The sequence below is a fragment of the Erythranthe guttata genome, chromosome 7 (genome assembly GCF_056151865.1).
Source record: "Erythranthe guttata isolate IM_541 chromosome 7, IM_541, whole genome shotgun sequence".
In the NCBI taxonomy this organism is placed as follows: domain Eukaryota; kingdom Viridiplantae; phylum Streptophyta; class Magnoliopsida; order Lamiales; family Phrymaceae; genus Erythranthe; species Erythranthe guttata.
The window spans coordinates 1,200,680-1,473,936 of NC_142539.1; the positions used below are offsets into that span (position 1 = coordinate 1,200,680).

Genomic DNA, 273,257 nt, shown 5'->3' on the forward strand with positions numbered 1-273,257 from the left:
AATCAGGGGGGATTTTGGTTTATCAAGGGCATGCGGGGATGTTTTTCATTATTTGGCTAAGTTAAGGGGATTTTCGTAATTTACCCTATAATTAATTAAATATCATGGGCTGACAAGATCCCATGTCAATGACAGCTAGCTTCATTCACATGACCTGTAATCTCGACCGTCAAAATTAAACCTGTATTTTACTATTATAATACCTAATCATTTGCAAAACGTAATGTGGTGCATTAAATTAATTAATTAATTTCTAAAATATCTAATTTGCATGTGTGAGTGTGTGTGTGTGTATATATAGAGTCTCTCAAAACCCTCTAATGCATTCCACTGCATGCAGCATTAGTCTAAGTAATTTCCAATTTAAAAAAAAAAAAATATTATTTATTTTTGTTTCAGTTTTCTTTGATTAATTAATAGAGATATGGTTATTGATCAAGAAAAAGATATTGAAAAATATGGAGTTGATGATCTGGAAAAGCCATTTATTCAGCACGTTAAATGTGTCGATTCCGAAGAAGAAGCCGTCGATGAAAACGGATCGATTTCGATGGTTTTGTTGAGTACATGTGTTGCTGTTTGTGGATCATTTGAGTTTGGATCATGTGTAAGTATTAATCACTATGTGTTTTAACTGTGTGTTCATATTATTATTTTTATTATTATTTTTTAATTTTTTTAATTTTTGGGTTAAGTTAATTAATTTATTTAATTTTGCAGGTGGGATACTCTTCACCTACTCAATCAGCTATAAGAGAAGACTTGAACTTATCTCTGTCACAGGTACTAATTCAATTTTTATTCCTGATTTTCTTGAAAATAAAATAAAATAAAATAAAATAAATGTGCTTATAGTATAAAGCCATTTTAATTCATTACTGTAGTTCTCAATGTTTGGATCCATAATCACCATCGGCGCAATGATCGGTGCAATCACTAGTGGCAGAATCGCAGATTTTCTCGGTCGAAAAGGGGTACAAATAACTAAAATAAAATTATATATGACGAATTACATACAAATAAATTAATTAATTAATTTTTCCCTTATGCAACAGGCAATGAGAATATCAGCTATTTTCTGCATTATAGGATGGCTCGCCGTCTATTTTTCCACTGTACGATTTCGACACATATACGACGAATTATTTCCTATAAATTAATTAATTGCCATTTTATGTGATAATTATATATTAAATTATTAATGCAGGAAGCCTGGTTACTAGACATTGGAAGATTCTGCACAGGATATGGCATAGGAATATTCTCTTATGTGGTATAAATAATATAAATATGAATTCTTTTAATCTTCTAAATTAAATACAAATTGTGGGTTTTTTTAAAAATTAAATTTATAATTGCTACGACAGGTTCCGGTATTTATAGCTGAAATCGCACCTAAAAATCTCCGCGGAGGGCTTGCAACACTAAATCAGGTGATAAGAAAATAAATAAAATCATGCATATTTAATTTAATTTGTGTAATTTATTTTATACTAAATAATAATATTTTTTTTTTCTTGAACTTCTTTTGTCCAAAGCTCATGATTGTTTGTGGCGCATCTACGGCGTATTTACTAGGAACAGTCGTGACATGGAGAACGTTAGCTCTTACCGGTAACGTAAAATACTATGAAGAAATAATAGAAAATAAATAATGTATATATATTTTAATTAATATATCAAGAAATTAATGGACTAAAATTCTTGATTATTATAATTAATTGATGATTTTTTTTTTTGTTGTGATGTATATAAATATAATGTAGGGTTGCTGCCATGCATTCTAATTCTTGTGGGCCTATTTTTCATCCCAGAGTCACCTAGATGGCTGGTGAGATTCAATTTTATTAATTACATAATTAGTTATTGAAAATAGTAATTAATCGAAAAGTTTTGTTGCAGGCGAAAGTCGGACTTTGCAAAGAATTTGAATTGGCATTACGAAAACTCCGTGGCGCGGATGCTGATGTTTCTCAAGAAGCTTCAGAAATTCAAGTATGTATATTTTTATCATTTCTTCTGCATACTGTTAAAAAAAAATTACTAAGTAATTTTTTTTTTACTAATTTATTTATTTATTTAATTTTTTTTTTGTGACAGGCTAGTATTTATAGTATGCAAGATCTTCCTAAAGTTGGAGTTTTGGACTTGTTTGAGGCCAGATATATGCGTCCCCTCATTGTAAGAATAATGTGAGAGAGAGAGAGAGAGAGAGAGAGAGAGAGAGAGAGAGAGAGAGAGAGAGAGAGAGAGAGAGAGAGAGAGAGAGAGAGAGAGAGAGAGAGAGAGAGAGAGAGAGAGAGAGAGAGAGAGAGAGAGATTTTGTATTTGAATATTATATATACAATAAAATGACAGAGTTTTTTTGTGGTGTTTTTTTAGGTTGGTGTGGGATTAATGGTTTTCCAACAGTTTGGAGGAATAAATGGAATTGGTTTCTATTCTAGTGAAACCTTTGTTGCAGCTGGTAATTAATTTCACATTTTATCAATTATTTATTTAATTAAATTAATTATTATTATTACTTTTTTTCTGATTTAATTTGGAGGACTCAAAACCTGCTGCAGGATTTTCTTCAGGAAAAATTGGGACAATTGCATATGCCATAATTCAGGTCTGCCTGATTTTTCTTTTTCCCGACCATCCAATAAATAAATTTCCGAAAATCCCGAAATATTTTATATTTATAATATTATTATTTAGGTTCCGATAACTATGGTTGGAGCAGTATTAATGGATAAATCGGGACGACGACCGCTACTAATGGTGAGTACTTGCCGAACCATCTAGTTATATATTATCTATTTATTTATTTTCCTTTCTAATTAAAAAAAAAATACTTAAAAAATTATAAAAACAAATTATAATTTGCAATTTTCAGGTATCAGCATCAGGAACATTTATTGGATGCATCCTCACTGGAGCTTCTTTTTACCTTAAGGTAATTAATATATATAAATAAATAAATAAATAAATAATGATTAATAATCATTTTTAATAATCCAATTTATTTGAATATCAGGGCCAAGCTCTATTGCTTGAATGGGTGCCAATTCTTGCTGTTTCTGGAGTGCTGGTAATATTAAATAATTTTTTCATATACTTTATATATTAAATAAAATCAAATATATGACATCATTAATCTGAATCAGAAAAAATTAATTACTATTTTTCTTGAATAAATGTGTTCAGGTATTTGTAGCAGCATTCTCAATAGGAATGGGTGCAGTTCCTTGGGTTATAATGTCAGAGGTAATAAAATAAAATAAAATAAAAAAACACTAGATTGATTTTTTTAATGATTATTTTTTTTATTATTAAAAAATGTGTAATTAATAAATTCTCTAATAATAATAATTATATATATATATATTTATATTTAATTGTTCAGATATTCCCAATTCATGTAAAAGGAGTAGCTGGGAGTTTAGTGGTTTTGGTAAACTGGTTAGGTGCATGGGCAGTTTCCTACACTTTCAATTTTCTCATGAGCTGGAGTTCAACTGGTCAGTATTATTTCCAATATTATTTAATAAAATATATATTTTTTTATTAAATATATTAATTAAAATCGAAATTTTTTGTATTCGTATATTTCAGGTACTTTTTCGATCTATGCCGGAGTCTGCGCAATGACTGTAGTGTTCGTTGCAAAAGTTGTTCCCGAGACGAAGGGGAAAACACTAGAGGAAATCCAGGCCTCTTTCAACTCGTAAAATTTAATTTAATTTCATTAATCAATTTTGGAGGAATTTGTTGTCTATTATGTTGTATTATCTTTCATTTTTCTACAACTCAAACGATTTTCTTCTATTCGTTGATAGATGTTGCGATCGAGCATTCCGAATAATGTGATTATTTAGTATATCAAGAGCCCGTTTGACTAAGCTCATTATAAGCTCTTACGTTTGATAAGCTGTTTTAAGAGCTGATAAGCTGTTACGTCTTATTTTTAGAATTAAATTTTAAAGTGTTTGGATAGTGAACTTATAAGCTATTCTTACTCGTTCTAAAATCTTAAATTAAAATGCAAGGTAGATGTACTATCTAAAAATTATCTTAAAAGCTCTTTTGCAGCTTATTTAAAAAAAAAAATATCAAATACTTCGAAAGACCTTATAAGCTTTTAAACACCTTATAAGTTAAGTTCTTTTTAATATCTTACAAGCTCTTTTAACATACATAATTCAAAAAATAAAAAGTAAAATATTTTGAATATTTTATGATGAAATATATAATAATATTAGATTCTAATATTTTATTTCCCTCTAATTCATTAAAAAAAAAAAGGAATATTTTATTTCCCTATCGGATTAAATTTTACAATTTTGTAAAAAAATAAAGTCCAAGATCCAAATTAAGATCCGGTTCTAATTCAGCCACGAGCCCATAAACCGACCCACTTAAAACTGGGCATTCATTTCAACCCAAGGCCCATTTACACCGTCAACAGTACCCGCGGCACGCGCACTCATGCGCGTGTGCTACACACAACCACCAAGCAACGGTGAAAAGCCAACCGTCGTCATTATATACTGGCCACACCTACACACACTGACACAGTCTAATAAAAAAATAAAAAATAAATAAAAATCGAAAACAAAACCCCATTTATCGCCCACGAAAATCCGAAATTAATCCAGAAAATTCACCATTTTATACCACCGGTTTCGAGGTAAGAATTAATCACAGCTCTGTAATTGTACAAATTCTAATTGATTTATAGCTTCTTATATTTGATTATCGTCTCCAAATTCCGAGCTTTGTGTGTAAGTGCTGACGTCACTGATTACGCTTGCTGATTACGCTTGCGTCACTGATTACGTTTGCTTATATTTGTATAACACAGTTATTTTGCTGATTAATTTCGTAATTTTATATGGTTTTTTTCTGCATATGTGGTGAAATTTATGTGTTATTGTAACCCAATTCTCACAAGAGGGATAATGATTGAATATTGATATGTATGCTTTGCAGGAATACTGGTGAAATTTTTCGAAGTGTTTTTCTATTTTGCATCTTTTTATTCAGTGTAGGAGTTTATTTATTTGTAAATAAAAAATCGGAAAAAATGAGTAGGTGGTTAAGAAATTATTTCGAGGATAGAGATAGTATAAACAAACACGTAGAAGGATCGTGTACAAATGCACAGCTTGGCTGCTCAGACGAAGAGTTTACGAAGCTCACGAAAATGCAGTCGGCCCCACACGAACGCTTGACTAGGGTTTTGCCCGGGAGGAAGGGTAAATTACCCGTTTCGCCCCTGAAAATGTTGGTGGGGAGAGAATGCAACTACAATGGAAGAGGGAGGTTTTCCTTATCGGACTCTTGTCATATATTGAGCAGATATTTGCCCGTTCATAGTCCTTCGGTTATCGATAAAATGAAAAGCTGTGTGTATGTATCTCAATTTTCGGCCGATGGGTCACTTTTTATTGCTGGATTTCAGGTATTTGCGAATTGTTTTGTAGTTTATTAATTCGGTTTCTTGATTTCAAACGTCACTCAATTTTTTTTTTTGATAAATAAATAGGAGACTGGTATTAGAATATATAACGTCGATTTGGGGTGGAAAATTCATAAAGACATTCGTGCGAGAAGCTTGAGGTGGACTATTACCGATACTTCTCTTTCGCCAGATCGCCGTTTTCTTGTAAGCATTGTTTGAGGTTTTGCATATGTGGTTTTTTGGTTTTATTTGTCTTTGTTCTTACATATTACCGGTACCAGGTTTATTCGAGTATCTCACCTGTTGTACATATCGTTGATGTCGGATCGTCTACAAAGGAGTCCTATGCAAATGTCACGGTTTGTCTTTCAACCTCTTTGATGCTAATTAGTTTATCGGTTTTGATTTGATGTAATATAACTTTTTGCTCCGATTCGATAGAACGTGGTTGATGTTTGGTTTATCCCTATAAAAGAAAAGTGATTTAACGATTTAATGTAATAATCTCTTTAAAAAAAAATTCTCCATTCAGGAAATTCACGAAGAATTGCAATTTTCATCTAGTGGCGAAGATTACGAGGATTATAATTTTGGTATATTCTCTGTTAAATTTTCAACCGATGGGCGAGAAATTGTAGCTGCTAGCAGTGACGATTCAATTTATGTTTATGATCTCGAAGGCAGGCGACTCAGCCTTAGAATTCCAGCTCATCAGGTAAACCACACGCTATTTAACCATGGTTAAAAAAAAGGGAATTGTTAATTTTTCTTTTATAATTTGCATGTTTATTGCAGTCTGATGTCAATGCTGTATGCTTTGCCGATGAAAGTGGCCACATCATATATTCTGGCAGCGACGATAGCCTCTGCAAAGTAATGTTTTTTTTTCATAATTTTTTTCTTATAAGTGGCATTTATATTTCTTGGTAGATTTATTCGATCAAATATATTTTGAAATTTCCGAAATATTTCAGGTTTGGGATAGGCGTTGCTTTGTGGCCAAGGGGCAAGCAGCTGGAGTATTGGTGGGGCATTTAGAAGGCGTGACATTTATCGATACTCGCGGAGACGGTCGATATTTAATTTCAAATGGAAAAGATCAAGCAATTAAACTTTGGGATATTAGGAAAATGTCGTCCAATGTCAATTAGTATGTCTACAGCTCGTCATTTTTATCGTGGTTTAATTATTTTTATTGCATTAATACGAGGATTTAAATATATATATATATTTTTAAATTCAGCACACCAAAACGACGATACGGTGAGTGGGACTACCGTTGGATGGAATACCCAGAACAGGCGAGAAATTTACGACACCCCGATGACCTGTCATTGGCTACATATAAAGGCCACTCTGTATTGCGCACTCTTATACGGTGTTATTTTTCACCAGCATATAGGTAATATTCTTTTTTTTTCTAAATAGTTCAAAATTCGTAAAACTCCAATCGAAATTGATTTTATTTCTTTCTGCAGCACCGGGCAAAAGTATATATACACTGGATCGACTGATTCATCCGTTTACATTTATGACGTGGTATGTATTTCATCATGTCCTTTTCTTAGTGGCCCTTTACGATTTTTTTCGTAATTCTCGGATGAAATCCTTCTATGAAACTACTTTAGTCCTCGTTTGGTTCCTAAAATAAGATTAGGCAAGATAAGATTACATAATCTAATGAAAAACCAATTGTATTATTTAAATAATATTTCGACCCGCAAACATGAAACGAAAATCCAATTATTTAACTTTACGTTCAGCTCCAATATTTTGCTCCACAATAAAATTGAAATTATTTTACGTGGCTTAATCAAATTTTGTCAAAAACTCGGGCTCAGTTTTTTGAAATAAATTTTCTCCATGGCAGTTGAGTGGGGCTCAAGTTGCAAAGCTCGATTTTCACGACGACCCTGTTAGAGACTGTAATTGGCACCCTTTCTACCCTATGATTGTTAGCTCTGCGTGGGATGGTATGCTTGCTCGTTGGGAATTTCCGGGTGACGGTAGTGAAAATGCTGATCCTATCAGACGAACCAGAAGAAGACGCAGATTTTTCTACTAAATTTTGGATGTAGAATTTGTCTATTATATATTATACACACATATATTTATAAGGTCTATATTTTGATCATTTTATATATATGTTGTATAATTATAACATGTATTTTTACCAGTTTGCAGACTTTATTATGAAAGATAGGGGTGAAATTTGTGAACTTTCCATCTTAATAAATCATACATGAATGATGAATCCCCTTTTGTTTTACTTGATGTATATTGATTAGTCTTAACCATTTGAATGATTCTTTGTTTGGTTGTCACTCTTTGATAATTAGGAGTTTTTTTTTTTAATCTTGTGAGATTGGTTTGGTGGGAAAATTACAGTTTTCGTCCCTCAAGTTTGCATCGGTTTCATATTCGATCCCCATGTTCACATAAATTATATTCGGTCACTTATGTTTCAACAATTTAGCATTAGTCCGTCAGTTGAGAGAGTGATGGGCGTATGCTTGATTCCGTATTTTGTTAGTACTAAACCAAAAATTGAGGGAAACGACCAAAAGTATTACGTTATTGAAACCTGAGGGACTAAATATATTATTTTGTAAACATGAAGGACAAACGTGGAATCAAGGTAAACTTCCGGAATGAAAAGTGTATTTTTCTCTTGGTTTGGTTGTATGAATCATAATGTATTTGCATTTGTCAATTATATTTATTTAGACTACTGTTAAGTAAATTTGATTTGATTTTTTTTCTTCCCGATGTTATATTTATATTGAGAAATTTACAGTTTTCATCTTTCAAGTTTGCAACGATTTCACATTTGGTCTTCATGGTCACAAAAAACATATTCGGTCCCTCATGTTTAAATAAATTGACACTCTTGATCATTTCCGTCAATTTTCCGGGATGGGAACACGTTTGATTCCGTTAGTATTAACGAGAAAATTGACGAAAATGACTAAAAATGTTGAATTTTTGAAACATGAGGGATCAAATATGTTTTTTGTGAACATGGAGGACCAAATGTGAAATTAGAGAAAACTTGAGGACGAAAACTGTATTTTCCCTATATACAAATTTTCTACAACGCTTTTAATATAATACGACAACACCGCTATATAGCCAATTAACGTTTTCTCCAATTTAGACGATAGAAAGTCAACTCTTTCTAAAACTAAAGACGTGCTTCCCACTTAGCCGACAAAATATAAAAAACGCTATTTTAAATCTCTCCCTAGATTTCATCTCTCCGCCCTGCTCCGATCGCAAAACACACACAATTCACACACAGTGAAGGTGAAGAGTGAAGCAACAATGGCGTCTCCTACAGCAAGGCTCACATTCCGCATGCTCCTGGCGGCGGCGGCGATTCTCTTACTCTTCTATGTCGGCCGCCCTCTCTACTGGAAAATCTCCGCCACCGTTCACGACATCCGCCACAACAAACAGACTGTATCTGGAGGTTTTTTATATATATATATATATATATATATATATATATATATATATATATATATATATATATATATTAATTCGCAATTTTTTCTGTAATTTTCTGAATTTGAGATGTGTGTCTGATCGATGTCAAAATTAATTCGAAAAAAGATGCCCTAAAAAAATTAACTATGATTTTGTGCAAATGCTTATATACTTGCACAATTAGGGCTTTTTTTCTCCCTCTGAATGCTGCATTTTTCATGTTATTTGAAATAATTTTAAGTAATGCTGTCTTAATTTATGATTTTATTTTTTTAATTTTGAATTTATATATAGGGATATCCCAAATTGTGCAAGAAGCTCAGAGATCAGTGGGGTGGTACCATGACGAGTCAGACTCAGGACTGAGTGAGAACAAGAGATTTTCTTCAGCTAGGAGGTTTCTTCTCGATCAGGTTCTGTGAAATTCGAAACGTCCTTGTTCATGATTTTTTTTTCCCTTTCAATTTTCGTTTTTATCCACGAAAAGAGATACCACGTCATCGTTTCTGTCGATAGAGTAAATGTATTGATATATAGTTGTTATGTAAACGGCATCGTTTAAATAAAAGTTATGTAACTCATATGAATATGTGACCTTTTACTGTTATAGTATCATCTGTTTGTTGCTGTTAAAATGCGGGTGAGAATTGTGATGCTAGCCTAGATTTATAGTTGGTGATTTTTTGTGATAAGAATTATGTATTATGTGATCGTTCTTAGAGCAAATGTATACCGATTGAGTGAATTCAACCAATCATTTTGTCTAGGAATTATTCGTTTTTCACATTTTTCAAGATGTAGAATTGTTAGGAAGAGTCCTCGACTAGGAAAAGCATATCCGGAATGGGAGCAGTGGTGAATTTATCTTTCTCGGGAGCCAATATTTACTAAACGAAGTTTTCTAGGTGACCGATAATACTAAATTATTCCGGGGTGATTATATGTAGTTGTTTAGTACTGTCTGAGTGTATGTATTTCCAACCGGGATTCGGAGATTCATTGTTGCTGCAAGTTGTCTGGGAGGTGTAGGTGAACTTCTGGTTGTAGAGTACTTAGGTTTGTGCGTTAATATAGTTTACTATAATAAGATTAAGACTGCATTTTGGTTACACGACTTGAAGTTAGGAATTCTCTTATTCGCAGTAACGAAAAATTCGGGTGAGCTTGTTTGAATGGATTCATTACAGAATGAATTTTCAAATAATTGTTTCTCATTTTTAACAAGTTTTTCAAGTTTGGATTCGGAATTTACGATATGTAGTCATTTGAGATATTTTCTGGAAATCCGTCAGTCAAATGCTGCACAGAGTCGAACACTCATTAGAAACAATTAAGGCCACGTTTGGTTGTCACTATTAAGTTCTATCGATTAAGTAGGAGTTAGTCAAATACAATCCATTCTAATTCAATACGACTTTACTAGACGTCGGCTAATGAAAAATTAGGTAAAGCCCTTAATTTGATTTTTGAAGTGCTTAAATTGCTATCCAGTCGGTAGCCATATTGAATGGGCCAGAATTTGAGACTCTATTCCTCCTTTGTTTAGGCTTTAGTTTGCTACTGGTTTATACTGTGCTACACCGGGTGAAATACATTGTGTAGATCAGCGGTGGAAATTCACCTGGTGTAACCACCTTTTCCAGGTGTAGCATAGAAATAACCGTTTGCTACCTTTATATGAACTCTTCCTCCTATTTTATCTTTATTTCTTTCCTTTATTTTTCAATTTATAATGATAGATTCTCTTGTTAGCTCCTCAATTCTTGCACCAAAAGACGAAATTTCTCGACCCCAGGTCCGCATTCTCTGGCCCGACAAATATTTAATGGAGAATTTAAATCATGGTAACTCAACGGGTCGTTAGAGCATGATTGCGATTAGTCAACAATGGCGATCTTATAAAATCAAGATTCTGTAATTTAAAAAAAAAATCTCAAATATAATTTACATAGGGTAGGCCTAGGAATTATTGTAATTAAGGGAACTAGATATTTTCATCTTAAATATCATTACACTTGCAAAAGAAGCATAATTAGTGAAATCAAACGGTTGGAATTAGTGGACCTCTTCAGTGTGCTTTTAGTTAGCTAATGATAATAAGCCCTAATTAAAGTACTTTGAAATCATCACTTTTGATTACTAAATGGAATCCACTAATTGCAGCGTGCATAGATGCTTCTCTTATTGCTATTGATGGATGGCAGATTAATTGACTTCATATGATGAAAGATTTTACTTAATGGGGGAATTTTTTTGACTATCATTTAAATATAAATTTGACTTAGATTAATTTATTTGATAAAGGAACAATTGGTTTAGTGGTTCATAAGTATTGCATCATGCACTTCAAAAAGATTACTATTTTTTCTAGTCGTCTAAACTTATTTTAGACAGCTGATAAACTCGTGTTTTAAAAAAACTAGAATTGCTAGAATGAAAATACGATAGTTTATAAATGGATGCCATATATGTGCAATGAGTGAACCGACACTCTCGTATACAAACCATACGAGAGACGTAAACTGTATTAGGTTAATCATGTGTGACAAGCTGCACCCACCGACCGTTGGCAAATGTAGTCTAACCTGAGTCAATTGACACAAACTCACTTGCTTCAATCGCTAGATCATCCCTTTCGAAACAATAACTGCATTTCCTTTTTGCATTATCTGTTGTAATTAAAAAATAATCAAGCTTCAAACAAAAGAAGAACACATGGAAAGTACAAATAGGAAAAAGGTACCACAAATCCGAGTAAGAAAAGGGGGTTATCGAGGTCATATGGTTTACAAATATAAGGACAAGAATCATATGAATGCATGGAATTTATTTATTTATTTTAATTAGCCACAATTTAAATTACCTCATTTTAAATTTCTTCGTTTCCACTATTAAATTTTACTGACTAAATAATTATTTACTGGAGTTAGCAATTAATCTAATTCAAATTATTCGATCCATATTACGGAGCGAGGCCTAACTATCTTTCCGTAACGTGTGTGATTGATCATCTAAGAGTAGATGCTACACAATAGTATTGCAACACGAATAGCCATCTACAAATTAAAACCTACTAATTTAAGATCTATTGCAAGCAAGAAAGTCGAACTCGCAATTTTTTTTTCTCCTTTATTTGGAATTATTTTGGAATTATTCGCATTTGGATAAACTTTTGGTTGGTTGTGTTGTAATGGACGTTTTTGGTCATATTACAATAAATAGCTGCCAATTCGATCCATACATATACTTTTAATTCCATCATCATAAATTATAAATACTTTTATTTATTTGCAAAAGATCACAATAAAATAATAAATCTCACTTTTTGCTCCCTCTTCAAAAGCCACGACCATCATTCAATTCTTGGCTAGAGCTCTCTTCCATTTTCTTCTCCGGACCTCATTTATTTCTTCTATTTTCAACTCTCTCTCTCTCTCTCTCTCTCTCTCTCTCTCTCTCTCTCTCTCTCTCACACACACACACACACTAACACACACACACACACACACACACTTGCACAATTATACACAAACGAAGAAACAAACAGTCGAAACATAAACACAACAAACTCTCATTACAAATTGCTAATAAGTGCACAAGAGACGAAGAAGAATAAGACGATGATGATAATCCAAAGATGTGTATGCATATGTGCATATATATTGATGATCGGACTACTCGACTCCACGGAGGGGCGGCCGCCCCCCCCTCGCCGGATTCTGTTGGATACCGATGTCGACACCGATGATTTATTTGCACTCCTATACATTTTGAAGCTCAATAGATCGGAATTTGATTTGCAGGTAAGCACCCTCGATTTCGTTTGTTATTTTTTTGGCTATAGGTTCTTCTTCTTAGCTTAGTGCTTCGATGCTTTTACATGGCGCGCACTTTCAAGCAAAAATCACACCGTTTATTGTTAATTTGTTTAAGTTGTTAGGTGAATCATTTGATATTTATCTTCAATACGCACGTAGATAAAAGCCTTGAGATAAACATATACTATATATATAAGCAGTTAGGTGAATCATTTGATATTTATATCTTCAAGTACGCGTAGATAAAAGCCTTGAGATAAACATAATATATATATATATATATATATATATATATATATATATATATATATATATATATATATATATATTATTCATCACTTTTTCTATAGAGTATATGCTTATGTGACTGTATACAGAAATCTTTTAGATTCTTTAGTGTTCATTTTTTATGTTAAGTGGTGTGTTTGATCTTGTTATTGAATCTTTCCTTGTAATCTACAAGGCTAACATTTTGAGTCAAATTCACTATAATAAATTTCAACTTTGGTCGGCATATTTCAAAGTTTTAATGCAATTATACCCCTCCAGTAATGCCGATCTGCTAAAAAAGCCCCAATAAAATAAAATTTAGCAAAAAACCCCTAATAAATATTTTAGACAACTCACTCGATCCTTTTGCCATTTACGAATTGACCGATCGTAAAAAGACAAAAGTACCCCAGGAGGGTTTCTTGCAACAACAAAAGCCCCAGCCTTTAAACAAATAATTTTCAAAATTAAGAAAAACCTCAGCCCTTAAAAAAATATTTTCAAAATTAAGGGGCTAAGTTGCAATTTTACAAAACTTAATAAAACTCCTAAAATCCTACCCCTGCTTCCAGCCGCGAAACCACCAACCACCACAACCGCCGCCCTTCTTTTCTCTTTCGGCTACAAAATCACGGACTACATTCGCCGCCCGCCGGAATCGTACCTAGTCTTCTTCTTCTAAACAATCCGCCGCCACCATCTCCGTCATTATTTTGTGTTCTGCCGCTGAATGAGCAGCCGCCTCCGAAAGAGCTTCTTCTTCTTCCAAAGAGAGAGAGAAAAAGTGTCTCTTGAGTGGAAATGATGGTGTAGGCTTGAGGGGCAATTCTGTCATTTCACAAGCAAAAATGAAGTAAAAAATATTTTTTTTTTGTGCTAGTATTTTATTTCATATTTGGTCATGCGAAGATAAAATCCTAGCTCCGCCACTATAACTATATCGATGCAGGCGGTTACGATAAACACGAACGCGTGGACCAATGCGGGCCATGCAGTGAATCAAATTTACGACCTACTTTACATGATGGGGCGAGACGATATAGCCGTTGGAGTCGGGGGCGAAGGCGGAATACTCGAAGATGGCACTATATTGCCCAATGTTGGTGGTTATCACCCCATTATCCAACAGGTTTCGCTTTTTTTATTTTTTTTCTTGTCCGATTTTTAAATTATTTAAATAATTTTGATCTTATAATTCTGTTTTCGGGCTCGTATACATCGATCAGGGCATTGGTACATCCGGATATTGCAGATATAGACAAGCTATTCCTGTAGGTCAAGGAGGAATTTTAGACATTGATTCAAATTTTGGTTTCAGAAAAAGCTTTCTTCCACAGGTACACACATATATATATAAATGGGAAACATTCAATTTTCACCCCTCAAGTTTGTATTAATTTCACATTTGGTCTCTTATGTTCATAAAAAAACACATTTAGTCCCTCGTGTTTCAAAAATTCAACATTTTTAACCCTTTCTGTTGATTTTCCGTTAGTACAAACGGAATTAAGCTTGTGCCCTTCGCTGCCTTAGCTGACGGACTAACGGTAAATATGGGGGACCAAATGTGAAATCGATGCAAACTTAAGGGATGAAAACTGTATTTTTCCCACATATATATATAAAAGAAAAGTGACAAAATGCACTTTGCCCCCTATAAAATTCCAAGATTCGCACTTCCCCCCTCATAATTTTAAAATGTTATTTTTGTTGCATGTTGCCTTGATAGCCAAATTCCGACGGGTTACTCATCGAATCGAGTGTTTTTCTTACAAGCTGCCGCTTTAAAATGTTATTTTGTTGCAAATTACCAACTGAAAATTCACTTTTCGGGCAAAGTGCAACGAAAAAAGGGGTTATCTAATTTTTTCAATTTTTAGGGGGAGAGTGCATTAAATCCAGAAAAACTATATTCTATATAGATATCTGTTATTTTTCGAATGATGCAAACGATCCTTGAAAAAAACAGGGGAAGAGGAGATATTCGCCGATGCGTCAGCCGACAGCTCAGCAAGTGATGATAGAAAAAATATCCCGTGGTGCAATAACCGTGTTTCTAATTGGAGCTCATACAAATTTAGGTGTATTTATAATGAGTAATCCACATTTGAAGAAGAATATTGACCATATATACATTATGGGCGGTGGAGTGAAGTCGAAAAACCCGACCGGTTGTTGCCCAAAGAACTCGAGCTCGTCGTGTAGGCCCCGTCAGTGCGGCGATAGGGGGAATATATATACCGACTACACTTCTAATCCTTATGCCGAGTTCAACATCTTTGGAGATCCTTTTGCTGCATATAAGGTATGATAAATTTAGGAATTGGTGATCAAGTTGGATGGATCGGCTCAAAATTAGCGTTTTTTAATTTTTTTGGGGGGAAAAATCGAAAATTTTAAAATTTTGAATTGGAAGAATTATTAATCCGGAATTGGAATTTTCAGATTGGTGTCGGCGGAATTCGGAAGTTTTTTATTCGGACTTCCACCTCTAATATAAAGCACGTAATAAAATATAGGGTTTGTTGCGTTCGACACCCCTATATTTTCTCTAATTATTAAAAAAACCCCATGTTATTTCATTAGCAAAACTCCCCTATGATTCTTTTGCTTAGAAAACTACCTCTAAAAATTCAGTTTTTAGGGGGCTGTTTGCTAGAAATTGCATTCCAAGGGGGGTTTTTGCTAAAATTTGTGAGAATTTTTTTTAGCAATTAGATATAACACGGGTTACTAAATGCAATAAACTCTAATAAAAAAAAAAAAATATACTACCATAGTAATTGTAATTTTCGACATAAACAAAATTGGTTTTTTTTTTTTTTGGAATTAATTTCCGAAAAGTAAAATCAGATCAAAAATCGAAATTTCATATACATAGTTGGGATTCCGATCCCAAAAATCCTAAAATTGCGGAAATATCGGAAATCGAAAATTTAAACTTTTAGATATCTTAATTGCAACAGGTGATTCATTCTGGAATCCCGGTTACACTAGTTCCACTCGATGCCACAAACACCATTCCGATATCGAGCAATTTTTTCCAACAACTCGAAAAAAATCAGCACACGTACGAGGCACAATACTGCTTCAAGTCCTTGAAAATGGCTCGCGATACTTGGTTCGACGAAAACTTTTTCACGGTAAATATAACAATAATAAATAATAAAAAAAAAGATAGTAAATTATATATGTGATAGTGTATGCATCACTCGATTCGCAGAGTTACTTTATGTGGGATTCGTTTTTATCCGGAGTGGCTACTTCGATAATGCTGAAGCCAAACAACGAAAACGGAGATAACGAATTTGCGGAGATGAAGTATATGAATATAACGGTGATCACTTCGAACGAGCCTTATGGATTATCTGACGGATCGAATCCATTATTTTACGGATTAAAAAAGCCGAAATTCGGATTAGATAGAAACGGTGTTCATAGCGGACATGTTCAGACAGGTCTTCGAGATCCGTTTTGCGTTGTCGAGAATGGCAAGGGCAGGTGCAAGGTTATTTCTTAAGCTGCTGTTTTTGTTGTTTTTAAAAAAAAAAAAAAAGAAACATTAATCAGAGAATATTTCCTATATATAATTAACTTAAAAATGAAATAAAATCAGGATGGATATACGGAACAAGTTTCCGGTCGAGGTGGAGTTCGAGTTCTCGTTGCTGTACGAGCAAAGACTAACCGCGATAAAAACAGTTCGTTGAACAGAGAATATTTCAGAAGCTTCCTAAATGTGATATGATCCATCTCTCTCTCTCTCTCTCTCTCTCTCTCTCTCTCTCTCTCTCTCTCTCTCTATATGTGGAAACTAACTGTGATTAGCAGGTTTTGAACAGCAAACACCAAACAGGAAAGTTCAATTTCACTACACAGTTTCCTCATTACAGAGAAATCTTGTACAAACCGGATTTTAACGGAATAAAGCTCGGTAACAACGTCATTTTCGACATGGATATGAGCGCCGGAGATTTCTTAGCCCTCTTTTACCTCCTCAAATTACCCGTCGAACAAATTAATCTCAAGGTGAATTTTTCAAAAACATTTTTTTTAGCAAACTTACGATGAAAATCAGTGGCTGAGTCAGCATAAGGCTATCGGGGGGCCATGGCCCCCACGACTTTTTTTGTTAAGCAAAAAGACTTATGTTATTTTTTTAAGAAAATAGGCAATATTAGTAACTCCAAATGGATGGGCAAATGCGGCAACGATTGATGTCGTCTATGATCTACTTCATATGATGGGGCGAGATGATATACCCGTTGGATTAGGTGACGTTTTTGCCCTCAACCAATCGGATCCCGTTTTTCCAGCTGTCGGTGACTGCATGTACAAGAAAGCTATCCCGCATGGCAGTGGCGGATTTCTTGACTCGGATACACTTTACGGGCTGGCCCGCGATTTGCCTCGAAGTCCTCGAAGGTAATTTAGCACCCCTGCATCTTTCCTAATTGTTAGAAAACTCCCCAAATATTATTTTATTGGCAAAAACCCCCCTATAATTTCATTTTTTTATGCAAACTACCCCCTAAAAACTCACTATTTATTCTAGTTTCTCTGTCAAATATAATGCTCTTTTTTTTTTTATAAATAATCTGGTATAGGTATACAGCAGAAAATTCAGTTAAATTCGGAGCTCCAAGAAACACTTCTAATCCTGAGCTTAGACAGCCACTAGCTCTTGAAATTTGGCAATCGGTAACAAAATCACTCGAATCGGGATCCAAAGTTACGATTTTGACAAACGGGCCTTTGACGAATATTGCACAAATTATTCTTTCCGATAAAAATATAAGTTCTCTAATTCAGGTAAGCTAAAAACAATATCTATATATATGGCATTAACATGTTTCTTGATGGGATTTTTTTTTTCGTATTTTTTTTTGAAGGATATTTTCGTGGTCGGGGGACATATCACGAGCAACAACGAAACGAGTAAAGGAAATGTGATGAACATCGATTCGAACCAATATGCGGAGCTGAATATATTTCTTGATCCTTTGGCAGCAAAGATAGTTTTCAATTCAAGATTCAACATCACTATAATCCCACTCAACGTTCAACGTAGAGTGAGCCGATTCCGGAAAGTTCTAGAAACTCTCCGCCTCGCAAAGAAGACTCCGGAAGCTCTATTCGCCACTCGTTTGCTTTCAAGATTGCATCGCTTAAAGAACACTCATCCAAGATATCGACACATGGTACACATATAAATAGTTGACAACAAAAATAAGGTAACGTTCGTATTTTCGAATTTAGTTTGATTTCGATATTTTATTTTATTTAAATGCAGGATATATTTTTGGGGGAGATTTTAGGGGCGGTGATCCTAGGTGGCAATGCTTCGTTCTTGAAGACGAGCTATGAAGTAAGAAACGTTGAAGTGGTGGCGAATGGCGCGGAATCGGAAAATGGAGAGACGAATATCAACGAAAATAAAGGGAGGTTAGTGAAAGTATTGCAAGATTTGGATTGTTTGGCTTATTATCATAGTTTTGCTAATCAACTTGGTTACGAGAAACAATCGGCTGTAATTCGAAGCTTCGATGAACAAAGAAGATTATGGAGTAGTGCCCCATAGTTTTTTTTTTTTTTTTTTTTAAATTAATTTTTTGTATAATTCTTACTATTTTTTTTAATTTTAATTGTTTGTGATCTGTAAAAAAAAGGGAAATTAGGAAAGTTTTTATTTATTTTTATTTGCTAAATTGTAATTGCGTTTGAGAATTCGGAGAATTCAAGAAGCTGGTGAGGGCCTGAAATCGGGTCGATTAGGGCCGATTTATAGTATGAATGTTGATCAAATATTTCATGCTGTAACAATTAATATGTATGCCATTTTGAATATTTCAAGTTCTCGACGAAATACGGAAATTTTCATTAAACGACACAACGGTACAGCTACGAAAGATGGAAAACAACTACGGTAATAGATAATCGGATAATCGGAAAATGCATTTTCCATGATCAGAAGATCGATACGATTTACGAGAACTCATTCAACATGGGAATCACCCCACCAGCTGCCACGATCTGCTGCTCCAACTGAAAACATAACGCAGAAAACACGATTTTAAATTACCGTAATTTCGATTTCTTTTGTGTAAATTACAATCACCCCCTGAGGTATGGTAAAATTACGAAAAAACCCCTCATGTTTGGATAATTATATCTACCCCTTTAACTATGAATCTTCTTACACCTCCACCTTTATGGTGTCAAATTCCACATAATCATCTAGATTCCGTGGAATATGCTCTAGTTTGTACTCATTTTGTGCAAAAATACAGTTTCTGATGCAGTACAATTTGATATATACAAGCCAAAAAACACATCTTATGATCATCTTACTTCAAAATGTGGAGCTCGAATGGGATAAAACGGGTACAAACTTGAGAATATTCCATATAATCTAGAAGATTCCACTAAATTTGAAACTGCAAGGATGGACATGTAAGAAGATTTATAGTTGAGGAGTGGTTGTAATTACCCAAACAAAAGGGGGGTTTCGTAATTTGACCATACCTCAAGGGTAGTTGTAATTTATCATTTTTCTTAAAAAAATGTTAAAGTAAGTTACACAATTACCCTTATGAGTGCCTCAAGCTTCTCCTTGACTAGCAAGTACTCTTGCTTAACTTGCTGCAAGCATCTCCGGCACCTACATCCCGGAAGGAAAAAAAAAAAAAAACACGAAAAAATGTCGACATTTAAAAACAAGAACAACGCAGTATCCGGAGAAAATACGAAAAAAAAAATCTTACGCATCGGCGTTTTGCTCTTCGCAGAAGTTGCGGAAAGCAATGCAAGCATTTCTGACCCTTTGAGCCCCAATGCTGTTACACCATATATAAAAAAAATTAAAATCAAGAAAACAATTATATATATTAATCATTTAGTTAAAAGATATATTTTCAGTGTTGATTTGCTTTTTTTTTTTTCTTTTTTTTTATTAATAAGAAAACTTAAAAGAAGTGTTTTTTTTTTTTTTTACCTGGAGCTGCTACCTTTCAGTTGGTGAACATTAGCATCTATCTTCTTGAAGTCCACATTCTGCTGATTCCTGCAAGTATTAATATAATTGAGAGAGAGAGAGAGAGAGAGAGAGAGAGAGAGAGAGAGAGAGAGAGAGAGAGAGAGAGAGAGAGAGAGAGAGAGAGAGAGAGAGAGAGAGAGAGAGAGAGAGAGAGAGAGAGAGAGAGAGATGCTGACAAAGTAATGGAGAGATCATTGAGAATTCTGTGAGAATCCTCAAAGAAGAGAGAGACAACTTCAACAACAAAATCAGGGTTGCTCTCATCTTGCAGCATCTGAAGCTGTCCAAACTGACCATCCAAGAATCCCTTCCATTCATTCAAATAAAATTAAATCCAATCAAACAAACGAAAGCAACACAAATTTAATATATATATAAAAAAAATGTTACCTCACGAAATAAAGAAGTAGTATATTCAAGAAAACTACGCTGCAACTGATCCACCTCCATTCCTTAATTACTGTCAGAAATTAAATATTAATGAAAGATGAATATAACTGTTTTAATTAGTTGATGAGCCAAAGGATTGGATATAAATGCTTGATGATAGCAGACAAGACTACTGCTGAACAAGAGAGAGAAACTAGAGAGAGAGAGAGAGAGAGAGAGAGAGAGAGAGAGAGAGAGAAGCTAATAATAGTAATAATAATAATAAGGATCCAAAAAATTTGGCTGGTTTAGGGAGATATGTAGTACAAATCTGGACACTAGTCTTTCCCTTTTTAACTCCTTGTCTGGATTTCCGCTCTATTTATTTTACAGCCCCCACTACTTAACTAATCTTTGCAAATCAGTTTTGGAACTCTCAAAATCTCCATATACAACCCCCCTAGCTCCATCTTTTTTGCCACCCCACTTATTTTTATTTGGATAAATTACGAGCCACATCCTGAGGTAATATCAAATTACGGAAAACCCTATCATGTTTGGGTAATTACAACCACATCCCTCAACTATGAATCTTCTTGCTTGCGGTGTCGAATTTGGTGGAATCTTCTAGATTATGTGGAATATTCCCCAGTTTGTACCCGTTTTGCCACATTCGAGCTCCACATTTTGAAACAATAAGATCATATAAGATGTGTGTGTCTTTTTGCTTATATATATATATCAGATTGTATCCATCAGAAACTGCATTTTTTGCTCAAAACGTGTATAAAATATAAGATTCTCACTAGTAGAAAAATTGCTTATTACTAAGAATTTGTTTGCTACGGTGAAAAACCGTAATAAAACATACTTTTTACTACGAAACAATTTTGAAATCGTAGTAAATACTAGGATTTACAGTAGCAAAAAAGTATTTGATACGGCTATTTACCGTATCAAAACTTTTGTCACGCCCGTATATGCTACGGGGTAAATTCGTAGCAAATGCGTAGCAAAAGCCTTTTTACTACGAATTTGATACATTTTGCTACAGTTAATGATCGTAGTAAAAAGTCATTTTTCTACTAGTGTCTGTTGATTTTGACACCACAAAAGCGAACATATAAGAAGATCAATATTTAAAGGGGGATGATTGTAATTATTGAAATAAGAGGGATGTTTTTCAAAATTTGATTTGACCTCATAAAGAAGCCGTAATTTACTCTATTATTATTCCACTTTTTACTTTTACATATTCTGTACATAATGTCACTTCCAATTATATATCTTTTGTCTCCCTTTTATTCTTTTCTTTTTTTCATATTTTAACGTTACATAATATGTACGTGTCACCTCATGTATTGTCCTAAAACACACATACATATTTATAGAAAGCCCCCACAAAGAACCACTTATCTAATTGTTTTTTTTTGGGGTAAATTTTCATTCTTGTGCAATAGTGTGATAATATAATAAAACTAATTCTTGATATATATATATGATCACTTTTAATATCGTACACAATAAATCTAACATATAGTCAACCATACATTGAACATGTACAAGTTGATTAGGGTGCTAATTAATCTCCTTAATTATATATTCTCTTCTCTCTTTTCAAGACCACATTTTTTAATTAATTGTTTTTAAATGCTTTAATTGAATTTTATTCTTTCTTTTTATTCCACCATTAAGGCATTGACTATAAAAGTGTGAGCTCAATTATTGAAGTATATTAACAAAAAAAGGCATATTTATATGCATGTACTAGATGCCTATTCTTGTGCATTGCAGCATCTCTTTGTCTCCCTTTTTAAATTAAATTGACAATTTAAAAGTGAGGAAGGAATATAAATAAAGAATAAAGAAAACACAATCCCTTAATTTAGTTTATCTTGTTTTATGCATCCAATGAGTTGTAAGATCAATGGCCTTGATCACTAATTATTAAAAATCTTGAAATCCGAAACTTAAACGTGCGCTATATATCTCGTGCATATATTACAACTGTTGATTTATATGTATGTAGAAATCAGATTTTATTTAGTTATAACAGTTTACTTGTTATGACACTGAGACCTAAATAATCTTAATAATAATAAAATAGAATTGACCTTGGGAACAAAGAGAAGGCCGAAGCGAAAGAAAACTCGTCTCAGAAAGAGCCCAACTGCATTACCAAACATGCAAAAAAGGAGTGTTGGAAAGGGTTTTCGCGGCGCGTCAGCACTACAATAATATAATTAGTTCATATTCATATCATTTATCTAATAAACTATATAATATACCATAACTTTGCAAGTTCTTGACACGTTAACCTAGCCAAGACCACAAAATCAGATGCAAGGGTGGTTGTTTGTCCTTGCTTATGTCTGTGGTCGGTGAATAATCCATTTTTTTCAGACAGTCCAATAATAATAATAATAATAATAATAATAATAATAATAATAATAATAATAATAATAATAATAATAATAATAATAATTGAAAAAAAATTAAAATATATATGATCTGGCAGACAGTAATAGAAAAAATATTGAAGAAAAGAAGAAGAACATGAATAATGGTTTTAATGATGCCATGTGATTGTAATGCTGGCTAATCCTTTGTTTAAGCACTACTTAAGTACTGAATAATCGCATTGATTAATGATTATAATAATGATAGTAAATTAGTAATAATATAGTATGTGGGAAATTTACGGTTTGCATCCCTCAAGTTTGCTCTGATTTCACATTTGGTACCACATGTTCTCAAAAAAATACATTTGATCCCTCGTGTTTTAATAATTTAACAGTTTTTTGTCATTTCCGTCAATTGACCGATAGTCCGTCAATTAATACAATATTGGGCAAACGCTTGATTCCGTTAGTTTTAATGAAATTTTGACGGAATGGGATAAAACTGTCGGATTTTCGAAATATGGAGGACCAAATGTGTTTTTGATGAATATGAAGGACCAAATGTGAAATCAGTACAAACTTGAGGGATGAAAACTATATTTCTCCCTATAGTAAGTAGGGGTGGTTTTTTTTTACCAAATTGCCCTACCAACCCATTGCCCTACCGAACCCTACCGATTCTCTACCGAAAGATTTCTACCGAATTATTACCGTACCCTACCGTACCCTACCGAAATGTTTTGGTAGGGCAACGGCACTCAATATTATTAAAATGGTATATTGCCCTACCGTACCGAAATATTATTAATAAATAAAATTTTATTTTAATAATTCATTTATCATATTTAAAAAGTTAATATAGTATCCTAATTAACTACTATTAGTTAAAATTAATTATACTCTTTAGATATGTCAAAACTATTTTAAGTTGCTTTCATTAATAATGATATAATTGATGTTAAAAAAATTTATGTTATAATTTTATTTAAGAAATATTTTATATTGGGTAAATTAAGAACATATATTTAGAATACTTATATTTTAAAAAACTAGTTTTGTACATTTTAAACATGTATACCTTGAATTGCTTTGAAAAAATGATATTCAATTTAGACTTAAATAGTAGATAACATAAATTGGTAATTATCATTACCATACCCTACCGTACCGAACTTTTGGTATACCGAATTTCGGTATACCGAACTTTTAGGCAGGGCAATGGTAATGGATTTTATAATACCGAAAGTTCGGTAGTGGTAGTGATTCGACGAGTTTGGTACGGTTGCCCTACCAAACCCACCCCTAATAGTAAGTCGTTGGGTTTTAAATTTACTTGTAGAGTTACTAATTGAAAAGTTACAGTTTTTACCCTTAAGTTTATAATAATTTCACATTTGGCCCTCATGTTTCAATAATTTGAGATTTTTGGTCATTTCCGTCAATTTAAGGTTAGTCCGTCAGTTATTGTAGTGATGGGCCCACGTTTGATTCCATTAGTTTTAATGAGAAAATGACAGAAAGGGCTAAAAGTGTTGAATTTTTGAAACATGGGGATCAAATGTTTTTTTTGTGAACATAAGATACCAAATGTGAAATCGATGCAAACTTGAGGGATAAAAACTATATTTTTTTCAGTAACTAATTCTTCAAAGAAACAGTTTATTAAAATTAAAACCATATGTGATACAAATTCCTATCAATCTACAATTTTCTGTCAAATGAACTAATGAGTCCAATTTCATTTTGATGTAACGTATTAACAGAGGACCACCTCTATCCCATATGTACATTATTTACAATATGACCCCAATGGAAGAATCTCTTTCTTATACTCCAATAGCATTTAAACACACACACACACACACACACACACACACACAGTTCTATCAAATCATAGTGACCAATTATTGACAAGAAGAAAATATGTCCCTACACCTCCTTTCTAAATCACCACCATAACTAGCTCTGTCTTATTGGTATCTGCGTGTTTGAACACGTGTTTTTTGTGTGTGTGTGTGTGTGTGTGTGAGAGAGAGAGAGAGAGAGAGAGAGAGAGAGAGAGAGAGAGGTTTTGTCAAAGAAAAAGGATACATTAGACACCAATAATTTACCAGGATTACAAAATTTTGTAAGTAAGAACAATAATACAACAACAAAATCACAATGTGGAAAAATAAAAAAATAAAAATTATCCAAGAGAAACTAATGATTCAACAAAAGTGTTTAACATACCTTGCAACTCTTTCTGCAGTAACCTGGAAGATCCGAAGAACCAATCATATACTCCGGATTCTTCGTGCATTCTCCGAGAGAAGCCCATCTTTCGCAATTGTGTTCTTCGATATCCGAGCAACTTTCACCACCGCCTCCTCCAATAACTTTATCGAAAGAATCAACGTGGATCCACTTTGTAGCGGACCATTTTTCACCTTCATCCACGGGGCAACCCGCGTGCAAGCTCAATGTATCCGGGACTGCGTCTGGATGAAGACTGTAGAATAGAAGTGCGTCTCCTTTTCGTGGCTTCACTGAGATATGTACGAAAAAAGAACAAAAGCTTAGGCTCTGTTTGGATTAATGAAAATGTGACCACAAAAATAGATTTTTCGTTTGGTTAGTAGGTAAAACGATATGGGGGAAAAGGTGAAAATATTTTGTGACGACACGTAAAACGCCAACAGGTTTTCATGCTCCGCCCTAAAAAACACCTAATTATCGGAGTAGTTCACCTCCATGGCTGAACCTCAACAAACACGTCTGCTCGGGTAAAGAAAATGATCTTCCACAAAACGAATTTCATCACCATTCCCCCTAAAGAACCAACATACTAGAGATTTTCAAAATATTTATTTTCATTTGATTATGGATTTAAATTTTCTTTATTTCAAAATCCATGAACCAAACATAGCCTTAGTATTTTACACGGAGATTTGTTATTTTGCAATTATTTAGCATTATCGACCCCCGAAAAAAAAATTAAAATTATTACGATTTTGAGTTATCGTGTCTCACCTGCAGGACCTTGTTTTCCACACTCCGACAAATCTTTCTCTGCTGAAACAGACTTACGACGAGACGACTCCTGCATGAAAGAGCTTAATTCAAAAGTATTCATCATGCTGACAGGCCTTTCAACATTAAAAAAAAAAAAATCGAAAATCGACAATCAAAGAATATGCATGACATAACTGAGTTTAAAATGTTTTACTCGTGACTATTCGGAAATACAACAGGAACAAGCTTTATGGTACGGGTTTTTTTATACCACAAGATATATACCGTTACATAACTGAGTAACTAACCTCTGCCTTAGGGAACACAGTTTCACCTCCTTTTTCGACATCTGTAAGATACATTAGGACAGTGGCTATCCGATGTCCACCACGAACTACATTAACCTTATCCGTGAAATAATCGTAATGAGGGTCATATTTCTGTCCAGGTTCATACCGCAATACTTGTATGTCTTCTCCGTTTTCTATATAGACAAACATAAATCAAATCTTGCAAAAAAAGGTAATAAATAGACATTTATCGATGCCAACGTATCACACATAAATGCCAAAATATCCCCATAAATATTTGAAGTCTCATAATATGGTGAACTGGTGATAATTAAAAAAACAACGGGTTTCAGAAATGAAACGGACATTGTTAGTTCCAGAATATGACTACAGTTGCGAGATTTAGCGAATATTGTTTCTTCTTTCATATTTTTCCGCTAGTGGCAAATCTGTAATAACAAGGTATCTAAGAGGTTAAATGACTAAACACCATGTATAAGAAATTAAGAATCACATCAAATAGATCCACACTTCATAGTACTACAAATATCAACGAACTTGGATATTATCATCAACTGCCGATGACTCGTCTCATATCAATATACGGAAAAAAAGAAAGTTCAAAATTCGCAATTACTGAAAAATGTGACCTTTCGGCAAAAACGTCCACGTGGCAATCTTGTCTTCTATGCCAGCAACAATAGGATCCTATCAGCAACAGATGGGAAGAAAGCAATTTGCTTAGTTCCAGCCAATTCACTCCCCTATCGCAAATCAATACCGAAGTAAAATACGTAACTAATAAACCATCGTAAATTATTAGATTCCGTTCCGTAACACAATCGCCACACTTGAATATATCAAACATTTCAAATCGGAGAATCGTAGTTTAGAGAAAATCAGCCAACATTTATATAAATAGCGGAGAAAATTAAATCGAACCTTCGCTTTCGAAATAAACATCCCCGAGCTAGTTCGAACCTCACTCAGCGTGCTCTTTCCAGACTCATTGTCCGCCACAGCTGACCTCTTCAGCTCTGATTTCGCCTATATTTTAATCATCATAATACTCAATAATTTACTTTTTTTTTTTTAATTTTATTTTCTGAAAATGAATTTTAAAACATAAAAACAAGAATCCCTAAAAATCAATCTAAACTCACCAGAGAAATTAAATGATTGCATTCTTCATCCGTAAGAAAACCTTCGTACACAAATGCTCTAAATTGCAAGACAAAAGTGTTACGCGATCATTTAAACAGTCGATTAACAGCAAAAATAACATTAATTCATGAATAATACGAACATTTTCATCATAAATTCAAAAAAAAAAAAAAAAAAAAACTCCGTAAAAATACCTGGGTTTCCACGAGATGGTTTTGACTTTGAATGGATTGATTATCGAATTGCTCGTGGATTTCTTCGCAATCGATGCGATCAACACCAGGAGAAACAGTGGAATTTGAGATAATTTAATCATCAGGATTAAATTTTTTTTTACTGTTTGAATCTGATACAGTTTCTGCAATTTGAGAGCTGGATTTTGGTAGATCATTCAGTGGGAGTTGACGAAAAATATTTATACGGTTAGGCCACTAATTAAACGGCGCCGTATTTACCGATTCATGAGCTTTGGTGATTTACAAATTACAGCCTAATAATTAAAAAAATTGCTTTTAACACCCTTATGAAACATTTATAGATCATTTAGCCCTTCAAATTATGTGTAAGTTTAAGGTTTCGTAGCACGTATTAAGAAATTTAATAAGTACACATACAATATGAAGCAAAAATAATTCTTCAAAACGAAAAATTAATTTGAAAATGAGAGGGCTTATTTTCGTCGTAATGTCGGTATTTTTTGTTAGTTTAATTGGTTCGTTGCCGAAAATAATTGTTAAAAAGTTTCTATACTAAGGCACTTCGCTTACTTTCACTTTAAAAATTTAGGAATTTTCTACAATTCTTTTACGATAAACATCCGAGTTTCGCATGATAAGTCATGAGAATGGACTAATTAAACATCGAATGAGGTATACTTATTTATGGGAAATTTACAGTTTTCATCCCTAAAGTTTGTAATAATTTCGCATTTGGTCCCCATGTTCACAAAAAACACATTTGGTCCTTCATGTTTCAATAATTTGACACTTTTGCTCACTTTCGTCAATTTACTATTAGTACGTTAGTTGCGGTAGTGATGAGCACATGTTTGATTCTGTTAGTTTTAACGACGGAAATGACTAAAAATATTGATTTTTTTAAACACAAGGGACCAAATGTGTTTTTTTGTGAACATAGAAGATCAAATGTGGAATCAGTGCAAACTTGGGGGATGAAACTGTATTTTTCCCAATTTTTTATTGTCCCGCAAGAGATGGCCTAACGGTTGAACCAACTGACTCAGGTTCGAATCTCATTTTCAACGGTCGCTAGGTAGAGCTTGTCACACACAGTCCGGGTCAGCATAGTGCAGTTTTTACATTTCTCGTATGATTTGCAAAATATCATACGAGACAAACTGAGAAATCACACTGCATATTATACGAGACAAACTGAGAAATCACACTGCATATATACTATTAAATTATGTAAGTATTGACAATGATTTTTTTCCTATACAAGAGTTGTTCATACAAACTCATTTGTACAGTTTTCACAACACAAACTGTTCCACTCCCCACTACATACAGCTCTTCATGTGAACTGCTTTACAGCCCAAAAAAAATAAAAATAATGAAAACCTATATACCTTAGAAAATATTCGACGAGAAATAATCTTGCAAGAAGTTGCGATTATTCGAGCAACTTGGAGAGTAAAATAAAACACTGTACATTCTCCAACGCTCGCCTTTTTTTTTTTGTTTGTTTGTTTTTTACATATATAGCGCTCTACAAGCTCGCGTCACCGTCTTCACTAAGGTCATCTTCTTCGAATCCAATCTCGTTTTTTTGGTTTCTCAAAGTCGAAGGTTTGTTCGAGTTGCTTTCTTCTTCTGCAATTACTTCCAAAGGGTACGTCCTTTTTAGCGCAGGCCTTTTTTGGAACTTCTTCTTGCTCTGCATTGCGCCTTCGTCTCCTTTTAACATCCTTGCAACCTTTTTCCGCAAAACGAAACAATCAGCTTAATTTTAGTCCTCTAACTTGCCATGTTTCAGTTTTACATGCAATAACTTTGCTAATATAATATTTTTTGTCCTATTTTGCAATTTTTTTTTTAATTTTAGAACGCGACAAATAAATCTGGCGGATTTTACTTATGTTGACGCTGAAAACGTTATAAATTCGACATCTAAATTAGCCTTGAAGAACTTTGATTATGTCAGAGGATGACTTTATAAGCCAAGTTAGAGGAGCATCTGTAATTTTCGTGCGTCCAAATAAATTTGTAAAATTCAAAGTTCGAGTAAAATAGGACTAGGAACACAAATTTTGCATAGTTGTTGCATGTCAAATTAAAATAGGACAACTTAAAGGACTAAATGCCTAAACATACAACATACAAGACCATAATTGCAATTTTCCAAGAATTTTGATCCCAAAAAAATTATTTGGCATTTAAAAAAAATAAAATAAAAGATGTACCTGGTTCATTTGAGGCCTGTCTGTTGAACATTGATGAATACATAAAGAAGCAACCATGACCATCCGATTCAGCTGATCCCAGTCGTAATCATCGTCGAGTGATGGATCGACTATCTCCGTGTTACTTTTATTATTTATCAGAGGTTTGGCCTGCAAAAATTTTTTTAGCAATAAAAAAAAAATAAAAAATGATTTGAACGCATACATGTAGAACTTAATGTATATGGAAGCTAAATAACTTACCCACATCACGACACTATTATGTGCGTCGTCTATAGCCGGGCGGCCACTAATAAGCTCTAGCAATAGCACTCCAAATGCGTATACATCGGTTTTTTCATCGACTATGCCGTGCATGAAAAACTCCGGAGGGAGATATCTGTATCCCGTGCAAACGAAAAATTAGGACTACATTTGATTAAAAGTCGAGGATTTTTTTTTTTTTAACAATTTCAATTCAATATAAATATATAGACGCACCCAAATGTGCCTTCAAATTGTGAAACGGTTAGATGAGTCCATTGATCTGGAAGCCATTTCGCGAGCCCGAAGTCTGAAATCTGCACAATCCATTGTTACCTTTTAAGCGAAAAGTGAAGCTAAACCCGGCATACGAATTAAATAAACTCCATGCGAAATTATAGTATCAAAATATTGCGTGTATCGATCTCTACCTGAGGTTCAAAATCTTCGGTGAGCAAAATATTGGCAGACTTAATATCTCGGTGGATAATTCTTCTTTGGCACCCCTCGTGAAGATAAGAAAGACCGGACGCAATTCCCATGGCAATATTGTATCTAAGGCTCCATGTAAGTTCCTCCTTTTTCTCTGCATTTCGTATAGACCCAAAAAAAAAAAACCTAAACACCGAGAAAACATAGGATTACTTTTGTAAGAAAACGAAAAACATATGAAAGAAACGAACCGTTTAGCACGGATGACAAGCTCCCATTAGGAGACAAAGGAAGAACAAGGTGCATCCCTCCTTCAACACCATAGCCAATAACACCCGCAATGTTTGGATGGTTCACGTGGACCAAAATACCGAGCTCGGATAAGTAATCGGCCGTCATTTCTTCCTGGGTTCCCCTAATTAACCTTTTCACCGCCACTAATTGCCCGTCTTCCAAATGTCCCTTGTACACTTCGGAATATCCTCCCTCTCCAATCAAGTTTTCTTGAATCAAACAATGTAGACAAAAGAATTAAAATCATGTCGTAATCTTAACGGGTTTATTGCATTCAACGTCCTTGTGTTTTCTACTAATTGCAACCCCCCCCCCCCCCCCCTAAAAAATGCCTTTTAAGGGGGGTTTTGCAAATGTTAATAACACGATGACTTTTTTTTAGCAATTCCATATACTGAAATGCTAAATTTCGTTTCAATTTTATCGGTACTGTAAATCCAAGATTATGCATAACTTTCTCATCCAACCACCAATTTGGATGATTCGAGTTGGGTTAGAAAGCCAATTTAAAGGGCTACAATCTTTTTCCAAAATTCAAATTTAAAATTGTCAAAAATCATGTTTGAAGTACGTAGACTTATTGTGGGTTAGGGCAATGTTCATTCATTCAGACATAACTCTCTCACTCGAAATCCAATCTAAACTGATTCAAATTAGATTGTAAAGTCAACTCAAAGGACTATAATTATGGTGCTTCGAGTTTTGTCAAATTCAGACTGAAAAGCGGTCAAAATCACATTTGACCAGTAAAATTGAAACGACATTTAACACTCTCTATATTACTAATGCATTCTTAATATATCAGAAGCTATTACAAATTTAAAAGAAAAAAAAAAGGAAAAATCATGTACCGTGGCTGAACTTGTTGGTTGCTTCTTCGAGGTCCGACAGAGTGAAGTTTTTCCAAGAAGTTTCGAAGCAATAATACAAGTCGGCTTCAATGTGTGGAGGGAGTGACGGCAGGCTCTGTGTACTCCTGCTGGTTCTTTTTCTCGAAAGTTTCTTTATCGAGAGAAGGTGAGGTATGGTGGGATGGAACGGCTGAAAATGCATGTTCGGCCCCTTTTTGAGTTTTCGAAGGAACCCTTTCCACTGAGAATCGTTCTTGCCGTTATCTTGCTGTGGGGCATCCGAAGTACTAGTTGTGGGGCTCGTTATTTTGAGCTTTTCGTCGTCTTGATTCTCTTCTCTTGGTGAGCCTCCTTCTATATTGGCCACCTCCACATCGAAAGACGTCAACTCTAGGACATGATTCGACAATGTTAGAGATAATATCTGTCTTTTCTATTATGAGAGAGAGAGAGAGAGAGAGAGAGAGAGAGAGAGAGAGAGAGAGAGAGAGAGAGAGAGAGAGAGAGAGAGAGAGAGAGAGAGAGAGAGAGAGAGAGAGAGAGAGAGAGAGAGAGAGAGAGAGAGAGATGTAAATATGTATCTACCTTCAGCCGAAAGAGAAATCGAGGAAGCGGAGAAAAGCAATTTCTTCCCAATAACGAAAAATTGTCCTTCAGGACTTTCTACAGTAAGGTCGTGTGCATTCTCAGTTTCCCTGTAATTCAACAAATTTTAGCATAATTTCTTCACCGTAAACAAATAATTCAGGCATTAATGGAACAATGTGCCAGAAATCAAACATTAAATAAATGTTCGCAACGCAAATTGATGCAAAAATCTCATAATAAAATTTCAAAAAAAAAATAATGTTATTTCCCCCAAAAAAAAAATCACCAACAGATAATCAACATTAATCATTTGCAAAACACAGCACATAAACACGACAACAATTAAAAAATGAAGAGATATATATACCGTGGGGGAGACAAAGATTGAGGAGCATTTTCCATGGTTCCTTAAAGGCAACAAGTAAGAAAAAAGGTGCCTCAGGAACCAAAAAAGAAAAAATTGATCGTCTGCAAATTAATATGAATTCGAAATGAGATGAGAGAGAAAAAAAGGTAGAGAGAGAGAGAGAGAGAGAGAATAAGAGAGAGAAAGAGGGAGAAATGGAGGAATTGGGAATAGTGGTTTGCATGAATTGTTGTGGTTCCACAATATATGCAAAATCCCCACCATGCTAAAAACTCGGCTTCTCTACTAATCCATCCAAATTAAAACATGTTTTAGTTTACTACAAACAAACAAACAAGTTATAATCAACACGATGGTAACACGGGTTATTACACCACCTCACATATTATTTTATTGGGAAAATTACATTTTTCACCCCTCAACTTTACACTGATTACATATTTGGTCCCCCATGTTTATAAAACAACTCATTTGGTCCCTCATGTTTGAATAATTTAACAGTTTTGGTTTTTTTTTTTGTCAATTTACCGTTACTACGTCAGTTAATGCAGTGACGGGCACACGCTTGATTCCGTTAGTACTAACGGAAAATTGACGAAATAGACTAAAAGTGTTGATTTTTTTAAACATGATGGACTAAATGTGTTTTTTATGAACATGTGGACAAAATATGAAATGCAAACTTGAGGGACCAATACTGTATTTTTCCCTTATTTTATTACATATATATTAGTTATGGGGAAATTGCCGTTTTCAGCCCTCACGTTTCCGAATTTCACATTTGGTCCATCGTGTTCACTAAAAACACATTTAGTCCCTCATGTTTCAACTATTTAACACTTTTGGTCATTTTCGTGATTTTACGTTAGTTCGTTAGTTAATCCATAGTACTAACGAAAAATTGACGAAATAGACTAAAAGTGTTGAATATTTTAAACATGAGGGACTAAATGTGTTTTTTGAGAACATAGGGGATCAAATGTAAAATCGGTCAAACTTGAGGGATAAAAAATATAATTTTCCTTATTAGTTATTCAAACAATGTTTACACGGATACATAGTGATGTAATAAACTGAAAAAAAAAAAAAAAAAAAAAAAAAAAAAAAAAAAAAAAATAATATTTAAAAACAATAATATTATCAAAAAAAAGATTAAGAAAAATATCTAGTTTATTGCAATTAGTACCCGTGTTATATTGAATTACTAAAAATTACATACACTTTATTAGCAAAAATCTGGGATAATTATACTTTTGGTCCCTCATGTTTGGCCCGATTTCACTTTTGGTCCCCCTTGTTCCAAAGTGAACAAAGTTCACCTCAAAGTTTCAATTTTAAACACCTTTGGTCCCCGCCATTACATGTCCGTTAGCAAGTAACGGAAAACACTATTTTGGGGCGAAAATTAAAATTTTAAATTGTTTTGGGGCTGGAAAATAGTTAGAAATTTATAATAGACTACTTATAATTAAATCTTTAATAATATTAAGTATAATGAAATTTATTTAGTTAATTTATTTTTTTATTATTAAAAAATAATCATAAGTAGTATAATTAAAACTAATACTAAGTATAATTCATATTAATATATTTAATTCATTTTTTTATTATTAAAAAAACTAATTATAAGTAAGTATAATTATAATAATATTTATTATTAAGTATAATAATAAATAATTTGTTTAGCTAATTTATTTTTTTATTATTAATTTTTTTATTATAAGTAGTATAATTAAAAATAATATTAAGTATAATTAAAAATAACTTGTTTAGTTAATTTACTTTTTTATTATTAAAAAGTTAATATACGTAGTATAATTATAATAATATTAAGTATAATTAAAAATAATTTGTTTGGTTAATTTATTTTTTTGGTATTAATTTTTTTTATCATAAGTAGTATAATTAAAATAATATTAAGTATGATTAAAAATAATTTTTTTAGTTAATTTTTTTTACTATTAAAAATTTAATTATAAGTAGTATAATTATAATAATATTAGGTATCATAACAAATAATTTGTTTCGTTAATTTCTTTTTTTTTATTATTAAAAATTATAAGTAGTCTATTGTAAATTTATAATTATTTTTCAGCCCCAAAAAATTTAAAATATCAATTTTCACCCCAAAATAGTGTTTTCCGTTACTTGCTAACGGACATGTAACGGCGGGGACCAAAAGTGTTTAAAATTGAAACTTGGAGGTGAACTTTGTTCACTTTGAAACAAGGGGGACCAAAAGTGAAATCGGGCCAAACATGAGGGACCAAAAGTGTAATTATCCCGCAAAAATCTCCATGTTTAATTTTTTTTAGCAATTAATACATATGTGTAGGGGCTTGTGTGCTAAAAAATGAATTATAGGGAGGTTTTGCTAATAAAATAATATGAAGTAGTTTTTTAATAATTCAATTGCACAGTGACTCCATGAAATTATACCATGGATGTGGGGTGAAGTGGTTTATTCTATGTTATTTTTTTGATCGGTTTATTATATGTTACACGGAAAAAATACAGTTTTCATCCTTCAAGTTTGCACTGATTTCACATTTGGTCCCTATGTTCATAAAAAATATATTTGGTCCCTCATATTCAAATAATTAAATACTTTTAATCATTTCCGTTAGTTTTTCATAATACTAATGGAATCAAGTGTGTAGTACCATCACTACCTTAACTATCCGACTAACGGTAACTTGAAGGAAAGGACAAAAGTGTTAATTATTGAAAGATGATTACATGAGGGACCAAATGTGTATTTTTATAAACATGAGGGACCAAATGTGAAATTAGTGCAAATTTGATGGATGAAAAAGGTAAAATTCCCTGTGTTACCCCTACCGGTACCATACATGTAAGTCACAAAAACGGAACCGTAGTTCAAAGTTTTGAAGAATAATGCAATAAAATATATAATATAATATTGCAATTTGATACAGAGATCAATTACAAACTCCCATTTACATGTTACAATTTGTTGTGATTGCAGCTTACTTTTACATCAATAATAACTTTACACATGAAAATCTATCACGTAGAAAGAACGAATGCTAACGATTTCGAAAGTCGCATGCTGTATAAATGCTCTTTTCACTGGACATTACGAGTTATCAGCCCTTCGAAAATTACATAAAGGTCCTTGTTATCTGGGCCGAAGATTTCATCCACCTTCCGTAAAGTTTCCTAAAATGTACGTAAATACATCAAACTTCGATTGCACTAGTATATATTCACTACGGCATCAAGTTTATAATTCAAGAACACTCGAATATTTACGTACCGTAAAATGATAAAATTCATTAGCATATAACGGCAAAGATGTCATTTTCCAAATTCATAAATGATGAAAATTTATAGGAGTAAATTTTAGTTATTTAATTTAGGGTAAATTACGCCTACACCAATGAGGTATGCTAAAATAACTTTAAGGTCCCTGTAGTATCCGTAATCACAATAACCCCCTAAAATATTGTTAGAGACCCTAACGGAATGAGACAGTGGTGGAGACAACATAGAGTTAGAAGGTGATGTGGCTCTCCTAACATTTCTTAAATCCTTATTATTTTATATAAGATTTATAAATTTTCGTCTACGGTAGCATTAACGGCCCTACGGGAAACAAATATAGTGCATATCGGTCCCCAGGAAATGAAATCTTGGCTTGGTAATTGTTTTAGGGGTGAGTCTGTAGTTATCAATACCACAGGAGCCTTAAAGTTATTTTAGAATACCTCAGGGGTGTAGGTGTAATTTACCCTTTAATTTATGGGGTAGCAATAGCATTTCTTGAAAATACAAGTGTATATAAATTAAAGAGCATACCTCTCTGGTTTGCTTGTGGGAATTAAGTTCCTTCACATTTGCTAGAAACGACCCGAACTGCTCATACGATAACCGAGATCTGATGAAGAAGAAGAAGAAGAAGAAGAAAAAATTCACGACACCAAAATTAATAAATGAAATGGAAAAAAATTAAAAATAATAAATCCGGGAAAACATGCACGAGAACGAAATTTGTTAACATGCATGAGAACAATCAGTACCGACCTGACTTGACGGAAGAATTCTTTTCCATCAACACGTGTTTTACCTAAAACGAGAAACCCAATTTCGTTGCCGTAGAAATCCATCAGCAAATTAAAAAAAAAAAAAAGAAAAAAAAAAGAATCGGATTATTGAGTTGTGATAAACTAACCTGGCTGTGATCCAGACTCCAAGCTCGACATGGAACCGTAATGGCTCGGAGGCAGAGAAGAATAAACGGAAGGCGGCGGCCGATCATCAAAAAGGCCTCTTGCAGTTGAAAATGAAATTGAGTGTCTCCTTGGAGACAGCGGTTTTGGTGTCCTAGACGGAGACGCAGATGCAGACAGGCTCGGTGGTGAGCCAGGTGGCGTGAGCCGGGGTGTGTTACTCTGCGATGCGAGCAGTAAACCATGCGGTACACCCCGTGGCCTCATAGCTGCTGTATATACATATCATCACAACAAACAAACGGTTAGAAAAACATAATATATATACACATATATATACGTAAATATATATAGATACAGATATTAGATATACCTTCTGGCTCGGTTTCCACAGCATTTGAATTACCAGCATCTGAGAATTGGCTTGGCATGGAAGCTGTTCGATTAGGTGGCAAGAAAGCGTCTTCGCCTGAAATAATTCGATGAAATGATTAATTATTTTTTAAATAATAGAAAATTCGAGCTAAATTGAAAAATGCAAACCGTTGTTGTTCGGCAGATTCGAGACGACAGCAGCAGCAGCAGCAGCTGCTTTAGGGGCATTTCCCTATCACACAAAATACATAATAACGTGAGCAACGTAACCTAAACTAATGTTTAGCTATCTATATATTAAGCCAGATTTTTATTTTCTACAAAATTAATATTTTTAATATATTAATAATTCAGAAAATCGTGCTGATCGAACATTATTCGACCACTTACGGGGTTGTCTTCGTCTTCTTGAAGTGATCGCATGAGCGTCTTTCTGAATACTTCCAACTGCACAAGACTCAAACCGTAAGCAATGTCGGAACCAGAATTTTATCTCGTACATGTAATATAATATATTGGAAAAAATAACAAATCCCCTATATAGAAACGGCGGGGGCGCCATGGCCCCCGTCCCCCATTGCACAAATTTGACATTAGCATTAAAAACTCTCATTCAAGAATGATTTCATCATCTAGTCATGACTATTAGAGAACACAATTAAATTTGAATATTACGAAAAAACCCCTCACGTTTGGGTAATTACAACCACCCCTGAGGTATGGTTATATTACGAAAAAACCCTTCATGCTTAATTAGGTAATTACAACCCCACCCCTCAACTATAAATCTTCTTACACGTCCACCCTTGCGGTATCAAATTTAGTGGAATCTTCTCTACAGTATATGGAATATTCTCAATTTTGTACCCGTTTTTTGAGCGCCACATTTTGAAACAAGATGATCATAAAATGTGTTTTTTGACTTGTAAATATCAGATTGTAGTGCATAAGAAACTGCATTTTTGCACAAAACGAGTACAAACTAGAGAACATCCCACGGAATTTTGAAGATTATGTTGAATTTGACACCATTAAAGGTGGACGTGTAAAAAGATTCATAGCTGAGGGAGGTAGTTGTAATTATCCAAACATGAGGAATTTTTTCGTAATTTGACCATATTTGAGTGGTAGTTGTAATTTACCCTTATTATTATATTATAATAGCTTTCATTTCATTAGGAAAGCACCAAGAATTAATTGTTTTTTTAAGTTTAAAAAAATAAAGTAAATCATATATATTATAAGACAAAGAAACTATAAGAAACAAGAGTTGACCAACGAACAAAAAGTCAAACCATTTTACCTTGGTCACATCCCTATTCAGCTTCTTCACAGTATTGCTCAGCTGTGCATTCTCCTTCATCAAATTTTCCTGTCATTTAACAAAATCCAATATTATTAAAAATTATAATAATAAATAATAAATATATATTATATACAAATTCAATTGAGATTAATTTTTTTTAATATTTTAAACCCCCGAAATTCAGTGTCAATTGTCGTATTTTTTTTTCTAATTCAAATTGGTAAACGGGTTCGGGTTACGAAAATGGGTATTCGGACCTTGTCAAGCTGAGCCGAAGCGAGCTTGTCGGAGGCTTCGTTGAGTGAGGAGTCGAGCGACTGAAGCTGCGACTCGAGGCCGGAAATGATATTGTCCCTGTCGGTGAGCTCCTCACGGAGGACAGACACCTCCGATTCGAGGGCGTCGACACGTGTCGAGAGGGCAATGGAGGTGATCTTACGGGCTACATCCAGCTGTTCGAATGGATCCGACGGCAGTACCTCCAGCAATTCCTCCGGGAGATCGAACCTCGACGATTCTTTCGACAGCATTTTTTTAATTTGTGTCTTGTCTTTTTTTTTTTTCTTTTTTAATATTTAATTCTAGTTTTTTATATAATTTTATTTTATTTGGGGGTTTTATAGTTTGTGTAGGAATATATTGTAGCCACTAACATATTTTAGAGGTCAATTATCCGGATAAGGAATTGGCTATTTGGCTTATTAATTTGTGGCTTTTTTTTTATTTTTTTTTTTATCTAGTAATAAACTAATAATAATGATAATAATTAATAAGGTCAATTACGGTCTCCCCTCAAGTAAGGTCAAATTAGGAAAATACCCCTTATGTTTGGGTAATTATAACTATTCATCAAACGTGAATTTTCTTACAGTTACACATTTGCAATGTCAAATTTAGTGGAATCTTCTAGATTATGAGGAATGCATGTTCTCCGAGTTGCACTTGTTTATGCCATCCGAGCTCCATATATTTGAAACAAGATGATCATAAGATGTGTTTCTTGGCTTGTAGATATCAGATTGAGGTGCATTAGAAACTGAATTTTCGCACAAAACGAATACAAATTAGAGAACATGCCACGGAATCTAGAATTTTTTGTTGAATTTGACATCATAAGGGTGGACGTATAAGAAGATTCATAGTGGAGGAGACTGATTGTAATTACCCTAATATAAAGAATTTTTTCGTAATTTAACGTTACGTCATGGCTAACTCTAAAAGAGTATTGAAATTTATAATTAATGTCTCATTAATCATTATTGCTCGTGAATGTCCACAATTAGAGATTATTAAGTATCCTTTTTCCTAAATTAATATGAGTGGCTGCTTTCATTAGGCGTTGCACCAATCACGTGTGTATAATCAATAATGTTTGTTAGGCAAATTAGCTATTAGTCTCTAATTATGGACATTAAAAACATACTTTTAAAAAAAAAATCAATTTTTTTTTTTAAATATTAAAGTCGAGAATAATAATAATAATAAATAAATAATAAAATCATCATCTAACTAACACCAAGTCTACAAAATGAATATCTAAATTATTTTTTCCGACATTTTATTAAGTAAATTAAATTAAATCAAATATAAATCTAATTGATGGGCCATAGCCCAAAATTTATAAGCCATAGTCTAGGCTAAAAAAATAAAGATAGGCCCAAATTCCATTTGCATCGGCCTACATTTGGCTCAATAAATTAGTTCGGTTCAATAACGAACCCAAGCCCATTTGTCACCTAATTATATATTATTAAGAACATTAAAATTACATAATTAATTAAAGCCAAAAATAAAAAAAAATAATAATAAAATCAAGAATCATTGCAAATCCCAATTGATATTGTTTTTCATCTTTCCTAGGCAATATTTTAATATTTCAACTTCTTTCTTTTGAGGAATATGTCTCCACTAAGCATTGTTAATATATTTAAATATGGATTACAGACAATAAACATTAAACAATACTTGTCCTCGATATTCACTCCTTTTAAAAAAGGGGCTTATACTTTTAGTCTTTTCTCTTTTTGGTCCCCCACTTTATATCTCTGAAATTTTCCTACAAGTGTTGCTTTCATTTTTTTTTTCTTAGACTTCTTTTTAAAATTAAAGTCATAGCAAAAATATTGAATTACTCAATCCTAAAAATTAAGGTCCACTCGGATATATCAACTTGCAACTATGTACAAGATATAGATTGGACCGCGCCATATACTCTATGTTAGGGAAATTAACAAATTAGAAGAACAATGTTCACTTAAAATCAAGATTCATCTCGAAATTTAATAGATTCAAATTTACCTACTGAATAATGGGTTTTTTTTTTCTAAGAAAATAAATAGTAGAAGAGTAGTTGTTAATTTATTATTAACCGAACATAAATGACTTTTTTTTTTATTTTTATAATTTGACTTTACTTCAGGGTGATGACCATAATTTCCTATAAATAATATTACCTCTCGATAACATGGTACTTGATGCTGCTCCAAAATGTTGGGTCAGCCCAATGGTCTTGAAGCCCACAGGTCTCCTAAGTTCGGGAATCTTTAAGTCCAATATCGGGAATGCCCGAGAGTCCTTGCCACGCCTTGCCACGCGTCCGAGGTAGTCGAAGAGATCGTTCCACTCGTTAACCTACAAAACAGTTGAAAACACTAGGTGACACGCCGGGGGTGGCCCACTCGTTAACCTACAAAACAGTTGACCGGGGGTGGCCCACTCGTTAACCTACAAAACAGTTGAAAACACTAGGTGACACGCCGGGGTGGCCCGGCGAGTGGCCCGGCGATTGTCCTCCGACGCTCAAGTTAGAAAACTATCACAATATAAACAAATAATATTAATTAATTGCATAAATAGTGCTTACCCTGTTAATGTGATTGATAACACATATTTATAGGTGGAGTTTGGTATGGTTTTCTTGTAGAAAACCAATGTGGGACAAAAAAACATTAGATTTCTTCCCATAAGCTTCTTAATTAATGGCCTTTGTGTTGTGTTTTTCCTTTGAATGAGCCTCTTGGGCTTTTTGGGTTATAGCCCAATTAGGCACATCAGTACTAAAAAAAATCGTTAATTCATGTTGGATTTGCAATTTTGAAACCAGCAATAAAGTAATGATATTAATGAGCCTTTAAGGTCATTTTCTCAAAAAATATTTAAATAAATTTTGAAGAGATATATGGCCCTAAAAGTCGAACTTTTTTTTAAGGCTTATAAGCTAAAAGTCGATATATATGTACTAAATAATAATCAAATTGTTCTAGTTAGCAACTTCATCTATATATATTTTTAATGGTAGGATTAGGTGAGAGGGGGAGATTAAAATATAATTAAAGAAATTAAGATGATGTTTCCTTGCTTCATTCAACCAGAACAAATACACCTGTAATAATCCTTGACTAAATCATAATCTAATAAAATATAAATATTATATGATATAATTAATGGGATTAGTTTACTCCTGCTGTCCTTTTCAAATCAATAATTATTATTAATTTCATTGTCGTTTCATATACTTAGGTTTTTAATGAATAAAATAATTGCAATTGGGAAATAAAGTTAGGAAATTTGAATTTATTGCTTTTGGAAAAGGAAGAAGAAAAGCTAATACATTAGGATTTAAAATAATCTTGAAATCAATTTTTATTATTTCAATAAAATAAAGGGTAAATTCCACTTTACCCCCTTGTACTCTGCCCAAGAACCACTTTACCCCCTCGTACTCTTAATTGCGTCGATTTACCCCCTTGTACTTGTACAATTTCCCAATACAACCCTCTTCGTCAACTTTTTTCGATTTTGACTCTGACGCCATTTGGTCAAGAGTCAAAATATTGGATTTTTTCGATTTTGACTATCAAGATTAGAAAAGAGAAAGTTTCACACATTCATATAGTTTTTTCTTTGCACTAGGTGGAATCGATCAATTTTTAGGTCTTGATTTTTACTAAGTTAGGTGTTCAATTTGGGGATATATTGGAAGGGGAAGTGGTGGGAGAAGAAGAAATGACAGTATTGACGGAGGAGAAACGACGCGTTATAGGCAGTGGCAATTTTGTAATTTACAGAGTTGACCAAACAGCGTCAGAGTCAAAATTGACAAAAGTTGAAGGAAAGGGTTGTATTGGGAAATTGTACAAGTACAAGGGGGTAAATCGGTGAAATTGAGAGAACAAGGGGGTAAAGTGATTCTCAGGCAGAGTACGAGGGGGTAAAGTGGAATTTACCCTAAAATAAAAGGAAAATATGATAAAGAAAAGATCACCTGGATTTACACACACTTAATTAACTATTAATCCACTAATTAAAATGAATCTGCCCCAACACTGACGTGTACGTGGAGCAAGTTGAAATGAACAGTCATCTCTATAAAATGCCCACGCTCAATATCCTTACGTGTTGTAAACGCGCTTTAGAAAATGACCGACATGTAACTGGAGCGTAGCCCACGGACAAATTACAGATAAAGATGTGCATGCATATTGTGCGGTCCCACCCGAATTATTAATTGCCCGAAAATGGGATATGACAGTTCGCCGTTTATCTGCAATTGACGCCGTTACCAAAATAAAAAAATGAGGGTCGAATAATCTTCCTCCCTGCGGTGAGGTTTCCTCCAGTTCTGTGCTATTACCACTATTTAGGTTTAGGAAAAAAGGCAATTCTGATGATTGTGTAAATTATATTTTATAATTTGAAACTTAATCCAAAATTGATTTTAAACATATTTTATTTAATTCAACTAAGAAATTGAACAAAACATATTTGATTTGGTAACATAATTTAAATAATTGTAATATATTTTCCAATGTATTTTGTTAGAATATGTCACTTTGATTGCAATTTAATTATCGATTCATTATGTCCAATATTATAAACAAACGTTAGGTTTTTAAAATAAAATTCATGTAATTTGTCAACTTACCAAATAGGTCGAATCGTATTTTGCAAAAAATACAAATATAAATTAACAAAATTAGTACGTAAATTATTTCATAATCAGCAAAAGAACTACAAAATCAAGTAACATTAATGATATAACACCAAAAAATAATAAAAATATTTTAATTAGATACTCAAATTATTGTGAAACTTAAAATATATAAACATTATTATATTATGAATTAAATTATTAATTAATAAAAAAAACAGAAATAATTGTGCCAGAATTATTCGATAAAACAAAATAAAAGCATGACACCGAACTGTAGGGCTGGAAAAAAAATACCGATTACCATATACCATGGTATACCAACCAAGGATTACCGAAAAATTACCGAAAGAACGGTTACCATTGTCTACGGTACGGTATTAGTACCGTACCATTACAATATGGTACGGTATTGGTATTGTATTTCTAATACCACGGTAATACCGTACCGTACCGCAATTTACATTTTAATCCGATTAATATGTTTTTTTCGATATTATTTTTTGTAATTCTATTTTGTTTACTTAGAATCTTATAAATGGCAACAATTATTTTTCCCTTAAGTTAGCGGTAGTGTATTGTTTTTTTTTTCTTTTTTTTTCTACTAAGTTGAATTTTGCAATTGAACATATATGTTCTACTAAATTGTCTTTTATGTTCCCTATAGCCAACTAATTTTATTATATATGATGTATGAATATTTTATTTTTTTACCTACATGTATGTATAGCATTGGTAAAGTATTTATTGTATGTAATAATTATTAAGTACAATCAAGTTCCTAACAAATACCTAGTTGTTCCATTAAACAACATTTACATTATTATGGTATATGTTCTTGTTTCAATGAAGCAAATTATGTTAATTATTCCGATTATACACCAGACCTTCTTAGAAAATAAAATACAACTCATACAAGAGTAACTAGAACTATTTTCAATTGGGATATATATGTATATTTTTAACTCATTTGTTCTTTAATCTTTGATGCATCACCAAGTACGGCAGAGTACCACGTACCGATTGTACCGTACCGAAAATAACGGTATGCCGAACATTGGTATACCGAACTTTTTGGTATGGTAACGGTATGAAATTTTTCAATACCGCAATGTACGGTAGGTACACGGTATTGAGCCAAATGTTTGGCAACCGTACCGAACCCACCCCTACCGAACTGTACCCCACCCCCCAAAGAAACCCACCCCCGCTCCACCCCCTGGTACACAAAACGACAAACTAACGGAAACACCAAACGTCGCCGTCAACTCATTAAGCAACGTGGGGCCCACAAACGACCCGGTCTACTTTCTCATGCCCTAAAATTGAAATTGAATCAAACCCGGCGGCCCGTTTCTTAAAATATTAATTTTTTCTCTCTCTTCTTTGATTAGTTCACGCGTCCCATGGAAGGTCGGTTCAGAACCAACTTTCTCTCTCTAAAAAAGCATTTTCTCTCTCTAGTTTTCTATATATACAATTCTTATCTTCCCTAAAATTTCCATTGTCAATAACGATAGTAAATATATACAGAAAAAGAAAAAGGAAGGGAAATTTCACTTGCCCCTCTAAAGGAAGAGGAGTTTTTGGTGAGAAACAATAACCAAAAAAGAGAGAGATAGATCTCTCTCTCTTCTTCCTGCAACCAAAAGATTTTAATTATTTTGGGGGTAATTTATTTTAATTTTTGTTTTTCTCGATTCTCCGGAAAATTTCTAGGGTTTGTGGAGCGATTTTTTTTAAATTTGGGGATAAAAAATTATGGGGACGGAGGTTTTGAGGCCGCAGGATTTGTTGGTTGAGAGATTCCATGTGCCTCCGGCGTCGTTTCATCGCCGGAGAAATTTCCCGGCGAACGGCGCTATTTCGAATCTGAACATCAATCGGAAGCCGAACCACACGGCGAACAGCTATAGGAAGACTTCTCCGAAGCCGGAGAAGAAAAAAACCGCCGCCGCCGAGAACGTCGCGACGAAGAAGGCCGTCCACGGCGAGGCGCGGCGGAAGCACGACGGCGGCCCCGCCATGGGGCAGATCACTCTCCTGAGAAGAGGCGAGTCGATGGATTCGCTCACACCACCGAAAACCAAGGGCGGAAACCACGAATCGAAGTTGTCCTCCCCGAAAACCAAACCGGTCGACGATCTGGCGATTTTAGGCATCGGGAGAATCGGACCGGAGTCGCCGGAGATGCTGCCGAAGCAGATCCGCCGATCTCCGCCGCCGCCGCCGCCGAACATGTACGCCGGATCTGTCTGCGACACGTCGCCATCTCCTCAATCACTACCTCTCCCTTCCTTCTTCAGTAAGAAACTCCAAATCGACTGCAGCAACGATCCGGCGACGAGAGATCTGAGGCGCATGCTCCGCCTCGACTGATCTAGATCCGCCGCCGTACACCTTTTCTCTCTCGCAGCTCGCTTTTCAGTCACCCCCAAAATTCTCCGGCCATCTCCGATTCCAACCGTAGATATTTTTTCACAATACGGAACAAGGAATTCACTAGATCGCCGGAATCCGAACACCGGAAAATGAGAAGCTATTTAATTTATATATATATAAATATATAAAGCCGGTCTAATCTTTATTTACGCACTGTAATCATCATCTTCATCTTCATCTATGTGTTTGTTTTTTGTAAAATTGGTGGAAGTTTGTTGCATTTCTTTCACTAATTAATTAGTTCATATAGATTAATTAAGATTATGTAGTTTAATTAGTGTCCTCTTTTTTTTTTTTTCTTTCAGTCCAGCAGCTAAATATCGTTATTGCACAGTTGTATTATCTTTAATTTCGTGTTTAATTAGCAGTAATAAGATCGTCAATAAGTATAATTTAGATAGTGTAAAATTGTATAATCTCGTTCTGTTATGTTATTATCCTGTTCCATTAGTATTAATAAAATCGTATTTAAGTATTTTAAGTTCTCTTTCTCTCTTCAATTCACAGTTAATTATTTGTTTGCAGTTGGCGGACGCCGCTGTGTAGCGCCGCCGTGGTGGCGGCGGCTGGAGGATGATAAGGAGATGTGAAAAAATAAAGGAATGGTAGGTGGGATAAATGGTGGAAGAAAACGTCAATTTTCAAATTAGGCCACCACCAATAAAGTATTAATAAAAGTTGGCATAATAATAGGGGCAAATTACGTCACCCTAGTTATGGTCAAATTACAAAAATTTCTCACATGTTTGAGTAATTACAGTTCCACTCCTCAATTATGTATTATCTACGAAAAGATCCCTAGAGATAAATTTAGGAATGTTAATTCGGTAAAACCCAACCAAAGTTTCAGACTTCAGTACGTCAATATTTTATACCCGTTTAACGAATTGAATTACGATTTGGTTCAATAAATAATTGAATTATATAAATTTTATGTAAAAATATTTTAAAAAAAAGGTGGTTGTAATTACTCAAATAACAGGGGTTTTTTTGTAATTTAGCGATACCTCGGGTTGTCGTAATTTGCCTAATAATAATAATAATAATAAATTGGCTTTTTGGGTTGAAAGAGTGTTTTAGACCGACCCACCACCGGCACTAATGCTTTGCGTGTGAAATAAAGAAATATTGTTGTGAAATAATTCCCATTAGCTCGTTTATTAATATTTTATTAGAAACACTAATGGTGTGAGTATAATTAATTAATCAATATTATCTAGTTTTTAATGTGTAACTAATATATATATGTATATACGGTTATGTATATGTATGTATATATGTACACACTATATTAATATAATAATATACTACATAATATAATATAATATAATATATGTGTGAGTGGGAAAGATAGAGAGAGTGTGTAAGGAGAGAGAGAGAAAGTGCAGCCAAAAATTATGTTTTATTAATTCACTTGTACATCTATTTATAGATACAAAGTGACGAGTCATCACTAACACTTGTCAACATTTCATCTAACATTGTTGGAAATGACTACACATGTCCTAACACTTGTCAAAAGACTAATAACCCATTTGCTAAAGTCCACAATATTATAACACTCCCCCTTGGACGTAGCACATTTGTATCGACTTAATTGATGCCTCATTAAAAACCTTAAGCCGGAAAACCCAGTGGGAAAAACCGATCAGAAGGGAAAAAGAGTGCATGACTCAAATCCAAGTCGTGTGCATAAGCTGCCTCGTTAAAAACCTTAGCTGGAAAACCCAATGGGATGAAAACCAGTCGTAAGGGAAAAAAGAGTGCAGCGCACTATTGCTCCCCCTGAAATGAGCAATATAAGCCCCCCAATACGGGGCTGTCAATCAATTTGTAGGTTGTCTCATTAAAAACCTTGAGCTGGAAAAACCTATGGGAAAAACCAGTCAAAAGGGAAAAAGAGTACAACACATCATAGCATTATGTGCTCCCCCTGAAACCAATAATATCTGCCTCCAAAATAGGCTATTTAATAATCATAAGTTGCCTCGTTAAAAACCTTATGTCGGAAAAACCACATGGGAAAAAGACCGAACAAAAGGGAAAAAGAGTGCAACATATTATCACTTCGTCGCATTTTAAATCCACAGAAGTTTAAATATCAAAATTCAGTGAACCATAAAGATGACATTAGAATGTCTGTTAGACATATGTCCATTCCCTCACTGACAACCCTAAGAAACGAAAAAATGATGTACCGGTAAATACATTTAAATATAATCATTCCCATATACTCGGTAGAATCAATATTTTACAAGGCACACATTATAATGAACAATTTTGTTGTTATTATTCCTCTAACGAACAAACAAAACCCCATTTATATCTAGGGAATTTATATTGTTCGGAGTTGGTACCATTAATCCGTATTTATTTCGTTTCTCTGGGAAAGCCAATTCCGATTTAATCGCTTTCTCGCATTTAGGCCAAACTTGACTCTACCGACATTCTATTGTTTTGAACGTGATTCACTGGATTAATCATCCCGAAATTTTATAATTGTAATTGCCCTTAGTCGAGAGATTAATCTCTACATATTTATCCGGAGCATGTTTATCATGACTCGTTCATTCAGTGGATTTAATTAATCCATATGAGTGTGAGCGTGTGCTACAAGGTACTGATATTTATCCCAAGTACTCTGCACAAATCTCATCAAAATCATTTTGATCGAGTTTTTCCGGCACTATCCATTCTCATATGCACGGGGTATAGTAACTTGTGCAGAAAAACGTACAAAATCGTATTGCATGAATACAATAAACACACGCGAGACCATCTATAAGATGCGTCTGACAAAATTATAAATATTTAAGATATTGGTCCACTTGAAAGGTTGTATTGGTCCATAAGTATTATCAACCATTTCGCACTAAAGGTTATATAACGAGATTTCTATAAATTACAGAAATTCTCTTTGGACATAAGGATCCTTATATCGTACGAATATCCGTAGTATATTATTTAATTCTAGTCACCGTAATATTTTATGGGCGTCCCCATATTAACATGCCAAAACCTGAATATTTCAGGATTAACCAGTTTATATGACATGGTGGTGTACGAATTGAAAATTCGAATTTGGACACAATACAATACAAAAGCTAATGCTTTAATATAATAAGCAGAACAATTGTTCCCGGAGCCATAATCTCTACGGAAAGTAATAAAATTTTAGTTCGTGCTTTGCAATATATCACACTCAATAAATTTTAGAATATATTAAATTGTCAATTAGACTAATATATCATCCGGGGAGATATTTAAACTCAACCTCGGGAATATATATATTTCAGGGGAGATATGCAAACTCTACTTCAGGAATATTTCATTTGAAGGAGAACTTCTAAAATTCGACCTCGTGAATATGTCACTCAAGGGTGATATGTAGCTTATCTTAATCTCGGGAATCAGTCCGAGATATATAACTCAATTTCAAAGTTCGAAATTATATAGACAATAGTCTATTATGTTTGTGTTTCACATGTACATCCATATTAAATAACATGTCAATAAAATGCTAACTCAATCTTGGGAATTTAACATCCAAGAGAGATATATAATTTCAACCTCGAGAATTTCTCGTTCGAGGGAGTTTTGTAAACTTGATCCCGAGAATTTAACATCCGAGAGAGATATGTACATATTACGCAATTAGTAGACATATTGAATTAACTTTGAAATATTATCAATATCATCAGGGGTGTATAAGCTCGACCTTGGGAATATTTCTTCCAAGAGAGTTTTACTAACTTAAACTCGGGAATAAATCGTCCGAGCTAGACAGTCGTAAATTTTTATTTGGGGAATATATAATTAAACTCGACCTCAGGAATGTATTGTCCGAGGGATATATTATAAACTCGATCTCAGGCATATTTCTTCCGAGAGAGATATATAAATTTTATCTTAGAAATAGCTCAATCTCGGGAATAAAATCATCCGAGAGAAGTATTTCAATTTGACGTCATTTATATTTATCTCGAGAAAATATTATAGGCTCAACCTCGGGTATATATCGTCCGAGGGAGGTATGTTCATAAATAAATAAATTCAATCTCGAAAACCGTTACATCGAGAGTTATATCGTAATCATTAAGAATATTATCATGCATGATCTCAAATATATAACCTTTACTCATAGGTCAAAATATATTTTGTAGGCATTATACTCATGAGTTTTAATTAATTTTAACCAAATGATTATCTAGGCGGAAATATTTGCATCCACCTTTGTCAATTTAAGAACATCTTGACGAGGACTATCTTTCACTTCGTCGTTGTAGGCCTAACCCCATATTTAATTTTATTATGGCGGCCTTTCATTGGACCCTTAACAAAAATGTCCATCGTTTATATAGTACACCCAATTAATTTTAATAACCTCATTGGCCTTTGAGGGGAATCACAACTTTTAGTGACTCTACGGGCATCACACCCGAAGTTATATGACGTCCACCATCTCTACGAACATTATGTTCGGAGTAATTATCATAGACTTTAAATCGATCCTTAATTTGAATTCATATGCGACGGAGTCATTTTCATTTCTCATTATCTAAATCAGCCCATTTTCTTTTGCTAATTTAAACAAGATTATTAAATAAATAAATTGAAACTTCCACATGCCAATTACAAGTTTCTAAATTTACAAAATCAAAATCATGTAATGCAAGTTGAAAATTCATAGTCGAGGCGAGAGATAATAACCCTTTTTTTTTCATGAATCAACATGCACATAATTATAGATATATATCCTTCATTTTCCCTGAAAATCGGTGGTGTATAAATACCGTAGTATTTGCTTCACCATTTGATATCGAGGATCTGGATTTTATCAAATAAAATAAAATAACATAAACAAACTTACATAACCTACCTTCTTCCGAGCAGAACCTCGTGCTGATAACGTGTTGTGAAATAATTCCCATTAGCTCGTTTATTAATATTTTATTAGAAACACTAATGGTGTGAGTATAATTAATTAATCAATATTATCTAGTTTTTAATGTGTAACTAATATATATATGTATATACGGTTATGTATATGTATGTATATATGTACACACTATATTAATATAATAATATACTACATAATATAATATAATATAATATATGTGTGAGTGGGAAAGATAGAGAGAGTGTGTAAGGAGAGAGAGAGAAAGTGCAGCCAAAAATTATGTTTTATTAATTCACTTGTACATCTATTTATAGATACAAAGTGACGAGTCATCACTAACACTTGTCAACATTTCATCTAACATTGTTGGAAATGACTACACATGTCCTAACACTTGTCAAAAGACTAATAACCCATTTGCTAAAGTCCACAATATTATAACAAATATCAATTTGAATTGAAAGGGCACCACTTGTTTCATTGTTTGGACCAAAAGACTTTATTGACAGCAAATTTCATTTTTCTTTTGTTGTTTGTGGTTGTGTAATAAGTCTATGTAAAGCATCCTATGTGAATTGTTATTAGAATAAGAATATGACCCTTGTGCACGTTGAGGACAAAATTTCATGGCTTTCTTCTCCATATTCTAAGTCATTGATTTCAATGTCCAAGGTTTAATCTTGATGGATTACCTAATGGTATATTAGTTGGATGTCCCTGAAAAATATGTACAGGATATCGGATATTTATTATTTTGCTTAAGGTTGTCAAATTGGATTATGATATCATTTAAATTATATGGCGTCGTTGCTAATTGGGGTCGAGCTGACAATTTTATCCTCCGTGCACTCTTGGTAGCTCAGTCTGACCAACAACAGATTCTGGGAGTTTGGAACTTAACTACATATGGATATATGTACTCAATGCATAGATAAATTATTTAGAGAGTTTAGACAGACGACACCAGAGAGCTGAGCATTATCGGTACATGAATAGAAGCACTCTATAGAGAAGTATTAACACATGAAAGTTGAAATTGGGAAGTGTCTCGGATATTGGGCGACGAGAAAAAGACATGATTGGGGACTTCTAGCAAATTGACAAAATTTTATCATCCTAATTTTCAAAGGATATTAATGTTGAAGGATGTTTAATTACCGAATTGCCCCTTACCTAATCAGGTCTTGATTTTCTTTGTTGGCTCAAATTAAATAAAAAAATAATTGCTTATACTAAAAAAAATCCTCAATTATGGCCCAACTATTTACCCCTCGTTGTGTTTGCGTACAAGCCCAATAAACCAAACACTAATAAACATGATTAGTTAGGTAAATGTGTTTAAACTAAGCTAAAGGCCCAATTAAATTTCATATGATTTATTATACTTATTTATTCCTTATTATATCTATTAGACTTGCACGTATGTCTCGTCTCGATACATTCTTTTGTTTTTTTGTTCATTTTTTTGCATTATTTTCCTAATTAAAGAATGTTAATTTCTTTAAGTAAGCAGACAATCTAATATAAGCAAAACGTGATGTAAGTTGTTGTGTTCAATTAGGCATGAACTTGTTGATTAGTACTAATCAATCATGTATCCAATTTCGAAACGTTACAACTTTACGATTCATCTCTTATTCTTCGAATCCCCGTAGATTTTTTGTTATAGAAATTTCATAAACGAACACATACACGAAGGAGCATACGCAAGCATTGGCTTAGGGGGCAGCCGCCCCTGCAGAAAAAAAAAAAACTTTTTACCTATTTCTTATTGTTTTTCATTCTAAAAAGAATTACCCTCTGATAATACATGATTTCTAATTTTAGGAAGTTTAAATAATGATATAATGATCATATTATAATTTTTTCAAACATTTCGTTATTGCTACTTAATCAAAATACCAAAAGAAAAAAAAAATCAGGGTTCAATTCCCGAACCCCTGAATCGATAGTTTATTTTTTCCCGAACTCTCGACCCCAAAACAAATAACCCTGGATCCGCCCTTGCACATATATATATATATATATATATATATATATATATATATATATATATATATATATATATATATATATATATATATATATCAAAGAATGAAATTAAATAAACCAACACATTGAGTACAAAAAAATCTCAACGTGACTTTAAAACATCACACATATTTCAAATTCATACTAAGAGTAAAAGCATGCAATATTTTACGTACAAGCAATCTTTCTAAACACACACACACACACTACTATAAAACAATCTCACCCCCATGCACAAACTCATTGCCACAAGCGAAACTAAACTACACACACACGAGAGAGAGAGAGAGAGAGAGAGAGAGAGAGAGAGAGAGAGAGAGAGAGAGAGAGAGAGAGAGAGAGAGAGAGAGAGAGAGAGAGAGAGAGAGAGAGAGAGAGAGAGAGAGAGAGAGAGAGAGAGAGAGAGAGAGAGAGAGAGAGAGAGAGAGAGAGAGAGAGAGAGAGAGAGAGAGAGAGAGAGAGAGAGAGAGAATGTCGTCGAAATCGAGCATGAGACAAGCAACCCTAACCGGATTCGGAAACCTAGTGAAGCTCCTCCCGACGGGCACCGTTTTCGCCTTCCAATTCCTCAACCCCGTCCTAACGAACAACGGCCAATGCCACGTCGTCAACAAGTACCTGTCGGCCGTCCTGATCGCGACGTGCGGCGTCTCGTGCTGCTTCGCCTCGTTCACCGACAGCTACTCCGACGACCAAGGGAACACAAATTACGGAATCGCCACCACCAAGGGCCTGTGGCCCAATTCTTCCAAACAAGACCTTTCGGCGTACAAACTTCGATTCGGCGATTTCGTGCACGCGTTCTTCTCGCTGGTTGTTTTCGCGGTTGTGGCACTTTTGGACCCTAATTCGGTGGAGTGCTTTTACCCTTCGTTCGAGTCTGCGCAGAAGGTTTTGCTTATGGCGATGCCACCTGTCATAGGGGCCGTTTCGGGATCGGTATTTGTCTTGTTCCCTAATAAACGACACGGCATAGGGTACCCTAGTAGCCAAGGATCAACTACCCCTCCTTCTACTTCTGCTTAAGGCCTTATAAGTTATAAGTGCATGTTTTAATTGTGTGCAAGTGTGTGAAAGTGTGTGTGTGTGTGTGATATATATGGGTTGATTATTTTGGCTTGGAGAGTAAATAAGGGGTTGAGGGATTTGTTTTGTGATTCTTTCCATTGAATTAAGAAGAATGTGTGATATATATAATTATAAATAACTCTGCAAATTACGGCCACCCCTGATGTATGGCCAAATTACGAAAAAATCTCTCTTGTTTGCCTAATTAGAGTCACTCCTCCTTTTAAATATTTTTACATAAAATTTATGTAATTCGGTTATTTATCGAACTAAATCGTATATTCAGTTCGATAAACAGTATGAAATGTTTGGCGTACCGAAAATTCAGTTCGGTTTTACCGATTTAACATCCCTAAATTTACATTTGGATGGGTTTACGATTTTTCGTAAGATAATATATACTTGAGAGGGTGGCTGCAATTACTCAAATATGATTGAGGTTTTCATAATTTGACCATAACTCAGGGGTGACGTAATTTGCCCGAAATAATTCCACTTATTTAGTACTCCAACATTCAAGATGTGTGTGTGTGTGTAAATTTGTAAGAATAAGCAACTATTACACCAAAATAATACCAAACACAAATTTCAAGAACTACACTTCACAAACACTTCTCAAAGAACAAGAATTCATCATACTTAAAACACTCTGTCTCAATTTCCTCTGTTTTTTACTATTCTCACTACCAAAATCTGCTATTCTCACAACATCAACTTTTACTATATGATGATCCGAAGTCCCTTTAGACGAAGTAACCGAGTACGACCCGGGCACAAACGCATACGGCGAATCCGACGACCCCAAAATATAATCGACCCGCGTCCCGTATTTGCATGTCCCCTGTACATCTTCTCCCAAAAATGCACCAAATAATATTTAAAAAATAATTCTTGAAAAATGAAATTATATATATAATATTTAAAAAAGTAATTTACAAAAAAATTCTTGTTACTTTGGCCTTTGGCTATCATGACTACAGGCTCACATTCCCCTGGAAAATCTTTAGCATCAATATATCCTCTTCCCTTTAATAAATTTGTCACTTCAACTTTTGGAGTGGGCTTTCCTAATTCCTCATAGTACTACAAAAAATAATAAAAATTAAATAATTCGTCGAAAATATATATATAAAAAATTAATAATAAAAAAAATAAAAAAATCGAACCTTCACAATATGGTTCCATCTCTCCAACGAATAATCCGACGAATCAAGAGCGTTGAGCCCACCGGCCAAGATATGATGCTCGCTGTCCGATTCGATCATAGCGTTAATTTGCTTAATCCTCCAATTTTCGTCCAAGTGATCGAGTTGCGTGCTGTAAAAATTCAACTCCCCGTTTAACGGCACATCTATAGTAGCCTTAATCACATTCCTGTCGAAGAATAAAACACACACGATATTATATTATGCGAGGCCACATTATTTTTTAATACAAGATAACAAAAAAAAACCTGAAATCTTTTTCGTCGTAAATTTTCTGAATTTTCGATTTCTTGATAGGCCATTTGGAGAGAACTGCATTGCCATACTCCGGAGCCCAGCTCTCGGCAAACACGTAATGCATACCTAAAGCTCGAGCTAAATCCGATAAGGGTTTCATCTCGTTTTCTTCGTCCGCCTTAACATCTTGCAAAGCCAATATATCGGCGTCGACTTCTTTTAGAACGTCGAAAATCGTTCTAACGCCACATAGATTAGCGCAGTTGAGCCAATTAGCCATGCTTGAAGGGAAGCATATTGGAGACCTCATCGGATTATTCGGAGCCGAACGATTGAAACTCGGAGATTTATTAATATTGCAAGAATCTTGCACCACTCTCAAAACCCTATTGCGGGATAACGAGATCTCGTTCTCCGGGAGGTTTATCGAGACTTTCGGCTTCGATTTATTAGTCTCGTTTTCCGTAGGGTAGTTAATATGGAGTGGGGATTGCTTTAGTATCCCTTTTCGGAGATTAATATTTTCTTGTACTAAAACAACTGATTTATCGGCTTTCGGGACAGCCGACGCGAGAGAAAACAGCGCGGCGTTGAACGTGGCGAGGCGAATAGGTTGTCGTTGCTGTTGTTGTCTAGTTTCGCCGTTTTGACGAGTTTTTTTCGGTTTTCTTCTGAGGTGGAAATTGGAGTAGCGTTTCAGCTTTTCCACGACGAGTTTAGGCTTATAACGTCGACGAAAAACGAGGTGCCGGATTCTCGAACATAGGCGGTGGAATCTTCTTGTTAGGACACACATTATGTAATAATAATTAAGGTGAATTGTTGGTGCATGAAAGCAAATTTTCTTGATTGCATGGGGTTATTTATAATAAACTGAGAATCTCTCAACTGCTCCTGAAAAAATTAAATGTTGACAAATTAGGCCAATCTTTCTTTTTCATGACTAAATTACCCACCAACTCCCACCTGTAAACAAAGAGCAAAATAAAGGTGGCAAGATTTTCATGATTAGCCAAATATTATATAATTATTTATTTAATTATTATTTAAAATGATATCTTAGTGGTTTGTCATTACCTTAATTTTTCCAAACAAGTCAAGACAATGCCCTAATTAATTAATTGGGAAATAATTAAATAAATGGATGTCTGGACAATTAATTAACAATGGTGCTGAATTGAGAGAGAACAGGATAATGAAACATTGGATTCGTTTCCCTTTTTACTTTTTGTTATCTTTTTTTTAATGAATTAAAAATACAAATAATTTATTTTTATTTTTTTAATTTCTTTTTCAAAGGAAAAAGGTTGGTTGATTCCTTGGGTCCCAACAAATGTTAAGAAGTCAAGAAATTTGCAATTGTTTGTGTGGATTAACCCTTTTGGAAGTACTAATTAAGTCTAATTAGTGAGACTATAAGGTAATTATAAGATAAAAGCAAGCAAAGTTGTTAAATAGACGGTGATTGGCTAAGCTTATAAGCTGTTAAAAAGCTTTAAAGCTCTTTAAAAGTGTTTGGTATTTAAAAAAAAAAGATTTATAAATTTTTAAAAATAAGTTGCTGAAAAGTTATTAAGATTATTTAAAAAAAAAATATTTATACAACTTTTTTATTTAAGATCTTATAATAAATAAAAGTAGTGTATAAGTTTATTATCCAAATTTTTTAAAAATTAATTTTAAAAATAAATTCTTAAAACAACTTATTACTTGTTTAAAATAAATTTAGGCAAACAAGCCTAAAAATCTTGTTTTTGCCATATTATTACTTGAAAAATCTTTGTTTATTCAATGGTGGGGCTATGTTGCGGACAGGTGGTGGCAGTTGTTTGGAATAAATAGAGATAAAATCTAGATATCAATTTAGTGGATCACATTTTGCAATTCATTTATTAGGAAATCTTTCCATATTATTTTCAAAAACTATTTTATTAAATAGTAATTAATGTTAGTGACCAATTTTCACAATTGTATATCCTCATCCCACATCCATCGTAATTTCAAAAAATTAAAATTTAAAAAAAAAAAAAAATTGAGCTGGGGAAATAATTGAAAGTCAAGAAACTTTAGGGACCAAATACTGAAAATAAAAATAAGTACAGGGGTCAAATTGCAAATTCCGCCTTTTAATTTGTCGCTGTGTTCGAGATATTTTATTGAAGCAAAAAAGCACCGGTTCTTTTGTGCTGAGTCATTTTGCCAGTGATATAAAAACCCCACAAATAAGTGTAGAGAAAATCAGTTGGGTCCGTTCATTCTGCTTCATTCAAATTGAATCCCCAAATTAAATTTAAAAAAAAAATATCTGATCAGATAAGATTCATCATCTCAGCTTCAGGTTCGTGCGTTTTCCTTTTTTTTTTTTTTTTTTAATTTTTAATTTTCTAGTTTTCAGTTTTTAATGCATTGCATGCCTCCTGTTCTTCGTGTATTTTATACAGAATTTTTGATTTTTTTGAATTTTTCGGCTGTAATTTCTTATGTTTATGATGTTTGATGTGGTTCGAGTTTCGATTCGAGAGAATGTCAGGAAGTAAGGGTTTGCTTAGATGGTGAATTACGCACAATCGCACACACAAACATGTGAATTACGCCTGATAGTTTTTTTCAGCTTCGAATTACACACGATTACACACATACGTGTGGATGTGTGTAAAATATGTATGAATGTATGGTGGGATAGGATATAACCCGGTGAATTTCGTCGGGTGTTGCATCGGACAAATCCGACACTGGTTGTTTGTATAAATGTATCAAAATTCTGGGATTTTTTTTTTTTGAAGTGTTTGGGAGCTAATTGCTTTTGCTCATATGCATTGCTGTCATAATTTTTGACTTTTGTAATCTATAATAATTTATGAAACGCCTTTTTCCGGCAGATATGGCGTCGTTGCAGACTAGTTTGGCATCAGCTGTGTGCAACAACAACAGAAATTCGACCACTTCACTGAAATCTCTGAGCAGCTCCTTTCTCAACGGAATCGATGTTGGACAGGTTTCTAGCATAAGGAGAAGGGACATTTCCGTCTTTTCGAGCCCAAAAGCTACACTAACCTTCGATCCCCCGACAACCAACCAAGACAAGGTTGTTAAGCCGAGGAAGCACACAGCAGATCCGAACGCCCCCGATTTTCTCCCCCTTCCTTCCTTCGAGGAATGCTTCCCCAAAAGCTCCAAAGAATGCACGTAAGCAAAAAAAAAATAAAAAAATCGAGTTTTGTGGTTTAAAAAGTTTCCAACTCTTTGTTATTACTTTTTTTTATTTTTAATATTTCAATAATTCGGTGAAATTGCTTACAGGGAAGTTGTTCATGAAGAATCTGGACATTTGCTGCGAGTTCCGTTTAGGCGCATCCACTTGGCGGGTGACGAACCACATTTCGACGCCTACGACACCAGTGGCCCGCAAAACATCAGCCCACAAATTGGTAATTCTATTCTTCTCCTAAGAGTGATTTCTTTTCGAATATGTGCTTGTGAATATTAGAGTAATTCATCAATATTCCTGTCTCAAACAATTAATTAACATTGATACTCACTGGTAATAGAGTGTAAATTCTCCACATTCTTTTTGACATTTTAGTTCCATTTAAGTTATAGTCAGTGGCGAAGCCGGAAATTTTAATTCGATATGTAGGTAGTTGAAATTTGCAACTTAAACTTGATGCTTATTTCTCCATGAATCATTTTTGCTCCATTTGAGTGTAATTGTTTTTTTTAACTTTGAGCATCAAAATGGTGGCTGAGTGATTTCATACCCGATATTTTTCGAATAGGACTTCCCAAGTTGAGAAAAGAATGGATCGACAGGAGAGATAAACTAGGCGGGCCAAGATGCACTCAAATGTATTACGCTAAACAAGGCATCATAACCGAGGAGATGACATACTGCGCGGCCCGCGAAAAACTCGACCCAGAATTTGTCCGATCCGAAGTCGCACGCGGCCGAGCGATCATCCCCTCAAACAAGAAACATCTAGAATTAGAGCCAATGATAGTTGGACGCAAATTCTTGGTCAAAGTCAACGCCAACATCGGAAACTCCGCAGTTGTAAGCTCAATTGAAGAAGAAGTCCACAAACTCCAATGGGCCACCATGTGGGGTGCTGACACTATCATGGACCTCTCCACGGGCCGCCACATCCACGAGACCCGAGAGTGGATCCTCCGCAACTCGCCCGTGCCAGTTGGCACGGTCCCCATCTACCAAGCGTTGGAAAAAGTCAACGGGATTGCGGAGAATCTCAACTGGGAGGTTTTTAGGGAGACTTTGATCGAGCAAGCAGAGCAAGGGGTTGACTATTTCACTATTCATGCAGGTGTTCTTCTAAGGTATATTCCGTTGACAGCTAAGCGGATGACGGGGATTGTTTCTCGTGGTGGGTCCATACATGCAAAGTGGTGCTTGGCTTATCATAAGGAGAATTTTGCGTACGAGCACTGGGATGATATTTTGGATATTTGTAACCAGTACGATATTTCGTTGTCGATCGGTGATGGATTGAGGCCTGGATCGATTTACGATGCGAATGATACTGCTCAGTTTGCGGAGCTGTTGACTCAGGGGGAGTTGACTCGCCGAGCTTGGGAAAAAGATGTGCAGGTATCACTAAATACACTACACAACCTATGGAAGGAAGGATCACTAAATACACTACACAACATGTACCTTACAACATTTACCTTACAACATTATTATTTTGTTCATTGACATAAGCTTTATATAACATCCATCCACAGGTCATGAACGAAGGTCCTGGACATGTTCCACTCCACAAAATCCCCGAGAACATGCAAAAACAGCTCGAATGGTGCAACGAGGCACCATTCTACACTCTCGGACCACTAACTACCGATATTGCTCCGGGCTACGACCACATCACCTCAGCAATCGGAGCAGCCAACATAGGTGCTCTGGGCACCGCCCTCCTCTGCTACGTCACCCCCAAGGAGCACCTCGGCCTGCCCAATAGGGACGATGTAAAAGCCGGAGTCATCGCTTACAAGATAGCCGCACACGCCGCTGACCTGGCAAAGTGTCACCCTCACGCTCAGGCGTGGGACGATGCTTTGAGCAAGGCTAGATTTGAGTTCAGATGGATGGACCAGTTTGCGCTGTCACTTGATCCTGTCACAGCCATGTCGTTCCATGACGAGACGCTGCCCTCGGATGGAGCTAAGGTGGCCCACTTCTGCTCGATGTGTGGACCCAAGTTCTGCTCGATGAAGATAACGGAGGATGTGAGGAAGTACGCGGAGGAGCATGGTTATGGGGATGATGCTGAGGTGGCGGTGAAGAAGGGGATGGATGCTATGAGTGCTGCTTTTTTGGCTGCCAGGAAGACTGTTAGTGGGGAGCAGTTTGGTGAGGTGGGTGGTGAGATTTACTTGCCGGAGGAGTATGTCAAATCGAGGAGTGGTTAAAAGGTGAGTAAAAATTTATGTTCTAGGGGGGTTTTATTATATGAATAGAAAAACATCGATGAAACGAAGTAACAATTATAATTAACCATTTGGAGGGGGAATTAGAAATATCTAGTTTTTTACATATAAATTGTAGAAACCATTTTGGAATTTATTGCATTTAGTACCCTTGTGTTGTATCAAACTGCTAAAAATCTCTCCTTGCTATTAATGTTAGCATAATCTACCCTGTGATGCGTTTTTTTATAGCCTAAATGGTGAGTTTTTAGGGGGTAGCTTGCTAAAATAAAAATCATAGGGGGCGTATTTCCTAATATGCAATAAATCCAACCATTTTCACTAGATTTGTGTAACCATTTTACCCTCCAATGTCTACTTACACCTTTCTTGGTGAATTTATATCTACTATGCAGGCATTTTCGTCCAGGCGAAAAATAATAAACGCACCGGTGGAATCTCGGAGCTGATGCATGGCTGGCCAAGTCGAGAGAAGTAAGAGGTCTTAGAAAACCTTATCTTCTTCTTCATGAACTAGGTAAGTAAATAAAAATAGCTTCAAATTCGTCGAACAGCTTATTAAGAGGAACATCTTCATTTGAATCATTATTATGTTTAAATGTCCTCATCGGTAGAAATTAAGCAATAAAAATGCTTTCTACTTTAATTTTTTTCTCTCGTTTTGATGGTTTCTATCTATATATCGAAAAACGTTGATTGACGTGAAAAAACGCACCAGGGGTGTCTGTATCTGCTCCAGCGGGACTGGAGCAGGTTTAGGCTGAGAAAGTCCCTTCGAACCTGAACAGGATAATCCCTGCGTAGGGAGAGTGCCTTTTTTTTTTTTTTTTTTTTTGTATGGTTATTGCACAGGGGAGACTCGACATTCATTTGCTGTCGGGATATCTGGAGACGAGTGTTTTGGTATTTTAATGATTATTAACTGCTTTAAACTGAGACCAAACGACAACAAAAATGAGGATGTTTGGTCTCAGCTTGGCTAAGGTAATACATTCGGCAATGTTATTTTCGACCGATCTGGTCCTGAGGTAATGGAATAAGAGTGAGATCTACGGTAAGGAAGAAAAAAACTTTTAACACCTATATTCGATCCCTACTAATTTACGCAAAAACCAAGTTCGTTTTTGCTGATGCTAAGTCGAAGATTATAACGTTACGGCCAACAAAGCATGAAAAGTCTATGGTTGAAAATTTCCCTTCTGGAACACCAACTTTTCAAGATTCAATTGAATGCAAACAGCAGAATCAGTAGAAACAACAAAATATCATTGTACTTGGCCATTAACAACTAAAGCTTTCGAGTTTGAAGCCCAATATATATTGAACCTTAAATTGATATCTTGGTTTTTTTCCAGAAAGGAAATTATTTTTATTTTTTAATTTTTTTTTTAAGTTTCTGCAATTTTGTTTTAATGCTTTGTAAACGACGACGTTTTAACTTTTAAAAATGCGTCCATATTAAGTATTTAAATCGCGCTTTTGGCTATGCTGAGGAGAGGAGAGTGGTGTCGTTCTAATGACTGCATGAGTCGAAGAACATGTGCTGCGTGCCTCCTTATCTAGTTTTTCTTACCGTTAAATTTCTGCTATATAACGACAACTAGGGGCAGGAGACAAGCAAGTTATATATCAGTAGTTTGTAGTGTAGCTATGGTAGTTAATGTAGCTACTTTTCTTTGATTTGAACCCAAATTTTATTCTGAGTTGTAAGAACCCTAATACTCCATTCTGAATTTGAGATTTCAATTGAGTTTCCTTTCAGTTTCTGAGTATTTTATGTTACAAATTTCAGTGTTCATAACAAGAAATGTTGGAGAAAACTTTGGGCTATGTATGAGTATTGACATTGGAAAAGAATAAAGAAAATGATTTGAGGGGAGAGAGAGAGAGAGAGAGATGCGTGAAAGATTTGCACTAGGATTACTTGATAAAGAAATAAAGAGCATTGGATTTGATTTAGTTTCTGACAGGCTTTGATGTATATATATAATTGTGTGTGTGTGTGTGTGAGAGAGAGAGAGAGATTATGGCAATGCGTTCTAAAATTGTGATGGAAGTAATTTGGGAGGTATATTTTGCTCTAGTTACATCATATAATAAAAGAAAAAACTACAGTTTTCATTCTTCAAGTGAGCATTAATTTCATATTTGATCCATCATGTTCACAGAAAATACATTTGACCTCTCATGTTTCGAAAATTCAACATTTTAAATCATTCCCATCAATTTTTCGTTAGTACTAACGGAATCAAACTTATACCGAAGACTTCCTTAACTGATAAACTAGCGGTAAATTGACAAAAATGACCAAAAGTGGTAAATTATTGAAACACAGATGGATCAGATATGTTCTTTTGTGAACATGAAGACCAAATATGTTCTTTTGGGAACATGGAGACCAAATGTGATGAAATCAATGCAAACTTGAGGGATAAACTGTAATTTTCACTATTTTAAGATTGTGAGAAATATAATTTGGGAAGGTGTATTTGCCCTAATTCCATCATATTCAAGCTGACGTGATAAAATTATGTAATTAACATACTATTGAAATGGTTTGAAAATTTGCATTTACATTTACATTCAACTCTTACCCTCTTCTAATACAGAGGATAATCTTATCTGTGTAGAATCTCTTTTATTTATACATACATATATGTGCATATATATAGATTTACAACATCTCATTAATTCAGAAAAGTGTGTTTCAATATTTTTTTCACCTCAGACAACAACTTGAGCTGCAGCCAGCCTTGCAATAGGCACCCTGCAAAAATATATAATCAGACAAAAATAAACCCACAAAAAGTTTTCATTATCCGACAAGAAAACAAGATTCGACTCTTCGTAATAATTTTTCATTTTCGAGATACCTAAAAGGAGAGCAAGAGACGTAATCGAGTCCAGCTTCCGCAAAGAAGGCCACAGAAGAAGGCTCACCACCATGCTCTCCACATATTCCCACCTGCACATTTACTTTCTTATTATTCAAGAAATTCAAGAAACACACACACACGCACACATGGATGTGTGTTTTTTAATCTGTCGACGAAAGATGTTTAAAACATTTGGAAAAAAAAAGAAAAAAATGGGTACAAATTATGTAACCTTGAGGTTAGGTCTAGCTGCACGGCCTCTTTCCGTTGCCATTTTGATGAGCTGTCCAACGCCCTTTTGGTCAAGAACCTAATTTCAATAGATCATTAAATATACGAAAAATAAAAACCAAAAATCAAATAAAATCTTTATAGTAGCATGAGAAATGACTAACAAATTACCTCGAATGGATCGTTTTGGAGAATGCCCTTAGCCAAGTAAATAGGAAGAAATTTGCCTACATCGTCTCTGCTATATCCAAATGTCATCTGTGTGAGATCGTTTGTCCCGAACGAGAAAAATTCTGCCTCCACTGCTATCTAAACCGTGTAAAATTATTCGAAAAAGAATATTAAGTCTCAAAAATCAAGAAATATTCGGAAATACCAAGTGATTGTTAACATTTAATATACCTCATCTGCAACTAAAGCAGCTCTAGGAATTTCAATCATGGTGCCAACTTTGTAGTTCAACGAGGTTCCCATCTCCGAGAACACTTTCTTCGCCACCCCACGAATCAAACTCACCTGGTGACTCAATTCCTGCCGAATATTTTCAGTTGAATTATTATCAAGTAGACGAGAAATAAACTATAAAAATACAAATACATATTTAACTATTTATTTATATATATGATGTTGACATGCCTGAGGTGTTCCGATAAGAGGGACCATAATCTCCGGCAGGACTGTATAACCCTGGTTGCTCAACAAGATTGCCGCCTGAAATATTGCACGCACCTGCATTTCCGTCAGCTCTGGGTACGATATTCCAAGCCTGCAAAATTCCCATTGCAAAAAAATAAAAAAATAAAAAATATATATATATATTTATATACAAGAGGGTTAAATAGATCAAAATCTTGCAAATATGCAATTACTGCCTGAACTAGAGCCATAGCCCTCACCGTTTCTCAAGAACTCTATTATTCTATATAAACATTTGTTAGTTTTCGAGGAGTGTACTATTATCTGCCCCTTAGGATACTTTTTTATATATATATTTAGTCCCCCACGAGTATAAATTCCTAATTAAGTAAAATACCTGCATCCACGGAATCCAAGCATCGGATTAACTTCAGATAATTTCTCGATTCTCGTATAAACTTCATCTTCAGTCATGCCAGTATCAACTGTTAGTTCTCCGACAATTTGCTCTATGTCACCTTCCGGAAGAAATTCATGGAGTGGAGGGTCGAGTAGTCGGATCGTCACCGGAAGACCTAATAAATTTACAATTCATTTTACATATATATCATCTTGTGTATTTGTCTACGCTTGTTAATAAATATAAATATAAGATACCATCCATTGCACGAAAGATGCCCTCGAAATCGGCTCGTTGATAAGGCAACAACAAGTCTAAAGCCGCCTTCCTCTGTTCGACTGTTACTGCCATTATCATCTTTCTTACAGCTTTAATCCTCTCATCAGAAGCAAAAAACTGACAAAAAAATGGAATTAATCAAATTATGTTACATACAAAAAGCTGATTATAAAAAGTTCGAAAACTACATAAAAGAAAAATTACCATGTGCTCTGTCCTACACAAACCGATGCCTTCAGCTCCGTTATTCCGAGCTGTAAGTGCATCTTCAGGTGTATCAGCATTTGCCATGACCTACATATACATGTATATTATATATTATATGCTTCGAACATAAATTAGTGACCGCGGTTTAGTTTTTTTCCGATATTTTATCACACAAAAAATGATATAAAAATTTAAAAGTACCTTGAGCCGCCTAATTTGATCAGCCCAAGCCATGAAAACCTCCAAATCACCGGTCATAGCCGGAGGTGCAAGCGGCTGTTTTCCGAATATCACTTCACCCGTAGATCCATTAAGCGACATCCAATCTCCTTCTTTAACTACTTTATCTCCCACCAAAACCACCTACATTATCAATCATTAAAATTAAAAAATATATATTTAAAGTAATTTTCAATTTTTTCTGTCCTCATTCCAAAATCATAGCCTAAATATTGTGTATATTTATTTATTAACACGAACCTTCTCGGATTCATTTACACGTATATCGGGGCAGCCGGAGACACAACATTTTCCCCAACCGCGAGCCACCACCGCCGCATGAGATGTCATGCCACCTCTAGCGGTCAAAATTCCGACAGCTGCATGCATCCCACCTACATCTTCGGGGCTCGTTTCGGTTCTTACCTTTACAGGTATTAAAAAAATAAAAAAATCGATATACATCAAATAAAGAATGATGGATAGTACATTGAAACACAATAACCAAGAATTATAATATAGTCCCTCTGTTTAAAATTAACTGTCTGCTTTCGAGAACTTTTCTTCTGCCATAATGTCTGTCACTTTAGAATTTCAATGATGCATTGGTTATCATTTTCTCAATTTTGCCCTTGTCACTCTTAATTAGTTAGTCGAAATAGAATTAATGGGAAGGGTATTTTAGTCACATTCTATGGGTTTTTTCTTCCTAAAATCCATGCATATTAATTAGTTTTCTTAATATATGTGTACCAACCCAAAACGACAGTTTGAATCTGAGGCAGTAAACATATTTAAAAAATCCAAAATCAGTGAAAAATAAGAAACGAGAACATTGGATAATCATACCAAGATAACAGTCTTTCCTTGTGCATGCCATGTTTCTGCATCTTCAGCACAGAACACAACCTGTCCAACTGCCGCTCCGGGAGAAGCAGGCAATCCCTTGGCTAGTACGTGGTCTTTGTAAGAAGATGGATCCTCAAACTATCAAGAAAAAAATAATAATTCCATATATTAAATTATTATACAGCCTATTTATTTCCATACTTACAGATATAATTTTGGGTTTATTGCGTTTATCACCCCTGTTTTTTAATCTACTTGTTAAAAAAAACCCGTGTTATTAATATTAGCACCAAAAAAAAAACGGCATGCATTTGTTTGCAAACCACCCCTAAAACCTCATCATCTAGGGCCTCCGTGCTGCAATAAACTCGTCTATTTTTTATGGAAAATTATAATAATCAAATGGGAATTAAATAGTTCTTGTACCTGCGGATGAAGAAGCTGGTCAAGATGCTGAGGCTCCACCATCTTCACCACACTTCGAGTATCAACGAGACCTTCGTTCACCATGTCCACAGCTATTCTTACAGCTCCTTTACCCGTTCGTTTCCCTGATCTACACTGTAGCATCCATAGCCTATTTTCTTGTACAGTGAATTCAATGTCCTGTACATTTTCAAAATTCGATTGTTATACAGTGTTAATCATTTCAATGCGTATGGAACTAAAAATATTATTACCATCATATCTTTGTAGTGTCTCTCTAATATCTCACAATTATCCACGAGCTCCTTGTAAGCCTCGGGCATACAGTTCTTCATCGTATTCAAATCCTCCGGTGTTCTAATTCCCGCCACAACGTCTTCTCCCTGATCATTAATTGTTATATATAGAATAAAGTTTTTTATATGAATATAATTTAAGTTACAACATGTATCGTAAAGGGCCTCAATTTAAAACTCGTTTCAGGCAACAAAATAGCTTAAGACGGCCTTCAATATCAACATAAATAGAAAAGATAAAAGAGTAATCAAGAACCTGAGCATTAATTAAGAATTCCCCATAGAGCTTGTTTTCGCCGGTACTAGGATTCCTAGTAAAGAGAACACCTGTTCCTGAGGTATTTCCCATGTTTCCAAATACCATGCACTGAATATTTACAGCTGTTCCTTTCAGACCAGTTATTTGATTAATGCTCCGATATTTGTTCGCCCTCGGACTATCCCATGAATCGAAAACTGCTTTGATAGACAATTCCAGCTGTTTTTTCGGATCTAAACGTGGAAAAAAAATCCTTACGACACAATTTAAACATGATCAAATATATGTACTAAATAATAAAGATATCATTATGTACCTGACGGGAAGTTTTCGCCCTTAGCTTCATAGTAGACAACCTTGTACTCTTCAACAAGCTCTTTTAGATCAGCGGCTGTTAGATCAGTATCGAGGTTTATTCCTTTCGCGTTTTTCATCGTTTCCAATTTTTCGTCAAACAGTGAATGCGGGATGCCCATAACCTTCAAATAAACCCCACCATTATATATATACAATCTGGTTTGTAATAAAGCAACAAGTTGAATTCATACAAGAAAACTTACTACATTCCCAAACATGTCCAAGAATCGCCTATACGAGTCGTACGCGAAACGCTCTCCACTTTTGGCAGCCAAACCAGCAACTACCTCATCATTGAGGCCAAGATTCAGAACCGTGTCCATCATTCCAGGCATCGAAATCTGTATATATAATAGTCACAGAGACATTTCATCGAACACATTACATACATAACACATATTCAGTGAGGCATTTTAACAAACACGTGATGGGCAAATCGAGAAGAAAGGAGAAGTAACTCACAGCAGCACCAGATCTAACTGAGAGGAGAAGAGGCTTCGATGGGTCACCGAGAAAAGCTCCCATATCCTTCTCCACAATATTCAAACCTTCGATTATTTCATCCCATAATCCTTCTGGAAGCTTCTTACCTACTTGCTGATACTCTTGACATGCCTCTGTGGAGATGGTGAGTCCAGGTGGCACCGATAACCCGATGCTCGCCATCTCAGCAAGATTCGCGCCCTTTCCTCCCAACTGATATGTTTGAATTTTTAATTACATTTTGAATATGAAAGATTAATAGGCGTGTTTATTAGTGGGGGAAAATTGTAGTTTTGATCCCTGTGTTGGCCTATTTGGGAATTTAGTCCTCTAACTTATCATGTTTCAGTTTTACATGCAATAACTTTGTAAATATGGTATTTTTAATCATATTTTGCATGATTTTTAATTTTATGGCGCGACAAATAAACTTGACGCATTTTACTTATATGGATGCTTGGAATTTTATAAATTCGACATCTAACTTACCATTGTAGAACTTTAATTATGTGTGAGACGACTCACCTATAAATCAAATTAGAGGAGCATTTATAATTTTTAATTAAGTGTCCGTATAAATAAATTTCTACGAGTTTGTTAGGTACATCATTAAACGGCTAAAATTCAAAGTTCGAGTAAAATAAGACCAAAAATACTAATTTTGCACAATTATTGCATGTAAAATTGAAATATGAGAACTTATATGACTAAATCCCTAAAAAGACCAACATATAAGACCAAAATTACAATTTTCCCTTTATTAGTATCTATATACCATTTTCCCGTGTCCTAATTGTTTGGGTTTATTGTATTTAGCACCCTGTATTTTGTCTAATGGCTAAAAACTCCCCGTATTATAAATATTAGTAAAACGAACCCTTTTATGCAACTTTTTTTTGGCAAACAACCCCTAGATAATCACTATTTAGGAGTTGTTTGCATAATCAAAATGCATGATAGGAGCATTTGCTAATATTTATTAGCATGGGGAAACTTTTAGCAATTCGATATAATATAGGGTACTAAATGCAATAAAAAAAAATTAGTTTGCAATTTCTGTTTATGTATCTTTGTTTGTTACATGGGATACTGTTTATACTATATGCTATATCGAATGAAATACATCGAGTAGAATTTTACCGTTCATATATATATAAGCACACAAAACACACACCCCGCATTGATGTGTGTAGTTCTAACGGTAAAAATCCACCCGATGTAACTATTCGTAAGAATACGATATTCGGGTTTTTTTTCAACTTACCAAAGATTTCATGCCTTTGTTTCCCTCACTCCTTCCCTTGCCGAAAGTGAATACCCTCTACACACACAAATATTCGATCAAATAAAATTTAATCAATGAATATGCTATATATATATATATATATATATATATATATACCTTCATGTTGATGGTGTCTAAAAGGAACAAGAAATCAGTTGTTATATATATTATCTTCTTGCAATGCAGATTTGGGACAGTATTTACTAATTGAGTATTTTCTTAAGGATACATATTTTTCTCTGTCTGGCTTTTTATATAGGAGCGAGAAGAACGATGCAGATGTGACACGTGTATTACTACTGCCACGTGGACATGAATATATATAGCTGATGCATGCATGTATATCTATTTATTGAATTCTTGAATAAATCGTAGCGGAATAGAATTAGATTCTATGAATGTTCAACTATCATTGTCCTGCTTAATCTTATCTGCTGATGATAAGTGATAGGTTAAGATTGAAACTCAAGTTTGACTTTGAAACTCAGGTTTGACTTTATTACTCAATTTTACCAAATATACAAATATTTTATATAAAAATTAAAAACCCCCAATATTCCATATTATGTCAAAAATTATTTTAAATAAAGTCTCAAAGAATAATCATAAAATTCAAAAATATATTATTTTGGGTAAATTACATCTACACCCCTGAAGTATGTTACGTTAAAATAACTTTAAGGTTCCTATAGTATTGATAATTACAATTACTCCTGAAACATTGTTAGAAGCCCAAACGAAATAAAACATTGGATAAGTTATTCAATTAGGGTTCTAACAAACTATTAGTCTAATTCTAACAAACTATTAGTTTCAGACAGTGTTGGAGACAACATCGAGCTAGGAAGTGACATGGTTCTCGTAACGTTTCTTAAATTCTTATTGTTTTATATAAGATTAACAAATTTTCATCTATAGTAGCATTAACGGCCCCGCAGGAAAAAAATATAGTGCATGCATATCAGTCCCCAAAACATGAAAATTTGGCTTCGGTAAATGTTTTAGGGGTGTGACTATAATTACCAAGACCACAAGGGGCTTAAAGCTATTTTAGCATACTTCGGGGTTGTAGGTGTAATTTACCCTATTTTTTTTTCTTTCTAAAGAATAAAATTATTTAAATATTATATTATATCCTTATTTAGGTAATTAATTACACCCACAAAAAAACACACACAAGTTCAATATGTAATTAATTTACTAACCTTTTTAGTGGTAGGGGTTGGGTCTGAAACAGGAGTAGTAAGTATGGCTCGTGGAATCGGCTTGGTTCTAGAGCCATGGCTCAAAGTGGCTCGAGCCGTGGTGGACCAGCGGCGGCTCACTCTAGCGGAACAAGGCTGAGCCGCCCTAATATAATTAATCTGATGATGATGATCTACTATTCTTCTTCTTGCTGCTGCTGGCCTTATCAAAATATCTTTCACCATTGAAGACATCTTCAAATAATACACGTCATTAATTACACAATATAATGCAACGAAATAAATAATTAATTAATCAAGATCCACAATATATATATATATATATACACACACACACACACACAAAAAAAAAAAAACACTTCATTTGATCACACAGTGATCGATCAGAAAAAAAAAATTGATTAGCATTAGATTATTAGCATTAAGTATGTACGAGAGAATATGATTAATCATGATCTGTACGTACCTTAATTATTATATATTGATCGGAGAAACTGAAACAAAAACACACAATCAAATGCGTGTGTTAGTGTGTGTATTTTTTATTTTTTTTTATTTTTATTTTTGGTGAAGATCAGAGCTAATAATGAAAAAATGGCGGAAAGTGAAAAAAGAAGGGTTAGATTTATATGGTGATGCACAATGTGTGGACCTTAACTTGTAATATCTGTTTATGGCGCTAACTTAACTTAACTTAACTTCTTTGTATTTTTAGTTTGACTTTAATTTTATTAATTAATTTATCATATATGATGAAAAATCTTGATTAATTTTTACCAACGTATCAAAGAATTTGATTTTTTTTTTTTTTTTGGTAATGAAGTAACTCGCGTCGAACCATTTTATTTTTTTGATAATTACCATTTTTTTTGATAATTGATAATTATGAAGTAACTCGCGGTCAATTCATATAGGTGCATTGGGTAGACTTACACTCTCGTATAATAATAAACTAATTATATGAGAGACTAACCATATGTGACAAACTCAATCTAATGATAGTTGGCAAAGAAATTCGAATTTTGAGATAAGAATTGAATTATTGGCTATATGGAGTATGGCCATTAGTTGTCTCTTAGTGGCACGCAAAACAATACTTGGTTTAAAATTATATTTTGTTTCTATATTTACTATTATGTTTATTTTAGGTTTTTAAAATTTTTATGATGAAAAAGAATGTTAATATCACCTATTTTTCTTAGAACAAATATCACCTATTATTACAGTAGAAACTCGATAAATTAATAACTTTGTTTGAATAATAATTCTATTATTCCCGACTCAATGAGAACGTGTCAAATCATTAACTCGATAATTTAGTATTTCACTAAATTAATAAAATAATTTATAGTTGCAAATATATTAATTTATAAAGGTTTAATCGTACTTAATGAGTTGTGATAATTTTCCAATAAAATGATTTTAAGAACAAGTTTGAGAAAAACAATAAATAAAAAATAAAGAAAAAGGAGTTTGGGTTGGGCCCCATTGAATATACTGTTTGTCCAACTAATAGATGCCACGTGGCCCAGTTTAGAACACAAGAGAGTTGTGTAAGCCCAGCTTCCTCCTATCTTATCATATTTGCCTTTGGTCACAAATAAGTTGATTTTTTCCTTTGAACAATTATTAAAGTGGAGTTTATTTTCATACACAATTTATTTATTTATTTAATTTATTTGCTTCCAATTTTTGCTATCCCAACAATATGTATCCTCTATATATGTATTATTGAATAAACAAATAAATTAAAAATACTAAGGCTTCCATATTGAAGAAAATTTTGTAATGTTCTTTTATAATTTTTTTTGATGTTTGACGAATTTAATATTTTTTGACCTATTAAACTTGTTTTAAATCAATTTAATATTTTTCTTTTGACTCTTTGACCAATTTCACATGTCTTTGTCATTTAATTCATTTTTTTTCCAATTATTTGACCGATTTTATTTATTTTTAACGTTTTTTTAAATCAATTTTGTAATCTTTAAAAGACTTTAGCCTTTTTATTAATTTAATCTATTTCTTGACCGGTGTAATATATATTGATAAAATAAAATGAACATGATAATATTAGCATTAGGGTAAATTACAAACACCCCCCTGTAGTAAGGTCAAATTACGAAAAAAAACCCCTTGGTGTTTAGGACAACCACCCACCTCAATTATGAATTTTCTTACACGTCCACCCTTGCGGTGTCAAATTTAATGAAATCTTCTACGTTATATGGAATATTCTCCATTTTGTACCCGTTTTACCCCATTCGAGCTCCACATTTTGAAACAAGATAATCATAAGACGTGTAAATATCAGATTGTGGTGCATCAAAAACTGCATTCTTGTACAAAACGAGTACAAACTAAAGAACATTCCACGAAATCTAGAAAATTCTGTCGAAATTGATGCCATAAGGGTAGACGTGTAAATATGCATATATATTATATAACAATGAAAATCACACAATTTTATTTATTCAATAAAAATGGGAAAACCACCATATACAAACCCATACTCCACACAACCCTTTCCTTTTTTCCACATTGCACTTACAAAAAATGCAACCTTATATATATAAAAACAGTCCCAAATTTTGACAGAGAGCATCAAAACCCCCACTATTTATTGTAAAAAAGAAAGAAAAATCAGTCCAACACACGAAAACATTATTATATAAATAAATAAAAAACATCTCCGAAAAAAAAAAAAGAAAAAAACTTACGAGTGAGCGTAACGCACACAAACACGTCTCTGTATCGCCCCCCTGCAAGAAGGGCAGTCCTTCATCCCTTGCTTCTCGTGCAGCTCGTTGCACACAGTGCACACCACCTGGTGCGCGCACGGGAGAAATACCACGGACATCTCCTCGGACAAGCACATCACGCACTCCCTCTCCCGCTTCACGTCCGCTGACGTGGCGGTGGTGGACCCCGCCACAATCTTGGAGATGTAAGCAGATATATTGTTGCTGTTGTTGCTGTTGTTGTTATTGTTATCTCTGAAGTCGGCAAGTTTGCTTGCGTATGTCATGTCCACTGCGCCCCTTCTGAGAGCGGCTATTTTCGAGGAGTCGGTTTTCAGCCTCAGCTGAGAGATGTCCTTCTCGAGCCTCTCTATATCTTCTTTCGACTTTTGTAGATTCGCTTCGGCTCGAGATTTCATTGCGCTCTCTTTGGATTTTGTGGAGGCTTCGATTTGCTCTCGTTCTTTTTTATACGAATTCGCTTGTCTGAGGATCTCTTCCTTCGCCTTCACTTCTTGATTCAGTTTCGCCTGTCAAGTTATTATTATCAGGAAAGAAAATAAAAAAATCTTGCCCGCAAACGAGTCTTTTTTAACTCAAAAGAGCCCTGCAGAAAGAATCGGTTTTGCATTGTCTAATCTTTATCTTTCTAGCAAAGGATATTTGCAGCTACGTAAGGTTCGATAAATAGTTGATAAACCTATTTACGAAAGGTTGACAAAACATAAAAGCATGTAATTACTATAGCATTGAGTTCTTACCACAATATCTTTGCACATCAAATTCCATGCAATAATCAAGTTCTATTATAGATTAAGAGCTAAATAATGGGGTAATTGCATTTAGCACCCTGTGTTTACTCTAATGTCAAAAAACTCCCCATGTTATAAATATCAGCAAAATCCCCCCTATGGTTCAATTTTTTTAGCAAACTAAACTAACTTAACCCCTACAAAAGCACCATTTACGGGGTTGTATGCTGAAAAATTGCATCGTAAGGGGGTTATTTGTGCAAATATTTAAAACAAGCTGATTTTTTTAGCACAAATAACAATAAACTCGCTAAATCATTATACCTCAGCTTGATCCCGTATATCTTTACACTGCTTTAGCTTCTGCTGCATCTGGATCAACTTCAATTTCTCAGCCGCAAGATCCTCTTGCAAAACGGTCTTATTCTTCTCCCAAGACTGAAACTTTATCAAAGTCTTCTTCTCCCTCTTCGAAACCTCCATATAGCTAGCGGCAGATTCTGCCGCTCGCAACCTCGCGGCTTCCATTTCCCTTCTCAAAGACACATTCTCCACCTCGAGCCTTCGAACCGCCGAATTAGCTCGATCCACCTGTCCACTAGCCTTGGACAGCGCATTCTCCATCTCCGAAAGTTTCTTCATCGTGTTCTCCTCCAACGTTTGCTTCTCCTTCTTCAGCCTCTCCACTTCCTCCTTCTCTTGCCTGAGCGTCTTCAGCTCGGCTTTGTCCTTACCTAATCTTCTTGCAGCTTGCATGACCTTCTGGTTCGCCCACTCGGTCCATTCTTGGAGCTGGTTTTGCAGCTCCCTTGCTCGTGGGACCAGCTTCATTATCATCTCCTCCTTCCGGTCGTGTGGGGCCCACTGTGAAACAGGCTTGTCGTTCGAAGAACCGAGGTATGTAAAATTGGCCGCTTCGCTGCTGTAGCTGATTGGCATTGGATTAGCGATGATGCTTTTGGAAGGGAAAGACAGAGAGAGCTCCGTATCTGCTGCAGATAACGAAGCGGGAGAGTTGACCGGCGAGGGTAAAGTCAACGAAGAGCTGTTTTCGAGGCCGAATGTGGGTCCCACTGCAGACTTGTTGATCCTGAACGGTGAATTCCTGGCGTTCAAACCTGTAGATTCCGCCACGCCTTTGAGTTTTTTATCCAAGACTAGGCCGCCGAAGCCACTCAGTTTACCGGTTCTTGATGTGCTTTTGGAACCGTGCGTGCGGTAGTGCTTTTCGAAGTGCAACGATTTCTGACGTAAAATGTACTCCCTTTTCGTGATTCCGGAAACTTTTCTACTCCCCACAAACTTCTCCTCAGCAGATGTGGTAAAGGGTTTCTCGTTAATACTCGATCCGTGATTTTGACAGTCTAAATCAAGAGCCGGTGCATTTTGAACAAAGGAAGCTTTCGCTTTCAACTTAGGACCGCTAGCTATTTTAGGTGCACAAGAAACCGATGAATTCGGTTTGGATTCGGAACTTTTCAAATGGGGTTTAGCAGAGATCGAGGGATTCGCGTTCGAATTCGCATCTCGGACGAAACTACCTCCCAAAGGGTCACCATCCATCGCACAAGCATGCGATACATTCATATCACATATCAAGAGACACCACATTGCATCACCCGTGCTGAAAAAGGGCCTCACCTCTCTTAAAAGGCAAACGAGCTCAGCCAATATGTACTTCTCCATCTGCTGCAAATCCTCGAAATAATGCTGCTCCCTCGAGGAATCGATTTCGAGGCCACTTCTAAGAAACGCTAATGTATTGTCCACTATATTCGACACAGTGTCTTTACACCCGTACCAAAGGCCGGACCTCAGAATTGCTTTCGTAGCAACTTCTTCGCTATAACCACTAGCAACAATTTTCTTGATCGCGCTCTTGAAAATCGTGTCCAAATTGCTCAAAACAAGCTCCTCCAGCTCGGATTCCGTGAGGTCACTCCAATCAGCATCGTGGAACTCGTCTTCGACCTCCTCTCTGGATTGGTTCGAGCCGATTTCCGATGTTATTACGGGGCACGACAATCCGAGGTCGAGTTTTAGAGAATCGGAATGGTCTTGGTTTATGCAGCACATATCGCACATATTTGTATGACTCTCGAACTTCTCGGCCGAGAATTCAAAACTCGTGCATTCGTTCGAAGGTAAAGGGATGGCTTTAGTAGGGTCCGCTAACGGAGGATCGGCTCTGAATTTTCTCTTGTTCCGACTTCCCTTTTCTTGGACGGTCATAGTCGGCATTTGAGTTGATGTACTGCTACAAGCTTTGGCAACCATAGATGCCATATCTAATCTGCAAATCAATTCGATTTCGCTAAATTCAATACATTCCATAATCAATGTATACAAACACAAGTTCGATGCTAAAAATTCGATTCCCAAATCGATCTTTCGACATCAGAGAAACATAAACCAATCCAGATTAACACAGTTATCAATACATTTGCAAACCAGCTCAATCGATACAGATTCACTAACATTCAATCCAAACCGATTCTAATCAAACACTCACAGAAACAAAACACCACTGTTTCAGTCACTAAAATTTACCGACAAAATTAAAAAAATCTGCAATCAGAAAAAAAATTAAAATTAAAATTAAAACAGACGAACAAATAAACAGAGCATGATTTCAATTCAGAAACAACACAATTCAATAGTCAATGCAAATTTCAACAGCTACCAACAATTCGACCCAATCGACAGATCACCGCAATCAAAGCTGGGGAAAAAGCCCACACAACAAAAAGATTCAATTTTCACACACGAAGATCCCAGAACGAACAAAAATGAAAATTACTGGAGATTTTTTTTCTTTTTCAATTAATTCTTCACATCATCGATTCGTACCGGATTCGGGTTTATGATTTATTGGGCGATCAAACGTTGAACAAATCTAAAGAGCATGGGATGTAAGTAGGAAGATTATGGATAGTTGTATTTGTTTGTTTTTTCTTTTTTTCTTTTTTTTTTTCTTTTTTTCTTTTATTTATAATAATTCTATCAGCTTTAAAGCATTGAATTATTCTCTCTCTCCTCTCTCCCCTCTTTATATTCTCTGATTTTTGGGAGAAAATAAATTAATTTTATTTTTTATTCTTTATTTTTAATTATTTTTATTTATTTTTCTAATTTATGTCTTGGTTGGATCTTGTGTTAGAGGTAACTATGGTTAGTGAATGGCCCATGAAATTATATTTAATTGGGTTAAGGGAGGAATTATAAGAAATTTAATTATTATTTTCTACATGTAGATTTTGTTTTTTAAATTGGAGTATTATATTATTAATATAATATTAATTGGCTAGGACCAAATTTGTAAATTGGAAATGTTTTAGAAAATAAATTGTATCACTATTGTTTATGACTCTATTGAAATGAATAATTAATGAGTTTACCTAAAAAAATAGTTAGGTACAATTTAATTGTTTTATTAATAATTATGTATTTCTTACTAATAAGGCCATTTAAAGATTAAAAAAAAAATCAATTTGTTATCTCCATAAATTTAGATGAACCTTGGAGATTATTGATAAAAAGAACGATTTTGTAGATGCTCTATCCGTTGAAACACACCAGGTCACCTTGCACCACAGATCGACGGTGTAAGATTACTCGATGTATTTCTTCAGGTGTAGCATCTCATAGGCCCGAAAAATCGAATGAAGTCCGGTTTTCAATTTAACGAAGAGCCTCAATTTGTTTAATTACAACACATGGACAAAATTTCGAATTTAGATTTTTTTTTTCCCAAAAATAATTTCTAAAACTTGAATCATAACTTAGAATATATATAGTAAAAATGTTGAAGATGAGAGTGAAATTATATTGAATTATTTGAATACGACACTCGAAATTGTTCGAAAATCGAAACTAGTAAATAAATAGGTGGTTCGACAAAATATCGAAAAAATCGAAAATTTTCAATTTTGAAGAAAAAATGAATATATATATATATATATATATATATATATATATATATATATATATATATATATATATATATATATATATATATATATATATATATATATATATATGGGGCAACTATTTTGAATACTAATTTTTGCTTAGTTGAATACTACCTAGTTGAAAACCACAATTGAGTACATATTTTTAAGTTTTTTCTTACTTTAATACCAAAATAAAAATAAAAGTACAAAAATACCCTTTCATACAAAATACTAATTACATTAATTTTTCTTTGAAATTACCTATTTGAAAACCAAATAAAAAAAAAAGAAAAAAAAAAATCAAACACAAAAAACTCCCTCCGTCAACCTCCCTCCGTCCACGCTGCCCGACGCCGCCGCCGCCGCTCCAACCATCGCCGCCGCCGGACGCCGACGCCAAACACCGCCTAACGCCGCCCACGCCGCCCAACGTCGCCCAAAGCCGCCGCCGTCGTCGTCTTCGAATAGTAAGTTATAGTTATTTCAAATTTTTTTTTCTTTAATATTTATTTAAGATTTGAATGTTTGATATGGGTAATTAGGATTTGGTTGTTTTAGGTTAGAATGATCGTTAATTAGTAATGGGTGCATCTGATTTCAGTCGATTTGAGCATTGATTTGAGATTCGTGGGTCGGTTCTTCGTTCTCCATTTTCGACCTGTACATGTCGAATTTCGATGAATTTTCGACAGGTTGTTGTCGAAAATTCATCCAAAATCGACATATAGATGTCGAAAATGGTGAAAGTGTTGAGTTTGGATTTTGTAATTTTCGACAGTTAACTGTCGAAAATGGGTTGCATTTTCGACAGCAACCTGTCGAAAATGCAATCCATTTTCGACAGTTAACTTCGAAAATTACCCCAGATTTCGACAGGTTTCTGTCGAATTTGAACTGTGAATTTTTTTTTTTTTTTTTTTTTTTTTTTTTTTTTTTTTTTTCCTATTTTTATTTGCTTGTGTTTATATTATGTATATTAATTTTTATTTGTGTGTTATTTTGCAGTGGAAGAACCACGTCAACCTCGTATACCTCCGACTGTCTCGAACCGTAAAAAGAGGAAGGAATTGTCCGATAAAGGCAAGGGCATATCAGTCACGACCAAGAAAAAGACCACGACCAAGAAGAAGTCTGGAGAGGGTTCTTCGTCAACAATTTCTTACAATTGGCCACTATATTCTTGTTCACATGCCACCGACACAGCAAGTGATGACTCGATGGATACACATTGGCCACTGCTTTCATTAAACCCAAATCTCGATCTGTTACAATGCAATTAGGCCGAGGACAACTGGTCATGGCCTCCTTCAAACAACGCAACGCCCATTCAAAACTTTCCGTCTTTTCGTGGTCCAAGTAAGCAAAGGCAATTGAGAACGTCTTGTTGGTACAAGTAAAACCCACAATCTCAAGAAATGGGAGTCCGTAACGATTGGTCTTGTACGTGCAATCGATGACGAATACGTACGGATACGACTGTGCCAACTTAATGCATTTCGGGTGGATCCAAAACAAGTCGGTAATCGCATTCAACTCGTTCGATCTATGGTACGAGAGGTATTCATCTTCTTTCAACTTGACAAACAATGATTGCAATTGAGATCTCCCATCCAATTCACTGAAATTTAACTTAGAGATAGTATTGTAAACTGTCTTCATACCAGTTACATTAGACGGGTCCTTTTGCTTCAATGCTCTTAGAATTGCCCTTGGTTTCACCATTGCTTTCTTCATAGTGTGAACAAAGGAAACATCCTCCTTTGATAATCTTCCGGCATAAGAGTGTCCGTGCAAGTTTTCGAATAAGTTGTGGTTGTGAATACCACAACTAACATCCAATTTCCACTCAGCCTTTTCATCATCCTTGTGTTCCCTTGTCCCCTTCAATTTAAACGGACAATTGCATTTCTTTGAACCGGTGCTCCTTTTTCCCGGTCTTTGATCATCTTCACCTGGTACCTTCTTGCCAACATAATGGCCCCCACGCTCACAACGAACAATCACATACGGTGTCCTACGTCCTCTATCCCCGTCACTCGAACCCCCAATCATTAACACCATTCCAATTCTTTTACATACTTCACGAACCCATGCCATTAAAGCTTCTTTTGTTGGGAATTTTTCTGACGTGGTAAATGAATGGGTGCAATCGATCTACACAAAAGTGTCGAAAATATAAGACAAGTAAATTTGCAACAGGAACCAAATCGACACTTAAGTGTCGAATTATGATGCAATTTTCGACACTTAAGTGTCGAAATTTTGGGTAATTTTCGACACCTAAGTGTCGAATTATGATGCAATTTTCGACACTTAAGTGTCGAAATTTTGGGTAATTTTCGACACTTAAGTGTCGAAAATTGCATCATAATTCGACACTTGGGCGTCGAAATCTAAGGGTATTTTCGACACATACATGTCGAAAAATAGGTGTATTTTCGACCTGTATGTGTCGAAAATACATGGCGAGCTTTAAAAAAAAAAAAAATTCAAAATCGATGTTTTAGCTCAAAAAATACATGAATACATACCTGAATGGGTTCTCCTTGCTCGTAAACTACCATTCTATTGTCATTTGAGGCCATTTTGCAAGTTGTGTAAGGTTTTGATTTCTTTTGTTTTGGGGTTTTTTAGGAGGGTTTTTGGGGAGGGAGAAGAAGGAGGTGGAGGAGGTGAGGGGTTTGGGAGTGAGGAGGGAAATGTTTTTTTTAGGTTTTTGATTATTTGGTTTTTAAGAAAGAAAAATAGTATTTGTAATATTATTTGGTTTTAATTTTCATTAAGGGTATTAAAGTAATTTACAATTAATTATTTAATTTCTATTTTTTTGGTATTCAACTAAGCAAAAATTAGTATTCAAAATAGTTGTCCCCATATATATATATATATATATATATATATATATATATATATATATATATATGAAGCCCAAATGACTTTCATATAAAGAAAAAGATATAAAATTAAAAGCCCAATTGACTCACAAAATATAACCACTCTCAAAACTGTTGGGTACACACTTTTTTCTACATGGACAAACCGCCCAAATCCAGCCCAAGCCCAACCCACCTTCCGCCGCCGTCGCCGCCGCCGCCGGAATTGCACCAGAGCGATGCAGACGAGGACGACGAGAACGTGAAGCAGCTTCGAGAGTGTTCTTCCGCCTACTTATCATTGCAGGTACACACACACACACACACACACATATATATATATATATATATATATATATATATATATATATATATATATATATATATATATATATATATATATATCCACAATCACAAATTATTCATATTTTTCTTATGAAATTGGTAAACCCTAACCCGATTTCACGCCACCGGATTGCAGGATTGTCTGGTCAACACCAATCGGAATTGGAAATCTTGTCAAAAAGGTATTTTATTTTTTATTTTTTATTTTTTGGTAATTGTTGCTGGTGTTCTTTTATTTATTATTATTTATTTTAATTTGTTCATGATCTGGAGCAGAAGTTCAAGCTTTAAAGCAGTGCAGTCAAGGAATGAAGAAATAATCATATACACTAGGGTTTATGATTGGAGATGGGAGGTGATTACTGACTATTTTGTATCCCTGTAATTTTTCGAATTTTTCTTTCAATTTGATCCCATAAACAATTATTTTAGGCAAATAAACCCCCAAAATAAACTTTCATTTCATTAGAATGATTTATTCTCCAATCCCCACTACTTTTGCTTTTATTACATCCCGAACTAGATTACGGGGCAGGCATGAACTTAATCGAGACGCTGTTAACGCAGTGGCGCTCATCGGTCGGCACCGGGTGGCCCTCGCCTTTGAATACATGCCCCAAATGCCCGCCACATGCCGCGCACGTTATCTCGGTCCTCCTTCCATCAGGATCCGGCTGAAAATACATACATTATGCATATAACACATTGCAAATACCGTTTGTTATGCGCTCGTGTGTGTGTGTGTGTGTGTATATATATATACATACAGATTACGATATACTTACGGAGCGGTTGATAGTGCCGGGTAGACCTTCGAAGAAGGCAGGCCAACCGCAACCGGAGTCGAATTTGGTTGTGGATTTATAAAGAGGTGTACCGCAACCCGCGCATTTGTAAACGCCTTCGTCGTAGAATTTGTCGTAATGCCCTGTTCCCTTAGGCCTAACAGTAAACAAATTTCATCAAATCAAAAACCCTAACGGAAATGCATTCAATCGAAATCGACCATTCAAAAAGTAAAAAAAGTGGAATTGGAGGAAAAAAAAGGGGTTGATCGGAGAACGAACTCGGTGCCCTTTTGACGGAGAATGTGAAACTGCTCGGGGCTGAGAATCGCACGCCATTCCTCCTCCGATTTCTCAACTGGAATTGGATTTGATGCCATTGGATTTTTTCTTGCAATTTTTTGTTTTAATCAATTTGGTTCAGAGAAGCAAGAAGGTTAAGTGGTATAAATAGTATGTTATCATCACTTCCATTGTAGATGAATGAATGTGGACGGATTTCCGGCTCAAATGGAAGTTTTGTTGCAGAGACCAGGATTGGATTTAGAAATACAATAAATAGAAATGCATAGCAACATTTTTCTTATATTAGGATTGAATTTTGTTACAAATTGAGCAAGTAGGTGAGGGATGTAATTCGAAATTCGAATTTTGTACGTATTATTATGAATTATATATTCATGAATTATTTTACGTGTAAATGCGATGAAATAACTACTTACAACGGATCGAAATATATTTGATATTTCTTGGAACTAATTATAGCTCATGTATGATTATTATGGGTGGCGATTCACTTAACTTGGACCCGATTCGTTATGGATCCATGTGGATTAGATAAAAAAAAGAATTGAATCCCAAATTAAACACATGTATTAGCGAAAATATATACGCTAATAACATGAATGAATTCAAAGTAGATCGAATTTGGATCAATCCGCATCAAGCGTGTTGAGAGAGAGATCTAGAGAGAGAGAGAGAGGCCTGTCGTGTTGACGCTGTTGAATGAGCGCTGCAGGCGGCGACGGTGGCGAGGTGTGGGGGAACATTGGGGGTGGATGCTGAATATGAGAAGTGACGATAAGTTGTGATTAAACGATTTGAGAAATTGGATTTAATTTTTAATTTTGATTTTTGATAGATTTGTCTTGTGATTTAATTGGGCTTGATTAAGCCCCTTCATTTTATGTTGGACTTTTAATAGATTCAAAATGTGTAGTCGTAAAAAGTTGTCAACTTGGTCCGATCCGATTTATGTCTAATTGAACTTAATGCAAACCGAATCCATGTGCATCGAACCAAATCTAATAGGGTCCATAAAATTGGATCCAAGTTACCAGCCCTAAATTAATTATTGCACAAATAGTATTCCAATTTCAAAAAAGTCTTCATAAAAGAAAAAGAACAGCGTTTTCGTAATACGACGCCGTTTGGCAATGTGCATATTCAGTCGTCGTCTTCAATCTGAAAAACCCTTCCCCCCAATTTTTTTCTTCTGACAAGACAAAATTACTGAGCTCCAAGGGACCTGAAGAAGACGACGTACAACCCTTCCCTAGGTGTATATTATACGCCTCTTCGATAGTTTCTCTCTCACACAGTTCACGTACTCGTATGTGGACAATAAAGATCTGAAAAATTCAGAAAGAAGAATGTCATTTGGTGGATTTGGGAAGAACTCTGGTCCAAGTACGCCGCCTGCAGCTCAGAACCCGTTTGCCCAATTTCCTCGCCTCCCTTCTCCGTCTCCTCCTCGTCCGATTTCACCTAGGTATGAGTTCTCTGTGTGTGTGTGTGTGTGTGTGTGTGTGTATTTTGGGTTATAATTTGAATTTATGTTTTATAATCTTAAATTTGGTGAAGTCTGTAGCAAATAGAAGTAGATAACTGTTCTGCTCATTTGATTTTAAAGGGAAAAACGAAGGGAATCTGTATATTGAATTACGAAATGCTCCTCCGTATGCCCCCGTTTATTGATTGTGATTATGTCGAGGTGTGGAACTCTTAGGATTCACTGTTTATGCTGCCTTTTTTACTTCTAACTATGTTGGTTGGGTTTAGAAGTCTTATTTATTTGGTTAAGAATACTGTAAATTAGTATTATGGTGTAAACTGGTTCTTATCCTTTCTTAAGGCAGAAAATTGAATTTATATCTATTTTTTGAAATGGGACTGCTCAATGGAACGGTGACTTGGGGGATTCAATTCTGCTAATCAATTTCGTTAACTTTATTCAAGTAGATAAGTTAGGGAATTCTGCAGCTTATAACTAGTGATAATTGAAAATTGGCAACCAGTTGGACATATTAGCGATGCTAAATCTGTTAAGTCACGAAGTCCATTTTATATGTCAGATGTTTTAGTTTTACAACTAGCACGATTCTTATAATCCTGCGATGTAGCTGTTTATACAAGTGTTCTCCCATTTATATTCATTGACCGGAATTTTTTGGTTAGGTCCTCAATCAATTATAGTGGCCTTGATGCTTCTGGGTCCACACCTTCACCGCCTTTGGCTTCCTCTCGCCCTTTTCCAGGAAGACACGAGTAATTATCCGTGAAATCTTACTGTTATTTAATAGCACATATTCGTTATATTTACCTTATTTATTTATGCCCAGGTGTTATGCATTTCTTTTGTTGTTTTTATGACTTATTGTCAGTTATATTACCTTTGATTTTTCAAAAAATAAAATTGGAATTTTTAGTGTAAGATTTCTTTTGTTTCTTATGGAGGCACAAACATCTTATGATCAAAGTTCTTATCATACGAAGTCCTGAAATACTCCGATATGTCGTTGAATTGTCACTGAGTTTTAGTTGAAGTTTAAAATTCCCACTGTATTGAATTCCAATCAACATTTTACTAACATTTTTCATTCTTCATTGCATCTGGCAGTCCTATAGATAAGAGCTACTCAGTTCCTTACCGAGCACCACCGCCTTCCCTGGTTGTTCAGAAAAATCTACACGCTAGTGGCCAGTATCGTCAAAATGAGCAGTACGTGCCTCAATTGTATGTTTTACCTTGTTTTGCAGCCTAATTCAGCCCTTCTATGTTATCTGTTGTGTTCTGTTTTTGCTACACTCATAATTTTCTAGATTTGAGCTCTGGTACTTACAACAGATTTTAGCTTTTTTGGAGTTATTATGCTTTCTCACTCTCTCTGTCACACGGACACAGATACAAATAAACTCCATCTTGTTTCATGTATGAGCTAATTGAGTTTCTGACACGCTTTATTTTTAATTATTGGATCTCTATAAACAATGAATTGATTATATTTATTGTTCATGGCATGGATTTTCTTTCAGAAGCAACGGGCCTCCTTTGAGATGGGATGATGTGAAAGCATCGCCATTTAAAGATCATGATGCCCGAACCTATCAAAGGCCTCCAGCCCTTCTGTCACAGAATGCTTCAAGTAATTCAAGAACTGGCCCCCCTGCTAAAACCTCAGAACTTCGATATATTGAAAGAGCCAATTTACCTTATTCTCAATCACTAGATGAAATTTCAAAAAACACCAGGTTTGTCATAGATAGTTTCTTTCTCTTTTAACTTTGTTTTTTCTTCTCATTTTCATCATTTCGGTTTTTGTGCGCATACTGGTCGTAAATAGCAAAATTTATATATTGTTTACACATTGTCGCCTGTAGTCAAAGCATATTACTAATATAATGATTGTGGGTGAATATCATTCCAAATGGACTTATAGATATGTGAATTCATTTGTAAGAGTATATTGACTGTGATAGTTCTGTGTGTACTTCTAGATTACGTTTTACCTCTAGAAGACTCTTCGAGAAGTGAATATTTATGTTTCTACTGGATGGTTATTTTAGTGCATTTGTTCCAAATTTGTGGAAATATCTGTAAAACCTTTTTACAAGTCCCATTTTGGAGATGGATATATTTCTTCGGAAGTGAACCAAATGCTATCAATGCCACCAAGGTGTCGATTATTAGTCTACTGCAATAACGTAACCATTTAACACAAATAACTTGTTCCATAATTGATTTTGGAGTTTGTATTTCATCATACCAAAAGTTTGGAACATAGCTTTGACATTAATTTTTCCTTTATGAATGTTCGCCAGAGATTTAGTGGCATTCTAATCATATGGTTTCAGTTGTGTATCCTTTGCACCAACTAACATTTTTCCTTCTTCATTGCATCTGGTAGTCCTTTAGATAAGAGCTACTCGGTTCCTTACCGAGCACCATCGCCGTCCCTGGTTGTTCAGAAAAATCTATATGCTGGTGGCCAGAATCGTCACAATGAGCAGTGAGTTCCTCAGAACATTGTACCTTGTTTTGCTGCCTAATTCAGCCTTTAAAGCACATTATGCTGTTATTTGTTATGCTCTGTTGTTGCCATATCTTATAATTTTCAAGATTCTAGCTTTGGTACTGAAAACACATTTTAGCTTTTTTGGAGTTATTATGCTTTCTCACTGTCTGTCACACGGACATAGTTTCAAACAAACTCCATCTTATTTCATGTATGCGCTAATTGAGTTTCTGACACTATACTTTAAATATTCGATCTCTATAAAATATACCATTTTATATTTGAAAAGAAGGATGCGAATACTTTATCCTAGATTTGCTATTCAGCATCTGATATGGGTTATTCCATGTCAATAGGAAGACTGGTGTAATTTAATTTTTAGTCTTCTTTGGAGCTCTGTGCCTTGTTCTCAATGAATTGGTTTGTAGGCACCATTTTGCGTCCTCCATGGGGGGTAATCATTCAAAGTCATCCAGCCATAATACCACACCACCAGCCCAACTGGGAACTCCCTCAGTCTCGACAACAGGAGGATCTTATCAATCTGGACCAGTGTTTCAGACCAAACACACAGATGGTCCATTTCCAAAAAGAACAAGATCACCGACACTTCTTACCACCGGTGGGGTTTCCCGAGAAGATAATGTTTCCGGTTCAGGTGGTCACCAAAGGTATCATGTTTAAGGGTGTTTAATAAATATTTTTGGAAGTATATTCAATATTGAGTTTGTAGTTCGACATGTCATTTTCACATTAATATAAGACCGATTGCGTTCTGAACTGTCAGATCGGCTAAACGTTAAGAGTTTGTTTATTCTGTATTTTGACCACTTTTCAGTAAACAAGCCTATACTAATTAAAAGGAAATCCTTTACTTGGGTATTTTTACCCTTTTTAAAATGCCATTGCTGCTTGTTGCTTCATTGTATTTAGGCATGCAATGGAAAATTTATTGTGAGAGGAGAAATGGAATATGTGGAAACAAATCAATTAGCTAAGTTCTTGAAAGCTTGAGCTATTTGTCTGAGTTTAGCAGCTTGTTTACTGGGTGCTGAAAGATTAAACACGTGAAGTTTTTATTAGTTCTAAATCTTTTGATAGTCAAATTTGCAAGTAACTATGTCACATATTAGTTTGGAGACACTAAAAGGGAAATAGAATGAACTGTTGTCAGTTAGTAAATACAAGTGTTAACTTGAGCTTAGTCCGAGCACGATCACAGTCATACAGAGTTGCTTCTGTATTTTATCATGGTCTGGGATTTTTTGAGTTTTTAACACGGGAATATAAGACATTATAGCATAATGTATGGAACTGTAAACAGTGATGCTGGAAGCACACACTCTTAAAGATTCTGACTCAACATTTTTTGGGTTTTATATCACATTCCTAGCAAGTTCAGTTTTAAAAACTGGTACTGGCAAATACATCATTCACATTTTGCACTTTATAATTAAAGGTGAGAGATAATACTCCATAAATTATATACCAATACTCTTTGAAATGGTTATTATAACCCTATGATATAGCTACACCTCTTACACATGTGCAAGCAATCAGCAATATATGTTTTGAGTTTTTATATTTCTGTCTAATAATTGGAATTTCTTGTAGATCTTTGGTCAACTATAGGGACCTTGATGCTCCTGAGGCGATGCCTTCACCGCCTTTGGCTTTTGACAGCAGCTTCCCTAGTAGGGATCCCCCTCGCCCTTTTGCTGGAGCTCAAAAGTAATTATCTGTTCTATCTGGGCTGTCATTCTATTTGGAAACCTTTATTTACTTCACTGGCTGTTAACTGTAACGTACCTCTAATTTACATGTGCATCTCACACTTTGTGCCACAAACTGTTTTTTTGCTAGAAATTCTTCCAATCACTTCAAATTTCATGCTCGATTTGTTTTCTTCTTCCTTCCAAAGTATATCTATCAGAATTCCCTGATTAAAGCATTGGGAGCAGTGAACAATGAACGTCTTGTGAGTAACAATTGTTGGAATAATGTGCTCCATTTTTAACTTATAGTTTGCAGGGTCAAAGACAATTGCATGTGAATGTAATAACACATACCTTGTTTCCTATATTTAGTGCAACTGGTTCAAGTTTGAAAATTTTACTGCTCAATTTACCTTAATAAACAACACATTGTTCCCGTTGTCTGCCTCTTTGCATATTTGCTACAAACTAGCCAATTCTAGACTGCATCTTCATAATTTCAACCATTATTTTAGTTTCTGGAGTTTTTTTTCTTTCCTCATATCTTTCTTCCTCGGTGGTTATAAGTTAAGATTCTCATTCATCATGTGATCAGCTATATTAATATTGGGCATTGTTTTTTTTATTTTTTATTTTTTTATTTTTAATGTTTGGGGTTGTAGAAGATAAGAACTCATATTTACAGTGAAGGTTCTGCATGCCTTTACCTAGAAGTTGAAAATGAGTTTCTGGGATATTAGTGATTAATATCAGCCAGATAACTCATATTAAAAGCAGCTGTCGGTCTTATTTAGATCTATTACTCCAAGTCTCTCTGAAATTCTTCTTTTGCTCAATTTTGTACTTGTATAATTGTTAATGTTTGCATTTTCTCAATATAACACCATGAGATTAATAAATTTAGAGTGAGGTCCAAATCGGTTGGTTGTGATCAACCGTAATCATGTGAATTATACCAAATCTCAATGTATAATGCTGTGTGTTTGTAATGCAGTCATTATCACTCCCGCACGTGGGCGAATCAATCAACATCCTCTATCAATAATACCACTCAACTGGTTCAAGAAGATATGCCTTCAGTCTCGACAAGTGGTGCCTATCAATCTGGAAGGACATTTCAGACCACACATGTAGATGGTTCACTTCCAAAACGAACGAGATCTCCAACAATTCCATCTCCCAGTGGTGGTTTCACACAGAATCCTGCTATTGCATCTGATGGTTACAAACGGTATGAGACTATGAGAGAGTTTCACTTAGGGCATATTTTTTCTTTTTGTGAAGTTCCCACTTTCACAATTAAAATAATAGAGAAGTGGAATTCTACTATGATGCAGTAATAAGTGGGTTCTGGTCAGACTGATGTTATTATGCCTTGGTGTGGCTGATTGCATTATGATTAGATTTTGCTACTTAATCAAGTTGCTGAAGTGCTACTTTGGTTGTCTGTTTCTGGTTGCATTGTTGTCTGGTTATCCGTTTGTAATCAATCAACCATCACGAATGAGCTACATTGTGCTATATCACTGTATTTTTTGTCCGACTATTATTTTCATTTAAGAACTGTAGTACTGCCCCTACTTTTTGGGGGCTAATGTCTTTGCATTATTTATAAGTTGAGGACAAATTTTCCTTCCAGAGCTCATGGTTTTCCAAATCAAAGTCAGTCTCCAACATCTGTACCAACCATCAGCGTTGAAACCTCTATCAACAAGCCCATGCACTTTCCAGCTGTCAAACGGACCAAGATACCACTTCTATCTTCACCTGATAAAAAAATTCAAGAGAATTTGGATCCTGCAGAAGATATTGAGCGGTAAATATCATCTTATTGCGTTCTTTGTATATTAATACTGTGCTACATATGGAACCTTCATCGTATTGTGCATATGTTGTATAGGGAATTACATGCCAAGGCAAAGCGTTTGGCCCGGTTTAAAGATGAACTAAGCCAACCCGTGGAAAGTCATCCTACTGTTAGAAATCAAACTGTTGCAACCAAAATGCAACACCATCTTACACCCGAGAGAGAGAGAGAGGATCCAACAATGGATGTGATGGGGGATACCGTTGGTGGCAATTTTTCGTCAGAATATGAAGGCGTGGCATCACCCAGTAATATAGTTGGAGTATGTCCAGATATGTGTCCAGGTACCTCTTTCAAATTGGTATAATGTTAACTCTGTAATGAATTTTTATTTGGTCCATATCACCATATGCATTTGCTTGGCATGAGTGCTGCAAAAGGAGACATAATAACATGTAATGTCTGGGATTTGTTGGATAAGGCTTCTCTCTCTTGACTGAGGAGTCATGTATTATGCACAACTTAGTAAAAAAAGTGCACTGGTTTACTAAATTCTAATAAATCTGACGATTTTCATCCCGCAGGGTCCGAGAGAGCTGAACGTGAAAGAAAAGGAGATCTTGATCAATATGAACGCCTGGATGGAGATAGAAATCTGACCAGTGAATTTCTTGCCGTGAAAAAGGTATATATTGGATATCTTCCCCAACTAATAATAAATAATGGTAAATGAATATTCTTAAGTTAATAACACAAACACGCTGATGGAAATTGTCTTGTGATTCTCTAGTACACTAGGACTGCAGAGAGGGAAGCAGAGCTTATTCGTCCAATGCCCATCTTGCGAAACACAATGGACTATCTTCTGAATTTGCTAGATGAGCCTTATGATGATAGATTCCTTGGCTTGTATAACTTCTTATGGGATAGGATGAGGGCCATCCGTATGGATTTGAGGATGCAGCATATCTTCAATCTAGAGGCCATCAGTATGCTGGAGCAAATGGTATGTTTTTGTCTGCTTGATGTCTTATAAGAAACAAGATATTGCATAAGCTAGCAATTGTATCTCAACATAAAAACTCATGTGGATTGTCATACGAATGAGTAGATATTTGATGCGCAATTAGTATTTCCATGTCTATGAACCAAGAAAATCTTTATTTTGTATTGGACTATTGGCACACAGTTTTGTTTGAGGAGTGGTATCTCAAATTGCATAAAGAAGTTGGTCGTCAACACAGTCTCGATATAGCAATTTGGGAATTTTTCTCTTACCGAAACCACAATATCCTTTCTTGAAACTTCTTAATGGGGAAGAAAATGTTTTTTTTCCCTTTCCTTTTTGATACTTGCGACTGTTTCAGCCTTTGAATAGTGTCTTTTATATGGTGTCATTTTCTCCATTTTGCTTGCTTTGTCTTTATTACAGAAAACACATCTACAAAATGTTCTTGTCTGTCCACCTCTAAATTCTCAAACCCCGAATTTTCCTCCATCTGACAGTCCCCTCCTTTTAAGGTGTTGATGACGTACTTTTGTGTATTGAAGAAACTAACTTATGTGTCTAATAATTCTCCTGGCAGATAAGGCTTCACATAATAGCCATGCACGAATTATGTGAATATACTAAAGGAGAGGGATTCTCTGAGGGATTTGATGCACATCTTAATATTGAGCAGATGAACAAAACATCTGTTGAATTGTTTCAGTTTTATGACGATCACAGAAAAAAAGGAGTACATGTATCATCAGAAAGAGAATTTAGAGGCTATTATGCACTCCTCAAGCTTGACAAGCATCCAGGCTATAAAGTAAGTCATCTAAGATGGAAATTGGTTCTACAACTCCCATTTTGATTTTGTCTGTGAAATAAGAAAATCATGCCAGGTTGAACCTGCAGAGCTGTCACTTGATCTGGCTAAGATGACTGCAGAAATGAGGCAAACTCCAGAAGTGGTATTTGCCCGTGATGTAGCAAGGTTTGTTTAACCCCAAAGTATTATTTGTTTGGGTTCATAATTTCTTGTCAGTGAGTATTATCCTCTAACAATACCAATATTTCTACTTAATTGCAGAGCCTGCAGAACAGGGAATTTTATTGCCTTCTTTAGGCTTGCCCACAAAGCTAGCTATCTTCAAGCATGTCTAATGCACGCTCATTTCTCTAAGGTAGGGCTTAGCTGCTGATAACTGCCGTTCCAATTTAATCACTCTATTAACTAAGTCTGTGGACATAAAGTCATACATTTGATTTTCTTCTCCAATGATCATGCTCTCCAACATTTCAGTTCGATTGTACGAATCTCATGGCAGTTCGAATATGGCTTGTTTTATTTTATGTTTGTGGCTTAGTTATGTCAGTAATCGGAAAATTGCTTGCAGTTATGATGAGGAGTTTTACAATGATGTTTTATTTCTTTGCTGTTTGTTTCAGTTACGGACCCAGGCCCTTGCTTCATTGCACGCTGGTCTGCAGATTAACCAAGGGATTCCCATCACTCATGTTGCTAAGTGGCTTGGGATGGAGGTAAAATTTTTCATATTGTTGTCGTCACTTGCTCCTGTTGAATGTCTGAGAAGTTTCATCTTTGTTTTTTCCTCGTCTCTGTTCAAAATCAGGAAGAGGACATAGGAGACCTTCTGGAATACTATGGTTTCTCACTCAAGGATTTCGAAGAACCATATATGGTGAAGGACAATGCATTTATCAATGTCGATAAAGACTTCCCTGTCAAGCGTTCAAAACTGGTCAATGGGAAAAGGTCAAGGGTGATAGCTAGTGATGTCTCACTACCTTCACTTACTGAATTGTATTCTGCCGAGGAAGTTAAAGAATTCCAGCTAAGGAAGAATCCTGAGCCAATACCTGTACCTTTACAACCTGTTGTGCCCGTAAATACTACCCAGTTCCATGATCAGAAAATGCATGATTTTGGTACCATCTTATCCCCAAAATCCCCAAAATCCCCAAAAGGCAACATGCACGGTCCCATGGATAAAACAGCCATTTCTCTACTGATGTCTGATAAAAAAATGGTTGGACATGAGGCTGAGGTGACACCAGCTAGTCCCTTGGTATTGGATTTTTCCAATAGTGCCTCTGAATATCAACGAAGTAGAGTTGAATCTGCACAGAAACCGAAGTTTGAACCTGTTTTTAGAAACTCTTTTGGTAGATCAATCAAGCATGATGTTGAAGCAACAGCACCAATCACACCAGAAAGTGCTGAGGAAAATAGATTACATGTGGTGCCTCTAAATTCTGTTGTCCATACTCCAATACCACAACCTATGTTCACTGAAGACTTAGAAGATGAAGAAGAGACAGGTATCATGGAAGAAGATAATTCTGATGAAGTGGCAACAAGTTATTATAACAAAGAAGTTGTGGAAGCCAAACTTAAGCTGATTCTGAGGTTGTAGATTATTCTAGCTTTGTGGATGTTTATGATTATTGTTTTATTGGATATTGTCCTTACTTATTAATTTTTCAGGATATGGAAGCGTCGTACAGCAAAGAAAAGGGAACTGCGTGAGCACAAACAGTTGGCAGCAAATGCTGCCTTGAGTTTGCTTTCTCTGGGTCCACCAATTTGGCGATTTGAAGTAGTGAGTATTTCTTCAAAGCTGTGTTATGTTATCTCTTTATGTACTGAATAGCGCATTATATGTATTTCTCACTCTCTTATGTTGTGATGTCTGTTTAGACTCTCTGTTTGTAGTTTGTATAATAGGGTTCTTTTAGCAGTGATTAGTCCCTTTTGTTATGTTATGATGTATAGGCTTTAGACCAATCAGGAATTTGGACTCTAAACAGCTACCTAAATTTGTTATAGTCAATAATCCTTCAAGTTTTGCAAGCTTAATTCTTCTTTAATTCCATGAAAATTGGAGTCCCATTTGTGAACAATATAGTTGATTTACAATGATGCTCATTTTGAGGGACGTCAATTACATTTTTGCAATCTGAATCTTGTGAATTGTTGAAGTGAATATTTTAGGATTTGTTATATTATGAGGAATATATCTATTTCTTTTAATTTGCATTTTTGATATCTGTGGCATATTTTAGTAAGGTTTTTAATTGTTTTTTTTTTCTTTCCCCCCTCCCTCCTCTAAAGCAATCAGGCGATTTCCACACATTCAACATTGACCATGTCATGAGTGAAAGACATGAAATTCAAGAAAGATCATGGTCAGTGCTGAATCCTTCTGATGTGGTAGCTGCTAAACTCATCGAAAGAAATCAAGACGCCAAATTTCTTTGCTGGAAGTTAGTTTTATGTTCTCAGGAGGCGTCTGTGCATAAAGACAACGTGGGTTCATGGTTACATTCTAAGCTTATGCCCGGCAACAATGATGGTGATGGCGACCTGCTTGTATCATCTCCTGGTCTAGCAATTTGGAGAAATTGGATTTCTACGCAATCCGGTGTTGACCCAACGTGTTGTTTGTCGGTTATTAAGAGCATCCAATTTGAGGATATAAATAAATCAATAACAGGAGCAAGTGCAGTTCTCTTCGTTTTATCAGACCATATTCCCCTAGAGATCCAGAAGAAACGTCTTCATGATATTGTTATGTCTCTACCTTCTGGTTCTCGTTTGCCTCTTCTTATCTTGAGTGGCTCTCGCAAGGACGAGTCTAATACCTCCGACATAGCTTATCTTTTGGGACTCCACAACATTGACAAACAAAGGGTAGTTATGTTGGACATCGTTTTTCTGAAAGACAGGGATACGAAAAAAATGGATGGATTTTTCAGCGATAAACATTTAAGAGAAGCGCTAGAATGGCTGGCTAGTGAATCACCACCGCAGATAGTTCTCACCGAGACAAAAACACGTGAATTGGTTTTGTCCCATTTAAATTCTACCCTCGGGATTCTTGAGGATACAAATACTCACGGAGTTGGTCCGAACAACTGCATTTCGGCTTTCAACGAAGCTTTGGACCAATCGATGAAGCAAATGGCAGCTGCAGCCCATGCAAATCCCATTGGTTGGCCTTGTCCGGAAATTGACTTTCTCGAGAAGTCAACCGACGAGTACAGAGCCGCAGTTTGGTATTTACCGAGCATAGGATGGAGCTCACCTTCGAGAACCGACATGTTAATTTCTGCATTAAATGATTTAAAGCTCCCCGTTTTTGAGGATGACCTTTCATGGTTACATAGAGGTCTTAACATTGGTGATGATATTGAGAGTCTAATATCGCGGCTTGAAAATTGCTTAATCGGATATTTAACAGAGACGAGTAAGATGATGGGAGTAGACTTGGCCCAAAAAGAGGCAGGTATCGTGCTTCAAAAGAACACACGGCTCGAGCTTCACAACACTACCTATTACATAATTCCGAAGTGGGCATCGATTTTCCGAAGGCTATTTAGTTGGCGGCTAATGAATTTAAACCGTGGAGAAGTGTCTTCAGTATATACATTATTATTGCAGCAGAAAAGTTCCGAAGATGATACGGAGTCGAAAAGCAGTAGATTTCCGCCTCCACATGTCGTCCATCTGTCACTCGACGAAATGGTTGAAATTAGCGGTTTCCATCGGGAATTGGGGTCCAATCAAACGGAACACGAAGCATTTCAAACGAGGTCATTACCACCTATGGCCTATGATGATGCTGTAATAATGGAGCATCGAGAGACGAATTCACAGGATAGCTTATTGACAAGTTATGACCATTCAATAGCTGAGGAAGAAAATGAAGATGGAGTTCAGGTGGTGCACATGACTAAAGCAGCTAGTATTAATGTAACCGATAAATTAACTGAATTATTGGAGAAGTGTAATATTGTGCAAAACCAGATTGACAAGAAGCTGTCATTCTATTTTTGATTTTTTTTTTCTTTTTTCTTTTTTGGGGTTAAATGTGAAATTGTAAAGAAGAAGCTGACACATAAGTACTTTTGTGTAAGGTGTTATATCTTTTTGCCATCTTCCCGACAGAAGCTGCTTTAAATCAATGCCCATAGTCTGTGATATCCAATTTCACACTTCATTGGTACACTGTCTGTGTGTCAGTGTGTGTTGATTTCTTGCTGTAGTGCTCAATTATTTGTTCAACTGTCAATTTTTGGAAGTCTTATATTCAGATGTTTACGAATTGATTCGAGCTGAATCCATTTTTGTTCGAGTTTGTTTGAATTTTTATCGACCTTGCAAAGTTGTTGTGTCTGAGCTTAATTTGATAAGAAATTGAGTCGACCCCGAACGAACGAGCTTTAATCGAGCAAAACATGAACCGAGTTCGGGCACTTCTTCGTCTTTTGTACATATTTTATCAAATTTCTGTTCGAGCTTTATACGTTTGATTTGTTATGTAGAGAAATTGAGCTGAAACGAGCTCTTATAACACTCTCAAATCGAGTATCGAGAAATTTGGTTTGATTTTCATTCATAAAATCCGGTTAATCATCCTCCTGCTCAACGTGTTGAATCATTGTCGTAAAATTAGCACAAATGGAACACAAAGAAACATTTTAAAAGCACGAATTGAAGTAAACTGAATCACATGCAACAACAACATACGCTAGAACACATCAAAGTATATACAGTATCTGCATTGTAATAACCATCGCCACGCAAATATTTCAAGACGATAAACGAAAAGTAGATGTGGTATTTAAAAATCAGAGTAATCCATGAGCTACTGCCCAATGTTGTCTTTATACATTATTCAAGTCTTTAATGTGTACAATGATGATTGTTATATCATCCGTGCGGTTTTCGTGCTCTAACCACGATTTGTATGATTCCGCAGCAATGGCTGAACAAGCATCTCTTGGGTCAGCATATTTGTTAACCTGCATTTACGGAATAAATGAACAAAATCAGAGATAACGATTTCCCTAACTGATATTTTTTTTCTGTCTCTCACCTTCATGAACGATCAACTCAAGGAAACGTGAATAATCAATACGAGAATCGTATTCATCACCACTTCGATTTCATTAACAAAATATTAATTGCAGAATAGGTGCTTAATAAATATGATACTAACCAAGTGAAAACTAACACATTGTTCGTCACGTTACGGCCATTAAATACTCTTTCACAAAATAGATTACTAATTCAGGGGCAAGGCCTTAAAGGCTTAAACGGCTTATTCTATCCTACACGTGGTGAACTTCACCGGGTAATATACAATCATACACGAGTAACATTCATATAGACATATTTTACACACGTATACACATGTTTATGTGTGTAAATCTACAATACCAACTTAACCATAAGATAAAAACGGTTCTGGAAAAAGTACGATTTTACCAAACATAGCCAACACATTGCAATTGCATTTCATCCTTTCACCATATAGCAAAGCAACACATAAACTACAAGAATTAACTCCCCTTACTCATAAAAACTCCCGGAATTAACTAAAATATACTCTAAATAACCGCTTGTATGTGTGCTTATTATGGTGACTAGATCGAATTATTCCTAAAAGTCAGTGATAAATATCGACTAACGAAGGTAAAAGGGACAAGCTGCAATCAATAAACTTCAATTTCAGGCTGCAAAAATCAACAAGAAAAAAAAAAGTAAAGATAACAGTCGCATAAATCGTAAAATATACCATGTCGACGACTGTCTGGCTGGACAGAAACTCGAAAACCCCATCACTCGCAACAACAAAGAAAGGATGATTCGGCGCAATCTGCACCGTCGAAACTTCCGGATCAGCCACCACACCGATCTTCTCAGCTGTACTATCACCAACACTTCGTGTAAACGCAGTTCCAGGGTACATCCCGTTTTGCACCCACAATCTCGGAGGATCGCTCCCCTCGGATTCCTCATCACCCCACGACTGAATTCTTGGATCTTTTATCCCTTCAACTTGATCAACACTCAAAACCCTGGCCCCACAAAGCTTCACCCTTTCGCACTCGTCTTTTCTGAACGGGGTTTGATCGTACGACAAATCCTGAGCGACCAGCTTATCACCTTCCTTAACAGCTAGAACCGCTCTCGAATCACCCACATTTGCCACATAGAGCTTATCACCGATTACTAGGGCTGTTATAGCCGTGGTGCCGCTCATGGAATCGTCTATTAGGTTTTCGGTGTGGAGTTCCTCGTTTGTCGATAGAAACGCAGTGCTGTAAGCCTTAATGGGATCTTCCAGCAACGAAGAATCATTCGACAGCTTCTCGACTAGCTTATCCTTGACGAAATTCGAGCATTGCGTACCGGACAAACCGTGCCCATCGAACACACCGAAGAAATGGACATTCGGGTTGCCCTGGATGTTTGTTCTGACACAGCAGCTGTCTTGATTTTCTTTATCAGGGGTTTCTGGGTAATAACCTCGTTGCGAAAGGACGGAATAGGATAACCGGAGATTGTTCGAAGGGATGTCGACGATTTCTAGGGAAGGGGTATTGGCGAGAATACGGGTGTTTTGGCCGGGGTATATGACGGATTCGTCGTCGGAAGATGGGGGGTATCTTTTGCAGCACTTGGCCTGAACGCAGCCCATTTTCCAACGGATGTTCAAGAACTTGGGGAAGAAATTGGCCCTTGAACACCAATTGTTCGGCAAAATGCCCGAGAGAAATTTAGGCATTTGGGGAAGAACTGAGCCCAGAAAGTAACGCGATTCTTGCGGAAAATGGCGGAAATGAAGGGAACGGATTATCTAAATCCAACATTGTCAGACTTCTCTGAACGGAAATTTTACCGAATTGATTTTTCTCCCATATAGAAAAAAAGAAAAAAAAACAAAACCCCCCACGAAGAAGGCAGTTTTTCTGGGAATCGAATACTAAAAACGAAAAAGAAGGGATTTTTATTTAATTTTTCTTTTTTTTTCTTTTTTGCGAGGAAGGAAACTGCAACAAGTTAGAATAACCCAATGAAGAAGAAATGATCGGAATCGGAATTCTGAGTTGACATTGGAGAAGACTCGTGCTTTGCAGAAAAGGGGCAAAAAAGAAAAAAAAAAAAAAAGAATTGGAATATTAAAAAAAAAAAAAAATCCCTAGAATCAACAACCCTAATTTACAAGCAAAAGGCGCAATCTTTTTGTTTTGGTTTTTGATCAAAAAGACAATAGAGAAAAATGGCTCTTTGTCAAATTGGTAGGGAAAGAGGAGGGCGTGGGGGCACTGATTGTGGGTCCCACATAGAAAATATATTCTTTTTTGCCGTAATAAATATACTATCATTTAATTCTAAAAAATAAATTATAATATCATTTATAAGTATTTTAATTAAATGCCAATAAAAAACAATAAAAATAAAATGAAAATAGAGCATTTATTATATTTGATAAATTTAATTTCAATAGAAATTTAAAAAAAATGTGAAGTTGAAAGTGACGTTTGATTACAAGACTTATGATAGAGATTTTTATTTGAGACGAGATTTTTATTTGAGACTTGTTCGATTTTGTCATCGGTCCCTAGGTTGAACTTGTCGTATATAGTTAGCTTAGGTGTGATTTATGAGAAATTTTCGGCAGATTGTCGAATTTATTTTCTAGTAATGAACATGAAATTAATATCGTTCCATATTTGAACAATTAATACTCTATCACTGGACCAAAATGCGTTTCAGGAGACGAAAAAAATAATTATGCGACTTATGAACCATTGGATAATATATTAATATATAGTATATAGTTCCCATCAAATTAATTAAGAACCATTGCATCTTATGGCTCAATTGTCAAATTCATTATCTTGAATGTCTCAAAAAGCATCTTAAGTTTTTAATACAAGGTTGTCATGTTGTGTTATGCATGTTTGTCTTCTTGTGCTACACATTTTTCTTTAGTGTTAGAATCTTGTAATAACCTCAACAAATGTTACATCTCTTTCTCAAACAATTCTCTTTTTATTTTTATTTATTTATTTAAATATGGAATTTTATGAGCCATCAATTATTTTTATCTCCAACGATATGGTAGTTGTAAACCTAGCTAATTGTGCACTATGAAATTATCCATATGATATGTCTAATTGGGCCTACTCAACGGGCTTATAATTTATTTACCTATTGGGCCACAAGCCCAATAATGAAAACCACTATCATCGATGCCCAATCACTTTCAACTAAGGTTTGAGTCTAATGCTATGTCAGATTGGGCCCACCCAATGGGCTTACAATTTATTTACCTACTGGGCCACGAGCCCAATATTGAAAACCACTATCATCGAGGCCCAATCACCTTCAAATAAGGTTTGGGCCCGACAAACTCAACTAAGCTATAAATAAATGTTTGAACTCATTCCTTAAGGTACGTCCTATTATGTGAATAATACTACAAAATGTATATTCTCTGGACTATTTCCACTATCCGCACGTCTGACTTGAGCGTCGGATGGGTTTCCGCCGGATCAACCCCGGCCTAGTTCACGTGTTCTATGATAGCAGGTATCACAAGGTCATCAAGCTCATGAGCCAGTGATCCACTCTGCTCTTCCAGCTCATCCTACTTCAACTATCTAAGGTGATCTATCTCTAGCATCTTCGTTCCGCATCCCAGCCTATCGCGCGCGAGTCTCTGCGTTTCGCATGCCCGTCTCCGTCTCTAGTCGCGCGACTCTACGCGGCCGCATCTCCATCAATCGCACGCCCCAACGCACGCGCATCTTCGTCATTTGCACTCCGCAACGTGCAGGCATCTTTGGCATTCCCGCGCCGTCATCTCTATCCGCGCTACGCACGCGTACTCTTCCTCCCCGCACACTCCTTTACCGCGGGACCTCAACCCGCGCACGCGATCTCGATCCACGTGATCCTCCACCGTCCGACATCGATCCGCGAGCTTCATCTATCGCGCTAGTTCAATCCACACGAACGACCTAGATACGCTCGTCGCTCCACAGCCATTGTGATCCAACTCGATCGTCCCTACCACTTCGTTGCGAGACAACTCCCACGAGGAGCCAACACGCTCGGTGCTACAACCCACGGCGAGACAACTCCCACGAGGAGACCATTCGCTCCGTCCTACGACCCGCAGCGAGACAACTCCCATGAGGAGCCAACTCGCTCAATACTACGAACCCGCAGCGAGACAACTTCCATGAGGAGTCAACTCGCTCGATACTACCAACCCGCAGCGAGACAACTCCCACGAGGAGCCAACTCGCTCGGAACTACAACTCGCTGCGAGACAACTCCCATGAGGAGCCAACTCCATCGGTATTACACCCGCTGCGAGACAACTCCCACGAGGAGCCAACTCGCTCGCAACTACAACTCGCTGCAAGACAACTCGCTGCAAGACAACTCCCATGAGGAGACCACTTGCTCCGTCCTACAACCCGTTGCGAGACAACTACCACGAGAAGCCAACTCGCTCGGTACTACAATCCGCAACTAGATAACTCCCACGAGGAGCCAACTCGCTCGGTACTACAACCCGCAGCGAGACAACTCCCACGAGGAGCCAACTCGCTCGGTACTACGAACCCGCAGCGAGACAACTCCCACGAGGAGCCAACTCGCTCGGTACTACGAACCCGCAGCGAGATAACTCCCACGAGGAGCCAACTCGCTCGATACCACAACCCGCAGCGAGACAACTCCCACGAGGAGCCAACTCGCTCGACACTACAAATCTGTTGCAAGACAACTCCCACGTGCAACCACCTCGCTCGATAATAAGACTCACCGCGAGAGAACTCCCACGAGGAGACAACTCGCTCAGAGCGACCTCATCCAATGCTCCTACAACTTCGTTGCGAGACAACTCCCATGAGGAGACAACTCGCCTGAAATTCACTATATAATCGCAAGCTCAAGTTAGCATGATTACAACCCTAGAAACACTTAGAGATATTATGGGAATCTATATAGCCTGGCCAGCTTGATTACTCAAATTTATCTACTTGTTTTCGATGGGTCATTCATTAAAACGTGGCCACGGTCTAAACATACTTACAACCCACGAGGTCTACCAAGGGGCACGATAAAAAAAAAAAAAAATCTTGAGAGCCTGATGCCCTCCTCAAGTACATCACGCACAAGCTACATGAACACATACAAGCAACGCGTCAAAACATTGACAATGTCGATAAATAACAACTCCCACGAGGAGAATACTAGCTCCGTGCTACTACATTATCGCGAGACAACTCTCACGAGGAGATAACTCGATCAACTCTATTACCCCACGACGAGATAACTTCCACGAGGAGATAACTTGATCCGACTTACTACATCGTCGCGGGACAACACCGACGACTCAAGTAACTTATATCGCGACAAATTGGTCGCGCTACGCGCTAACGCACCTACACTCCCCTCTGACACACGCGCCAACGCGTTTTTGCACATCATCAGGCCATACGCCAACGAGCGATTACTACAATTTTTACTCTCGTCACGGTCTGGAACCCATTTCAACATGGCCCCCACATCGGCTCGAGAGTGGGGTGCTTAATGATATGCCTAATTAGGCCCACCCAATGGGCTTATAATTTATTTACCTATTGGGCCACGAGCCCAATAATGAAAACCACTATCATCGAGGCCCAATCACCTTCAACTAAGGTTTGAACCTAATGATATGCCAGATTGGGCTCACCCAATGGGCTTACAATTTATTTACTTACTGGGTCACGAGCCCAATATTGAAAACCACTATCATCGAGGCCCAATCACCTTCAAATAAGGTTTGGGCCCGACAAACTCAACTAAGCTATAAATAAATGTTTGAACTCATTCCTTAAGGTACGTCTTATTATGTGAATAATACTACAAAATGTATATTCTCTGGACTATTTCCACTATTCGCACGTCTGACTTGAGCGTCGGAGGGGTTTCCGCCGGATCAACCCCCGGCCTAGTTCTCATGTTCTATGATCGCAGGTATCTTAAGGTCATCAAGCTCATGAGCCAGTGATCCACTCTGCTCTTCCAGCTCATCCTACTTCAACTATCTAAGGTGATCTATCTCCAGCATCATCACCTTGGATATAAGGATAAATTACGGGCACCACTTGAGGTAAGACTAAATAAATTACAGACCCTTGTGGTATTGTTAATTATAAAAATCCCAGCCCTTGAACTATTTTTCCGTTTTACAATTACACCCTTACAGAATTATGAGATACGGAATCTTGAGATTTCCATGGAATATTTGTTCTAAATTTCCAAATCTACCCCCAATGAGTAAAGTAATATACCAAAGGAGGGTAACTGTAGTATTCTTTCTTACCTCAGGATACCTGCAGTTTACTCATAGTTTATATGTTTAATAAAAGGGCGTAATTTAGACAATTCATTCATTCCATTAAATTTTAAAAAAAAATGTTAATTTTAGGGGTAGTTGTAATTAGGGAATAGAGATACATTTATAAGTTATTTACTCTTCCTACGAGGGTATCCATAACTTACCCTAAATCTCACACATTAAAACTATTGATTGTCGCTTGTTAGAAATAGATATATATTTTTATTTTTTGATAAATAGATAGAAGTAGCAACTTTATTACTACATTAATCATGAAAAAATTGATTTTTTTGGTACCTATACATTGGGCTTAGGACTTTGTTATGGTCCACTTTTTAGATAACGGGCCTACAATTAAGCCCAACTTTAGCTTCTTACTAAATTAATTAAGCCTATTTTATTATTATTTTATTTTTAATCCCCATTTGATTGGAAAAATTATCATAACTTATTATGTTCCAATGTTTTTGGGATAAAAAATCAAATAATCCACCTTACTAATAGTCTATAATTTTTTTTTTTTTATAATTCGAATCGCCTTGTCAACAGTCGTTGTGTCGAGCTTATCACACATGGTTTACTCAATGCACCTATACAGTTGTCTGCGAGTTCCTTCATTACCACACATGGTTTTGTACGTGTATTCGAACTCTACTGCCACCCATTCGAAAAAAGTTTCATGACACCTTGTGACGAGGAGTTTTTCGAAATAATTATTTATCTAAAAATCCATCGTAAAACCAAAATAAAATAAAATATAAAAAAAAACTAATAGATGGTAGAAAGTTGACATAAACATGGAAAAAAAGAACTTATGTAAGAGCACTTTTCATATATATATATATATATAGATCCCCCACCCCACTAACTTAAAAGTTAAAACATAATCCAATCTCACAAATATTTATAGGCGTGCCCATTATTTTTTAAGTGGGGTGCAATATTATGATCAACCCAATACCATCTACATTCTACACTACTACTACAATTTTAATTCCATTTTCCACGTCACCCTCTCAATATATATAATATATATAATATATAAATATACCAATTTTTGTTTTTTCCTCCATTTCTTCTTATCTATACTAGAGACAAAGTCAACCCCACACAATTTTGATGTCAACCATCATATATCCAATGCAAATTAAATAAACACCAATTAATTAGCATGCATAATAATAATAATCAAGATTTCATTTTTTTTTCTTCTAATTCACATCCACCAACAAGAGAAAAAAAGTATTCCACCTAATTAAACCCTAAGAAAGTGACTCCCCCCATGCACTCTTTTTGAATACCATCTATAGGCTCCACCACCACCACCCGGCGCCGCCGCCGCCACGATGGCCGCCTACTTAATTCCGGCGAGTGGCAAACGTTTGGAAGACAATGTTTCCGGCCATCGGAAACTCGTCGGCCGCCCGACTCCTCAGCCTCATCCCTAGCGGCTCGACGGCCTTTGCCACCCCTCTCCACACCTCATGCCCGGTTGAGCAACTAGTGGAGACCGACATCGACGCCGGCCGGAAAATCCTCACGACCCTTCTCACCACCTCCAAGAACTCCTCCCGCTCGTCGTAAACCGACCCCACGCACTCGAAGCTAGCGTAACTAAAACCCTCCTCCGGCGTAACGTGTATAGTCGAATAACGGCTTTCGTCGACTCCGTTCATCGAGTATCCGCAAGGGTCGAAAGCGTAATCACACACGAGCGCATCCACGTTAATGCCCCGAATCCCCGTCACCTCCGTCATCTCCTTCCCGGCCGAGTCGCCGTTCTTCCCGTCGTCGAACCGCCGGAAGAACTTCCCGGCGGAGACACGGTCGAGCTCCGTCATGCAGATTTCGACGGTGTAGAGATCGTCCGCATGCACGTCCACCGTATCTACGGTGCACCCTTCTTCGCAAGCGGCGAAAACGTGCCACTTGTGGTGGGATTTGGAGTGCATGACAGAAGCCTTTCTGCATGAGAGGTTTTCGGGTAGGGTTTCTTCCAAGTAGACGACTTCCTCCTCGAAGCTCGTGTGCGGGTGCGGCTGCGCGGCGGGGAATATGTAGCTGCCGCGGGTGTACCTGCACCCGCGGAGGGTGAGGCCCATGGTAGCAGCGTGGTCCACCAATGGAAGGATGGATTTGAGGAGCTGGATGGTCCCACATGTCTTGATGATGATCTTCGCCGGGTAAACGAACAGGCTCGACTCGGACAAGACGTACGAGTCGAAGTGTTCGTTCCCCACGGCGGAGACTACGGTGCACTGCACCGCATGCAGTACTTTCTCCAGTGAGGTGAAGTCAAGTCGCCGGAGACCTTTTCCGGCGGCCGGATCGTCGCCGGAGAATCGGAGCTCCAGCCTCTTTTCGAACCCTTCGAACCCGGAAACCGCCATTAATTAATGAAACTAATACCCAAAAGATGCTATAAAAAAAAGTTCAATGTATGAATTTTCAAGAAAATTGATGTTGTAATAAATAGTGTGTGTTAGTGTGTGTGTTTTTGTGAGGTGGTGGTGAGTAGTGGCAATACAGGAGAATGTGTATATATAGGTGGTTGAAGAAGAGAGATCAACTGGTGGGGGTGGTGGTGGGGGTGGGGTAGGGGGTGGGGGGGCATGCGGGTTAGGGCAACAGAAGAGAATGATTGCAGGCATAATGAGTGCAAGATGATGGTTATTTATTTATTTAATTTAAAAAAATAAAAAGAAAAAAGAAAATAAATTATGGATTTTGTGACATCTTTTTGAAGACAATAACATGAATCTAAATTTCATTGCCACGCCAATGAATTTTATTTTCTTTGTTAATTCTTAATTACTCTCTTCTCGGAAATTAAATGTTACATCTGATTACTTATACTGAATGTATTTGAACCGTAAATCTAAACATAATCACACACACTTATGCATATGTGCGTTTAATCAAATCTATAGTTCAAATCCCTCGGTATAAATATATAACCAGGTTCTCTTTTCCTCTTCGATCATATTTCAAGAATTTCCCCATTATTTCAAGAATATTTAATTTTTTATTTCCAATTAAATGTCAATACTACACTATATGATACTATTAAGTAAGTGGATTAATATTACAATTATTTTGTTTGTACAATGAATCTGTCTTATGACAAGAATTGATGGAATAATGCAATGGTTTTGTGTGTGTGTATATATATATGGTGGCAAAAGATTTTTCAAGTTTTGCATCATTTCTTGCTGCTCAAAAGGCGTGCCACTTGTGAGCACCATCTTCTAATTTAATTAATTAATTAATTAATTGGTGTGGTAAGTACATAAATTTATCCTCTTCCTTTTTCATTTAAATATATATATATATATATATATATATATATATATATATATACATATAGTAATTTCTTACATATATTTTTTTCAATATTCGCTTGTCATAGTTTTGATATATATATATATATATATATATATATATATATATATATATATATATATATATATATATATATATATATATATATATGAAATAGAATAGAGACATAATAATATAGTAAGATGGATGAATGCATGACAATAATTATGAGAGTTCCTAAGCGGAGGCAGGCCGATTTTCCTTGTATGGGGTGTTCTCAAGTGCCCACACAACAACCCTACCTCACTATAATTAATTAATTAATTAATTAACAAAACTTCATTTAATACATATTAAATAATACTTAATTATAAATATATGAATTAACAACTATTGGTTAATTAAAATGCATGTCTTTATGGGAGTGAACAAAGTGTGCATAAAGAATGCTACATGTGCCCAAACAAATCATCAGTTGTTTACCAATAAAACGAATATCCATGTATTTCGGATGCACTAGTAGAAAAATTGTTTTTTTTTTCAAATGAATTTTTTATGTTACATTGAAGAGTCGTTACAAAAGGTATTTTTTACTGCGCGACAATCTGGGAGTCTCGTGTTTAAATGCTACGATTTGCCGTAGCAGAAAAGTATTTGCTAGGATTATACCTATGTATTCACCATATAATAGATTTCCCCATTGCTTTTAAGTTACCCTTTAGTTATTTATCACCTAACATTAATTAACAAGAGAGAGAGAGAGAGAGAGAGAGAGAGAGAGAGAGAGAGAGAGAGAGAGAGAGGTTAAAAAGAAAAAGGAGTAAAAGACAATATAGGGAAGATGAAATGGAAGAAAGAGTTGGATAGACAATGATTCAAGATTGTGAGTTTCAGAATCGAGAGATTTTTGCAGTCTAGAGAGAAATGATGTTCTTCATATATATATATATATATATATATATATATATAATTGTGGTGCGCTGGCAGTGGCACACTCGGCATTATCACCACATCTTCTAGCTCCCTGAGTCACTCTCATTTACTGCACGCGCACCACCAAACTCCATACTCATAAACTCAACACACACACACACATGTACACATGTTTGTGTGTGTGTATTGGTGGGTTGAGATATGAATTGTCAACTACATGTAACTTTTGAGGATAAAGGTAAGTATTTTTTTTGGAGCCAAAATCTTTACCTCAAAAGTATGCATAACAAAATCCAAAACTAGTTTACTAAGTAAAGGTGAAAAGTGTTTGAATTTAATTAGGTAATTAATAATAATCTTGATTCGTTACTTAAGTAGATTGATTTAGTACTATTTCGATTTTAGATGAATGAGAAATTAATGAATATAATATATAATTAATCAATACGCGTGTCATCTTTTAGCTCGATCTGAAATTAATTTTAGATGAATGAGAAATTAATGTCCCCTCTTCGATCGGGTCCGGCCGCATGCAATTTGATTGAATTTTTTCCCACTACAAATCAGAAATCGACACGTGACACTAATATAGAAAAATAATAGACAAAAAAATTAAAAAACAAAATAAATAAACTATCCTACTATACCTAATAAGATAGTGCCCCGACAAAGTCCTATGTAACTAATTAAAACATTTGTTTTCTAGTATGTATATATATTTATGTATATGTACCCTACCTTCAAGACAAACAAGGCCCCCATAGCCAATCTAATCTTGAACATTCTTTAATTTTGCAAACACAAAGTCCCCACAAATAAATAAAAAATAAATTAAATAAATAAAAACATAGATCGACAAATGCATAATTTGAGAGGGTTACAAGTGACTTTAGCCGCCACACATGCTTGCATGCGCATATTTTATATATATCAATTTTTTTATTATTATTATTTTTTTATGTGTGTAATTTGAAGTACTAAAAAGTGTGAGTGGTACTGTACCATGCGCACAAAAAAAAATAAAAAAAAATATATATAAGTTAGTTATTGCAAGAGATAATTAAGTGCCCACCACTATTTTATTTGTAGAAATTTTAGCCACTAAATAAATTAGGCAAAGAGTTTGAGGTTTGATCATTTAACTACCACTAAGAACTATTTACCACTTCCGCACATGCTTATTTATGTGGTTTATGTTGTTAATGATATAATTAGAGGGTTTATATGTAATTTCATTTGGTGTGGAAACTTAGCTTTGGTGTAATTAAGACACGTAATAAACTGTTAATTAAGAAAAGGGCATTTGCGATATCTTTACTGTTGGATCTGATCGCCAATTCATCAAAGAAGAGTGGTTCTGATGATAAAGGAATCTAGAGAGTGTCGCTCAAGCAACTAATTGTATATGCACTGGATGATTGATCGATATCGCAAGAGAATAATAACTAACTGCATTGCTGAGGCGGAGCCCGTGTATTAGCTGATAAGATTTGGAGATGAAACTAACTTTTGGAAGGTTATAAAATGAGAAGTAATTGTCTTTAGTTAGGGTTATGAGAGAGAAGGTTGTATTTAGATAGAAAGAGAAAGATGAGAGAAATTAATCAGTGAGAGAAGAGGAAGAAAAACAATAGAGAGATTTAATTTGTTGAAGAAAATCTATGTATTAATTTGATCTTCTTGTTAATTGTTTTGTAAACTCTTGTTCACATTGATTGAATAAAGATCTCGCGTTCATTCCAATATGATCTGTCCGATTTCCATCGCGATCTAAAACCAATTTTTTTTATCTTTAATTACATATATTGATTTAAATTAATTAACTTCATAATTAAAATAAATATATATAGGCACATAGGGTTTTAATTCATCTTGTCCATAACTTAGGCAAGCTGTCAATTATATTCTTGTAATTAATCCTTAATTATCACATCTATAAGGATTATTATTAGGAATAAGACCTAATCATTACCTATACTTGCCAAAACCCTAATCAATTAATTAAGAGATTTTCGAACCAAACAAAACAAAGACATGTTACAATACTTACTTTCAAGTGCTTATAAATCTTCCACACTTTTCCACTCCATTCCCAATGCCTTTGCATGCCCCCACACACAAACACACACACACGCACGTACACGTGTTTGTATGTGTATGTATCTATATATGTATGTATTGCATGCACTACTTACTCATCATAAGTACTGTTCCTCGAGCCCTGTTACAAGCAAATCTCTTGATTTTGATGAAAAATAAAATAAACCTTACACGCTACATCATTCTCTCGTGCCTTATTTTATTATTTTTTTTATTTTCAAATTAAAATTATTTTATATATAAATTAAAATAAAATATATATATATAGTAAGTGTTTTTAGCAAGAATCTAAATTGATTGCTCCACGCAGACCATCATTTGTTTCCTCTCTGTCCCTTTAAACCATGTCTTAATCCATTCTATTAGTGGATGTGTTAACACTAATCTTGATTTGTTGCCTAATGCAAGTGGGGTTTAATTATTACAACTTCAAGAAATTAAATAATTGTTCTTGCATAAATATAATAGTTTGAGTTGATTATTTAATTTTATATAATTAATCTCGTAATTATATTTTTTTTTCATAATATACGTCACTTTGGATTCCAGAGCGATTTAACTACATATTAAAGGATAAGATTGCGCTAAATTATATTGATGTTGTTTATTATGAGTTTTATAATGTGTTTGTTGGTGCGTAAAGTACCTTAGACGATACTTAAAAAGAATCGGAGAAACGTATATCGAAATACATTCGGATAAATTAAACGAAGAAATATTTTAAATTAATTAAAGAGAATAAAAATGATGTAGCTAGGCTACAACATAATTACATTTAACAAGTTGATGCTACATGCTTTGAAAAAAAATAATTATGTGCATTAATTAAAATAACATCTAACATATAAATTTAAATATAGTTATTACTTAATGAAGCAAATTTGCTGACGTAAGCATGATGTCATTGTTGGTGGTAATTCTTGTCGTTAGCCTGATCAATAAAATCTCTAAACACTTTTTAGTTTTAAATTGCACTCTGTGTGTGTGTGTGTGTGTGAGAGAGAGAGAGAGAGAGAGAGAGAGAGAGAGAGAGAGAGAGAGAGAGAGAGAGAGAGAGAGAGAGAGAGAGAGAGAGAGAGAGATGCGTGAAAGATTTGCACTAGGATTACTGGAGATATTGGATAAAGAAATAAAGAGCATTGGATTTGATTTAGTTTCTGACAGGCTTTGATGTATATATATATATATATATATTTATATAATTGTGTGTGTGAGTGAGAGAGAGAGAGAGAGAGATCTAGAGAGAGAGAGTTGTTGAGTGAGGCATGGATATGTAAACATGGAGGGCATCATGTTCCCTCTGCTCCAAACCCTCTGCCCTGTTTTAAAAGTTACCTTAATTTATTGCTCAACTTTTTTAACCCCTCATTCTAAATCCATAATTTATTATTATTATTTTCTTGCATCAATATATATATATATATATACATACATACATACACACACACGATATGTATCTATACAAGTGTGTGTTTTCGACCAGCCATTTATCTTGTATTTGCTTAATTAAATAGCAATTTGCCATAATTCAAGAATACTTAAGGGACCATTTCGGAATTTTCGAAAGTTGGTGAGGAACAATTTGTCATGATCGCAGCATGCTTAGGTTTCGTTTGGTTGCCAGGATAAAATCAAACAATCTAATGAAAATCTAACTATTTTTATCAGACCCCGGGGCGGAGTCCAACAAAAACCTCTCTAGCTAAAAGGTAATATAATATTTGTGGGTTGATCCGATAAGTTAGTGAGAATACCAAACATCAAACAACGTATAATTATTTAGTCAATATTGATTAATCTTCTCAACCAAACGAGGCATTAGTGTTTAACGTTATTCGTAGTAATGCCCACAAATTATAAGAAATTATAAAATTCGTCCTCTCCAATATTTATGGACACTTATCTACAAACAATAAGATACTTTGATTAAATAAATTAAGATTAAATAGCTAATTGATATGATTAAGGTCTTTAAGCTTGTAACTCAAAAGGTTTCTTGCATGCATGAATTACAAATGGGGGGAATCATGACATATTATTTTAATTTGGTTATTGTGCTTTCCTTTATAAGTGGATTATGTATGTGGAGATTGTAATTTGTATACTTGGTGGTGTATTCATTATTATACACATTTTTTAAGATAATTGCAATTATGTATGTGCATTAGGTAACTGTTTTTTCGTGTAATAGCCTGCAAACTAAATGAGAGTACTCATGGTCAAGTTGATTGTGCGACAGATTTGACCTAAAAAATATTAATTTTGTGCTTATTTATCAATTAGAAAAGTACGAATCTCAATCAATATCATAAATCATAAAGTTTTATACGGTAAGGCCTACGCCAAGGCCTCGTTTGGTTGGTATCCCTAATAATTTGTCGGGTCGATCTGCAAATATTATATTATCAGGGTTTATTTTGCCTTTTAGAGAGTTTATTTGTTGAACGTTCCGAAGTCCGATAAAATAATTGAACTTTCATTAGATTATGTAATCTTACCAGCTAATCTTATCTTGACAACCAAACGATACCTAATTATAGACACGGCCATGGGCCGATTTTGGGCCCGGAACCGGCCCGTTGACGACCCGGCCCAACCCGTTGACTGGTGAACCGGCCCGTCGTCCCCGGGACGGGCCCGGTTCTATGAAATGGTGAACCGTGAACCGCCGGGCCGGGCCGGCGGTTCACCCGGATTTTTTGTTTTTAAAAAAAAAAAAAATTCAGAAAAAAGCAAATAACGGCACCCGAACCGGCCCGGGTGAACCGCCCATTATTTGTTTTTTTTTTTGAATTCCCCCCCCCCCCCCCCCCCCAATTTTTCCTATAAATACCCTCACACCTCAATTTTTCCTATAATTTACTTATTCATCAAATATTTCTAAAAAAAAATAAAAAAAAAAATTTTCAAATTTTCCGGGTCGACCCGGAACCGGCCCGAACCGGCGGGCCGACCCGGCCCGCCGAACCGTGCATATTACGGGCCGGTTCCGGTTCCGGAAAAAGTGAACCGTGAACCGGTATGAACCGGCCCGGAACCGGCCCGTGGCCGTGTCTACCTAATTATATTAAGGCCTCGTTTGCTTACCTATATCGGATTACATTGGATTATGTGAGATTGGATTAATATCCTACTAACTAATTAATTATTTAGTCTGTAAGATGTTTGATTCGTTAGATTAAATCTTGTATTAAATTTGCTAAATTCTAGTATTAATTGTGAATTATCCAAAAAGTCTTATAATTAATAAAATTAAGATATTGTTTTAAGGATAAAATTGTATTTTCCTCTTTTAATCACCCTCTACTAAATTAATCGCAGGGGGAGGGGTGCTACTAATTTAACAAAATAATAGCATTTAATTGCGGGCTTCAAGTATAGTAGCGGGCTAGACTAAATACGAATCTCATCAACCAAACATCTTACTAACCCCTACTATTTAGTTAATAGAGTTTAATAGCATTAAGCAAACGAGGCCTAAGTGATTGCTCGGAGATTAAAAAAGAACATAAATTTTCAAGAAGCCCATTTTTTCCCCATAGGGCCATATCCAATCCTTGGACTGAAGGCCCATTTTCTCTCAATGGGCTTTCAACTATATAATCACCATTTCAAATCTAGCTTCATAAAGTAATTAATTAATCATTAATTATTAACATGCATATATAACACTATATAAATGCATTTATTTTATTTAATTGCATTCTACATATGATGAATTTCATCGTTGATTACTATTCAAAAAAAGAATTCTTGATTCACGTTACTATAATATTCTCAATCCATTATTTCTCTCTATAATTACTTCAAAATTACAACTAAAATAATAGAAGGTTATTCAAATCTTTAAAATTTAAATATACCATATGCAAACAATATGTAATTGAACATGTACCAATTGAACCTCTGTAAATTACAGTCGTGACTAGCAAAATTCTATTAATTTTGTAAAATATATTAAATTATCAAACGAAGAATATATTACGTTTTTACCTAATCGTGAATCGAATAAATTATTATTTAGACGAGATTATTAATTTATCGAGATGCTATGCATATGATTCTATGTGAATTAATTGGCGATGATATATACTAACTAATGTAGAATATATTAGGTGAAAGAATTCACCTATCATAATAAACTAATAACCATGTTAATGAATTAAAACCACAAAAATAAAACAAAAGTAATAATAATTAAGTTTTTACTTTTTAATAGTTTTTGATGGCTCTCTTCATATGTACTAATAATTAATTAATCAATGGTTGGTCAAAAGTCAAAACCAAAAGTCCCTTTGACTGTGATCATAATCTTATGTAATATATATATATATAATATTCCCATGCAGTCAAGTAAATGTCAACCTTTGTCTTTGTTAAGTCAAACCAAATTGTCCTATTTTTGTTCCTAACCTCAGAATCTTTGCTAAATCCTCTCTTTCTCTCTCTACTTTCTCTCTCCTCTCTCTAAATACGAATCATATTTCTCTCACAAATTCCATTTTTTCCAGCCTCAAATACTCTAAATAACAACTAATCTATATTAATAAAAAGCCTCATAACAATTACAACACAAAAAAAAACAAAAAAAAAAAAAAAGTTCATTTTTTTTTCTCTTTTTTTTACATGGACAGGATGGCCCGCCGGAGCTCCACCACCACCGCCACCGCCTCCTCCCTCCTCCTCCACCTCCTCGGCCTCCTGTCTATAATCCTCCTCCACCCAACCACAACCTCCTCCGCCATCCGCCTCCAGAAACCGATCACCACCGCCGCCGCCTCCGTCGTCGTCCCTTCCTTCCGGGAAGCTCCGGCGTTCCGCAACGGCGGCACGTGCACGTCGGATGACGTAATCCACATAGTGATGCCGCTCGACGGAAACTACATCAGGGGAACAATGGCCGCCGTGCTGTCGATCCTGCAGCATTCGACCTGCCCGGAGAACGTTTCGTTCCATTTTCTCTCCGTCCACCTCGACCCGGAGATCTCGTCGCTGATAAATTCCACGTTCCCGTTTCTGAAATTCCGGGCGTACGAGTTCGACCCGACCCGGGTCCGGGACAAGATATCCAAGTCGATCCGGCAGGCGCTGGACCAGCCGCTGAACTACGCCCGCATCTACATGGCGGACATACTCCCCGGCGACGTCCGCCGCGTCATCTACCTCGACTCCGACGTCGTCGTCGTCGACGACATCGCCAAGCTCTGGTGCGCCGACCTCGCCGGCGAGGTCCTCGCCGCGCCGGAGTACTGCCACGCCAACTTCACCAGCTACTTCACCGAGGCGTTCTGGTCCGACCCGGCCCTCGCCGCCGCGTTCCAGGGCCGCCGCCCCTGCTACTTCAACACCGGCGTCATGGTCGTCGACGTTGACCGGTGGAGGAGCGGCGGGTACACACAGAAGGTGGAGGAGTGGATGGCGGTGCAGAAACAAAAAAGAATATACCACCTCGGATCCCTGCCGCCGGTTCTTCTTGTTTTTGCAGGCAACATAAAAGCCGTCGACCACCGGTGGAACCAGCACGGCCTTGGCGGCGACAACCTGGAAGGGCGGTGCCGCGGCCTCCACCCCGGCCCGATCAGCCTCCTCCATTGGAGCGGCAAGGGCAAACCCTGGTTGAGATTGGATTCCAGAAGACCCTGCACCGTTGACTATTTGTGGGCCCCGTACGATCTATACCGATCTTCTCGTATCGCCCTCGAGGAATGAGGAAAAACAAGAACGGATATTCTTTTCATTATTTTTTTAATTTTTTTTCTTCTTTTATTGCGAATCTTATTGCATCGTTTATTATCCAAGATTATTGCAATCACTTGTAAATTAAAAAGTAACAACGCGCGCGCGGCCGCATACGGTGCAATGCAATAGATGATGCAGTAAGATTTGCGATAGGAAAAAGAAAAAAAAAAAGGACAAAAAAAAGTATGTACGTGCGGCGAAAAACGACAATGGGGGAGTTCTTTTGATCGTGTGAGTTCGTGGACCAAACTTCTGCATCGAAAGAGTCGTCGTGTTTGTTTGATCGATCATAGAGTTAATTTCTCTTAGTTATATTCGACATTTTTTTCCCTTTTGTATGGATAGATTTGGGGTGATAGAATGATCCTTTTTAGGGTTTCATCGGATTGCGATGATGACCTCATGCAATCGCGATGCAGTTATATTCTTGTAGATGCTACAGTTGGTCAAATACACCAAATAGTGCATTGTTATATCTACATGCATACATTGAATGTGTGCAAAAAATTGATAGTTATAATGAATACGTGTGTATTTGATAAGATGTTACGAGTGAAATTCATCGGGTGTAGCGTCAGAAAAAAAAAAAGAAAAACCCTAAATAGTCCATGCTATTGGAGTTTATAAGGAACAAAGAGAATTGGCTATCACACAAAGTGGTGTATTGTATATAAGTTGGGGGTGAACGTACTTTCATGCATGCATAATTTGTTTTTGTTCTTTGTTTTTTTTTTTTTTGGTTTTTTTTTTTTTTGTTATTGTTTGAAATTTGTAAAGTGTAGCGACCTATTTTTGTTGAATGTATGTATGTATATATTGTTCTCTTCACAAACTTACGCGTTTCGTAAATTTCGAATACCGAATAGTTGTTTCCATCCAGCTATGGCGATTATCTTAATTTACTAATTAATGAGTAATTAACAGAGGGTAGAATAACAATCTCCAAGCCATATAATTTAACCATGACGAAAACAATAACGTAATGGCGAATAATTAGAAGCCGATATTTATCACTCAAAATAATCGAAGCTAATACATTGGTGTATCAGAACTTAAGCTCGAACAGACAAAAAAGAAAAGAACAAAAAAATCGAGCAAATCAAGAAACAGACGGTATTGTTGTGAATCGAATTGCATTGTGTTTTTCGATTTTTTTTTTCTTTCTGCATGAATCTTCTTCTATGCATTTGGTGTGGCTGTGACAGGACATTTTCCCAATGTATTCCACAAAATATAATCCCCAGCAGTAACCTATTAATTATTATAGCATTAATAAATGAATATTGAAATGATTATTAGAAAATAAACGACACAAAGATAAAGATTACCTGTGTTGAAATTTCCACCGGGGCTTTAACTGCCGGAAAGATGTTTACCTGCATAAGCGTAAATATTCCAACTCAATAATTGACATTTGAAAGAATGGTACAAAAAGAATTCATGAATCAGGAAGAAGGTTAACTTCTTGACAAAGAAGGTTCCGATCCGATGGATTAAAAATAAAAGAAAGAAAAACACGAAGCAATTTTCCCCTTTTATGAATCGGGAAACCATTCCGATTTAAGATTGACATAATTTGCAGAGATCTCCGCTTCTATGCTCTTTGAATGACATGTAACTAGAAAACAGAAACTGGAAGTTGTATGGTTTTAAACGGAACTGATCAGAGGTGAAAGCAACATATCTCGTTATAAGAAACAATGGTAACTGCAAGTGACAAAAGACTTACAGATTTAGGATCAATCGACATTCCGGATAAAGAAGGTCCTATCATCTTGAAGGAGACCTGCACTCGTCGGAGTAAGTAACATGACATCTATATAAAGTTGTTTGCTTGAACAAATAAAAGTTAGAAAGTGCGAAAGGAATATACTTTTGCATAGTTGTATCCCTGCCAGCAAAAGGGATCTTCCAGATCAGCAGCATGAAGATCCTTCGTCATTTTCTCCATTATATAATCCTCAACATTTACCATACTGCCACCAGACTCTGTTTCATGATCACTGTCTTCATCAGCCATGATTCCAAGTGCCGATACATATGAAGGCGTTCTTTGAGGTTGCCACGGAGCAAATCTGACAGTCCCGGGAAAAGTCGCCTCAATCGTCTTCCCAGATACACTACGAGTGTTGGTTACAATCTTCCACTCAACGGAATATTCCGTATTTGATACCGTTCCGATCGAAGGCGTACCGTCGAAAGATAGCACTTTCCTCCTCGGAAAAGGCATAGTCACCATACAGAACTCCATCACCATAGGAGCTTTATAACCTTCCAGAAGGCTCAACCTAAACAAAAACGCACCCTCGTTTTCCGACACCATCGAAAGCTGGTAAAACCCCTTTACTGGGGGCCCCACAGAACAGTGCGCTTGATAGTGCATCAACACGAAATTCCCTAACGGGGGCGAAAAGGTGATGCCCTGTTTGTCACCACCATGCTCGGGAACTTGAGCACAAGGGTGGAAGGTTAAAGACTCGATTCGGGCGGCGTCCAGTCCGGTCAGCGGGAAGGAGATGTCGGGCAGGCCTTCTAACTCTGCCCGACAGTTGACCTGCCCGGAAATTGTTATCACGTCAGGAATTTCATCTCGATCGTACAGTGCCGCGTGGACTGTGTCGTGGACTGTGAAAAGAATCCGTTGCTTCCCTCTGTATAGATACGGCTTCCAAGCTGGTTGCTTACGCTCTGTGGGAGGTGTATCTGATGAAGAAAATCCGGTTGTCTTGATCGCGGAAATGTTTGAATAGCTGAGATCTAGTGGTGTGCCTACAACGAGTATAAAAGGATCAATTGAACAATATTATAGAACCTTCGTACACCAAAAAAAAATCAAGAGGAGCAATGGCGGATCTTGTATTTTTTATTTTTTTTTTAAAGTATAAACTTACGATCATTCACCTATGCTTTCACAAATTTTTTTCATGATTATCTCGACATATTCCCACAATAAACTCAAAACCTCAAGAGGTTCTAATCAACACTCTAATTGCTACTTTATTGTATATGTTTAATGAAATATGCACACAACAATTATATCACTACATTTAATATTTATACCTCTAATAGTTATTCTATTGTACACGACAATGTTTTATATAAGTAACTAGATTTTGGAAAAGAAAAATGGTGAACGTAAATAAAGACAGAAATATGATTTGAGAAATGAGATATAATTAGGGCTTTCTCAACCAATTGAATTTTTCTTAGAAAACTTCTTTTAGGAAATGAGAATCGTAAGGATTTTCTAAGACATTATTTAATTGCTATGTATTAAGACTTTTTCAGCTTGGTGTGATTTATTTATACTTTTATTTTCAGTTAAAAATGTTAAATATATTATTCGTTTGAATACTGATTCAAAATTCTTTTTCTTTTCTTAAATTATTCGACGAGAAAATACCATTAAAAAAAAAGGATTACCAACCAAAGGGCATGGCGCTGCTGATGAAAGACCGAAGTACATCCTTCTCCAATGGCCTAGAAACCGCCTTTGGAGAATCGAACATTACAGTACCGCTCGAAGAAGTTCCGGAAACAGTGGATGCTGAGACAGGTGAAGCTACGGGTTTTGCTCTTGCTGAGATACCTGAAATTCCGATACTACCCGTCAGGGAATCCAGTAACCCTCCCACCGAGGGTGATGCAGCAACAAGTACTTCTGGCTCCATTACTTCTCCAAGTATTACGTCTCCAATTGCTTGCGCCACAATAAACCCCCTAATTCACAAATTAAATTGATATATTGAGCGTAACAATTCAAGAAGACAGCTTTCAAAAATATTATATCCGTATCACCCAAAAGAAAATGTCATAGTTTTGGTGGGAAAAAAAAGGGGAACTTCAATCAAGCAAGTAAAAAATGTACAACTTACCATACCCTGTGATGGAAGGAAGATCGAGGAGGAGTGAAGACAAATTCTCATCTGCTCCTACAGCGCTGCCACAGTCCGATTTACCGCACATTCTTGAATAAGATTTCAAATGGCGTGGTTCAACCAAAGGCAGAACAAGAATCGAATAAGAACCCCTTATATGTAACACGAGAGGCCACAAGAGATTGTTCTCCACTTTCTCTTCTCCATTGATGAACAAACTAATTACATGACGAGTAATCGGATCATCAAGCCATGAATCTGATCCTCTAACAGATTGGCTTACACGTATACCGAATCCTCGAGCAGAACCCTCCCTTCATTATTCAGTGAACCAGTTACAACCATCGCAATAAATGATAATAATCCACATTTATACAAATAAATTGATAAAATCTACAGTAGTTTAAACAAATGTAAAATTGAGCTAAACAAACACAGATTCTGTAAACCTATCAAATCAAACGAAAGACATTATTTTCAATCCAAACAAAAAATCTGAATCTGACCTCTTTTTGCGATCAATGAAAGCAGCAGCCAACTCTGAATCATTGGGCAATAAATAATACTTCAGATTATCGTCAGTTTCCTTTTCACAAGACACGCGCCACCGCTTCTCCACCACCGGAAATTTCCTGATATTTGTTTTTATCCAAATTAACTGTAAAACCCTCAATTTCACCCATCGATCTGACGCTATTGAAAAAAAATTACGAAGAAGTAAAACAAAAAGGCAAAGGCTACCTGGAGAAAATAACAGTGTCTTGATTGTTGAGAATCCACAGAGCTCTGATGCAGCAGCCACTCGGCATTTTCACTTTTCGTTTTTCCTTCAGAATTTTCGTTCACTTTTCGTTTTTCCTTCAGAATTTTCGGTTTGTGAAGCAACGTAGCGAATAGCGATGAGTAAACTTTAAGAGAGACAGTCGACCCGACCCGGAACGAATGGGACCAAATCACATTTTCTGAAATATTTATATATTCGTAATTATTAATTAATAATATAATAAAGAAAATAAAAGATAAACGCAAGCACGTTTGCTAATTGCCAACCATTTCACTTTGACCTTATAAACTTTTTTGCTAAATTCATTTTAAGTTCAATTATATATTGAAATAAGTTACTAATTTCACCAATAACGGTTTAAAAACCGAAAATTTCCCGAACCGATTTTTTTTTTCTTTTTCCCGAAACCAATTGGTACCAACTTAACGAGTTAACATCTATTTCAAACGGCAGATTATATAAAAAAGCTGGTTATTTGAGGACCGATTTCGTAGCCAAAAAAATTTAAGGATCAAAATAGAAAAATATATATAATATAGGGACGAAAACTGTAATTAAAATTTCCGCGGACCGATTTTTTTTTTTCTTTTTGCCCGAAACCGATTGGTACCAACTTAATAAGTTAAAATCAATTTCAAACGCCGGATTAATAGTTTAAGTTATTTGAGGACCAATTTCATGACAGAAAAAATTTAAGGACCAAAATAGAAAAATGTGTGTAATATAGGGACGAAAACTGTAATTATTTCTTACTAAGTCCATTTAAATTTATTGTAATATATAATAATTCAAACATGTAAAATTACTATAGAATCTAAACCAGAATCCCACACATACAATAGTAAACCAACAGTGAATCAGACCTTATTACCAACTACACTACAAATACAACACGAGACAACAGAATACATACTAAGTCACGCTTTATTTCGACCGGTGTGTCTTTTTCAAACTAACGGAAAACGATTTCAAAGGTCAACGCATAGGTAGTTGATGATGGAACCCGCTCGTCTCTCTGTCCTGGCACTAACCTTCCACTTCTCGACTAATATCTTCTTGATCCTCGTACATGTTGTAACAATGGTGGCAACTCCAACTTCTGTGATTCCGGGGCAATAAACCATGTGGCAAGATTCCAGAAATGCGCACTTCCTCGCGAGATAGCTAACACCCGTGTCTGTTATTTGTCGACAATGTGATATAACTATGTCTTTAAGTAACGGGCAGCCTTCGCCCAACTCCATTATTGCATTGTCTCTGAGATTCTGTGTCGTAGAAAAACAAAGCATATAATTGCAGCTTATAAACTAACTATGTATTGGGGGTCAAGTTGGCAAAACGGAGGGTCGTATATACATAACACATGTTCAAATTAGCGTGCAAGAATTTACGATTATTATTTTCCAATCGCGTCGTATTTTAGTATTATTTTTTGGGCAAGTTAAAAGAATATTCTCTTTAGCAATACCGTTTTTTGTTAGGCATGTACAGATACGGAGAGACGGGGTCCAAAGGCAAACCTGAAGAACGCTAACATCGAGATAACTAAGTTGAGGGGAGCCCCTAGCAATAGCTATTATTCCAGCATCCCGAATTTGGTGGCAGCCACTTACATTCAAATGGTGCAAGGAACAGCCTTGACCTATTGAAATCAGTGCCTCATCCCCGATTCTGGTAATCATACACCCGAGAAATATCAGATTTAAGCTTTAAGCACATGAACTAAGATTCTAACAACCTTTAAATTTAGCAAATTATTCTTTTCAAAATAAACGGAAAAGGAGGGGACGAGAGGGATTCCTAACCTGTCACAGAATCGTAGGCTGAGATCTGTGAGAAACTTACAATTTTGACCAATAGCAATTATTCCTTTATTACCCACCTGTTAACGGTGCAAATGAAAGCCATACTTAGAAACGAGAGTGTTAGAATAGAATCGAGGACCAAACCAATAACATGCAAAGAATGGTTGATTTCAGGTGGGAAAATAACAAAGAGTACCTCATAACATCGACGAATATGGAGCTTCCTTAAGTTCTTACACCCTCTAGCAATACTACATATGGATTCATCTCCAATACCCGAGCAATCCACCAAGTGAAGAGCTTGCAAGTACTTGCATCCTTTACCAATTTCACTTAATCCATCGTTTTCTATCCGCTGACAGTACAGCAAGGCTAACTCCGACAGTTGGCTGCAGTCATAATCAGTGAGATTACGAGGGAAAAAAAACGTTTACAAGAAATAAATGAGAAAGCAAGCGCAAGAAGAGAGGCCAGACACTTACACGCAATTTTTTCCGATAGATTTCAGTCCGTCAGTTCCTATATTGTGGCAGCCATTTAGTTCAATGTGAGTAAGCTCTGAGCAACCAACAGCTACAGAATCCAAACCCTTGTTACTTAGAAAGTAGCAGTCGCTCAACGTAAGATTTTTCAATTTTTTACATCGTTTTCCAATGGCATACAGACTCCTGCAAATGGAGAGAAGATGGTCTTAGATATCAATTACATTATCTTTTTCCAGGCTTTAATATTCAATTACATCAATAAAATAAGGGCTATGACCATACCTGTACACATTTGAATAATAGATTTGAGACTACTATAGAGAATAAACGGGTTATTCCGTACATCTCTACTCAGAGAGCGTTAGCGTAAATAGAGTGAAAAAAGACTGACCTGTCTGTGAATTTCTGGAAGCTGTATAGGGCCAACGTCTCCAAAGATAAACAGAAAACGCCAACAGCTTGCAAAGCCTCGTCTGTTACATTTAGGCACTGAAGTTTAAGAACTTTCAGCATAGAGCATCCTTTGGCCACGGCAACCAAGCCTGTGTTGTGGATGATCTCCGAGTCTAGTGACAAGGATTCAAGAGATCTGCAGTGAGATCCCACTGCTTCTAACGAGAGATCGGTAATTTTAGCACAAGCTGCGACCCCAAGCGATTTCAAATTCCTCCCGCAGCTAACGGCCACGGGAACCAGTCCTGCGTCCGTCAATCCTTCGCAGAAACGCAAATTCAAATCCTGAAGAAATTTACAGCATTCTGCTACAGCAGTCAAACCTCCATCTCCGATGTAGCAGCCCTTAAAGCGAGAATAAGAAATAAAAAATACTCAGGTGATAGTCCTTGATAGAAGAGCAAACAGAATACACTAACAAGGAAGTTTTACGGTTCCACCACCACAGAACCAACAAGTCTAAGGCTATTGTTCAGTTTCATACGTTCGAGAAAGAAAAGTGAGAACCACGATAGATTTACACCATATAAACAAAAGTAAAATTTAGGCAATTACCTGTAAATCCAGAGACTTAAGTGATCTACATTTCTCCGCAAAAGATCGGAGCCCCGCATCTGTAATGCTAGAGCACCATATAAGAGACAAATTTTCAAGTTTCAAAAAGCTCTCTCCAACAGCTGCCAAACCAGCGTCCGACAAGCTGTTTGTTCCCATCACATCATCTCCGGGCATACTTTGATCAGAACCATCACGATTAGTTCGACGTCTTTTTATCTGCATCACAAGAAGAAATTAGTTGGTGTCGAAAATGGAGCTACGCTTATAGTGTCTATCCCAAATTCTACACGAAAACAACGAGAAGAATTAATACGATCAGCTCAATTGAGTACACCAATGTACCCCCAACGACTTCTCAAATTTAAGGAAAATCCTCCTAAATTGAAAAAAGAAAAAGAAAAAGTACATATCGAAATCGAACACATAGTAATTCATCACCTTGATGGATTAAATTTAACAACTTGAATATTTCCACAAAATCACATATTCACTAATCAGCAAAACAACACACACCCAAACAAAAAAATCTTGAAAATCAACTACAGAATAATTGTAACCAATCTAAACAAATCCTCCATTATCTTATCCAGCCAGTATAAGATTTAAAAACAATAATTAAAAAAAAAGGTGCAGATAATAATTGAGGTCACCTACATATTTTACAGGCAGTGAAATAGAGAGGCGTTCGTCGATAAATATGGATCGCGTATTAGGGTAGCGGCGGCTAAGCAGGTTGACGAGGTTGCCCGGGGCGGCGGAGGCGCCGATGCGGATGGTGTCACGGCTGAGGCACTCGAGGCTGAGCCACCGCTTGCAAACAAGCGAGCAGGCGTCGCGGCTCGGCTTCGAATCAACGTGCCGGAATATCTCCAGTATCAATTCGTCCGGCAGAACCGCGTTGATCAGATCGGAACCCCTCATTTTTTTTCTTCTCTCTCTGATTTCCTTAATTTACAATCTCCACCTCCAAATTGTGCGAGCAATAGATACAGGATGCAAAATAGAGAATCGATAGATACACATTTATGTAATCTCACACAGTAGTGTGTGTGGTGAATTTTCAGGTGAGGGGTAAAGCAGATTTAATGCTAATCTACTGCCAGAGATGAAAGAGATCGCTTCCAATACGGGAAAGCTTGGGTTTTTATTTTTTTATTTTTTTATTGGGAAAAAAAAGTAAAAAACTGAAACTTTGTATTAAATTACATGATTATTTAGAATAAATTTTGAAAATGCATAATAATAAATTTGAAAGGGGAAAATATTTTTGGTTCTTCAAAAATAGATTTGATAATTTATAATATATAAATATATATATTTATGAGAAAAAATACAAGTTTTGTCCTTCAAGTTTGCACCGATTTCATATTTAGTCCCCCATGCTTACAAAAAACACATTTGGTCCCTCATGTTTTAAACATTTAATATTTATAGTCTTTTTCGTCAATTTTTCGTTAGTACTAACGCAATCAACCGTGTGTACATCATTGACTGGCGGACCAACGGCAAATTGACGGAAATGGCCAAAAATATTAAATTATTGAAACATGAGGGATCAAATGTGTTTTTTGTAAATATGAGGGACCAAATGTGTAATCGGTGCAAAGTTGAGGGATGAAAACTATACTTTTTCCAATATTTATGGGTAAATTATGCACCCCAGCCCTAAGGTGAGGTCAAATTACGAAAAAAATCTTCTTGTTTAGGTAATTACAACCACCCCTTCAACTATGAATCTTCTTACACGTCCACACTCTTATGGTGTCCAATTCGATATAATCTTCTAGATTTCGTGAAATGTTCTCTAGTCTGTACTCGTTTGCAGTTTTTGATGCACCACAATCTGATATTTACAAAACAAGAGACACATTGTATGATCATCGTATTTCAAAATGTGGAGTAAAATATGTACAAACTGGAGAATATTCTACACAATCTAGAAGATTCCACTAAATTTGACACCGCAAGGGTAAACGTGTAAAAAGATTCATAGTTGAGGGTTGGTTGTAGTTACCGAAAAATAAGGGGCGTTTTCGTAATTTGATATTATCCATTATTTACTCTAAAAAATATATTTGATAATTTTCGAGAGAAACTATTGGAGTTTAGAATTTAGATGGGGCAAATAAATTAACTTAATAGGACTGTTGGGCTAGGCCCATTAGCGGAGCCTTATATATAAGGTGGTACTGAAATGATTTCAACGACTTTATACTAAAAGCGGGTTTTACAGACAAACACGCGTACTTCACTTCAATCATTCGATCGACCAATCAATCAATCAGGAAATCCAAAAACCAGAACTGATTTCTGCAAAAAAAAATCCTCCCAACTACCACTCTCACACTTCCCGCAAAATTCAAGCTATCGCAACAAAATTCTGATTGAAGCCCAGCGATTATCGGTTAGAAATTTCACAGATTTTGAGAGAAATTCAACAATGTCGTTCTCGTTCTTCAAGCAATCGAGGCCTAGAACCCCGCAGGAATTGGCGAAGGCGATCAAGGATAGTCTCGTGGCTCTGGACTCTAAAACTGTAGCTGAAGTCAAAGCCCTAGAAAAGGTCAACACTTTTTTTTTGCATTTTTTCTTCAAGTATTAATTTTACTTCAATCGAAATGTGGTTAATTTGTGATGTTTTTTTTTTTTTGCTGGAGTGTTGTTATGGTGCGTTGATTATGGTATAATTAGTGTTTTTATGCTCGATTAAGTACCGATTTTTTGTTGAAATGCGTCCCGGTTTCGATATTGAAAAGCGAAAATGAAGTTGTTTCTGAAATTTAGTAGTATTCTGTGATAAATTTTGCTTCAATTTATAATGTGGTTGATCTATGATGTTTTTTTTTTTGGCTGGAGTGTTGTTATGTTGCGCTGATTATGGTATAATTAGTGTTTTTATGCTCGATTAAGTACCGATTTTTTGTTGAAATGCGTCCCTGTTTCGATATTTAAAAAGCGATATGGAAGTTGTCTCTGAATTTTAGTAGTATTCTGTTGATGATTGTACTGGTTATCTAGACTTTTGAATTGTTACTTCAATGTAGCTCAAACATTTGCTCCGTGGAGAAATATGTTTGCGGAATGCGATAGGAACTAGTTAGAAAGAGCAGAACTTGCAGTTGGATTGTTATAATTTTATCTATAATGAGTTTTTTTGTAAATGAATATGGCATCTTCTCAAAATTACTGTGTTATGTACGATGAGTTAATACGTGAGTATGCCGCCGTTATATATAAGAGTTACCATTCGATCTTCGTTTTAATCATTTGAGGAGAAATTTTTTTATTTATCTCTAATTCAGTGCGTACATAATTGAAGTAGATGGCATGTACATAGCATCATATTACTTATTTTGGCCGTACTATGATACAGGCTTTAGAGGAAGTTGAGAAGAACATAGTGACAATGAGAACCATGTTGTCGGGAGATGGCGAGATTGAGCCAAATTCTGATCAAATCGCACAGTTGACCCTTGAAATCTGTAACGAAGACGTTATTTCTCTTCTTTTTCACAAGTTACCTACTCTGGGATGGGAAGTAAGTACTTAGTCATTATATTACTGTCAAATAAAGCAAAACTTAGAAATGTATGTAGATATACGCACTGTATTTCTGTACTTGAGAATCGTATGATATCTCCACGCAGACAAGGAAAAATATAGTGCACTGTTGGTCGATATTGCTAAAGCAAAAGGTTGATTCAGTGTTTTGCTGTGTACAATACCTGGAGAACCATCTGGAGTTGCTTGACTTCCTTGTCGTTTGGTGAGAGCATATATATATTTATTTATACGCCAGATGCTCAGCTTTCATTTATTTTTTCATGTATCCTGATGGCATGTGTAATTTATTCTATCGTTAAGATAAATTTCTTAAGTTTATGAAATCCCGGAGATGATTTATTGTATGAATTAAAGCTAATTGCAATTAATAGCTAACTCTATGATATTTAATTAGCATACACTTCCTTTATTGGTTGTAAGCATTTTGTACAAATTTTCCGGGATACTGAATTTAATGTTCTCTTCTGGTTTGTACTGCAATAAATGGATTTTTGACAATCTTCATGATTGTGTTATGTCTTCTCATGTCAAATTGATGTTTGACAATCGGCTATATACTGCGTGTACAACAAACAGCTACGATAACAAGGAAATCGCTCTGACTTGTGGGCATATGCTGAGGGAGTGTATCAAATTGCCGACTCTTGCAAAGTAAGATAGACATGCCTTTCATTTTACTCGTTTTATATCCTATAGAAGTTGCCCGTTTCTCTGGTATTTACAAGGAAGGCTGCTCAAACCATGTGTCAGAAAAGGAATTTTACAAGGCCTCTTTTTATCTTGCAGAACTTCAATATCTAAAAATTACATAATTGTATTTCAGATACATATTGGAGTCTCCCAGCTTTGAGTTATTCTTCAAATTTGTTGAGTTACCTACCTTTGATGTTGCCTCTGATGCATTCGCTACATTTAAGGTAAGATCTCTCGTTTATTGATTCTCAGATGGTCTGATCATCGCCTTAAAGTACCTTGGTGCTATTATTTACTGTGTGACTGTCAATTTTCAGGATTTGCTCACTAAGCATGAAACTGCGGTTTCTGAATTCCTGACTACTCACTACGACGAGGTTCTACCCATTCTCTATCTGTATTACAATTGAAGTATAAAAATTTGTCAGTTAATTATCCCCGTCCAGAAGAAGTTTGTTGGCTTATATCATGTTATTCCAATAATAAACATATATATTGCAACATGTGAAAATTGTATACTCGTGTACTAAATAATTTTATCCCTTTTTTCAGTTTTTTGAGCAATATGAAATACTTTTGGCATCGGCTAACTACGTGACGAGAAGGCAGTCTTTGAAGGTTTGTTCACTGTAAGCTAATCTGGCTTCTCCGTTATATATCTTGTATTTTATTAACATGTTATCTTCAATGAACTTTAGCTTCTCTCGGACTTTCTTCTCGAGTCTCCGAATTCCCATATAATGAAACGCTACATTGCAGAGGTTCGCCACTTAAAAGTCATGATGACATTACTCAAGGTACTTTTCAAGTTTTCTCCCGATGGCTTTGGAATTTCTTTTATTTATACGATCAATATCAAGCACTTACAGTTGCACGAACGAAACTGCGTTCATTTTCACCTTTACCTACAACTTTGAGGAAGTTAAGAACAAGGTAGCCTACCCTTTTACTTCTTGGGGCATGAGTTAACCTTCTTACATATGTTCAACGCAGTTTGATTTTCGGAATCCATAATACAGTTAGTAAGCATATATGAATCATGGTGTATTTTAGTTGGTTATATATCTATCCACATGCTTATGTAAAGATTCTTTCATGCATTACATGCTTCCGAAGTTTAACAGAAAGTTGCTTTAAGGATAGTTTTTCGAATTGTCTTTTAAGATATTTTAGCATATTTTCTATAACCGAGATATATTTTTACAGGATTCTAGCAAAAACATCCAAATATCCGCCTTCCATATTTTCAAGGTAAACAACATGCTTATTCTCGTTTATTTGCAATTTTGGTAGAATTTAATGCTTTCTATGGATTGTTTCAATCTTGAGAAGCAAATTAGAGTGTGAAAGAAGGCTTATACTTCCCTTCTAATCTTGTGTGTGTGTGTGTGTGTGTGTGTATAGGACAATTTCGATATGATTTGCTTACATCGGCTGCAGGTTTTTGTGGCTAACCCAAACAAACCTCGTGACATAAAAGTTATCCTTGCAAAGAACCACGAAAGGCTTTTGGAACTGCTCCATAGTCTATCTCCTGGCAAAGGTTAACTACATTTCCATCCATAACCTTTTGTTTTTTTCTTACTAAACAGAAACAACTGGTTAAGAAACGAGACTATCGACAACCACAAAAGGCTTTATTCAAGATCTTTTTACCTGGTTTTATATACGTCCTTCGTCTTTCACACAGTAAATAATTTGTGCCCGGTAAAAATATGTCCGGTCATTGCAGGTGCCGAAGATGATCAATTTGAAGAGGAAAAGGAACTTATAATCAAGGAAATAGAGAGAGTATCTCGTCTTCCCAGGCTTGATTCTTAGGTAATTACCATTTTGACCTTCTTCATATATACATATATATTGATCGTCTATATAACTCGGGATCATGATCTTATTCTTCCAGAGTTCTTATATTCAAGCTTAGCATCTCCAACATTGAAAAGTAAAAAGAATTACCACGCATTACGGAAAAAAAAACCCGAAGGTATCAGATGCTTTATGACCGGCCGAAATCCATATATTTATAGCCTTTTATTCGTTTTTTTTTTTTTTTTTGTCTCCAGGTGGGGTTAAATGGCCTGTAGCTAATTATGCTGTATCATAAGCTCTTCAATTTGGAGATAGGATAATCTTTACTCATGTTCTTCATATTTGTCTAATCTTGCTCTGTGTATGTGTGTGTGTGTGTGTTCATATTTCAAGAATTTACAAATGTTCCTATGTTGTTATTTATGTAATTATATGAGCAAAAAGGTGTTGAGAAGGCTAACAAGTTTATATATAAGAAATTTCCGGAATCGAATGTGTCTCGTTTGTCATTTTGGAATTGAATTCGTCTGTGCTTATTTTACATCGTAGTTCATCACATATATGAAATGAATATAAAGATAGGGTAAATTACAAACACCCCCTGAGGTATGGTCAAATTACAAAACCCCCCTTCTTGTTTGAAAAATTACAACCACCCCCTCAACTCCTCAAAATTAGTGGAGTCTTTGAGATTATATAGAATATTATCACTTTTGTATTCGTTTTATCCCATTCGAACTCTACATTATGAAGCAAGATGATCATAATATGTGTTTTTTAACTTGTATGTATCAGATTGTGGTGCATCGGAAACTGTATTTTTACACATAACGAGTACAAGCTAGAGCACATTCCACGGAATCTAGATGGTTTTGTTGAATTTGGCACCATAAGAGTGGAGGTGTAAGAAAAAATCATAATTGAAGGGGGTAGATGTAATTATCCAAACAAAATGGGTTTTTTTCGTGAATTAACCATACTTCAGGGGGGTGTTTGTAATTTACCCTATAAAGATATGTAAATGAACTGAGCCGGCTCAAATAATAATATACACAACTATGGATTGAAGTTGGACGAATACGATAAATTAGCACTTTTGAAAAAAAATCGGGTATTCATAATTGAACTTTGTGCACGTGAGTCCTTATATTTTAATATGCTCCATAGTATTCTCAAAAAAATTCTCTTCGTGATTATCAAATGGCATACCATAGCGGGGTCGTGCGCACATAGTTCAAACTACATGGTGGTTATGTCATATGTGCTTATATTGAAACTACAAGGGACTTATATGCACAAAGTTCAAATCCTAGAGGGTTAAACTGCAATTTACGAAAACAAATATACTATATACTCTAGCTAATGGCTAATAAATAATTAATGCACTATTAATATACACACAAGTCAATTAAAACGACGCCGCATCCATTTGCGTTTCCATTTCCATCGTGGTGGTATTATACGTATATACGCCGCCGTCCACATTCTGTATCTATCTATCGAAATATCACCGACTCACGTTTTCAACTGTAATTCCCCCAAACCAAACCAAACCCTCATCAAGAACAATTGATTCAGATCTATCCGCCATCAATCACCAATTCATATAAGCGATGAACTGAACACACACAACACACGCTAACTGCGTGTATCGATCGATATACAGCATCGTCTGTATCTATCTCACCTCCTTCAATCTCTCCTCCCCCCCTCAATGGACTTCTTCAAATCAGTGTTCTCTGAACCCACCCCCGACCCCTCTCCGCCGTCGACCCCCTCCACCCCCACCCCCACGAATCCCGAAAATACCCCTCCTGCAGCTTCGTCATGGGAATTCGGATCGACCCTTTTCAGGACCATAGCATCGAAATCCGAATCCCTAATCGACAACTACTACAAAGATCTCCAGGACTTCAGCACGGAATTGAAAAAGGAGACCTCGGTTATACGCCAGGCCGCCAGCCGAGCCGTCCAGGACCTCCCGGCTCGGCTCGAGTCTGGTGCCGCCATTGCCCAGGAGTCGCTTGAAGCCGTGGGGCAGGCGATCGATAATGTTGGGTCTACCGTCTCCGAAATAATCGGTAAAGATTTGAACTTTGCCCCAAATGATGGTTATTCGGATAGTGATGATGATGCAGGAGTTAGTCCCGATCTTGGCGGGACCGCCAAGCCGTATAGTAGATTAGAGGCGATTATTCGTGGGTTGCAATCGAATGTTACGACTTACTGTGAGGAAGTGGAGGAGGGTGACTATAGCGAGTGGAAATTAGGGTTTAGAGTTGATGAAAGGAGAGATGAAATCGAACGATTAGTCAAAGAAAATGGTGTGATTAAGGAGATTTACAATGAGGTTGTGCCGGAGAAAGTCGATGAGGAGACATTTTGGTGCAGGTACTTTTATAGGGTTGATAAGATTGTTAAAGCAGAGGAGGCAAGAGCAAGGATTGTGAAACGGGCGATTTCTGGCGACGAAGAAGAAGAATTGAGTTGGGATGTTGACGATGATGATGATGAAGATGGTGTTGATAATAGTGAAGGGAATCTTGATTTAAAGCCGAAAGATGATTTGAAGAAAGATAATTCACAAGTTGAAATTGTGGAGGATGAGGGTGTTGGTGTATCGGGAACAAATAGTGGTGTTTTTGTTGTAGATGATGATAATTTAGGGGAGGGGTTAATATGCAACGAGAAAGAGGTTTCTTCCGAGGGTAAAATTGGAAGTGATATTTCGATTATTTCGAGCCAAAGATCGTCGCATGCGGAGGATGATCTTGGGTGGGATGAGATTGAAGATATTGGGAGTGGCGACGAGAGCAAGATAACCGAACGTGGGTCCCACAAGAACACTAGTAGTGAAATCGATTTGGCGAAGCGGCCGAGTGGTGCGGAGGAAGATGAAGATCTGTCGTGGGATATTGAGGATGATGATGAAGATGTGCCGGTTAAGTTGTGATTTTGATTCTTTTGCTCAAGTTCATTGCAATTCCGGTTTGCAAATACGAATAGCATTGAAATTGTGATGTTTATGTTTGTCTTCTCGTTTTTTTTCCCGGTCTATATGCTTACATAGTGTAAATTTGCTTCTCTATTTCGGAATCACAGTTGAGATAATTGTATCGTGTGAAGATCTCAGCTCTACTCCTTACTTTTTCGATTCAGCTCGATTATTGCTGAATGCTTGAAACTTGATATAATTACGATATACGTTGGCTTTATGACTAGCAATTGCGATGATACAAATTTTACGAATTAAGTGTTGGATTTCAATCTGCTTGGATTTCTTCTTGTTCTTATTATTTGCACAATTGGTTTGTTAACTTTTGAAACATATTGCTTGTCCTCTATCGAGTAACGACGGGGAGAAAACGAGAGAGAGAGAGAGAGAGAGAGAGAGAGAGAGAGAGAGAGAGAGAGAGAGAGAGAGAGAGAGAGAGAGAGAGAGAGAGTCCATGTATTATTAGTAACAATGTAATACCGAACAGTGAATAATAAGTCATCTTCGCTCGATGTACCATCAACCTAATTTTTTGATTATGTTACGGACCAACAGTAAATCGCGGACCTCGTAATGTTTTCCTTGATTAAATTGGCACAAGGAATTAACTAACATACATTCACACTGAGTTCATTGAATTGTGGAAATTGCACAACAAAACATAGAATAAAATTTCTCGTCAGCATTTGAATATCACATTACAGAAAACTCAAATTTATACAAAATACGTAGCTTATTAATGTTGATCGACTCACACAAGTTCAAGACAAACCGTCCCCGTTTGAATACATGACTTTGTGATTAGTAGCAACCACATATTCACATGTGCAGAGAGACTTGCAATTTCCACACAATTGTCTCTATATATTTTGCTAGAGGAGAAAATAAAGCAACAATCTATGATTTTACGGAAGAACAAAAAACACGGTTTATGCAGTAAGTACATCGTAGCTTTTCAGTTGTCCTGTTTCAGCATTCGCAGAATGGTGAGGAAGAGATTGAGAACATCCAAAAAAAGGGTCACAGAAGCCCAGATGTACTCATCATACGAGAATCGCTTGATCAGGTTTTGAGTGTCGTAAACAATGTAACCTGAGAAAATTATGGCACTAATTGCACCATAAATGGCGACAGTGGTAGATCCTAGCGGGAAGAACACCTGCATTACCAACAAATAGTATGCTTTTAATAAATATTAATCAATGATGCCAACTAATGCCCTCTACATAATAATCGAGATCAAGAGAAAGAGACCTGAATAAAACCGGTCAAAACCAAGATGAAGAGGCTAGTAAACAAGACGGGACCAAGGAAACTGAAGTCCTTGCCCTTCTTAGAAGCCCAGAAAGTATAGCCGGTCAGAGCTGAAACTACAGCTGACGTCAATATTAAGGCTTCAAGCACAATTGCTCCTGTAATTTGCAACGGTGAAAATCAGGATAAGCATTTATTTTATTACACCATTGTGTTCATCTTGAAATTTATTGTGAGCTACTTTACCTTCAGTGTTGGCACAGCTCACGCCAACTGTCAGGCTTAGAGAAGCGGTGAAGAGCCCAAGGAAAATGAAGTTCAGTGGGTGTGTTTGTTGATAAACATGCAGAGGCCACAACACTAGGCAAGAAATAGATTTCTTAGTAACAGGGAAATGAAGCAAGAAAAAGAAGAAAAAAAACGTAAAACATGCGAGATGACAAGGTAGTGGAACCTGAGAAGTGATATCATGTGTTGACAATTGTTTTTCAGCATTATCTTATGAAAACTAAGACGTGTTCCAAAAAAAATATAACCTTTTTAACCAAACTTTATTTCCAATAATATCTTTGTTAAGGCATCTCATCATAATGGAACCTTTTGGGTACAAGACCTCTTCTCCACATATTAACAATAATTTAAGTAAATCATCGGCTTGGCATTAGAATGATTTATGGGAAAGACAACCTATTCCTCCATTAACAAAGCAAAATTAGACATCATGTAAAAAGTCCCAATAACCAGACAGATCTGCAATTTTTATGTATAAAATTACAATACATATATGAAAGGCAAGATCAGTGGATCAAGAAATTTCGACAATAAGACTCAAATATTGGTCAACGATTTCATGATGGTGTAATTATCGGGGAGAGAAAAAGAAATATCTTAGAATTGCCCTAGCAAATGTCGCCTATTGAGTATTGACAGAGTATTGACAGATACCAATTTTTCATCAACGCACATAAGTATCAATCATCAGAGAAATGTACCACCTGGTTATGCAAATTGGATAATGCATATACAAAATCGCGATTAAAAGCAGAATCAATTAATTTAAAAAAAAAAAAAAAAACTCTCACATATGAAGGGCGTGAAGATGAGGAAAAGCAGGAGGACGGAATTTCCGCGGAGGAGATCGTTGATCGGAGCGTACAGAACAACAGCCGCGGAGACGACGGTGGTCATGAGGATCTGCGCCGCCAATATCCCGTAGACTTTCTGTATGAACCCCCATCGCAGCTGGTTCTCGCCGTGCCCGATCCCAGGGTACAGCATATCGCCGGATTCTATGTCGAATTCTCCGCCCTTCATCGCGGCGGGGCCGTCGCTACTCACGCCAGCGTAGCCGTACATCTTCTCAGATCTCTGGTTGCGACGACGATTTGGTCGGGTTCTCCTCTGCAATTTTCTCTCTCTAGATATTTCTGTGCTTATCTCTCTCTCTCTCTCTCTCTACCCAAATTACGGAGAGGTATATACCTTGACTATTGAAATGACGCGTAAAGGATGATTTTTGTGTCGGTTCGGGTCGGATCCGGTTCTCAATCCGGGTGGGTCATGCTCCATCCTAGGATTCTAAATAAAGCTAAAATTGTAAAATAAATAAAGGGTAAATTACAACCACACCCCTTAGGTATGGTCAAATTATGAAAAAACCCCTCGTGTTTGGGTAATTACAACTGCCCCTCAACTATGAACTTTCTTACACGTGGTGTCAAATTCAACATAATTTTCTAGATTCCGTGTTTGTACTTGTTTTGTACAAATATCCAATTTCTGATGCACCACAATCTGATATATACAAACTCAAGCATCTTATGATCATCTAGTTCCAAAATGTGAAGCGAGAATGTAATAAAACATGAACAAACTTGAGAATATTCCATATGATCTAGAAGATTCCACCAAATTTGACACCATAAGGATGAATGTGTAAGAAGATTCATAGTTGATGGATAGTTGTATTTATCCAAACATGAGAAGGTTTTTTTGTAATTTGACCATACCTCAGGGGTGGTTGTAATTTACCCAATAAATCTTACTTCTTTACCGAGAGTGCACTAGTGATTGGGCGCCATAGATCAATGTAAAGACCACCCACTAAACAAACATATTCATAGGTGTGTGTGTGTTATTATATGTAAATTAATAGTGCATAATTACCCGATGTATTTCATTGGAGATAGCATCTACAAACCCTACAACACCAATTTGAAAAAACAAAAAATATAAACTAGTCATGTATGGCATGAACACTAGATCACATGTTTGAATAGGTAAAATAAGTCATAATTTATAATTAAGTTTTATTTGATATTTTTACTAATCCAAGCAATCTCCATAAAATGATAAATTGCATTGATTTATTGAGCAATTTGAGTATTACCTCCCATAGTTAAATTATAAAATTGAATTCCCTTAACAACTAAGTTTTTGAATTAAAGTCAACTACAACTAGTCAGCTACTATGCACATACATTAAAGAAAAAATCAAGAAATTCTCCAAAAGTACTTATTGCTTAGACTTATAAGTTATATCCATCATGATCAACAAATGCCCACCACAAATGAATTGCAGGCTTAAACAGTCAAATTAAACCCAACTATACTTCCTCATTACAGCTTGTGATGCTGCCATTGAACAACAACTACACATCAAGAAAAAAGAAATAAACAGATCTTCCTATCAATTTCGTCATAATCATTTGAAAAAAAAATATCGAAAAAATCAAGAACTTCATCTTCTCTCGAGAATTTCGTCCAACGATTTCCGAACGAGATGCGGATTATCTCGGCAAAGTTTCTCCACTAACGAAAAACAAATGCTCTCCCGAAGAACAAACCCCATCTTCAACATATGTTCCAAAACAAACAAAGCATCATCAAACATTTCATCTAAATAGACGCATTTAATTATCTCCTCAAAAGTCTTCTCTTTCGGTCTCACCCCTTTACGAATCATATACCTCAAACACTCGACCATTTCCGCAAACCGGCCTTGCTGGCTCAGCCCTAATATAATCGTGTTCAAAGAACAAATTGCGGGTTCTAATCCCCTACTTCTCATCTCCACCCACAACTTTTCTGCCTCTTTCACATTTCCAATCTCACAAAGCTTCTCAACCAACGTAACAAACGAGCCACTTGAAGGTTCGAAACCCTTCTTTAAAAGCTCGTTAAAGAAGTACGTAGCTTCGGTTATTTTTCCTTGTTGAGAAAACCCTTTAATCAGAGAGCTATAAGTAATGGAATCTTGAAAAATACCCTTCTCATTCATTTCTTCGAACAATACTCGAGCCTCTTCTACTTTCCCGTTTGAACACAACCCATTTATCCTTGTGTTAAAACTTATGGTACTCTCTTCATAGCCTTTGTCGAGCATCTCTTTATGAAGCTTCTCAGCTTCATTAATACAGCCACTCTTAAATAACCCGTCAATAAAAGCACTATAGGTATACTCGTTCGGTACAATCCCGTTTTGAATCATCTCAAACCACAGCTTTCTTGCACCTCCTAGATTCTTGTCTTCGCAAAGACCGTGGATCATAGTTGTGTACATAACCCTATCCGGAAAATAGCCTCTGTTTTTCAATTCGTTAAAGATTCGGAAACCTTCGGATGTCATTCCTCCTTTACATAATCTATTAATAACCTCTTGATAAGTGTCGTTACCTGGGGAACAATTCTTTGCAATCATGTTATTAAGAACGGCAGATACTTTCCCATAATCGCGATTCTTGCAAAACGAAGATATCAACTTAACGAAAATAATATTTTCCGGAACATGCCCAGCTTCTAACACCTGCTGAAGAAGCCCGTACCCTTTTGCAACATTTTCTTCCAAACAAAAAGCTTGAATCAAGTGCCCTACGGTTTTTACATCCGTTATTACATTATATTCCATCATATTCTCGTACAATTTCCAGACAACATCGACTCTTTTAGTTCTCACCGAGTGTGACAAAGCACAGTTCCATGTTTCCAACGAGATAGAATAACCAATCGATTTTTTCAACCGTTCAAACACATCGAGTGCCTTATCAATCAACCCGTTTTCACAGAGGCACCTTATATACAACTCTAAATACCACGGCTCTGGATCGAACTTGGTGGAATCGAGAAAATTCATCGCAGCCTGGGCCGCTTTCGCCTCCACAAGCCTACTAAACATCACATTGCATAAAACAGGATCGAACGAGGAATCGCTGAGGGACCTAAGCCAGAAAAAGAACCGGAGCGACAGAAAGACGTTGCTCTGTTTTAAAACCTCACTGTATACAGTAGGATCCGTGAAGTTTACGGTCGGAAAATCGGTTAAAAGGGTCTGTTCCCATCTGGGTCGGATCCGAATGAGATTCGAAACCTCTTTCGCGATCTCATTAACACTCGTAATTTGATGTTGGGCATAATTTTCCCCTAATTCTTCAGAACTTCTATTAGGCTCAACAAGATTAAAGATTCGATTTTGAGCAGAAATTTCATCTGGGTTTCCGTTAAATTGGTCAACACTGAGGTTTCGGCTTCGGATTTGGGGGGTGGTGGGTTGTAACGATTTAGGGTTTTGGCGGAGGCATAGATTTGAGAGAAACGATGGAATCCTGGCCATTGCCAATGCCAGTTCTACTGAGTCATTTTCATTCAGTGATTTGTAAACAGAAGAAATTGATAGAAATGCGATGATAATTTCTGCAACACAATAAAACTACTGTACCAAATTAGTTGCTGTATCGTGTAAAGAGGAATGATTATATGTAGCGAAATACTTACAGATAGATGCAGAGGTGGAGATTGAAGATTGAAGATTGAAGGAGTGGAAATGGATTTGATTCGAAATTATGCAGGGGTTTTGGTGTATGGAAGTATGAACAGAATTGGGGGTTTTAGTTCTCATATTTTCTAATTTGGCCCCACTACTATGGATTATTCATCTATTCACCCTTGCTACTTTTTTTTCGTTTCTTTTTCCACCCTCATTAGTAGGACCGACATTTGAGATGGGCCCGATGGATCGGCCCGGTTATATTTGAGTCGAGCCAATTTTTTAGTGAGTCGGGCTGACTTTGAGTCATATTTCTAAATTTGATTTATTTACGAGTTGAGTTTGAGCCTATTAGGGGTCAAACCGAATAGACCTTAAAAGCTAAGCTGTTTTTTCAAGTGTCAGTAGCGGAACGTTCTGTCAATCGGGGAAGGTTTTTGGTGACAAGACCTGGAGCTCAAACTCGAATGGCAATAGTTGGCCCTCGACCCGACCAATTAAGTTAATAATAAAATATGTAATACATTTATTATTTTAATGATATGACTTAACATACGTGTGCAAAAAAGGTAAAATATAAAAGGAATTAACTGGTAACGGTACAATAGGTAAAATAGAAACTAAACGCAACATACTCATCCAAACTCAATTGTCGAAATTTATCACCGAGATTTAAAAATATAAAACGTTTCCAATAAAAAGAGATACTAATCTTTCTTTTTACTTCTTGCAGACTTGTTTTTAAATTTTTCCAATACCTTGCAAAGATCGTTTAGGGTTTTCTTAGATTGGCTTCAATGGAGTTAACTCTTGTTTATCAAAATTGTTTTACGAAACTTTTTTTTACTCGTTACAGTTCTGTCGCAACTCGCAATGATATCCGAAAATAAAAAAAAATACATGAGTTGAGCTTGAACATAAACTAACGATGACCAATCGTATGTGAGTTTGAGCACATAGTATTGAAGCCCGATAATAAGTGAGCTTGAATCAACCCAAAATCGACTCACATGACCCGATCGTTAGCCATACTTATCACGGTCCAGTTGTCTTATTAGTTCAATGGACCAAATAATAGGAGTAATATTATTATCCAATAAATTTAGTAACTACTATACCCTAATTAATGGCTAGTATGATTAAGTTTATAAGTGGTGATTAAACAAGAAAAAGACCATTTTATTCATAAAAGTACTCCAAATTAATCAACAAATAAATAGTGGATATTGAGCTAATACAATCCAATCTAACCCAAATTAATTCAATTCATGTAATTAAAAGAGGCCCTATTGATTTCAAAGTCCTGTTTTTTACATAGTTGACAAAATTTTACTATATACGATTCAATGTCTCAATTCATCTTGAGTTTGCATCTTTTGATTTGAATCTCAAGAAAATTTCAAATCATAATACTTTTTTTAAAAAAAATTAAATTAATTACACTTTTATTTAACAACTTGTTCTAAATTAGTCAATCAAAAATTCATTGATTAAAATAATTAAATAAGCAATTAAGTTCAAATCAAGTGAAGAAGTCAAACATCCACCAAAAAGAAGAACTAGTAAATAAAAACCACCACCAACCACAAGAGGGACACACCACAGCTTACCATACACCTCCGTCACACAGTATAAAAGCTCTCCCCACTCTGAAACCACCGTTCAAAAGCGCACCGTTACTGAAAATCCACCTCAGCTCTGCACCACCCATTCCTCAGCCCAGACAGCCACTGAAGAGAGGCAAATCAAAGCGGATATTTGCTAGCTTCATATTCAGATCCATTTCTTCATTCGAGCGATTGATTTTTTTTTTAATTGTTTTTTGTGATTTATTTAAGTTTCGAGGTGTAATTTTGTTGATTGTGAACCAGTCGATTTGATTTTTACAATGCGAGCTAGTTCTGATTCAGTTGCCGAGATTTGACCGCGATTTTGATTGTGCGCGAGGTCTGATTTTCTGGAATTTTGTTCAGCTCAAACGGATGGTAAAACCCTAGTTCCTCTTTTTTGATTCATTTCTCCATGAGTTTTTTATAAATTAAGATGATGTATTTGTGTAAGTTTTGTTTGTATCTGGTTTACTCTGGTTAAACATTGTTGGTTTCCTGAATTGTGCTTGAATTTCGTTGATTATATGAGAACTTATTTCGTGTTGCTTGAATTGGGGTTTATTTCCTAGAAATTGCATGTTTAAGGTGTTTAGTTTTTCATAGAGTTACCTTGCGGATGAACCTACGAGAATTATTTGTGTACGATATGTAAATGTACTTTGCTTGAATCTTTTTGTTATATATATGTTTACTGTCTTTTGAGAATGTTGTTCTTTGTTTTCGTACTCGTTGGCTGTGATTTGCTGGTGATTGTGATTGTATATGCTTTGCTAATATTTGACTCTTGCTGATGGATGCAGAACAGATACTGATATGAATAGGGAAGAGTTGGTAAATATCATGAATGTAAGGTCAAAACCAGCACCTCTAGTGGTTGGAAAAGGCAACGGCTTTCGGGACGATGAAGGAGAATCTAACATGGAACCACATGTAGGATTAGAATTCGATACCGCTGAAGAGGCACAGGAGTTTTACAGTGCCCATGCAAATCAAGTGGGGTTCAAAATCAGGATCGGGCAGCTGTATAGATCAAGATCCGATGGATCCGTTATTTCCCGGAGATTTGTGTGCTCAAAGGAGGGATTTCAGACGAATACAAGAACAGGTTGTGCCGCTTTCATAAGAGTGCAAAAGGCGGATACTGGGAAGTGGGTTATAGCCAGTATAAAAAAGGAACACAATCACGAATTCGAAGCCAGTGGTGAAACTTGTCCGACGACTCGGATACAGAGGAAGAGTTTTCCAACTCCACGATCGTCTTCAGGTGGGGCGAGTCGGACGGGAATCAGAACGCGTGACGAAGATAGTCCATCTAGTGTAGTTGAAATTAAGCGTCTCAAAAAGGACGAGATGGATGGAGTTGGTGGTGGACTAGCACGTGAGCCCAGTAAAGGTCTCGAATTCAATACTGCGAACGAGGCTTACAAATTCTACTACGCGTATGCGTCTAACATAGGGTTCAGAATAAGGATAGGCCAATTGTTTCGCTCCAAACACGACGGGTCGATTACATCTCGGAGATTTGTGTGCTCCAAAGAAGGGCGTCAGCATCCTTCTAGAGTTGGCTGTGGAGCGTATATGAGAATACAGAAACAAGAATCGGGAGGGTGGGTAGTTGATCGTCTTCAAAAGGAACATAATCATGAAATCGACCGTTCGACAGATCCTAGCAGAACAGCGAGTGCTGCATCAAAGGGGTATAGAGAGGAAGGAAGCAGTATTTTGGAAAACTTGGATTTAGTCGAAACAAATGAAGGCCTCAGCCTCGTCAAACGAGTTAGAGAAAGCAACATTGGAAGTGATTGGTACAATATGCTACTCGAGTACTTCCAGTCTTGTCAAGCGGAAGATACCGGATTCTTTTATGCAGTGGAAATGCGTGAGGGTAATAAAGGTATGAACATTTTCTGGGCCGATGCGCGGTCTAGATTTTCGTGCGCTCAGTTTGGAGATGCCGTTGTGTTCGATACAACTTACAGGAGATGTAATTATTCGGTCCCGTTTGCTTCGTTTGTTGGCGTTAATCATCATAGGCAGCCAGTACTTCTTGGTTGTGCTTTAATTGCCGATGAATCTGAGGAATCATTTACCTGGATCTTTCAGGCTTGGATTAGGGCAATGTCCGGGTGCCGCCCTGTGTCTATAATAGCCGATCAAGACAGGCCCATTCAACACTCAATTGCACAAGTTTTTCCTGGGACCCATCATCGTTTTTCCGCTTGGCAAATTCTTGATAAGGAACAGGAGAACTTAGGCGCACTACTCTCCATGGACGCCGAGTTCAAATACGAGTATGAAACTTGTATTTTCCAGAGCCTAACGGCCAGTGAATATGATTCCGCATGGAATATGCTTATGAACAAATATAATCTCAGAGAGAATACGTGGTTCAAGGAGATGTATCGTATGCGTAAAAGTTGGGTACCGTTGCACATAAAAGGAACATTCTTTGCTGGAATCCATGTGGATGGGAGCTTAAAGTCGTATTTCAGTCCCATTTTGACCGCCCAAACTCCGCTTAACGAATTCATTGTTCGATACGAAAAAGCTCTAGAGCAGCGCCGTGAAGAGGAAAGGAAAGAAGACTTCAACTCGTTCAATCTGCAAGCAGTTCTGCACACAAAAGATCCAATCGAAGAGCAGTGTAGAAAGCTGTACACCATGGCAATGTTCAAAGTGTTTCAAAAGGAGCTTCTAGAATGCTACAGCTACGTCGGAATAAAGATAAACGTCGAAGGGGCAATCAGCAGATATCTGGTGCAGAAATGCGGGAACGGGGAAGAGAGAAATACAGTTGCGTTCAACGCGTCGAATTTGAATATTAGCTGCAGTTGCAAATATTTCGAGTTCGAAGGCGTTCTTTGCAGGCACGCATTGAAGGTGTTTCAGATAATGAACATAAGGGAGCTCCCATCTCGCTATATCTTGCACCGATGGTGTAAGAATGCGAAATACGGTATACTTAGGGATGTTGACTCAGCAGGTGGCTCTCAAGATTTTAACGCTTTGATGACGTGGAGTTTGAGAGAGGAATCCCGTAATTATATCGAGGCAGGGGCAGCATCTTTGGAGAGGTACAAGCTCGCGTTTGAGATCATGCAAGAGGGAAGAAGAAACATCTGTTGGCAAAATTAGAGAATGTCTAGATAAAAAACACAGGTCAGAGATATCTTTTCCCTTCTATTTGTTTCTATCTTAAACCATGTAATTAAATAGAATCTATCTGTTTCTTTGTGTAACTATATATTAGAGCTTTTGGGTATTGACTCTTATTCTAGTTTATATATGTGTTTTATCAACTAGCAGAATGCTTTTTGCACTTCACCAAAATTAAAGTTGCCACCGTATTTTTCGCCGGAATTGCCATGAATCCATCCAATTGAAGGGCATTTGCGTCAATTCAGGGATGGATCACCCTAATAGCTGCTAAGTGAAGAAAAAAAACCCTTTTTTTTTACTACTGAAATTAGTAAAATGGGTCGTATTTTTCGTATATTAGAAAAGATAAGGATATTAGGATTTGGATGGGGAATAATGAAATGACTCAAATGCCCTTGAAGTGGGAATAAATGGCAATTCCGATGAAAAATACGTCGAGAATTTTGATTTGGGGCTAAGTGCAACGAGAACAAAATTTTGAACGGGAAGAGTCCCTCTTTTAAATTTGTAGAGGGGAAAGTCCCAAAATTGAAAATTTCTAGGGGGCGAAGTGCAATTTGTCTATCTCTCTCTTTTTCTTTTTTTTTCTTTTTTTTAATTACATTATCGAACAAGCATTTGCATTCTCATCATTGAACACCATGTGAATTTCACCATCTCCATAATAATGAACCGGCCAAGAATCATCCATAGCTTGTTCGGCCCCATTTTCTCTCTCCTGTTTTCTCTCTCTCTCTTCGTCATCTTCTTCTTCCCCGACCAAAAGCTCGACTTTTTTTCCCGTTTTCTTCTTTAGTTTCTTCTCTACTTTATGTGGATTGATTTTTCCTGTAATAACCACTCTGTGATTCGTCACGTCTGTTGTGAACGTCTCCACACCTGTTATAACCAATTCGAACGAACGGCGTTCTATCAAAAGTGTCGAAACTCACACGAATACGACCCCCTTTTCTTTTCCCTTTTAGACGGATAACGCCTAAAAACGGAGGGGGGCGAGTAATTAGAAAGGTAGAATGGAGAAAACACCTTTCATTTTGGAAATGGCTTTGGCAACAATTCTTTCACATGCATTGCAATGCATTGAGACTTTGTATTCAGCCACCACCACAACCTGCTCATTTTTAAATTGTCCCAGAAAATTGTTAATTGGTTAATCCAATCCCTCTATGATTTATTACAATCTGATATGTGTATGTATATGTATATATACATAATATGTATGTATGTATGTATGTGTTTGTATCTTACTTTTTCTGCCTTGTGTTTCTTCTCACCAGCCATTGAGAATTTGTAACTGGTGAAAGAAATCAAACAAAAAGATTGTAGACAAGAATCTAGAGGGTGGTTTAAACCGGTAATTGTCAAAAGTTAGTTATTTGAAGGTATTTAGATTTTCTTTTTTTTTTAATTGAATACTCTTCAATCTTGAGAGCCTTTTATTTCGGGGTAAAGTTAAAAAATATCCATATTATAGTGTATATCTTGTATTTAATTAGAGAATGTTTTGTTACGTTGAACCTCTATGAATTAATACAGCTGCGACGAACAAAATTCTATTAATTTATCGAAAAATTAGATTACCTAGCTGATAATTTTATAAATTAATACAGCTGAGACGAACAAAATTTTATTAATTTATCGAAAAATTAGATTACCTAGCTGATAATTTTATAAATTAATACAGCTGAGACGAACAAAATTCTATTAATTTATCGAAAAATTAGATTACCTAGCTGATAATTTTATAAATTAATACAGCTGAGACAAACAAAATTCTACTAATTTATCGAAAAATTAGATTACCAAGCTGATATATAATTTAATACGTTTGCACGGAGTCGAGACCCGGAGAAATTATTATTCAAGCAATGTTATTAATTTATCGAGATTCAATAAAAAAAGTTTACATATTTAAGAAAATGCCAGGTCATCATCCCTTAATATATATTTAGTTAGTATTCCCCATCTCTCCAAACCACATCATGAACACCAATATGAATTGCAGCAGTGCAGAAGAGCTGAGTTCCACTCACCATTATCAATATTGTTTCCAAAGTTCTCTGAAAAATAAATATTCAAATAAATAAATAAATGAATTCATATTATTTATTTTTATTTATTTATCAAAATTGTGAAATCTCCTTACCAAATTTGAGTCTGTCCAGCCTATATCAATCTCCTTGCATGCAAACCTGCAAGTAAGTAAACACAAAAGTACATACAATTGTTTTTTTCTTCTCTATTTTCTACAAATTATAATTTTATGGAAAAATTATGAAAACCCCCTGAACTTAGGTCAAATTATGAAAAACACCTCACCTATCCGTAATTACTAGAATCCCCTCACGTTTGTTTATGTCTTACACCGACCCCCTTACGGTGTGATTTTTCACGTTATCTTTTTGAGTCCAGGGAATATTTCCCGAAAAATACCAATTATACCCTGTGGAAGTGGAATTTCTTTTATATTACTTTTTAAAGGTAAAAATTACTCTAAAAGGGCTATTGGTAATACTAAAAAGTTGTGAGTGGGTCTCAAAAGTAGCATACATAAATGCTCGTCTGCAAGGGTAGAATCGACATTTTTCGGGGAATATTTCATGTAATAAAAAATATTTCGGGAAAAATCATGTCATACGGGGTTTGGTGTAACTACGGATAGCTGGGTTGTTTTTCATAAATTAGCCTAAGTTCAGAGAGGTTTCGTAATTCACCCTAATTTTTACTATGAAAAATAAAACTAGAAAAAGAAAGAAAAGACTGTTTTACCCCATAGCCAGGACAGTGAGCAGCAAAGACACAAGAGATGACGTGGCAGCTGCATGCAGATTCGGAGCATTCCATTGGATGACATGATTGATTCCAACAATGGAGGTGGTGAATCCCACAACACCAGCTATTAGTGATGAAATTACCACAAAACCAGTTGCCATGTTCCCAAAAGGGTAGTATATTGGGAAAATCCTAGCAGGAATTGCCAACACAGATACTGCATGCAAAAATAATATACCATAAAAAAAAAAATCGAGAATTTTCGTTACGCTGTGTTATTTACGAAGATAAACGGTACCTACCCTTTTCGTGCGATTTTTCGATTCCGTGATTTGCAGCCCATGCAGCTATAGCAATGATAATGAAATAGAGGAAAATGTTTAGTACTAAAAGACTGAATGCTGCTGATTTTCCTGCTCCAGATGCCATTGTTTTGTCAACTTTTTTTTTTTAGCAGAATTGTATGCACAATTCTTGATATATATATGTATATATATATATATATATATATATATATATATATATATATATATATGTGTGTGTGTGTTATATTCTTTGTCAAGAAAACATTCTTTGTAATATTCTATGGTTATGCTCTTGCTTAATGGAAAGGAAAAGAACCTCATTTTTTTGCCCTACAAGTTGGAAAACTACATCTTGATGCTTTCTTCTTACATAAGCTAAAAAAATATTAATAATAATAACAATAAAAAAAAAATGTCTATTTTTTTTTAAATTTAATTCCTGAAAGTAATGAGAAATACATAAATCAAAGTGAAAATGAGGGCCAAATCCCAACATCTAAAGTTGTAGGAACTATTTGAGCTTTGGACATTGCCATTGCTCATTTTTTTAGTCCTTTATTTACAAAAAAATAAATAAAAAAATCCGACAAACGAGTCTAATAAAACCGATAATTTAATTTAATTTATTTGGCTAATTCGCGATTTATGGCTTCCATAAAAGTGTAGTTTCGGCAAGTAAAGCAGTCACGACATACGGATCCATGTTCGAAGCAGGGCGCCTGTCTTCCAAATAACCTAAAATTGAAAAGCATTTTTTTTCAAGATTTAGCAATATATAAATATAAGCCTCGAGAAAATGCAAAAATACGATAGGGTTCTCTAGTTAGTTATATACCTTTCCCTTCCTTTTCAGTGTCACGTCCCACACGAATCGAGCAACCACGGTTAGCAACACCCTGAAAAAAAAATATTCAATTATGTCATGCAAAAATCGAAGAAACAAAAAATTTAACTTTTTTTTTTTCGATTTTTTTACCCATGAAAATTTGTCGATGCTGGCAGTTTCGTGCTTTCCGGTCAATCTTCTCTCGTTTCCTTCTCCGTAAGCACTAATATGCTCTTTGTGACGAAGCGATAGGTTGTAGATTGCTTTCTTTATTACTTCAAATCCTCCTTCTTCTCTCATACTTTTCGTGCTGCAAAATCGAAATTAAATAATTATGTAATTAAGTAATTACATTAATCAAGTTTAAATACATTATGCTAATTACTATTAGCCCAATAAATTCACCTGTAATTAGTGTGGCATCCAGCACCATTCCAATCACCCTAGACATTATTTGCATAATAAAAGGCAAAAATTAGATTTTTATTTATTTTATTTTAATTTATTTTATCTTTATGTAATAAAAGTTCTTTAATTTAGAGCACACCTCTATTGGTTTTGGATCAAGAGAGAGTACAACTCCAGCTTGTTCTGTAATTCTCTGTCATCATAAATAAAACATCTTTGTCTTAAGTCGGACAACAAATTTAGATTAACGAAATCACGAAACCGATAAATCTTACAAAAAAAAATAAAAATAAACCCGACGTACCTCAAGAAGGTACCTCGCGCACCAAATGTGATCTCCAGCTTCGATTCCAACACTAGGACCAACTTGGAATTCCCACTTCAAGAAGAAAAAATCGAGTTTAAATATTTAATAGTACGAAAATGCATCTATATATATAGATATAGATATAGATATAGACATACCTGACCAGGCATAACTTCTCCATTAGTACCACTAATATTGATCCCCGCGTATAAGCAAGCTTTGTAATGTGCATCGGATATATCGCGACCAAACGACTTATCTGCTCCAGCAGCACAGTAATAAGGTCCCTAAAAACCGATTTAACCGTTAGATTTTAACACCATTCCAAATTTTTTTTTTCTGATTTAAGTTCGATTTCTATAATTTACTAGAAAAAAATAATGAAATCGACATTTTATTGAGAAAAAAAAAACATTACCTGAGGGCCGGGGTAGCCTCCAACGGGCCAACCGAGCGGCCATTTTACGTTAGTTTGGAGTAGGGTATATTCTTGTTCGATACCATACCTAATTTCAAGAATTAGAATATGAAAAACGGAACATAGAAAAAAAGACGAATATTTATACTGAAAATCGAGTCCTTTTAATTTATTAGAAAATGTGAGATGAGAAATTACCATGGAACTTCGGCCACAACTTTCGGATCACTGAAAATCTGAGCAGCTTTGTAGCGTTTGTTTGTCGGGATTGGCTCTCCTTGTGGTGTATATGTATCACATATGACCTATACATACATATATACATATATATAAGAAACCGATTTATTTTATTATTTAGTGTATTTGACCAGGTGTAACATCTACAAGACGACTCACCAAAATGTTATTGCCGCCTCGGAATGGATCCTTGAAGATTGCTTGTGGGCTACAAATATAGAATTATTACAAATCAAGAAATATACATACACAAATGTGTATCTATATATATGTATATATGCAGATGATCTTACTATAGAATGACTTCACTGTCTTCTCCAGGAGCTTGTCCGGTACTCGATCCATCGTAGTTCCATTTCGGTAGCTCAGAAGGGTGTTCGACCGGTTTCGCTAATGTCTGAAAATCGTAAAAAATAATGAAAATAAATAAATAAAACATTAATGATTTGGAAAGAAAAAAAGTGGAACGAAATCCGGCTTGTAATCCTCACCCTTGATTTACTACGAACATCGATTCCCGACCCTCCGATCCTGTCACAAAGGAATCAATAAAATCATGTCACATTAGTACAAATTTTAAAAAATAAATTAAAAATTAGTGGATTAATCTAACTCATGTTTAAATAATGTTGTTTTTTTTTTTAATTTTTTTTATAATACTGTTAAACCTCTATAAATTAATGCAGTCGAAACTAACAAAATTCGATTAATTTAGCGAAATATTTTATTATTGAACTAATAATTTAGTAGATTTTTAGCGAGTCGGGATCAGAAGAAACTATTATTTAAGCAAGCGTTATTAATTTATCGAGGTTAAAACTGTAATTACCAAATGTATTCGGCGATGATTCTATCAGTGTAAGGAGTAACGTCCAAGTTCAGGAGCTGCTCCATACGGTTAACGGTGCCGTCATCAGACTTAACGGAGAGAACCCTAAATTTGGCTGAGCTTCTAACGGCGCCTTTCTTGTTTTGTTTCAGAACAAGTGGGGTCCACATTTTTGTGGTCAACGGAGTTGAATCCGTTGAGTTCTTTGCAGCAGTTCTCATCTGCCATTGTGCCGATGGATTCAGGATTTGTGCTGCCATTGTCAACTTTCTTGACTGGTACAATTTGAAAGAGAAAAAACAGAGGGGGAAACAGAAAGATTAAATTTTTATTTCATCCCATGACATTATAGAGAGAGAGAGATAGAGAGAGATTTGAAAATAAAAACAGGGGACATAAAAAGATTAAATTTTTATTTCATCCCATGGCATTATAGAGAGAGAGAGAGAGAGAGAGAGAGAGAGAGAGAGAGAGAGAGATTTGAAAATAAAACAGGGGACGTAAAAAGATTAAATTTTTATTTCATCCCATGACATTAGAGAGAGAGAGAGAGAGAGAGAGAGAGAGAGAGAGAGAGAGAGAGAGAGAGAGAGAGAGAGAGAGAGAGAGAGAGAGAGAGAGAGAGAGAGAGAGAACCTTGAAACTGCAGGAAAATGGCTTGGGGAGAGAGAGAGAGAGAGAGAGAGAGGGGGGGCAAGTGAGAAGAGAAACAGAGCAAGTGTTATAAGAATGGAGGGAGAAGAATATGAGGAGATTCGTTTTGGCTTTTGATTAGCAGATAGGGGTAATGTGTTTTTTGTGGAGGAAATTTACAAAGTTACAAACACAAGAAAAACACATTAAGACAAGGCCTCTCTCTCTCTCATGTGGTAATTGAAGTACAGACAATAACTTGATTACCTGGATTATTAAAATATATTGTTCATTGGCAAGTAAAGGGAATCTAGAAAGATGATTGCAATGTTCAAATTCAACTATGTTAACATCATTGTTATAATCGAATTGTTTATTTGTTGGTCAGACTAATAAACAAATATATATATGTAAGTTGCATGTTCATGGCAGTTTCAATTTTTGCTTTCTTGCCCTATGGAATTCTCAACGTATTTTTAAGGGTAAATTACGGCCACGAGTTAACGTTAAATTACGAAAAAAATATTTTTATTTAGATAATTACAATCATCTTCTTGAACTATGAATTTTCTTACATTTGCATCTTTATCGTGTCAAATTCAACATAAGCTTCTAGATTATGTGGAATGTTTTGTAGTTTGTACTCGTTTCGTGCAAACATGCAGTTTATGATGCAACCACAATCTGATATTTATAAGTCCAGAGACACATCTTATTATCATCTTGTTTTAAAATGTGGGCTCGAATGGGATAAAACGGGTACAAACTGGAGAATATTCCATATAATCTAGAAAATTCCACTAAATTTAACACTATAATGGTGAACGTGTAAGAAAATTCATAGTTGAGAGGATGGTTATAATTACTTAAACGTAAAAGGTTTTTTTTTTTTTTTTTTCTGTGTTTTGGCCTTACCTCATGGATTGCAGTAATTTACAATATTTTTTATGGTCCCACTCATGCACCAATTAATATTTTCTCACTAACAAAATAAGATAAATAGTGGAAAGTCATAATCACACAATTTCTATAATATATATATATATATATATATATATATATATATATATATATATATATATATATATATATATATATATATATATATATATATATATATATATTTATTTTTTGCAAGGATTGAGGGCCAAATTTGCAATCTTCGAAAAAGGGCTAGAAGATGGTTTCTATATCATTCTTTTGCACTTTTGGGACCATTTGATTTAGATAACAAGTTGAAATATATTAAAGGTGCACCTTTTTTAAGTTTTCACTTTTGAATCCTAGATCTCAGATTTGGTGGCTCAATTATACAATGTTTATAACCAACGTATATAACACCTTTTGACATTTTAAATTGAGATAATTACAGATGAATTCTCAAACAAAAGTGTAAAACGCTAGTCAGTCTTTATATAGTTTTCGAAAGTGTATCAGTTTCTATTTTAGAAGTTTAAGATGCATATCATTATCAATCCATATGATAGGTGAAAATTCCCTAGTTCAGAAGTTTAAGATGCGAATCGATCCCTATAGTAGGTGAAAATACTAAAATACAATTACTTAATGTGAACCCGCGGTTCACGGTTTACATTATTCATGAACCGGCCCCGTCCTGAGGAACACGAGTCGGTTCACGATTCCGGTACCGGTTCACTGGTGAACGAGACGGTCCGATTCGTCAACAGATCGGTTCCAGGCCGAAAACCGGCTCAACCCTTTGACTTAGGATTAGTCAGTTCTATTTCTCGATAGGGGCAGGGAAGGGATATAACTCAGCGATAGAGTGTCACCTTGACGTGGTGGAAGTCATCAGTTCGAGCCTGATTATCCCTAAACCCAATGTGAGTTTTTCTATTTTGATTTGCTCCCCGCCGTGATTCAATAAGAATGGATAAGAGGCTCGTAGGATTGACGTGAGGGTTTTGTTGCGCAACCATCGAAGTCAAATACATCACATTATATTGAATTTAAATTAAGCTTTTACTACGCAGCCGCCAAGGACAAATACGTCACATTATACTAGATTTAAATTAGGTTCATTCTCGCCCTTCGTGCTAGTGCAGGAGGTCAATCGGCTATCGATAAAAAAATAAAAATAAATAAATAAATATATAAAATAAATAGATATATAAATAAATAACAAAAAAAAAAAAAGCTAATTCCATAAGAAAAGGTATAATGCTTAGCTTGAAGCTCATGCATAAATGAAAGTAAGAATGCTTAGCACAAGCTAATTCCATAAGGAGGGGAACAATGCTTAGCTTGAATCTAATGCCAAAAGGAAAGTAAGAATGCTTAGCACATGAAAATTCCATAAGGAGAAGAATAATGCTTAGCTCGAAACTAATGTCAAAATGAAATTAAGAATTCTTAGCACAAGCTCGTTCCATAAGGAGAGGAATAATGCTTAGCTCGAAGCTAATGCCAAAATGAAAGTAAGAATGCTTTGCACAAGCTAATTCCATAAGGAGAGGAACAATGCTTAGTTCAAAGCTCATGCCAATAGGAAAATAAGAATGCTTAACTTGAAGTTAATGGCAAAAGGAAAGTCAGAATGCTTAGTTCAGAGCTAATGACAAAAGTAAAGTAAGAAAGCATAGCACAAGAAAATTCCTTAGTTAAAATAATTACCGCCACGAGTTAGTTTTTTTTTTTTTTTTTTTTTATATCTATTTATTTTATATATTTATTTATTTATTTCAAACAACGAACGAGAATTAAACAAAACGATGGAAGGAAAAAAAAAAAAAGCCTTCTTAATCACTACATAACTCCCGAAAGAACAAGAACAAAGAAGTAAATATGGACGTATAAGAAGATTCATAGTTGGTGGGTGGTTGTAATTACCTAAATAAGATGGGGTTTTTTTGTAATTTGACCTTACCTCAGGGAGGTGGCCGTAATTTACCATAACTTTTAAAAGGTAAAACCTGTGAATAAACTTTTAACACAGAGTCCTTGTTAATTTGCTCACATATGGGCTCTATATATTGTCTTTCCAAATCGGGCCGGGCCCAATTGAAGTGATCCATTAAGCCCAGTCTCTTCACTTAGAATTGCTTCAGTCTTCAGCCCAAATCAAAGCTCAAAACGGCGTCGTTTCCATCAACACCCAATTCTGCGACTTTTGGCTTTTGCCCTAATTTCAGAATTGTGTATGTTTATTTATTTATTAATAAGAATATTAAATAGATATGTGACTAAATTATGATTAAAAACTATATTTATGTTTTAAAAAAACAACGACAAGGCATAAAATCAATGTTGCAAATACAAAGAATAAAAATCAAAGAATACTCAATTTTTTCTTGCTTATTCATTTCCAAGAAAATTATATAAAAATAAAATAAATAAAAATAAATAAATTATACAAACATATCTTCATAACTCTCTGCACCACTTCAATTTTTCACTTCTTCCAGCAACTGAATTGCTATTCCAACAAGAGAATCCATAGCCATTTTGTACCGACACAATCCAACGGTTCCCGAGAATATATTGAAATTCTCGAGCTCCGAAGTTGTCTCCATAACAGAATCGAGCTCCTCCGTAATTCCCAAGCTCTCGAAACTTCGTATATTCGTATTGTTATCTCTCATCATCCAAATAGCCATCTCTATAGCACACCTTCTTATGCTCGGAACTTTTATCGAAGGGTGCCGATATTTCTTCAATACCATAAAAATCCGATGAGCCAAATCGAATTCCCTAATTCCACACCGCTCGTACATTATTCTCGAGTCTTGAGAATTCATGAATTTGAATATGCATGCTCCTGCACCAATCATCACTTCTTGCAATTTGTTCTCTTCTTTCATAATAGCTTCGAGAATCTGCGAAAAATAGACGTAAAAAAAGTTAGAATATAGTCAATATATTTTATTTTTCCTATTATTATATTTTGTATGCTAGTCCTATTCGGTTTGGAAATTGGATGGATCAAATCGGAATTAACACTTTCTGAAAAATTTGGATTTGTTTTTAGGAAGTGAAAAAATAATTCCAGTTCCGGTCCAAAAAAGGTCGGAAAAATTGGAAATCGGGATTTCAGAAATTGGGATGTAATAGCTTGTTCCACAATCGGAAAATGTTCGGATTTGAATTGAGGGAAATCGGAATTTCAGAAATTGGGATTTAAAAGCTTGTTCCCAAAATCGGAAAATGTTCGGATTTGAATTGAGTGAAACCGGAATTTCAGAAATTGGGATGTAAAAGCTTGTTCCAAAATCGAAAAATGTTTGGATTTGAATTGAGGGAATTTGAAAAGTTCCAATTTCTACTCATCTAAAAGTGCAATTTTCGGAAAATTAAAATCGGATCGGTAGTCAAAATCTTATATATATTCCAATTCCATCCCCAAAAAAATCGGAAATTGGGATTTTCGGGATTCGGGATGAAAAATATCGTTCCAAAATCGGAAAATCGGATCAAAATTGTTTTAAAAAAAACAGAAAAATTAAATACGAACTTACAATAGGAGCTGCAGCAGTTAACCCCTTCAACTTCTGAAATCCATCACTCCCACTATAAGCACACAAATTCCTCAAAATCCGCGCTGCGTTAACACGAAGCAATGGATTCTCCAAAGCCCTAACGAGATCCTCGTTTATCCTCAGCTTAAGAATCCTCTGACAAGTGTTCTTGCTCTCGAGCGCCAGCATGGCGATCGCTTCTCCGGCGCACGATCTGACGTGGCAATAACTCTCCGGTATCTCATCATTAAAGAAAATATCAAACAAAACCCTAAGCACTCCCCCGGTCCCACCAATCCTCTCGGTGGCGTCCTCTTCGATAGCCAAACTCGTCAATATCTCGATTCCCAATATTTGCAGCTCCGGTTGATTTCCACCGTGTCGTAAAATATCGCGTATATAACTAATAGTGAAAACAATCTCCGATATTTCCTTCCGCAGTTGCTTTCCTGCAGTTCCTGCAGTGCTGGCTAGCATCTTCAACACTTGTAGCGACCGTTTAACTGTCACGATTTGAGAAGGCGTAACCGTCGGATGCTTCAAAAGCCGCTCCTCCGCGAGGGTAAAATCGACAATTTTGGGCAATAGCCCCTTCGTATTTCCGATTTTGCCACATATATCGTGATCGCGTGCGAGTTTTTTCAAGATTTGCAGCCCTAGATGATTGAACGACCAAGAACCGTAATTCTCGGTATCGACTATAATTCTCTTCTCGGAAATTTCGTCACACGCGCAGCTATGGCCCCTGCTGACGTGGAGCAAAGACGAAATCGACTCCATGGACCCCGCAATGCCGGCAATTCTCAAGGAGTTCTGTTTTCTACCGGATAATTTCGATATAATTTCAGCTGCCGAATATCGAATCTCCTCTTCATCAATGTCTTTCCAGTTCAGCATTTCGACCAGCCTTTCCATTACTGGTAAACTGATCCCGATTTTCTGAAGGGTATCTTCGGAAAAACGGGGGTTCACGGAGAATTTTCTCAAGATTCGCGCTCCGATCAGCTGTTCGTCGGGCGAACTCGAGGCTAAAAGCTCCATTGCAAAAGAAACCATGTCCATTTTCAAGCCATCGAATATGCTGCCATTAATGCACCGCGAGTAAGCGTCGTAGAAGAATCTGCGAATCGAGACCAACCCCGAATCGCCCAATTCGCAGTCTTTGTTAACGGAATCGAGCAAACGGGTGAAGCTGACTTTGTATTCCCAATAGGCTTTCTCCAAGAGGAAAAGCAGAGCTTCCGATAACGCGAGTGAGTAGAAGATAATGAGAGCGGCTTTTCGGTTTCTTTTATCGCTGTGGTCTTTTTCGACTTCTCCGTAATTGCGGTGGACGAGCTTCATCATCGAGAGAGCTACGCAGGCTATGGCGGAAGCTATTTGGAGCCAGTACAAAACCCGGCTCACGTTTTTCGATAGGAATACCCATTTGGCGTAGGGGAGAAGGGGGACTTCGGAGCTGGTCCATGTCCGGGTGGGCAATTTTTGATCGGTCCAGATTTTCCGGTCGGGTCGGGCTTTTTCGCCGGAGAGTTCGCGTCTGTGTGATAGGGTGCCGGTTCGGGAGGGGAGGACCGGGCTGCAGGCGGATTTGATTGTTCTGATGAAGGAATTGGAGCTGGATTTGATGGCGCGGAAGCTGGAGATTCCGACGTCGGTGATTGTCCACGTGGCCTGGTGCTGCCACTCGAGCTCGCGGCTGCGGCTGAAGATTCGGGTGCCCTCGATTAGGAGGATGACGGTGATGTACCAGAAGTCGGTTTTGTCGAGGGTGATTGCGAACCCGCCGAGGAGGACGACGGTCGCCCAGATGAAACCTAGGGTTCCGAGCCCGGAGGCGGTTTTCTCGAGGACGGCGAGGCGGAGGGCGAAGAGTGTGAGCTTTTTCTCCGGCGCTCTGATTGACGGCGGGGTTGTGGGTGGGAGCTCGTTTGCGGCGGCGGTGCTGCTGGTTTTGGTTCCGATGCTGCCGTTTTGGGGCTCGAAGATGGTGGGGCTGGTGGTTTCACCGCCGTCGTCGCTGAACTTGGATTTGAGCTTGGAAATCTGGATATGGACACTGCCGGCGCCGCCGCCTTCACTCTCTATGGGTGATGATCCCTTGTGGTCCATTTTGCGGCGGCGGAATACACCCGATTTAGACGGAATGAAATACTGGATTGATTGAGCATGAAAAAAAAAATCAATGGAGAAATTTGAAAATGAAAAAGGTTTTGGTTGAGAAGAAGAAGAAGAAGCAGGTGGAGGATGAATTATTGCAATTTGTGTTTTGAATTGTTTGTGGATATATATATATATATATATATATATATATATATAAATAAATAAATAAAAGGAAGGAAAAAATGAGCTTAGGGGGCACGTTGAAGGAGTGGAAATGGGGAAAGAAAATTGTTAAGTTGCGTCTCTTTTGTATTTATTGTTTTTCTTGGCAAGTTAGTTTTTTCTGTTTTCTTTATTTCTATTTTTATTTTTTTATTTTCTGCTTTTATTTATTAATTAAATTGTTATAATTTGTTTTTGTTAGGCTGCGGGCAACTCTTTTTATGATCCATGCATGATGCATCCAATGAAATTTATTATTTTGTTTTTAAATAAAATAATATACCTCATTCAAAATATAGATAACTCCATTAAATACATAAGCAGTATCACTTTTTAACCTTTTTTTTTTTCTAAAAAAATATTTAGGTAAATTACGGCAAACCCCTGAAGTAAGGTCAAATTATGAAAAAACCCTTTATGTTTGGGTAATTACTACCACCCCTTCAATTATGAATTTTCTTACAATGTCCACCATTATGGTGTTAAATTCAACATCATCTTTTAGATTACGTGGAATATGCTCTACTTTGTACTCGTTTTGTGCAACATTGCAGTTTCTGATACACCACAATCTGATATTTACAAGTCAAGAGACACATCTTATGATCATCTTGTTTCAAAATGTGGAGCTTAAATGAGATAAAACGGGTACAAACTGGAGAATATTCCACATAATCTAGAATATTCTACTAAATTTGACACTACAAGGATGAACGTGTAAGAAAATTCATAGTTGATGGATTGTTGTTAATTATCCAAACAAGAGGGGTTCTTTTGTAATTTGACCTTACTTCAGGGGTCGTGACCGTAATTTACCCTTATCTTTTTAGCTTGGCCAATACTCAAATAAGTTTCAAAAGTTTCTTCTTCCATAACAAAAAGGCAATAAAGCAATTCTTCTTTTTGCACCCTTTCTTTTTATTTATTTATTTACAAGGCCTCGTATTTAAAAAAAAATCTTTTTTTTACTAAGTATACATTTCATAGGCTGGCCAAATCTAACGAGATCATAATAATTAGATGTGAATTATGAGAAATTGACTTTCAATTATTGGAATACCACGAATACAAGTCAATTGCTATGTGAACCCTTTCTTCTTTTTATTTTTATTTTCATAATACAAGTTGTTATTTAATAAAACTCAATTAGTTGGGGATGAGCAATAATTTTAATAATTTTGACAATAATTTTCAATATCTTTTGATTAAAAGATTGAGGATTATTTCACAAGTTCTTCGTCAACTAAGCGATCGAAAACAAACGTGAATTATAATCACTATTTTATTAAGACCAGTTTAATTATGTTGTAATTGAGTGGACATACATCTTTATTATACGCTACACTCGGTGAATTTCATCGGATTATATTCTGCAATATAACCTAATGTATAAAATTTATGCGATGCAGAAGAACATTTGATTAATTCTCTCATATTTTTGTGAATTTAATCACCTCCAAGATTATATATTATTATCAACCCTGGTGAGGTTTGTAACATGATTTGAATTTCTCAAAGAAAAAAAAGATATATTATTGAAAATATTTTTTATAATGTTCAATTTGGGCAATATAATTAGTTATTGCTTGGAGGATTGGATAACACAAGTCTTCTTGAGTCAAGCTAAAGGCTGCTATATATGTATGGGTCCCACCGCCTCAATCTTTATTTAATCTATGACTAAATATTTATTTAATCTTTAATCATGCGATGAATTATGTACAAAGGTCTATTTATTTATTATTTTAAAGAAATATCAATAAAATTAAATTAAAAAATTGAAGTAATAGAAAATCCATGGAAATTTGTATTTGTTTAAACAAGTACTTGTAGACAAATAAGGGCGTTAGTACTTTGAAAATCTAACTCATTTTTTTTTATATATATAATTAATTAAATCAAGATTTAAGGACGACTTGTGTATTTTTAATTACGTTAACACAAAAGGATTGACCCATTAATCAAGGATAATTAAGTTATTTGCTGTGTTTTGGCTGGCAACTTACCTTTGAATACAACATATAATAATAGGGTTTATTGATTGTCTTTTCTTGACTTTAGTTGGTAATAATAAACACAATTTTGCATATATAAGCAATGATTTCATTTTTTATTTTTAATAATCAATTGCCACCCTTGCAAGTCTGACTTGGTATTTATGAAACCTAAAACAATAAGTAATTAATATTATTTTATATATCTGAAATGTTAAATGTCATCTATCGGTTTGACTTCGAACGTGATTTTGACTATTTTTCAATCTAATTTCGGCAAAAAGTTAAAGCTTTCTAATGTAACACTTGAATCAACTAAACTGAATGTCAGGTGACAAAATTATATATGAACGAATTACATTTTAAATTTTAAATAACTCAAAACATCAAAGTTGTTGGCGATATTCGTTGAATTATGCAGTAATTCTAATTAATATTTATTTAATTTAATCAAAGCCAAAAATTCAAATATGCTAGCCATGTTGTACCTTGCAGTTCAATTCAATTTTCAATACATAGTCTCCACTCTTTCAACAAATAAAAGAAATCAATCAAGGGTGGCCTAGCGGTTGGAGCAAGTGAGCTTGGGTCAATTGACCCAAGTTCGAATCCCCTTGCCAACGGTCGCTAGGTCGAGCTTGTCACACATGGTTAGCCTAGTGTGGTTTACATCTCTCGTATGGTTTGCAAGCTATTATACGAGAGTGAGAGTGTAGGTTTACCCAGTGCACCTATATGGTTGGCTGCGGGTTCCTGCATTACCAAAAAAAAAAAAAAAAAAAAAAAAGAAATCAATTTCCTGCAAGTGTTCATATTTCTTTATTTTCTCAACAAACATTAAACAACTTTCTTAGGTTTAAAAACGAATATACCTACCATGTTGTAATAAGATATATCTGTCCTGCCCATCTGCAGATGTGAGAGGCCAATTGGCATATATACAATGTATATACGCGTACTGATAACTACCCACTCTGCACACATACAAGTGTGTAGATCTATTCGAACGAATATGTATATATATTATCTCATAAATTGACTAGAGATGCATCCTTTTATTTGCTATAACTAACAAGAAAAATTCGAACAACCTCCCAAAACCTATCTCGAAACCAAATTACGATGAAACCCTACTCATCAATCTAAATGCGAAAAAAACGTTAATGCAAGTCCGGCGACTTCGAAATCACAAACAAGACAAATCTCACAAAGTTAGTAGAATTTGTATGTAACAAACAGATTACAAGAAATATCACCACGAGTTACCTAAATCGCCGCTCGCCTTTGATGCACTTTAGCCTTTTCGGCGTCGATAATGGAGCCCACAATCTCCACCGATCTCTCCAAATCACCTTCCTTATTCACAACAACATAATCGAACTCGTTCAAATTCTTAAGCTCTTCCTTAGCCGAAGCAACCCTCATAAGCAACGCCTCTTTACTCTCCGTTTTCCGACCAATCAATCTCTTCACCAAAGCCTCTTCACTTTCCGCCACTAAAAACACGAAAATCGCACTATCTTTCAATATCCTTCTCAGAGTCGAAGCACCCTGTATATCGACTCTCAACACGATATCGTACCCTTTCGCCATGTAATCCCTAATTTGCTTTTTCGGGACCCCTTTATAATCGCCGTAAACCAATGCATACTCCAAGAACTCGTTTTTTTCGATCATCGATAAAAACTCGTCTTTGCTGATAAAAAAGTAATCTTTGCCGTCGATTTCTCCGGGTCTTTTCGCGCGGCTAGTGGCGGTGACGACGAAATGCAAATCTTTTCTAACTTCTCTCAATCTTTTGATCACGGCATCTTTTCCTACGCCGCTGGGCCCACTGAATACGATGATCTGAGGGTTAGGGTTTGGGGCGATGGGTTCGGAGCTGAATTTCGAGCCCAATGAGTCTTCTAGAGACCGAAAAACTTCGACCCGACCCGCATCGGTTGCGGTGTTTACTGCAACAGGGGTGTGCGAATTCGCTGAAATTGTTCTGCGGAATCTGGATTTTAGGGTTTCGAAATTCCGCGAACGTATCGAATAGGATTGCGAATTGGGGAAAGGGTTTATCAGGATTGGGGAAATTGGAAATGGGGTGTGGTGGGATTTTGAGATGGAGAAGCAGATTCTTCGGATTAGCATTGAATTTACTGGAACTGGAATCAGCAACGCAACTGCTTAAATTCAATTCAGCTTCGATCGAATTTAGGAATAATAAGAACGTGAAGCTCCGACAATGTGGGTGAATTAAGTATCGGATTTCCTTTTTTGCCGCGAATTTGTGGAGAATCAGAGACTCCGAGTGAAGAAATGAAATTAGGGTTTATCTGATTTTGTTTTCCTCCCCCTTTCTTCTGGATTTTACATGGGCCCGAAATTGGAATTGGGTTATTAAATGAAGCCCATATTTGTTGGACTGGGCTTCTGGATTTTACATGGGTCCGAAAGGGAATGCCCAATTGTATTACTTTGAGTTCGTCTTTTAGTCCTACTTACATCAGCTAGATCGAATGCCGCGTTACTAAGTCATGCATCAATGTGTTACATTTTGAATTTTATATAAATTAAAACATCAAACTTGTGGGAAATGTTCATTGATTCATGCATATTTTTCCTGCCCAACATCCAATCTTGATGATCCAAGTTAGGTTAGAAAATCAATTCAAAGAACTACAAAATTCCGTTTTCTGAGTTTTGTCAAATTCAGACTCGAAAATGGACAAAATTGATATTTATCACATCCCTTTACAAAATTATTTAATTAATTTGGCCCTCATGGAATCACTCATCTAATTAAAAAAAAGAACAAATATATATATATGATGAGGGTTTAGATAAAAATGGTGGTGGACTTATTAAAAGGCAATGAGCATTATTACAAGTCACTAGGTCTCACCCACCAACAAATCATCATGTGTATGCCAACTATGCCTAAAAAAAGCTGCACGCCAAACAAATCATAGGCAAAATTTAATTATTTTTTTATTTTAAACACAAATAATATAAGAAAGAGTAGCTTTTTATTACAACCTAAAGCAATATATGTCATCACAAAAGGCCAACTTATGATAGGGATATACCACCATGTCTTCATCTCTACCCACCCCTAACCACTATAGAATCTTTTTTTAGTATTTCTTGAAAACTAAATCACTTACATAAATATATAGGCACGTGGTTAAGTGTGTCCATCATACACTAATTTGGATTGGTTTAATCTAATCCACATTCTAATCTTGAAGCTCTAATTTGGATTAAGATGGTGTTTGTAAATACTTATTCACAAGTAGAAGTCAATCAGTTAAATGAATATTATGTGCTTATTTCTAAAAGTTGGAAGTTTTTGAAAATATATTGAAAAATCAACTTACAATTAAAAAACAGGTTTATGAGTGCTTTAGAAAAATAGCTTAAATAAACACGCTTATTTTAAGAGATCCAAAAGCAAAAGTTAATTTTACGAGTACCTAAAACTAAATTATAAGCTAAGAAAAAGCTCATAAGTTATTTCTGAAAGCCGGCGATCCAATAAAAAAAAGAAGATTTGGATAAGCTCTTGGTTTCTTCTAAATTTCTTTAAACATTTACAAGTAATTGAGATATATATATATATATATATAATGATTTTGCAATTTGCCGAAGAATTATGTATATTTTGTGAAGAAAGTTTAACATAAAAAGAAGCCATATAAATCCTTTGACTTGGTTTTTATATCAGTTACTAGTACTACTGTACATTGCACTATATATAGTGTGTACTTTCCACCTAATTAGCCAAGTATAATAACAAACCACTCCTCATCTCTCTCTCTCTCTCACACACACACACGAACACACACACACACACACAGTGCCCCCATAACTTATAGCTGCTCCAAAGCATTGGGTTTTGACATTAACTTTCTAAAAACCAACCACATTGAACCAATCTTGAATTCCTCTTGAGATCTCCATTTTCCTAATTCTTACCTGTTTTCACTACCAATACACACAACAAAACACACACTAATACACACAGTTTCTTGAATCAAAACTCAAAACACACGTACACACACACACAAAAGGAAGGTGAATAGGTGATGAAGGGCTTGTGAAGAAGAATCAGACAATGGAGGTAGCAACAGGCCATATGAAGTGCAGGAGCATATGGGAGAGTATAATAGGACAAACAAAGGTGGCCCAATCAAAGGGCAGCGATCCGATGACGTGGTCGATACAAATATCGTCGGAATTGAGGTCACTTGGGATAAGTTTGCCTTGTGTTGAACTAGGCAAACATTTGGTATCACACATTTGCTGGCAAAACAATGTACCCATTGCTTGGAAGTTCTTGGAACAAGCTTTATCTCTCAAGATTGTGCCACCTTTTCTTGTTCTTGCCTTGCTCTCTTTGAGGTCCTTTTTTTATTTTTTTATTGTATGGGTTGATTTCTTTGGCCAAGTTTCAATCTCTAGTGGTGTTTGCTCTCTCTCTCTCTCTCTCTCTCTCTCTCTCTCTCTCTCTCTGACATGGTATTGTTTCAAAGTTTCTATCTCTCTCTGACATGGGATTGTTTCAAAGTTTCTATCATTAGTGTCTCTCTCTCTTTCTGACATAGTATTGTTTCAAAGTTTCTATCTTTAGTCTCTCTCTCTCTCTCACATGGGATTGTATCAAAGTTTCTATCTTTAGTATCTCTCTCTCTCTCTCTCTCTCTCTCTCTCTCTCTCTCTCTCTGACATGGTATTGTTTCAAAGTTTCTCTGTAGTCTCTCTCTCTGTCTCTCTGACATGGTATTGTTTCAAAGTTTCTATCTCTCTCTGACATGGGATTGTTTCAAAGTTTCTATCATTAGTGTCTCTCTCTCTTTCTGACATAGTATTGTTTCAAAGTTTCTATCTTTAGTCTCTCTCTCTCTCACATGGGATTGTATCAAAGTTTCTATCTTTAGTATCTCTCTCTCTCTCTCTCTCTCTCTCTCTCTCTCTCTCTCTCTCTCTCTCTCTCTCTCTCTCTCTCTCTCTCTCTCTCTCTCTCTCTCTCTCTCTCTAAGTTTAATCACATGGGATTGTATCAAAGTTTCTATCTTTAGTATCTCTCTCTCTCTCTCTCTCTCTCTCTCTCTCTCTAAGTTTAATCACATGGGATTGTTTCAAAGTTTCTATCTTTAGTGATATTTGTTTTCTTGAAAGTTGTTTACACTTGTTATCTCTAGTGATTAGCATTTTCACTTTGCATGTTTACACTTGTTATCTCTAGTGATTAGCATTTTCACTTTGCATTTGGCTGATTTTCAGTGATTTTATTTGGTTGTATGTTGAACAGGGTAATCCCACATCGGCATTCTTGTCCAGCAGCATTTAGACTATACATGGAACTCCTTAAGAGGCATGCTTTCTCACTCAAAGAGTACACCAATTTGCCAAACTATCACAAGTGAGATTACTTGCAACGTTTCGTTCACAAACTCTTAAAATTTTGCAACAATTCAAACTTTCAAGAACCGTTAGTCGATTTTACGAAATGCAAACTCATAACACGATAGCAATTTTTTTTAATGCAGGACAATGAATTCAATAGACAAAGTTCTCGACTTATCTCAGATATTTGGCTTGCAAGAAAACGAAGCTAGTGCACAGCTGGTTCTTTTCGTCTTTTCCACTGTTTGGCGGTTAGTCGATGCAGCACTAGATGACGAAGGATTACTTCAACTTACAGAGAACGAGCCTAAATGGCCTGTAAGACCACAAGATATGGAAATAGACAATGTATACGAAGAGAAGAGAAAAGAATACAGCGATATATTGCAAAATGTTAACACTATTATGGCTGTTGAGTTAATCGGCCAGTTCTTACAAAACAAAGTGACTTCTAAGATTCTTTACCTGGCGCGACAAAACATGTCCGAAACCGTAATCCTTTTTACATTCTTCTTGCACATTTTATACATCAGCCATGTAATAGGAGCGTTTTTACGTCTTTTCTTGTCAGGTGCACGCACTGGGAAAGCTTTATACAGCGTATGCAGCTGCTTCTAGAACATTCATCCGCTCTGAGAAACTCGAAATGTATCTCACCGGAAATCCTTCTGCAGTTAATATCGGACACTCACAAGATTAAGGTCCATCCAGTTGTACAAGCCACGCCCCTCGTTAACTCTGCTGGTCTCTGTATCGGGACTAGTCAATCTGCTCTATGGCTTCCTCTTGATATGCTTCTAGAGGATGCAATGGATGGTTCACAAGTCAATGCCACAAGCGCCATAGAAATTATCACAGGTAAAAAAGAAAAAGTACATTTTTTTTTCTTAAGTTCTATCGTTGTACTATTGCCTAAGAGATTGTAATATTTATGCAGGTTTAGTTAAGTCCCTTCAAGCAATTCATATCACTTCTTGGCACGCGATATTTCTAGGACTTTGGATGGCTGCTCTACGCCTTGTTCAGAGAGTGAGAAAAAAATATAAGCTGTTTCTTATTTTTGTACTATGAAATATGAAAGTTCTTGTTTAAAAGAAAATAGCATTTACCTTATAGGAGAGGGATCCTATTGAGGGGCCCGTGCCTCGTTTGGACACTCGTCTGAGCATGTTGTTGTCAATCACAACTCTGGTAGTTGCCGATCTTGTTGAGGAAGAGGAAAGTGTTGCAGTAGATGAGTTTGAATATGGTCTGGAAATCAAGCATCGGATTTCCGGGAAAAGGCGTATGGATTTGATATTCAGTCTTCAGAATCTACATGAATATCAGAGCTTGCTAACTCCACCTCAGTCAGTCATTTCTGCTGCTAATCAAGCTGCAAGTAAAGCAATGATGTTTATATCTGGCATCAATGTTGGTACTGCGTATTTTGATTCCATCAGCACCATGGATATGCCAATTGACTGCTGTAAGTAATACGATGTTGATAGGTTGGTGAAGATATTTGCGGGATAAAATAGTTCAGCAAAAATGGAATCTGAAAATCGATTTTTATTATTTTGCAGCTGGTACCTTGCATCATTTAATAGTCGAGTCATGTATAGCCAGGAATCTTCTGGATTCTTCTGCTTATCTCTGGCCAGGTTACGTAAATGGGCATATTAACCAACTACCCCACAATGTTCCTACGGAAGTTCCTGGCTGGTCATCATTTCTGAAAGGAGCATCTCTAACTGCAGTAATGATAGATGCTTTAGTCTCTACTCCTGCGTCAAGGTATGCACAGAAATTAAAATCGTTTAAAGAAATAGATTGTTTAGAATTGAAGACAGTATTGCAGTTAAATGATTTTTCATTATTTCCGTAAGCATTGCTTAATGGTTTTTCCGAGAGTAAAGCAACTGAATTCGAGCTCATGCATCTAATGGAAGCTTTGCAGAGATCGAAAAGGTCTTTGAGATTGCATGCAAAGGATCAAATGATGAAAGAATAGCCGGGGCTACTATTCTTTGTGGGGCATCATTGATTCGGGGATGGAATATTCAGGTAGTGAGACATTAAGCGCTGGTACTCTGTTTTCTCCAAACTACGTCGACAAGTTTTTTAACTATGTATAGCTTTTGATATATATGCAGGAACACACTGTTTATTTCATAACTAGATTGTTATCTCCACCAGTTCCGGCCGACTATTCTGAGAACGAGAGTCACTTGATAAGCTATGCGCCCATGCTCAATGTTCTCCTTGTGGGAATAGCACCAGTTGACTGTGTTCAGATTTTCTCCCTCCATGGTTTGGTATGTTCACTTTTACGCTATATTTATCAACATTATATGTAGGTTCTATTTTTCGATGAGCCCTGATTTATTTACAATTGAAATAAAAGAACATGTAAGATCAAGAAATGCTTCAAATATAGTTCTACGATCCATGAAATGTTTGTGAGGAAGTAAGAAAAGCGATTCACCTTGATCTAATGGAGAACTTATCTTCAACAGGTTCCAGAGCTTGCTGGTTCATTAATGACAATATGTGAGGTTTTCGGTTCATGCGTGCCGAATATCTCATGGACCCTGACCACAGGAGAAGAAATATCAGCCCACGCTGTGTTTTCAAATGCTTTTGCTCTTCTTCTAAAGCTATGGAAGTTCAATCACCCTCCTGTTGAATATGGCATAGGAGACGTACCTCCGGTAGGATCCCAACTCACTCCAGAGTACCTATTACTGGTGCGAAACTCCCACCTAATATCTTCCGGGAACTCACTCAAGGAACCAAACCGAAGAAGACTTGCGCGAGTAGCATGTTCTTCATCTTCGAAACCCATATTTGTGGACTCATTTCCCAAACTTAAGGTGTGGTATAGGCAGCATCTGGCTTGCATAGCTTCCCCCCTCACCGGTCTTGTCAATGGTACTCCAGTTCATCATACTGTTGATGCCTTACTTAACATGATGTTCAGAAAAATAAACAGAGGTAACCAGTCTGTGGCTAATGTTACATCTGGAAGTAGTAATTCCTCTAGACTTGGAAGTGAAGAAGGTTACCTAAGGCCTAAATTGCCTGCTTGGGATATTCTTGAAGCCGTTCCTTTCGTGGCTGATGCTGCTCTTACCGCATGTGCTCATGGGAGATTGTCTCCTCGTGAACTCTGCACAGGTAAGTTTTTTATTGCAGTCTGATAAATATCTATCAATATGTATTTGGATCATCCAGTTTAGAGCAAATCTTGAACGAAGTGGCGACTTCCACGAATCTCACATTTCTGTTCTCCATTTCCTGCAACCTAGAAAAGATTAACTATAAAAAAAGACGAATGTTCGAGTGTGATTTTTGAATTTTAATCTGTAGTTAAGTTCAAGAATGTCAAGGTGCACTTTACTTTAATAATTTGCATTGTTGCACAATAGGGCTGAAAGATTTAGCTGATTATCTTCCCGCAACTCTGGCAACCATTGTCAGTTACTTCTCGGCTGAAGTGACTCGTGGAGTATGGAAGTCAGTTTTTATGAACGGGACCGATTGGCCTAGTCCAGCTGCTAATCTCTCAAGTGTTGAGGAACAGATCAAGAAAATATTAGCTGCCACCGGTGTGGATGTCCCCAGTCTTGCTGCAGGTTTTTTGCTTTTAACAAGACAAGTCTATTTGTAAAATGAATTTTCCAATCTCTCAAACTTCAACACCTTGCAAAACACTTATGCAGGAGTAAGTTCTCCAGCAGCACTTCCATTGCCTTTGGCTGCATTTGTGAGCCTCACAATAACCTATAAGCTCGATAAAGCCTCCCAACGTTTTCTTGATCTAGCGGGGCCCGCTTTGGAGACCCTTGCTGCAGGTTGCCCGTGGCCATGCATGCCGATCGTAGCTTCTTTGTGGACTCAAAAGGCGAAGCGGTGGAGCGACTTCCTTGTCTTTTCTGCTTCTCGCACGGTCTTCCTACACAGCAACGATGCTGTTGTTCAACTTCTGAGAAGCTGCTTCAGTGCCACCCTTGGCTTGAACACTAGCTGCTGCATCTCGAGCAATGGTGGAATCGGAGCGCTTCTTGGCCACGGATTTGGATCCCATTTCAACGGTGGGATCTCTCCCGTTGCACCAGGGATCCTATACTTACGTGTCTACCGCTCAATTAGAGATGTCATGTTTCTAAGAGAGGAGATAGTTTCACTCCTCATGCAAACAGTAGAAGACATAGTGTGCTTAAAACCAAAGAAATCCAAATATGGGCACGCTTCTTTTGCTGCAGCATTAACCGAGGTGAAAGTAGCAGCATCTCTGGGAGCTTCTGTAGTGTTCTTAACTGGTGGATTAGGGCTGGTGCAGTCACTATTTAAGGAAACACTTCCATCTTGGTTTATGTCTATTCACCGGTCTGAAAAAGAAGGGAAAAGAGGCGGAATTCTTCCGATGCTGCGAGGGTACGCACTCGCGTATTTAGCTGCTCTTTGTGGAGCTTTTATTTGGGGTATCGACTCATCATTATCAGCAGCTTCTAAACGAAGGCCTAAAATTCTTGGATGCCACATGGAATTTCTGGCTAGTGCTTTAGATGGAAAGATTTCGGTTGGCTGTGATCCAGCCACTTGGCATGCTTATGTCTCTGGTTTCTTGAGTTTAATGGTGAGATGCACACCTACGTGGATATTGGAGTTGAATGTCGAATTGTTGACTAGACTATGCAAAGGACTGAGACAATGGAACGAAAATGAGCTTGCTCTTGCTTTGCTTGGAGTAGGTGGACATGGTACTATGGGCTCAGCAGCTGAAATGATCATCGAAACTGAGTTTTAACTTCAATTCTTTTTTTTTTTTCCTCTTTTTTTTGTAGATCAACTAGAATGGCTTGTACAGTAAGTAAACACATAGCTACTAATTCTTGGATAATCTATTTTGTAAGAGAAGTTCTTACCGTTACATAATACCACTATAACCAGGTGATCTCGCGAGTTTTTCACTTCGCATTTTGTTTCGCACGGAAAAAGCATCGTCCCATCTGCCTGCATCTGCGTAAAGGTTGGAGAGTAGAACTCTACTAGGACCATGTGATGGTTCCACCTTTGCCAAATTTTCAGCAGCTCTTTCTCCTATATCTGTATTGCCATGCATTTTACATGCAGCCAATAATGTACCCCATATGACAACATCTGCCTTCATAGGCATGCTTTTTACAAGTTCCTCTGCTTCTCTTAATCTTCCAGCTCTTCCGAACAGATCCACCATACATCCATAATGCTTGATGTTTGGTTCTAAACCGTATACAGTTTTCATGTTCTTGAAATGCTCTTCCCCTGCTTCCACCAAACCGGCATGGCAACACGCACTCAAGACTCCGATGAATGTAATCGAATTGAGATTTATGTTTCGCCTCTGCAATTCCGAGAAAATTCGTAAGGACATTTCTGCATGCCCGTGCATTGCCAAGCCACATATGATTGCATTCCAAGGCGAGACGTCTCTCGTTTCGTCTCGTACTCGATAGAACATTTCTAGAGCCAAATCGACGTTAGCACATTTCGCGTACATATCGATGATGGCAGCACCGAGATTGTCGCTAATCGGTATCGAGTTTCTATCAATGTAGTCATGAGCGCGTATTCCTTCATTCAAATCGCCCAAACTAGAAATTGCAGAAAAAACACCAATCATTGTAATTTCATTTGGCTTGATTCCCTTAGCCACCATTTCGTGAAAAAGTTTGATAGCCAAATTAAGCTGCCCGTTCTGCGAGTAACCAGAAATCATCGAGCTCCAAGAGAAAACATCCCTTTCAGGCATCATACTAAACAGATGACAAGCATCATTCACCATTCCATCTCTCATCAGTCCTGCTATAAGGGCATTCCAACAAGCTACATGATCCTTATTCGCTTCGTCAAATTGCAAACAAGCAAGTTCGATTTCTGCACAGGCTCCATAGAAATGAATCAATGTTGCCTGCATGAAGTCGAAACAATTGAATCCCATTTTCACCACTAAAACATGAAATTGCTGACCCTCAATTAACTTTGCAGCTTGTCCACAAGCGGAAACTATGTCAACAATCATAACTTCATTAGGGCACAATCCAGTGTACCTCATTTCAGAATAAAGTGCCAAAGCCTCTCTCAATCTCCCCACCTGCACATAACCATCAATCATCGTTCCCCAAGAAACCACGTCCTTTAAAGGAATCTCACCAAATATCTCTCTACCCAAATCAACCAGCCCCACTTTCACGTAACCATTCAGCATCACATTCCAAGAAACCACATTCTTTTCCACCATCTCATCGAAAATGATTCTAGCAACACTAACACATGAACTCATGCAGTAAAGGAGAACTAAGTTTGTCGAGACAATAACGGGCAAATGAAGACCAAGTTTCAAAACCAACCCGTGCAAAAGCTTCGCACTTCTCTCATCAGCATTGACACGTGCATAAGCCGAGATAACACTAGCCATGGTTACTTCTCCTGGAACCACCCCAGACAGCCTCATTTCTCTAAAAAGTCGAATTGCATCGACATAGTACTCGTTCTGAGCCAAACCCATGATCATAGTCGTGTACGATACACAATTTCTCAGCGGCATTTTCACAAACAGCTCGTACGCATCATCCAGACGACCATATTTTACATTCCCGGCAAGCATTATGTTGCATGATACATAATCCAACTTATGGGAGCTACCGAAAATCGATTTCGCACATGAAAACAGACCCAATTTAGAGTACATGCTCATCAAGCTGTTTTGTATGTAGACATTGGATTCTAGCCCAGATTTTAGCACGAGGGAATGCAGTTGCTGCCCATGGGAGATTAACGAAGGGGATGATGAGATGGATTTGAGTGCGGAAACTATTGAGGATTCCAATAAATTGGGTTTCCTGAGAAGGGTTTGGAAATCTGGAGGGGAAATTGTGCAGAAGCATTTGAATTTTATTTGGATTGAAAATTGCAAGATTTTGGCATTCAGAGCAGTAGTTTTCATTAGATGCTAGAGAGAGAGAAGAATGTGTGCTTGTTTTACCTAAAACAATTAAACTAAACAAAATTACAAATATGTAACATTAAAAATTTGTGTAAAGAACAATTATTAGTGACTATAATTTAAAAAAATTAAGACATTTGATGATATAAATACTGTAAAAAAATATTATTTATTTTAGGGTAAATTACAACCATCCCCTGAGGTATGGTCAAATTACGAGAACCCCTCTCCTGTTTGGGTAATTACAACCACCCCTAAACTATAAATATTCTTACACGTCCACCCTTGTGGTTTCAAATTTAGTGGGATCTTCTAGATTATATGGAATATTCTCAATTTTGGACCCATTGTATCACATTCGAGCTCTACATTTTAAAGCTAGATGATCATAAAATGTGTTTTATGGCTTGTATATATCATATTGTGGTGCATTAGAAACTGTATTTTTGCACAAAACGAGTTCAAACCATAGAACATTCCACGAAACCTAGATGATTATGTTGAATTTGACACCATAAAGGTGGAGATGTAAGAAGATTCATAATTGTGGAATAAATGTAATTATCCAAAATAGAAAGAATTTTTTTCATAATTTAACCATACGTCAGGGGTGGTTGTAATTTCCCCTTCATTTTAAAGTTGATTTCTTCCATTTTTTGGGGGCCATTTTAACACGTACTACTATGTGCTTTGTAACAAAAGTTTAGGCATAAAGAAGACATTTAATTATTTAAATGCTACAAAAATATGGTAAATTACGGCCACCTCCCTGGGTAAGGTTACATTACGAAAAACCCCTCTTGTGTGGATAATTACAATCATCTATCAACTATGAATCTTTTTAAGCATTTGGTGTCAAATTCAACAGAATCTTTTAGATTTCGTGGAATGTTTTCTAGTTTGTACTCGTTTTGTGCAAAAATGCAGTTTCTGATAATTACATCTCGAATATGGTAAAACAAGTAAAAACTGGAGAACATTTCACATAATCTAGAAGATTTTACTAAATTTGACACATCAATGGTGGCGTGTATTCATAGTTAAGGAGTGATTGTAATTATCCAAACATAAGGAGTTTTTTTCGTAATTTAACCTTAACTAAGGGAGTGGCTGTAATTTTACCTATTAGTTATTTAAATTTAGGGTTGCATTTCACCATAGCAGATAATATGTTAACCATAGAAAAAGAAATCTCAACATTACATAACAGAGTACTAACTAAACTCAGTTAATGCAGCACCAGCAGAAAGATCAACTGCAAAGAACATGCACATGCCGACAAAAAACAAGATTTCGAACGATTATGAATTTCTGCCACACACATAGAAATCAAAGCACAGTCAAATAGTCGTAGTGTTATACTTGGGAATTTCGATTCGCTTATTCCCAGATAACGTGGTGGTTAAGATTTTATGTTTCTATGTAAGGACAATAATCGAGAGTCGTCACAAGTCACAACTATCAATATTGAAACGAATGGCAAAATAAGAAAACGGTTGATTAGATTCCAAGTGAGAAAATCCGCGCCCAGTCAGCGTTTATCTCCTCCACCAGTAAGAGCCGGGTTCCTGAATATGATGACATCATATATAAAAGAAAATTGTAAGCATCGGGCCGTTGAAACTTAAAGATTTATAAATGCAGAATTGATCCAGAGATAAAGCTTCGTTCGGAGGGATTTTGATTGGTTAATTTGATTTCAAACTACAAAATATCGATAATAATAAGCAATAGTAGTAATTAACACGTACATAGAAGAGAAACTTGAACAATTAAAACCCGAGAGACTGTTTCTGCGACTAGAACGAATTATAGTCGACTATTGAATGTCAAAACAATAAAATATCTAAACGAAACTGCCAAGTGAAAAACGTTATGTTGCTAAGTGAACTTCAGACAAATGTGTGTTTGCTTCGATAATTAGGGAAAGAAAGCAAAGCACGTAATCCAGAATCAAGAACTTGACAAGTCGAAGGTATTGAACATCGATTTTTCACTACCTCTGTTTAAAACCCGTATTGGATTCATAAGATAGATCCCAAGTAATCAATCAAGAACTAAAATTCGCTGTCGACGTTAAAATCAGAACGGTACTATATCAAGAAATTAAAGCCTAACTATATCTCGAATAACGAGAAACCCGTATAGATTAAGAGATATTTTCGGTTCTTGAGAATTGTTATGGTCTAATAAAAGTTGTTTTAGCATCAGACAATGAACTACGGTGGATTTATCAAAATCTATATATACTCGACAATCTAATAACATTCCATGATTTTTGTGAATTTGCTATTCAATCACACGTAACGACAATTTGAAACTAAAACCGACTGAGATGTATTTCACAAAAATTTAAGTACCAATAAAGCAAAGTGTATCAAATAAAGCCAAAAACACTAAAAACGAACCGTTATCGCAACACATTCAAAACAACTAAACAAGTCGTTAACAATACCAAAATTCAATTCCAATCAGCATAACATATTTGCAATCAAGAATCGAAACCAGAATCTTTTAAATTCTGCGAAACCCTTGGATTAACTACTCATAACTTTGAAACCAAAACCAACTGCAATGCATTTCACGGATTCGACACGATCGAAACTAAACCAACTCAGACACGATTTCAAAGTTTAAATCCCCGTTAGCATAACACACTTGCAATCAAGAACCGCAACCAAAACTTTTCAAATTCAATGACACCCTTGGATTAACTACGCATAACTTCAAATTGAAACGAAAAACGAATTGCAATACATTTCACAAATTCAACACGATCGAAACTAAAACAAGTCATGCACAATTTCAAATTTAAATTCCCATAAGCATAACTCACTTTGTGATCAAGAATCACTTGGATTAACTACACACAACTTCAAGTTGAAACGAAAAACCAACTGCAATGCACTTCACAAAATCCAACACAATCGAAACTAAAAGAACTCATATTACAGTTTCAAATTTCAAATCCCCATTAACACATACCACACTCGCAATCAAAAAATCGAATTCAATGAAAAAAAACGTAAAAAAAAAAAATCACTCACTTCTTGTGGCGACGGCTGCGTTTAGACCCCCATCCTTCGAGCTTCGAAATCGGGCACCCACATTTGTCACGAAACAGCAGCACAGCACGCCCATTAGGTGGGGCCATCTTCTTCAATTCGGCACGTAAACACTCGTAATCAGGGTTATCTTCACTCCCCCCTTTCCACGGCAACTCATTCACATCTCTCACCGCCTTATTCCCGTCACCAATTCGCAGCAATTCCTCGCCCTGCAGCTGCAAATCGAACTCCATAGCCTTCTTCAACCCCCTGCAGCCTTTCCTCCCACATTTTCTCGATCTGTGACCACAGCAGATCTCGAACAGAACAACAAACGCCGCGAAGGAGACGACGAACAGAGCGAATAGGATCAACTGGGATTGGGGGTTTGAAGTTAAATGGTGGTGAATGTGAGAAACGACGGTGGAGAAAGGGGGCAGAATTAGGGATAGCGAGTGGAAGATGTAGGAGAAGTAGGAGATGATTAGGAAGGTGCCGGAGAAGAGGACGAGGACGAAGATGAGTAGGTCGAGGGTGGCGGAGGGGGAGTGCCGGCAGAGGGAAGGGCGGGCGGAGGGATTTGGGTGGTGGGGCGACGGGGTTTTGGGGGCGGCGGGTTTTTTTAGGGAGGAAGAAGGGGACATGGTGGTGATAGAGAAGAGGTGGTGATGGCGCATGTTAGTGAGAGAAAAAATTGGGGGTTTAAGAGGGAGAGAAGATGGAGCGGCGGCTGAGGGGCGGCGGAGGGTGTATTGCAGGTGGAACTGCCGCGGTGGTCGGTGGCCGGCGCGGGGGAGTTGCGTAATGTGTGATTTTGTATTTTTTTTTTTTTTCTCTATAAATGTGTGAATTAATTAAATAAATGTTTCGTGGAGTTTTAAATGCTTTAATATTTTATTTATTTTCTTTTTGTTAGAATATTTCTTAAATAAATTAGGGATGTTTTTTTTTTTGATAAGAAAATTAGGGATGTTTAATTTATACTTAAATCACGCTATGTAATATGTATAATTCGTTATATTATAAGAAAATAAATGGGTTTTTTAATTTTGGGTAAATAGCATTTAAGGACCCTGTAATTTGAACTTTGCGCGCATCACTCTTTGTACTTTTAATATAAGCACATAACCGCCTTGTGTGGGGTTGTGTGTTTATATGAAAATACAAGGGGGTCAGATGCATATATTGAAAGTATATATGGGGTGATGCGCAGAAAGTTCAAACCACATGGGGCTTAAATGCTATTTACTTCTTCTTTTTTCAAGTGGTAATGACTAATGAAGCTAGAAAGATACTATGGAAACCATTATATAACTAGCTTGTGTTGGAAATAATAATATGAATGAAAATTTAGTAGTGGTAAAATTAATGTAAAAATTTATCAATTTTAAATTGGGAAAATTACAGTTTTTACCCCTTAAGTTTGCACTGATTTCCCCCATGTTCACAAAAAAAATATTTGGTCCCTTATGTTTTAAAAATTCAACACTTTTAGTCATTTCCGTCAATTTTCTGTTAAAACTAACGGAATCAAGCATGTGCCCATAACTGCCTTAACTAACGGGTAAATTGACGGAAATGATAAAAAAAAGTTAAATTATTGGAACATGAGGGACCAAATGTGTTTTTTATAAACATGGGGAACCAAATATGAAATCGGTGCAAACTTGAGAGATGAAAACTGTAATTTCCCCATTTTCAATTGTACATATTTGTTTTGTTAGAGTAGTCCGGTTTCGGTTCCGTTTTGGTTTTCAACTCGAACAATATCAAAACCTTAAATAAATCTGAACAATATACTTCATTCGACGTGATTCGTTTACACCTTCGTTTCGTATATCTCAAAAGGGTCCCCAAAAAACAAAAGAAACATAAATATTACATCAAATTTCAATATGATGAAGTTTTTATACGTATAGGTATCATCCAATACAAAACACTCCAAACCAAATAAGCTACAATACATTCAACTATACATACATACCTTTTTTTTTAATACACATATCCACCTGATACAATGACAAATATAATAACAATTTAGTAACAACTATACAAACCCCAGTTATTATTTAAAAAAAAAAAAATCAAGATTTCAATAAAATTCGCGATCGGGTAAGATCAGAGGAGCGATGAGTGACCAAACGTAAAGTCCAGCTGTCACCCACTCAGTGCAAATCCGAACCCAAACCGAAGTCCAACCCACGTCTATAAGCTGAGGATTTTCGGAATCACTGGTCCAGCCCGATAAAAGCATGGCAGAGTACATGCTGGCTAGGGCAAATATGAGATGAAAGAACATGTAAGAATAAGTTACTGGCTTATTTTCTGTTTCGTTTTTTCCTTTACCAGATTCCAGCTCATCACCCTCGAGAAGAGGTTTCTTGCCACCTGTCGAAATAGAATGTTCTTGAACAACTCAGTAATGAAAGTCGACTGTAAATACTAAATATGGTGTCTTGACTCTTGAGTATTATATGGGGTAAAAAAAAGAGGTTTAAAGAAAGGATGAATTTAGATGGAAGGATTTGAGGTGATGATTTCGAATTCGCAATAATAAATTGATTGAGCTTGTTTAGATGGATTCAGTTTGATCAATAAAATCCAAATCGTTTAATTGAATTTCATCTAGTATTTTAAGATTTGGGTTAATTGCATTCAGCACCTCTGTGTTTACTCAAATTGTTAAGAAACTCCCAGTGTTTTAAATATTAGCAAAAACCTCCTATACTTCAATTTTATTCCCAAGCTTGCCCCTAAAAATGCATCATTTAAGGGGTTGTGTGCTAAAAAAACTGCATCATCTGGGGTTTTTTTGCTAATATTTATAAAATGATGACTTTTTTAGCAATTCTATATAACACGGGTGCTGAATACAAAAAACTCTTCAAGATTGATGTGGGGTTAGATTGGGACAAAAGGGGGAAAAAGAATACGGCACAAAATGGCACATTTAAACTTCAAAACATATATGCAAAATGCCAAAGGAAAAAGAAAAGACGACGACTTTAGAAACTAAGACCTCGGGGAATGTTGACGAGATTGATTGATTTGGTTATGATTAAATTGTCTATGGTATGTAATACATGATTATCTTCAATTTAGAATTTGTGATTATTTATTAGGTAAATATCCTTCTATTCAATCATATGCTTGATTATTGTTCGTCAAGTCCTATCCTAATTAACAAACGAGGCCCAAGAATATTCGAAAAAAAGATTTTATACGAGTTTCAATACCTGCTCTAGGCGAAGAAGGAGGAGACAAAAAGGTGGTTGAAGATCCAGCACGAAGTGCAGAATACAAAACAGACAGAACTGTTGTAAGCATTCCAAGTATAAGTGTGCTCGTGGAAACAACCTTTGACTTGTTGTGAAGACCATTGCACACATAGTCTCGAGGTTCGCTAGAAAGACCCGTGTAACAAACATAAGCACAGTACATCGATATCACCGAAGCTGGCAATAGGCTGCCATTCACCTGTCGAAAAATCACAAAGTCAAATAATGATTTAAGTATTTAGTCGCATCCATAGTTAGCAGAACATGAAAAGCAAAAAAAAAAAAAAAAAAAAAAAAAAAAAAAAAACTTTTACCTTGGGATGTAATGCGATAATACCGAAGGAAAAGGCAAGAATGATTGTCATCACGAGGAAAAAGACGTTAAGACCACAGTCTTGACCAGAGGGATTGAACCAGATGAATAGAAGTCCAGAAAATGTAAAAGCTCCAATATAACATGATATCGACACAACAAGTAATGCAATATACCTGAAAAATTAAAGATTTAACAATTTTCGGTAAAGGTATATTTCGTCAAAATCGTGTATACACGATCAAAGAGTAAGGCAAGAAATCTTGAATCGAATTTGTATACACCTTTACCAAAATCGGAGTTGGTCGCGCCAAAAAATTGAATTTTCTTGAATTTTTGAATTTCGTCAAGATATGGAAATTTTATCAATTTTTGGTAGAGGCATACACAATTTCATCATGATTCAAGAAAATCAAGCCCACGCAAAGAAAAATAGAGAGGATAAAAAAATTACCATTTCTGGTCATCTTTAGCAACCCACGAATCATTCCATGAATGTGTGGCGTCTAACAACATTAGAACTTGGACCAATAGGAATAGCCCGGCTCCAAACTTCGAAACAACTCCTGCATACACAAACAAGTTAATTCAAGACATATATTTTCAATCAAAATACAATAGTAGAGAAACAGGGCTGACCATAAACTGATATGACGGCATTGGGAAGGAAAAACATGAGTATGATAAGCACAGTCCAAATGATGATCTTGACAATCCATCCTTCGTGATGGAAGAAATCACGCTTGTCGTTTTGGTACTTAATACCGATCATTATGACAGCTAGGATCGCAAAGAACAAGAAATTCCCTAAGCTGACACGAAGAACTGCTTGCATTTGATACCATTCTTTCGAAAGATTGTCTGAAGTGTTTATCCCTATTACCAAATAAATCGATGACAGAGTTTTAGACTTTTAGCTACGTTAAATACTTATACCATAAACAAATCAATTAAACTCTGTATTCAACACTAAGGCTGCATTTGGATGGAAGGATTTGAAGGAGGCATTTGAAATCCATCGTAACAAATTCAACTGAGATTGTTTCGAGTCATTCGACAAGGAATATCAAACCCATAGCTCTCAGTTAAAAAAACTTGTGATGGATTTCAAATACCTTCCAATTTTTAGTGGTTTCAAATCCAACAAATTTGGACTAATTTCAAATCCTTCAATCCAAACGCATCCTACGAGTTCCACCAACAGAACATAAAAGCATAAAAAAATAAAAAAATAAAAAATTCCTGTATCCCAAAAACACCCAAAATAAAATGAAAAATTGTACAAAGGAATGAGAAATTGAGCATAAATTATTCAAATCGGCAAATAATAAAACAAAAACCTAGTTCGAAATATTTCAAGTAGAGAACCAAAAACCACCAATTATACATCTCCAAAACCATAATTCTCACTTAAAAACCTAAAAACCCTATCAATCGCTACATACATACATATATATGTGTATGATTGACTTACAGGAGAGGTGTTTAAGCACAGGTTGGGCGAATTCCCGGAGAATCCAAGAGACGATCAACGAAACACCGAAGAGGCCGCAGTATCCGATTCGAGCTGACCGCTTTGTGATTCCCGACGCCACCGATGTGCAGAGACCACATGTCAGCGACACACAGCACGAAGCCAAACACGACATCGTTTCGTCACTCTCTCTCTCTCTCTCTCTCTCTCTAGACCTGGGTGATGACGTGATCAACTGTAAGCAAAATTGAAGGGTTTGATTTATTGATCCTTGATTGCTCGCAGCTCGATCAAACGAATTTCCTATTCTGGAATAATAAATACTAGTATTACTTATTTTAATTTCAAATTTTAAAATTAAAATTCAGAAGGAAATTAATTAATTAATTTCCGAATTATCGAGTTTGGGCTTATTAGTAATTTAAACTTTAGAGTTTTGGGCTTAAAGAGTAGAAAATGTAGGAAACATTGAAAATAAAATTTGGAGTTGGGCCCAAATATTGAAAATTAAATAAAATAGATAAATAGATTTTGCATTTATGCTTTTTAGAACTATATATATATTAACAATTTATTTATTAATATACCTTTATTTTTAATGTTTAAAATTTTTGGGCATTTTCTTGTACCAATTTTCCGGGAAATGTTTGTTTCACGTGTTCGTTTTCACGTTTCGCCACCCGGGCATTTTACATGCTAAGACATTAAAGGCATAACTGATAGATGAATATAGATATAGTTCTTTTGATTAAGAAAATTAATATAAAATTAAATTATTAGTGTATAAACGTAATATTTGACTTCATATGGAAGTACTTATTTATGTAAATTAAGGAAACAATCTAATCTCACGGCCGTGTCTCTCTCTCTTATAATTTATGTATATTGCTTCAGCAAATTGCAAAGGGAATTCGAAACGACAAAAAATAATTTGCAACACAATAGAAAATTGCGAATTACAATTTGTAATACTAGTAGATTTTTTACAAACTACAATTTAACATCAATAGCACACTTTTACACACTCTCTCTCTCTCTCTCTCTCTCTCTCTCTCTCTCTCTCTCTCTCTCTCTCTAACACGTTCTCGTTACTAGTTTATCGCTGCCGACTCTAAATCCAACATCGGGTGAGTACAAAGAGATGTCTTAAGGGTGCAAATTCCGCACCATCGCAAACTCGAAATGAACACAAATCGACAAATTATATTGGAAAAGGAATTTAAGACACAAATAAATAAGTTTTCAATAGTAAGAAACCCCACCCCCACTCCACCCCCACCACCCCCCACCACCCCCCAAGTTTGATGTATAGTTTATCAAGCTTTCCAACTTGTTGCTACTCAAAGTGGAATATTGTGATGGAGGTGTTTCAGTTAGTCACATCTTGAATTTCAGATAAAAACTATATACTTTTAATTCAACCATTATTGTACCTTCCAATTTTATCATGACTTGTAACAAATTGGACCAAGAAATCAAGGCCCCTCCACCCCCCTATATCCACCCCCACCATTTCTTGGATTTTAATTTCACCACTCAAATCTTTTTGAAAGAGGGGGGGGTACTTAGAACATGCCAATGGTAGAAAACAGAACTTGTCCCAAAGTGTTACATTTATCAGAGTTTCACCATTTTTGTTTTCTTGTTATTACACAGCAACCATGTTTTATTTCCTGTTTGTTTGTCCATAAATTATATTATTTGTCCAATTTAAAAACATTTATAAATAAAAAATATAATAATTCACATTAGGAGGGCCCACGAAACAAATGATTCACAATTCACAACCATGAGATTGTTTTTTGAGCTTATATTAGCTGGATTTAATATTAACATATATATAAAATATAGGGTAAATTACAAGCATACCCTGATGTATGGTCAAATTACGAAAAAACCCTCGTGTTTGGATGATTACAACTACCCTCCTCAACTATGAATCTTCTTACCCGTCCACCCTTATGGTGTTAAATTCAACATAATATTTTAGATCCCGTGGAATATTCTCTAGTTTGTACTCGTTTTGTGCAAAAATGCAGTTTCTAATGCACCACAATCTAATATATATAAGCCAAATAACACATTTTATGATCACCTTGCTTCAAAATGTGGAGCTCAAATGGGATAAAACGGGTACAAAATTGAGAATACTACATATAATCTAAAAGATTCTACTAAATTAAAATATCGCAAGAGTGGACGTGTAAGAAGACTTATAGTTGAGGGTTGATTGTAATTATCCAAACATGAGAGATTTTTTCGTAATTTGACCACACCTCAGGGAGGTGGTTGTAATCTACACTAAAATATATAAGGTCCACTTTGATCATATTTTGCTGTTGAAGATCTTATCTTTGATTCTTTTAACCCAAAGATAAGATTATCTTGCTCCTGCCACTCTTTTTGCATGCATGAAATTTAAATTTTATTTATTTAATATAGATTTATATATATATATATATATATATATATATATATATATATATATATATATATATATATATATATATATATATATATATATATATATATATATATATATATATATATATATATATATATATATATATATTAAATATGAATTGATCAAATAATTTTATTTTGACTTAGATAGTGATCACAATTAAATTTTCATCAGTACTTAATACAACTAATTAGTATTATTAGCACATTTTATTTTTCTAATGTCATAAATTATTTATTTAAGAGGTTTATAATTAAAATGAGATCATTTATATAATATATATATAAATATTAAATATGGATTGATTAAATAATTATTTCGGACGAATGACTTTTTGTAGAGTTTGATAGGGTCCAAAGAAAGTTGATGGGCCTATGTATACAGGGTGAAGATAATAAGGCAATGTTTGACATCATTTTCAAAATCTTTTTCCCCTCTTCTTTTGTTTTTTAACAAAATAAATTCCTATTTTAGTTATTTATTTTTTCACCTTTTGGGACTCTAATTCTCTAATTGGGAGAATGAATAATTTGAAAACAACATATTTCCTTTCATTTGATTTGACTGATACTGTAAAAAAAAAAATATCACACTAAAAAATAAACGAAAATTACTTTAGTTTTCACATTTTTCCACAAAATTCGCAAAATTTCTGACATTATTTTACTAATACAGTGTTTGGGGTGTTCATTCTGTAAACCCGTACTGAACCGTACCGGAATTTCGATGCTTCAAAGTTTTGTACTGTTTACCGAACTGAATTAATTCGGTTTTTTCCGTTCGATCTGTTTACCAATCAAGTGAACATCCAAGAAACGTTTTTTTTTTTCGAAGCTCGAATGTAGGATACTAGCCCATAAAAGGCCAAACACAACCTAATAGTTAATTTTGAATTTGAGGGGGAAATGGGAAAAATTGTACATCCAAGAAAAGATAATGAAGTGGGGTTTGAAATGGTGATAATTAAGCTAAATTCCAAGAGTGAAGTAAAGTGAAAACAATGTTGATTGTAATTTAGATAGGGTTAATGCACGTGGTGCCATGTGTACTTTGTGTGTACATATTGTCCCTACAATATTTTTGAAAATTGGACGAATGGGATCTGAATTAGCCATTTCGGAAAAAAAATGATTTTTTTTGACAATGAAAAATTAGTTCCAATTCCATTCCAAAAAAAATTGGAAATCGGGACGAAAAAACTTATTCCAAAATCGAAAAATTTCGGATCAAAATCGACGGAACTCGAAAATTTCCAATTTTTGCTCACCTTATACAAAATACATAATAGTATTGGTATTTTAATTGTAAAATTCGAAGAAAAAAAATCGTAATTTTTGAAATTATTTTCCGTATTTTAATCGGATGGGAAATCGAAATCTCATATATATTCCAATTTCAATTCAAATAATTTGGAAAAAATCGAAAGTCGGGATTTCGAAATTCGAATTGATAGATATTGTTCCAAAATTCGGAAAATTTCAGATCAAAATTGACGATCAGGAATTTCATTCAAATTTCCACCCTAGTTAAGAAATTTCGCAAGGGGAATTTCTTAAAAATAGAAATAAAATGGAAGGACAATTTGGATATTATATTTGACAATGACAAATAATTCCATTATATTTAATTTCATTTTTTATAAAAATAATCCGAAATATCCCAACTTTTTCCTCTTTACAAAAAGGTTTGTGCTTCTATATATATAGTATAAATAGTAAATACTATTAATAATATAATATAAGCAAAATAACATATCTATTTATGTAACTATTGGAACTGAATTTAAAGAAATAAATAAAAAATAAAAAATTACTGATTCCAAGGACCACTAAAATACTTGGAACTAGTGAACTTGCTTAAAAAAATCATCAATGGAGAACAGAAAAAAACAGCAGCAGATTGGCACAAGCATTTATTGCTAATACAATCCCAAACGGCACACTATCTCAATCTACATATATACATACAAATATTTATTTTATTTAAATTAAAAAATAAAAAAATTAAGAAACACACACACACACACACACACTAGCTTCCAAATTGCACCCTGAAAATCAGGGCTTTTGTAAAAAAAATCCATTTCCCAGTGCATCATGTTAAAGACAAACAAATAAGAATAAAATTCTTGATCAAAATAAAAAAATTAAAAGTTTGGCAGGGGAGACAAAACTTTGATGACTCTGCAATTTTTCATCCGTGGGACCCACTTCAACAATTGTCCAACCACAGGCTGCCACCTGTCAGCCAACATTATCAGCACCCTCTCTCTATATATATATATTTGATACACATATTTTTGCTCCACCATTGTCATATGATCATATATTCTTGAAAATCAAAACTCAAAAGCTGCATTTGTGCATAAGTTTCTTGAAATCAAGAATTCAGGCAGGATTTTTCTTTTTCTTTCTTTTTTTTTTTTTTTGTTTGTTTTTTTAATAATGGGACAGAAGAAGAAGCTTCAGCCATGGCAGAAGTGCTCGCGTTACATTCAAGAGCAAAGAACTCGTCTTTACATCGTGTGGAAGTGTTCCGTAATTCTTATACGATGGAAAACCGAAGGCGTAAGTATCGACGACTGAGGACGCCGGAAAGGGCACGAAGAAAAAGTCGATCTTTTTTATCGGACAATTTTCACATGATGCCAGATAAGAGTTTGTGTCTGTACAAGATTTTGGCTGAGCTGAGGAATTCTTGTCTGTGCAATCCAATGTGTGCAAACAGGTTTGAAACTGAGAGAAGTAGTCAAAGTGTTAATATTCACTTAGTATGCAGAGTTAGTGTACATTATTAACTAAGAGAATTAGCAATATGAATTGTTTGCGATTCGATAACGATCTCGTAGATGCTACATCCGGTGAAATATATACCAGGCAATTTTCAACTTTTTTTTTTTATTTACACACAATCACACACATATACATGTGGATGTGTGTAAAATATATTGTATGGTGTAGCATAGAACAAATCTTTGATAATGGAATTTGCAATATTCTACTCTCAAGATTTATTGCAATATTCTACTCTTTAGAGTTTATTGCAATTAATACCCCTGTGTTGAATCGAATTGCTAAAAAGTTTACCCCGTGTTATTTTATTGAGAAATTTATCCCTACCATTTAATTTTTTTTAGCAATTAGTGCCCATGTGTAGGGGGTTGTGTGCTAAAAAAAAACTGAATCATAGGGGGGAGGGGTTGACGATAAAATAACATGAGGTAGTTTTAGTAAATCGATATAACATAGGGGTACTAATTGCAATAAACCATAAATAAGTTTAATTAATTCAGAATTTCTATTTATAAGAGAAATCCAGCTATTTATAAGATGAATCCAGCTAGACGTTCGTTTCGATATTCGAACTCTTCGAATACATTTTTTGAGAAAAAAAACGAAACGAGAGGTTGATCAAACTAGCACAAACATTTCACGAAAGTTCAACGAAGAGGCACGTCTGTATTATATCACAAAAAATTAAATCTCGAACAAATGTTACAAAATCGAATATTATACGACACTCGTAATTCCAGTTTGGACCATCCACTATTTGCACTAGGATCGCTCTTCGTTTCCTCGCCAAAATTATATAACAAACAATAGAGCATTATAAAAAATGGAAGTCTTCGTTCATCGTTTGTTATTATATAGCTCACCAACTTTTACTTTGCAATCTTTGCAGAAGTAATGTCGTCCTCACCCGATTTCTTGGGAGTTAGTCCTTGCTTAGTTTGGACTCCCTGCGTAAAATTCCAGATAGTATATATTTTTTATTTTTTTAAAAGAAATTCAACAAAATATTCCGATTTTACCCCTGAGCATCAGAGTAATTTACTTACAACTCCTTTCTGGACAGTTAACCTCCGACTAGATGGGGCCCGTGCAACCGATGAAGCTGCTGCAGCTGCTGCCACGCGTATCCTACACCACGAAAGATTCTTATATATTTTTTTTTTATTTAAGAAAAAAAAAAAGTATCCCAAGCCTCTGAGTACCTTTTATGTACATCAACAAATTCATCCGTCTCATCAACAATTTCCTCCTGCATTAAACACGATTTTTTTTTAAAACAAAAAAATACATTTTTAATAATCTATCGATGAAAACAATAAATTTTTAACCTGCAAAAGCTCTTCAAATACATCTTCCAAGGTGATAATACCGATAACTTCACCGTCTTCATGGACGTCCGACGAACGTGGGACCCGGTCAACGTCGATAACAACGTTGTCTTCTTTATTCGACAGTAAAGGTGTAGTTATGTCTGAATTTACGTTTGTACCCTCGGATTTCTCCTCAATAGGAGGCGGCATTCTGTTTCTCGGTTTGGGCTTTACTACAGCTGCCATATGACTGCTGCCTTTTTGAAACTCGTTTAGTATGTCGTAGAGTGGCATATCTGCAGGGACACTGCCAATAAACTGTTTTATATATATACGTATACGTATATGAAATACGATACATTTGTATTTCAAGAATTGAATGATACATGTATACAGATACAGATATACCGTGGGATTCTTCGGATAGAAACGGCACTCACGGGAGTCTCTGTTTCGGCTCTAACTGTGAGAAGGCTCTTTACCTAATGGAATAATGTTTCGAAAGGTTACATGTTTTTTTTGTTTCATGTAGAGTGAAAATGTATATATGGTTTAGTGAAGTTTTATTACCAGTAAAAGTCCGATAATGTTCCTCGGATTTCCAGCATAGACAGGAACTCGACTGTGACCACGAGCAAGAATCTTACCCATCGCTTCCCTGAATCAAAGGAAAAAAAATTTATATATATACACATTTGTGTTTACTTATAGTGGTTCGTATACATATTCTTTTTTTTTTTAAAAAAAAAAAAAAAACCGAAGCAGCATAATTCTTACCAGTCTAACTTTGAATTGACATCCAACGAAAATGTGGACTCGATTGGAGTCATGGCCTCCTCAGCAGTCTGTTTTACAGTTGTATTAATTATTAATATATATTTCATAAAATAGCAAATCAAATTTATTTGAGGAAATAACTATTCTTCTTGGACGAGCACGGAAAATAGCTGACAGTGTTGATTATCTTATCGTAAGGCTAGTGAAGATTCATTACAGGAACTAAGAAAATTTAAGGATGTAATAATCTACATTCCATGTTTCGCATCTTCGGAGAAGATTTCGAATGTCAAAGTCAAAAGTACACAGATTATCCAAATAGACGAGGAGGAAAAAAGGCAAAGGAAGTCGAATTTTCAAATATACCTTCTCTGTTAAATCCAACGCTCCACTGATAATTGTTGTCTCGTCATGCGTGAGTTCACCACCTTTGCCAGCCTAGAGATAAAATCCTCGATTAATATGTAACAAAAAATAAATAAATAAAATTAATAAAATTACCTCCTGGCCGTGAATGGAGACAAGAGCCTTGAGCTGAGCTCGTCTAAACAGTGCCTCGTTATGCCCCAGTACATAATCCAATATCTGAATTCAATTAAAAAAATATATACATACTCAATTATTTACTTTTTTTAATCTAATTTCAGAAACATTACTATTCCAAAAGTATAAATTACCTAAAGTATACATTACCTTTCCGATTGGATAAGAAATAGGGTAGGATATAATCATCAGGATACGAACAAGCCAAACTAAGTTTGCACCTACAGCAAGTCCATATCGAGTGCATATGGCTTGAGGAATAACCTGTAATTCAACGTAATATTAAAAGCAGAATGGATCACTAAATTGAAACTAACTTTTAAGTATAAAATGATCAATCCTTGAGTCAATATAATGATTAAAAAATACCTCTCCGAAAAATAGGACGAACGTAACAGACAGTATAATGGCAACATATTGATTGAATATCCTGTCGAGGTATATCGGAAGTGCCTGCAAGATGCAAAACCGATTTCAGAAGTTACGTTTCGACCCGATTTAATTTAAGTTTCGTTAATAAATTCTGAAAAAAAAAAAAGAAAAATAAATGTCACCTCCATAGCGGCAGCATTGAATAAAAGCAGTGTCACAAGAAGCTGGTGCTGCTTCTGAACCACCGGGAATATTGAGGCTGAAAAAAAAATTATTAAACGGGGGTGACGATTACACAAAAACTAAAGAGAAACAACTGTTCTGAAAATTCTCGATTCTGAAAAAACAATTCACGGTTATTTCGATATCGTCAGAATCCCAACCAATCAGAAGCACCGTAGAATCAATCACAAATTAAACAGAAACCACACTGTTCGATGTCATTATCGCAAATAGCATATAAATAACCGATAAAACGTTAGACACTCAATTTTCAACTAAGCCATCAAAGTATAATCGACTTCGATTGAGAAAACTATTTTTTGCAATTTGAATCCAATCTATATTCAGAACCACGAAAGTCGAAAAGTGGTAAGGATAAAGTATAATATGTCACACCACACCTACAATTCCAGTTCGAATTTCTGATTAAAAATGAAATTACAGAAAATTCAATCAAAAGTTCGGAATTAAAAAAAAATGAAATTAATAATTGGAAAATAAAAATAAAAAATCAATCATTATCCAATTATCATCACAAACACAAATCTGATCGGAAAAAAGGAAACAGTTCTCCACATGATTAGATCAACAATTCAACAGCAAAATCAAACAGCAGATGTATCAAATTAAATGTTTGGGCAGAAAAATTGGACCGACCGGCCTGCTTCTTCTCCGACGGGGTGCCGCTGCGCTGGAGGATCTCGAGGTCGACGAGGCCCAATGACATAAGGCCAAGTGTCAATCCCGACATTATTCCGGCGAACAGCACCAGCGCGCACGAAATTCCGGCGTAGACGAACCACCAGACCGTACCGAATTCAATCTCCGTACCTAGTCCGACGGCGCCGCCGCTGTTCCTGATCGCGACGGACAACAACGCCACCGCATTGAACGGGTGCATGGTTGATTTATCTCCTCCGTTTGAATCTTCTGCAATTGTACTGTACGTGTGTGTGTGTAAAAGGATTTGGGGAAAAAACAGAGTGTACGGGGTGTCGGATTTGATTTTTTCTTCCAATTATTTATTTATTTATTTATTTATTTATAGTATGCAATTGGAATATGCAGGTGCTTTATTTGAGATTGGGATTTAAGGGAGACTTTTGGGAATTTAGTTTGCCCCTTGTTTTAATTAGAAAAGATCTAACATTTTATTTTATTTTTCAAAAGTTGGATATTTAAATAATATAGGTTGTTTTTGTGTTTAATTGATAGTTTGAAGTTTGAATTAATTGTTGACTTTACTAATTGAGTGTATATTTACATTGGGCACTCACTAATGATTGTGTATGTCTTATTCAATATCCATCCAAATTGTTTTAATTTCTCAAACAAAATGGGATATTTAGTTTCTATTTTCATATTAGGGTAAATTACACATACACCCCTAGAGGTGTGCTGAAATAACTTTTAGGTCCTTATAGTATCAGTAGTTACAATAACCCCTAAAACGGACTATTGGTTTCAGACAGTAATGGAAACAACACAGAGCTAGGAAGAGACATGACTCTCCTAAAATTTCTAAATTCTTATTATTTTATATAAGATTTGTAAATTTTCATCTATGCTAGCATTAACGGCCCCGCGGAAACAAATGTAGTGCATATCGGTCCCAAGACATGAAATCTTGGCTTCAGTAATTGTTTCACGAGTGCGGCTATAATGACCGAAACTATAGGGACCTTAAAGTTATTTTAACATACATCAAGGGTATAGGTGTAATTTACCCTTCATAATATAAGTGATGGGATCCAATTCAAAGTCTTCCACTTGAGCTGTAATCACATGACACGTGGCACCAAGATGGTGGATATATGACACAAAGATATACACATATATAGTATATATATATATATATATACATATGATGATATTTTAACCCCCCCTACAAAAATAACTAGTACAATTTGGTCACGTGCAAAGTGTGTGGCGCCACAAGGTAAGATTCCAATATTCTGGATCTCTTTAACCATAATTCAGTATCTATAAGCATCATATATACGTATTAACGGCATTATTAAGGGCTCGTTCGGTAGGAACGACGTGATTACATACGATACTTACAGGTGGGACCCACTTTTTTTATAGTCTTACACATCGTCTAGAACTTGTAAGGACTAGAATCCGAACGGGCTTTGCAAGATCCGGGCTTCGCAAATGACACGCGTAAAAATCTGCCCTCGAAAAACTGTACACCAAACAGATAATTCCCATTTCAAAAAAAAAAAAAATCGGTAATTAAAACTTTATATAATCGACAAAAAAGGATGCTTACATGTCCGTTCATTTCGTCCACAGCAGCTTGTGCGTGGTCTTCTCTAGCAAACCAGACGTAAGCAAACCCTAGGGGTTGCTTCGTTTTCTTGTCGCTTACGATTTTGACTGCAAAAACATGCGACGAAATCAAATTTCTCGTTGACTTTTCAAGGGTGTAAAAAATGATAATATGTACAAATGTGCAAGGCCGCCTAGAGTAAAGTTGCAAACCTCGACTGACTTCTCCAAATCGTGAAAATTCCGATTTTAGCCCTCCCTCTGAAGTCGATTGCGCTAGTCCTGTATGTCAATCTCTATGCTTAGGCAGAGTCCATCGAAACACACACACACACACACACACACACACACACATATATATATATATATATATATATATATATATATATATATATATATATATATTACCCTTATGCATTAATTTTGCAAGAACTCAGTACAAAGACTATTAAGTGCTGCATTATAACAACCAACATATTGCTCATATTCGAAGACTTAACAAAACACAGAGTACATAAATTAAAGGGCAAATTATGGTCAGCCCCTGAGGTAATGTCAAATTACGAAAACCCCCCTCATGTTTGGGTAATTACAATCACCCCTCAACTATGAATCTTCTTACACGTTTACCCTTGTCGTGTCAAATTTAGTGGAATATTCTCCAACATGTACCCGTTTTACCCAATTCGAGCTCCACATTTTGAAACAACAAGATCATAAGATATGTTTCTTGGCTTGTAAATATTAGATTGTGGTCCATCAGACACTGCATTTTTGCACAAAACGAGAAAATTCCACGGAATGTAGAAAATTATGTTGAATTCGACACCGTAAGGGTGAACGTGTAAGAAGATTCAAAATTGAGATGGGTGGTTGTAATTACCCAAATAAGATGGGGTTTTTTCGTAATTTGACCTTAATTCAAGGGTGGCCGCAATTTACATATGTACAGATGCAAAGAGCTATTGTGAATATTACATATCTACCATTCATTAACAGCTTTTTTCATATACATAAAAATGAATTAAATGGAAACTACACAGGCTGACAAAAACAAGAAAAATGAAAATGTGAAAAAAGATTGTACCTTTGATGAAGATAATCACATTGGAGGAAGCCCCTTTATCCAATTCACCTGGATAACTCAAACTTGAGCGGGGTTTGTTTTTACGGATAAATGAATCGATAAGTTTAGCAGGAGCAGAAATTGAAATTTTTGAAAATTCGGAATTAGGGTTTCTGGGAATCGACGTTTTTGCTGTAAATGGTGTTTGAATTGCGTAATTCAGATGAGATTTAGGGCACGGAATTGGGGGTTTACAAGGTGGGCAAAAGAGGGCCATTCGGAACCCTAGATTTTTATCGTCTACAGTGCCTATTTTACAGTTCGTTTCTCTTTGTGAAGTGTATTGACAATATTGGGCTCGAATTCAAATGGACTTTAGCAACGTGGCTCAAAATGAATATTTAAAAATTGGAGTTAATTATCTTAATGAAATCCAAAGAAGCCCAAAATTGAAATGCATAATTTTTATTTTATATTTTTTTAATTTTGTTATTTTTATTTTTTGTATTATAAATTCATTTGGTGGAATTGGGTTTGTTCATTATCACACCAAACCATGATGATTAATTATAATTCATAACAATTACTTATGCTTTAATTTCACGGCGACTTCGAGAAACGAACGTATTTGACCAAAAACAATGCCCGTCGATAAATTTTTTTCGAATCGAGAGTTATTATTCGAATTCATCCGGAACGAATTAGTTATACATATATAGTATTATATAGATAAATTTTTGAACTTGAAATTATTTCATAATTAAGATGAAAACTAAAGTGGATGTTAGCACAAGACTTCTCCTATAATGTAAAATGCCTTGCAAAATCAATAAAATCACAAAAGGGGAAAAAATATAGATACTTAAGAATAATATTGAGAAAAATTCGATTTGATGGAGACATAATTATTTTGTGGCACACACAAGTAAATCACTCAAGTACATTGGAATATCAATCATTAATTTAACATATATATTATTTGATATAAACTAACGTGATAGAGAAATTATATGTCACGTTATTCGTGACAGAGAGATCTTATTGCTGGCAAACACTAGTGAATTAATTTGACATGAGAATATTAAGAGAAACTTCAAACACACTTAATTTTGAGAAGCTTGTCACCAATTTTGAATTCAAATTCATCGAATTTAAAGTTTTGGTAAGGGATGTAAACGAGTCGAGCTCGATCCGAGGCTGACTGTTTTGACTAGCTCGAGAATAATAAAGCTCGCGAGCCGGCTTGCAAGTTCACCAACATCTAAAAATAGACTCGAGCTCCGATCATCATCAGAAAACTCAAGTTCGAAAAACTCGAGTTCGAGCTTTTATCGAGTCGGCTCAGCATCCCTAGTTTTGGTGTTTTCGGGTTTAGTATAATAGTTCGATACTACATATTGGGCATGTTAAAATGGAGAAATCGACGTTGTATGTTATGATACCTTAGTGCATTACAATGACTAGACCTCAATTATTCCCCACTTAATGTAATAGTGAACTTTATAAGTATCTACTCCTTTCATTTTTTTTTTAAATTCTGATAACATGGTTAGGCAAAAAATACTGTCACTATACTTATAAAAAACGGGGTGTCATTAATTCTATATAGTGACGGTAAACAAATGATTATGTATTTTGACAAAAAAAAGGCTATTAGTGACCGTAAAAGAAAATATTGTCACTTAATATATACATTTACTGATAATTTTCACTAATGCCATTTTTTTTTTGTAATATTTAATATGTATATATGTTTGAAGATGTATGCTCACACTATATAAGGGTAAATTAGAACCGCCGCTCCTAAGGTTTAATATATTTACGAAAAAACCCCTTATTTTTCATAATCACATCCGCCTTCTACAATTTGTAGATTTCTTATATTAACACCATTTTGTAGAAGGGTGGATGTAAGACTTTTACAAACTGCAGAGCACTGAATATAATTTCTTAAAAATTAGGAGTTTTTTCGTGAAGCGACTTTACCTATGCAGATTCAAGAGTTTGTCTCGGTGCTCATAGTTTAACTAATTAATTCTTAAAAGTAGGTTTAATTTTCGAAATTCAAGATTTTTTAAATAAAAAAATCTAGAATTAATTTGAGGGGATATATTCTTAATTGTAACTGTCACATTCAACCTTAGAAAGACTATAGGAATGAGAATCCATTAATTAGTTCCCATGAAAGGTTAAAAATGATTAATTAATTATCCTTCCAATCACAGATATCGCAATGGCATGGGATTATAAGCTAAGCCACTTTTTTATTTACTATAAAGTTGATTTTGACCACTAATTTATTAATTAATTTCTTCCATAAGTGAAAAGTTTAGTATTATTTGCTATAAAAACAAATAATATCTTTATATCTAATTAATCCAGGTCCACTGTCCCTTGCGAGTGGCTCTTAATATATAAATGTGTGTGTGTATATATAAGTAATAATATCATAAATTTTTAATTAAAATAAAATAAATTTTTAATTAAAATAAAATAAATATTTAACTAAAAAAAATGTTCTTCTAAATGAACATATACAGTAGAATTACGATAAATTAATAACCTCGATTAAATAATAGTTTATCTCGGTCCCAACTCGGTGAAAGCGTGTTAAATTATTAACTCGATAATTTAATAATTCGCTAAATTAATAGAATTTCCCTAGTCCCGACTGTGTTAATTTATAGCGGTTTAACTATAATAAATAATAGTACAAATTTAAATATAATCATAGTTTTTACCAAATTTAAATATTTGATGCAAGATACAAATTTAAATATAATCATAGTTTTTACCAAAAAAAGTACATCATATAGTTTACCATTTAATACCGTGTATCGTTCGTGTTTGCTCGACTTTATATATTTTCTTTTGCAGATTGAGAGAATCTATGTTATTTTTTGTTGAGCTTATGAACTTTTTTTTCCTTAGCTTTCTTGCAGAGAGAATCTAAGTTAAATTTTTTTTTGAGCTTACGAACTTTTTTTCCTTTCGGCGTAGAACTTCGCAAAGTCGAATTTCCTTTTCAAATGCTAAAAGAAGACGAGAATAATTTCCGAAAAAGTCATTTCTAGTCATTAATAAAATCTAAAAGTGGCTAAGAAAAATAGGAAAGAAGATGAGATGGGGAGTTACAATATTCACCCTTCTACTGATATTTTATAATATTCAAGTTATTTATGTCAAAAAAAAATTAAAAAAAAAAATTAAAGATTTTAAACGTCAAAAAATATATGGAATCAATTTATATAACTTTTACGAATTGGCTGCATTTTCATGATTAGCTGGGATAAAATGGATTCCAAGAGGAATATGATACCCACCCTTTGGGGGAAAATTAAATTAAATTAAATTAAATTAATTAATTAATTACACCAATTCTTTCAAAGAGATGATTTGATATTCACACCACCCTCACTGATAATATATTTTAATCTCATATATGTATATAAATAATTAAATAAAAAAGAACAATTTCATTAATTTATTTAAATATATATATATATATATATATATATATATATATATATATATATATATATATATATATATATATATATATATATATACCAATATGAAGTGGTCAATCCGCGAATAACTCAGCTCACAATATACAAAATTGATATGCCTAATTGGGCCAACCCAATGGGCCTACAAGTTATTTACCTACTGGGCCACGAGCCCAATATTGAAGACCAATATCACCGAGGCCCAAACACCTTCAAGTAAGGCTTGGGCCCAACAAAGCAAACCCAACCCAATAAACGACATATAAATAGAGGTTTTCCTCATTTTATTAAGGTACGTCCAATTAACCGAGTAATACTATCAACTGTATTCTCTGGACTATTTCCACTTTCAGCACGTCTGACTTGAGCGTCGGAGGGGTTTCCGCCGGATCAACCCCCGGCTTAGTTCATGTGTTCTATGATCGCAGGTACCTCAGGATCATCAAGTTGTCAAGCTACTGATATGCTTTGCTCTCCCATTTCGTTTTCTACACCATCCCAGGTGATCTAAGTAATTAGCATCATCATTTTGGCGCCGTCTGTGGGAACGATGCAAACCAGATCACGTAGCCAACAAGATCCTCTTGAGGCGTCTGCTCGGAGAGAAAATGACACAGCTAACGACCTCCCACCTCGTTGAGGCTCTGGCTTGCAACCTCCTCCACATCCCATGGATCCGCCTCGCGAGGTTCAGGTGATCCCCCTCGGGACCCACCACTCGCCGATCCACCACTCCTTGCTCCTCGAATGGTTCAAGTAACCGAGGATGCACTTCAACGCATGATAGCAGAATCTTCAACTCGCGCTGCCACAGAGGTCGTGACTCAATATATCGCCACGATGGGAGCAGATGCTCCCAACGCGATACCAGCACCTGCTCCACATGTGGAGCCACCTATGTCACCACCGCCATCGACTACCTGGGGGCTTACATCTGCCCCCAAAATATTTCGCTCGCCAAGGGTTATCGACTCCCTGGGGCTTACATCGCCCCAAAATATTTCGTTCGCCAAGGGTTATCGACTCCCTGGGGGCTTACATCTGCCCCCAAAATATCTTGCTCGCCAAGGGTTATCGACTCCCTGGGGGCTTACATTTGCCCCCAAAATATCTCGCTCGCCAAGGGTTATCGACTCCCTGGGGGCTTACATCGCCCCCAAAATATTTCGTTCGCCAAGGGTTATCGACTCCCTGGGGGCTTACATCTGCCCCCAAAATATTTCGTTCGTCAAGCAGGATCAACTCCCTGGGGGTTCACATCGCCCCCAAAACATTTCATTCGTCATAGCAGGAGCCAACGCTCCTCCTCGTGAGGCCCCACTGGGTCCTCAACATGATCAATTTCTACTTACTTCTCGAACGGTTCAGATAACCGAAGAAGACCTTCAGCGTATGATTACGGAAGATTCAACTCGTGCTGCCACTGAATCAGTGGCACCATATATCACCAAGGTTGGGCATCTCACCCCAGTGGTTCGTGATCGCCTCATCCTAAATGGGGCGCTATCCCATCCTAAAGTTGGGCATCTTATCTCAAGGGTGGTACATCCACTTACCTTTCAACCCCAAGGGGTTTCACATCTCATCAAGTGTTTCACGTCTCTACTTCAAAAATAGAAAAATGGTCTGACGCGCACACGCGGTCTCGAGCGCATGGGCAATTATCGACATCCTAAAGTTGGGCATCAACCTTACCTTACATCCCCAAGGGGGTGCACATCCCATCTCAAGGAACGAGGATAATCTCCCTACTCAAAAATAGAACATCCCCAAGGGGGTGCACATCCCATCTCAAGGAACGAGGATAATCTCCCTACTAAAAAAAAAATAGAACATCCCCAAGGGGGTGCACATCTCATCTCAAGGAACGAGGATAATCTCCCTACTCAAAAAATAGAACATCCCCAAGGGGGTGCACATCCCATCTCAAGGAACGAGGATAATCTCCCTACTCAAAAAATAGAACATCCCCAAGGGGGCGCACATCCGATCTCAAGGAACGAGGATAATCTCCCTACTAAAAAAATAGAACATCCCCAAGGGGGTGCACATTCCATCTCAAGGAACGAGGGTAATATCCCTATTCAAAAAATAAAACATCCCCAAGGGGGTGAATATCAACCAAATAAAAGCAAATAGAAGAAAAAAAAAAGAGAATGAAAAAAGAGAAGAAGAAAGAAGAAGAAGAAAGAAGACGAAGAAAAAAGAAAAGAAAAGACAAGAAGAAAGAAGAAGAAAAAATAAGACGAAGAAAAAAGAAAAGAAGAAAGAAGAAGAAAAAAGAAGATGAAAAAATCGAAGAAAAAAGAAGAAGTTGAAGAAAAAAGAAACAAAAAAAAAAAAAAAAGGGAAAAGGGAGCAGCCGAGCCGAACCAAGCCGCGCGCGCGCGAGCCGAGCCAAGCCGCGCGCGCGGCTCCACTCAGAGAAAAAAAAAAAAATAAAAAAAAATAAAATAAAATAAAATGGTGGAGCGCGTGCACAGCACGCGCGCGTGACGGCCACACGCTCGTGACATGACACGCGGGCGATTTGACCAAAAAAAAAAAAAAAAAAAAAAAAAAAAAAAATTAAAACAAAAGGGGCAGCAGCACGTAAATGACTGCCACCATCACATCACCCCCTCATTTTTGTCATTTTGCGGCAGCATACGTCACACCGCGCGCGCCCCCCTATACCTCATAAAATCGCGCGCGCGCGCCTTTTCACACGACATTAATTCGCGCCCCTCTTCTTCAGTCACGTAAATGCACGCAAATTTGACTACTCTTCACCAAATTGCGCAAGCTTTTCAGCGCGCCTCACCAAATCGCGAACGCTCTCACACGGACAAATAAAAATTATTATTTCTCCACACCGCGCCAACAATTAATGGTACACTACAACACCGATCTATTGTCGATACGATCCGGTACCCCTTTCAACTTGGCTCCCACATCGTCTCGAGAGTGGGGGGCTTCCGAGACAACTTCCACGCGGAGCCAACTCGCTCAGTACTACCACCTGCAGCGAGACAACTCCCACAAGGAGCCAACTCCCTCGGGTCTACGAAATTATAGCGAGATAACTCCCCCGAGGAGACCACTCGCTCCGTCTTACAACCCGCAGCGAGACAACTCCCACGAGGAGCCAACTCCCTCGGGTCTACGAAATTATAGCAAGATAACTCCCCCGAGGAGACCACTCGCTCCGTCTTATAACCCGTTGTGAGATAACTCCCACGAGGAGCCAACTCCCTCGGGTCTCATAACCACAGCGAGATAACTCCCCCGAGGAGACCACTCGCTCCGTCTTATAACCCGTTGTGAGATAACTCCCACGAGGAGCCAACTCCCTCGGGTCTCATAACCACAGCGAGATAACTCCCACGAGAAGACCACTCGCTCTGTCCCACAATTCGCAGCGAGACAACTCCCACGAGGAGCCAACTCGCCCAATACTACAACTCGTAGCGAGACAACTCCCACGAGGAGCCAACTCGCTCGGTACTACAACCGGCGGCAAGACAACTCCCGCGAGGAGATAAATTGCTCAGTCATATAACCCGTTGCGAGGCAACTCCCACGAGGAGTCAACTCCCTCGGGTCTAAGAACCCACAGCGAGATAACTCCTACAAGGAGACCACTCGCTCCATCCTACGACCCGCAGCGAGGAAACTCCCACGAGGAGCCAACTCGCTCGGTCCTACGAACCCACAACGAGATAACTCCTACGAGGAGACCACTCGCTCCATCCTACGACCCGCAACGAGGAAACTCCCACGAGGAGCCAACTCGCTCGGTCCTACGAACCCACAGCGAGATAACTCCTACGAGGAGACCACTCGCTCCATCCTACGACCCGCAGCGAGGAAACTCCCACGAGGAGCCAACTCACTCGGTCCTACGAACCCACAGCGAGATAACTCCTACGAGGAAACCACTCGCTCCATCCTATGACCCGCAGCGAGATTACTCCCACGAGGAGCCAACTCGCTCGGTACCCCAACCCGCAGCGGGACAACTCCCACGAGGAGCTAACTCGCTCGATACTACAAATCCGTTGCAAGGCAACTCCCACGTGCAACCACCTCGCTCGATAATAAGACTCGCTGCGAAACAACTCCCACGAGGAGACAACTCGCTCAGAGCAACCTCAATCCACACGCGCCTAAATCGCGCATCATCCAATGCTCCTACAACTTCGCTGCAAGACAACTCTCTTGAAGAGACAACTCGCTCGCAATGCACTACATAATCGCAATCTCAAGTTAGCACGATTACAACCCTAGAAACACTTAGAGATATTATGAGAATCTATATAGCCTGGCCAGCTTGATTACTCAAAATTTATCTACTTGTTTTCGATGGGTCCTTCATTAAAACGTGGCCACGGTCCAAACATACTTACGACCCACGAGGTCTAACAAGGGGCACGATCCCCATAAAAAAACTCTTGAGAGCCTGATCCCCTCCTCAAGTACATCACGCACAAGGCTATATGTAAACACATACAAGCAACGCGTCAAAACATTGACAATGTCGATAAATAACAACTCCCACGAGGAGAATACTAGCTCCGTGCTACTACATTATCACGAGACAACTCCCACGAGGAGATAACTCGATCAACTCTATTATCCCATGACGAGACAACTCCCACGAGGAGATTACTTGATCCGTGCTACCACATTATCGCGAAACAACTCCCACGAGGAGATAACTCGATCAACTATATTACCCCGCGACGAGACAACTCCCACGAGGAGACAATTCGCTACTACATCGTCGCGGGACAACACCGACGACTCAAATAACTTACATAGCGACAACTTAGTCGCGCTACGCGCCGATGCGCATTCACGCCCCTCCGACACACGCTCCAATGCATTTTCGCACACCATCAGGCCATATGCCAAAGAACAAACACTACAATTTTCACTCTCGACACGATTGAGAACCCATTTCGACATGGCCCCCACATCGACTCGAGAGTGGGGGGCTTAATGATATGCCTAATTGGGCCAACCCAATGGGCCTACAAGTTATTTACCTACTGGGCCACGAGCCCAATATTGAAGACCAATATCACCGAGGCCCAAACACCTTCAAGTAAGGCTTGGGCCCAACAAAGCAAACCCAACCCAATAAACGACATATAAATAGAGGTTTTCCTCATTTTATTAAGGTACGTCCAATTAACCGAGTAATACTATCAACTGTATTCTCTGGACTATTTCCACTTTCAGCACGTCTGACTTGAGCGTCGGAGGGGTTTCCGCCGGATCAACCCCCGGCTTAGTTCATGTGTTCTATGATCGCAGGTACCTCAGGATCATCAAGTTGTCAAGCTACTGATATGCTTTGCTCTCCCATTTCGTTTTCTACACCATCCCAGGTGATCTAAGTAATTAGCATCATCAAAAATAGATTACACGAAATAATTAAAAGTGAAGAAGCCCCCAATTAATTCTTTTTTTTTTCTTTTTTTCTAAATTGGGAATTTAATTAGGGCAGAAAATAGGTCAAAAACAAGCGCCGTCAGATTTAACTGTACGGCCGACCAATATTTCGGTACTTTTTAACCGTGTGAGTTTTGTGATAGCAACGTTTTGAGAGAGGAAAAAGACAAAGAGCAGGTAGATTCGGGTGGTTGACACGTGGCAGAACCAGCACTGCTCCACGTGGCATTATTGTGCCTATCTTTATTATTCTCACTCGGTGTGATGAGAAAGATTAGCACAATGATTATTGTTTATTTTTTATTTTTTATTATTAAGTTATGGTGAAAAATTAATATTAACTAGCGGGCGGCGGCTGCGACGGCGGCGGTTGAGTTGGTGGGGCCGAGGATGACGGAAGCGGCGGCGGTTGCTGACGACGACATGGGCGTCGGGGGCGGTTCATCGGACAAGAACCGGCCGACGATCGCGGTCCCGGGACCCGCGACCACCCTCTCCCATGCTTCGTCAGCATCTCCGCCGTGGCGGAGGAGCGCCTCCGTGGCGTTGAGCCGGTGTATCCGCCGCTCGAGGTGCTCCTCCAGCCTGGCAATATTCCTGAGCTGGCAGCACACCAAATTCCGCGTGCACGCTTTAATCTGGTCAACGGCTCTCTCAAGAAGGTCAGCCCTAGTGACGTCATCAACCAAAGTCTCGTTTCTGAAGAACTCGTCCATCTCCGGCACCCCGATGGCCCGGCGGATACCCCGACTGTAGTCTCCGCCGGCGCCGGCGAATAACTCCCGGGCTTCGTCCACAAGTCCGGCGACGACCATCCGGTCAACGCGCTTGGAGACGAAGTAATGCAGGACGGGGAGAGAAACATCCACCCAGAGGAAGCAGCACTCGTACCTCGACCGGAAGTAGTGGTCGTCGCTCACCAGCGCCTTCACGAACGAGTTCGACCCGCCGGCGATGATCGGGAGCCGCCCCCTGTGGGTGATTTCCTCCGCCGCGAGGGAGGCGCGCTCCACGAAGTCGGCGGCGGTGAAGTCGTCGTCGGGGTCGGCGATTCCGAGGAGGTGGTGGGGGACGCCGCGGCACTCGGCGGCGGTGACCTTGTTGGTGACGACGTCGAGCCCCCGGTAGACTTGCATTTTGTCGGAGTTGATTATCTCCGCCCCGAACCGGGTGGCCAGGTCTATGGAGAGCCGGGATTTTCCGGTGCCGGTGGCGCCCATCACCACCACCACCTTCTCCTTGCGGCGCTGCCGCGGGAGGATTAGCTTGTCCATTATGTTGATCAGCCCCGCCGGAAAGTTCACCAGCGGCGGCGGCGCCGCCTGCGGCGGCTTGCAGGCGGAGAATGAGATTCTCATGATTATATATATATAATCTCTTAATTACCACCTGTTTGATCATTACCAAAACATTAATTTAACTACGAGAATAATACAAGATAATAATTAATTTATATATATATATATATATATATATATATATATATATATATATATATATATATAACAACAAATAATTAATAAAATGGAAATGGAAATTAAATAAAAATACCTTTATAAGTAGTGAGAAGAAGATGCGGCGAATGGGGGATGACAATCAGAAAACCTGTGCAATTATTTGTTTTCTATTGTAAAAATTAAATGAAGAAATTAATTAGTTTGATTAATGATTAAGTGTTCCGATTTAAAGCTTAATCAGAAGTATATTTATAGTGTGTGTGTGTGTGTTTTCTCCTGAGAAAATGAAATTGCCTGCAAAATATGAGGGAGTGAGGAGGTATTTATATTAATGGTGGTGGGAAAGTGGAAGCCATGCATATTCTCTAAGAAAGGAGTCAATGCCTTACACGTGTCAACTCCTAATTTCTTTCTTTTGTTCACTCTTTTATGTTTTATATCGAGACTCAGTAGATGCTACATCTGATTAATTGTTTATTTTAGGTGGATGTATTTTAACCCTAGATTTACATTGCATTAGGCGAATGTGTGTTTAGTGGGTGGTTATTTAATCAGGTATACAATTGAAATCTATCTCCCCAAATATTACACTTAGGGTGCATTTGGATGGAAGGATTTGGGGAAGGGATTTCAAATCCATAATAACAAATCCCTTGGACTTGTTTGGATTGAGGGATTTGGGGATGGATTTCAAATCCACACCCCTCATTTTTAGTTATGTTTTGAGTAATTGAGGTGGATTTCAAATGACTCCAAAATTGGAGTCATTTCAAATCCCTTCCCCAAATCAAATCCCTCCCCAAATCCTTCCATCCAAACGCACTCTTAGTGAACTTTTTTTTTGTTTTTTTTAAATGAGAATAGTTATTGGTTCTATGATTCTCGTCCTCATGTCTCGAACCCATGATCAAATAGTTTTAAGTGCACGGTGTTTACGAACGGGCTACCTTGTGTTGACTAAGTGAACTTAGAAAATCGGGAGTTTGGATGCAGGGTACCCGTATTATTCTTGGATTTATACCTTCAAATTCATTAAATAAGTGAATATTTGTAGTTTTTGATAAAAATGGTATAACAACAGGAAAAAATAAAATTAAGAGCACGAAGAAGAAAAAAATGGAGTGGTGGTGGGTGAAACCACATATTTATAGATTTGTACATATGCAGGGGCGGATTCAGGGGGTTTTGGGTGGGGGCTAAAAAAAATTTTGAGGTAAAATGGTATAAAATTTTAACTTTAGGGGGCTAAAGTGTATAAATTAAAAGATAAATAATCCAAAATATTAAAAAAATAATAAAATAAAGGTAAAAAAAAAAAAAAAAATCTCCAGGGGCGGGGGCCCCCAACACATGCCTTGGGTCCGCCCCTGTACGTATGTATATCGTGATTTTGTAGAACTTACAACTTATGTGTGTATGTATGCTTAGTGAGTAGTTATTTATGTAGATTTACGGTCCAATACCGCATTATATATTTCATCGGGTATTGGATCTCCGTATCGTACATTCATATCTACGATTGTGCTATGGGTAAATCAAATATGAAAAATAGTGTATTTCGAGAGGTAATTCATGTAGGATTTAAAAGGTAACTAATCAACATTACAAAAAATATAAGTACTTATCTGAATAAATAATGTAAATTTTACATCGAAACAAGAAACAAAAGAATTTTGTCAATATTAATTCTTTTTTCATAAAAAAAAAAAAAAAAAATAGGTTACAGGTACAAACAACAAGAATCTCCAAATTTAAATTTGGAGATATGTTTTTTATTTAATTAACACTAAACTTTGTTAATTAGTTTGTCATTATCCTGGCATTAACTATAAGCACTGATCAGTGATCACATTATCAGCACTATATATATAGGTGGGCAAGTTGTTTTCTCAAAAGCAGCGGCGTGAATAATTTATAATTATATTTAGAGTTGTTTAGATACCAAGATTAATTAATTATATTATATTATATTATTAATTAATTACTACATGCTAATTAATATCTAGGCACCCCCACCTTAATTAATAAACCTTACTTAATTAAATCATTAATCTATTTTTATTTAGTGGTTTTGACTATCTCAGTTGAGTTATCTCAACCGAATTTTGCTGTCATATTCAACAGAAAGCTGAGAAGTGAATCACCAATTAAAGCTTTCCTAGTAATTAATTAATTAATAATTACTAATTAATAATAATCCTAAATTAATATATAATAACGTGCACAAATATTCTGTGTTTGTGTTGCCCATGTGACACTTAGCATGTTTGTGTTATGTGGTGGAGAAATCTTAATTATTTTATTTATATTATACTAGTAATTGTCCCCGTGCGATGCACGGGGCAACAAATTACATTGTTTTGATATTGTAAAAATATAAACAAACGTTTGATGTATCCTATGATCAAAATATTGTTATAATAATCATTCATTAATAATTCATTAGTGGAACATTACTAAGTATACTACACACACAAAAAAAAAAAAAAAAAAAAAACAAATAATTTTACTGTTGAATAATTTTCTAAATAAATTGAATCAACTAATACCATTAGATTGAAAAATTGAACCAAAAACAAAATCATCAACTATGTATTTCATGTTGAGTTTAAAAGTAATTAGATTTAATAACTTACTTAACCTAATCAAAACTAAACTATCGACAACGTAAAAGGCCATCTATACATCTTGCATCGTAATTAAGCGCTTCTTCACTGCCTCGTTTTGGTCCTGTTTTGTCACTGGAATTAACAATTATATTGGAAAATTTAGAAACAAAAATAAATATAAACAATAAATTAAATATCCATACAAACAATATGTCTTGAAGGTCGACTTCCAATAGCTTGTGGTTCCGCCCATTTTTGCTTAGTTCTCTCCAATCATCCCTTTCTATAACATGTCCAATAACATCAAAAAGGAAATAATTGTTATACACAAAATTTGAAATCTTTGGTATAAATTAATGAAACACATAATTTAACAAAAATAAATTACCTATAAGCCATGATGGAAAAAGATGCAAACTAATTACCACACACTCAATAGGATGAAGAAGAAAATAAGAAAAAAATTCTAAAGTCGGGTTACCAAAAGAAGAAGCCTTAGGTAGGATGAAGAAATAAAATTCAAATGTTGTAGATCGAGGTGGATATAAATAAGAAGAGCAAACACAAACGTGTTGAAGTAGAAGAGAGAAGTTAAAAGTGTTAAGAAATCTTAAGGGAAGTCTTTGGGAATCGTCCATCTTTGGGAATACGATAATTAGTATTTTATCATCAAAAAATAATATTTAGTGTTCAGATGTTTATGGCTGAAAATTAGGAGATAAAATAATATTTAGGAGATTTAATTGTTTGTGCATTAGAGATATCTATGGCTGAAAATAGGAGTGATTTGGCAAGTTCAGGCATAAAAAATTGATAAAAATTGAAAATAATATTAAGGAGATAAAAATCGAAAATAATATTTAGGAGATAAAAATTTGATGAAAATCGAAAATAAAAATTTGATAAAAATCGAAAATAATATTTAAATTAATATTCAAGAGATAAAAATTTGATAAAAATCGAAAATAATATTTAAAATAATGTTAATGAGATAAAAGTTGATAAAATACGAAAATAATAATTAAAATAATATTTAGGAGATAAAAATATGATAAAAATCAAAAATATTAGTTAAAATAATATTTAGGAGATAAAAATTTGATCAAAATCGAAAATAATATTTATGAGACAAAAATTTGATAAAAATTGAAAAATAATATTTAGGAGATAATTTTTTTATAAAACTCGAAAACAATATTTAAAATAATATTTAGGAGATATAAATTTGATAAAATTCAAAAAATAATATTTAAAATAATATTTAGGATAAAAAGATTTGATAAAAATCGAAAATAAGATTTAAAGTATAAAAATCTGCTAAAAATCAAAATAATATTTAAACTATATTTAGGAGATATAAATTTGATAAAATTCGAAAATAATAATTAAAATAATGTTTAGGAGATAACAAATTGATACAAATCAAAAATAATATTTAAAATAATATTTATGAGATAAAAATTTGATAAAAATCGAATATAATATTTGGGAGATAAACATCTGATACAAATCAAAAATAATATTTTGTAGATAAAAATCTAAAATAATATTTAGGAGATAAATTTGATAAAAAACGAAAATAATAAAAAAAAATTACAAATATGACATTAGGATTTCTTAGGGTTGCCCTAGCGTTTCGTTCTTTTATATATAAGAAAAAATTACAAATATGACATTATGGTTTCTTGAGTTGCCCTAGCGTTTCTTTCTTTTATATATAAGATACTCGAAAAAAATATTTAAAATAATATTTAGGAGATATAACTTTGATAAAATTCGAAAATAATATTAATATAATATTTTGGAGATAAAAATTTGATAAAAATCGAAAATAATATTTAAAATAATATTTAGGAGATAAAAATCTGCTAAAAATTTAAAATAATATTTAAAATTATATTTAGGAGATATAAATTTGATAAAATTCGAAAATAATAATTAAAATAATATTTTGGAGATAAAAAATTCATACAAATCGAAAATAATATTTAAAATAATATTTAGGAGATAAAAATTTGATAAAAATCGAAAATAATATTTAGGAGATAAAAAACTAATACAAATCGAAAATAATATTTAGGAGATAAAAATCAAAAATAATATTTAAAATAATATTTAGGAGATAAAAATTTGATAAAAATCAAAAATAATATTTAGGAGATAAAAATCTAATACAAATCGAAAAATAATATTTAGGAGATAAAAATCTGATAAAAATCAAAAATAATATTTAATATAATATTTAGGAGATAAATTTGATAAAAATCGAAAATAAAAAACAAATAAAAAAAAATACAAATATGACATTAGGGTTTTTCAGGGTTGCCCTAGCGTTTCTTTCTTTTATATATAAAATATATGTCAAATTGCTTGGTATTGTATTATGTAAATGAAATCTATGTAAATGAAATCATTATTATAAATACAGTAAAATCTCGATAAATTAATAATCTCGCTTAAATAATAATGTATTGTGACCCTGACTCGATATAGACATACCAATTTGTGAGTTCGATATTTAATATTTCGCTAAATTAATATAATTTTGCTAGTCCTAACTGTATTAATTCATAGAGATTTAACTGTATAGATTAATATTTTTATGTTACTTTAAATGTAAAAGAATAAATTATGTATGTTTTATTACTCTATTAATGAAATATGTGATTATTATATTTTGAGATTAAAAGGGTGTTTGGCTAAACTTATAAGATGTTAAAAGGAGGTTATAAGATGTTTTAGAACTTATAAGCTCTTCCAAAGTGTTTGGTAATTTTTTAAAAAAAGATCTTTTTTTTTTTTTAAATAAGATGTTGGAGACCAAATAAGATCTTTTTAAATAAGTACCTCTACCCCACCTTTTTATTTAAGATCTTATAATGAGTAAAAATAGGAAATAAGCTCATTATCCAAACACTCTAAAAATTAATCATAAAAATAAGATGTAACAGCTTATCAGCTCTAAAAACATCTTATCAGATGTAAGAGCTTATCAGTTGTTTAAAATAAGCTTAGCCAAACACCATCTAAATTCTGAGCGGATCAGCTGATATTTAATATAAATCGGATTCCACTAATTTTTTGACATGTGGTATTCTTTAGTCTTATCTCTTAATAAATCACGCTGATTATAATTAGCGTTAGAGGGATTATGGATTATGCTGGGGTTTTCTTTTTTCTTTTTTCTTTTTTTTTTCTCCAATTACTAGAATCTTAATTATATTTTTATTTAAACTATTCACGTGTCAATCATCATATGGCATCCAATTTTTGTATTAAAACAGGTCTAAATTTGCACCCTTGTATTTTATATATATCTATATAGAAATAGAAATCCCATTTGAGTTTGGAGAATCATTAATAAAATTAAATAAATTGATATAATGTGCAATTTTGGTGAGTCATCACGTGCAATATTGTTGTACGGATAAAGAGATTAGTGAACATATCTTATAAGGGTAATTATAATATTTTTGCTAATAAAGCTAAATAATATGCTTTCACACTTTAAGTTTCATTTGTGCGGCGGATTAATAAAATTAAAATAAGCTCGGAATAGATTCTTCCTTCTAACTTCTTCATATTACAACTTTTCTCTATATTCATTTTTATTTATTTAAATTTCCATATTTATTATTTAATTCTCCTTTTCTTGAATTGGAAGAGTGCAGTCAAAAGTTGGATATAAGTTTTCAAGATTCAAAGTGAATTTTCAATTTTGCATAAGTTCGTATTGTCTTTATAGTTGCCTTGTAATTTATAACTTATAAATGACTACGTGTTACTATATCTATGAATATCAATTTTGAAATTAATTAAATTAGAAAATAAATTAAACAAATTTTTGATGGAATAAGCCAAGCCAGTTTCAATGTAATTAAAACTAATTCGTAATAGACTGTTGCGCACGTACTAAGAAAGTTGACAAAACGACATATATTATGAGTAAAATGACTAAAATGCCCTTGCAAATTTAATTGTGTTTCAAACAATCAAGGGTTACAAATGGCAAAGTTGAGAATAAAAAAAAAAGCACAATTAATGCATCGTTGTAGCTACTCTCTCCGTCCCATTTTATATGTCGTTTCTAATTGTTGCGCACATATTAAAAAAACCAATAAATGTTCATAGGGTATAGTTAAAAATAAATACAAAAAATTACTAAAATATCATTGTGATCAATAGTTTTTCAGTTAATTAAATAAGAGTAATCAAGGGTAATATTGAAAATAGTGCAATTAATACTTCATTATTAAAATTATAATGTGACATATAATTTGGAACAATAAAAAACTATTCAAATGAACAAATATGATAGTATAAAATTAACAAGTAATTAAAAAAATTATGAGGCGACAAATATTTTGGTGCAGAGGAAATATATTTTTAACCGGCCCCTCCATGTAACTTAACCTAGTTAATGTCACAATCAAAGGTACTACTTAATTATATCCCAATCATAACTTGCATTATAACATTTATTTATGCAACTAATTTCATGCAATTCCCTTTAATCATATATGATTTTAATTAACAAGGACAATATGATTAAATCACTACACCTAATTAGCTTTAAAAATAGTTAAAAGACAAAATCAATGCGATGGCTCTTCCACTTTCTATTATATATTTATTTTAATTATTAAAAAGATAAAAAAATAAAAATAAAAGCCTTTTCATTTTTTGGCATTTAGAGAATAAGTCCACGGGCCACAACTCATTGTTTCACTAATTCTTTTTACCAATAAATAAATAAATAAAATAAAATAATAAATTGAGCTCTCACTCACTCTAAAACCTAAATTAAACCCTAACTTTGTATTGTTGCGAATTGCAATCATTAGGCTAAGAAATATATTAACAATATCTTCAGGTACCAATATGTTATATTTTTATTTTAAGGCAATTTAATAACGATAATACATATTTTTATTACCATTTTAATTTATAACTATTTAAATATGCATTTAATTTTTTGTTTATTGAAAATATGAGGATGAAATATTAAATAAAATATTATAGTACAAATTTTTTTTTTAATTTTTTTTTATGCAACAAATATAAATGGAAGAACCACTTGAAACACAATTAACATTTAGTTATAAAAAGTTGTCTACCACTATATTATCTTGGCAAAAGTCACATGTACTAGTTTCTATTTCATATTTACTAATTAAATAAATAAAAGAAGAGGTAAATTCAATATGGTGTGTACTCTATTTCATTGAATTAATCTCTCTTACTAATTAATAAATTACCATAATTCAATATAAAAAAAAGGTCTCATTTTTATTAAATAATCACTTGATCCTCAATACATATATACATGCACTGAATATAACATCTATAAGATTCATATAAATCTTATCTTGAGTTAAAAGATAGTTTTTTTAATCATATTATTTTAATTACTAAAGATTCAAGATTACAATGAATTTAACAGCTAGAAAGATACGGATTTTGTTGATGCTACACTCAGTGAAATACACTGTAATAATCCAGCAGTATTAATTTACACATAATAACACACATCCATGTATATATATATATATATATGTTTAATGGATGGTTATTTGTATATATTTATAGTACAAAACCTCCGTATTTTGTATCAGGTGTAACATCTCATAGACCAAAGATAGGTAACGACCTAATTTTATTAATTTTTTTCTTAGGAAAAGAAAAGGGAAAGAATAGTCACCTCAATTGGACTTTTACTCCAAGATGGCATAACTTTTATCTTTGGAGAATCATTTCATATATATATAAAGTATTATTTGAATACTTAATTAAAAATTAAAAAAAAAATTTAAAAATTAAGAAATAAGCAATGATGAGCAAGTCAATGTTGTTAAGAAATTAATTGCATCTTCAAACAAACAAGCCCCCCGTGCAGAACCATTTGTAAGATAATAATGTATATTAGTAGATAATTATTTAATTAGTTAGGAGTCATTTTTAGCTATTAAATAGTATTATTTGAAGGGTCGTTTGGCAGTGTGGCTCCACCCTGTTATGAACTATGATTCCGAAATTGACCCTACTTCATCTTAGTGCACTCTTTTTTAATTAATTATATAACCCATAATTAAGCATGTTAATTAATCATCGTTTTCTTAATCATATGATTTGACTACACCTCGACTAATTAATATATACTCCATTGCATTAGTGTAATTTTTTTTTAACCCAAAATCAAGAAAGTATAGCAAAATACTAATCACTTACAACTAATTGCAAGATTCATAATTAATAGCACTTAATATCTGTTTTTGAGTTTTGTGCTCACGAACTCCTTATACTTTCGATATAAACACATAACGTACCTTGTAGTTTGAATTTTGTGCAGATGACCCCCTTATATATATATATATATATATATATATATATATATATATTTCAATATAAGCACATAATCCCCTATTATATTCCATTTGGTAAATATTTATACTCATTAAGAAGATGGAATTATTGAAGGTACAAGGAGATTATGTGCTTATATTAAAATACTAAAATACAGGGGGGGGGGGGGGGGGGGGGGGTCATGTACTATATTGAAAGTACATGGGGTTCATGTGCATAAAGCTCAAACAACAGGGATTAAGTGCTATTTGCACTTGAATTAATATGGCTTAGGACACATTAATAAGCATTAATCAATTAGGTTTAGCTGAACCACAACAATGTATAGAAAGGGTAAATTACAACCAACTCCCTGAGGTAAAGTGTAATTTCAGAAAAACTCCTTATTTTTTAGATATTACATCCAGCCCATGCAATTGTGAATTTCTTACATCCACCCCCCTACAAGGGTGTTAATGTAAGAAATCTACAAATTCCAGGAAGGTGGATGTAATTATGAATAAATTATGGGTTTTTTAGTAAATAGATCTTACTTTAGGGGTGTGATTGTAATATACCCATTTAGAAAATGGGCATTCCTCTAATTTGGCTCTGCTCTGGACTTCAACTACTGGGCCTGGCCCCCAGTTCACAATATTACGGTTAGGCCCATTATGAAATATTTTAGAATAAAAAATAATAATAAAACAAAATCCTAATATCGTATTATAAAATGCGAAAATATCTTTTACACACTACATCTGTCTGACGCCCCCCAAAACTCATTTTATTTCATCTAACACCACAAAGTTTGATTTCCCTGCCATTTTACCCTCGGATCCTTTTTTCACTTCAAAAAAAGAAAATCTTTGTTTTTTCCTCATATTCTAAAAATAGCATCTTAAAGTCCAAAACGTTATATAAATCCTAGATAAATTTTAAGGGTAAATTATCGCCCCATCCCTGAGATAATTTCAAATTACGAAAAACCCAATTACAATCATCCATGAACTATAAATTTTCTTAGACGTCCGTCCATCCGTGTGGTGTCAAATTTAGTGGAATCTTCTAGATTATGTGGAAAATTCTTCAGTCGCATTATGAAATAAGATGATCGTAAGATGTGTCTCTTGGCTTGTAAATATTAGATTGTGGTGCACCCGAAACTGTCCTTTTGCACAAAACGAATACAAATTAGAGAACATTTCACGGAAACTATAAGATTATATTGGATTTGACACGAAGTTTCTATTGAATTTGACACTATAAGGGAGAAAGTGCAAAACAATTCATAGTTGACGGAAGTAATTGTAATCCCCCAAACATAAAAGGTTTTTTTCGTATCACCTTACTTCGACTCATCTAGATCTAAAGTAAATTCTAATTTTGTAAGTGAAAATATAGTAGTGAGAATTCTGTACCAACTTGCATGACAATGGAGAATTCTGATGCGAAGCCCTCCTCCACTCCATCTTCTCCGCTGCAGACGACGTCGTCTCCGACTTCATGGTTTTCAGGCATCGTGCGTAGCCGCTCCGCCGTCGCCAAAACCTACAAGTCCGCCGCCGGCGACAACATTGGTGGTGGCTGTGGGCCCATTAACGACAAGCATCAGTTCCGCGGTGTGATGTTTAAGTACGGCCCCAAACCAATTCAGGTAATAGTGAATTAATTAGGGATTCGTTCATTTTTCTAGTTTGTTTTGGTTTTGTTTATGATGAATCGTGAATTTGGGAATTGTTGAATCGTGATGAATCTGGGGAATTGTTAATCGTGAATTTGGGGAATTGTTAACCGTGAATTTGGGGATTTGTAAACTGCATTGTGAAATTGGTTTTCGGCAAAAAAAAAAATGATTTATTTTTGGATAAGCTGAATCAGGGATCATCAGCTTATTATATAACAAAAAAAATTAAAAAATTAAAAAAAAATTCATGTGTAGCTAATCTTCAGTAGTAATGCTTTAGTTTTGAGCTTCCATTATTGAATTTCATGTTCGTGTTTTTTTGAAAAAAATTCTCGATCTATGTAGAGGTTACACGAGTTCTGCGATTTTTCATGAACTAGTGAGTGCTTTACTTTGTCGTAAATTGTGATTGAGTTGAATCGTTTGATATTTGTATTCTTCACCGACTTACTGCTAACTGTGTGGAATTAAGTATCTCGTCAAGGTTTAATTTCAATTATTCACAATCTAAATTTATACATATATGAATGCTAAATTTAGACGATACGCGTCTCTTTTGAGTAGCACTTTTTGATATCTTTAATCAATGCATCGACTTAGAAAAACGGAATCTGTAAGCTTTAACACTGTTACAACTTAATTAGGTAATATTAATGCAACTCGTTTGCAGGTTGCATTTAAGACAGGTGATTATAAACAGCAAGTTATTTTCATCGGTGGGCTGACAGACGGATTCTTAGCCACCGAGTATTGCTCTTACAACTTTAATTCAAAATATTGTTATTATTAATGCTGTTATCGAAATTTGTCCTCAACTAAATCGTTCTAAATAATTCTCGAGATATTTGGAGCCTCTGGCGATTGCTTTGGAGAAGGAGAATTGGTCATTAGTGCAGTTTCTGTTTTCGTCTTCGTACAGTGGTTACGGCATCTCGAGCTTGAAACAAGTAAGATCATATTACACGAACTTTGATCAATCGGGAAATAAAAAAGGTTCAAATGATTTTCGGTAATGATTATTTTACGTTATTTTTTTCCTAAGATTATAACGGCTACATTATCTGTTTAAGGATGCTATGGAGATAGATCAATTGATAAGTTACTTTATTAACAAGGAAGAATCGGAAGGCGTGGTTCTACTTGGACACAGTACTGGTTGCCAGGTAATTGACGAGTTAATTAATACTCTAATTAATTAATTAACTACGTTTAAATTAAATCACATTTTAAAATGTAATTAGGACGTTGTATATTACCTGCGCACAAATGCAGCATGTTCAAGAGCAGTTCGTGCAGCCATTTTGCAGGTAATTATATCCGTTTTTCAAAATAATTACCGGAAAACCAATCATATACAATGGTTGTTAATTTTACGTATTTTTTTCAAGATTTGTTTTTAAAATATTATTTTCAGGCTCCGGTTAGTGATCGGGAATATAAATCCACACTTCCGAGAACTGCTGAAATGATTGATTTGGCTTCGAAGATGATAAGCGAAGGCCGAGGGTCGGAATTGATGCCAAGGGAATCTAATCCAGATTCTCCTATTACTGCCTATAGGTTATAAAATCTGATATTATTTTTATTTATTATATATTTTTCATTTAAGGTCATTTTTACATTTATTTATAAAATTTCAATATCTCGAAGGTATCATTCGCTTTGTGCATACAACGGTGACGATGACATGTTCAGTTCCGATTTTAGTGAAGACGAGTTGAAACAGAGGCTTGGCCACATGTCTACTACACCTACTTTGGTAATAAATTTATTTTCATTAAATCGCAAAAATAAAAATACATTATCATAATTTCTGAAATTTGTTTTCTTCGCGCAGGTAATGTTTTCCATGGCGGACGAAAATGTACCGGAATACGTAGACAAGAAAGCTCTGGTTAACAGGCAAGAATGGCCGAAACTTTTTTTGAATTCAGTTTTTGCCCTTAATAATGTTCGTAACTACGAGTCGCATTAATCGCAATTAATTAAGCAGATTGTGCAGAGCAATGGGTGGAGCAGAAAAGGTAGAAATAGAACATGGAATTCATTCTTTATCTAACAGAATTGAAGAAGCTGTTAAATCTATTATGGAGATTATAAGAAGAGATGGTCCTAAAGGTTGGGAAGACCCTTGGAGTTAATAATTAATTAATTAATTTTATTATTTTTATTATTTTTATTATTATTTTAATATTAAAGTTCAATAAATTGGATTAGTATTATGATTTTTTGTTTTGTTGTATGAATTATAAAGTTCTTGATGAGTTGCAATTTTAATTTTTAAGTGGCTGTCACATGGAATATATATACATTGCATTTTTCCTTCATTATGTACGGTGTGCATGTGCAGTGCACGTGCATAATTGTTGATTAAGGGATTAATTAGCTTAAACTAGTAATTAGTATTTTAATAATTGGATTTTCTGCTCTTTCTATTTTTACAGAGTATATTTGGAACTTGTCATTGTTCTTGGTGTTAATAGTATTTTTTTTGTAGTATAAAGGCTCGTTTAATTGACAAAATAAGATTAAACCAGATAATTTAAGTAATTTGATAAAACTTAATTATATTAGTGAACATTCGATGATTCAATAAAAACATATTTAGACGGCAATATAAATCTTAACATAATATCTACTGAACGAATAAAATCTAATTATTTATTTAATCATGGATAATCTCTTCAACCAAACTAGTAGTTGTGTAATTATGTGACCATAACTCTTTCGAATTGACATATATTTAATGATAGGTTGACAAATATATATCCAAATATCATTTATTCGTGACCACGTGTCTGCATGATCTGTGTCTATTATTCCTTATATTCAGTGTCGGTGTTACACTATGGAATAATTTATTTTTTTAATTTTTTTAATAAATTTAACATTTTTTTGTATATTATAATTAACTTTCACGAGTTGACACGTGTTAATGATAATACAATATGCTAGAACATCAAATACAATATTAGAGGGTCCAATTAATTTTTCGACTTTAAACATTATTTTGACCACTTTTTAGTTTGAATTTGGAAAAATTCAAAACACTAAATTTGTAGTTTTTCAAGTTAGCTTTTTAATACAATTTAAATCACCAAGATTGGATGTTAAGTGAGAAAGATATGCATGAATCAATTAACGTTGCCCACGACTTTGATATTTTAAAGTATCTAAAATTCAAAACGTAACATATTCATGCATAACTTTATCACATGACATTCAGTCTAACTGATTCAAGGTGAACTGAAAATCTACCTCAAAGAACTACGGTTTTCGTGTTTCGAATTTTGTCAAAATCAAACTAAAAAATGGTCAAAATCACCTTCGAAGTTAAAAACAACATTAGTAAAATTGAAACGACATTTAACATCTCAGTTTCGATAATTATTATTGAGTTCCTAGTTCCTACTCGGCTGATATATATACACACTTAACTGTTCTTAATAATATACAATTGAGCATGTTTGACTTCAATTCATAAAGTCAAAATTTCCAAGGTTCTTTTTAATTTATTGATAATCAAATTAGTGATAACATGGATATATATAGTGCTATGATCATGTCACTAACGTGCATTAAAATAAATATTTGACCATTGATATAACCTCATCATTTCTTCAATTATTGTTAATTATATAAATATATAAATATATATAGAAATAAAAATAGTAAAATTAATCTCTCTCTCTCTCTCTATCATTCTCTCTCTACAAATAGGTAGCACAAACATGTGCCTGCTGCTCCTCCGCATATTTCTCAGAGGAGAGAGAGAGAGAGAGAGAGAGGAAGAGAGAGAGGAGAGAGAGGGAGAGAAAGACATTCTTTCTCCTGCAACAACAAACAATTTGTAAATTTGCAACATTTCGAAGCAAACCAGGTAAATTATTTTATACAACAATCGCATTGTTTTTTATTTCTTCAAGAAAAAAAAAACATTTAATTCCAATTTGTCCTAACTTAGGTTCATTATAATTTAATCAATAGGTGATTGTGTGTGTTTTTTTTTCTCCCTTTGGTCGGAAAAACTCTCTCTCCTCTCAAGATGCCGGAAAAAGCTCCGAACTTTGCATGGTTTTTCCGGCCGACGACAAACCCCATGGTTCATTGGTGGTTCAAATTTATGATATTTGGGGCATTTCTTGGAATATTGATTCTTTGGGGGATCGATGGGTTAAATATCAACACTTTCCAGAAGGATTTCGTTGTAGTGAAGCTCAACAACAATTCCGAAACTTTGTCACAATCCAATAAAGATTCGAACTTTACCACCACTACTCCCTCCTTCCCTACCCGCCAAAAAAATATTTCCAATTCAACCCCTCAAGTTTCAGAAAATTACACAAAGGACCACAGTAGTTGGATTCTTTCCGAGTTAGAGGCAAACTACTCATCAAACCTTCTTACAAAATGGTTAACCCCAGGTGGTGAGCCGTGTAAAGATTCAAGAACAGTTGAAATCAAAGTTCCGAGTTTCGATGGTAATAATAAAGGCATCGAGCTTTCGACCGGTGAAATCCACGAGTTCGTTTTCCATGCATTGGATGACTCGGGGGCCCCACATTGCTTAGGTGGCGACTACTTCGAAATCGACCTCTCCGGCGAGAAATGGAAGTCTAGGCCTCCGGTGAAAGACGTCGGAAACGGGACTCACGCGTTTTCCCTCCAAGTGCACCCCGATTTTTCGGGCAACTACAATTTGACCATCATCCTATTGTTCCGCCACTACGAAGGGCTTAAATTCTCCCCCGAGAGATTCGCGTTCGACAAGATCCTCCGTGTGATTCCGATAAGATTCCTCAAATCCGAATCCCAGCTGCCAGCGATAAATCAATGCAGGAGTTTCGATTACTCCAAGGATGTTTGGTCAGGGCGGTGGACCCGACACAGCAAGAACGACAGCTGTCCGATTAGTGACGACGGCCGGTATCGATGCCAAGAGCCGGGTTTTTCTTGCCCCGCCCAATGGTGCAACGGTCCGTTAGGGTTGCTCGAGAGTAACGGGTGGGTATATTCGACCCATTGCTCGTTCAAATTTTTCTCGCCCGACGAAGCGTGGGGTTGTTTGACCAATCGGTGGATCTTTTGGTGGGGAGATTCCAACCATTGCGACACGATCCGGAACATTCTAAACTTCGTATTGGACGTGCACGACATCCCCGCAGTTCCGAGAAGATTCGATATGAACATCACAAACCCTAGAAACCCTACGCAGACGGTCCGATTCACGAGCATTTTCAACGGCCATCCAAACGACACCGGAAATTACCAGGGTTTGAACTCGTTGGTCAATCCGGAGTATCAAGAATTACTAAAAGGGTATTTTTCGGGAAATGTGGTCCCGGACACTATTATAATGAATTCGGGCTTGCACGACGGTGTGTATTGGCCGAATATTCGGAATTTTATCAGAGGAGCCGATTTCGCGGCCTCGTTTTGGGCAAGTGTAGTGGAAGGAGTCCGGAGAAGGGGGCTTGCGCCCCCCGAGATTGTATATAGGACCACGGTGGCAACGGGTGGCTACGCTAGACGACTTGCGTTCAATCCTCAAAAAATGGAGGCTTTCAACGGGGTCGTTTTGGATAAGATGAGGAAATACGGGGCGCTCGGAAAAGTGATCGACGATTTCGACATGACTTATCCGTGGCATTACGATAATCGGTGCAACGACGGGGTCCACTACGGGCGGGCCCCGCTGAAGATGAAGTGGAGGGATGGGGAGATTGGGCACCAATACTTTGTTGACCTTATGCTTTGTCACGTGCTGATTAATGCAATGTGTGTGAAATAATTGTGAATTTGTATTTTTTTTTGTAAATGTAACACAATTATTGAGCTGTCACATGATATTTTGATAGGGATACAGAAAATAGAAGCAAATTTTTGTTAGCCCAATTCTTTGAGGTGTATCTATATATATGGGCATATGTTGTATAGATATTTAATTTTATTACATATATTACATAGTTATTTTCATGCATTGTTTTGTCACTTTATTAAATTGTTAATTCTTGTTCAACATTTACTTATCAGATGGGAAGTTTAAAGATTATTTTATGACAATTTGGGCCAAATTGTTTATAATTCAACAATTTGGGCCGAATTCAAGAAATAATTAATTTTGAGGCCCAATCTAAGAAATGGAATTTGGGCCCGAGTATGGATTCCTGTATGCTATTCATCCTATCATATCAACACAAGAGGCGCAAAAATAAAACAAACGACGAAGTTAAACCTAAGATCTCGCTAACATAATATATGTATCTCAGAATAAATAGTAATCGGAATGTGTTTCTATTATCGCACCACAAACGCAACAATATAGAAACGACTAGCAACGATAAACAACAAAACGACCAAACAAAACTAAGACCACTTCATTCTCGACTAAAATCTCACCATCAAAACGATCTCTATAACCAACAACGAAACATCACATGCGTGAACTCGTACTCAATTTACATGAAAAATTGAACTATTACACTAATCGAACCGTGAATTCCTATCATCGCACCACAAAACGGTCAAATCAAACCAAAAACTCACAAATTCGGCAACGAAGTGAGCGATACCCAACAATGAAGCACATAGCAAACAAAACGGACGTGGTTAAAACGAGGGACTTATTTCTAGATAAATGTGTGCGGCGGATTTGTCTTTAGTACCAAAAGGGTATTTATGTAACTTCACCTTAGTATCTATCTATGCACATCACGTGTAAGAAAAGAAGCAGTTACAGGCTTACAGCGAAGTTTTACCTTTTCAATGGAAAAAAAAAAAAAAAAAATCGTATCTTAGTAGCTAAACAAAACCGATCACAAATCACAATCTCAGAAAAAAACTATATAAATTCCATTTCCACACCCAAACGCGCCTTAAACAGCAAAAAACATCATCAGCAAGAAAGAAAACCCCACCCCCAATTTGCAAAATTGGCAATAAAAAGATCACTGTGCGGGAATCACTTTGATCTTTCAACCCAACCCAAATGGGGTAAAATCCGCAATCCAGATAAAGGGGTTTTTGTCTTTAGGGTGTTCGACAGATTAATTTTAATTTTCCTCCTCCCCTCCCCCCCAATTCAATCTGGCAAATTTAGGGGGGATTAATTTGAGGCCTCGCTTGTCATTGAAGCAAGCTTTACCAGAGGACCCAGACGAAGAAGAAGCGTGTCGGCCGTGGCGCAAGAAGATCTTGTTTTTCTCACCTCATTCGGTAATAATGGCGTTCAAATTCAGTTGGGTTTCTCTGATGAAAATCTCGCTGTTTCTGTTGCTGATTGGCGCAATTGTGATTGCTTGCTTCACTCTCCCGATTGAAAAGGTTAAACGTCGTCGTTTTTTTGGGCTTCTCGTGTTTTTTTGATCCGTTTTTTGCTTGTTTTTTAGGGTTTTGGTTTTGTATTGGAGAATTTGGGGTTTTTTTTCGGTGCCTAATTTTGTTATTAGGTGATGCGTTCTTAATTTGTATAGATGTCTTTGGAGTAGTTTATTCGAACTAGAAGGGCCGTAAAAGACGACCAATTGAAAAGAAAGCATTCGATCTTGTGAACTTATTGGTTTCTGGCTAAATGTGTGACAAATTTAGTATTAGCAATTTAGTATTTTTTCGAGCTAATAAACTTAGCAATTTAGTATTTTTTGAGCTAATTTCAAGGTATAAACGCCTTTGTCTAAGCTTTATTCGAACCAGAAGTGCCGTCAAAAGGCGACCAATTGAAAAGAAAGCATTCGATCCTGTGAACTTATTGGTTTCGGTTGTACGTTTCGAAAAATTCATCACTTGAAAAATGTTCTCATAGCAGCAACTTTCTGTTCGGATGTGCTTAAAATGTGTGGCAAATTATTATTCACGCAAGTATTATATTGTCGTTACGAAAGATTGCATCTCTTATCAGTTTAAGGGTGTTCGTTCCTGCAGATATTGAAGGATTTCTTATTATGGATTGAGAAAGATCTTGGTCCGTGGGGCCCTCTAGTGCTGTAAGTGCAGTTTTTTTTACGTTTATCTAATGAATGGTGTATTAAGTTGTTTTGATTTCACTCGTGAGTTTCGAATCTTGCAGAGCTCTTGCATACATTCCTTTAACCGTGTTGGCTGTTCCAGCTTCAGTACTTACGGTAAATAATCATCTCGGGTTTATTTGTTTTTTGTAAATATTTCTCCGACCCGACCGTACCATGTGTGTAATGTAATGTAAACTGAATTGCTCGACTTTTTTATTCATAAAAAGTTTCAATCTTTTAATTCCTATTTGAACTGAAATATTTTTTTTCCAGCTCGGTGGTGGATATCTCTTTGGCTTGCCTGTGGGTTTTGTTGCCGATTCTATCGGTGCAACAATTGGTGCTGGAGCTGCATTTCTCCTCGGTCGAACAGTAAGTTTCTTTTAATCGAATATCATTTTATATTTTCTTGAAAAATGGTTAGGGTATCTCTATTTCGCGATATTCAATTGTTCTCTTTTCAAATATAAACAGATCGGAAGGTCATATGTTATTTCCAAGTTAAAAGACTACCCTAAGTTCCGCGCTATCGCAATTGCAATTCAGCGATCTGGATTTAAGGTGTGTATGTATATATGTTTTTACAATTTATTATTTATTTATTTGTTTTATATGAATCTGAATTTATCTTGCAACGTTTGAACAGATTGTGCTGCTGCTTAGGCTTGTACCTTTACTTCCGTTTAACATGTTGAATTATCTCTTATCGGTGACACCTGTACCTATAGCTCAATACATGCTAGCTTCATGGTTGGGTATGATGGTACGTATACTCGACTTCGTTTAATAAATCTCTTTCTGATTCTGTATTCACTGAATCTCTGCTTACGTTGCTGTTCTTCATTCAGCCAATTACTTTTGCGTTGGTCTATGTTGGGACGACTTTGAAGGATCTTTCCGATGTTACTCATGGATGGCACGACTTCTCAAAAACCCGATGGGTTAGATTTATTTATTTATTATTATTTTTTTAAATCTTGTTTTAAATTGTTCAACGATCGCATGACCCTTCATATATATACATGCTTTTCAAATTTGTTTTACATATGAACATCAATCATTATAATTTTTTTGACAGTGGTCTTTATTTTAACGCAGGCATTTATTCTAATGGGTCTCGTGGTATCTGGTAAGTTCCAATTGACCTTCACTAACTACTTTGATTCCGAGAAATAAGTAACCGAGAATCGGACATATATTTGCTGTTTTGTGCACTGACGTTTAATGTAATGGAACTTCTTCTTCTTGCAGTGGTGTTACTGGTTTGTGTTACTAGAGTTGCAAAAGCTGCTTTAGAGAAAGCATTGGCCGAAAACGAGGATACAGATATCGATATTCTTTCACCGCAATTACCGGTTAAGGCGGGCCCCACTCTAAATCTCCACGAGCCACTTATAATAAGGATTGACTCCCCTCAAGACAATCACGAGAAATAGTTTTTTTTTTTTTTTTGAAGTGTAAATTCTTTACTCGTTTTCTAATCGGCTTCTTTTCCAAGCGATGCTTGATATTCCATATGTAAAGCCGATTTTTTAATTTATTTTTTTCGATATAGATAGTCTAGCTATATTTTACACCATATTGAGATAGTCATAGATATAACTTATATAAGTTGAATAAAGCAACAAATTTTACTTCTTGCATAGTGATATTTCTACAAGTTCTTGATTGCTGGTTTTATGTGTGGATTCTTGATTTAGCAAGTGGAATTGCAGGAACTGTACAAGAATGAACTGGAGAGGAATTATCCTCTGTTCAACCCTTTTTATTTTTATTTTTTGTGCTTCCACATAAAGTTACTACCCACTTTCTGTTAGAATTAAGACAGAATTGTGGATCTACCTTAATGAATCGTGTGTGTATATTTGGACCACCATGAACAAGCTACAGAATTCACACACACCCACGCGGGTGTGTGTGTGTAAATTGGGATGGAAAAGAAGATGAAATTCCTTCAAACTTGAAAGAAAAGTAAACATAAAAGCATTAGTACAATGATGAAACCATGTTTTGTGTGGGCACCTGTAATCATTTCATTTCCATTCTTGATCTACCGTAGGGAAAAAATAAAGGGTAAATTACGGTCAAACCCCTCAAGTAAGGTCAAATTACGAAAAACTCCCTCATGTTTGGGTAATTATAGTTACCCCTCAATTGTGAATTTTCTTACACGTTCACCCTTCTGGTGTCAAGTTCAACGGAATCTTCTAGATTTCAGTGGAATGTTCTCTAATTTTGTACTCGTTTTGTGCAAAAATACAGATTCTAATGAACACAATCTGATATTTACAAACGTCTTATGATCATCTTGTTTAAAAATGTGGAGCTCGAATGTAATAAAACGGGTACAAACTGATGAATATTCCACATAATCTAGAAGATTTTATTAAATTTGACTCTGCAAGGGTGCACGTGTAAGAAAATTCATAGTTGAGGGGGTGAGTGTAATTATCCAAACACGAGGGGTGTAATTTACCATTTTTATTTTTTCCGGTGGGTCCCACACAAAAAAAATTCCTTGCCTCAGAGATTTCAACATTTTCACCAGCTATTTATAGTACTACACTCTCTTACAACAACATTGAAACATCAGAAGAAGAAAAAAAGAATGTGGTATTTCAGGTTTATTTCATTATCGAGATGCTTCAACGGATGCAGCGACCGGACTCAAATATCGGGGCCCGGAACGAGGATATGGAACACGAGCGACAAGCCGATCGAGCTGCAGATAAGAGTCGGATCGATGCTGAAGAAAGTCCACACGGTGAAACCAGGGTGTTCGAAGAGATTGAAGGGCAAGAATATTTACAGGGCTTACATGCCTGGAAAAACTAGTAATGCTGGAATGAGAAACCTGGTTTATTACTATGATGACACGTGTCACCCATACATATGGATACATGATACAGGGTGTGATTTCTCCAGGATGGTGAAGCAGCAGTACATCAGCCTTGATGATTTGAGGGATTCTTCTGAAATCAGGGTTTTTAGGGATCTTCTCAGGGGTTCTATTTCTGTGACCAAGAAATCCAGGCCTGATTTTTGCTGATTTTTCTATATACATTTATATATTTCGGGAAATTTACAGTTTTAACCCCTCAAGTTTGTAAATATTTCACAATTGGTCCCTTATATTTCAATAATTTGACACTTTTAGTCATTTCCGTCAATTTACCGTTAGTCCGTCACTTGCGGTAGTGATGGGCACACGTTTGATTCCGTTACTTTTAATGGAAAATTGACGGAAAGGACTAGAAGTGTTGAATTTTTGAAATATGAGGGACCAAATGTGAAATCAGTGCAAATTTAAAGGATGAGAACTGTAATTTTTCTATTGTTTTTTTTTTTTTTAGAATTTCTAATGTGTATCTAGTGTTGTAGATGCTGCACTTGGTGAATTTTACGGACAATTATGCAGATGTGTGTAAAAATATGTATTAACTATATACACATGTATGGTAGAATATTATTCAGCGATAACATAAAATCATGTATTATGTGATTGAAAAGGCTCAAATCCTGCAATGTTAATCTATGTGTGGCATTTGATTTGTCACAAAATTAAATCGAAGTATCATATATTAATTAATGTTGAGATAATTTGTGCAAAGAGTAATTTTGGTTTGTTTTTAATCAATTCTAATATAAAAAGCATATTTGGTGGATTATTTGATGCTACACTCGTGATTACTAATCGTTGATCTGCACATAATCATACACACATGTTTATGTGTGCTTAATAGAAAATTATTTCGTCATATCAACGGTTAAAATTCATCCGACACTTTGTTATAATTTTTATTTTTTATTTTTTTATGGCTTGCTATTCGACACGGAAAATTACGATGAGACAGTAATTTACAAACTTAGAGGGTACATTAGTAAATTAAATGATTCAAAGGGGTACTTTAATTAATAGTGATGATTTTGTTAATGACTTTGCTTGTGTCCTATTCTCCATGGCTGCAGCAAATCATGGCTTTTTGATATTTAATCGCAAAAAAATGTAATTAAGAAATAATGTCTAGACAAAACACGCTTTCTTCTTTCAAAATTTCTTTAAATAATTCGAAAGGCTTTGCTTTGAACCACCCTTTTATTCTCATTTTATATAGTAAATAGGTTAAATACAAATTGCACCCGATACTATCATCATTGTCGTATAGACCCTTCTGTACTACAAAATACGACAATGAAGTCCCTGCCGTCAACTCATGTTAAAGAATCCGTCACTTTTCAAAACCGACCGACCATTACACCAGATGTTAGACAATATGGACGAAACTACCCATCTGGTTGTGTATGAAATGTGTGCTACATAAACTAACGGTGTTAGTTATTTGAGGATTGACCGTTAAGTTGATGGGCCACTTTGTCGTATTTTGCAGTACGCGAGGGTATATGCGGCACTGATAATAGTACATGAATGCAATCAACATTTAATCATATAGTAGATTATTAAGTATCAAATGCATCTATGTTATTTTACAACCTAGTTTAAAAATTAGTTGCTTAACAATCACTAAAGTTACAAGTATATTGAAAGATTTTAAATAAATCATAAGTTTCTCAATGGGGGTGGGGGGAAATCAACCCAATTCTTGCAAAAGTAAAGTAGGTAATGTGATTAAAAGTTAAAACATGGAACAATTGTTTACTTTAAATGTAATTAATTGAGTTAATAATGGTTAATTGCTTGTTTCTTTTACATAAATAATCATACTTTCCAACCACCAATCCACTAGTGCAATTTAACTACTAATAAACACCTTTTTATTTATTTATTATTTAATAACATTTCAAGAAACAATAATCATAATTTCTTGATTATCAAAATAAGCAATCTGCTCACTGCACTTATATAGTAATTAATTGCGGATTAGTATATATATTTATTACATTTGTATGTATCATGTATGTATATGTGTGACAACTATTCTAATTGCATTAAATATGATTATTTAGTATTTTACAAAATGAATTTAAAATTGAAAAAAAAAAGAAACATGAAATTGGAGTTTGCATTTGTTTCTGCACCAAGAATTCCACCACCCTCTCTTTCCCCAAATTCCGCACAAGAAAAAGATGGGCATTTCTCTCAGCACCACCACCACCACCACCACCACCGCCACCAGAAGAAGAGCTCCCACCCACCCCTACCCACCCCCACCCATGCACCCGCACCCACTGGATTACTACCCACCTTACCCGATGCACCCTTATCCTGCAAACCCCTCTTCCTCGCCGGCTGTATACTACCCCTACTACAGTTCCAACGCCTACACTTTGTGCAATCACGCTAACCCTCTTGTGGGCCAGCCCTATTTCGGCCCCTTCGAGTTTCAGCAGCCGCCGCCGCCGCCGCTGGCGGCGGCGGCGGCTCCGCCATGTGGTGAGCAAAAGCAGGCGAAGGTTGTGAATAGTGATGTGAATGTGCATAAAGAGACTTTGAGGCTTGAGATTGACGAGCTGAACCCGGATCATTACTTGGTTTCGTTTGTTTTCGACGCTTTGGTTGATGGAAGGTGAGGGTTTACTGTGTTTTATTGTGCGGAATTTATGCTTGTTGATTTGATTTTGATGTTGCTTTGATCGCGCTGTGTATGCTCACGAGGTGTTTGATGTTTTGATGTTTTGTCTGAGAGAGATTGAATTTGATGTTGACACAAATTGCATGCCGCAAATTCTTTCACTTACACTGTAGATTGAAATTGTAGAGTCCAACATATTTCCGAGGCGATAAGATAACTTTCCTGATGAAGTTCTTGGTATGTGAGGGGACTATACAGAGAGCTTGATTTTTTAAAATCGTCTATTTAATTGATTAGTTTCCCTTTGGCATCGATTTTAAGGAAAACAACCTTTGCGAGACTTTTGATTCTAGAATTTTTACATCGGAGAACATGGTCCCGGTGAAATGCACCGGGTAGTTTTCCACCTTTGATGTACGCACAATCACACACGTATAAATGTGTGTAAAATGTGTATGGATCTATATACATGTATGGTAGGATATATTCTTCGTGATGGCTCCATGTTGGATCATATATGTTGTTTGTCGAGGTGGGGATGCTTAATTCGAGGTTTCTCTTTTTTTCTCGACGAATAATTCTCGAGAACCACACTATTCTAGGATTGAAGGGCGATATTTAGAATCTGTTACATTTTCCGTAATGAACTAAATCCTTTTGATTTGAAACGTGTTGCGTTGTACGAATAAGTGGTTTTATGACTATTTCGGAGGAAGTAATAACGATAATCGAGAGTTGTAGTTGATTTACGAAGTTTGACACTGATTTTGTATTCTAATATCGACATATGAGAATAATGGGTAAGAAAGTGCTAAACTCTAATACAACTGCAACAATGTTCTCCTGGTCAAATGATTTGACTATTAGTTAGACCTTTAAAATTTCATCTTCATAATCTTGAATTCCGAACAACTTATCTTATGTTCGGCCACACTGCATAAGGCATCTCAGTACAGCATAATAAACACGTGCAGTTCTCATTTGCAAAATAAAATTGGTTTTATTTGCAAAAGCTGATTTTAATCGACGTTTTCTCATATTTTACAATCGAGTCTTTGGCTCAAGTTCTGTTACATGATGGCATTTTGATGAGAGGATTTGAGGGAGAAATTTCAAATTCATAATAACAAATCCATATTTAATCTCATGTGAAGTCATTTTAAATCCTTATAATCCGGAATTAAATCAATTCATTTCAAATTATTCAATCCAAAATGAATCCTTATAAGTTGACTTACGGAATCCGAGTTAGCTTGCACCAGGGGCATTTTTGGTATTTCATTTTTTCTTTTTCCTAATAAACAATCATGCTCGTAAACTTGATACTTAAGTAGATCACATAAAATTTTGTTGAATTATCTGTATTACTCTTTTGCTGTCTTTGATTGCCTTTTCGATGTGTTCATTTTACAACTATTTTAAGAGCATCAATTTTTGGTTTTTTTTTGCTCGTCTAATCATTATTATTTTCTGATAATAAACAGCATCACAATCTATTACTTTGCAAAAGAAGAAACCAACCGAAGAGTCGTTCCATTATTTCCCGAAACCTATGTTCCCATAAAAGTCCCATTCCGAAAAGGGCTTCACCAAGAATTCAGACAGCCCTCGGGAACAGGCATAGACTTCCGTTTTTTCCCAATGGAAGATCTTTCTCATTCACCATCAAGATACGAGGTTTTTCCAATCGTAGTATCTGCCGATACTTGCCCAACTCCATATATAATAGACGAAAGAAGCTATCTTTTGTCACATACATTTCGACAGATGCAAATAACTCAGGTTATTGTGGGAAAAAATCACGAAGCACAGTTCACTGCTAAAGTAATCAGGCAATTACTTTGGACTGGCGATGTTTGTTATGAGCTGCGTGAGATATATGGATTAGGGAAATCTGGACCGGGAAAAGATTGTGTGGTTTGCATGACTGAACCGAAGGATATAGCTTTGCTCCCATGCAGACATATGGTAAGCTAAAGATTCTGAATTATATATTTTTTTAATACTTTGTAAATTCAAGATTATGCAAAACTTTTTCGGCCGACCACCAATTTAGTTGATTCGAGTTGGGTTAGAAACCCAATTCGAAGGGGTACAACTTAAAATCACGGAAGATGTTAAAACGGACAAGTTAAGTAGACTTATTGTCGGTTAGGGCAGTGTTCATTCATTCATGCATAACTCTCTCTTCCGACATCCAATCTAGCTGATTCGAGTTGATTAGAGGACTACGATTTTGGTGGTTTGATTTTAGCCAAATTTTGAGCTGAAAAAGGGGTCAAAATTACATTTGAAGTTAGAGCAATGCTAGTAAAAAATGAAACGACATTTAGCACATCGTAATATATTGAACATTATCTGAACTGATTTTTTTTGTTACACTATAGTGTATGTGCAGCAGCTGCGCAAAGGCGCTAAGGCTTCAGTCGAACAAATGCCCAATCTGCCGAGAAACTATTGAAGCGGTTCTGGAAATCAAGATCGATACTATGGACTTCAGTCACAAGCCTTAATGATTTTGGTATAATTTTCCGTTTTTCTTTTCTTCATTCAACTGTCAATATTTGACGTGGGTTTTTATTTCGCTTCTTTCGTAGTCGAATCCAGATTTATTAGACACTACACATACATAGATATCTAAAAATCTCAGTTACAGACTTTTTATGTGGGCACACGAAATTAGTCGTTCGCCATAGTTTGCTTACCTACCCACCTCCGGTTCGAAACAGGTTTGTTGTTTGCTTGAATATAATTAATTTTTTTTTAATGAATATTTTAAATCTGAATGGAAAATATATATTTAAATTGTTATTTATTATTGAGCCCTTCCTAAATGCCAAGAAAGGGATGTGCTTGGAGCAGAGCATTTTGCCATAGAAGTTAGCAAATAGGCAGATACAAGATTGGTGTGTGTGTGTTTGTATGTAAGATCTGGTTAGGGTTTGTTCTGAACACAAAAATACAATTTGGGGGTCAGTAAATAATTAATCGAAAATTTTGTTTTCTTGCCTTCAGAATGGGCCTCTGTCTGTGGGGGACCATTTCATTAATATGTGGTTTTCCATGCCCATTTCTGCAAACTTGTTTTTGCAGACTACTGAAATTTGTTTGCTTCATTTTTGTTGCATCTTTCCCTCTAATTCTTGATTTTTCTTCAACATGTTTCTTTCTCACTTCTGAGATATACATAAAGCAATATTTGTATGTATATATTCATGATTCAAAAACTTTTGAAATTTCCGATTCTGGAACAAGTTTTCTCATTCCAATTTTTCGACATTCCAATTTTTTTTCTATTTTTCCGATTTTTTTTTTTTGGAATGCAATTGAAATTAGTTTTTCGGTTTAAAAAATTGATTTTTTTTTCGGAAAGTGATAATTCGATTCGATCTGTCCGATTTCGACCACTATAATAATAAAAAAAATAAAAAAAAAAACTGGTAAGACAAGTGGCTATAGCAAAGATATTTTGTTGAGAGAGGAAAAAATAATAGTCATATTTTAAAAAGCCAAAAGGGTACATCTTCTCATGCTGCTGCTAAGGCCAATAATGACTTGTCCTTCTAGATTCCTCTCTGCCGCCTGCACAGGTACATTTTTTTTTATTTTTTATTATTTATTTTAGGGTAATTACGATCACCCGAGTTATGGTCAAATTACGAAAACCTCCCTCGTATTTGAATAATTACAGCCACCGCTCTCAACTATGTATCATCTTACGAAAGGACTCCTCCAGAGGTAAATTTAGGGATGTTAATTCGGTAAAATCGAACCGAAATTTTGGTATGCCAACATTTTATACCGTTTACCGAACTAACTATACGATTTGGTTCGGTAAATAATCGAATTACATAAATTTTATTTTAAAATATTTAAAAGGAGGGATGTGACTGTAATTACCCAAACAATAGTGATTTTTTCGCAATTTGATCATACCTCAAGGGGTGGCTGTAATTTGCCCTATTTTATAATATACGAGACGCTTGGCGATCGTTCGAGTACCATGCACGTGTGCGTACATGTTGTAGTATAACTTGTACCAAGAAGCAAGAGAAAAAAAATTAGTATAATGGCATGGGACATGGATTAGATAGATAATTAAGATGATTTGTCCTAATCTATTTCTCTTAATCAATGTTCACACATGTGCATTCACATGTTGTACTTGCATATAAATGGCAAAGCCACTTCATTACCACCCAAACTACATTGCTTCCAAATTAAAATTTTAATCCTATTGCATTTTTATTTTTCTTTCGAATATTGAGTGTAGTATAAACGAACGAAAAATAACGGAAAAACGTCATATTTTTTATATTGTTGGGCCGGGGGGTGATGAGCGCGATATCGACATGTAACAATTGTAAACGGGGTTTCTGTTTTATTTGTAGTCACTAATATTCTCTCTATTTCGGCTCGTTTTAGAGATCTTTTTATTATTATTATTATAAATTATCTGTCGTTTTAGAATTGGCTGAAAAATCTATAACTATTTCTTGGATTTTAAAACCATGTGTATTTATTAGTTTTGTAATAGGTGTGAGTGAATATTAAAAGTTGGTATTAGTCAACTCAAGGGGGGCAGATTGTCTGGATTTGCACCATTGAGAAAATTTAAAAGAAAATAAAAAATGAAAAGAAATTGAAAAGAATAAAATCTATTTACATATTTCTTGGTAACAAACACATCCGTACACCCGTGGATAATGAATAATTATGCTTACCATGACTCTTTGCTCATTTTACAATGCAAATAAACTATTCATTGTAAAATATCTATATATGGACTTTCAATAGGGCATGTTTGGATATATCAAAATAACAAAAAATGAAAATATCAATAAGATAACTAATTTTTTAATTTTAAATAGAAAGAAAACATAATTTCTTTCCTAATATAAATAATTAACAATCAACACTTAGGATTTCATACTCCCTTCGTTCCACAATATCAAATTACGCAGATGAATAGAGAGCCGAGTTCCAGCATTCATATCATGCTCCTCTTAGTGGTGGAGCCAGCATAGGGTCAGGGGGCCATGGCCCCCATCATTTCTCAAATTTCTTTTATTTTATATATAAGTAAAGGAAAACCATGTATAATAAGATTGACGGGCCCCCTTCTTATAATTTCTAATACGTTCAGCTCCCTCAAACTTAAAATCCCGATTTCGCTATTGGCTTCTCTTCTACTTTCTTATTTCATAAAAGAAAAGAGAAGAAAAAGTAATCCACAAATGTTAAGGTAGTGATGTTACAATCTTTTGAATGAATAGTAAGTAAAAGCTATATATATATAAATTAATTTAAAAAAAAACATCAATTTAGCAAATTCGTTTGACAAAATAGCCAATATATAAAAGAAGAAAAACATTATTATAGTTGGAAAGATAATTTATTTGGAGTTTCTTTTTACAGCCAATTCACATTTCCTTTAAGGCAAAAGTGGGTCCCACAAAGTGTAAATTAATTTCAAACCAAGAATACACAAAGTGTGATGACAAAAGCACTAATTCATCATTATTTAGCCTTTTAAGAACAACAAAACACTTAATTACCTCACAAAACCAAACTTAGAGAAAATTAAATAATGCTTTAGCAAATTAACTTTACCTTTTTGCCCCTATAACTAGGTGCATATTAAGGTTAATTACACACAAAACTAGATGGTGTGTAAATTGGACAATTTCACAACCAATTTCTCCCTTGGTTTTGATTTTTCTTTGTAGCCCAATTTTCGGAGCTTTGTCCGATTCAATGCTGCGAGTGTAAAATATCTATAAACGAACATAATAATAAAATAAAATAAAATAAAATCGCAAAAGAGTAGATTTATTACTCGTACAACAATAGTTGGCCAATAATTTTTTTTATTTTATAATCAAAGAAAAAATTGGTAAAATTTTGTGCAAAAAAGGGGTAAATTTATATGCTTTTTTATTTAATTATTATTATTATTAGGCATAAGAGGTAAATAAACTTTTCAGAATAATCCGGAAAAAAGTGCTCAATTCAGTCAAAAGAGGGAACCACTCTTAAAAATGACACTGCATTTTCATGTGAGTGCATGAATTTACAGCAAATTTAAAAAAAAAAAAAAATTCAAATGCAAGTCAACATTTTGTGAGATTTAATCTCTATCGTCATAATTTATTCTAGACCAAATCACACTCGCCCATAAGGTAAAGTTAAATTACGACAAACGTCCTATTGTTTGGGTAATTAAAATGACCTCTTTAACTGTGTATTGTCTTACGAAAAATTCCTCTTTCAATAGGTAAATTTGACACCCGTAAGTGTCGATATGTAAGAAAATACATAATTGAGAAGGGTGATTGTAATTACAATAATAAGAGGGTATTTTCATAATTTGACATTACTTCTGGGGTGGGGTGACTGTAATTTACTCCTTATTCTATGCAACTACAATTTAATGGAAATATTTATACTTTTATGGTATAGCATCAATTGTCCTTAAATAAAGGTAATAAAATGTTTGCCTAACTTATTTTTCACTCTCTAATTTGGATGGTAGGTAGAGTCAATGAAACTATACATAGTAAAATAACAAATTGTAATAATTGGTTCCAATTGAAAATCCACAATTTCCCCAATAATTCATCCTTGTTTATTAATTTTGTTAATACATGCGCAACAGCCGCAAAACGACAAATTATCTTGGCACAAAGAGAGTATATGATGATCGTTTTATTTATTATTGTTCATCGTAGTTCAAATCCGCGTTACCAAAATAAAAATAAAAAAAATTGGAAAATAAGTCATTATAAAACACTAAATAATAATAATAATAATAATAATTATGATTATTTTATTTTTATTTTTTAACGAGGTTGTAATGTTTTAAGGTATAATAAAAAAGAAAGAAACCTTTGTTAAAACCATCACCGGATATTCTTCTTTGAATTATTTGTTCAGTCATGTCAATTCCTAGGATAGGCAGAGTGCATTTACATATTAATATTTACTTTTATATATATATAAAAAAAAAGATTATTTTAATTTTGTCCATTTATATATATATTAAATTCTGAAAAGTTAATTATTACCTAATAATGACATAACCATCCAATTAAATCTCAAGAAAAGTCCAGATAATTCTGTTTTTACCAACAAGAAACAAATATTAATTACAGATAACATTTCAACTCTATTACCAGAAGAAAAATAAATAAAAATAAGTCTACGACGACGGTTCGTTTTTTGCTACATTCGATGAATTTATCGCGCTACATTTTAATATACAACGTAAGAAATTATCCAATAAAATTTATGATATAAAATTTAAGTTGATGCAATGAGGTTCATGATTACATATATAATTGAAAGAATAAGAATCACAATTTAACTGTTTGACTATAATAATAATAATTAAAATAAAATAAATATGCATGTAATATTATTGCAGTAACAAAAGCCAAAAACAATAAATGACTAAATATTTATTGCACCAAACCAAATTTTAGAGGGTGGAAATCTGACAACAAACTCCCCTCACATCTGCTGGTAATAAATGTCTGCATATTTATTTATTTTATTTAATTTTTTTTGTAATATTTCAACTTACCATAGTTACTGTTCAGATTAAGTTGACCACCTCATGAGTTAAGCCGAGCCGAGCCGAGCCGAGTTGACTGACTATAGAAGCTGTTAATGTAAATCACTGCAGAAAGTTTCATGGTGCTGTTTATGAAGTTTTGATGAACACTAAACTTAAATAATTAATTAATTAAATTAATTAATTAAAATTAAAAAAAAAACCATAAATAAAGCCCCAAAACCAAGGAAGTGAGAGTGTGACACCCTCACTTCTGTGCCTTGTCTGCACTTTGTTTTTTTTGTTTAGTAAAAAACCTCTCTCTCTTGTTTCTCTCTCACACACTCACACACACACACACACACACACACATTGGTCACTTTCTCTCTCTACAACTCTGAAATAGAGGAAACAAGAGCTCAGCAGAGGAGTTTTAATGTTGTTCAACCACCGCCCCTAAAACAATCCTTCTCTCTCATCTCTCTCTCTCTCTCTCTCTCTCTCTCTCTCTCTTCGTTCTCTCTCTTCTTTCTTGAATTACCTTTCTCTCAGATCTATCCCATTTAATAAATTCACCTCATTACATTTGATTTTTGCTACTTGTGTTTTTAATTCTTTAGTGGAGAAAGATGAGTAAAGAAGAGTTCTTGAAGATCCAGGTAACTTCTTCTCTCACCCATTTGCTGATAAATGCGTGTGTGTGTGTGTGTGTGTGTGTGTGTTTTCTGTATGATAGATAAGAATGTGTTTATCCCGTGAGCTGTGTGTGTGTGTGTGTTTTTGCTTTATGGGTTTTGCGTGTATTGGACTCAAAAAGATTTTTAATGGCATTAATTAGCTGTTCCCTCTATCTTTTTCTTTCTTTCTCTTCTGTCAAGATTGGATTTTTATTTTATTTTATTTTGTTTTTCCAATTAATTCATCAATTATAAACAATTTTTATTTTTTGTGTCCCCTAAAAATTCAATTTTTAATGCTTCAATTTCATGTTTGTGGCTCTGTTTTTGATTTTGTAGTGATAAAGTTGTGATCTTTACCCTATTTTTATGGTTTCTCTTGTGTTTTGCAGACCTGTGTTCTCAAGGTCAATATACACTGTGATGGCTGTAAACACAAAGTCAAGAAAATCTTGCAGAAGATTGATGGTATATATATACACTCTCCTGTATCTAATTGTCAAATTTTCTTATATATAGTCATTACTGTGGTTGTATTTTTTCAAGAATTGGCTTAAAAATTCAATCTTTTTTCTTTTTCTTTGTTAGGGGTTTATACCACAAAGATAGATTCAGAGCAGGGGAAGGTGACAGTTTCCGGCAATGTCGACTCCGCCACCCTCATCAAGAAGCTCATCAAGAATGGCAAGCATGCAGAAATATGGGGTGCTCCGAAACCCAATAACAACAACAATAACCAAAACCAGCTCAATAATCAATTCAAGAACCTCCAAATTGACCATGGCAAAGGTGGTCACAACAACAAGGGCCAGCCTCAAAAGGGCGGCGGCGGTGGTGGCGGTAATAACCAGCCAAAGGGTGGTGGCGGCGGCGGCGGTGGTGGTGGTGGTCAAAACCCACAGCTTCAACAGCTTCAGCAGCTCCAACAGATGAAAGGGTTTCAAGATCTGAAACTGCCGCCTCAGTTTATGAAGGATTTAAAGATGCCGCCTTTAGGCGGTAAGGACCCGAATCAGAAACCCGGCGGCAAGAATAATATGCCCCATGAAGATGATTTTTCGGATGATGAGTTCGATGACTATGACGATGATGATGAGGATGACGACTATGATGAAGATGACGATGACATGGATGATGACATGGACGATGATGTGGACGATGTCCCGTTGAATAAGAAGAATCCTGTCATGGGTGGGAATGGTGGCTCCCAGATGATGCCTAATATGTCGATGAGTAATATGATGAATGGGCAGCAGCACCTCCCTCCGCAGCTTCTTAAGGGCGGCGCTCCTGGCGGCAATAACGGTGGTGGTGGTGGTGGTGCGAAAAAGGGTGGGGGTGGTGGGAATATTCCTGTTCAGATGAATCTTGATGGCAAGAAAGGTGGCGGTGGAAGCCAGATTCAAGGTGGCGGGAAGGGTGGAAAGGGCGGTGGTGGACCGCCGCCGGAAAGCAAAAATGGTGGCGGCGGGGGTGGTGGTCAAAACAAGGGTGGTGGTGGTGGCAATATGAGTAATTTGATAGGTAATGGGGCCAAGAAAGGGGGTGGTGGAATGAATGATGGGGCACATGGCATGCCAAACATGATGGCCATGAATGGTGGTGGTGGTGGTGTGGGCCATATCGGGAATATGCCGAGGGGCCCACCGATGGGCGGTCTACCACAAATGGGCCAAATGGGAAATCTTGCAGCTGTTCAAGGACTTCCGGCGATGGGCGGCGGCGGTGGTGGAGGCGGCGGTGCCCCCGGGTTTCATCCAGGTGGTGGGCCGGAGCAAATGGCCGGAAACCCTTACTACCAACAACAACTGGCGGCAATGATGATGAACCAGCAGCGCGCGAACGGAAACGAGCGGTTCCAGCCCATGATGTACGCTAGGCCTCCGCCTGCGGTAAATTACATGCCTGCCCCTTACCCACCCTACCCCTACCCCCCGCCACCCGGCGAGAGGGCGGATCAGTACTCCATGTTCAGTGACGAGAATACCTCGAGCTGTTCTGTGATGTGAGTGGGGTTCCGTTTGCCGCCAATGCTCCACCACCACCGGCGGTGGTGGTGGTGGTGGTGGAGATCATTATATACCTTGAAATGTTTTTCGTTACTTCGATTTTTATTTTTTGTTTTTTTTTTCTTTTTTCCTTCCCTTTTGAATCCTAAATTTAGATTAGTGTTTCAATGATAGGGAGGTATTTTCTGATAGATGATAATTATATATTAAAAAGCCTTTTAGACAATGAGGATGTATGGTGGCAATGTTTATATAATGTTTATATTTTTAAAACAATAATAATAAAATCAAAGGGAATGGGATTTTAATTCTTCCAAAAACAATTTATGTCTCTATTTAATTATATATATTCTCAATTGTTTAAATCTAATTCATTAGTCTTTTATTATGTACTAGGGCTTATGCTTTATATATTAGGCCACCACTGAGATAAGGACATATTACGAAATAATCTCTCATGTTTGGATAATTATAACCAAATCTCTCAATTATGAGACTTAATACATGTCCATCCTTATGGTATCAAATTCAACATAATTTTTTAGATTTAGTGTAATGTTCTCTAGTTTGTACTCGCTTTGTGCAAAAATGCAGTTTATAATGCACCACAATCTGATATTTACAAGCTAAGAGAGACATCTTATGATCATCTTGTTGGAGTTCGAATGGGTTAAAACGGGTACAAACTGGAGAATATTCCACATAATTTAAAAGATTTTACTAACTTTGACACACAAGGATGGACGTGTAAGAAAATCCATAATTATAGGGATTCTTATTATAATTATCCAAACATAAAAAGTTTTTTCGTAATTTAACATTATCTCAGGGTGGCCATAATTTACCATGTATATAAATGTAAAATCAAAAATTTCAAATAATGTTTGAATATTCAAAGAAGTCATTTGAACTCAGACGATACCTATTTTTGGGTGACTAGACACGTATCGGTATTACACTATAGACTTTTTAAAAAGTATTTTGGAAGAATCCTTTACTTTTGTAGTAAATAGGTACAAATAAAAATATGAAGAGCGTGATTGCAATTAGGGAAAATTACTAGGACCCCTCAGGTAAGTTCTAATTACAAAAAGAAATCCTCCTTGTTTGCATGATTACGATTGCATCCCTTAAACCAACGGCACGCAAAAAATCCTAACAAAAAGTAGTAATTGTCTATAATACCCCCACGTTATAATAATTAAATTAAAGACAAAAACAATCATAAATTTAATTTTCTAATTTTCTAATTTTCTTAAATTTGGCCTCTCATACAATGTAAAATGTTACACATAACCCTTCTGACACAAAAAGGGGCAATTAAAAATAAATCCCTTCTTGTAATTAAATAAACAAGGATGGTTTTTTCGTAATTAAATCTTACTAAAACCCTTTGTAATTTTTCCCTTCAATTATGGAGGGCAATTGTTGGGTGTGGCCCACCAAAATTTTCATGAATTGGATGAAAAACATTAAGGCCCACTAATTTATGCAAAGTGGGACCCACTCCAGCCAAATTTGTGTATCTATCTAATTCATTTATAGAGACGAGGGTTTGTATTATTGATTTTGGTGTAATGCCAAATATATGCATGTGAGTGTGTACTTATTTGCAATTATAGAATATTTCATTTTGCAAAGGGGGGCCAATTGTATAAAATGTTGTAACATTGGTGAATTATTTACTAGTACTATAGTTTGGCGAAATGTGGAACTTGGAATTTAAGATTCAACATCTCGTGAATATTCAAATTTCGGTAAAAAAAAAAATCAAAAAAATCGGACACCGTTTTTTTTTTCCCTTAAAATTCGAAATGAAAAAGAAAATGTCTAGATTATGGAAAAAAATTGATCATGATTGCCGAAATTCAAAAATTTTGTTCCAATTTACACCAATGCTTTTAAACAAAATAAACTTTTTAGAAGTCAATTTGATGTGTGCCATGTGAATTAGTTGAGAATAGTTATGGAGACTAGGACCTATGCTCAATTGATGTTTTTTTTAATTGAATTGAATTGATGTGTTGTATCTTTGGTATGGATCTATTACACATGCTCAATCAATGTTTGATTATAGTGTATATAGTACAAAATCGATGGATCCTATGTGTCGGTTATTTCTACACTACACACACTGAACGTTGCACCGAGTTGATTTTTACCATTGATCTACACACATCAGTGTGGGTGTGTGTGTATAGCATTTGCATGCTTGTGAATGGTAACAATTTTTTATATATATTTCATTTGGTGTAACATAGTGTAAGTAATAGACCTCTATATGTTTCAATTTTTTTTAATGTGCATTGATATATTGTTATTCTTCATGTTTAAATTCCTTGATATAATTACACACAATTTAATATAACTAGTATCTCACCCGTGCGATGCACGGAAGTCGAATTCAAGATTTAAAATTGATTCAACAAAACACGATAAAAAAAAAGGATAATATAAACTTAGTATAATTTAAGATATTGGAACAAATAACATCGCACCAACTTTGCCTTACCAATCGCCAAGATAAATAATTAATATAACAACTTTGCCTTACCAATCGCCAAGATAAATAATTAATATAATACGTCGGATACGTATTCCAATAGGGACGGCAATAGGGTGGGTATCGGACGGATTTTGGAATCCACATCCCCGTCCCGCGAGGAAATTCCCATTCCCCATCAAAATCCTCGAATTATTAAGTTGGCATCCCCACATCCACCTCGTAAAATACCTGTAAATAGTGTTTTTTTTCTTTTTTATAATTATCCTTAAAAAATTGCCAATAAATTTCTTACGACGATAAAAAAATTTCAAATATCATTAATTATCATGCTACAAATTAAAGTATTTTAAAATCAACAACTAATATATATATATATATATATATATATATATATATATATATATATATATATATATATATATATATATATATATATATATATATATATATATATATATATATATGGCGAGTATGATGCGGGTACTCATACCCTTTTTGCTTTGTATCCGGTTTAAAAATTTGCATGAATACCAATATTCACCCTATATTTTTTTAAGCGAGAAATACTTGTTAATTTCGGTTGAATACAGGTATGGAAAGATATAAATTTACTTACATGCGGTTGATTCCAACTTTTGTTGATGTTCATCGCAAACGAAATCATTAAAAAAAAATTTATCGTCTCTGGAACTTTGTAGCAAGGTGAAATTCAATGGGATCAACATTAACTTGAAGAATGTGATTGTCCGTTCAAATAACTTGAAGCCTAGTTTCATTGCACATTCCTGTTGCATGATCGATATTCGTATGAACGAACTTGAATTTCAACCTATGCGAAGGGAGTTCGGAGCACGACATGACGTTGAAGAATTCAATTGAAAATTATAACTTGAAACAAATAAGTTATCTTTTACCATTATTAATATTCTTCTACCAATTTTTAAATATTATATCTAGTCTTGTTAACAACAAACCTAGTATAGAATTCATTACCTAGATTTAAATGAGTTTAATTAGTAAAAGTAATTAAAATAGTTCAACGCATGTAATTTACGAAACAATAAGTTTACAAATAGAAAGAATATATGATTTTACCTTTATTATATTGTTGTTTACCCAACTTTTAAATATTTTATCTAGTTGCGGTAACAAAATAATATTTTAATGTGTCTATCCCAATTTTAGTGGATTTAGGTTTTTTGGAACAATAAAATAATAAAATACACATAATTCACAAACAAATAAAAAAAAAAAATTATCATTTCGACCATAATAAAATTCATTCACCCATTTTTCAAATATTGTATCTTCTCATGGTAACGAAATAAATATTTTAAAAATTATTTACCGAAAATTTAAATAAGTTTAGAATAGTCAAAGTAATTGAAATAATTCAATACAAATAATTCACCTAACAATAACTTGCAAAATTTGTTATTTTAGCATGAAATAAATTCGTCCACCCATTTTTTTAAAAGCTTTCATCTCACACAATAGGTATTATAAAAATTATTTATTTAAATTTAGATGGGTTTAGTTAGTTAAAGACACTAAAATAGTTCAACTTATATAATTCCCCAAAAAATAACTTGTAAAATTTATGATTTGGCAATTACTATATTTCGTCTACCCATTTTTTCAGTCTCATATCTAGTTGTGGTAATGAAATATAATTTTGAAACTTAGCTATCTCAAATTAGTCTATTAGATTAAAATAGTTCAATGTAAATAATTCACCAAACCAATAATTTAAAAAATTAAAATTGTTATTTCCCCTTTATGAAATATCGTTTACCTTTTCTTGAAATCTTGTATCTAGTGATTGCAACAATATAAAAATTTGAAATATTATTTATCTCAATTTAAATGGGTTTTAATTTTGTCAAAATAATTAAAATTGTACAACTCACATAATTCACCATACAATAACATAAAAATGATAATTACTATTTCACCATAATATATAAAATTTTATTTACCCTAGATTTGAACATTTTGTCTAGTTGTAGTAACGGAATTAATTTTTTAAAATCTATTTATCCCAATTTAAACAGATTTAGGTTTATCAAAATAATTAATTCAACACACATAATTCCCCAAACGGTAGCTTAAAAAAAATATTATTTTAGATTTTAAAATTTTTGTTACATTTTCTTAAATATTTAACTCTAGTTGTTGTAACGAAATATATATTCTAAAAATTATTTAGATGTGTGTCGGAATATTAAAATAGTAACCAAACAATAAATTACAATAAAAAAATATTAATTTATTATTATAAAAATACCATTTACCAATTTTTAAATCACTTATCTCGTGGTGGTAAAGAAATAAGTATTTTAAAAGTTATTTACCGAAATTTCCTCAAAAGAAATAAAACTATTTATCCAAATTTAAATGAGTTTGTGATTAATTAAAGTAATTAAAATAGGCCAATACATAATTCACCAAATAATAACTTACACAAAAAACAATTTACCATTATAAAATTTTATTTACCCATTATTAAATATTTTATTTAGTGGTGGTAACAAAATGGGTATCTTATAAATTATATCACAGAATTTATATGCATCTAGATTTTTTAAATAAATGTTGACAAAAAAAATATTTTTTAAATAAACTCAAATAGTTCAAAGTTCAAATCACAAAATTCACCAAACAATAACTAAAAAGATGAAAGTTATTATTTTTTCATTACTAAATATTGTATCTAGTAGTGTTAACGAAATATAGATTTTAAATATTATTTGTCGTAATTTAAATGAGCTTAAGTTAGTCGTGTAAGATATTAAAATAGTTCAAAGCACATTAGTCACCAAACATAACTTCGAAAAAAATGAAAATTATTAATTTTACCATTATCAAATATTGTTCACCCAATTTTTAAAATCTTGTATCCCGTGGTGGTAACAGTATACATATTTTAAAAAATTATTTATCCATATTTAAATATTTTTTATGTTTTTTAAAACACTTTAAGTATGTCAACACACATAATTGACCAAAATATAACTTAAAAAATGAAAAAAAATTATCCATTATATTTTGTCTAAATTTAGTAACAAAGCAATATTGTATAAATAATGTATCCCAATAGGTGGGTTTGGGTTTGTCAAAATAATAAAAATAATTAAATAAAAAATCATTTAAAAAATATAAATTATCAGTTTACCATTATAAAATCTCGTTTATGAAATCTTAGAATTGAATAATTCTAGTATAATCACACATATAACATAATTGCACTTTTTTTTTTCTTATAAAGCTTATGTATACAAATTTTCATATAATTTTCCTTAATCATTCCATAACCATGAATATAAATTTTCATATAATATGTATTAATTGTGCATGATTAGAGGATATTATCAATTGATTTCATAATTATGCACAATTTAACTATATTAAGGCAAGTTTGCATAAGGTCAACATATTAAGTGTAGTATGGTACGCAAAATAACATAAAAAGTGGAAAAGATATACATAGTTATCAACAATGGACAATGAATATCAAGAACAACTTTAAAAAAATAACAACAAAAAACAATGAAAAAAAGAATATCAAGAATAACATGAAAATAAAAAATAAGAACAAATAACAGTGTATAACAATTATGGAAATGAAATATCGTAATATTTACAAACCACAAAACATTGAAAAAAATATAAGGACGTCATAATGAAAAAGCAAACGAATAAGTGAGTGATAACAATGGAGGGTATTTATAGGATTTATGATGTGGTTAGTGTAACAATATCTTTTAGGTTTAAATAAATTAGAAGATTATATTATTATTGATACTAATATAAATATGTAATTAATGTGGACCAATGAGCGGATTGATTGATTGCAGATTAATGTGTAAATTGTTAATATTTTCAAGATTTATCTATTACGCAATGATATGAATGAAAATAATAATTAAAAAGCCGGATTTTGTGGATAGTAAATGGAAATCTTCAAATGCAGTACAAAATAACCAATCAAGCTATGGAAAAAAAGATGAATTTTGTGGACGATGTGGTAAATAATTAATAAATTAATTAATGTACAAATTATAAATATTTTATTTTCAGAGGTCACAAATACAGTTAAAGAACTTATTTAATCATTGTACACAAACTCTGTCAAAGGAACAACGACTTCAACATGAGTAACGAAAAAAAGGGATACACAACTAAAACAAATAAAAAAATAAACTATGATAAACTTGTTGAAGCTCTAATGAAATTTCCTAAGCGAACACACTATTTAAAATAAGTCGTCTTATGTTTTGTAACATCGATACTTAGTCGGCGATTCACCAAAAAAGAAGAAGTCAATACGATTAATTTTTCCAAATCATAACTATTAATTTCTCCATTCAATACCACATCCGACATTCATCTATAACTTTCGGCACATAAATCTTTCCGCAAATGATATGATTGGATCATATTGAAACCAATAATCAATGAATGGTCTCTTGCCGAAATCTCCGATTCATAGGTTGACATCATATTCATCTGGAAAAGAAAAACATATATATTAATAGATTATAAATATATATTATATATATGTTGATACCAACGAAAAACGAAAAGAAATAAAGATGACAATAAAAAAAATCGGAAAATACAACAAATAGACGGTAAAAAACAAAAAAATGCACACTGTCATACGTTTAATTTGAATGAAATGCAGTGGTGGAATGGATTGAAGTTGTAGGGGTTTATATACTTGCATGATGAAAATAGAGAATATCAATTGAATATGGTAATAATATCAATAATATTAAAAGCAATATCAATGGACAAATTATTTGAATTTAAAATTATTTAAAAATGAATGAGAATCCGAAAAAAATAAGTATAATAGAATAAATATGAAAATATAAAGAGTGTAAAGGTAATCCGGAAAAAAATATGTTTATTGAATGAGAATCCAGAAACAATCAATAAAAAAATGAATAGACAAATAAATATGAAAATGATAATTAAGATTAAAATTTATTTAAAAAATGAATTTAGTTTAATTATCATTTTTCGATTTTTTATATATATAAACATGTGTAAAAGAATGATATAAAAAAATGAATGAAGTAATTAAAAAATAAAATAAAATAAAATAAAAAAGAATGCTAAATCAAGTTTTATTTACAAAGTAATGAAAATAAACAAATAAATATGAAAATAATAATTAAAAATCGGATTTTTTGGATGATTATAAAAATTGAATCTGTAAATTGTCAACTACATTAATTAAAAAAGGGAATAATTGTAAGTTAAAAAATATAATTGTAAATACCATGGAATGTGTAATTTAACTTACAATTATTTCATGGAATGTGTTCAAAAAAGTGAGGTCAAAATTGGAGATGTGAAAACCTCAATTATGTATCTTATTTTTATAAATTATAAATAAATAAATAGATGGTTGTTATATGTAATTAAAAAAATAGTATGTAGAATATATATATCCGGATGATATATATTGATATGTATAGATTGATATGACAAACCTTCTTGCAATATAAATTGATATGTTTACTATATATGGACATAATTAAAATAAATGATATTTAACTCTAAAAGATAACAAATATAAATGATTAATAAAATATAAGAAATACATGAATCTAAATTTGTAAAATGTATTAATGCATTAAATTTATTTTAAAAGATTATGAATATTATTATAATATAAATATCAAATTTTTTTTGCGTAGAATTCGAAAATTTTCAAATCTTTTAAAATTAAAAAATATATACGTTATTTAAAAAAAATTGAAAATATATACATAATATAAAAAAATGAATATTATGCATTAAAGAATAAATATTTTTCGAATTTATATATAGATTAAATACATTAAAGAATATATGTATATGTGGTAATGTTTAATATATAGATTAAATAGTACAATTAAAAAAATAAAATATTTTTTTGTAATTATTTTTAATGGAATGGATATTCGAATATTCCAAAATATTGAAAATTCAAAAAAAAAAAAAACAACTGTATACCTTTATTTTAATATTTGAATATAAAATTATTTCAATATTCGTAAAAAAATTGAGTATCATGAATTTTTTCAAATATATTTTGAAATACGGAAAATATAAATAAGATTTTTTTATTTCGAATTTATAAAATATTAACTTTGGAAATAATATATATACATGTGGTAATTGTTTAAATGAGTGTATAAATGTTAAATAGGAAATAACTTAAATACATACCAAAATGAAATTGACAACTCGCCAATTGAAGAATCCACCTAAGCAATTGAACTCCAACTAAGCAATTTTGATAAATGACATCATCATTTGCCACATGTCAATCATTGAGGGCATAGATTCTCTTTTTATATTATATATAGATTAAAAATCGAAAATTGAGCAATATTTTTAATTAATTTTTTGGTACATAAATGTTGAAACGAAATTAGAATTATTCTCTTTAATTGGAGTCTCATTATTCAAAAAGTTATTGGTCAACCTTACAATTATTTATAGTGGGTTTATGATGGATGCTACATACCCCATTTAAAATTAATTGAATTTGATGTGTTTTTAGTGAGTTTATTTAAAAAAAAAAAAAATTACCTTCATTGCTCATAAGTTATTTCAACCAATTCTCATAAATAAACTACATAATTAATCAAGAGAGAATTAGAAGTAAGAAATTTCAGTCAGATTGTGATATACCTATTTGAGCCGTCGCACGCTAGACTCGCCAATTATTCTCCATAATCGACGACGAAAGACGGTCCAAAATGCATTCTATCTTGAAATACGCATTTCGATTTTATATTGAGTTAGGGATTTTTATTTATTTATTTTCGTATTAGCAAAGAAAAAACCAAGTGACAATGACAATGGTAAAATGGTAAATACACTTGACTCGAAAATCTAACGGCGTTGACACTTGACTCGAATCTCTGGTACAATGGTCTTGTCCGAGTCTAATCAATTGAAACGGCATCAAATGGAGAGTGGGGTTCCGGTGTGGAGAGGCCCACTGTTACATGTACACGCGGAACCGTTGGATCAATCTGATTTATATAAGTAAGATGGGAGTAGGTGGGTCCCACATTAACTTTTGCACCAAAAGTACCACTCCGCTTTCAGCTTATTAAATCATACAGCTTTAAATGAGTTGTACGTTGGGTGATGGCTTGATTGAATGATTGTGATATTCCTGTGTATCTGATTGTTCTGGTCTCCCATATAGTCTTTTTCAAGATCTTGCTTCAATTCTCTAGTTTGATCTTCCTAGATCTTACTTACACAATTTTTTAAATTTTTTTTTTTTTTTTAATAATATGGTAAAATTGGTGAGTTTATATGTTAAAATGGGAATCAATCAAAAAATAATTTAAGATAATTTTTTTTTGAAAGAAATACGAATAAGAATAAAAATCGTAACAAACTGCCGAATATAATTTGAATTATCGTAACCGAAGATGTGGATACCTCTTCGTCAATGAAATGGATGTTGAGTGATGAGTAAATATCTGAGAATGTCGTTGAAAACGTGGAGTAGTCATAATTATAAACGTAATATGTATTTATAGGCTACTATATTATAAATTTCACACCGCCTAGAAGAGTTCTCGTAAAATATTATGAATTCAACGAATTACTCCCTCCTTTCTGATTTTAGTTTGTCATTTTAGGCTAGTGTATATTTATTAAAAAAACTAATAAATGTGCATAGCTTCTTGAAAAATCTAATAAAATGACTGAAATAACCTATCTGATTAATTGCTTTACCTTTGATTATCTCTTAATAATTAAGACTACCAAGGGCAAAATTGGGAGAAGTATAATAAAGGCTTCATTCGAAAATCTAAAGTGACAAATAATTTAAAATATTTTTTTTCTCTAACAAGACAATGGAAACGAGAAGGAGAGAGTAACAGTTTGTCGCTTAATTATTGAATAAGGAATCAACCAGAAATACTATTATTTAAACCAGATTATAAATAATCGAGTATTAAATTAACCATATATTTATTTATAGAGTTTTGATGAGAGTTGAGCAATAATTTTAGTAATATTTTTTCACAATTTATAAATATATGAATATGACTTTTCAAACACATTAAATTGACAAGAATTATATGATTTAATAACACATTTCCATCAAATTAAATAGAGAGTGATAGCCCTACAAACACACTTTAGAATTGAAGAAGACAAAGGCAAATGTCTCACTCAAAACCACACCTTCCCCTAATAATCGAACACCTAATTTCTTATCTTTTGCAGCAACCCTCCAAACAATCATTTATTGCATTCTTCAGCTCCAGATCCAATGCCAACTGTATTTATTTTTTTGAATTAATAAAATAATAATAATATATATAATTTTTTATATATAATTATAATATGTTTATAGCTATTTAAAAATTGCAAAAAAAAAAAAAAAGAAAAAAAATATTCTTGAAGGGCTATGTGAATTACTAATTTACTAAGCAGTCCAACTAATTCAAATTAAAACGGCGTTATGATTAGGATTATGATTTATGACGTAGAATGTCCTCAGGGGTAAAAGAGTCAAATTCCATAATTAATATCTTTCCCCATCAAAGAATATTGATAATTGTTTATATGATTACGATTATGACTTCGAATACTTTTTCGTTGAAAAAAATTAAATCTAATAATGCATACGTTATCATGTTGTTGTTTTTTTTTGTTAGGGTATGATTTTTTGGGACGACGGTAAAATAATTTTTACGTCTTACGTTCAAACATTTTGCAAAATATTTACAAATGTTTTATAAACGAAAATAAAAATAGAAATAAAAATCAAATTGTAGCTCAATATAGTACATTGTGTACGTATCGCCGCATCCGATACTCTTTTCAACACATATCCATTTTCCTTTCTACATTTATTTAATAAATTTTTTTTATATATATCTATATATGTATATATATAATTTTATATTTTTATTTTGTCAAAAGGAAAAAATGGAGAAGAAAGAAGTAAATTAATATTGTTGACTTTAAGTGAAGAACTTTTTGCAGTTTCTTTGCTGACATTTAGTGGACGTCTACTTCGTTTATTACATAGAAGAGTGGAGAATATATATATATATATATATATATATATATATATATATATATATATATATATATATATATATATATATATTAAAAAATGTCAACTATCTTTTTAAAACATAGTCCAAAATAATTTATCTCTTTAATAAGTTATTTGGATGAAATTATTCGTCAACATCAAAATTTGAAATTTCAACTGCAATTTTGTTGTTATTTTACGGTCTATGAGATGTTAGATCTAGTGAAATTGAAATATAACGGTTGATTTTGCATCATAAATCTATATACAATAACTATACACTAAAAACACATACATATAAGTGTGTTTATGTGTAGATCAATAATGAAAAATCACTCAGCGTATTTCATTGAGTGTAGCATCTACAAAATCATAATTTACTGATGTGAAAGCAAATTATCTTTTTTCTTTTTTTTTTTAAATTAAACCAAGAAAAATATCAAAAAAACCATCAAATTCAAACAACTATTTTGTCAATTAGTGGATAGATAAATCGTTTTCAAACACATAATACAACACAATTTCAATCTATGGGAATCACAAATCACATATGATTGTAGTAATTTTCGATGAGGACACCATACCAAATGTGGGAGGGGAATAATTCATATTATATTATTTGATTATTTTTCATAAATTTATATATATCTCAATAAAGTTAGAATTTGGTGAGAAATTTGGACATTTTAATCTGCAATTATTTGATATTACACATGATTCATAGAACTTGACAACTTGTGACACCTAAAATTTTATTGTTAATTTGGGGTGAATACTAAATACAATTCATTAAGTTTGATCGGTCTAATTATTTAAAGAAAAAAAATCTTATTCAGAAACTTATATTTACACTCTAAAACAGTGGCATATTCGAACTGTGTTGTCACACATGGTTAGTCTAGTGTGGTTTACGTTTCTCGTATGATTTACTGGTTTACAAACTATTATACGCGAGAGCGCAGATTTATCCAACGCACATGTATATGACTAATTTAACTTGGATCGATAATCATAATAGTTGTCTTGATCTCTATAGATAATCCATTATTATATGTTGACTAATGTCAACTTTTTTTCAATTAGTGAATTAATTAATTAAGTGAATAATTATACTTAAATTGCACACTATTAACAATCAACTAAGCACATGCTTGTACGCATAGTATTTGACTAGAGATCATAATATGATGAGATCTTGTGTTTGATTGGCTACAAAGCACACCATTATACATAATACATATCCACATGAAAATAATTAATATATTAATAAACAAGTGGCTAATTTGGCAGAAAAGCACTTATTTTTTGTTCAACTTATTTAATCATTTCATTTATAAGTGGCCCTACTGTTGTTTATTCTCTATAATTAATTCAATTTAATTTCTTCAGTTTTTTTAATGCAACTTGAATCAATGCGATACAATTTTTTTATAAAGAATATTTATGATCGAAACATCCGTTTTACTAATTTTACTCAATTTTACGTTTACGTAATAAAATTGCTAGTATTTGTATGATTCTCTAGTGCAGCGTCGGTCAGTGCAATCCAGATTATGTACGAGAAAGTTATGCTTATTTACTAATATTAATTTAATACATTAGATATTATAATTAATCAATTCAATGATTTTTTTTTAACACAATCCAAATCGAATTTTGAAAATTACAAAATTTAAAGTTGTCGGTCTGCTTATGATTTTCCTAATGCAACTTGAATCAGAGTATGGGCATTGGAAAAGTTTGGGGTAATTTAATCCTTAATTAAGACTAAATCTAGGGATCTCTTAGATAAATAAGATTATTTTCTCATCTTAAAAGCTAATTATAGATAATTTAAAAAAAAAGTTTAAGTTAATAATCTATTTCTTTATTTGATAATACAAAGCATTAATGGGAAGAAAGCCTTAGTGGGTTTCATTATTGTCCGGTTCAATCGTTATCTAGAGGTAGATCGATCATCTAATTAATTGTCATTATCATATTCAAAGAAATATTATTTATTTCATCCATCAATAATTTATGTGAAGTTAATTTAATATTGGTTATCTTTTTATTTTTTTTAGCTTGAAACGATCTATTTTCTATGATGATAAGGATAACTTTTAAGAAATTGAGTTATTAGTTAGTCGATTAATAATACTTAGAGACTGTTTGGCTAATTTTATAAGCTGTCTAAAAGTGCTTATAAGCTATTGGTGAGTATTTAAGATTTTTTTTATAGTATCTCTGCACTCATCTTTGTATTTAAGATATTAAGATAAGTAAAATAGCAGCTAAACTCATTATCCAAGCACTTCAAAAATTAAATTTTAAAATTAAGATGTAATGGCTTACCAGCTCTTAAAACATTTTATCAGATGTAAGAACTTATCAACTAATTAACATAAATTTAGCCAAATAGACCCTTCGTCTAAAAATTCCCATGTCTAATTTCAAGAAATAACACGGAACGAGTTTTTGCATATATATATATATATATATATATATATATATATATATATATATATATATATATATATATATATATATATATATATATATATATATATATATATATAATATAATATAATGAACAAATAATTCACATGTGAATGTGTGTGAAACCCTTGAAAAAGTGTGAGTTTTTTGAGTGAAATGTCTCATATTCTGTATTAATAATCATTTGACAATGTGATTGAATATACCAAGATTATATATATATACATATATATGTATATCATGCTGACATTTTCAAGAACCAATGCTTAATACGGTTGGATAATTTGGTCAACTCTGTAGCAGGAAGAAAACAAGGGGGGCTTATATGAAATTAATTCAATTTTTGGGGGGCTTATTTCGAAAAATAGTGACATTATTGAATCATGATTTATGATTTAAACTGTTGAGGAACAATGCAGAAACCCAATGGATAAAATAATGAGCTTAAATCTGATTAAATAAATAAGTGATTCTGAATGATAGAAGTCAAAAAAGTGGGGTTAGAGTGGGATAATTCCGAGGGGAATTATGCATTCAAAGCTCAATTTTCAAGGTGTTATTTAGCAGAATATCACATGATAGGGGGTGGGGGTGGTTTGGGGGGGGGGGGGGGGGGGGGGGGGGTTTTGGGGGCTATTTTTGGGCACCATTACAAAACCCTAATTTTTCGGGGGTCGACTCGGAAACGGTCGAACAACTAAAACTGAATTCGAGCTCGATCTCGAAAAATCTGAATTCGAATTCGAGCTTTTGTTGAGTCAACTCGACGAGTTTACAAATCGGTTCAGCTCGTTTACCATCTCTATTTTTACCAATAAATATATATATATATATATATATATATATATATATATATATATATATATATATATATTAAATACGCGTGTCGAAATATTAAACGATTTTAAAATAGGAGTCAAATTTCATGATATATAATTGATAAAAATAAAAATAATAATATTAATAAGAAGTATGGGGCATGCATGCAATTCATAAAAGTCCTCACATTAATAAGCAAGGCTAGATTTTGAGGCATGAATTCTCATTTATTTAATTGACCAATTTATGATACATGTGACCTTCTGAAAAAAACATTTTGGTAATTTTCTTGCATATTCATCCAAAATTTCATATTTAAATTTTACATAACAAAGACAAAATTTAGAGTTTCAACGAATGGTGTATAACGCCAGGAGACCTTGCTTAATTATTCGAGCATAATTATATTTTCAAATTATTTATTAATATTAATATATTCATTTAAAATACTTTTACTATTATGTTTAATAATATTAAATAATGCTAAATTTCTATAAATTAATTGAGGAAGAGGAGAAGAAGAAGAACACTAACTGAGCCTAGGATTATTTTTATTGCAACATGTCAGGCACTGTCACACTGTTAGTAATGCTTGAAAAACTGTAACAAACTTTTCATATATAATAATAATTCTGCCCCCCCATAAATGATTTAATTTAGAAAATTTCATAGGAATCATCTGATTATATTGAATTAAAATTCAATGAAATACCCTTCCTAGTATCTACCTGTTATGTCACAAATCCTATCACCACTAGACTATAACATCTCTTAAATTCTATCCCATATGTTGCTGCTACGTGGAACTGTGTGTGTGTGTGTGTGAGAGAGAGAGAGAGAGAGAGAGAATCTATAACATGGGCCAATAATTTCTACACATTTTAATTAAGGGTAAATCACACTTTGACTCATGTAGTTTGAACTTTGTGCACATAAGTCTATTTTACTTTCAGTACAAGCACGTGAGTCCCATGTAGTTTGAATTTTGTGCGCATGACCCCCTTGTACCTTTAATATAAGCACATAACCCTTTAATCGTATTCCATTTGGTAAATAATCATCCTTATATTAAAATACAAGGGGTTTGTCTGCTATATTGAAAGAATAAGGTGGTCATGTGCATAAATTTCAGACAACAGGGATGAAAGTGCTATTTACCCTTTAATTAATACTCTTTGAATTTTGTTTTTCTTAGGTGGTGTTTGCAAATGATTATTTAAAAGTAGAAGTTAGTGATTGTGAGTTAAGTCAGTTTTAAGTGCTTATTTCTAAAAGTTTGGGGTGTTTGCAAATATTCCGGAAAATGAACTTAAATAGAAAAAATATGGTTATGGGTGCTTTTAAAAAAATAGCTTAAAGCAGATTATTTTAAGAGAAGCAAAAGCAAAAGTTGATTTTGCAAACAACTGAAAACAGATTATGAGCAAAACAAAGCTCATAATCACTTTCAAAAAACTTTTGCAAACACCACTTTAGTTTAAAATTCAGTATAAAAAATATATTCGATTAACATTGAAATTGGACGATTTTTCACTGACTTCTGACTACTAATTTTTAGTTAAGCCCAATTAATTACTTAATATAAGGAGCCCAAATGTTTAATTATACAAATTATCCTAGTCAATTAAATTAAAGACCCAAAATAAGAAAAACAAATATTCTTAATATAGCAAGCTGTCCGGTCCAAGCCGATAAGCCGATTGCAGCCAGGCACTAGAGGTAATTATGACGGTGGCTCATTAACGGCAAGAACTGTCCGTTACCGTTAACCTGGTACGGTGAGTTATACAAACAGTACATTGTATTTGTTCTTCCGCTTTCTGTAGTTCCAGATGTGGGCTCCACACAATTACTTGCCCCCCTTATCATTAAATTTAGGGTAAATTACAATCACCCCTGAGGTATGGTCAAATTACAGAAACCTCCCTCTTGTTTGGATAATTACAACCACACCCCTTAACTATAAATTTTTCTACATGTCCACCCTTGCGGTTTCAAATTTGGTGGAATTTTCGAGATTATATAGATTATTATTACTTTTGTAACCGTTTTATCCTATTCGAACTCCACATTTTGAAGCAAGATGATCATAATATGTGTTTTTAAGCTTGTATATATCAGATTGTGGTGCATCAGAAACTGTATTTTTACATAAAACGAGTACAAACTAGAGCAAATTTCACGAAATCTAGATGATTATGTTGAATTTGACACCATAAGAGTGGAGGTGCAACAAAAAATCATAGTCGAGTGGGTAGATGTAATTATCCAAACAAGAGGGGTCTTTTTGTAAATTGACCATACCTCAGGGGTGGTTGTAATTTACCCTTAAATTTATTAATTATTGAAAATCTATTTTTATTTTATTTTTGGGTAAATTACAACCTCCAAAAACCTTAATTTTGATAGATTACGTTTACTCCCCAGCAATTTGTAAATTTCTTAAATCCACCCCCTAAAAAAGGGTGTTCATGTTAGAAATTTACAAACTATAGGGGGTGGCTGCAATTTTGAGAAAAACGAGGTTTTTTTTCTTAAATATGTCTTACCTTAGGGGTTTGGTTGTATAGTACCCTATTATTTTTCTTTCCAAAATATGATTAAATTTTAATGAATAATGAAAAATGGGAGGGGTATATGTGGAATTAAAACACTAAAAAATGATGATATAAGCATGTATGTGAAAAGAGGAATTGATGACATGGGCATGAGGTCACGTGCCGGAGATGGTGCCAAATTGCAATGGGGGCCATTTTTCTGTCAGTGGGGGGAAACAGAAACAGCAATTGCATGTTCTATCTGTGTGTGTGTGTGTGTGATGGTCAAAGTCAAATACCTTTTCTGTCCTTTTTGTCTTTGATAATAATTTTATGTACGAGGGTTTTTTTAATTTAATTTTAGTGTTCTTTTATATTTAATTTTGTTGAATTATTTTGTAATAAAATGTGAACCATGTAATAAGAACCGTAGAAAATGAATAAGCACTAAAGCTTAAGTTGCCTTGAGATTTTTTTCTTCATGGCACTATATATTGTTAGTGTTTTTTTACTGTTAAAAATAGTAGTTGAGGACTATATATAGTATATATAGAAGATGTGACACCTCTCACTAATTTAAAAAAACCATAGTATAGTCAAAATCTAATGAAATTAAATTAGGTTTTCTTTGATAATTAAGGACACTCACCAAATCATTCTTCCATATGCCCTTAAATTATATAGAACTAGGGGTAGAAAGCTCATTTTTGGTGATTATTAACCATTGATTTGTACATAATCACATATATCTATGTGTATGTGTGTTTAGTATAAGCTTTGTAGGAAGTTATTTCACCACATCAACGATTAATAATTACTTAGTGTATTTTACTAAGTGTAGCATCTCAATAACCGGGCAGAACCAATTTTCGGCGATTTCAATTCGATTTTTTTTTTTTTAATTTGGAATACTATTGTCATTCTTAATTCAGGAAATTTAGATTTTCAAAATTTTTTGGATCAAAATTGGAATATATAACAGATTTCGATGTAGCGATTTTAACTTACAAAAAATTCTATTTGTTTCGAGGTATTTTATATTATAGTTGAATAAACAAATTAATTTTTTTGAATTTCTCAAATTTCGAGTTGAATAATTTTGTATTTATTATTATTATTATTATTATTATTATTATTATTATTATTATTATTATTATTATTATTATTATTATCATTCATGGGCCATGCAAATCATATTTGTAAAATAATTGTATCTTTTTGGGCTTGTTGAAATGGGATTCAATTTATTGGGCTTCTGGAAAGTAAAATACAGTAATCTTAATGTGTTAATTATTTAAAAAATGTTAAAAAATGTAAGAAATGGGAATCGAACACTACACCAGTCAAACAAATGCAAGATATGCATCATACCACTTGAACTACAACCAAATATTTTAAACTTATCACGTTTAATATTTATTAATTAACACATATCTATCCAACAAAGAAAAGGTACACATCAAATATGTTAATTAGGGTTTACAACTTCCATTAGAAAAAAAGAAGACAATATTACGTAGTAAGAAGTGCATGGCCCTTGATAGATGACGTGTCACAACAGAAGCTTTGCTGAACTTCAAGCGCGAGTTCCTCCACGCTCACTTGGCACTCCAGCCCTATCTGTCATTTTTCATTATTTTCCCATTATTATACAATTTACATATTAAATCATCTACATATATGTAGTCAAATTATCTAACTATATACATATGCATATACATATATGCACTTGAAATGTATATCCAAATTTTCCCGACGAATGTCGTCGTCGAATATCGAATCGTCTTTTTTAACTCTTACAAACATTTTGTATCCCAAATACGTGACTTGTACGTTAACATATACTTCGTTTTCAATCGAAATTGTAATGTAACTAATAGCCACATATACGGTACACACACCTCACGTTTTTTCATATTATATTGTGCGCACACATACATACACGTGTATGTATATATATAGATATAGATAGATAGATAGATATATACCTTGATGACAAAGGAGTATAGAACAGTATCTTCGATGGTACTGATATTCAAGTGAAGAATCTCGAACGAAAGTTTCTCCAAAACACCGATTACCCTAACGATTTGACCCGGAATTTTCTTCGATATTGTTCTGAGAAGAACATTCGACCCGGAAATTTTGGCTTCAACATCTGCAGTTGGAGAGTTGCAGCATGCTCCAAGTTCCTTAAAAGTGTTGTCCGAATTATTACTACTATTATCATGCATCGATATCTCGTAGGGGCTGTTTGGCTGAGGACTAATTATCTGAAAAAGTTGCCGAATCGGAGTAATTCGACTTGGCCTTGGGCTAGGGCTTAAGCTCTTCCTTCTCCGTTTTTTCGATTCCAATGATTGCACAACTTGGTGCAACTCCTTGATGAATTCGATCACCCCACCTATAATCGATGCTTGATCTCCCTTCACAATCAAATTTTCCGAATTAAATTAAAAATTCTAATAATTCATTATATATACATATATATATATAATACACGTTACGTTATTGCAATATTTACCCGTTTGATGTAGAAACACGGAGTTAAGGAGCGCAAGACTTTGAGATGTTCGTTCATCTGTCTTCTTCGGTTTCTCTCGACAGCTATGTGAGACATGGCGATCAAGATTATATTCAAGAATTATTCAGGTTTGATTTAGTATGTTTGTTCTTTTACTCGGTATTTATAATAAGTCGGCAATGCGGTAGCGACTTCATTTATAATATCTATGTTTTGTAGGGGGGTATCTCTAAATTTGTTGCACTAGGGTTTCTCATTTAATGCAATGTGTTGCAGTCTCGTGAGGTTAATTTATATACGGTTTTACACTTTATACTCTTTCTTTTTACATTTATATATATAAGATATATTCCCCTCTCTCTCTCTCTCTCTCTCTCTCTCTCTCTCTCTCTCTCTCTCTCTCTCTCTCTCTCTCTCTCTCTCTCTCTCTCTCTCTCTCTCTCTCTCGTGTGTGTGTGTGTGTCTTACTCACGTAAATGAAGTTGGGACAATAACGTTGTACGCGTGAAATAAAATTTAAGGAGAGAAGTCTTCATGCATGTATATAATATATATCTGTCTTTTGGCATGAAGAATGTATATATATACATATACATACACCACATCGATCATCATCATCAACTTGTGTCATACATTTTCATGGCCTTATTTTGTGACTTTATAGATAGGTATTGGAAATCTTCACAATTTAATCGATGTGGGAATATAATAATGTCGAATTTCCTTTATATGTGATTTAGGGGTGGAATCGGAACATAATTTCCAATTTCCACCGATCCCGATTCCAATTTTTTACGATTTTTTTGGATCGAAATTGGAATATATATATATGAGATTTCAATTCACGAACCGTTTTCAATTTCCAAAAATTCCCAATTTTTTTCTTCTAAAAATTACACTTATAATATAAATATTATTATTATACATTTTATATTTAAAGCGTCTAATAATTTGAAATTTTCCGAATTCCGGCGATTCCAGTCTGAAAATTTCCGATTTGGGATTTTTTTTCATTCCAATTTTCGAAATTGCGATTTCCAGTTTTTCGGAACGGGATGGATTTTTCACTTCCGGAAAAAAAATCAGAGTTTTTTCCGTTAAGTGCTTACTCCGAGCCGGTTCGTCAGATTTCCACCCCTAGATCCAATTGAGTCTTATAGGATTAGTCGGACCATTTGAGCGGTTAATCGTTATCGTAATTGGGAAAATGCGCAAATTGATTGATGAAGCAATGTAAAATGAACCAAAAATATACGACCCAATTCATTCGATTAATCGTACTAATTTCCAACAATGTGCGCGATATATGGGATGTGAATGCATACAAGGTGTAATATTAGTTCGTTCTACGCTACACCCTGTCGCGTCGAGTACACACTCGCCGCGTATACTATAACCAATTTATTTACACATAAACACACGCCACTGTAAATAACAGACAATTTCGTGAACTGATTCCAATTTCAATCGATTGAATCTGTTCGATGACAGACAAAGTTTAACCGTAACACTCGTATCAAAAGTGTTTCTTGATTCTGAATTCGTATCGATCTATTATTGACTTACAAAAACGAAAAAAAATATATATTTCTTGCAAAAAATTAACCCGTCTAAAGTTCTAATTCGGAGATATTTTGTAACCTATATTTTTATGTAACAAATGCTTACGCGATATATACCTAAACACAGAAGGCTGTCTTCTCCTCCGATAAATCGAGTAAAAAAAAAAAAGACAGAAATTCCTTACTTATCCAGTTCAAGCGCTCTCTTGTTCTTCGTTTCTGCATCTAAACATTAATTTTTTTTCCCGTCAAATTCACAATCAGTCGGAAATGATTATTTTAGAGCGAAACGAAATAAAAGCAAGAAATTGTCGAAAATGAAAAAAAAAATTGCACCTCGAAGTGCGCTTTCATACTCGTGGAGTTGTAAAGTAAATCCCGAATTAGGAGAAGCCACTGCTCTTTTTATCTTCACATATTCCATTGCTTCGGAAAAGCTCATCCCGTTTTTGAACATCAAATAAGCAACGACAACACTTGCACTGCATAATTCATCAATAAATCGAATTAAAAAACAAGTGCAACAAAAAAATAAACGATACAAAAAAAAAAAAAAAAAAAAAAAAACCTTCTGGATCTTCCGGCAAAGCAATGAACCAAAACTCCACCTCCTGCCGCCTTAGCTTCGTATATAAATTGGAAGCATTCTTCGAAATACTGGGATATATTTTCGTCTTCTTTATCACGTACTGTATCAATCAATACAAATAAAAATCATTATTGAATTAAAATGAAATGCAATAAAAAATTGAATCTTGAAAATTTAATAAATATATATTACCTTCAATAGTTTTGTATATAAAATCATCGGGATGAGCGGGGGCCAGCGAATGGGCGACTGTCAATACGTGTGTGATATTTAAGCCTTTTAAACCGCTTCTATTATATGCAGCTCCTAACGAACCTAAGTAAAGACCCTGAAAAAATTAATCGAATATCAAATTAGTTTCGATTTAAAAAAAAAAAAAAAAAGGTTACCACTTGAATACCGAATACCTCTTCGATTTGGGATGGAATGCTATCGTCTTTGACAAGTCTTGTTACTTGCATAACTCTTAATAGTGACGATACACGGTTTCTAAGGTCATCATCGTCCATTGCAATTTGCAAATGAAGGAATTTTGTACGCTATTTTTGTTCGATTTTCCAAGATTACGGTTAAATGAAAAACCTGGGCATAATAAATGTTATTAAAGATACGGACTTCTAGTTATTTTTTCCATTTAAATTCAAATCCCATTCAGCGAAAACTCGTAACGAATTGCACAAACTATAGACGACACCGTATCACATTACAGAAGGCACATTAGCCACATTTTGGCATAACACAAAATACCTTTTAAGATTGAATGATAAAACTAATATAGGGCATCGATTAATGCCATCGACCGGAGAAAAAAAGGGCAATCGAGAAAGTGCGAATTTGTTGTGTTTGGGCAAAAACAAAACTTTGCAATTCAGTAATAGTAGAGTAATTCGTATATATAGATGCAATTGAATGTCACTTTCTTCAAAACATCAACAATTATAGTGAAATTTAAATTACCCATCATTTTTTTCATTTCTCCTCTCTCTCTAGAGAGAGCGAGAGAGAGATTAGGGAACAGCCCGCAAGAAGCGAAACGAAGAAATGGGTTTTTCTCAGAATTGCAAGAATTTGATGATTCTAATCACTACAGCAATAATACAATTGGAGTAAATAAACCGCGAAAATCAATTATGGATCGCTAACCCTAGAACAGAAGTAATAAATGGGAGGTGCGGTATGAACAAGAAAACGCATACCTGGGTTTTCTTCGTCTCGAAACACAGAATCTGCAGCTAGTGTGTCGTTTCAGCGCTGGTTTGTAATGTGGAAATCGGATTATGATTCATAATTTAATCAGATTTTGATTTAATCATCGAGTAATTAAGAAAAAAAAAAAAGCTTTCTTTATTGTTGTTATTGGGTTTGCATTTTAATTTGTAGTGATTCGCAGGTTAGTAATAAATTCATGGGCTCACGGCCCAATAAAGAATCAATTACACTGTATTTGTGGGTCGGGTCTATCCGGATAGTAGATATTAAACAAAATTTGATTATGTAGTTAGTAATTGTTAATCTCACTAAACATAAACATGCTTATAGCAGAGTGATGCCTAACAAACTTCTACATGATAAATACAACATAACTCTTTCTTTTATACACCAGTCGCATTTGAGTCGAATTTACGAATTCTATTTCAAACAAAAGTGCCCAAGGAACAAAATCTCACGGGCCCATGAATCACTTCAGATGTCGGCAATCCGACGTTGTTTAAACTCCCAAAAAATCCATTTTTGCCATTTTAATAGAATTTTGAATTTAATACAATTTCCTATTATCATATATATATATATATATATATATATATATATATATATATATATATATATAGAGAGAGAGAGAGAGAGAGAGAGAGAGAGAGAGAGAGAGAGAGAGTACGGTTATGTACGGTATTGAGATATCATGAATGTACCCAAGTCCACTAATAAGTTTTGAACAAAATAAAATATAGAGAGTGGAAATAAAAGAAAATTAATCATATCAGATATTGAACAATTCCTTGTCACCGATTCTCAGATCTGAATAAGTTGACTATTGATTAATTGTAATCTATCTTAATTGCCTAATTGGGATAACATAATAAAACTTTAATTAGTTCAAGTGGCAGCATTTTCTTTTTAATTTAATATTTCATTCTTCACTTGACTTTTAATATTTTATCATCACAGAATCATGTTTGAAAGTTTAGAATCATGTTTGAAAGTTTAGGTGATTTGAGAGGGTAAATGTCATTTCAATTTTATTAATATTGTTTCGATTTCGAACGTGATTTTGATCATTTTCTATTCTGATTTTAGCAAAATTCGACACACGAAAACTGTAGTCTTTTGAGTTAGCCTTCTAATCCAATTTAAATCAGCTTGATTGGATGTAGTGTGACAAAGTTATGCATGAATAAATTATATTTTGAAATTTAGATAATATAACTCAAAACATCAAAAGTTGTGGGAAGTGTTCATTGATCCATGCATATTTTTCCTGACGTCCAATTTTGATGATTCAAGTTGTATTAGAAAGTTAACACAAATAACTACAAATTTCATGCTTTGAGTTTTGCCAAATTTTAACTTGAAAATGGTCAAAATCGAGTTTGAAATCAAAACGGTGTTATTAAAACTGAAACGACATTTATAGTTGGAGGGAGCATACGGTAATAACTAACAAAAATGAGGAATTGAACTGCAATTCATTCTCTTAAGAATTAATACTATAATCCTCACGGCATTATTCATCCCTTCGTGTGTGCAAGTCCAATATCAAAGAAAATTTGCATCAAACTCCTTGAACTATACATAATTGGCATAAGCAACTCGGATGTTCGATACACACCCCCCCCCCCCCCCCAATAGAATTCTCAAGTCACAAATGTGACTTTATATATTCTGCTACTGTCCAATAGCTTGCAGACCACGCGAGAGAAGTACGCGACAGAGCATTTTTTTTAATCGTTAAAGCAAAAAAACAAAGGGCTAAAGATGCTAAACGTACATAGTTTAGGGAGGCAGATGCAATTTTCCAGCGTCAGCACACAAAACTACTTCAATGGCTTTCTCTCATTCAACACTCCAAGTTTGCAAAACATTGACTAATATTATCCAAATTAGCTGTCATCCCATTTTCACATATCTATAAATACCTCATCTTCCAAACTCACTTAGATCAAACAATCAAACTTCCAATTCAATCAACAATGGCTTCTTCTTCTACTACTTCTTTGTTGTATTCTCTTCTCTTCTTCTTCGCCCTCCTCGTTTTTACGACAAACGCTCAAAACGGGGTCCCGCTATCCGTAAAAAAGGACCCGAAAACCCGACAATACTACACCACTATAACAATGGGAAGCAACCGGTCCCCGATAAATGTAATCGTCGACATCGGTGGGCCCTACCTATGGTTCTCATGCAACGACTACAAATCAAACACCTACGCGCCGATCCCATGCGGGTCCCCGAAATGCGAGCTGGCGAAAGGGATCGGCTGCTACGGATGCAACTTACCGAAACGCCCCGGGTGCACGAACGACACGTGCGCATCCTCCCCTTACAACCCGTTCACGAACATGCTGGTTTCTCAAGGGTTCTACGAGGACTCGTTCCACCCCACGGGTCGACTCGCCCCGTTGCCCCGGTACATCTTCTCGTGTATGGATAAGGACTACTTGGAGGGGCTAGCTAACGGGACCACCGGCATGTTGGGGCTCGGGAGGACCGATATATCTTTACACAAACAGGTGGCGAGCGTGTTCGGATTCGCCGATAAATTCTCCGTTTGCTTTCCTTCTTCTTCTTCTACGTTAGGGTTAGGGAAATTGTTGGTCGGGGGAATTGTGTTTACGGAATCGATCATCGCCACTAAGACGACGCCATTGGTTGTGAATCCGGTGAGTACTTACCCGATCTTCGTGGAGGGGGAACGCTCCGACGAGTACTTCATCGGAGTGAAGTCGATCAGGGTCGCCGGAGAAACAGTCTCCGTCAAGGACTCGTATTTCGCGATCGATAAGAACGGAGTCGGCGGGACGAAGATCAGCAGCCTGCAGAACTTCACCGCGCTGCACAACTCGATCTACAAGCCGTTCACTCGGGCTTTCGTGAAGGCGGCGGCGAATATGAAGATCAAGAGCGCAGCGGCGGTAGCGCCGTTCCGGGCGTGTTTTCAATCGGAGACGATTAAGAGATCGGCGGCGGGGGTTTTGGTGCCGGACATTGATTTAGTTTTGCCCGGAAAGGATGTGTACTGGAGGATCAGCGGAGCAAATGCAATGGTTGAGGTTGACCGGAAAACAAGCTGTCTTGCATTTGTCGACGGCGGATCGGAGCCGAGGAGTTCGATCGTGATCGGAGGGCATCAAATGGAGGAGAATTTCTTGGAGTTTGATTTGGTGAAATCTCAGCTCAAGTTCAGTTCTTCCCTTCTGGTGCAGAACAAGAGCTGTTCAACTCTCTAAGTTTGACTTTTTTTTTTTTTTTTTTTTAAATTGTCTGAATTTGTTATTGTAACATGAAGATTTTTGTAATTGGTTTATTTGTTGATTTGTGTGTGTGTGTTTTTTACTTGGTTTTTCTGTAATAAAAGTGTGAGATTTACAGTTGGATCTTCAATATTTCACACTTCATTTTTACACCTTTTCATTAATATATTCTTCCGATTACTTCTTTCTCCATTTGTCTCCCGTCTTCGGGCCTCGGGAAACTATCGATTGGAAACGGGCCCATGGCGAAATCTTCTGTGGGCCCAATGAAATTGAGGGCCCTGATCGTAAACCCTGTCGGCGAATCATCAGACGAGCACTTTCTTGATGTCCAATCAATCAGAGTCGCCGGAGAAACCTTTGCCCGCGAGAAATGCTTATTTCACCGTTGAGAAAAAAACGAGGACGGTGGCACGAAAATTAGTACCATACAGAACTATACTTGTCTCCGCAGCTCCATTTACAAGCCACTATCACGGGCTTTTGACAAGGCCGCGGCAAATATGAAAGATCAGGAGCGTGGCGGCTGTGGGCCTGTCCCGAGCATGTTACAGCACGGAATCAATTTCCAAGACACGGGCCGGGCTGGGGGTTCCGGAGATGGGCCTTGTTTTGCTCATTTCATTACAACAAGAGTGTGCTGCATTTATAAATTGTCAAGTTGCTGCAAGAATTGATTACAGATACTACTAAATCATTTGTTCAAATTCTAATTACACTGTGTAATCCCACTAGTACATTATACTTATATATAACAATTGAAAAGGAGAGACACATGATTAAACTCTTTGTAATAAGATATACATTTGATTCTTACAAGATGCTCTTTATTTCACATGGACAGGGATGAAACATTAAGAAAATGGTACGGTACCTTTATTTCATGAGAATCTAAATAACCAAAAATTTACCAAGAATGCCATTCTTGCAGCTCCATAAATATACTCAATCGAAATTCGAATATATATATATCGAAGTATAACTTTTACCAACTATTATGGCTTCTTTCTTGAATTACATCCTCTTCTTCTTCGCCATCCTCGTTTCTTCTACAACCGCTCAAAATGCCGCGACGCTCCCCATCCGGAAAGACCCGAAAACTCGACAATTCTACACCACGATACACATGGGCAGCAATCGAGCCGCCATAAACACGGTCATCGACCTTGGTGGGCCCTTTTTATGGTTCTCGTGCAACGACTACTCGTCAACCACCTACGCCCCGATTCCATGCGGGTCCCGGAAATGCCAGCTGGCGAAAGGATCCGGCTGCATCGGGTGCAATTTACCGAAACGCCCCGGTTGCACCAACGACACGTGTGGGGCGACGCCTTACAACCCTTTCATGAACTTGCTCTTCGCGCAGGGGTTTAACGAGGACTCGTTTTACGGAAGCAAAGATCGAGCCGAGGCGGCGGCGGTGGTTCCGCGGTTCTTGTTTTCGTGCATGGATAAGGATTCGTTGGAGGGGCTGGCGATCGGGGCCACGGGCATGTTAGGCCTTTCAAATAGTGAAATCTCTTTTCACAAACAGGTGGTGGGCGTCTCAAAATTGCCTCATAAATTCTCCATTTGCTTTCCTTCTTCTTCTTCGGGGATTGGGAAGTTATTAGTCGGCGGCGGCGGCGGCGGCGTATACAACAACATATTATTGAAGTCGACGCCGCTGATTGTGAACCCTGTGAGTACGTATCCGATTTACTCGGAAGGCGATGCGTCGGAAGAGTACTTCATCGGAGTTGAATCGATCAGGGTCGCCGGAGAAACAATCTCCGTCAAGGAATCACATTTCACAATCGACAAAAAGGGAGACGGCGGTACGAAAATCAGTACTATACAGAACTTCACCGCGCTGCATAACTCCATCTACAAGCCGTTCGCTAGGGCTTTCGTGAAGGCGGCGGCGGATTTGGGGATCAAGAGCGTGGCGGCTGTGCCGCCGTTCCGGGCGTGCTTCAGATCGGACACGATTACCAGTTCGCCGGAGATTGATTTGGTGTTGCCCGGAAAGGATGTGTACTGGAGGGTCGGTGGAGCAAATTCGATGGTTGAGGTTGATCGGAAAACTAGCTGTCTTGCATTTGTGGACGGTGGATCGGAGCCGAGGAGTTCGATCGTGATCGGAGGGCATCAATTGGAGGAGAATTTCTTGGAGTTTGATTTGGTGAATTCTCAGCTTCGATTCAGTTCTTCTCTTCTTGTCCAGAACAAGAGTTGTTCCAGCCTCTAATTTTTTTTTTATTTTTTTTTTCAATTTAGCATAATTTAAGGATGACGTGGAATATCTGTCTTTGCATAATTTGTACCCCCAAATAAAAGCATTAATTGATTGGGCTGGATTATAGCCCAACTATCGGTTAAATGTTTGAAATTTTAATGGATTGTTTGAAATTAAATAGAGTTTTCCGACGAGTCGAGCTCAAGCACATTCTTAGTTGGCCGTAAGTTCGTGGAACTTTTTAATTTTAATTTATTCATTTTATTTTTATTTTAAAATAATTAATATAAAATAAATAATAAATTCATAAAAATAATTAAAAAATAAATTATATGTCATTTTGTTTTATAATTTATAATAATAAAATTATAATAATATAATAAAAATGAGTACAATTTAAAAAATTATATTAATAAAATTTTAAAAGAAGACAACAAATGGCTCAAGCTCGAGCCCAAAAATAAATATTTGACGACCTCGAGCTCGGCAAAATGGATTCGAGCTCGAGCTCGAGCTCGAACTCGCCAAAACAGCCAAACTTGGCTCGAAAATAACATTTACATTTAGTAACATTTTCATTTGACTCGCCAAAACATTTAGTTAAAGTTCAATAACATATGTATAGTTATGTTATGTCATGACTCATGAGACCAAGAGTTGCACACTTAACTAAATGTTATTGAACTTAAAATTACTATTTTGCCACTACCTAATAAACTTTTTTTGTGCATCAAAGTATCATTGAGACAACTTATTTCTATATAAAATAATGCCATTATAATAGTGCTAGTTGGTATTTATTGTTGATAAAGAGTGCTGATCTGGATCTTAGTCAGACCCGATAGCCCAAATCAAGAATGTGGATAAGTGGATATGCTTCAATACTTGAAGTAAATCAAAGCATATTCTTTTTATTTACATATTATCTTATTTCATATATAGTAGTAATAATGTGCTAATATTGAAAAAAGAATATTCTATTGGATGATAGCCTGATATGCTTCTCTTTTTTTTTTTTCCCTTGATGATATTTTCACACACATACTAAACACCATCTCAAAAAGTAATTAGCACATGTTAATCACATGGGGTTATTCAATGTGTTGGTGAACTAACACTACTAAAGCAACCAAATTAGAGCATTAATTGTATTGATAATAGTTGTCATTATTCAAACTTTAGGAAATATATAATGTTGCCAGAACCGGACCGGGACAGGTTCGACTACGACCTGACGATGACTTCTAAAACTGGAAAAATTAAAAATCGGGGACAAATCACCAAAATTTGATTCGACCGAGTAAAACTCGGAACCGGCGAACTGGTCAAAGAACCCGATTTTCGACCTAAACAACTCAAACCACTGGTGGAGTTGGTTATATGTGGTTGGATCTAAGCGAGTCTTGGCGGAATTAGCTGTGGATGACAAGATATGGTCATGGGTAGTCGAATCGGGGTGACGAATTGCCGATATGGTCATGGATGGGCGAATACGGGTGGCGGATTACCAGATCTAGTGAAGAAAGAATGAACATATTTAAACTGAAAACGAAAGAAATATAGTAAAAAAAAGAGTAAACTGCAAAAACTACCCCTGTGTAATCCCAAAATAGCAAAAACCCCCTGTGATAAATAAACTAGCAAAAACCCCCCTGTGAAATTATTTAAATAGCAAAAACCCCCCTATGGAACTATTTGAGGGTTGACTTGATATAAAAAGACACAAATACCCCTGGAGTCTTGCAATTAATAAATTCTTATATTTTATAAATATTTTAATTATTTTATTTAAAAAATAATCAATTTAGTTGTTTACTATTTTTTTTAATTTCTAAACAAATAAATTAAAAAGAATAAATATACATATAATATGTATATATATAAATACATTTTGAGGGTCAATTTTGTCATTTCAAGTCTAAAAAATCAGCTAGGGGGGATTCTGCCTTTGACTAAATTTCACAGGGGGGTTTTTGCTAGTTTATTTATCACATGGGGGTTTTTGCTATTTCGAGATAACACAGGGGTAGTTTTTGCAGTTTACTCTAAAAAAAAAGGGGGGTGAGTTGGATAAAAGTGAAAACCATTGAGGCTTAAAAAAAATAAAAAATAAAAAACCCAATTTAACTGGTTCGATCAAATCGAACCATGATTAAATAGTCGTCCGTTGCAGAGTCGGTTCGGTTCTGACAACATTAAAAATATCTTAATCTATAAAGGGGATAATTAAAGAATAAAAATAATTAAAGATAACCAATAAGATAGCCTTATAGTGGAGAAGTCACAAAAGTCTAGTCAGATTAAAAAAGAAATCCAAAAATTCAGCCCTCTGTTCTTATCCAAATCTTATTTTAATTCCACGAAATAAACGTTAAATTCATTATTTCAAACAAAAAACACTTTTGTACCACGTTAAAAACTCAGCCCTCTACGGCGGCACATCGCCACAAAAAAAGAAAAACACAGACCAAAAAAAAAGAACAGATCTTTCTTCTTTCTCCCATGGCTTCTTCTTCTTCTTCCTCACTTCAATTCCTTCTCTTTCTCACACTACTTTCTCTCACCTCTTCTTCATTTTCTCAAAACCCCATCTTACCAAAAGCAGCGATTCTCCCTGTAAAAAAAGACCCCACAACTCTCCAGTACATCGCCACTGTTTTCATGGGCGGAACCCTCGCCGCCGTGGAGCTGGTGGTCGATATCAACGGCGGCTTCGTCTGGGTCGACTGCGAATCGAACCCTACTCTCAGATCTCACGAGCCCATCAAGAGCTGCTCTCTGAAATGTTCAATGGCGAAGAATCCAGTCAACGGCTGCCGCAGCGCCCCCAAGACTTGTCTTTTACACCCGGAAAACACGGTTTCAAGAATGTCGGTGTCCGGAGATCTGAACGAAGGTCGAGTGGCGATGGAGTTTTGGGAGAGGAATACTGGGTCGCCGCACTCGTTGGCCAAAATCGAGAATTTCCTGTTCTCGTGCGCGCCGAATTTGCTGATGAAGGGTTTGGCCAGTGGCGCGAAAGGGATGCTAGGGTTAGGGAATTCAAGAATCTCGTTTCCGTCGCAATTCTCCACCGAATTCGGGTTCTTCCGTCGCAAATTCTCGCTTCGTCTTTCGTCGTCAAAGGGTTCGATTTTCTTCGGCGGGAGCCCCTACGACGAGAGCTCGATGGTGTACACTCCGTTGACTTTCTTGAAAAATGGGTTCTTCTTGCAGGATGGGTACTACATAAATGTGGGGTCAATCAAAGTTTCCGGCAAGAAGCTGTCTCTGCAGCGAAAAGGGCTTCCTTTTAAGACAAAATTGAGTACACTTGTTCCGTACACGACAATGCAGAGCGGCGTTTACCGGGCATTCGTCGAGGCCTACCTCGACGCAGCTAGTGCGATGAACATGACTCGGGTTTCGGCCGTGGCTCCGTTCGAGGTGTGTTTTGGTTCGAAAGGGGTGGGGAATATTCCCGATGTGCCGATTGTCGATCTTGTTTTGCAGAGTGAGATGGTGAGGTGGAGAATTCACGGGAGGAACTCGATGGTTGACGTTGGCGACGGAGTTTTCTGTTTAGGGTTCTTGGATGGGGGATTGAGCCCTAGGGATGCAATTGTTTTGGGGGGTTATCAGATGGAGGATTACTTGTTGGAGTTTAATTTGGGGAATTCGATGCTCGGGTTTTCGTCTTTGGTAACGGTGGAGAAGAATTCGTTGTCCGGAGAATTTGTATAGATATATATTAGTTAAGGTTGTTTGTGGTTTAAACAATGTAATACATAGGTTTAGATTAACTGAATCAAAGGCATCAGAAGTTGTCTGAATGCATGTAACTCTTGTTTTGTACTAATTAATTTACTGAGATTTAGTAAAAAAAAAATTGCTCTGTTTTTCTTAGTATTCACAATGGACCTCTACATTAGAATCTGCACTGTCTTAATCTAGTCAATCAGATGTGTTTATTGTTGTCTATTTCACACTTATTTAGTTTATAAGGTTAATCATAATTAATTTAATGATTGGATTTTATTGCCACCCTAAAATTGCAATTGAGGAGTGTTCATAAGAGTTCGACTAATTTCATTTGTACCACCCTCCTAAATAGTGAAATTGCAGACCGAACTCTAGTTTCCTTGTTAAATGGCTCCGTTTACTCAGTTGGCCCCTCCGTCCATATTTTTAAGGAAATTGATGATGTCATACTACCCTTTTGACCGAAGTTGACCATTCGGACTTTTTCGATGAACTGAAATGCCCTTGCGATTTATTTGAAGTTACGCGGCGGTGTCAATGAAATAAATATATAAGGTGTGTTAATTATAAGACAAAGATTGATTTTTCGCTGGTTTCTCAAATTTCTCAAACCCTAAACACGAATTCAGTCCATGATGAGATATTTGAATCTTTAAGTCACGAAGGGCATATCATTCATTTCATATATTTATTGCCTCATTCATATATTTTCCGGAATTTTTTTCTTAATATGTCACACGCTATGAGCCTATTATGTCGATCATTGTAATCAAAAGGATCTAACATGGGACTGTTTTAATCTTTATCTTGTGTAAAGACCTTTATCTAGAGGTCAATGAATCGAGTCAACGCAAACGAATCGAGTAAATTGAATATTGTATTGATGCGCCTGTTGGACAAAACTCGATGTACGTGAGGCGTGAGCTTGTTTATTTTATGTACGTACATACTCCCAAGACAACAAATAACATGGCACATAAATATTTTTAAACTCGGGAAACCTACACATTTTCTCTTCAAGCCCATACACGGAATTTCTGCCAAACGATGCAAGATTGCACCCGGAAATGGATAAAACCGTGAGTACAATGTAGCTCATTGTATTCGAAGCTTATCGACTCACGATTCCCAATGTGCTATATTTAGATATATATTATTACATTTTCTATATATATAAACCATCAAAGTATTCAATCTTTAGTATTAGGTCTAATTAAACAATGTCTTCTTCCATTCTACTCTGTTTCATTTTCTCCCTTTTCCTTTCAGTCACCATAGCCGCCGGAACGCCGGCGAAGCCGTTCCGCCCACGCACCGTCGTACTTCCGGTTACCAAGGACCCATCCACCGGCCAATACCTAACCACCATCTTCCAACGAACCCCACTCAAGCCCGTCAAACTCACCGTCGACATCGGCGGCAAAGCCCTCTGGGTCGCCTGCGACCGCCGTGAGTACGCCAGCACCACCTACGCCCCCGCCCTATGCGGCTCGCCGCCGTGCGCCGTCGCGAAGTCCAAATCCTGCGACAACTGCTTCGACGGTCCCCGGCCCGGCTGCAACAACAACACGTGCTCCAGTATTGTGTACAACACCGTCGAGAGATCCGCCCAGAACGGTGAGCTGGCGACCGACGTTTTCGTCGTACAATCCACCACCGGGTCGAATCCGGGTCGGGTCGTCCGGATCCGAAACATGCTTTTCTCATGCGGGTCGCTGTTTCTCGGTGAGAAACTAGCCGTTGGGGTTAAAGGTATAGCCGGTTTCGGCCGGAGTGCCACGTCACTCACTTCACTATTATCCACGTCATTAGGAATTAATAAAAAATTCGCAATATGTTTGAGCTCTTCAAAGGGGGTTATGTTTATCGGAAGTGGGCCCTACACAATGATGCCACGTGTACAAATTTCAAATCGACTCGTGTACACCCCGCTCCTGGTCAACCCGGTGACCACCGTCCATCCGATCTTCCACGACTTCCCAGACAAATCCTGGCCGTCGATGGAGTACTTCATCGACATCGAGTCCGTTAAAATTAACGGCGAACCCGTGCCGTTAAGTCCGAGTCTGTTAAAAATCGACGCCAAGGGCAACGGCGGAACGAAGATCTCCACGGTGGCGCCGTACACCGTCCTCCACACGTCGATCTACAACGCCGTCGTTAAGGCGTTCACGAAGTCTCTGTCGAAGGTGCCTAGGGTTGCGGCGGTGGCGCCGTTCGTCGGCGGGCCGTGCTACAAGGCGGCGAGCCTCGGCAGCACGCGGCTGGGGGCGGCGGTGCCGGCGATTGAGCTAGGGCTGAGGAACAACGTGACGTGGACGATGTTCGGGAGGAATTCGATGGTGTACGTGAACAACAGCGAGGTGGTGTGCCTGGGGTTTGTGGATGGAGGGAAGAAACCTAGGACCGCCATTGTTGTCGGCGGGCACCAGCTTGAGGATAACTTGTTGGAGTTCGATGTTGAAAGAAATAGGTTTGGTTTCAGTTCTACGTTGTTGGGGCTTCAAACAACGTGTGCCAACTTCAATTTTACTTCTGTTTAATTAATTAAATCCAGCTTCAGAGTTAGTTTAATTTGTTAATTAGTGATAATCTGCTAATTAAGTTTGTTCTGTTTGATTTCTTGTCATGATGTAGTAGTAATACTCTGTTTGTTGTGTGTAATATACTAATATTATGTAGAATGTACACATAGTTGACGGTGTAATCTAATTCCCTAATGAATCTTGTATTTTAATTTTTTTTAATAGTAATATTTTACATTTTAGGGTAAATCAAGTCCACCCCTATCGGAAGATTAAATTACGAAAACCCCCTTCTGTCTGGGTAATTACAACCTTCATCTCAACTATAAATTTTTTTACACATCCTTCCTTCAAGCAACTCCAATGCTAAACATCAAAATTGGATTATCAAATACTCATTTGATAATTAAGATAATATTTTAATATTCATTTATAGTTTATCTACTCCGACCATGGTCATTAAAATTAATAATCAATTGGAAGTTTTTTAGTATTTTTTATTTGTAATTGCCACGTGTCATTTTGTGATTGGATGTTTAGGTGGTTACTTTTTTGATAACTCAATTTCCAGGATGTATTTTTACACACAAAGAGGTAGAATATCAAAATACTTACCTATTTTGATACTCCCATTGGAGTAGAAATTTTTAATTTTGGGATATAAAAAAGGTGGTTTATGGATTTGATAATCCATTTGATACTCTCATTGGAGTTGCTCTTACAGTGTCAAATTCAGTTGAATCTTTTAAATGGTATGAAATATTCTCCATTTTGTATCCGTTTTATCCTCTTCGAGCTCCACATTTTAAAGCAGGATAATCATAAAATGTGTGCATTCGTTTGTAAATATCAGATTGTAGTGCATCATAAACTGTATTTTTGCATAAAACGAATGTTTAAGAAAACTCATAATCAAAGGTTTTTTCATAATTTGATACTAATTCACCTTTAGCCTACATTTTAATAGCACAAGTTAATTTGAGGAGAGCCTAATAAATTTGTCAGAAAAGTCAAACTACGTTGTTTCTAAATTCAAACTAAATCCAAACAGTCAACTAGCCATAGTTGTCCAGATCCAGAGTTTATCAACTTCATAATCATTTAATCCATTTCTATCTACAATTAAAAAGTCAACGAGCAAATCATTTAATGATATCTCAGTTCTTTATTCTATGGTAAATCTTGATCGGAAAAATTAATTCTTTGTAAGAAAGTCAAACAGCCAACACACAGCCCCTCGAAGCATAGAGAGCCATTGTACTAAGTCAACTATTTCTAGTGGGAGTGGAAAATAAAAAAAATACTATACACATTTCTTTATTTACTTTTGTCGAGTCATCTCATCGAATTTACGAACCGGCTCAGTTCGTTTACGGCCCCATACGATTGGTCATAAGTAACTTTAAGTTGTAACAAGTTTTGAGTCTCTATTAAACACAATGAATTTTACTATAAAGTCGAGTTCGAGTTTATTATACACCTCATCTCGATGAAATAAATAATTAAAATATATAATCAATTTATTGCATGGCATATTTATTTATTAATAATATACAAGAATTTAATATTGATCATGAGTTCTTTGTCTTATATGTGATATGTCGGTAGAGAAACTGTATACTAACTTCTAGGGAAGATTGCACTTCACCCCTAAAAAAATGTCTTTTTTGCATTTCCCCCTGAAAATATAAAAACAAGATTGTCCCCTTTCGAAATATACAACTCGGTGAACTTTGCCCCGAATTTGTATTTCCGATTTAATTCTTGATAGGTTTGAGTAAATTGGAAGGGTAATTTCGTCTTTTTAAGCTTTAAATGTCATTTAAACTTTTTTCACCCTACATTACAATGATTACGAATTTGGAAGAAATTTCATCTATTTGAGAAGAGAACTTTGCTAATTTGGGAACCCTAAGTAACTCTGAAATAAGGATTCTCAAGCAGAAGATGTCAAATGACATATACACCCTTCACTCGGTGAGAATTAGATCGAAAATACATATTTGGGGCAAAGTGAACCGAGTTGCATATTTCGAAGGGGAACAACCTCATTTTTTGTATTTTGACGGGGAAAGTGCAAAACAAGCATTTTGTAAGGGGGTGAAGTGCAATTTTCTCTAACTTCTATATTTATACCTCAACTTAACGATGAACCACCACTAATTAAAATTTTAAAACACCCCATGAAGACGATGAAAAATCCAGTCATTCTTTTCCTGATCTTGATCGCATCAGCTCAAATCCCCACCACCGCCGCCGCCACACTGGTGGCGCCGCTCAAAAAGGACACCGCCACCTCCCTCTACACAATAACCCTCAACTCCGGCGACCGCTACGCCGTCGACCTCAGTGCCCCATTCTCCTGGCGCGTCTGCCCCACGCGCCGCCGCCCCACGGCGGTGCCCTGCTTCTCCACCGAATGCATCCAAGCCACCTACCTCCTCTCCCCCACATGCTCCCTCCCAATCACCCCACCACCGCCGGAAACCACCCCCTGCACCGCCTGTACAGTCACCCCTATAAACCCAAGAACCAAATCCTGCGCCTCCGCCCAACTCACCACAAAAACCCT

The 273,257-nt window shown here is 35.3% G+C and overlaps 52 protein-coding genes and 1 pseudogene across 64 annotated transcripts in view; 25 read left to right on the top strand and 28 right to left on the bottom strand.

Moving 5' to 3' along the window:
- Positions 1-225: 225 nt before the first annotated feature.
- LOC105977730 (Major facilitator superfamily protein) lies at positions 226-3,887 on the top strand. Its single transcript, XM_013003093.2, has 18 exons — positions 226-607; positions 721-783; positions 885-974; positions 1,056-1,115; positions 1,208-1,273; positions 1,368-1,433; positions 1,539-1,614; positions 1,767-1,831; positions 1,903-1,995; positions 2,101-2,181; positions 2,383-2,467; positions 2,568-2,614; positions 2,704-2,766; positions 2,882-2,941; positions 3,023-3,076; positions 3,193-3,252; positions 3,392-3,506; positions 3,601-3,887. The coding sequence occupies exons 1-18, from the start codon at positions 425-427 to the stop codon at positions 3,714-3,716; spliced, it is 1,443 nt and encodes a 480-aa protein (XP_012858547.1). The 5' UTR covers positions 226-424; the 3' UTR covers positions 3,717-3,887.
- Positions 3,888-4,517: 630 nt separating this feature from the next.
- On the top strand, positions 4,518-7,718 carry LOC105977721 (LEC14B homolog). The gene is made up of 10 exons (XM_013003083.2): positions 4,518-4,675; positions 4,978-5,449; positions 5,534-5,653; positions 5,731-5,808; positions 5,982-6,164; positions 6,245-6,322; positions 6,424-6,599; positions 6,693-6,851; positions 6,928-6,988; positions 7,320-7,718. The coding sequence occupies exons 2-10, from the start codon at positions 5,072-5,074 to the stop codon at positions 7,512-7,514; spliced, it is 1,428 nt and encodes a 475-aa protein (XP_012858537.2). The 5' UTR covers positions 4,518-4,675; positions 4,978-5,071; the 3' UTR covers positions 7,515-7,718.
- Positions 7,719-8,646: 928 nt separating this feature from the next.
- On the top strand, positions 8,647-9,573 carry LOC105949560 (Low-density receptor-like protein). Its single transcript, XM_012972862.2, has 2 exons — positions 8,647-8,921; positions 9,233-9,573. Exons 1-2 carry the CDS (start codon positions 8,774-8,776, stop codon positions 9,358-9,360), a joined length of 276 nt encoding a protein of 91 aa, XP_012828316.2. The 5' UTR covers positions 8,647-8,773; the 3' UTR covers positions 9,361-9,573.
- A 2,736-nt stretch (positions 9,574-12,309) lies between these two features.
- LOC105977713 (nucleoside hydrolase 3) lies at positions 12,310-18,632 on the top strand. Its single transcript, XM_013003070.2, has 12 exons — positions 12,310-12,741; positions 13,976-14,155; positions 14,253-14,363; positions 14,996-15,331; positions 15,993-16,169; positions 16,250-16,534; positions 16,643-16,765; positions 16,858-17,055; positions 17,198-17,451; positions 17,634-17,838; positions 17,919-18,227; positions 18,320-18,632. Exons 1-12 carry the CDS (start codon positions 12,559-12,561, stop codon positions 18,605-18,607), a joined length of 2,649 nt encoding a protein of 882 aa, XP_012858524.2. The 5' UTR covers positions 12,310-12,558; the 3' UTR covers positions 18,608-18,632.
- Positions 18,633-18,807: 175 nt separating this feature from the next.
- On the bottom strand, positions 18,808-20,771 carry LOC105977705 (histidine-containing phosphotransfer protein 1). The gene is made up of 6 exons (XM_013003058.2): positions 20,453-20,771; positions 20,239-20,369; positions 20,021-20,089; positions 19,791-19,862; positions 19,615-19,687; positions 18,808-19,071 (listed from the first exon to the last, which is right to left on the bottom strand). Exons 1-6 carry the CDS (start codon positions 20,510-20,512, stop codon positions 19,012-19,014), a joined length of 465 nt encoding a protein of 154 aa, XP_012858512.2. The 5' UTR covers positions 20,513-20,771; the 3' UTR covers positions 18,808-19,011.
- A 4,131-nt stretch (positions 20,772-24,902) lies between these two features.
- On the bottom strand, positions 24,903-27,962 carry LOC105949549 (2-oxoglutarate (2OG) and Fe(II)-dependent oxygenase superfamily protein). Its single transcript, XM_088820577.1, has 7 exons — positions 27,476-27,962; positions 27,281-27,338; positions 27,060-27,164; positions 26,768-26,825; positions 26,136-26,311; positions 25,846-25,915; positions 24,903-25,361 (listed from the first exon to the last, which is right to left on the bottom strand). The coding sequence occupies exons 1-7, from the start codon at positions 27,670-27,672 to the stop codon at positions 25,057-25,059; spliced, it is 969 nt and encodes a 322-aa protein (XP_088676703.1). The 5' UTR covers positions 27,673-27,962; the 3' UTR covers positions 24,903-25,056.
- A 711-nt stretch (positions 27,963-28,673) lies between these two features.
- LOC105949537 (Protein kinase superfamily protein) lies at positions 28,674-32,848 on the bottom strand. Its single transcript, XM_088820574.1, has 9 exons — positions 32,479-32,848; positions 32,109-32,218; positions 31,524-31,913; positions 30,630-30,881; positions 30,378-30,532; positions 30,184-30,263; positions 29,947-30,082; positions 29,704-29,853; positions 28,674-29,216 (listed from the first exon to the last, which is right to left on the bottom strand). Exons 1-9 carry the CDS (start codon positions 32,511-32,513, stop codon positions 29,010-29,012), a joined length of 1,515 nt encoding a protein of 504 aa, XP_088676700.1. The 5' UTR covers positions 32,514-32,848; the 3' UTR covers positions 28,674-29,009.
- Positions 32,849-35,364: 2,516 nt separating this feature from the next.
- On the bottom strand, positions 35,365-39,027 carry LOC148768955 (PH-response transcription factor). Of its 2 annotated transcripts, none has more exons than XM_088820575.1 (9): positions 38,610-39,027; positions 38,350-38,418; positions 37,437-37,493; positions 37,215-37,278; positions 37,045-37,140; positions 36,674-36,943; positions 36,526-36,568; positions 36,301-36,379; positions 35,365-35,661 (listed from the first exon to the last, which is right to left on the bottom strand). In XM_088820575.1, exons 1-9 carry the CDS (start codon positions 38,880-38,882, stop codon positions 35,569-35,571), a joined length of 1,044 nt encoding a protein of 347 aa, XP_088676701.1. In that variant the 5' UTR covers positions 38,883-39,027; the 3' UTR covers positions 35,365-35,568. The 2 variants fall into 2 exon arrangements, with proteins under 2 accessions (XP_088676701.1, XP_088676702.1); XM_088820576.1 differs by having other exon boundaries at positions 36,674-36,940; positions 38,610-38,941.
- A 5,612-nt stretch (positions 39,028-44,639) lies between these two features.
- On the top strand, positions 44,640-46,132 carry LOC105977696 (uncharacterized). Its single transcript, XM_013003049.2, has one exon. The coding sequence runs from the start codon at positions 45,044-45,046 to the stop codon at positions 45,659-45,661; it is 618 nt and encodes a 205-aa protein (XP_012858503.2). The 5' UTR covers positions 44,640-45,043; the 3' UTR covers positions 45,662-46,132.
- Positions 46,133-53,036: 6,904 nt separating this feature from the next.
- LOC148768956 (protein DMP2-like) lies at positions 53,037-53,862 on the top strand. Its single transcript, XM_088820578.1, has one exon. It carries the CDS (start codon positions 53,127-53,129, stop codon positions 53,679-53,681), a length of 555 nt encoding a protein of 184 aa, XP_088676704.1. The 5' UTR covers positions 53,037-53,126; the 3' UTR covers positions 53,682-53,862.
- Positions 53,863-54,304: 442 nt separating this feature from the next.
- On the bottom strand, positions 54,305-56,037 carry LOC105949514 (uncharacterized). Its single transcript, XM_012972820.2, has 4 exons — positions 55,177-56,037; positions 54,890-55,097; positions 54,677-54,806; positions 54,305-54,572 (listed from the first exon to the last, which is right to left on the bottom strand). Exons 1-4 carry the CDS (start codon positions 55,959-55,961, stop codon positions 54,319-54,321), a joined length of 1,377 nt encoding a protein of 458 aa, XP_012828274.2. The 5' UTR covers positions 55,962-56,037; the 3' UTR covers positions 54,305-54,318.
- Positions 56,038-57,041: 1,004 nt separating this feature from the next.
- THIC (thiaminC) lies at positions 57,042-62,368 on the top strand. Of its 4 annotated transcripts, none has more exons than XR_016032107.1 (7): positions 57,123-57,503; positions 58,045-58,351; positions 58,466-58,593; positions 58,942-59,768; positions 59,906-60,592; positions 61,003-61,124; positions 61,326-62,368. XR_016032107.1 is itself a non-coding variant. In XM_012977033.2 (6 exons), the coding sequence occupies exons 2-5, from the start codon at positions 58,047-58,049 to the stop codon at positions 60,587-60,589; spliced, it is 1,944 nt and encodes a 647-aa protein (XP_012832487.2). In that variant the 5' UTR covers positions 57,042-57,503; positions 58,045-58,046; the 3' UTR covers positions 60,590-60,592; positions 61,003-61,253. The 4 variants fall into 4 exon arrangements, 2 of the variants coding, with proteins under 2 accessions (XP_012832487.2, XP_088676708.1); XR_016032106.1 differs by lacking the exon at positions 57,123-57,503 and adding an exon at positions 57,511-57,698; XM_012977033.2 differs by lacking the exon at positions 61,326-62,368 and having other exon boundaries at positions 57,042-57,503; positions 61,003-61,253.
- A 767-nt stretch (positions 62,369-63,135) lies between these two features.
- On the bottom strand, positions 63,136-71,296 carry PPDK (pyruvate orthophosphate dikinase). The gene is made up of 21 exons (XM_088820581.1): positions 71,082-71,296; positions 70,616-70,849; positions 69,390-69,446; positions 68,105-68,338; positions 67,846-67,983; positions 67,602-67,764; positions 67,283-67,518; positions 66,985-67,113; positions 66,731-66,910; positions 66,305-66,442; positions 65,717-65,881; positions 65,438-65,599; positions 65,234-65,323; positions 65,008-65,146; positions 64,748-64,925; positions 64,351-64,480; positions 64,117-64,245; positions 63,886-64,023; positions 63,716-63,793; positions 63,481-63,572; positions 63,136-63,374 (listed from the first exon to the last, which is right to left on the bottom strand). Exons 2-21 carry the CDS (start codon positions 70,847-70,849, stop codon positions 63,332-63,334), a joined length of 2,853 nt encoding a protein of 950 aa, XP_088676707.1. The 5' UTR covers positions 71,082-71,296; the 3' UTR covers positions 63,136-63,331.
- Positions 71,297-73,062: 1,766 nt separating this feature from the next.
- LOC105953365 (putative E3 ubiquitin-protein ligase RF298) lies at positions 73,063-77,216 on the bottom strand. Its single transcript, XM_012977030.2, has 3 exons — positions 76,959-77,216; positions 74,433-76,401; positions 73,063-73,886 (listed from the first exon to the last, which is right to left on the bottom strand). Exons 2-3 carry the CDS (start codon positions 76,392-76,394, stop codon positions 73,332-73,334), a joined length of 2,517 nt encoding a protein of 838 aa, XP_012832484.1. The 5' UTR covers positions 76,395-76,401; positions 76,959-77,216; the 3' UTR covers positions 73,063-73,331.
- A 2,004-nt stretch (positions 77,217-79,220) lies between these two features.
- Positions 79,221-80,922, bottom strand: LOC148768957 (protein FAR1-RELATED SEQUENCE 5-like). The gene is made up of 3 exons (XM_088820878.1): positions 80,593-80,922; positions 79,383-80,215; positions 79,221-79,296 (listed from the first exon to the last, which is right to left on the bottom strand). Exons 1-3 carry the CDS (start codon positions 80,644-80,646, stop codon positions 79,221-79,223), a joined length of 963 nt encoding a protein of 320 aa, XP_088677004.1. The 5' UTR covers positions 80,647-80,922.
- A 101-nt stretch (positions 80,923-81,023) lies between these two features.
- Positions 81,024-81,765, top strand: LOC105953272 (Cox19-like CHCH family protein). The gene is made up of 3 exons (XM_012976927.2): positions 81,024-81,241; positions 81,416-81,461; positions 81,556-81,765. The coding sequence occupies exons 1-3, from the start codon at positions 81,092-81,094 to the stop codon at positions 81,597-81,599; spliced, it is 240 nt and encodes a 79-aa protein (XP_012832381.2). The 5' UTR covers positions 81,024-81,091; the 3' UTR covers positions 81,600-81,765.
- Positions 81,649-82,620, bottom strand: LOC105953270 (peptide methionine sulfoxide reductase B5). Its single transcript, XM_012976926.2, has 3 exons — positions 82,347-82,620; positions 82,065-82,221; positions 81,649-81,953 (listed from the first exon to the last, which is right to left on the bottom strand). Exons 1-3 carry the CDS (start codon positions 82,442-82,444, stop codon positions 81,804-81,806), a joined length of 405 nt encoding a protein of 134 aa, XP_012832380.2. The 5' UTR covers positions 82,445-82,620; the 3' UTR covers positions 81,649-81,803.
- Positions 82,621-83,364: 744 nt separating this feature from the next.
- On the top strand, positions 83,365-95,833 carry SAC3B (SAC3/GANP/Nin1/mts3/eIF-3 p25 family). Of its 2 annotated transcripts, none has more exons than XM_012977029.2 (19): positions 83,365-83,835; positions 84,522-84,611; positions 84,964-85,065; positions 85,380-85,595; positions 86,252-86,353; positions 86,788-87,030; positions 87,974-88,090; positions 89,069-89,305; positions 89,714-89,890; positions 89,975-90,225; positions 90,466-90,566; positions 90,672-90,887; positions 91,468-91,695; positions 91,772-91,863; positions 91,960-92,053; positions 92,319-92,411; positions 92,504-93,300; positions 93,379-93,493; positions 94,006-95,833. In XM_012977029.2, exons 1-19 carry the CDS (start codon positions 83,717-83,719, stop codon positions 95,728-95,730), a joined length of 5,115 nt encoding a protein of 1,704 aa, XP_012832483.2. In that variant the 5' UTR covers positions 83,365-83,716; the 3' UTR covers positions 95,731-95,833. The 2 variants fall into 2 exon arrangements, with proteins under 2 accessions (XP_012832483.2, XP_088676705.1); XM_088820579.1 differs by having other exon boundaries at positions 83,457-83,835; positions 84,964-85,080.
- Positions 95,834-96,483: 650 nt separating this feature from the next.
- LOC105976334 (Protein phosphatase 2C family protein) lies at positions 96,484-99,025 on the bottom strand. The gene is made up of 2 exons (XM_013001605.2): positions 97,475-99,025; positions 96,484-96,698 (listed from the first exon to the last, which is right to left on the bottom strand). Exons 1-2 carry the CDS (start codon positions 98,465-98,467, stop codon positions 96,561-96,563), a joined length of 1,131 nt encoding a protein of 376 aa, XP_012857059.1. The 5' UTR covers positions 98,468-99,025; the 3' UTR covers positions 96,484-96,560.
- Positions 99,026-104,234: 5,209 nt separating this feature from the next.
- Positions 104,235-105,611, bottom strand: LOC148768958 (S-adenosylmethionine decarboxylase proenzyme 4-like). The gene has a single exon (XM_088820580.1). It carries the CDS (start codon positions 105,475-105,477, stop codon positions 104,446-104,448), a length of 1,032 nt encoding a protein of 343 aa, XP_088676706.1. The 5' UTR covers positions 105,478-105,611; the 3' UTR covers positions 104,235-104,445.
- An 8,334-nt stretch (positions 105,612-113,945) lies between these two features.
- On the top strand, positions 113,946-115,722 carry GATL4 (galacturonosyltransferase-like 4). Its single transcript, XM_012995925.2, has one exon. The coding sequence runs from the start codon at positions 114,068-114,070 to the stop codon at positions 115,148-115,150; it is 1,083 nt and encodes a 360-aa protein (XP_012851379.2). The 5' UTR covers positions 113,946-114,067; the 3' UTR covers positions 115,151-115,722.
- Positions 115,723-116,108: 386 nt separating this feature from the next.
- LOC105977655 (clathrin adaptor complexes medium subunit family protein) lies at positions 116,109-120,038 on the bottom strand. Its single transcript, XM_013002994.2, has 8 exons — positions 119,800-120,038; positions 119,565-119,690; positions 119,061-119,372; positions 118,608-118,900; positions 117,054-117,949; positions 116,910-116,966; positions 116,509-116,556; positions 116,109-116,431 (listed from the first exon to the last, which is right to left on the bottom strand). The coding sequence occupies exons 1-8, from the start codon at positions 119,865-119,867 to the stop codon at positions 116,360-116,362; spliced, it is 1,872 nt and encodes a 623-aa protein (XP_012858448.2). The 5' UTR covers positions 119,868-120,038; the 3' UTR covers positions 116,109-116,359.
- A 546-nt stretch (positions 120,039-120,584) lies between these two features.
- On the bottom strand, positions 120,585-124,415 carry LOC105977674 (F-box/RNI-like superfamily protein). Its single transcript, XM_013003018.2, has 8 exons — positions 123,798-124,415; positions 123,141-123,359; positions 122,524-122,930; positions 122,130-122,315; positions 121,844-122,036; positions 121,648-121,724; positions 121,363-121,513; positions 120,585-121,107 (listed from the first exon to the last, which is right to left on the bottom strand). The coding sequence occupies exons 1-8, from the start codon at positions 124,062-124,064 to the stop codon at positions 120,811-120,813; spliced, it is 1,797 nt and encodes a 598-aa protein (XP_012858472.1). The 5' UTR covers positions 124,065-124,415; the 3' UTR covers positions 120,585-120,810.
- Positions 124,416-125,400: 985 nt separating this feature from the next.
- Positions 125,401-129,697, top strand: LOC105977647 (Mo25 family protein). 2 transcript variants are annotated; one of them, XR_016032108.1, is made up of 13 exons: positions 125,412-125,706; positions 126,517-126,681; positions 126,791-126,909; positions 127,284-127,358; positions 127,531-127,624; positions 127,718-127,777; positions 127,953-128,018; positions 128,099-128,197; positions 128,607-128,651; positions 128,841-128,943; positions 129,133-129,221; positions 129,304-129,384; positions 129,464-129,697. XR_016032108.1 is itself a non-coding variant. In XM_088820584.1 (12 exons), exons 1-11 carry the CDS (start codon positions 125,584-125,586, stop codon positions 129,219-129,221), a joined length of 1,038 nt encoding a protein of 345 aa, XP_088676710.1. In that variant the 5' UTR covers positions 125,401-125,583; the 3' UTR covers positions 129,304-129,377. The 2 variants fall into 2 exon arrangements, 1 of the variants encoding a protein (XP_088676710.1); XM_088820584.1 differs by lacking the exon at positions 129,464-129,697 and having other exon boundaries at positions 125,401-125,706; positions 129,304-129,377.
- An 897-nt stretch (positions 129,698-130,594) lies between these two features.
- LOC105949131 (uncharacterized) lies at positions 130,595-132,458 on the top strand. The gene has a single exon (XM_012972410.2). The coding sequence runs from the start codon at positions 130,924-130,926 to the stop codon at positions 132,160-132,162; it is 1,239 nt and encodes a 412-aa protein (XP_012827864.2). The 5' UTR covers positions 130,595-130,923; the 3' UTR covers positions 132,163-132,458.
- Positions 132,459-132,851: 393 nt separating this feature from the next.
- LOC105977637 (Bax inhibitor-1 family protein) lies at positions 132,852-134,940 on the bottom strand. The gene is made up of 4 exons (XM_013002971.2): positions 134,541-134,940; positions 133,705-133,818; positions 133,459-133,616; positions 132,852-133,363 (listed from the first exon to the last, which is right to left on the bottom strand). The coding sequence occupies exons 1-4, from the start codon at positions 134,812-134,814 to the stop codon at positions 133,160-133,162; spliced, it is 750 nt and encodes a 249-aa protein (XP_012858425.2). The 5' UTR covers positions 134,815-134,940; the 3' UTR covers positions 132,852-133,159.
- A 1,019-nt stretch (positions 134,941-135,959) lies between these two features.
- LOC105949121 (Tetratricopeptide repeat (TPR)-like superfamily protein) lies at positions 135,960-138,342 on the bottom strand. 2 transcript variants are annotated; one of them, XM_088820586.1, is made up of 2 exons: positions 138,229-138,342; positions 135,960-138,147 (listed from the first exon to the last, which is right to left on the bottom strand). In XM_088820586.1, the coding sequence occupies exon 2, from the start codon at positions 138,065-138,067 to the stop codon at positions 136,199-136,201; it is 1,869 nt and encodes a 622-aa protein (XP_088676712.1). In that variant the 5' UTR covers positions 138,068-138,147; positions 138,229-138,342; the 3' UTR covers positions 135,960-136,198. The 2 variants fall into 2 exon arrangements, with proteins under 2 accessions (XP_088676712.1, XP_088676711.1); XM_088820585.1 differs by having other exon boundaries at positions 135,960-138,163; positions 138,229-138,316.
- A 1,415-nt stretch (positions 138,343-139,757) lies between these two features.
- LOC105977622 (protein FAR1-RELATED SEQUENCE 7) lies at positions 139,758-143,129 on the top strand. 2 transcript variants are annotated; one of them, XM_013002951.2, is made up of 2 exons: positions 139,758-140,205; positions 140,631-143,129. In XM_013002951.2, exon 2 carries the CDS (start codon positions 140,644-140,646, stop codon positions 142,963-142,965), a length of 2,322 nt encoding a protein of 773 aa, XP_012858405.2. In that variant the 5' UTR covers positions 139,758-140,205; positions 140,631-140,643; the 3' UTR covers positions 142,966-143,129. The 2 variants fall into 2 exon arrangements, with proteins under 2 accessions (XP_012858405.2, XP_012858413.2); XM_013002959.2 differs by having other exon boundaries at positions 139,819-140,205; positions 140,636-143,129.
- LOC105949111 (heavy metal-associated isoprenylated plant protein 19) lies at positions 143,057-144,396 on the bottom strand. The gene is made up of 3 exons (XM_088820589.1): positions 144,238-144,396; positions 144,016-144,100; positions 143,057-143,868 (listed from the first exon to the last, which is right to left on the bottom strand). Exons 1-3 carry the CDS (start codon positions 144,268-144,270, stop codon positions 143,588-143,590), a joined length of 399 nt encoding a protein of 132 aa, XP_088676715.1. The 5' UTR covers positions 144,271-144,396; the 3' UTR covers positions 143,057-143,587.
- Positions 144,397-144,830: 434 nt separating this feature from the next.
- On the bottom strand, positions 144,831-146,249 carry LOC105949503 (AWPM-19-like family protein). Its single transcript, XM_088820588.1, has 4 exons — positions 146,064-146,249; positions 145,759-145,978; positions 145,136-145,181; positions 144,831-145,049 (listed from the first exon to the last, which is right to left on the bottom strand). Exons 1-4 carry the CDS (start codon positions 146,188-146,190, stop codon positions 144,942-144,944), a joined length of 501 nt encoding a protein of 166 aa, XP_088676714.1. The 5' UTR covers positions 146,191-146,249; the 3' UTR covers positions 144,831-144,941.
- A 219-nt stretch (positions 146,250-146,468) lies between these two features.
- LOC105949102 (glutamine synthetase, chloroplastic-like) lies at positions 146,469-149,973 on the bottom strand. Its single transcript, XM_088820587.1, has 14 exons — positions 149,728-149,973; positions 149,092-149,366; positions 148,754-148,793; positions 148,556-148,659; positions 148,422-148,470; positions 148,224-148,330; positions 148,026-148,113; positions 147,766-147,894; positions 147,605-147,679; positions 147,440-147,493; positions 147,298-147,335; positions 147,043-147,202; positions 146,902-146,962; positions 146,469-146,801 (listed from the first exon to the last, which is right to left on the bottom strand). The coding sequence occupies exons 2-14, from the start codon at positions 149,349-149,351 to the stop codon at positions 146,710-146,712; spliced, it is 1,257 nt and encodes a 418-aa protein (XP_088676713.1). The 5' UTR covers positions 149,352-149,366; positions 149,728-149,973; the 3' UTR covers positions 146,469-146,709.
- Positions 149,974-152,932: 2,959 nt separating this feature from the next.
- Positions 152,933-156,466, bottom strand: LOC105977613 (hypothetical protein). Its single transcript, XM_013002940.2, has 2 exons — positions 154,200-156,466; positions 152,933-153,560 (listed from the first exon to the last, which is right to left on the bottom strand). Exons 1-2 carry the CDS (start codon positions 156,309-156,311, stop codon positions 153,129-153,131), a joined length of 2,544 nt encoding a protein of 847 aa, XP_012858394.2. The 5' UTR covers positions 156,312-156,466; the 3' UTR covers positions 152,933-153,128.
- Positions 156,467-159,635: 3,169 nt separating this feature from the next.
- LOC105949494 (P-loop containing nucleoside triphosphate hydrolases superfamily protein) lies at positions 159,636-160,889 on the bottom strand. Its single transcript, XM_012972801.2, has one exon. It carries the CDS (start codon positions 160,655-160,657, stop codon positions 159,785-159,787), a length of 873 nt encoding a protein of 290 aa, XP_012828255.2. The 5' UTR covers positions 160,658-160,889; the 3' UTR covers positions 159,636-159,784.
- Positions 160,890-162,195: 1,306 nt separating this feature from the next.
- Positions 162,196-168,854, top strand: LOC105977591 (mediator of RNA polymerase II transcription subunit 33A). 2 transcript variants are annotated; one of them, XM_088820590.1, is made up of 12 exons: positions 162,196-162,910; positions 163,821-163,931; positions 164,059-164,397; positions 164,487-164,773; positions 164,853-164,944; positions 165,032-165,383; positions 165,481-165,691; positions 165,847-165,961; positions 166,051-166,212; positions 166,414-167,074; positions 167,326-167,532; positions 167,620-168,854. In XM_088820590.1, exons 1-12 carry the CDS (start codon positions 162,624-162,626, stop codon positions 168,705-168,707), a joined length of 3,912 nt encoding a protein of 1,303 aa, XP_088676716.1. In that variant the 5' UTR covers positions 162,196-162,623; the 3' UTR covers positions 168,708-168,854. The 2 variants fall into 2 exon arrangements, with proteins under 2 accessions (XP_088676716.1, XP_088676717.1); XM_088820591.1 differs by having other exon boundaries at positions 162,332-163,709; positions 163,755-163,931.
- MEF18 (mitochondrial editing factor 18) lies at positions 164,010-170,835 on the bottom strand. Its single transcript, XM_088820592.1, is given in 6 exon segments — positions 164,010-164,712; positions 165,025-165,381; positions 165,488-165,681; positions 166,383-167,201; positions 167,298-170,817; positions 170,819-170,835. Coding segments are annotated over 2 exon segments (1,998 nt in total). The 5' UTR covers positions 170,827-170,835; the 3' UTR covers positions 164,010-164,712; positions 165,025-165,381; positions 165,488-165,681; positions 166,383-167,201; positions 167,298-168,827.
- A 1,341-nt stretch (positions 170,836-172,176) lies between these two features.
- Positions 172,177-174,779, bottom strand: LOC105977581 (uncharacterized protein At5g19025). The gene is made up of 2 exons (XM_013002906.2): positions 173,933-174,779; positions 172,177-172,453 (listed from the first exon to the last, which is right to left on the bottom strand). The coding sequence occupies exons 1-2, from the start codon at positions 174,607-174,609 to the stop codon at positions 172,417-172,419; spliced, it is 714 nt and encodes a 237-aa protein (XP_012858360.2). The 5' UTR covers positions 174,610-174,779; the 3' UTR covers positions 172,177-172,416.
- A 1,031-nt stretch (positions 174,780-175,810) lies between these two features.
- Positions 175,811-179,319, bottom strand: LOC105977571 (Serinc-domain containing serine and sphingolipid biosynthesis protein). Its single transcript, XM_013002894.2, has 6 exons — positions 178,998-179,319; positions 178,163-178,399; positions 177,978-178,089; positions 177,525-177,699; positions 177,169-177,409; positions 175,811-176,320 (listed from the first exon to the last, which is right to left on the bottom strand). Exons 1-6 carry the CDS (start codon positions 179,170-179,172, stop codon positions 176,025-176,027), a joined length of 1,236 nt encoding a protein of 411 aa, XP_012858348.2. The 5' UTR covers positions 179,173-179,319; the 3' UTR covers positions 175,811-176,024.
- Positions 179,320-184,899: 5,580 nt separating this feature from the next.
- LOC105977561 (DUF21 domain-containing protein At4g14240) lies at positions 184,900-188,514 on the bottom strand. Its single transcript, XM_013002883.2, has 13 exons — positions 188,135-188,514; positions 187,438-187,514; positions 187,253-187,336; positions 187,034-187,147; positions 186,842-186,925; positions 186,707-186,778; positions 186,341-186,408; positions 186,134-186,221; positions 185,972-186,045; positions 185,582-185,870; positions 185,456-185,502; positions 185,300-185,381; positions 184,900-185,200 (listed from the first exon to the last, which is right to left on the bottom strand). The coding sequence occupies exons 1-13, from the start codon at positions 188,376-188,378 to the stop codon at positions 185,123-185,125; spliced, it is 1,401 nt and encodes a 466-aa protein (XP_012858337.1). The 5' UTR covers positions 188,379-188,514; the 3' UTR covers positions 184,900-185,122.
- A 778-nt stretch (positions 188,515-189,292) lies between these two features.
- Positions 189,293-191,156, bottom strand: LOC105949482 (RNA-binding (RRM/RBD/RNP motifs) family protein). The gene is made up of 4 exons (XM_012972796.2): positions 190,839-191,156; positions 189,965-190,033; positions 189,753-189,859; positions 189,293-189,665 (listed from the first exon to the last, which is right to left on the bottom strand). The coding sequence occupies exons 1-4, from the start codon at positions 191,092-191,094 to the stop codon at positions 189,579-189,581; spliced, it is 519 nt and encodes a 172-aa protein (XP_012828250.2). The 5' UTR covers positions 191,095-191,156; the 3' UTR covers positions 189,293-189,578.
- An 8,791-nt stretch (positions 191,157-199,947) lies between these two features.
- Positions 199,948-201,520, bottom strand: LOC105949473 (adenylate isopentenyltransferase 3, chloroplastic pseudogene; annotated as a pseudogene). Its single transcript, XR_016032109.1, has 2 exons — positions 201,317-201,520; positions 199,948-201,154 (listed from the first exon to the last, which is right to left on the bottom strand). The product of XR_016032109.1 is annotated as an adenylate isopentenyltransferase 3, chloroplastic pseudogene (transcript).
- Positions 201,521-211,568: 10,048 nt separating this feature from the next.
- On the top strand, positions 211,569-214,187 carry LOC105953252 (UPF0613 protein PB24D3.06c). The gene is made up of 9 exons (XM_088820382.1): positions 211,569-211,830; positions 212,531-212,607; positions 212,702-212,807; positions 212,931-213,023; positions 213,102-213,167; positions 213,275-213,420; positions 213,511-213,619; positions 213,698-213,762; positions 213,854-214,187. Exons 1-9 carry the CDS (start codon positions 211,603-211,605, stop codon positions 213,999-214,001), a joined length of 1,038 nt encoding a protein of 345 aa, XP_088676508.1. The 5' UTR covers positions 211,569-211,602; the 3' UTR covers positions 214,002-214,187.
- Positions 214,188-215,582: 1,395 nt separating this feature from the next.
- On the top strand, positions 215,583-217,836 carry LOC105953251 (cytochrome P450 family protein). 2 transcript variants are annotated; one of them, XM_088820593.1, is made up of 2 exons: positions 215,583-215,740; positions 215,848-217,836. In XM_088820593.1, the coding sequence occupies exon 2, from the start codon at positions 215,906-215,908 to the stop codon at positions 217,649-217,651; it is 1,746 nt and encodes a 581-aa protein (XP_088676719.1). In that variant the 5' UTR covers positions 215,583-215,740; positions 215,848-215,905; the 3' UTR covers positions 217,652-217,836. The 2 variants fall into 2 exon arrangements, with proteins under 2 accessions (XP_088676719.1, XP_088676720.1); XM_088820594.1 differs by having other exon boundaries at positions 215,588-215,740; positions 215,906-217,836.
- An 815-nt stretch (positions 217,837-218,651) lies between these two features.
- On the top strand, positions 218,652-221,511 carry LOC105953250 (uncharacterized). The gene is made up of 9 exons (XM_088820595.1): positions 218,652-219,183; positions 219,781-219,842; positions 219,926-219,980; positions 220,140-220,238; positions 220,341-220,427; positions 220,513-220,629; positions 220,715-220,807; positions 220,965-220,995; positions 221,118-221,511. Exons 1-9 carry the CDS (start codon positions 219,082-219,084, stop codon positions 221,300-221,302), a joined length of 831 nt encoding a protein of 276 aa, XP_088676721.1. The 5' UTR covers positions 218,652-219,081; the 3' UTR covers positions 221,303-221,511.
- A 936-nt stretch (positions 221,512-222,447) lies between these two features.
- On the top strand, positions 222,448-223,464 carry LOC105953269 (RING zinc finger protein). Its single transcript, XM_012976925.2, has one exon. The coding sequence runs from the start codon at positions 222,475-222,477 to the stop codon at positions 222,913-222,915; it is 441 nt and encodes a 146-aa protein (XP_012832379.2). The 5' UTR covers positions 222,448-222,474; the 3' UTR covers positions 222,916-223,464.
- Positions 223,465-224,792: 1,328 nt separating this feature from the next.
- On the top strand, positions 224,793-228,212 carry LOC105949093 (putative E3 ubiquitin-protein ligase LUL4). The gene is made up of 3 exons (XM_088820597.1): positions 224,793-225,391; positions 226,882-227,365; positions 227,785-228,212. The coding sequence occupies exons 1-3, from the start codon at positions 224,952-224,954 to the stop codon at positions 227,908-227,910; spliced, it is 1,050 nt and encodes a 349-aa protein (XP_088676723.1). The 5' UTR covers positions 224,793-224,951; the 3' UTR covers positions 227,911-228,212.
- A 4,993-nt stretch (positions 228,213-233,205) lies between these two features.
- On the top strand, positions 233,206-235,958 carry LOC105977551 (Heavy metal transport/detoxification superfamily protein). Its single transcript, XM_013002872.2, has 3 exons — positions 233,206-233,611; positions 234,022-234,097; positions 234,218-235,958. The coding sequence occupies exons 1-3, from the start codon at positions 233,582-233,584 to the stop codon at positions 235,636-235,638; spliced, it is 1,527 nt and encodes a 508-aa protein (XP_012858326.2). The 5' UTR covers positions 233,206-233,581; the 3' UTR covers positions 235,639-235,958.
- An 18,424-nt stretch (positions 235,959-254,382) lies between these two features.
- MUTE (basic helix-loop-helix (bHLH) DNA-binding superfamily protein) lies at positions 254,383-255,693 on the bottom strand. The gene is made up of 3 exons (XM_088820383.1): positions 255,582-255,693; positions 255,046-255,483; positions 254,383-254,677 (listed from the first exon to the last, which is right to left on the bottom strand). Exons 1-3 carry the CDS (start codon positions 255,675-255,677, stop codon positions 254,570-254,572), a joined length of 642 nt encoding a protein of 213 aa, XP_088676509.1. The 5' UTR covers positions 255,678-255,693; the 3' UTR covers positions 254,383-254,569.
- A 1,127-nt stretch (positions 255,694-256,820) lies between these two features.
- MKP2 (MAPK phosphatase 2) lies at positions 256,821-259,125 on the bottom strand. Of its 2 annotated transcripts, none has more exons than XM_012977027.2 (6): positions 258,929-259,125; positions 258,140-258,314; positions 257,925-258,060; positions 257,712-257,832; positions 257,480-257,625; positions 256,821-257,368 (listed from the first exon to the last, which is right to left on the bottom strand). In XM_012977027.2, the coding sequence occupies exons 2-6, from the start codon at positions 258,239-258,241 to the stop codon at positions 257,325-257,327; spliced, it is 549 nt and encodes a 182-aa protein (XP_012832481.2). In that variant the 5' UTR covers positions 258,242-258,314; positions 258,929-259,125; the 3' UTR covers positions 256,821-257,324. The 2 variants fall into 2 exon arrangements, with proteins under 2 accessions (XP_012832481.2, XP_088676724.1); XM_088820598.1 differs by having other exon boundaries at positions 257,024-257,362; positions 258,929-259,069.
- A 1,689-nt stretch (positions 259,126-260,814) lies between these two features.
- Positions 260,815-262,324, top strand: LOC105953249 (putative aspartic proteinase GIP2). Its single transcript, XM_012976903.2, has one exon. The coding sequence runs from the start codon at positions 260,921-260,923 to the stop codon at positions 262,175-262,177; it is 1,257 nt and encodes a 418-aa protein (XP_012832357.2). The 5' UTR covers positions 260,815-260,920; the 3' UTR covers positions 262,178-262,324.
- A 328-nt stretch (positions 262,325-262,652) lies between these two features.
- LOC105953360 (putative aspartic proteinase GIP2) lies at positions 262,653-264,563 on the top strand. The gene has a single exon (XM_012977026.2). It carries the CDS (start codon positions 263,199-263,201, stop codon positions 264,429-264,431), a length of 1,233 nt encoding a protein of 410 aa, XP_012832480.2. The 5' UTR covers positions 262,653-263,198; the 3' UTR covers positions 264,432-264,563.
- Positions 264,564-266,803: 2,240 nt separating this feature from the next.
- Positions 266,804-268,350, top strand: LOC105953359 (putative aspartic proteinase GIP2). The gene has a single exon (XM_012977025.2). The coding sequence runs from the start codon at positions 266,922-266,924 to the stop codon at positions 268,140-268,142; it is 1,221 nt and encodes a 406-aa protein (XP_012832479.2). The 5' UTR covers positions 266,804-266,921; the 3' UTR covers positions 268,143-268,350.
- Positions 268,351-269,147: 797 nt separating this feature from the next.
- LOC105953248 (putative aspartic proteinase GIP2) lies at positions 269,148-270,907 on the top strand. The gene has a single exon (XM_088820599.1). It carries the CDS (start codon positions 269,381-269,383, stop codon positions 270,701-270,703), a length of 1,323 nt encoding a protein of 440 aa, XP_088676725.1. The 5' UTR covers positions 269,148-269,380; the 3' UTR covers positions 270,704-270,907.
- Positions 270,908-272,856: 1,949 nt separating this feature from the next.
- Positions 272,857-273,257, top strand: part of LOC105953247 (gamma conglutin 1) — a 1,314-nt gene continuing 913 nt past the window's right edge. The window contains exon 1 of the mRNA XM_012976901.2: positions 272,857-273,257. This exon is cut by the window's right edge and continues 913 nt beyond it. Within this exon, the coding sequence (XP_012832355.2) occupies positions 272,869-273,257 (389 nt within the window). The 5' untranslated portion in view covers positions 272,857-272,868.

What these genes read in the sequence shown, in the direction of transcription:
- LOC105949121 (XM_088820586.1), bottom strand. Translation starts at nt 138,067, where the DNA reads ATGGCCAGGATTCCATCGTTTCTCTCAAATCTATGCCTCCGCCAAAAC.
- LOC105949514 (XM_012972820.2), bottom strand. Translation starts at nt 55,961, where the DNA reads ATGTGTGTCCTAACAAGAAGATTCCACCGCCTATGTTCGAGAATCCGG. An exon ending in TACGACGAAAAAGATTTCAG is followed by an intron (nt 55,098 to 55,176) that starts GTTTTTTTTTGT and finishes ATTCTTCGACAG; the next exon opens with GAATGTGATTAAGGCTACTA. An exon ending in GATGGAACCATATTGTGAAG is followed by an intron (nt 54,807 to 54,889) that starts GTTCGATTTTTT and finishes TATTTTTTGTAG; the next exon opens with TACTATGAGGAATTAGGAAA.
- PPDK (XM_088820581.1), bottom strand. Translation starts at nt 70,849, where the DNA reads ATGTCTTCAATGGTGAAAGATATTTTGATAAGGCCAGCAGCAGCAAGA. An exon ending in ACAAAGGCATGAAATCTTTG is followed by an intron (nt 68,339 to 69,389) that starts GTAAGTTGAAAA and finishes CAAACATATCAG; the next exon opens with TTGGGAGGAAAGGGCGCGAA. An exon ending in CATCTTTCGTGCAATGGATG is followed by an intron (nt 64,926 to 65,007) that starts GTATCTTATATT and finishes TAAATTTATTAG; the next exon opens with GTCTTCCGGTGACGATCCGA.
- LOC105953249 (XM_012976903.2), top strand. Translation starts at nt 260,921, where the DNA reads ATGGCTTCTTCTTCTACTACTTCTTTGTTGTATTCTCTTCTCTTCTTC.
- MKP2 (XM_012977027.2), bottom strand. Translation starts at nt 258,241, where the DNA reads ATGGACGATGATGACCTTAGAAACCGTGTATCGTCACTATTAAGAGTT. An exon ending in TATATACAAAACTATTGAAG is followed by an intron (nt 257,833 to 257,924) that starts GTAATATATATT and finishes TGATTGATACAG; the next exon opens with TACGTGATAAAGAAGACGAA. An exon ending in TTTGCCGGAAGATCCAGAAG is followed by an intron (nt 257,626 to 257,711) that starts GTTTTTTTTTTT and finishes TGAATTATGCAG; the next exon opens with TGCAAGTGTTGTCGTTGCTT.
- LOC105953248 (XM_088820599.1), top strand. Translation starts at nt 269,381, where the DNA reads ATGTCTTCTTCCATTCTACTCTGTTTCATTTTCTCCCTTTTCCTTTCA.
- LOC105976334 (XM_013001605.2), bottom strand. Translation starts at nt 98,467, where the DNA reads ATGCCTAAATTTCTCTCGGGCATTTTGCCGAACAATTGGTGTTCAAGG. An exon ending in GCCAGACAGTCGTCGACATG is followed by an intron (nt 96,699 to 97,474) that starts GTATATTTTACG and finishes CCGTAAATGCAG; the next exon opens with GTTAACAAATATGCTGACCC.
- LOC105977730 (XM_013003093.2), top strand. Translation starts at nt 425, where the DNA reads ATGGTTATTGATCAAGAAAAAGATATTGAAAAATATGGAGTTGATGAT. An exon ending in TCGCCGTCTATTTTTCCACT is followed by an intron (nt 1,116 to 1,207) that starts GTACGATTTCGA and finishes TTATTAATGCAG; the next exon opens with GAAGCCTGGTTACTAGACAT. An exon ending in AAGAAGCTTCAGAAATTCAA is followed by an intron (nt 1,996 to 2,100) that starts GTATGTATATTT and finishes TTTTTGTGACAG; the next exon opens with GCTAGTATTTATAGTATGCA.
- LOC148768956 (XM_088820578.1), top strand. Translation starts at nt 53,127, where the DNA reads ATGTCGTCGAAATCGAGCATGAGACAAGCAACCCTAACCGGATTCGGA.
- LOC105953269 (XM_012976925.2), top strand. Translation starts at nt 222,475, where the DNA reads ATGTGGTATTTCAGGTTTATTTCATTATCGAGATGCTTCAACGGATGC.
- LOC105953251 (XM_088820593.1), top strand. Translation starts at nt 215,906, where the DNA reads ATGCCGGAAAAAGCTCCGAACTTTGCATGGTTTTTCCGGCCGACGACA.
- LOC105953359 (XM_012977025.2), top strand. Translation starts at nt 266,922, where the DNA reads ATGGCTTCTTCTTCTTCTTCCTCACTTCAATTCCTTCTCTTTCTCACA.
- LOC105953250 (XM_088820595.1), top strand. Translation starts at nt 219,082, where the DNA reads ATGGCGTTCAAATTCAGTTGGGTTTCTCTGATGAAAATCTCGCTGTTT. An exon ending in CCGTGGGGCCCTCTAGTGCT is followed by an intron (nt 219,843 to 219,925) that starts GTAAGTGCAGTT and finishes CGAATCTTGCAG; the next exon opens with AGCTCTTGCATACATTCCTT. An exon ending in CATTTCTCCTCGGTCGAACA is followed by an intron (nt 220,239 to 220,340) that starts GTAAGTTTCTTT and finishes AAATATAAACAG; the next exon opens with ATCGGAAGGTCATATGTTAT.
- LOC105949131 (XM_012972410.2), top strand. Translation starts at nt 130,924, where the DNA reads ATGGACTTCTTCAAATCAGTGTTCTCTGAACCCACCCCCGACCCCTCT.
- LOC105949560 (XM_012972862.2), top strand. Translation starts at nt 8,774, where the DNA reads ATGGCGTCTCCTACAGCAAGGCTCACATTCCGCATGCTCCTGGCGGCG. An exon ending in CAAACAGACTGTATCTGGAG is followed by an intron (nt 8,922 to 9,232) that starts GTTTTTTATATA and finishes ATTTATATATAG; the next exon opens with GGATATCCCAAATTGTGCAA.
- LOC105977622 (XM_013002951.2), top strand. Translation starts at nt 140,644, where the DNA reads ATGAATAGGGAAGAGTTGGTAAATATCATGAATGTAAGGTCAAAACCA.
- LOC105949111 (XM_088820589.1), bottom strand. Translation starts at nt 144,270, where the DNA reads ATGGCTGGTGAGAAGAAACACAAGGCAGAAAAA. An exon ending in AGAAACACAAGGCAGAAAAA is followed by an intron (nt 144,101 to 144,237) that starts GTAAGATACAAA and finishes AAAAATGAGCAG; the next exon opens with GTTGTGGTGGTGGCTGAATA. An exon ending in AGCCATTTCCAAAATGAAAG is followed by an intron (nt 143,869 to 144,015) that starts GTGTTTTCTCCA and finishes TGGTTATAACAG; the next exon opens with GTGTGGAGACGTTCACAACA.
- LOC105953360 (XM_012977026.2), top strand. Translation starts at nt 263,199, where the DNA reads ATGGCTTCTTTCTTGAATTACATCCTCTTCTTCTTCGCCATCCTCGTT.
- LOC105953270 (XM_012976926.2), bottom strand. Translation starts at nt 82,444, where the DNA reads ATGGCATCAAATCCAATTCCAGTTGAGAAATCGGAGGAGGAATGGCGT. An exon ending in CTCCGTCAAAAGGGCACCGA is followed by an intron (nt 82,222 to 82,346) that starts GTTCGTTCTCCG and finishes GTTTACTGTTAG; the next exon opens with GCCTAAGGGAACAGGGCATT. An exon ending in CCGGCACTATCAACCGCTCC is followed by an intron (nt 81,954 to 82,064) that starts GTAAGTATATCG and finishes ATGTATTTTCAG; the next exon opens with CCGGATCCTGATGGAAGGAG.
- LOC105977571 (XM_013002894.2), bottom strand. Translation starts at nt 179,172, where the DNA reads ATGTCGTGTTTGGCTTCGTGCTGTGTGTCGCTGACATGTGGTCTCTGC. An exon ending in TGTGCTTAAACACCTCTCCT is followed by an intron (nt 178,400 to 178,997) that starts GTAAGTCAATCA and finishes ATTTGGTAATAG; the next exon opens with GGATAAACACTTCAGACAAT. An exon ending in GCTAAAGATGACCAGAAATG is followed by an intron (nt 177,700 to 177,977) that starts GTAATTTTTTTA and finishes TTAATTTTTCAG; the next exon opens with GTATATTGCATTACTTGTTG.
- LOC105953272 (XM_012976927.2), top strand. Translation starts at nt 81,092, where the DNA reads ATGGACAAACCGCCCAAATCCAGCCCAAGCCCAACCCACCTTCCGCCG. An exon ending in CCGCCTACTTATCATTGCAG is followed by an intron (nt 81,242 to 81,415) that starts GTACACACACAC and finishes ACCGGATTGCAG; the next exon opens with GATTGTCTGGTCAACACCAA. An exon ending in TTGGAAATCTTGTCAAAAAG is followed by an intron (nt 81,462 to 81,555) that starts GTATTTTATTTT and finishes GATCTGGAGCAG; the next exon opens with AAGTTCAAGCTTTAAAGCAG.
- LOC105949482 (XM_012972796.2), bottom strand. Translation starts at nt 191,094, where the DNA reads ATGGCCCTCTTTTGCCCACCTTGTAAACCCCCAATTCCGTGCCCTAAA. An exon ending in ATTTGGAGAAGTCAGTCGAG is followed by an intron (nt 189,860 to 189,964) that starts GTTTGCAACTTT and finishes ATGTTTTTGCAG; the next exon opens with TCAAAATCGTAAGCGACAAG. An exon ending in TGGACGAAATGAACGGACAT is followed by an intron (nt 189,666 to 189,752) that starts GTAAGCATCCTT and finishes TTTGGTGTACAG; the next exon opens with TTTTTCGAGGGCAGATTTTT.
- LOC148768957 (XM_088820878.1), bottom strand. Translation starts at nt 80,646, where the DNA reads ATGGCCTCAAATGACAATAGAATGGTAGTTTACGAGCAAGGAGAACCC. An exon ending in AGCAAGGAGAACCCATTCAG is followed by an intron (nt 80,216 to 80,592) that starts GTATGTATTCAT and finishes ACTTTTGTGTAG; the next exon opens with ATCGATTGCACCCATTCATT. An exon ending in ACGGAAAGTTTTGAATGGGC is followed by an intron (nt 79,297 to 79,382) that starts GTTGCGTTGTTT and finishes TAATGAAAGCAG; the next exon opens with TGGCCAATGTGTATCCATCG.
- LOC105977713 (XM_013003070.2), top strand. Translation starts at nt 12,559, where the DNA reads ATGATGATAATCCAAAGATGTGTATGCATATGTGCATATATATTGATG. An exon ending in GAAAAAGCTTTCTTCCACAG is followed by an intron (nt 14,364 to 14,995) that starts GTACACACATAT and finishes TGAAAAAAACAG; the next exon opens with GGGAAGAGGAGATATTCGCC. An exon ending in ATGGCAAGGGCAGGTGCAAG is followed by an intron (nt 16,535 to 16,642) that starts GTTATTTCTTAA and finishes AAATAAAATCAG; the next exon opens with GATGGATATACGGAACAAGT.
- LOC148768958 (XM_088820580.1), bottom strand. Translation starts at nt 105,477, where the DNA reads ATGGCGGTTTCCGGGTTCGAAGGGTTCGAAAAGAGGCTGGAGCTCCGA.
- LOC105977581 (XM_013002906.2), bottom strand. Translation starts at nt 174,609, where the DNA reads ATGCGCCATCACCACCTCTTCTCTATCACCACCATGTCCCCTTCTTCC. An exon ending in CGCAGCCGTCGCCACAAGAA is followed by an intron (nt 172,454 to 173,932) that starts GTGAGTGATTTT and finishes CATCATATTCAG; the next exon opens with GAACCCGGCTCTTACTGGTG.
- MUTE (XM_088820383.1), bottom strand. Translation starts at nt 255,677, where the DNA reads ATGTCTCACATAGCTGTCGAGAGAAACCGAAGAAGACAGATGAACGAA. An exon ending in CGTGTTTCTACATCAAACGG is followed by an intron (nt 255,484 to 255,581) that starts GTAAATATTGCA and finishes TTGATTGTGAAG; the next exon opens with GGAGATCAAGCATCGATTAT. An exon ending in TATACTCCTTTGTCATCAAG is followed by an intron (nt 254,678 to 255,045) that starts GTATATATCTAT and finishes GAAAAATGACAG; the next exon opens with ATAGGGCTGGAGTGCCAAGT.
- LOC105977721 (XM_013003083.2), top strand. Translation starts at nt 5,072, where the DNA reads ATGAGTAGGTGGTTAAGAAATTATTTCGAGGATAGAGATAGTATAAAC. An exon ending in TTAGAATTCCAGCTCATCAG is followed by an intron (nt 6,165 to 6,244) that starts GTAAACCACACG and finishes TGTTTATTGCAG; the next exon opens with TCTGATGTCAATGCTGTATG. An exon ending in ATGTCGTCCAATGTCAATTA is followed by an intron (nt 6,600 to 6,692) that starts GTATGTCTACAG and finishes TTTTAAATTCAG; the next exon opens with CACACCAAAACGACGATACG.
- LOC105953252 (XM_088820382.1), top strand. Translation starts at nt 211,603, where the DNA reads ATGACAATGGAGAATTCTGATGCGAAGCCCTCCTCCACTCCATCTTCT. An exon ending in GACGGATTCTTAGCCACCGA is followed by an intron (nt 212,608 to 212,701) that starts GTATTGCTCTTA and finishes ATAATTCTCGAG; the next exon opens with ATATTTGGAGCCTCTGGCGA. An exon ending in GCATCTCGAGCTTGAAACAA is followed by an intron (nt 212,808 to 212,930) that starts GTAAGATCATAT and finishes TATCTGTTTAAG; the next exon opens with GATGCTATGGAGATAGATCA.
- LOC105977705 (XM_013003058.2), bottom strand. Translation starts at nt 20,512, where the DNA reads ATGGAGGTGGATCAGTTGCAGCGTAGTTTTCTTGAATATACTACTTCT. An exon ending in AATGATCTCTCCATTACTTT is followed by an intron (nt 20,090 to 20,238) that starts GTCAGCATCTCT and finishes TAATACTTGCAG; the next exon opens with GAATCAGCAGAATGTGGACT. An exon ending in AGCTTGAGGCACTCATAAGG is followed by an intron (nt 19,072 to 19,614) that starts GTAATTGTGTAA and finishes TTATGTTTTCAG; the next exon opens with TTGGAGCAGCAGATCGTGGC.
- LOC105949093 (XM_088820597.1), top strand. Translation starts at nt 224,952, where the DNA reads ATGGGCATTTCTCTCAGCACCACCACCACCACCACCACCACCGCCACC. An exon ending in GACGCTTTGGTTGATGGAAG is followed by an intron (nt 225,392 to 226,881) that starts GTGAGGGTTTAC and finishes GATAATAAACAG; the next exon opens with CATCACAATCTATTACTTTG. An exon ending in TGCTCCCATGCAGACATATG is followed by an intron (nt 227,366 to 227,784) that starts GTAAGCTAAAGA and finishes GTTACACTATAG; the next exon opens with TGTATGTGCAGCAGCTGCGC.
- LOC105977655 (XM_013002994.2), bottom strand. Translation starts at nt 119,867, where the DNA reads ATGCCGAGTGGCTGCTGCATCAGAGCTCTGTGGATTCTCAACAATCAA. An exon ending in GACACTGTTATTTTCTCCAG is followed by an intron (nt 119,691 to 119,799) that starts GTAGCCTTTGCC and finishes AACAAATATCAG; the next exon opens with GAAATTTCCGGTGGTGGAGA. An exon ending in GATCTTCCTTCCATCACAGG is followed by an intron (nt 118,901 to 119,060) that starts GTATGGTAAGTT and finishes TTTGTGAATTAG; the next exon opens with GGGGTTTATTGTGGCGCAAG.
- LOC105977637 (XM_013002971.2), bottom strand. Translation starts at nt 134,814, where the DNA reads ATGTACGGCTACGCTGGCGTGAGTAGCGACGGCCCCGCCGCGATGAAG. An exon ending in CATCTTCACGCCCTTCATAT is followed by an intron (nt 133,819 to 134,540) that starts GTGAGAGTTTTT and finishes TTTCTTGCCTAG; the next exon opens with TGTTGTGGCCTCTGCATGTT. An exon ending in GAGCTGTGCCAACACTGAAG is followed by an intron (nt 133,617 to 133,704) that starts GTAAAGTAGCTC and finishes TGCAAATTACAG; the next exon opens with GAGCAATTGTGCTTGAAGCC.
- LOC105949102 (XM_088820587.1), bottom strand. Translation starts at nt 149,351, where the DNA reads ATGGCAGCACAAATCCTGAATCCATCGGCACAATGGCAGATGAGAACT. An exon ending in GAGAAGTTATGCCTGGTCAG is followed by an intron (nt 147,680 to 147,765) that starts GTATGTCTATAT and finishes TTCTTCTTGAAG; the next exon opens with TGGGAATTCCAAGTTGGTCC. An exon ending in TTGATCCAAAACCAATAGAG is followed by an intron (nt 147,336 to 147,439) that starts GTGTGCTCTAAA and finishes AATAATGTCTAG; the next exon opens with GGTGATTGGAATGGTGCTGG.
- LOC105977613 (XM_013002940.2), bottom strand. Translation starts at nt 156,311, where the DNA reads ATGGACCACAAGGGATCATCACCCATAGAGAGTGAAGGCGGCGGCGCC. An exon ending in TAACTGCTGCAGCTCCTATT is followed by an intron (nt 153,561 to 154,199) that starts GTAAGTTCGTAT and finishes TATTTTTCGCAG; the next exon opens with ATTCTCGAAGCTATTATGAA.
- LOC105977561 (XM_013002883.2), bottom strand. Translation starts at nt 188,378, where the DNA reads ATGCACCCGTTCAATGCGGTGGCGTTGTTGTCCGTCGCGATCAGGAAC. An exon ending in TTTCTTATCCAATCGGAAAG is followed by an intron (nt 186,926 to 187,033) that starts GTAATGTATACT and finishes AATTGAATTCAG; the next exon opens with ATATTGGATTATGTACTGGG. An exon ending in TATTTGAAGAGCTTTTGCAG is followed by an intron (nt 185,503 to 185,581) that starts GTTAAAAATTTA and finishes TGTTTAATGCAG; the next exon opens with GAGGAAATTGTTGATGAGAC.
- LOC105977647 (XM_088820584.1), top strand. Translation starts at nt 125,584, where the DNA reads ATGTCGTTCTCGTTCTTCAAGCAATCGAGGCCTAGAACCCCGCAGGAA. An exon ending in CTTGACTTCCTTGTCGTTTG is followed by an intron (nt 126,910 to 127,283) that starts GTGAGAGCATAT and finishes TACAACAAACAG; the next exon opens with CTACGATAACAAGGAAATCG. An exon ending in TGACTACTCACTACGACGAG is followed by an intron (nt 127,778 to 127,952) that starts GTTCTACCCATT and finishes CCCTTTTTTCAG; the next exon opens with TTTTTTGAGCAATATGAAAT.
- LOC105949494 (XM_012972801.2), bottom strand. Translation starts at nt 160,657, where the DNA reads ATGCTAATCCGAAGAATCTGCTTCTCCATCTCAAAATCCCACCACACC.
- THIC (XM_088820582.1), top strand. Translation starts at nt 57,662, where the DNA reads ATGTGGTTCGAGTTTCGATTCGAGAGAATGTCAGGAA. An exon ending in ATTCGAGAGAATGTCAGGAA is followed by an intron (nt 57,699 to 58,044) that starts GTAAGGGTTTGC and finishes TTTTTCCGGCAG; the next exon opens with ATATGGCGTCGTTGCAGACT. An exon ending in AAAAGCTCCAAAGAATGCAC is followed by an intron (nt 58,352 to 58,465) that starts GTAAGCAAAAAA and finishes AATTGCTTACAG; the next exon opens with GGAAGTTGTTCATGAAGAAT.
- LOC105949537 (XM_088820574.1), bottom strand. Translation starts at nt 32,513, where the DNA reads ATGGAAAATGCTCCTCAATCTTTGTCTCCCCCACG. An exon ending in CTTGTCATCCGTGCTAAACG is followed by an intron (nt 30,533 to 30,629) that starts GTTCGTTTCTTT and finishes TACGAAATGCAG; the next exon opens with AGAAAAAGGAGGAACTTACA. An exon ending in ATAATAGTGTCGTGATGTGG is followed by an intron (nt 29,854 to 29,946) that starts GTAAGTTATTTA and finishes AAATTTTTGCAG; the next exon opens with GCCAAACCTCTGATAAATAA.
- LOC105977591 (XM_088820590.1), top strand. Translation starts at nt 162,624, where the DNA reads ATGGAGGTAGCAACAGGCCATATGAAGTGCAGGAGCATATGGGAGAGT. An exon ending in GTCTCTACTCCTGCGTCAAG is followed by an intron (nt 165,692 to 165,846) that starts GTATGCACAGAA and finishes ATCTAATGGAAG; the next exon opens with CTTTGCAGAGATCGAAAAGG. An exon ending in TCCTCGTGAACTCTGCACAG is followed by an intron (nt 167,075 to 167,325) that starts GTAAGTTTTTTA and finishes GTTGCACAATAG; the next exon opens with GGCTGAAAGATTTAGCTGAT.
- LOC105977674 (XM_013003018.2), bottom strand. Translation starts at nt 124,064, where the DNA reads ATGAGGGGTTCCGATCTGATCAACGCGGTTCTGCCGGACGAATTGATA. An exon ending in TCTATCGGAAAAAATTGCGT is followed by an intron (nt 122,037 to 122,129) that starts GTAAGTGTCTGG and finishes TTATGACTGCAG; the next exon opens with CCAACTGTCGGAGTTAGCCT. An exon ending in AGCCTACGATTCTGTGACAG is followed by an intron (nt 121,514 to 121,647) that starts GTTAGGAATCCC and finishes TATGATTACCAG; the next exon opens with AATCGGGGATGAGGCACTGA.
- LOC148768955 (XM_088820575.1), bottom strand. Translation starts at nt 38,882, where the DNA reads ATGCTGTCGAAAGAATCGTCGAGGTTCGATCTCCCGGAGGAATTGCTG. An exon ending in CTTCGGCTCAGCTTGACAAG is followed by an intron (nt 38,419 to 38,609) that starts GTCCGAATACCC and finishes GTTAAATGACAG; the next exon opens with GAAAATTTGATGAAGGAGAA. An exon ending in AAGAAGACGAAGACAACCCC is followed by an intron (nt 37,279 to 37,436) that starts GTAAGTGGTCGA and finishes TTTGTGTGATAG; the next exon opens with GGAAATGCCCCTAAAGCAGC.
- LOC105949503 (XM_088820588.1), bottom strand. Translation starts at nt 146,190, where the DNA reads ATGGCATCTGGAGCAGGAAAATCAGCAGCATTCAGTCTTTTAGTACTA. An exon ending in CTCACTGTCCTGGCTATGGG is followed by an intron (nt 145,182 to 145,758) that starts GTAAAACAGTCT and finishes ACTTACTTGCAG; the next exon opens with GTTTGCATGCAAGGAGATTG. An exon ending in GCTGGACAGACTCAAATTTG is followed by an intron (nt 145,050 to 145,135) that starts GTAAGGAGATTT and finishes TTTATTTTTCAG; the next exon opens with AGAACTTTGGAAACAATATT.
- LOC105977551 (XM_013002872.2), top strand. Translation starts at nt 233,582, where the DNA reads ATGAGTAAAGAAGAGTTCTTGAAGATCCAG. An exon ending in AAGAGTTCTTGAAGATCCAG is followed by an intron (nt 233,612 to 234,021) that starts GTAACTTCTTCT and finishes TGTGTTTTGCAG; the next exon opens with ACCTGTGTTCTCAAGGTCAA. An exon ending in AATCTTGCAGAAGATTGATG is followed by an intron (nt 234,098 to 234,217) that starts GTATATATATAC and finishes TTTCTTTGTTAG; the next exon opens with GGGTTTATACCACAAAGATA.
- GATL4 (XM_012995925.2), top strand. Translation starts at nt 114,068, where the DNA reads ATGGACAGGATGGCCCGCCGGAGCTCCACCACCACCGCCACCGCCTCC.
- LOC105977696 (XM_013003049.2), top strand. Translation starts at nt 45,044, where the DNA reads ATGGGGACGGAGGTTTTGAGGCCGCAGGATTTGTTGGTTGAGAGATTC.
- LOC105949549 (XM_088820577.1), bottom strand. Translation starts at nt 27,672, where the DNA reads ATGATCTACCAAAATCCAGCTCTCAAATTGCAGAAACTGTATCAGATT. An exon ending in GCAATCATTTAATTTCTCTG is followed by an intron (nt 27,165 to 27,280) that starts GTGAGTTTAGAT and finishes ATTAAAATATAG; the next exon opens with GCGAAATCAGAGCTGAAGAG. An exon ending in TGGAAAACAAGGTCCTGCAG is followed by an intron (nt 25,362 to 25,845) that starts GTGAGACACGAT and finishes TACATATCTCAG; the next exon opens with TGAAGCCACGAAAAGGAGAC.
- LOC105953365 (XM_012977030.2), bottom strand. Translation starts at nt 76,394, where the DNA reads ATGGCATCTATGGTTGCCAAAGCTTGTAGCAGTACATCAACTCAAATG. An exon ending in ATATACGGGATCAAGCTGAG is followed by an intron (nt 73,887 to 74,432) that starts GTATAATGATTT and finishes ATAACTTGACAG; the next exon opens with GCGAAACTGAATCAAGAAGT.
- SAC3B (XM_088820579.1), top strand. Translation starts at nt 83,717, where the DNA reads ATGTCATTTGGTGGATTTGGGAAGAACTCTGGTCCAAGTACGCCGCCT. An exon ending in ACAAGCATCCAGGCTATAAA is followed by an intron (nt 91,696 to 91,771) that starts GTAAGTCATCTA and finishes AAATCATGCCAG; the next exon opens with GTTGAACCTGCAGAGCTGTC. An exon ending in TGCACGCTCATTTCTCTAAG is followed by an intron (nt 92,054 to 92,318) that starts GTAGGGCTTAGC and finishes TGTTTGTTTCAG; the next exon opens with TTACGGACCCAGGCCCTTGC.